The following is a 268,312-nucleotide window of genomic DNA, read 5'->3' on the forward strand; positions in this document are numbered from 1 at the left end:
GTTACCTGTGTGTGTGTGTGTGTGTCTGTCTGTCTGTCTGTCTGTCTGTCTGTCTGTGTGTGTGTGTCTGGTTCTCTCTTTCTGTGAGAGATGGGTGAAAGGATGAAAAGCTTTGGGGTCGACCAATCAGAGCAGAGCAATCAACGGAAATTAACAGCTGTGGAATGTTCCACCACAGTGACAGCAGCCAGAGGTGGACAGACTGGAATTTCTGGCCTCGAACAGAAAGCATTTTTGGCAAAACCATAATACATATCATTAATCCTACTTCACTTTGAGCGTCCTGAGTTCTTCCTGAACAGCTACATATGTTTTTTGTGAAGAAAAATTAAGAAATAGCTCTGTAAGAGTAATCTGAAAAACTGTTAAATATGCTTTTCTACAGAAATCTTCCTGCGTTTTTAATATGGGAGCCAATGAGGCTGTTGGTGCGTGTTGGTGGTGCATCTGTGCGTCCTACGCCCAAACTATAACTCTGACAGCTTTACCAGAGGATTGTGAGTGAGAAGACAAATTTTTCTACATTTCTATGTATAAATTATTTCTGTAGAGTCGAATTTACGGCCTGGAGCGCAGTTTTCACATTTATTTTTTTTTAAATGTTTCTCTCCCTCTAGACTCACACCCATTATAATCTCAGAATTTCTCCAAAAATGATCATGGTGAACAGGAATTGATAAAAAAAACAAAACTATATGACCTATCGAAACTTGAAATAGGTGAAATAATGCCGGAGAAGTAGACGTTTGAAAATCTCCAATTATTGTTCTTTTTCGCTCATTTTTTTTCAGTCGTCCCATTCACTTCAATGCAAGATTTTGCCAAGTAGCGGGATGAAATTGTGTCCGGAAGAGGAAGAAGAAAAAAATCCACAGTATAACAATAGTGCACGTGCGATTGCCCCGTGGCCCTAATAATAATACATTTTATTTGTAATGCACTTTACATTAAAGGAAATCTCAAAGTGCTACAGGTTAAAAGCATAACAGTGTAATTTAAAAAAGGATTTAAAAAAGGATAAAACAGCTAAAAACAGAAGAAAAAGTATACATATATACATACACACAAGCTAAAAACCATGTAGACGGAAGGAATCAAAGGTTTTGCTAAAAAGGAAAGTTTTTAGTCCTTTTTTAAAAGTGTCTATGGACTGTGGTGTCCTCAGGGTGTCAGGGAGGGCGTTCCACAGCCGTGGGGCAGCAGCACAGAAAGCCCTGTCTGTCTCCCATGGTGCTGAGTCTGGTTCTGGGTGTGTGGAGGCGGTTTGAGAGGGTGGAGTGGAGGGAGCGTGTTGTGTTTTGTGGGGTGAGTAGTTCTTTGAGATATGAGGGGGCATTTCCGTAGATACATTGGTGAGTTAGAAGGGAATCCTTATATTCAATCCTGTTGAAGAGGGAGCCAATGAAGTAAGTGGAGAATGGGGGTGATATGTTCATATTTCCGCACTCTCATCAGGATCTTAGCTGCAGAGTTCTGGATTTATTGAAGCCTCTGCAGACTTTTGCTAGGGATCCTGATGAGAAGTGCATTACAGTAATCCAGTCTGGAGGAGATGAAGGCGTGGACCAGCTTTTCAGCATCTAGGAGGGAGAGAGTGGGGTGGAGTCTGGCAATGTTGCGAAGGTGGAAAAAGGCGGTCTTGCAGATGTGATTGATTTGTGACTCAAAGGTGAGTTGAGGGTCCATTTTTTTACCCCAAGGTTAGTAACTGAGGAGGAGGAGAGGGGAATGTTGTGGCCAGAGAAGATGATGCTTGTTATGAATGATGACTTGGTCTGATGAGGAGTGCCGATCATAATGGCTTCTGTTTTTGAGCTGTTGAGTTGGAGGAAGTTATGCTCCATCCACGCCTTTATCTCCTCCAGACAGGTGGTGAGTTTTGATGGGGATGATGCTGATGCTGATGAAGATGATGAAGATGATGATGATGATGATGATGATGAAGGTGGGGCTGCAGCTGTGGCTTTGTCATAGAGCTGTGTGTCATCGGCATAACAGTGAAAAGAGATTTTGTGGCGGCTGATGACATGTCCAAGGGGGACATGATGTAATAGATTCAAAATACAATAACAAACATATACGTAATACTTTTTATGAAAAGAGGAAAATAACTCCACGAGAGAAAGCATTTTTGGATAACATCTTTATTGACACTGACTGGAAGTATTTCCAATAAAATAAAAGAGGTTCACATCAAAATTATACACACGATATATCCAACAAATTTATATTTCTCAAAATTTTTAAATATTGAAAAAAAAAAAACAGTTTTTGCAATATGGAGCCAGAAACCTTAACTCATTTATTCTACCACTGTACCCAATCTATCAATTACTGGACTCAACTTGAACAATATATAGTGTGTAGAATCAAGATAAACATCTAAATTGACTGTAGAAGTGTGATAATGTATTTTGTCCATGGAGAAAATGACTTATGACCTTTATTACAAACCTATTCATTTTGTATGGCACATTTCACACACACAGACACAAATACTCCAAATCTCCACCCAACGTTAGAAGTTTCTTGCATGAGTTTAAAGAGTACATGAAATCCCTTACACTAGTTGACACTAAACAAAGCATTACATTCACAGATATATATGATAGGTTTTTCAAAGAAGAATAATGTATTTACATTCTGTTACATTCTGTTACCTTTTTTGTTTTTTTCCCCTTTCCTATCATTTTATTAATTAATTAATTTATGATCCTCCCTACTCTTTTAAGTTTACTGGCATTACTAATAATAACCTTAATTTACTGTGATTCTTTATTATTTATTTATTTCTGATGATACATATATATTGGAGCCCATGTCTGCTGTTCTTTATACAATTGTTTGTATGTAAAACCTTTTTCAATTCATTAAAATAAAATTTAAAAAAGGAAACCAGGCAGGCTAGAGTTTGAGGAAGCTTGGAGACATTAGAGAAGGATTTAAGAGCAATAGCAGAAGGATAGACATTAGGCTCCATATTTGTGGGCACAATATAATAATATAATAAAACCTGTTTGTGAAATGAGGACAGTTTGGTTGGCATTTTTTCAACCTGATAATCACATTTAACGACAAACACTATACCAGCCATTTTTTTGAAAACACCTCTGGGGAGACAATACCAAATACAGTTTTTGTTCATCAGGAAATATTTTAGCCACTTTCATTTTAATACAGCATTTAAACACTCAAAATCAACAGCTTTCAGACCGCCAGCTTCTATTTAGGGCCACGGGGCAATCGCACCGAGCACTATTGTTATACTGTGGATTTTTTCTTCTTCCTCTTCCGGATGCAATTTCGTCCTGCTACTACAAATTATATATCAAAACGTGCGGTTTGATCGGGATCGGCGTGCTATTACTTTTCTCTACAGGATACGAATTTTTGTCAGAGTTATAGTTTGGGCGTAGGACGCACAGATGCGCCACCAACATGCACCAACAGCCCCATTGACAGTCATATTAAAAACGCAGTAACAGTTTTTCAGATCGCTCTTACAAAGCTATTTCTTCATTTTTCTTCACAAAAAACATATGTAGCTGTTAGGGAAGAACTCAGGACGCTCAAAGTGAAGTCGGATCAATGATAGGTATTATGGTTTTGCCAAAAATGCTTTCTGTTCGAGGCCAGAAATTCCAGTCTGTCCACCTCTGGCTGCTGTCACTGTGCTAGAAGATTCCACAGCTGTTAATTTCCGTTGATTGCTCTGCTCTGATTGGTCGACCCCAAAGCCTTTGATCCTTTGATTTGATTACAGTTACAGATACAAGCACGCACATACACACATACACACTCCTCCAGATACACATGCTTCACACACACACACACACACACACACACACACATACACACAGGTAACTTTATGTGATTTTAGTTACATACACACACACACACATTCCTCCAGATACACATGTTTCACACACACACACACACACACGCATTTTGAGGTTAAAGGTCATAGGTTGCTGTATAAATAAATACTTGAAAAGGAATGCTTGCTGTTAGGTGTGCTCCTTGTATATAATATAGTATCATAACATTACTAGTATTAATTGTTTGAAATCTCTGAAGAATCTCATCATAGTGTACACACACCGGCAGTAGCCCCCGTTCAGAATTTCCCCAGAGGAAATTTTCTAGTTATTAGGGCCACGGGGCAATCGCACCGAGCACTGGTCCCATACAGCAATAGCTGTAGGGACCACTATTGTTATACTGTGGATTTTTTCTTCTTCCTCTTCCGGACGCAATTTCATCCCGCTACTAGTCCTACAACTTGTAGAGTTGCAGGACAAATTATATATCAAAACGTGTGGTTTGATCGGGATCAGTGTGCTATTACTTTTCTCAATGGAATACAAATTTTTCGCAACGTAAGTTCAAACGTCTACTTCTCCGGCATAATTTCACCTAGAGACTCCATTTAAACTTTAGTTTTTATTATTATTATTATTATTATTATTATTATTATTATTATTTATTAAACCTCTGTTAGAATATAAAAAAGGGTTCAAGGGAAAGTAGACTGCATCCAGACTTCATGAACTAACCAGCCAAATGTCATCTCAGGGAGGTGTAGATTGAACAAAGAGATTCTGTAACTGCACATTTCTTGACGTATTGAAATAAAATGAAGATAAACTGAGAACTTGGACGTCTCCTGCTCATCATTCCCCATCAAACGATCGGCGCAGAGAAATAGGTGAGGATTTTGTGTTCAGATAATTTAGTTTTAAAGGTTTCCTCAATGCATTTCTCAACATACCGGTATGCTATTATTTACACTATTGTTCCCCCTTTTCCTGTTAAATCATTTATTTATCTTAATTTTATTATTATTATTACTGTATTTATTTAATTTTTTTTTTTTCATTTTGTTAGTATCAGTATTATTATTTTCCTGTCAATCTACTGCTCCACACTCCAGTCAGTAGGTGGCGGTAATGCACCTGTACGGTGGTCTGACAACCGCCAATAAAACTCAAAAGAAGAAGAAGAAGAAGAAGAAGAAGAAGAAGAAGAAGAAGAAGAAGAAGAAGAAGCAGAAGAAGAAGAAGACTTGGAAGAAAAAAGAAGAAGAAGAACTACATAAACAATAGACACTTTCTAGTTCCTTGTTGTGGATTATTGTGATAGTTTTCGGGGAGCTGTTTGCGGGGCTCCACTGATTGGAGATGTGGCTGTAGTTTGCTGCTCTTATGGCTTTAGCAGCAGCATGTTTTGACACAGAATCAGGATGTTTTCGACCAACATGGAAACAAAAAGAGTGGATATCCCCACCGGTGTACTGGACGACCTTTGCAGGTAACAGGACGCTTTACCGACCTTTTACACCTCATAAAACCTGACACCTATCTGTATTTTGATGTCGGCAAAATGTGTTCATGCCAAAATAAAACTAGCGCTTTCTGACCTCCGTGACGCGCTTGTAGTTGTTAGCTCAGTATTGTTTTCAGGCTAAACGCGTTTAGCGCCATGCAGCTGTGTGTAACTGCTCTACTGTCCGCTGCTGAGGACAGAAAGTGTCCACTCGTGTTTTTAACCAGTGTGTAATGTTCCACATGGAACAAGCAAACAAGTGTCTGACAGCACAGATGCCATATAAGTGGACTAGGAAGAGGCTGTTGGTTAGTGTTGTGTCCTTACTGGTTTCTGAACTAACTGGTGCCCTTACTGGTGTGTCCAGCTGTTTTCTGCCTCATTTAGCAGATTCTTCACATATTTAATAAACATATACAGTCATTGAAAAAATGATTACACCACCCTTGTTTTCTCCTTGCTTCCTTGTTCATTTTAATACCTGGTACAACTAAAGGTACATTTGTTTGGACAAATATAATGATAACAATAAAAATAGCTGATCAGAATTTAATTTAAGAGCTGATATCTAGAGATTTAACATGGTTTTCTTGATAATGATTTTGGTTATAATCAATAAACACATGGAAAATGTCTATATATCAGCTCTTCAATTCAACTTTTATGAGCTATTTTTGTTGTTATCATTATATTTGTCCAAACAAATGTACCTTTAGTTGTACCAGGCATTAAAATGAACAAGAAATGAAAGAAAACAAGGCTGGTCTAATCATATTTTCCAGGTAGTTACCTTGTAGAGGTGATGGTTCATGAACAATTAAATTGTGTCGCAGTGAAATTGAATCCAGCTCTAACCGATCTTGCAAACATTATATTTTCATGCTTTCTTTTTATGTATAGGTAGCTGTGATGTCGTGTTCACTTTTACAACAATATTATCCACAGTAGAAAAGAGATGCAACCTGGAAATCGCCAGTTAAATGTTTATTAAATATGTGACGAATCTGCTAACTGAGGCAGAAAACAGCTGCACACACGAGTACAGTAAGCAGTTAGTGTGGAAACCAGTAAGGACATAACACCGGCTGTGCTGAGTCTGAGAGCAAAGTTGATGGTGTAACAGGGGTTAACGTACATGTTTAACCTGGCTAGATCAAATGTAGAGAGGATATTACAAGACCACACACTAATGATTCCATGGCAACCATATGGTGGAGGACATAAATGTATAAAAAATACAAAATAACATTGTGCAAAGTCTAGTGTGGTGATCAAATGACAAAGAAAGACAAAAGGTGTTCTTGTTTTAAAAAAAAATTAGTTTTCAAGTTTTACAATAAAAGGCGAACAAACAAAAGTAAATGATAACATACATGAAGAATGCAGAGCAGAACCCAAACCTTCATACACACACCCATTCACACCAGGTAGATTTGCACAAAATGATATATGTATACCTACACCGACCTACACACACACATACATACACTTGCATGCACACGTATGCATAGCTAAACAACATGTACATATATATTCTCATAAACACACCCATATACATACTTATACATATATACACGTAAACATATACACATTATAATAATAAAGATAATTTGAATTTCATGACCCAATTTTCCAGATGCTATAATGTTCACATATGGTTCCCACAAGTGTACAAATCCCTTCAGCTTTCCTTTGGTAATGTAAGTCTTTCCAATCTGATGCACTCTGATAGTTCTTTTTTCAATTGTTTTATAGAAGGAACCTCCATGCTCTTCCAATTAAAGGCAATAGCTCTCCTGGCATGCAAAGGTCCCAAGTCTAACACTTTAGTCTGTTTCTTTGTGTGTTTAAAATCTTTGGGATAAATTCCCAGTATACAAAGTTTTGCACAGAAGGGAATCCTGACTCTAAACACCTCAGACATACAATTGATAACCTCATTCCACAATCTTTGTATCTTTGAACATTCCCACAGACAGTGAATAAGAGTACCTTTATTATATTGGCATTTATTAGCACATGTATCAGGAATATGACTTGACATACAATTAAGTTTTCAGGGGTTATATAAACCCTTGTCAACCATTTAAAATGTAGTAATTTAAGCTGCGTATTTATGGTTTGTTTTTGGCCTTTTAGACAGGCCCCGCTCCAGTCTGCTTCATCTATGTCTTCTCGCATGTCCTTTCTCCATGCGTTTAATATATCTATTGCAGAGTCCTTGGAGTTTGACATAATCAGATTATAATATTTGGAACAAAAGGTGTTGTTAATAAAATGTTGACAAACAAAAAAAGTAACAGCAGTCTTTAAGATCTGTAAGGCAAATCAATAAAGAATATATCTTCCTTTTAGTTGCAGTACATGATTATAGATAAACAGGGCACTGGGCTAGTTCAATGAATCCACAACTGAAGAAAGGACAACAATGTAGTCTATTGAGTTTGGGAAGATATTATGTAATAATACTAAATTAATTTTAACAGACCTAGACAGAACACAATTTTATAAAATGTGATGTGTGTGTCATGTGAAGGCCTGTCCTCAGATCCACGTTGCTTTACAATCGTGGTGGTTGGGGTTGCTACAAAGCCTCTCCAACCAGCGTCCACTGGGACCTTCAGCTGTTTGGGCTCGTATGCTTCCTCCACAGCAGCCTCCCACGCCATGGTTGTTGTTATTATATGTGGTGGAAAAGAGAATTTTTGTTGTAGGTCAACTTGCATCTCCCAGTCCCTAGATGTGTCCAGTAGGTCTTGTTCCCTTACTTGAACCTACTTAGGTGTTTGGTCCCCTTGAACAGGAATGGTTCCATTTATTGTGTCAAAAAATCAAAATCAAAAATCAAAATTACTGTATTTATCCCTGAGGGTAAATTCAGTTAGTCTGGTAGAATCTCTGTTAGAATGAGACAGCCTGATGGCTGTAGGAGAGAAGGATCTTTTGAATCTCTCCGTCCTGCAACGAAGAGAGAGGAGCCGTCCACTGCTGGTTTTTTTTTGGTCCATAAAGGTTTTGTGTAGCGGATGATCTGGGTATTTCAGGATAGCCTGGAACATGTTGACAGGTCATCTCTCCACCACCTCCTCCAGTGTGTCCAACCTGGCTCCGACCACAGAACCAGCTCTTTAGACCAGTCCGTCCAACCTACCTGGACTGCAGCATAAAACAACACACTACCACCACAGACTGATAAAACATCTGCAGCATCTTACTACAGATGTCCAGAGATCTGAGCTTCAAGAAGAAAAAGAGGGGGCTCTGCCCCTTTTTGTAGAGAGCGTCTGTGTTTAGGGACCAGTCCAACTTATTATCCAGGTAAACCCCATTGATCAGAAGGTCGGTGGTTTGATCCCAGACCATGGCAGCCTACATGTTGAAGTATCCTTGGGTAAGATACTGCATTCATCGGTGTGTGAATGAATTCTCAATGGTGGCAGGTGGCACCAGTGTGCCCTGGTAGCCTCTGCCACCAGCATCAATGTGTGTGTGAATGGGTGAAGGGGTGCAGTCTGTAGTGTAAAGCGCTTTGGATAAAAGCTACTATATAAGTGCAGTCCATTTACCATTTACCACCTAGATACTTATAACTTGGCACCACCTCCATGTCCACCCCACAGGTATTCACTGGCTGAAGGGGGGCTTCAACCTGCAGAAATCTATGATCATTTCCTTCCACCTTCTTTGAGGTGTTCAGTCTGGTGTGTGCATTACACATCTATGTAGACAAACCACAGGGGTGTAGAAAAACGTATCAGCTTTTTGTGTCATGGGCAAATTCTCTTATTGGTAAGCTGATCACAAAACAACTACTTCCTCATTGGATATTTGGCGCCATTTCTTTTGCCAACGCCAGTAATGGTTTACAGCCCTTAGTAGGTCTTAGCCATTTGCTTGGAGGCCAGTTATACCTTTGCAAGGATGGTAAATGGTAAATGGACCTGCACTTATATAGCGTTGTGATATATAGTATAGCTCTAGTCGCTTTGCGACCACTCAAAGCGCTTTACACTCATTCACACACACATTCATACTGGATGAATGACACCGATGAACACAGCACATCGGGAGCAATTTGGGGTTCAGTATCTTGCTCAAGGATACTTCGACATGTAGGCTGCCATGGTCAGGGATTGAACCACCAATCCTTCGGTTGGGGGCCAACCAACTCTCTCCCAACTGAGCCACAGCCAGATGAATATTTTTCCCAGATATTGGCCTATTAAATGCATATTGGTGTCGGTGTATAGGTTAGTTCAGTGGTTCTCAACCTTTTTTCAGTGATGTACCCCCTGTGAAATATTTTTTCAGCCAAGTATCCCCTAACCAGGGCAAAGCATTTTTGGTTGGAAAAAAAAAGAGTTAAAAACAGAGAGCTATGCCATCAGTGTCTGATTTATTATACTTTGGAACTGATAAACACATACAAAATCCAAATGATTTTAGTGATTCCAACTAATGTAGTAAAACAGTGAGCATCTAACCATTTAAAACTACAACTGCTACGCTTCAACCAGACTCCATCTTTGAGTTTTCAAGTGATTGACAGGTGATGCCAGGTGGCATATGACAGGTTGGGTCGAACCATCCTGGTATGGGGGACACTCTGGGTTTTTAGGAGAATTAAATTGAATAGCCTACTGAATATAAAATTCACTTTATGAACTTAAACTTATATTTTCCGGCTATTAAATAATTATTTTTAAAGGATTTTCGCATGGATGCTACTTTTTAAATGTATATTTTAAAATCTCACGTACCCCCAGGGGTACACATACCCCCATTTGAGAACCACTGGGTTAGTTGATATGTACCAATATAAAAACTTTTTTGTACACAAAAACACCTGTAGCTCATGAATCTCTTATCTTCTCTCCTGTGTTTCTCCAGCCGGTTCATTCTGCACATCCCAAGTGAGGAGAGGGACAATGCTATCCGGGTGTGCTTCCAGATTGAGCTGGCCCACTGGTTCTACCTGGACTTCTGCATGCAGAACACCCCAGGAGCTCCTCACTGTGGAATAAGAGACTTCGCCAAAGCAGATATCCTTAATTGTGAACGATGATGTTAAATGACTATATCATTTTGTCTCATGTTATACATTTTTTTGAACAAGGTCTTTTTATTTGAGATTTTCACATTATACAAAATACAAACAGTAACTAATCCCTAGTTGCCACCCCCCACCCTCCCATCCACCAGACCTGTACCGCTAAATCAAAGACAGGCATTTAATGCAGTAGTTCTCAACCTTTTTGCGTCGCGACCCCGAATTTAACATGCATGTTGTTCGCGACCCCTGCTCATTGAACACAATCTCACACGCACGGTTCAGAATGAAAAAAAATTACTTAAAAAAAGACACAAAATGACCAAAAAAAGACACAAAATGACCAAAAAAGACACAAAATTACCAAAAAAGGCACAAATTGACCACAAAATTATAAAAAAAAAGACACAAAATGACCCTTAAAGACACAAATGGAGCAAAAAAGACACAAAATGACAAAAAAGACTTAAACACATGAACACTTCAACACAGTGGAGACAGAGCTGACTTCCAAAATGATTTGGCGACCCCCAGAAATCATCTCGCGACCCCAATTGGGGTCGGGACCCCAAGGTTGAGAATAGCTGATTTAATGTACTTGTTGATAGGGTGAGTCACGTAAACAAAAATAATGGAGACAGAGAGAACATATGTGAGACTACAAGTAAGAGGTTAACATGTATTACAGGGTGACATTTTCTGCTTCCATTTGGTCCACAAAATCCAAGAAAGGCTGCCAGGTTGCATAGAATTTCAAAACAGACCCTTGGAGAGAGTATCTTATTTTTTCTAGCTTCAGATGTTGCATAGTATCTCTAATCCAATGGGAGTATGAAGGAGGAAGAGGGTCTTTCCATCTGAACAAAGGCCACCACATTAGACTTAGAATTATTTAAATTCACAGCCTGTGGGGTGACACCAAATAGAGCAGTAAGAGGGGATGGATCTGTCTGCTCCATTAATATTTTAGAGAGAGTATTGAAAATTGACCACCAGAAGTGGTTCATGTTATACATTTAGTAATTAATTGAGATTCAGGCTCATACTCAGAGCAATAGACCAAATGTGTGCCCATGTTAGATGTGATTTAGTGATTTCAGTATTTACCTTGACAGCTGCAAACTGTTCCATCACTGTCCCTTTCTTTTGCCCCATGGAGAGGACGTTCAGAAGATCCTGGAACAGTGGAAGGAGTACAAGATGGGTGTCCCTACTTATGGGGCAATCATCCTAGATGAAGCACTAGAGAATGTGTGTGGATTTTTTTTTACACTTATACACTCCAGCTTTACTAACATAGTATTCTGAAATCATCTAAAGACATATAATATATTTTCTTCATTTCTCTCTGATGTTGACATTGTACTTAACCCTTTAGCCCCTTTTTGTATCCATCTAGTAATTGTAAAACCAATTTAAAAAAAAATACAAACCACATTCTCTTACAATGGTAAAAATATTGGTATACCAGCATCTGTCATTTAAAAAAATGGAATTAGTTGTGATAGTCATAATTTCCACATATTTATTCTATATAATTACCATATTTACTTGGAAATCATCTCAGAAAGTGACAAAAACGACATACTTAATTAATTATTTCAGCATATTTATGATGGAATAACATGAAATGTTTCATATTTACAGCAATGAATGATCAGAAGTTATGATTTCATAGCACATAGTTCGTTATAATGACATTAAGTTAACCATAAAGCGCCAAATCAACCGTTTGGTTGAGATAGTCTAAAAAAATATATTATACATTCATTACAGGTTTTTTTTGTGGAATCGTTTAACCTTATTCTGTTCAGTATGATATGTAAAAAAAAAATGACCTACCTTTCAAAATTTCACCAGTGATTTTCTTGTTTCTGATTTCCTGGTTGGAGGCGGGACTAAGAGGCAAACTATTTAAAGACACAGTGACGTCTAGCTGATTTTTTTTAGAAAAACATACCTCAGCTAAGTGGTAGACATGGCTCAATCAGGTGGATTTCAGTTAAACACTCCTTTTATTGAAATATGGTTACTCATGGCATGATATAGATGTTTTCAGCCCATACACATGATGATTACCTGCTTGTTAAAGCCAATAACAATTTTGATAAACCAATAATTTTACACGATTGTATTTAAAAAGAAACTGTAGTTTATGCACACCTAGGTTAAGAAAGGTTAATATGGGTAATTTAATATTCCATACCTGTGAGTTAACCAAATCTAACTGACACCACTGTTTACACAACACAACAAACAACAGCTCTGACTCCTAAAATCTATATTTGTTATCGTAAATCAGATTTTTTTTTTTAAACTTCCTAAAAATATTTTTGGTCTTTTCTCGACCTTTTTACACAAGCATTCAAACAAACTGCTCAGACATAATCTGTCAAATCAGACACATTTTGGATTTTAGATAAAGGATTTCAATCAAATTATTAATGGAAGGTAATCCTATGTGGAACTGAGTAATAGTTATCGAGATATGAAAAGGTAAAATCATATATTCCAAAAATGAAAATGGAATTCTAAGCAAAAAACCTTGATGGATTTCAGTATAGTGTTAATGAATGAGTGAAAACATAGAATTTCACCAACCTTACCAAATTCGTTTGAAAAGGAAATTTTTTATCTATCCTCTACTTTGATATTTTTGATGTGGAGCCAGTCATGACACATCCCTCAACTGTGTTCACATAATGTTCTTGAGTAAACATTTTTCTTAACATGTTTTTAAACATTTTTCATTCAAACTACTCCTTTTTTCTCCGTAATTTACACTACTGGTCAAAAGTTTTAGAACACACCAACTTTTCCAGAATTTAAATGAAAATTATGCAGTTTAATGTCTCAGTGTACTCTGAAATTAATGCACATTTGCAACATTTAAAATTCTTTATTGAGCATGATAGTGTTTTGAAAGTTAAAAAAAGATTCAAAATCACATTTTATGTTGGACTAAAGGACTAAAAAAAGACACAAAATGACCAAAAAGACACAAAATGACTAAAAAAAGACACAAAATGACTTACAAAGACATGAAAAGAATTCAAAAATGGACAAAATAGCCCAAGACTCCATAGAGTTAAGTTGCTAACCCATTTCTTGTTCCCTGAAAAAGGCCTACTTGTATAATTCTGAAATGAACATTATTTTTCAGTTTTGGTTAAGCTTACCTTTTTTTATTTACCTCTGGCAGTTCACCACTTACCTTTTTACCCTTTCAAGCTGTTCATTTGACTTGAACTGCTTGAATTTCAATAAAAAAACTGGAAAAATTGGGGTGTTCTAAAACTTTTGACCGGTAGTGTATATTCACACCTTTTGCTTCTGTTTTTGCTGCTGTGACAAGTGAATTTCCCCGTTGTGGGATCAATAAAGTATAATCTAATCTAAAGCCACTACATGTGCTGCATCTTTTCTCTTCAGGCACTGCTTGTTCAGGGCTACCTTGCAAAGTCAGGCTGGGGATTTCCAAAGGGGAAAGTGAATGAGGATGAAGCTCCTCATGACTGTGCAGTTCGTGAAGTAAGTCTTTTTTATTTTTTATTTTTTTTGCTATTCAACTGAAAGAAATGGTAACTGAAAGAAATAAAATCCATATACACTGCCTGACCAAAAAAAGTCACACACTCCAATTGTAATTACACCGGTCCAACGAAATGAACGGCCATGATTCTTACAGATGTCTTATTAAGAAGGTTTATTTTCTCTCTCTCTCTCTCTCTCTCTCTCTCTCTCTCTCTCTCTCTCTCTCTCTCTCTCTCTCTCTCTCTCTCTCTCTCTCTCTCTCTCTCTCTCTCTCTCTCTCTCTCTCTCTCTCTCTCTCTCTCTCTCTGTACTTCAGCAGACACCGTGAAAACTACAATAAATAAAGACATACAAGTTTTAAAAATACATGCAACTCCCACTCACTGTTAAGTATCATTGTAATGTCCAAAGCACATAGACACAACAGAAATAGCTGGAAAAAAATTTACTTCAAATTAGGGGTGGGCGATATGGCCCTAAAAGATTATCATGATATTTCAGGGTATTTTTGCAACAACAATATTCTTGACGATATTACAAATGACTGAAAAATATCTAGGAAATATGATTTCTGTATAAGTCTGTATAAATAAAAAAAATATTAAACAAAATAAAAAACAATCATGAATATAAAATGGAGTAGAAATTGGGCTTGTTACCGGAGGGTCGGCGGTTCAAATCACAGGACTGACAGGTCAAGGACTGACCTTTGAGCAAGGCACCTATGCTCCTCCTTGCATGGTGTGTTCACTTGTGTGTAAAAAAAAAGATGGGTTCAATGCAGAGATTAAATTCTGGGATTGATAAAAGTAATTCAATCTTAAATCTTAAGTGCAAATCTCAACAGTTGCCAAAGACCAAAAATACTCTTGACTCTGAGTATTAGCAAACAATAAAAAATAACCATCTAGGGGGAGAAAAAGCTGTACATTTTTAATTACAATGTGATCAATCTTGTCCACTTTGAGAGCTAAATGTGAAAGGTGGGTCTGGTTCAGACTGACAGACACTCTGCTGAGGTAACGACAACACAACACAAAATAACTTTATATAATTAATGGGAAACCCTTACGCTAGAAACTTAGCGATCTCTTTTTGTTTACAACAAGCACCAGACACTCTGTACACACAATAAAAACTGTTCCTGTTGTTTGTTTAAAAGTAGTGCAATAAAAATACAGATGTTTTCCTTAACATGATGAATAATCGTGCTTAATAATTGTAATTACAATATTGATCAAAATAATCGTGATTATTATTTTTGCCATAATCGTGCAGCCCTACTCACTAATAAGATTTTCTTAAGGCTACACAGCTGTTTAGTCCCGATCCCTTGAGTTATCTTTGCATTGTGTGTGTGGAAATTTTGGCCATTTATAATAAATGTCCGTAGTTCATTGTTTAAAATACTGGGTGTTTTCCAGGTGATGGAGGAGACGGGTTTTGACATCAAGAATCGTATCTGCAAAGACATGTACATAGAGCAGAAAATCACTGACCAGGTAGTACGGCTCTACATCATACCAGGAGTGTCAAAGGACACCAAATTCAACCCCAAAACAAGGAAAGAAATCAGGGTAGGGTTCTTTCCTCACATGTTTTCATATCTTTTTCACGTGTTTTTCTGTTGGACAGAAACATTTCAAATTCTTGTTCTTCTGTTCTTGTAGAACATCGAATGGTTTCCTATTGAGAAGCTGCCATGTCACAGGAATGACATGACCCCAAAGTCTAAACTTGGACTTGCACCAAACAGGTTTTTCATGGCCATTCCATTCATAAGGTACGTATGGGGATGGTCGCTAATTATGATTTTCTTCACTGAATTACCCATATTTTTATATTAAAGTAATATTTTAAAGACTCATTTTAAGAAAAAGGACAAATCAAAAACCCACCAGGCTGCTCTTCAATGGCATAACTGCTATTCTCATAAACAGCCATCTGAAGTACTCAGCAGAGAAATGCTTGAAATTGATGTTTTTTTTTTTGACTATGAGCCTATTTACAGCAAGGAACGAAATAATGAAAACTAGAATTGAAAAAACATTTTTGTTAACTGAAATAAAAAATAAAAACGAGTTAAAAAAAAAAGATAACTACCTGAAACTATATTGTGTGGTTACAAAACAAACTAAAATTATAGTGAAAATGTCTTTCGTTTTCGTCTTTGTCAACTTTTTTCATACATAATCCAGTGTTCTATTGGAAAGAGGATTCTGTTAGTGAACATGCAGGAACACATGGTAAATATGTTTACTGAGACTGGGATGTTTACACTCCAACCAACATGTAAAACACCCGGAACTGTAAGAGTTAATAACCTTATTGGGGCTGAGATGGATAAACCAAAGGAAATGAAGTCAAAATGTATTATGACCTCTTTGAATCTCACACCCAACACATAGCCCATCACAAAAAAACTAGAACTAATACAACTAAAACTAAGCATTTTCAAAAACTAAACTAAAACTAGCAAACTCACTCTAAAAACGAATTAAAACTAACTGAATTTGAAAACAAAAATTCACAACAAAACTAAGACTTATAAAAAATCCAAAACTATTCTTCTAACTACTAACCTTGATTCACAGCTCATCCTCGCCTACTCATCCGGTCTTTCCTTAGGCAATTGAGTGATGCATGGATTATTTAATATGCACCCACCCCAGAATTTATAAGGGCCTTCAATAAAATGATGTGTTTATTAACCATCAGACCTCAACTGCAAACTGCCAACTTTATACATTTCAATTTAATTGTTACCAGGCCTGAGGTGGGGCTCAGTGGTTAATGACTGTCAGCCATTGTGGATCAACGAGAGCATTGTACATCAGTCCAAACCTAGTTGACATGATAGGAAGGGAATGCTAGCCGAGGTAAAGACTAGAAGCAGGAGACCCACCAACCTGACTCTGTCCAAAGTTCAACAACAAGCCGAGCAATACCTGTGTAGCTCCCTATATAATCTGCTTTATCTTGTTTGTTTGAATAATAATAATAACTTTATTTATATAGCCCCTTTCCAAAACAAGTTACAAGGTGCTGTACAACAGAAATAAAACATGTCAACAAAATAAAACAACAAGAAGAAATCACATTGGACTTAAAAAAATTAAAATTTACAATCACCATTCACAAGCAGGTAATCGTACAACGATAATAAAAGGAAATTAAGAGAAGGCCAATGGATAAAAGTGGGTCTTTAGAAGAGATTTAAAAGAAGCCACTGAGCTTGTCTGCCTGAGATCTCCGGGCAGGGAGTTCCACAGCTGTGGAGCACGGACAGCGAAAGCCCAATCACCTTTTCTAATGAGACGGGACCTCGGGACCAGAAGCAAAGCTGGGCCACAGGATCTCAGGCAGTGTTCAGACGTAGGGTAAAGGCATGTCATGGATATAGGCAGGAGCCTGACCATTCAGGGCTTTAAAAACAAGTCATAAAATCTTAAAATCAATTATAAAACTCCCAGGCAGCCAGTAGAGAGCAGCAAGGGTTGGAGAGATGTGGTCACTTCTCTTTGGACCTGTTAAAAGCCTGGCAGTAGCATTCTGTATTAGTTGTAGTCTACGGATGTTTCCTTTGTTAATCCTAGAGTACAGGGCATTACAGTAGTCGAATTTTTATTTTTATTTTTATTATTATTATTTTTTTTTTTATTAACGAATAAACAAAGAAAAGAACAGTGGATTACTTTTAGGAGCCACAATATGAAAACAAAACACTAAAACACAATTCTAGACAACAAAGACTCAGAAACATATTTACATATTAGACATAATGTACACACAAATAGCATACAAAGAATAATATAAAGGATAACCTCAACAACAAAAATGAAAACAACGATACACCAGTACAAAGCCACACGGCGAAAACAGACAGACAAACAAACGACCAAAAAAAAAAAAACAGTAGTCGAATTTTGAAGAGATAAAAGCATGGACAACCTCCTCCAGGTCGGTGGAAGAGTGGAAAGAAAGGATTCTTTCCTCTCTTTCCTCTTAGCTGTCTCAGCTGCCCAAAACAGGATTGCAATACCTTGGTTACCTGTGAGTCAAACGACAGCTCTGAGTCAAAAAGTTTAGTATAAAAATAACCATGTGAGGCTCCCTCAATGCTGAGAATTTTTGTATGTTTCAACTTGAATATGTGATTTAGCCTTAATATGCTAATTTACTGGTACTGACGGCACACTTCCTGTTCCACCTGCACAGACCGCTGCGAGAATGGATCAGCAAGCTGAAAGGCGAGTCAACGGACAGCGATGAGGACAGCAATACTCCAGGCAAACCTTCAGACAACGCTCGGTAAAGACACTTCATCAGTCCTCAGTAAAACTTGCTGCCACTTCTCAAAGCAGAAGGGCACTGGGAGAGCACAGTCCTCCGCCAGGGCAGGGAAATAACGATTTGATCCCCTGCTGATTTTGCAATTTTTGCTTAATTTTCCCACTGACAAATAAATGAATGGTCTACAATTTTAACCCTTAATAGGGCACTCATTGAAATACTTGCAAATTCCAAATTTCAACCCTAGAGAATATTGGAGGACTTTACATACTGTCAGATTGTGTAAAAAAAACCTACGGACCCGGGGGAGGGGGGTAATATTTTTGAGAAATAAGTTTACGAGATTAAAGTGGCAAATCTACGAGAAAAAAATGCACAGATATATGAGATTTAAAGTGGTGAATCTGCGAGAAAAAAGTTGCTTTTTTTTCCACTACTTTCTCAAAAATCTGTGACTTTTTTCACACAGATTCGCCATTTTAAATCTCTTAAAACTGCGCTTTTTTTTTCTTGTATATTTGCCACTTTAATCTAGTAAATTTGCAACTTTTTTCTCGAAATATCCCGCCCCCCCATTTTGATATCCACTGAAGTTACCAAATATCATATAAAAAATATCCAGAAAATCTCATCATATAAAAGTTATAAATGTATTTGCATTTAAAGAAAATCATTGTATAAATTCCTTTTTAAAATGGGGATGAAGTCAGGCTTCTCTGGGAGCTCAATGACTCTCCTGCTGCTCGTCTCCTCGCCGCACCGGAAGTCTGAAAAATGTTGTTCCTAAACTGTTATTTTCCGTTTTTGACAAAGTGGTGAACCTCACTCCATCATTGCTTGGAAACGGCCTTTGGAAGATGCTCCATTCATAGCCAGTCATGATCCTAGTCCCTGTTTCCAGTTAACCTGTCCCCAAGGATTGTTCCAACAAGGTGTCTTGAGTGTTCGACAACTTTCAAAGTCTTTTGTTGCTCCCGTCCTATTTTGAAATGTGTTACTGGCCTCAAATTCAGAATTAGCATATATTTTTTGAAATTATGGCACAGGTTTTATTCATGTTGTGCAAAATGTCCCAAACTTTTTGAATTTGAGTTGTCCTATAAGCAGCCTACTACACAGTTCTGGTGTAGGTACAGACACAGAGCATATAGTAATTATTTTGACCTTCTGCACCTATGGAACTTTCCCTAGTGGGGCGGATTAGCTCATTATTTTACAACAATCGTTCACTTTGTGATAAAAGCATGAAATTTGGTAGATGTGTTGGTGAATATGTTTCGAACAAATCTGGATATTGGGCCACCTCAAAAGCGCCCCCTAGTGGCCGTGGCAGGCATTTGTTATACGAATAAATCAATGATGAATAAAAACTGCCCTTTTAATAATACCAACTGGTGATGAATTGTATATTGTTGGAAAGCCTGATTAGTCACCTTTACAACGAGGTACAGCTTGTAAGGATCGTGCATTCATAGAATGAGCAACGGGGCTAAACGTGTGGGTAGCACCCCCCAAAAATGTGCATCCCCTGTGTAGTGGGGTGGATTAGCTGAACAATCGTTCATTTTGTGATAAAAGCATCAAATTTGGTACACTCAATGCTGAATACATTTTTAATGAATCTGGATATTGGGCCATCGCAAAAAAAAATTCTGATGGCTGTGGCGGCCATTTTTTAAAATGGCCATTTAACAGCGGCCATTTTTAAAAATGGCCATTTAAAAGCGGGGGATAAAGGGGAAAATAAAGGGGACACGCCGGACAAAAGCACCACATTTTTTCCACAAACTCTCTATCATTATAGGTTTCAATTTTTAGTAGGAGCCACTTCATCAAGATTGCAGTGATGGCAGCCATATAAAGTCTATGAGAAATGCTATATCTTCCAAGCCACTTAGAAGGTCAATTTTGGTGTCAAAATATACATTTTCTGGGTCCAGGAATCATGTAAAGATATTGAGAATATCACTAGATGATTATTTGATCAAATAGATATGTTCATTTTCACTCAGACTGGGCAACTCGCTTCAAGTGCTGCAGCAGGGTATCCTGAGTTGAAACTGTTTGGAATGAATGTTCACGGGAGAGTGTGGATTAGCTGCCATGTACACTGCTCAAAAAAATCAAGGGTACGCTTTCATCTCATGTCAGATCTTGATCAACAAATGATTTACAGTGAGTCATCCAGTGATATTGTCAATAGCTTTAAATGATTCTTTGACCCAGAAAATGTATATTTTGACACCAAGATTGACCTTCTAAGTGGCTTGGAAGATATATTGGTTCTCATAGACTTATGGCTTATGGCTTATATGGCTGCCGTCTCCTATCTGCAATCTTGATGAAGTGGCTCCTACCAAAAGTTGAAACCTTTGGTGATAGAGAGCATGTGGAAAAATTTTGGTGCTTTTGTCCGGCGTGTCCCTTTCTTCTCAAATCTGGTCCGAAGCCGCCTGACTAACTGTGATGGAGTTATAAAATACATTTAAAAAAAGAAAAAAAGAACCACAGGGGCAAAGGAGACATTACATATAGTGTGTGTGTGTGCCTGTGTGTGTGTGTGTGTGTGTGTGCAGAGAGGGATGTCCACATTCCACAGGACATAATTTAACAGTGTCTTATTAAGCTTTCACACCCAACAGCCACTGATACATGTTCCAAGCTAACTAGCTAGCTTAAGTACCTATTTTTGATATCTTGCTAATTTACTTTTCCGCCAAGGCCCATGATGATTGTTTTTCTCTTTAGCCTTTATGATGTTCATAGCATATTTTATTCATAATTATAACAGGTGAAATAAAATATTTAGACATACCTTGATGGACAGTCCACTGCACTGCTTGTCCCAGGAAGCAAATGCTAGCTAGCTCATTTGCTAGCTAGCTCGATGGCTAGCCCGAATGTGGTGGGACAGGAAAAATAACTGAAAGAGTGTCTAACTGGATTTTTGTTAATTTAATATGTGTATTAACATTTTTTAATTTACGTTTGTATATTTAGTTTAAATTTTTTTAATATTTTAAGAAATAATTTTAATATTTTTTGTAATTTTAATGAAGAAAATGACTGCTATGGCCACTAGGGGGTGAATTTGCGATGGCCTAATATACAGATTTGTGTGAAACATATCCACCAACACATCCACCAAATTGTGTGCTTCTATCACAAAATAAACAATTCTTGTGATTTATTGAGCTAATCCGCCCCACAGGGGATGCACATTTTTGGGGGGTGCTACCCACACGTTTAGCCCCGTTGCTCATTCCATGAATGCACGATCCTTACAAGCTGTACCTCATTGTAAAGGTGACTAATCAGGCTTTCCAACAATATACAATTCATCACCAGTTGGTATTATTAAAAAGGCAGTTTTTATTCATCATTGATTTATTTGTATAACAAATGCCTGCCACGGCCACTAGGGGGCGCTTTTGAGGTGGCCCAATATCCAGATTTGTTCGAAACATATTCACCAACACATCTACCAAATTTCATGCTTTTATCACAAAGTGAACGATTGTTCAGCTAATCCGCCCCACTACCCACTGATATTTAAGTTTTATGTCTTGTATCCACCTTCCATTAAGGTGCAGTCAGCATTCTAATCCAATGCACTTTTTGTCTGCCTCATGTATCAAACTGTATTCACGCCAGGTTTTCATGATTTTCCTTAAGGCATCCCAATCAACGTGAATTTAAGTGCACTTGCCACAAATAGCTGTATGTTTGGGGTTCCCTTGGTTTGTACTTTGTTCAAAAGGCAGTGTGAGCCTTGGTTTGATCAGTAAAGACAGAAAACCCCACTGGGATAGATGTCATAACAGCTGGAGAGCTGCTCTATTCATAAAACCTTTTTCCTTCTGGGCCACCAACAGTTGACAATCAACCCTGTTCAATATAAGTGAACCACTGTGGTTCTTCCCTCACATCTTTTAGGTCAAAATCCCACCGCCTCACTGATGGATTCCCAGGAGACGGCTGGACAAAACACAAGCAGCAGAAGGCTCTGAGCCAGCTGAGCCAGTATGAGCTCAACCAGGTAAGAAAAGACTCTTATTCTGCTACTGTCGAACATTATGTAACAACAGTGTTTTACACTTATAGTACATGTTACAAGTTCATCATTACTCTTTATATACATATATATATATATATATATATATATATATATACATATATATAAAAACTTGTAACATATACTATAAGTGTAAAACTATAAAATGTATTTATTTTTTAAATGTAAAAAATATATTTATTGTCTTACCTTAAAATTTGGATTTTTATACTTATTCTGAATTGGATGCAATCACATTTAATGACCGAATCATAACATATTTTTTAAAAGTTAAGACGTGGCATTTAAAAGACCATTGAGACTGGTAAAAGGTTCAGAGAATCCGAGAAATCTCTGGATGTAAGGGCAAGGGGGAGAACCAATTGGATGTTCATTCTTTTCATTTACCCTTTAACTCGAGGAATAATTGAGGGCAAGTTTTGGATATATATACTAATTTAAACAGAAAAATAATAGAAATGATAAGTTTATTTGATAGGGAAAATTATTATCTAGATAGTGATTAAAAGTAAAAAAAAGTGAGATAAAATTTTAGTAAAGCTAAAATATAACATTACTTTACAAAACACATTTGAAAATGTTTATTCACTGAAAACCAAATATACATAAAAGCTGAAAGAAGACAACAACATTATAGTTACTGCACTCTGTTTTTCCATCACTATTAGAACCTTTTACAGCAATGCAGTAACTATGTTTTGGGGTCAAAGGTCAAATAAATCATCATGACTTTTGAGCATAAAATTACATCATCAATACATGTCGAAAAAAGTGTCATATCACTTATCTACCTATAACCCATTTGGCTGGCCAGTTACAACAGGTTGAAAACCTTTAAAGCAGTTTTTCTCAGTTTTACCTTTTGCCTAGTTACTGCAGTTAGACTTTGTAGGGCAGTGTAGGTAAAGCCTGCTTTTCTGATCGGTCAGTGGCACAAAACAGGGTTGGTACACCTCAATAACCTTACCTTAACTTCTGTTCTTTGCTCTGTAGAACCCAAATGTGAAGGGAAATGGTAAGAAGGACTCATCTTATGTAAAGAAAGGAGCCAATGACAATGGAGCCAGCAACCAGCAGATGAAAACCATATTAGTAAGTGACCATGTGTCTATTTTATCCTTTGGAAAAAGAAAAAAATAGTTCAAACCACAATACCAGTCCAGTTCCAGGTAAAAAGTGACATTTAATTACCTTAATATTGTACTATTTTAGCCCATGGGTCTTAGACCAGGTTTAAATCCACTGTATGTAGAATTTAAAAAATATTGATTTAGGTTTGGATACTGCTTTGTATGTGACGGTTTATTTACAGTGCAGTCCTACACTTTCTCTACAGAAAGAAGATAAAAGACTGCAACCCAGAAGACTACAAGACAGTTTTGAGAGAGGTATGGTTTGTACATGTCTGACTTTGATTCTTCACCTACTTGCTAAGATGACTCGGCTGAATATAATATTTTTAGGTATTTTATTGGCACTGTATCTGTTAATGTGACAGCATTGAATTTGCAGTTGAACCATGTAGGAATAGTGACAGATGTGTCAATGGGTGTTGGCAGATACCTTTACAGAAAAACTTTATTTTTTATGAGACCAACATGTAAAGTTACTAGAACAATTACAGGGTGAAATACCAGAGATTTTATTGCAGAAGAAATGACGTGTGTGTGAAAAATTGCTAAACTAAAGGAACAGTTCCGTTGACATTTGAATACCATGTTTGGCATTTGGTACTTTCTCAGCACAACTTCAACATGATCTGACAATTATTTTTTCACCTTAACCCACCTTTTCAACTTTATGAACATATCAAGCCCAAAAATGCACAAAAATCATGAAATCTGAATTAAAATTTTACTATTTATGACACTAAAAACCACAAATATGCTCAATGAACTGTTTAAGACCTGTAAACATAGGTTACAAATATAAACATATCAAGGTACAATTCAAAAATAATACAACTACACATAAAAAATTACCATAAAAACATGTTTATTTATAGGAACAGTGTTAGATGATTAGACCCCTTTTTTCCATTTTTACAAAATGCCACACCCGCCTCGTCTCAGCCTACTTTTACACTTGAATAAATATTTTTGTACTATTAAAGCCTGTAATTTGGAGTGAAGTCGACAGCAGCGCTCCCCTCGACCTCGTTTTTTTTTTGTTACGCCGCTTTAAAAAAAGCCACGTTATCTGATCACGCCAGCGTGATCATAGACCCCAGAGGATTAAAGATATTTTTTATAGCTTTATTGATAGAGATATTTAGAGTGAAAGGGGAAGACATGCAGGAAAGCGCTCCAAGCCTCTGTGGTATGCGCTCTACCTGAGGGGTGTTCCATCAGGGTGGATTAAGGAATGGCCTGGATTATTATTAAGAGATTTCTTATTTTAAGCGTTCAACATGCATTTAATCATCTTAATTTAAGAAATCTTGTCAAGTGAAATTATCTGTCCATGCAGCAAGATCATTTCCCTCAGATTTAGTGTTTTTAGACACACCTTTTTTGCACTGTGGAACATATAACTGAGCTTTCTTTTCACAGAGTTGGCTCCGGGCAGCTCCAACGGTCACCAGACACTCCAGAGCAGAGACTCTGAGCACCTGCTGTCCTCCAAGGCTTTCCTTAATTTCAGATTTGACAGAGATGCCATCATGAAATGTTTTGACTACTGACATGGCTGATGAAGCTCTGTGCCTATCAGCATCAAACAGACTGTCTTATCTTGTAGTCCAGACAAGGATGTTACTGCCCTTTTCCTTCTTGCTTGTCATGAACACACATAGGGGAGTCGCTCTTCTTTTCTCATCCAACAAATCAGCTTAAAGGGATGTTCACCTAACATCCATCTGTCCAAGGTGGAATCCTAACTTGTTCTTTGAATACCTAAATTCACAATTCAGTCTGTGGGAGACAACACACAGATCATGGAGAGGACTGCTCTAAAAGGTTTTGAGAACATAATGGATTCTAAGCACATACGAGTTGTTACAGTAATATGCTAAAAGAAAACAAAGTCTGTGATATGTTATTGCTCATGTTATATACTGATTTTAAGAGGTAATAATTTTGGTCTTAATCATTTTCTCCATTTCCTTTATTACCAAAATTACATCAAATTTTATCCAGGAACATAGAATATAATGATTAATTTAATCAATAAAAAAGTATCTTGGGAATGGGAGAAAAAGTGGGCTTCACCTGTGCGAGTTGCACCTCTTTCAATACACTTTTCACTTTGTTGTATGGAATTCTGTGGCTGCCAATATTAAGATGAATTCACAAGATTCATTTGAAAAATTGATAATCGGGCCAGAAAAATTCCAAATTGAAATGAAATTGGCATATAACTTTCATTATACTCCAAAGTGTAAATATATCTCACTGATGTGACAAAAAGATAATAAATTAATTGGTTGACAGGTTGCAGCCTTCTTGGTAATTGCAATTCCAATTGAAATGCAAATAGAATACTGTATTCTCAAATATGCACAAAATGGACAACATGAACCTAAAAATGAAATTGCAAACCAAAGTCAATTTCACATTCTGTATTTCACATTGACTTTCATTCATATCTTGGTGGTGTTGTGTCCAGCAGCACACTGAAACACTGGTCTATGTAGTTTTCATTGCCAGTGTGATTTTGACAGTAATTGTGCATTTTATATCATATGTGAAAACTGGATTTTAACATTTTAAGTATGCCCACACAAAAGGATAATACATCTAATTTTCATAGTTTTACCCACAAACTTCCATAAATAGATGTGATTTGCCTTAAAGTGACACACATCCCTGTTGTGTATTTGTCGGTTTTTAGCAATCCAGGCTGTTCTTCCCTGCAGATTTCAGGGTTTACACGTTTAAATTCATGTTGAGGTTTTGTAGATCAGAAGTTTTCAACCATGTTCTTCATGATACACGTGTTAGATGCTATAGTGTTTTGTTGATACACTTTAGTAGCTAACAGACACTTGAGTTTTGTGCATGCTGGAGGGACCATTGCGTTAGACTACTGTGAGTTATTCTCCCAAAGGGCTACATTAAAGGATTTCTTGCCACTAGAGCTGAAAACATTAACAAAGGCCATTTTTATTGATGTTCAACCCACAGTCAAACAATTTATATTTTTTCAGGGGATTATCTTATACGTACTTGTGAGATAACTAAATCTGGATGTGAGCTCTCTTTTTTTTGTGATTTTCACCGGGGGTTCTTTGTCAGGAATACAGATGGTGATCTCAAGTTGTCTAGTCTTTTGACATAAAATGTGAATATTAATAAAGTCTGTTTTTTCCACTCTGGCTGTTAATTTGTTGACATGAATTATGAATTTGCAAATGTGTTTTCTGTAATAAATGTAAGTTATTCCCCTGTTACACTTTACACATCAGAATTAGAAGCAGGGAAACATGCTATTGAAGGTAACAGAGATCAAATGCGTCTTGTTAAATAGACGATTTCAAGAAAGGCTCTATAAGAAGAATAAACACTTTAAATTAGGTTTACAATGGGGATTATAATTATGCTGAGGTCAAGGGCTGAAGTTTACAGAGTAAAAATCCCCAGATTATGATGGTCATGAACCCTTTTCCCCATCAACATTGCTGAACAACTCCAGTAAATGTTAGGTTATTGAAATGAATTGTTTTATAAAAGTATGTTTTATGCATAATTTTGCCATGTATGTGTGTGTGTATATATATATATATATATCCCCTTAAACATCCACTGCCCACAACCCCTCGAAAAAAAAAAAGGAAGGTTCAGGCCCCGATAACAACGAAAAAACAACAAAATATTTTATCGGAAGTGCCTTTTGTTTAGACGGTGACGGCGTTTTTGGGGCTTCAAAATGCAAAAATCTGAAACCACCTTCCAAAGTGGAAAAGTTGAATCCCCTCCACCGTAGCGTGTCCGTCCACACTGACAAGACGCAAAACTGCTCAGATCTGTTCACGTCACGTACGCATTTACGTCACATACATGCTCCAGTACAGGAAAATAAACGTGGGATTATTTCCATGCGTCGGACCTTCAAGCTGCTCTGGCAGCTCTAATAAACTTACAGGAGTCTTTCCACCAAATGTACAGGATATGTACAGATAGTATTAGTGAACAGAGAAGGATCTGTAATTACCTCTATCACATTTTGGATGCTCCGATTGGTCGGAGGCGAGCCAGACGGCTTTGGACGAGACCTGGGAGATCTAGTGGATGGTGGAGAACTTTGTGGAAGGAGTAGCTGATGAAAATACTTGGTGTGAAAACTTCCACATGCCCAAAGATGCTCTTATCGCTTTAAGTGATGCCGCCTGGCATGCATACAATCCAATTCCACACACTTTTGCGTCACCGTTTGCACGCAGATTTCCTCCCGAAAACACTCGTCTAAACGCGGAATAAAAAGTGAAGACGCAACGCCACTTTTGCGTCTTCTGTTCAGACCATCATTATGTTGCTTTGTGACCACTCAAAGCGCTTTACATTACAGACTGCACACATTTAACCGTTCACACACACATTCATACTGGTGGCATAGGCTACCCTAAACAGTGCCACCTGCCACCATTGGGAATTCATTCACACACCGATGAACGCAGCATCGGGAGCAATATGGGATTCAGTATCTTGCTCAAGGATACTTCGACATGTAGGCTGCCATGGTCAGGGATCGAACCACCAACCATCCGATCTGTATGTGACCACTCTACCAACTGAGCCACAGCCGCCAAAGTCAAGGATTCTTCCTTGTTAGGAGATGCTTTAAAGTTGAATCTCCATGATTTAACAAGTAAAAGCCACAAAGTGCATTAAGCCGGGATATTTCCCTTATCCTGGCTGAATTTGGCCGCTACTCAGTTTCATACAAGCAGTGGCGCATAACTGAGATGTGTTCTGTGATGGGGTTTTTTAATTTACAGTAGGTCTGCAGTACAATTACAGTTATTTATTTAGAAATAACAATAAAGGATTATAGCTGACTATTGGTCCCTGTTAATAACACAATAAACAAATGTATACGTTTCTGAATGGCTTAGCTACATGCTTTGCACTTAGTAAATCATCAGACTGACTAACTCAGAATTAACAATAACTTAAGCCTACTAAGACAGCATCAATTAACTTAATTGGCAATGTGTCAAGATGACGTTTTTTTTTATCCTTTAGCTAAATATTCTGGCATTTGTTTGTGCATATGTTTTTGCTTGACTTTGAATACAAGTTTTGTAAGTGTGATAACAAATATTCAGTGTAAACTGAAAATACTTCATATTTTAATCAATTTTAATTTAATTCACATTGTGCTGCCGATGTCACCGTTTCTTTGCTCGCCATTTTTAAATCTCCCAGTAGACCGGTCTATGCAAGGCTTTTTGGATACTACTTTAGGGGTGTGCAGAGGATAAACACAAGCATTCTTGGAATTTCGGCAAAAGGACTCTGTCCTTCTGAGCATCCTGGACATTAGGACAGTCCTGTCGATTACGTCGTATCCTTCAAATTCAGCCATTCCAGGATCCTTCCCTGACTTTGGGATACAGACCAAACTTCAAACCGGCGGTCCACAAACCAATAGGTGACGTCATGGTGACTACATCTATTGTTTATATACTTATAAACAGGTTCTAGAAACCCAACCAGCTTTTTGTGCCTTCAAAAAAGAATTAGAACCTTACTTTAAAACGCTGTCTATCTCCTGCAACCAAAAAGCTATAAAAACTGTAATTCTGTGCTCCAAATTAACACATTTCTGAATCTGTTTGAGTATATAATTATAAATGCATAATAGTACATTTAATTTATATAGCGCTTTACTAGACACTCAAAGATGCTTAATAGGCATTAGGGGTAGACAGGACAGGAAGACAGGGATGGAAGAATAAGCCATCAACCCGTCCGTACATATACATGAACATGCATACAACAAACTTCGGATGGAGAAGCGGCGAAACAAACAGCGCCAGCATCCTCTCACATCCGAGAAAGAGATATAGCATAACATGAGGAGAGGGGAGGAGCAACATAGGCACATACTCAGGCAAGCAGCCATCCAGTCCTGCAGCCACGGCGGCGCTGGTCACAGACCCGCTTGACCCACTGGTCACAGACTCGCTAGTCACACTGGTCACAGACCCACTGGTCACAGACCCGCTTGTCACACTGGGGGTACAAAGCGCCGAAGGCATATCTGTATATGTGTAGAAGTTTGTGAGTAAGCCTGGTGAGTCGCCTTGCCTGGCAACCCAATCAGTCAATGCCTCAGTTCGCAGGAATGTCATAGCTATAACACAGCAAGTTGCCATGGTCAGGCTCCAGACTTGGCCCTAATACGCCGTTGCAATATACAGAAGAAAATAATAATAAATTATATATATAAATAACTTGTAAGTAAAGCCCCGAGCACTATTGTTATACTGTGGATTTTTTCTTCTTCCTCTTCCGGACGCAATTTCGTCCCGCTACTAGTCCTACAACTTGAAGAGTTGCAGGACAAATTGTATATCAAAATGTGCGGTTTGATCGGGATCGGTGTGCTATTACTTTTCTTTATGGAATACAAATTTTTGGCGACTTAAGTCGCGAAAAACTGCCCAAAATTTTGCATTGAAACTAGAAAATTTCTAAAGAAATTTTGATTGTGTGCTTGCCTCTGGATCATCATCCTCGTGGCTCAAATGAACAGTTAAACAAGGACTCAATGCCGAGTAATCTGACACCTTATACAAGTTTCTAGGACAAACGGTTCATTGGTTATGAAAGGGGGCGTGGCTAATCAAAAGGGCGGGAATTTATGAAATATTGTTATGTAGAAATGGTCAGTGATGAGCCATCATCATGCATAACAAGTTTGAGGCAGATTGGACAATGTATGGTCAAGTTATAAGGTCTCAAAAATGGCATGTCTGTGACAGTTAGAGTTAACTGTTTTCAGTTAAAATGTCTGTGTTGGAGGAGGGGGGGGGGGGAGTGGGGGGCTGGGGGAGGCTTTGGTAGCTAAGCAACCCGGTGGCCAGGTGGGGTCGACCAATCAGAGCAGAGCAATCAACGGAATGTTCCGGAAGAGTGGCCAGAGGTGGAAAAACTGAAATTCCTGGCCTCGAACAGAAAGCATTTTTGACAAAACCATAATACCTATCATTGATCCGACTTCACTTTGAGCGTCCTGAGTTCTTCCTGAACATCTACATATGTTTTTTTTTAAGAAAGATGAAAAAATAGCTTTGTTAGAGCGATTTTAAAAAACGGTTAAATTTTTTTTTTTGAGAAATCTTCCTGCATTTTTAATATGGGAGCCGATGAGGCAGTTGGTGCGTTTTGTTTGTGCATCTGTGCGTCCTGCGCCCAAACTATAACTCTGACAGCTTTACCAGAGGATTGTGAGTGAGAGGACAAATTTTCCTACGTTTCTATGTATAAATTATTTCTGTAGAGTGAAATTTGCGGCCTGGAGCGCAGTTTTCAAATTTATTTTTTGACAATTCCTTCTCTCCCTCTACACTCTGTTTGCTGACATCCCCACTCTGGACTCTCCATAGGGTTACATTGGGGGGATTTTTTGACGTGTTTTTGCCCAATAATTTGAAAACCGTTTGTCGAAACCCTTATAAAAGTCATAGCACACTGGTCATGGGTGAGCCGGTCGATTTGATACCATTTTTGTGTATGTGCGACCAAAACTCTGGGAGGAGTAGTCGACGGAAAAACAACACGGAAGAAACGGAAGAAGAACTAGAAAATTTCTAAAGAAATTTTGATTGTGTGCTTGCCTCTGGCCCTTGATTCTCGTTGCTTAGATCACCAGTTAAACAGGGACTCTGTCCTGAGTTCACAGATACCTCATACAAGTATCTAGGACAAACGGTTCAAAAGTTATGAAAGGGGGCGTGGCTAATCAAAAGGGGCGGGATTATCAATCACCAGTTAAACAGGGACTCCATGCCGAGTAATCTGACACTTTATACTAGTTTCTATGACAAACGGTTCATTAGTTATTAAAGGGGGCGTGGCTAATCAAAAAGGGCGGGAATTTATGAAATATTGTTATGTATAAGTGGTCAGTGATGAACCATCATCATGCTTGACAAGTTTGAGGAAGATTGGACAATGTATGGTCAAGTTATAAGGTCTCATGTTTTATGAAGTCTGTTTACTTAGAGTAAACTGACAGTTATCAGTTAGAATGTCTGTGTTGGAGGAGGGAGGAGGGAGGGGGGAGGCTTTGGTAGCTAAGCAACCACGTGGCCAGGTGGAGTCGACCAATAAGAGCAGAGCAATCAACTGAAACTAACTGCTGTTGGAGAAAGTTCCGCAGACAGAGGTGGACAAACTGAAAATTCTGGCCTCGAACAGAAAGCATTTTTGGCAAAACCATAATACCTATCATTGATCTGACTTCACTTTGAGCGTCCTGAGTTCTTCCTGAACGTCTACATATATTTTTTTTTAAAGAAAGATGAAAAAATAGCTTTGTTAGAGCGATTTTAAAAAACTGTAAAAAAAATTTTGGGGAGAAATCTTCCTGCATTTTTAATATGGGAGCCAATGAGGCAGTTGATGCGTTTTGTTTGTGCATCTGTGTGTCCTGCGCCAAAACTATAACTCTGACAGCTTTACCAGAGGATTGTGAGTGAGAAGACTAATTTTCCTACGTTTCTATGTATAAATTATTTCTGTAGAGTGAAATTTGCGGCCTGGAGCGCAGTTTTCAAATTTATTTTTTGACAATTCGTTCTCTCCCTCTACACTCTGTTTGATTACATCACCACTCTAGAGTCTCCATAGGGTTACATTGGGGGGATTTTTTGACGTGTTTTTTCCCAATAATTTGAAAACCGTTTGTCGAAACCCTTATAAAAGTCATAGCACACTGGTCATGGGTGAGCCGGTCGATTTGATACCTTTTTTGTGTATGTGCGACCAAAACTCTGGGAGGAGTAGTCGACGGAAAAATGACACGGAAGAAACGGAAGAAGAACTAGAAAATTCCTAAAGAAATTTTGATTGTGTGCTTGCCTCTGGACGGTGACTCTCGTGGCTTATCAAAAGGGGCAGGGATTAAACAGGGACTTTCTGCTGAGTGCACTCACGCCTCATACAAGTCTCTAGGACAAACGGTTCACTAGTTAGTAAAATGGGCGTGGCTTATCAAAAGGGGCGGGGTTATCAATCACCAGTTAAACAGGGACTCTATGCTGAGTAATCTGACATCTTATACAAGTTTCTAGGACAAACGGTTCATTAGTTAGTAAAAGGGGGCGTGGCTAATAAAAAGGGCGGGAATTTATGAATTATTGTTATGTAGAACTGAAAAGTGATGAACCATCATCATGCATGACAAGTTTGAGGCAGATTGGACAATGTATGGTCAAGTTATAAAGTCTCATGTTTTATGAAGAAACACCATGTCTGTTTACTTAGAGTAAACTGACAGTTATCAGTTAGAATGTCTGTGTTGGAGGAGGGGGGGGGGGCTTTGGTAGCTAAGCAACCACGTGGCCAGGTGGAGTCGACCAATCAGAGCAGAGCAATCAACTGAAATTAACTGACGATGGAGACAGTCCCGTCAAAGTGAGCAGACAGAGGTCGACAAACTTGAAATTCTGGCCTCGAACAGAAAGCATTTTCGGCAAAACCATAATACCTATCATTGATCCGACTTCACTTTGAGCGTCCTGAGTTCTTCCTGAACATCTCCATATGTTTTTTTTTAAGAAAAATGAAAAAATAGCTTTGTTAGAGCGATTTTAAAAAACTGTTAAATTTTTTTTTTGAGAAATCTTCCTGCATTTTTAATATGGGAGCCGATGCGGCAGTTGGTGCATTTTGTTTGAGCATCTGTGCGTCCTGCGCCCAAACTATAACTCTGACAGCTTTACCAGAGGATTGTGAGTGAGAGGACAAATTTTCCTACGTTTCTATGTATAAATTATTTCTGTAGAGTGAAATTTGCGGCCTGGAGCGCAGTTTTCAAATTTATTTTTTGACAATTCTTTCTCTCCCTCTACACTCTGTTTGATGACTTCCCCACTCTAGACTCTCCATAGGGTTACATTGGGGGGATTTTTTGACGTGTTTTTGCCCGATAATTTGAAAACCGTTTGTCGAAACCCTTATAAAAGTCATAGCACACTTGTCATGGGCGAGCCGGTCGATTTGATACCTTTTTTGTGTATGTGTGGCCAAAACTCTGGGAGGAGTAGTCGACCGAAAAATGACACGGAAGAAACGGAAGAATAAAAATAAATATAACTAGAAACAAAATTCCAGGGAAATTTTGGAGTGCCACGGGACTACTGCCGGATGATTCTCGTGGATTAAATCAGCAGTTAAACCAGGACTCTGTCCTGAGTTCACAGACACCTCATACAAGTCTGTAGGACAAACGGTTCACTAGTTAGTAAAAAGGGGCGTGGCTACTCAAAGGGGGCGTGGCTTCAATCACCAGTCAAACAGGGACTCTGTCCTGAGTCCACAGACACCTCATACAAGTCTGTAGGACAAACGGTTCACTAGTTAGTAAAAAGGGGCGTGGCTACTCAAAGGGGGCGTGGCTTCAATCACCAGTCAAACAGGGAGTTCTGTCCTGAGTTCACAGACACCTCATACAAGTCTGTGGCACAAACGGTTCACTAGTTAGTAAAAAGGGGCGTGGCTACTCAAAGGGGGCGTGGCTTCAATCACCAGTCAAACAGGGACTCTGTCCTGAGTTCACAGACACCTCATACAAGTCTGTAGGACAAACGGTTCACTACTTAGTAAAAGGGGGCGTGGCTAATCAAAAAGGGCGGGAATTTATGAAATATTGTCATGTAGACAATCAGTGATGAGCCATCATCATGTATGACAAGTTTGAGGCAGATTGGACAATGTATGGTCAAGTTAAAAGAGTTAACTGTTTTCAGTTAAAATGTCTGTGTTGGAGGAGGGGAGAGGGAGGGGGGGGGAGCTTTGGTAGCTAAGCAACCACGTGGCCAGGTGGAGTCGACCAATCAGAGCAGAGCAATCAACTGAAATTAACTGTCACTGACAATACTTTGCTAAAGTGAGCAGCCAGAGGTGGACAAACTGAAAATTCTGGCCTCGAACAGAAAGCATTTTCGGCAAAACCATAATACCTATCACTGATCCGACTTCACTTTGAGCGTCCTGAGTTCTTCCTGAACGTCTACATATATTTTTTTTTTAAGAAAAATGAAAAAATAGCTTTGTTAGAGCGATCTAAAAAAAAAGGTAAAATCTAATTATTTCAAAAATCCTCGTGTGTTTTTAATATGGGACTCAATGGGGCAGTTGTTGCGTTTTGGTGGCACTTCTCTGTGTCCTGCGCCCAAACTAAAACTCTGACAGCTTTACCAGAGGATTGTGAGTGAGAAGACAAATTTTCCTCCGTTTCTGTGTATAAATTATTACTGTAGAGTGAAATTTGCGGCCTGGAGCGCAGTTTTCAAATTTATTTTTTGACAATTCCTTCTCTCCCTCTCCACTCTGCTTGATGACATCACCGCTCTAGAGTCTGAACATTCCGCGCAATACACACACATGGGAAAATCGCCCTCCCCATTAGTTTGGAAAAATGGAAATGTTTTCGCACTTCGTGCGAAAACTATACGTGCAATCGCTTTGAAATTTCACAGGACTAGAGTTAAATTCAGGCCCTACAACTTTCTAAATCGGTTCGGAATTTTACGAGCAACGGTTTGCGAATGGTGAGGCCCCAAAGTTGGCGCAATGCGTTCCGGATGGGCCAAAAAGTGCACGTTTGTGCACGTTGTGCGAAAACGTGCGCACCGATCGCTAATAAAAGTCATTCCACACGATTCCCGATTAGGGCGCAACTTTTGACGTTTTTACTTTTCGCGATTTCTCAAAGCTGTGAGACTAGTTACGCGCCAAAGTTTTTACGGAAGAATAATCTATAATAATAATAATAACTAGAAACAAAATTCCAGGGAAATTTTGGAGTGCCACGGGACTACTGCCGGATGATTATCGTGGTTTAAATCAGCAGTTAAACAGGGACTCTGTCCTGAGTTCACAGACACCTCATACAAGTCTGTAGGACAAACGGTTCACTAGTTAGTAAAAAGGGGCGTGGCTACTCAAAGGGGGCGTGGCTTCAATCACCAGTCAAACAGGGCTCTGTCCTGAGTCCACAGACACCTCATACAAGTCTGTAGGACAAACGGTTCACTAGTTAGTAAAAAGGGGCGTGGCTACTCAAAGGGGGCGTGGCTTCAATCACCAGTCAAACAGGGACTCTGTCCTGAGTTCACAGACACCTCATACAAGTCTGTAGGACAAACGGTTCACTAGTTAGTAAAAGGGGCGTGGCTTATCAAAAGGGGCGGGGTTATCAATCAACAGTTAGACAGGGACGCCATGCTGAGTAATCTGACACCTCATACAAATTTCTAGGACAAACGGTTCATTAGTTAAGAAAGGGGGCGTGGCTAATCAAAAAGGGCGGGAATTTATGAAATATTGTTATGTAGACAATCAGTGATGAGCCATCATCATGTATGACAAGTTTGAGGCAGATTGGACAATGTATGGTCAAGTTAAAAGAGTTAACTGTTTTCAGTTCAAATGTCTGTGTTGGAGGAGGGGAGAGGGAGGGGGGGGAGCTTTGGTAGCTAAGCAACCACGTGGCCAGGTGGAGTCGACCAATCAGAGCAGAGCAATCAAAAGAAACTAACTGTCACTGACAATGCTTTGCTAAAGTGAGCAGCCAGAGGTGGACAAACTGAAAATTCTGGCCTCGAACAGAAAGCATTTTTGGCAAAACCATAACACCTATCACTAATCTGACTTCACTTTGAGCGTCCTGAGTTCTTCCTGAACGTCTACATATATTTTTTTTTAAGAAAAATGAAAAAATAGCTTTGTTAGAGCGATTTAAAAAAACTCTTACATCTGATTTTTTCAAAAATCCTCACGTGTTTTTAATATGGGACTCAATGGGGCAGTTGATGCGTTTTGGTGGCACTTCTCTGTGTCCTGCGCCCAAACTATAACTCTGACAGCTTTACCAGAGGATTGTGAGTGAGAAGACAAATTTTCCTCCGTTTCTATGTATAAATTATTTCTGTAGAGTGGAATTTGCGGCCTGGAGCGCAGTTTTCAAATTTATTTTTTGACAATTCCTTCTCTCCCTCTCCACTCTGCTTGATGACATCACCAGTCTAGAGTCTGAACATTCCGCGCAATACACACACATGGGAAAATCGCCCTCCCCATTAGTTTGGAAAAATGGAAATGTTTTCGCACTTCGTGCGAAAACTATACGTGCAATCGCTTTGAAATTTCACAGGACTAGAGTTAAATTCAGGCCCTACAACTTTCTAAATTGGTTCGGAATTTTACGAGCAACGGTTTACGAATGGTGAGGCCCCAAAGTTTGCGCAATGCGTTCTGGATGGGCCGAAAAGTGCACGTTTGTGCACGTTGTGCGAAAACGTGCACGCCGATCGCTAAAAAAAGTCATTCCACACGATTCCCGATTAGGGCGCAACTTTTGACGTTTTTACTTTTCGCGATTTCTCAAAGCTGCGGGACTAGTTACGCGCCAAAGTTTTTACGGAAGAATAATCTATAATAAAGAATAATAATAATAAACATGAGCAATAATAAGAGATGCCTCGTGCTTCGCACGAGGCACTCATCCTCACTGCTTGCAGTGAAGATGAGTGCCTCGCTGCTCAGCCGTGGCACTAATAATAATAATAATAAACATGAGCAATAATAAGAGATGCCTCGTGCTTCGCACGAGGCACTCATCCTCACTGCTTGCAGTGAAGATGAGTGCCTCGCTGCTCAGCCGTGGCACTAATAAGCCCACGGAATAACAATTAGTGTGCTTTTGCAAGAAAAGCACACAAAATAAGCCCGGTGAAGAGTAGTTAGTGTGCTTTTGCAAGCAAGCACACAAAATAAGCCCGGTGAAGAGTAGTTAGTGTGCTTTTGCAAGCAAGCACACAAAATGAATGGGACGGCCTAAAGAAAATGAGCAAAAAAGAACATTAATTGAAGATTTTCAGACGTCTACTTCTCCGGCATAATTTCACCTAGAGACTCCATTTAAACTTTAAACAGTAGACACAAGTCTTGTGTATTGGTGCATTACTTTGCGTTTCGATAGGTCATATAGTTTTTTATCAATCCCTGTTCAATGACCATGATCATTTTTGGAGAAATTCTGAGATTATAATGGGTGTGTATTGCACGGAATGTTCGTGTCAGAGTGTGTGATGTCATCGCTCAGAGGTAGAGGGAGAGGTAAAACTGTCAAAAAATAAATTTGAAAACTGCACTCCAGGCCGCAAATTCCACTCTACAGAAATAATTTACACATAGAAATGTAGGAAAATTTGTCTTCTCACTCACAATCCTCTGGTAAAGCTGTCAGAGTTATAATTTGGGCGTACGACGCAAAGATGCGCCACCAAAACCACCAACAGCCTCATTGGGTCCCATATTAAAAACGCAGGAAGATTTCGGAAAAAGTGAGATTTAACTGTTTTTTTAGATCGCTCTAACAGAGCTATTTTTTCATTTTTCTTAAAAAAAAAACATATCTAGAGGTTCAGGAAGAACTCAGGACGCTCAAAGTGAAGTCGGATCAATGATAGGTATTATGGTTTTGCCAAAAATGCTTTCTGTTCGAGGCCAGAAATTTCACTCTGCCCACCTCTGGCTGCTTTCACTCTGCCAGAAGATTCCACAGCTGTTAATTCCGTTGATTGCTCTGCTCTGATTGGTCGACCCCACGCTTTGATGTTTTGATGTGATTACAGTTACAGTTAAAGATACACGCACGCACACACACACACACACACACACACACTGGTCATTTAATGTAATAACAGTTAAAGATACACGCACGCACACACACACTGGTCATTTAATGTAATAACAGTTAAAGATACACGCACGCACACACACACTGGTCATTTAATGTAATATCAGTTAAAGATACACGCACGCACACACACACACACTGGTCATTTAATGTAATAACAGTTAAAGATGCACGCACGCACACACACACACTGGTCATTTAATGTAATAACAGTTAAAGATACACGCACGCACACACACAATGGTCATTTAATGTAATAACAGTTAAAGATACACGCACGCACGCACGCACACACACACACACACACACACACACACACACATATGCGCGCGTAAGCGCGCACACTCCTCCAGATACAAATGTTTCACACACACACATTTTGAGGTTAAAGTTGCTGTATAAATAAATACTTGAAGAGGAATAGTATCATAACATTACTAGTATTAATTGTTTGAAATCTCTGAAGAATCTCATCATAGTGTACACACACCGGCAGTAGCCCCCGTGGCCCTTTCAAAATTTCCCCCAGAGGAAATTTTCTAGTTATGGTTATTAGTGCATGTCTACTGCTGTTAAAGCGACTGACAGCTGATCCAGCTGTGATCCGCTGCCACGTCATTAGAAATGGACGTCGCTTCACGTGACGCTTCGAAGGGAAGGATGTCTCATGTCTCTTTAATGATTTCCTCGATTTCCTCCATAGGTTTCCTCTCTCCTCGCTTCTCTTCCCTTCGTCTCTCTCTCATACATCCCCGGTGGGCGGGACTTTTAGGGGACGTGTCATGCAGTAGGCGTGTCATGTAGTACGCGAACCCGCAGTTAGAGCTACTTGATAACGTAGGGAACCTTTCAATGGAGTGTGTTCCACCAGTCGGACTGATGCTTTTCGCCTGAGAGCTGTTGGAAGCTCCTCACAAAACAAGGTACAGTAACTGCATTATTTAGTTTTGTGACAAACTTAATGTCCGGAAAATTAAACGAGCCACAGTTTCCTTATCCTCACACACCTGTCAGACGTTTAGCTAACTTTAACGTTAGCAAGCGTCCACTTAGTTGTGTGTTTCGATAACGTTCCCGGTGAAACGAAACTCAAAGCTCCGTGGTGAGAGGCTTCTGAACAGCTCATTTAGCTAATGTTCCACCACGTATATGCTTCTGCTGCTAAAGATCCGCTTACATAAGTAACGTTACTGTTACCCAGTGTTTTAAAACAACACTTACTTACAAGTTAGCCGTCGTCTCCCGCGTAACGCAGCTATTTAGTCAATCCTGCCTGAACTTCTTTCTTCTGTCAAGTCGGCAGCCCTGCCAACAACTAACATTACACATACAGACAGTCATCTCACAACACAAGCACATTACTGAAAAAGCACCGCAGCCAACGTTTAACGTATAACGTTAACGTAAATATAAATTCATAACTCATCAACTTCATAACATAGCCTCGGCCACCAGTATGAATGTGTGTGTGACTGGGTGAATGAGTCAGTCTGTACTGCCCTACAAAGTCTAACTGCAGTAACTACATTTTTGTTCGAAAATTGTGTCTGTTTTATCTTGTGACAAAGTTTTAGATTTCAATTGTGCTTTATGTCAGATGAATAATGATATAAAAACCACAAAATTTAACTCAAAACCAAGCAGTAATTCCACTTACCACGGTCTGCTTTGGATATATATACTAATTTAAACATTAAAATAATAGAAATTATGAGTTTCTTTGATGGGGAAATTATTATCTAGATAGCGATGAAGTAAAAAGTGAGACACATTTATATTAAGACTAAAATATAGCATTACTTAATAATATCAAATCTAAAATATGCAAATCATTTAATATAGTCGTTAAACACTTATAACAAAATCAATATGAAAATGTTTATTCACTGAAAACAAAATATAAAAGCTGAAAGAAGACAACAACATTGTAGTTACTGCACTCTGTTTCTGCATTACTATTAGAACCTTTTACAGCAATGTTGTAACTACGTTACGACATAAACAGTTGGCAAAACCCATAATCCATATACAATTTAGACTTAATTTTTGCCTTGGATATTCAAAACAGACAATTCTGTTTGATTGTAATATTCATAGACAGTTCATTTATTTATTTTCTAGAAAATGTACTGTATAGTACATATCACAATATAAAATGAGACACTGAGGATAGAGAACTGAAGCTATTTTACTTCTCTAACCTCTCAAATACAGAAGCATTTTGTTTAGTCTTAATGCAGGCAGCCATCCAGGTTAAGATAAACTTGTGTTGTGTTGCAGTGCACTATGTTGAATGCTGGTACAGCACCGAAACAAGCAAGGAGCCAGAAAATGCCATCCCGTGGTTCCATCTCCAACGGCCTGAAAGAAATTCACATCGATGAAGAAGTCAAGATATCGGTGAACCTCTCTCTGGAGAGGTTTATCTACAGCGACCAGAAAGGTATCAACTGTTGTCATTGTTTTATTAGGCTCAAAAAAGCCAATATCCTAATATTTACCCTTTCCTTTCCCTGACTGCGCAGAGATGGAATTTCCCTCCTCCTTGTCCAGTACTGAGAGGGCTTTCATTCATCGAAAGGCACAGTCTCTGGGTTACATCTCTAAGAGCAAAGGGTAAGTTCCTCCACCAGGAGCCATATTCATCACGTGTTTGAGTTTTTCCCTATACTATTTTGTAGGGACTCGATTAAAAAAATGTATCTAATTAATTAGAGGCTTTGTAATTAATTGATCGAAATGAATTGCATTTTAATCGCATATAAATATTTGACCTGAGAACAGTCAGAAGTAATTTTTTTCACATGGATTTTTAGTATACCATTGAATAATGACTGAATACATAAGCTTAAGCAACAAAAATATTGTTTATTTTTGTTCAAGTCCAACAGACCAGTGCAATTTTTGCCATTAAGTGTAGCAATAGCATATTTAGAACTATAGTACATTTCAGAAATTCAGGTAGCCTCTAGGTAGGTAGACCTACTGTGAACTATAATACTTTGGTTTTTGAGGTAAAACACAATCCACGCTAGCTACCACACTAGCCGCTAGCTGCTATATGTTTTGCATTGAGGTGATACTTGAGGCTGGATGTGCTGCGGTGATATGTGAATTCCTTGTTGCATAGCAACACAACCATGCTCTTATCGATGCTTCCATCCGTTGTTTTTTTGTAACAAAATGTCCCATCATCCACGGGGCCAACCAAAGCGCTCTCATCAGCTTCTTCCTTCATGTTCACTGTGGTTTGTTGTTGTCTGAACTCATGAACGCTAGTTGGTGCTCCAGTATAATCGGTCCGCCTGAAACTCATACAGTGAGAAACGTTCCACGGTGCAAAAATAACTGCGATTAAAATGCGTCAATTTTTTTAACGCATTCATTTTTGTGTAAAAAATGTATCTTAATTAACGCATTAAAGTCCCGGCCCTACTATTTTGGGGACCATGGTTGTATTTTTCTTTTTCAACTTTAAGTTATACACACAATCTAGTTTCTACAACTATTGGAAATTGGTCTCCTTGTGTGCTTTCATCTCTGAGTATTTATCAAGTATTGTTCAATGGGGGAATCAGATTTCTTAAGGCTATTCCAATTTGAATGTTTCCATCTTGAATATCCCAAGTTTAATTTTAGGGGTGTAAAAATCCTTTGGATGAGCAATGGGTTGGCAAAGCAGTCCATCAGTTTTGAGTTTGAAATAAGAGGGTCCGATTTATATAAACTAAAATGTAATTTGAATTCAAAGACATTTTATGAAATTTGTCTCCAAATACTATCCCTTTGACAAGTATATCCTCTCGTATCGTACCTGTGCCAATGCTCAATGCAAAAAGGAGCAGGGTCCCTCTAGTAGGGTTGTCACAATACTAAAATTTTCAACTCGACACCGATACTCAGGAAAATATTCGATACTCGATACCATTTTCAATACCACAAGGATAAAAACAAGGACCCCAAAATTTAACAGACATATTAAAAATGAAAACATGCAAATAAGGTTGTCAAAAGTATCAATACTCACAAAAGTATCGATACTAAAACGTTGTATCTGGATACAATACTCATTTTCAAAAGCATTGATACCTAGCCAAGGAATGAACAATTAAGTTAAGTTATTGCTATTATTTCATCAAGCTTGCCTAATATTGTGCACAGCATACAACCTCAAAATATTGTTGTAATTGTTATTGTTTATTGTATTTATTTATTTTTTGCACTACCTCAGACCTGAAGCTTGTTATCATAGTTGCAGTTTCTTTTTGCACAACTGTTTTTTATTATAAATATTTAACCTGTGGTTCTGTTAACTTTTACATGTTGCATGTTTTGCATGTTTTCATTTTTAATATGTCTGTTAAATTTTGGGGTCTTTGTTTTTATCCTTGTGGTATCGAGTATTGAATATTTTTCTGAGTATTGTATCGATTTGAAAATTTTTGTATCGTGACAACCCTACATGCAAAATGTAAAAATGAACAGAACCACAGGTTAAATATTTATAATAAAAAAACAGTTGTGCAAAAAGAAACTGCAACTATGATAACAAGCTTCAAGTCTGAGGTAGTGCAAAAAATAAATAAATACAATAAACAATAACAATTTCAACAATATTTTGAGGTTGTATGCTGTGCACAATATTAGGCAGGCTTGATAAAATAATAACAATAACTTAACTTAAGTGTTCATTCCTTGGCTAGGTATCGATACTTTTGAAAATGAGTATCGTATCCAGATACGTTTTAGTATGGATACTTTTTTGAGTATACTTTTATTGAGAATACTTTTGACAACCCTACCCTCTAGTCAGAGCAAACGACTGAGATATATATGTCCATTTACTCTGACCATGCTTTGAGGGGCGGAGTTCAGTTACTTACTGTGATTCATCTTATCGGCAAAAGCTGAATATTTCTAAAACTTTAAATAGAAAGGGCCAGACACACGGTCAAATGCCTTTGATGCCCTTGTGGATCATGATCCTTGCCATCAGCACTTTCACCCTCATGTCTTGGAAATGCTTTCTGTCTGATAATTGCAGGAAGTCTCTGGTCATGGGCTTCCTAATTTTAATTATAGCAACCAAAGCTTCTTGTTGTTTTTGTTTTGTTTTCAAGCTATCGTGACTCACTAAAACACTTCAGGAAAGTATGCCTTTTCAGTCTTCCACCTTGTTTCCCTTACTTCAGCTGTGACATTCTTTTACTTAACCATTTGTGGGGGGTGTTCAATCAACGCTTTCAGTGCTTGGGGGGCGCTGGAGACAGTGTCAAAATGGCCAAAAAAAGACACAAAATAAATAAAAAAAAGACACAGAATAACCCAAAAAAGACACAAAATGACCAAAAAAGACACAAAATTACAAAACAAGAAAACAAAATGACTGAAAAAACACTAAATTACTTAAAAAAGACACAAAATGACACAAAAAAGACACAAAATGACCAAAAATACACAGAATCGCCAAAAAAGACACAAAATTACCAAAAAAGACAAAATTATTTAAAAAAGACACAAAATTATTTAAAAAAGACACAAAAAGTAATTAAAGGGACCTCCCACACACAACACGGTAAAGTGACATTCATATAAAACTCACATTAAACTTTCATATCAAGGTGGGGGCCACAAAATATCGTCACAAGGGCCACAATTGGCAAGTATAAGTACTCATCTAAAACATGCAGTTTACAACAGGTGTAAGACACTGGAAAAGCTTGAAAATTGCCCTGGAAAGTCCTTGAAAAATGCTTGAATTTGACCACTGCTGAAGTGTACGAACCCTGAATATGTTCTTCCTTGCAAAAATAGTGATAATAGAGAAGAGTCTTTTGGAATGTGCACTTTTGAGTTGTGTGTCCGCCAGTCCAAACGGTAGACACAACGGGTCTTTAAACTGATCATTTTTGATTTTGAAATTACATAAACAAAAACCAGCTTTTATGATTTCAGTAGTACCAAAAGTAATGTAAAAGTAAGACTACTCTGAGATTGTTGGACCATTTACAACAACAGTTTTTGGTGCTTCAATCGGTTTTAAAACGTTTTTTTTTTAATGGAATTGTCTCTTCCCTTCTCTCAGGAAAGGATCAAACCGTGTCCTCACCATCAGGAAGAAGAATGGTTCAGACAGACCTCGGCCTACCATGCTCCTCACACTCTCCCACAACTCCTTATATTTTATCCGTAGCCTACTCCAGAGGTTTCCCATCAGCAATAAGGAACGCATAGACATGCAGCCCAACAACAAAAGTGGCATTTCTGTGGCTGCAGAATCTGGTGAGTGTCAGTTATTGTCCACTCGATAAGAAAATAAATGGCAAAATACATTTAATGGTGTCTACTTACATTGGGCTGTTATCTATATCGTCCACCTATTGTAAAACATAAAATCATATTCATATTCCTTTCACCTTCCAACTTTTTCTCTCTGGAGTGTTTGATTACGTTTCCAGAAACCCAAGGCACAAAGTTGGCCAAAATCTCTTTTGGCCACACTCCCAAAAGGATAGATCCAAATCATATTTCATGCCTTTCCAAATGTGTTTTCTCATTTTTCCCCATTCTGACAACACAACATTCATCATAAGCATCTGAAAATATAAGGTGCTTTATCATTGTTGCATATTAAAACACAAAGAAATCCAAAGAATCAAATTTATTTAAAAAGGATATATATAAACTCGGGCTACACGGTGGTGTAGTGGTTAGCGCTCTCGCCTCACAGCAAGAGGGTCGCCGGTTCGCCTCCCGCCTGCGGCTCTTCTGTGTGAAGTTTGCATGTTCTCCCCGTGTCAGCGTGGGTTCTCACCGGGTTCTCCGGCTTCCTCCCACAGTCCAAAAACATGCACTTAGGTTTAATTGGTGACTCTAAATTGCCCGTAGGTGTGACTGAGAGTGTGATTGTCTGTCTCTATGTGTCAGCCCTGCGATAGTCTGGCGACCTGTCCAGGGTGTACCCCGCCTCTTGCCCAATGACAGCTGGGATCGGCTCCAGCCCCCCGCGACCCGATTGCGGTTAATGGTAATGAATGAATGAATATATAAACTCCTCAAAAAAAAGTTTGCAAACATTATTTTGGTCAATAATTTCTCCCCTTTCATAATACAAATTGGTAGTGATGTGCCAGTGAAGCCTCGTGAACCATTGTCATTATTTTTATGGTAATTGAGTGTGCTTTCAGCTCTCTTTTCAACAAAGAGCTGAAAGCACACTCAATTACCATTGCTTCAGCCTTTTTCTTTAAACCAATAGCACCATCTAGTGGGCTCAGAAAATAATGACAATGGTTCATGAGGCTTCATTGGCACATCACTACAAATTGGTATTGTATTTTACATAGTTGGAAAACCTGATAGGTTACCTTTACAATGAAGTTCAACTTGTAAGGATCGTGCATTCATGGAATGAGCAAGTTTATATAATTAGTCACACTCATAATGTACATACATGGTGCATAAAATTTCAAAAGGAAATACCATGGATGTGACGTGGACGGATATTGCACTTATTGCATTAGCAGCAGCAGTTGGGAATTACACTTTCAAGATGGACACATTAAGTTTCAAAATGACCATCTGTGCAGTAGAGGGTCGTGTAATATTCTTCAGCTCTTCCCACAGACATCAGTGACAGGAACAGGACAAGTGGGCGCTTAAACAATGGAATACCCATGGTGCCTCGGAGGAGGAGTCGATCAGATCTGGACAGTTTTCGATGCTCCCTGCCGGTGCATGAACGTCAGGAAGAGATCGTCCAGCTCATCAGAGAAAACCAGGTGGTGCTGGTAGTGGGAGAGACCGGCTCTGGAAAAACTACACAGGTGGGTCTGTCTGACAGAGAGATGGTCCAATACTCTGGTGCCAACTGAAATATCTCAACAGCTACTAAACACATTGAGACAGAATTTTGAACAAATATTAACCATTCCCGGAGGATAAGCAATAGTCAGTAAGGCCCCCTTTACACGAGGACGCTTGCAGGTAAAAACGACAAAATATTTTATCAGAAGTGCCTTTTGTTTAGACGGTGACGGCATTTTGGGGCTTAAAAACTAAAAAATCTGAAACCACCCTGTAGAACCTGACAATGTAATAAAATCCCGATAATGTAATAACCTCGATAATGCAATAAAAAAATCTGCACTTGAGTCCATTGAAAATGTAATAAAACCTGATAATGTAATAACTTCCCGATAATGTAATAAAGTGCATTTCCCAATAATGTAATACACTTTTTTTTTTTTTTTTCACTTTTTTTATAACATTAATGGGAGGTTATTACATAATCAGGTTAGCCTTCATTTCGCAACTCCTGATAATGTAATAACTCCCCAATATTGTAATAATTTAACAGCAGACCACCCATTACTTGGGTTCAAGTGGTGATACTGTGTAGGCAACACTAGCTCAAGAGCTCTAGCGCCACCAACAGGTCAAAGTTGAATGTTTATTAACTTTTGACCCGTTGAGGAAATCTGCGTGCATACAGTGACGCAAAAGTGTGTGATATTGGATTGTATGCATGCCAGGCAGCATCACTTAAAGCCATAAGAGCATCTTTGGGCATGCAGAAGTTTTCACGCCACACATTTTCATCAGCTTCTCCTTCCACAAAGTTATCCACCATCCACTAGATCTCCCAGGTCTCGTTTACAGCCGTCTGGCTCGCCTCCGACGAATTGCTGCATCCAAAATGTGATAGAGGTAATTACAGATCATTCTCTGTTCACTAATACTGACTGTACATATCCTGTACATTTGGTGGAAAGACTCCTGTAAGTTTATTAGAGCTGCCAGAGCAGCTTGAAGGTCCGACGCATGGAAATAATCCCACCTTTGTTTATTTTCCTTTACTGGAGCATGTATGTGACGTAAACACATACGTGACGTGAGCAGATCTGAGCAGAGTTTTGCGTCTTGGCAGTGTAGACGGACACGCTACGGCGGAGCGTATTTAACTTTTCCACTTTGGAAGGTGGTTTCAGATTTTTGCGTCTTTAAGCCCCCAAAACGCCGTCACCGTCTAAACGAAAGGCACTTCCGATAAAATATTTTGTTGTTTTTACCCGCGAGCGTCCTCGTGTGAACGGGGCCGAAGACAACCATCTCAATTGGCATCCAGCCGTTTATTCTGGCACAGAAATCAATTGTACAGTCAGTCAGTTTTGCTCTCTCACTCACACATTCACATCTGGAAAATATAAAATGAAAAGACAGTGCAGGTTAGCTAGCTTGTAGCATTAGCCGTTTTGTAAACAAAAATAAAAGAAAAACACCGTCAACTTTCTACGAAAAAGGACGGGCTCAACCGTAAGGGAACTATATGTTCAAACAAACACAACTTAAACCACACATTTGCAGTGAAATTAAAGTAATTTAATATAAAAAATGACGGAGCTCATAGCCCGTGAACCTACCAGGGAGCCACGAAGGTCCGACTGTTGCTGCCCCCCGGGGTGCACGACTCTAAACCACAGGGGTGCTGCGTTCAATTACTATTGATGTTGTTGAGAGATGCATTTTTATATGGCAAGTGGAATCAAATTTCTTATGAACTCATTAACTCTGTTACATAAACGTAGCCTTAGTCAAAACTCTTTGGATTTTCAGCATTCAAAACGAAATGGCATTCCCATCAGCCTCAACTGTTCTTTGTTTAGTTACATTTCAGCATGCTAACTCGCTCTTAAATGTCCAACTTTGTCCTCAAAGCATTTCAGGTCCATCGAAAGTAAACAAAAAAAAAAACATGCTTCCTTGCATTTATAAGCAAAAAAGAGTAGAATTATGCATTAGCAAACATGCATCAAGTATACATTTTTATATCACAGCACTTTTTGTACTTGGAAACACAAGTTTTTTTTCAGGTAGGGGGTCACGCATTTTTGTCTGAAAGTCTGAAACGCAGCATTAGCCTTGTCTCTCTTAGTTGTGGTGTAGCAATGGTCCCCAGTGGAAGTTGCACCTGGCATGTTGAAGTTACTTGGTATTGTGTCTTAATCGTTAGGTTAGAAAGATGCCCTTACTTATGACGAGTACACTTAGTACTTAAATTTGGTCACTGATTGAACATTTTTTTTTAGAAAGATTGTAACACCAAAACGAAATCACAAGAACGTCAAAGGATTTGGTTTATTTTTTCATTTCTCGTTTGTAAGGACTAAATCCACTGTTACTGGATAACTATTCTCTTGGTCCATGCTGTAAATTCAGTGTCACTGTGCTTTGTTCAGATCCCACAGTTCCTGCTCGATGACTGCAGCAGGAAAGGAGAACCTTGCAGGATCTTCTGCACTCAGCCCAGACGCCTGGCTGCCATTGCTGTGGCTGAGAGAGTGGCAGCTGAGAGAGGAGAGAGTGTGGGCCAGACTGTCGGTTATCACATCAGACTGGAGAGCAGGTAGGTTAAACCACAGCTTTTTTCAAGCCAATTCGTCTTAGATTCCAGTTACATGAAATAAGCTTGTTCCAAAGCACTTTAAACAAGTGTACAGTGCAGAAACATTTTAGTAAGGCAATGGAAAAAAGGTGTCTAAAAACCAGATAAAAACACAAATCTGAAGGAAATTATCTTTCTGCGTGGACATATAATTCCAATTTACAAGATTTCTTAAATTAAGATTATTAAATCTAGAAATAAGCATGTTGAACGCTTATGAATAAGAAATTAACTCTTAAAACAAGATAAATTATCTAACACTTCTAAATCTAAAGTTTTTTTTATCTTGTTAAGAAACAAATAATTGTTAGTGCACTCTGCTCGGGCCAGTTCATCGCTGCTGGCAGCTTTAATTTATCTTGTTTTAAGAGTTTATTTCTTATTTTAAGTGTTCAACATGCTTATTTCTAGATTTAATAATCTTAATTTAAGAAATCTTGTAAAGTGAAATTATCTGTCCATGCAGCAAGATCACTTCCCTCAGATTTAATCTTTTTATCTGGTTTTTAGACACACCTTTTTTGCAGTGTGCACACAAATCCCGTTTTTACAAATAAGCCTAGAATTTATCAACTGGTTGAATTTCAGTAAGTGCAAGAACGAGATAGACCGACTACTTGGTGCCAGGTGCAATCTGCAGACCGCATCCAAAGGTCCATTGTTAAAGTGCATTTTTGTTAACTTTCACAGGCAAACCAGCCTAGCTTTTCAGAGTCAAGCAGCTCTAGAAAAGGATGAAGGCTCATAAAGAACACAAATTGCTTCTCTCCTCTGTGTAGTTCAAAAGGCTAATAAGAAATGTTATTGTCATGTTATTTAACCCTCTGAAGTTCAGGAGATTTTGGTTCAAATTTGTCAACTTCCTATGCATTCTGTATCTGTTTAGCATCTTTCAGTCTGTCCTTACATCACATGCATGGCTCCTTTTTCTCAACACAAACTTGGCTATCAGTCAGATTTTTCATTTTATTTTAATTAACAAAGTATAAAGCTGCCAGGAACCCAAAATACAAACAAGACACAGGTGTCTATGGAAAAGTACCATTTAAAAAAAAAACATTTATAGACACAAAAACAGCAGAAAAATAAATAATAAAACTACAAAACAGTCTATTTGCATGTAAATTAAAAATAGTAATAGTTTTCATTGTAGAAAGAAAAGTCACAATTTAAAAAAGGTCTAGAAACAAATGGCTGTGAAAGCTGTGAAAGCTCCTATGATGCACTTTTAATTGGCTTTCTCAGCTTGTCTACATATCATATATAACTAAAGTTATTACTGTAAATAAAACGTGTATTTTCAATAAATAGATGGACTCCTGAGGGTTAAAAGAGCTGAACTCAGCAGAGTCAGATATCTGCTCACACAAGCAGGAATTGTTAAGGCTAAAAGCAGAACACCGACACGCATTGGTGTTTTTAGATGTAACCCATGTAAAATAAACGGTTTTTAACTTTTGTCAATCCACCAGAGTGCCTGCATTTTTTTCATTTGAGTTCACTGTTTACCCATTGCAAGAGCACCGATGTATTAGGGATACCAGCACCGCTCCTGTTATTCTGTTTTTTATTTGACTAATATTTGTTAGCTTATGGAACAGTTTTTTTATTTTCACGTAGAAATGCCTCTTGTAATTTTTGACTTTGATCCTTCAGGGTCTCCCCTAAGACACTGCTGACTTTCTGCACCAGTGGAGTGTTCCTCAGAACATTGATGGCTGGAGATGCCAGCCTGACAACTGTCACACATGCCATTGTGGTGAGCATCAAGACTGCAATTAACACGACATACAAACTCAACTCATGATTTGATACCATTTCCGATATGGAGTTAATCTTCGACATCTTCAGGCTTTTCTGACCAAATTTGAGCCCCACGGCTTCTATATTATGCCTGCTGCTACTTCGAAATAGGGGATAGTTTTATTTTTGTAACTCCGTAGTAGGGTTGTCACGATACAAAAATTTTACTAAATTACTAATACTAAAATCTCGATGCAGATACTCAGGAAAATTTTCGATACTCGATACCATTTTCGATACCACAAGGATAAAAACAAAGACCCCAAAATTTAACAGAAATATTTTTATTAACAAGAAAAATGCAACATGTAAAAATGAACAGAACCACAGGTTAAATGTTTATAATAAAAAACAGTTGTGCAAAAAGAAACTGCAACTATGATAACAAGCTTCAGGTCTGAGGTAGTGCAGAAAATAAATAAATACAATAAACAATAACAATTAGAACAATATTTTGAGGTTGTATGCTGTGCACAATATTAGGCAAGCTTGATAAAATAATAACAATAACTTAAGTGTTCCTTCCTTGGCTATGCTTTACACACAACAATAAACTAAATTACACTAGTCAAACCAGTTAACATTAACATTACACTGTTGAAATGCTGTATTCTCAGCAGCTGCACCTGTTACAAAAAAAGTCAATTCAATCACACAGTGTTGAGAAAGTGCATTGTCCTCTATTCTGCACTCTAGCTTCATATTTTCGTTGTTGGTAGAGTCGGCTGTGTGTGTTGCTGTTTGGTTGCAGGTTGACTTTTCTCTCCTTTGGTATCGATACTTTTGAAAATGAGTATCATATCCGGATACAATGTTTTAGTATCGATACTTTTGACAACCCTACTCTGTAGCAGTGACCACAGCGAGAGGGTCCGACGAACAGTCTTGCGGGCATGGAACAGTGCCAGGACTTCAAACACTTGAGATGTTGTAACAACCGTAACAGCGGTTATTTTTTATTTATTTTTTTTATATTATTTTTTGGGCATTTTTGCTTTATTAGATAGTGACAGATAGAAAGACAGAGACAGAGAGAGGACATGCGGCAAAGGGACCTCAGGCTGGATTCGAACCCGGGTCCGCCGCAGGAAGGACTCAGCCTTAATGGTACACGCTCTACCAGTGTGAGCCACCGGGACGCCCCACAGCATGAGCACTCTGTTAGCATTACTCCAGTTTCTGAGTGAGGTTAGACTTCCTGTTAGAGCTGATGGCTATCTAACGTTACTGGAAGAGAACAAAGCAGCACACTGCTTGTATTTACTAAACTATGGTAAGAACGTGTTAGACCCACCTTCAAAATAAAAGCAATGCACCGGAAAACATTATTTTACTGCATTTTCACAATCCCAAAGTTCACGAATGCGTCACTTGAATACATGAATGGAAGCAAATCAAGGCTATTCTGTTCTATGCATTGTTTTCTAAATATAAACAAGTAAAACTCAATATATAATTAACCCATTTAGGACTAAAACGCCTGGAAAAAATGCCTGGAAAACCTCTGGGCGATTTTGAAAGAACACCCTAAAACCTGAAGTTTTTCTGGAAATTCAACAGAAGATTTTTCAGCCTCTGTAGCAGATAGAAATGAAATTCAAAAAGTATTTGAGAGCTTATACCAGTGGCTTTCATGAGAAGCTGAGTTTATTTGTCCAAACAATAAAGTTTTTTAAAAAATCAACAAACTCAGCAAATGTTACATTTGACTGAATAAAAATCCTATACATAATACTAATACATGCCCATGAGCAAGATGCAAACATGATATGACCATTGGAAGAAAGAGACATAGTTCTCATTAGCCTACTGTAATAAAAAAATAAAATAAATAATAATAATAATAATAATAATACATTTTATCTATATTGCACTTTTCAGGGTACTCAACGACGCATAAAGTAATATAAGACATAAACAGTCATGATTTCTTATATCATCATCACAATCAATTAGTATTATTATTGTTATTATCTCCAGATGGCCACAAATCTGTCTGTTCTTCGGTGAAAATATGTCGTCTAAAAACATATTCCTCATCCATAAATCCCGGTCGATTGGTTCCGAGGGTTCAAATTCCGGATCAGCAATAAAATCATCGGCGCTGTTTTCATCAAGATCGCTTCCGTCACTTACTTCTGAGCTCCTCCGCTATAGTCATCTTCCGCCATGATTTATAAGTTCTGGAAAAGTCCCATGTTGCATTGCGACACTCCCACATGTATTCTGATGCATTTCATTGGCCAAGAGATCGAAAATAGGTGGAAAAAAAACTACAAATACTACAAAACGACGTATCCACTTTCCCGGCTTTAATGGTAGAATAACACAACAGCGCTCCCGGTTTTAATGGTAGAAATGCGTTAATGCTTTCCCACCTTAAATGGGTTAAGGAAAAAGCTTCTTGATGGTCGAGACTTTAGTATTTCAGCTGTGAGAAGCCTGGAGAGACTTTCATAGGACGACATTTACAAAGGCCAATGTGACTTCAAAGTGACTTTCTGTGTTTGAACAGGACGAGGTGCATGAGCGTGATGGTCTGACTGACTTCCTGCTCACTAAGATAAAGGATGTGCTTCAGAAGATCCCCACACTGAAGCTGATCCTGTCCAGTGCAGCTCTGGACATAGACCTGTTCCTTCGCTACTTTGGCTCCTGCCCTGTTATCCACCGTAAGTCCTCTTAGCATGTTTGTCAGCTAGTTGGCTTTTCTCTGACAACTGAATTGAATTAAAGTGTTCAGAAGTGTGTTTACTATTTATAGTATAGTATTTAAACTATAGTAAGTTTTATTTTTAAGCTTTTTGGTCACTGCCTATCCTGCCCTACAAAGTCTAACTGTAGCAACTTCATTTTTGGTCAAAATTGAGTTATAGCTAAAAATGAACTCCTTGATGTCTGTTTTATCTTGTGACAAAGTTTGAGATTTCAATTTTGCTTTATTTCAGAGAAATATAAAAGATATAAAAACCACAAAATCCAACTCAAAACCAAGCAGTAATTGCACTTACCACGGACTGCTTTGGATATATATACTAATTAAAACATAAAAATAATAGAAATTATAGTATTATAGTATATAGTTACTTGAAAGGAAAAATATTATCTTGATAGTGATGAAGCAAAAAAGTGAGATAAAATTATATTAAGATTAAAATTAAAAAACGTAAAATTTCTTTATAATATTAAGTCTAATACACAGATAGAATCATTTTAATTTGTATTGTATAATTTGAATCATTGCATTAAAAAAAACTGAATCTGAATTGTAATTTGAAATTGAAATACAATTCAGATTCAGTTTTTCAATGCAGTGATTCAAATTGAACAATACAAATTCAAATGATGTGATTCAAATTCAGTTTTTAATGCAATTATTTAAGTTGAGTAATTCAAATTCAAAAATAAATAATTCAAATTCAGTTTCTGGTGGCACATATTTCAGCACATATATTTAACTAATTTAGTAAGTAAGGAAGTTGTTGTATATGAGCTATGATCTTAATATGCTTTACTCTGTATGGAATTACTACTAATAAGCAAAAATTCTGAGGTTATTGAGGGGAAACTCTTAGTTAATGGCTTACTGGTTGTATAATAAGGCCATGCAGAATAAAGCATTAATAAGGACTTAACAATGACTAATTAAGAGCCAATATGTTATTAATTTGCATGCTAATAAGCAGCTAATTAATGTTGAATACGTGTACCTTTTTAAAATAAAGTGTTACCAAAAATTGCTTATCACTTACAGGAACCATGCAATTTCAGTGTTCCCCAGGTGTACGTGTTTATGGAATGGGTTGTTATTAATTGTATTATTTATATTTTTAGTCAAAGGAAGACAGTTTGAAGTGAAGGAAGTCTTTCTGGAGGACATCCTGAGGCTGACAGGCTTTAACAAAGGGGACATGAAAAAATACAAGGAAGACACACAGAGAAGTATAAAGCTTTTTTTAATTAATGCACTTAGTCGAACTAAATAAAGATTGACATCACAGCCTTCCATCAGGCTTTTTCTTAATTTCTTCTGTGTATCACACGTTGTGGTTAGCAGAGGAGAAGAATCAGAAATGTTTGATGGAGTGGTGTAAGGCAGTAGAGGACAGCCCAGTGGAGGAGAAACAGAGGAGCCCTGTGTCTACCCCAGGCTTCGTCCAGGACAACACCTTCTTGGGCCAAGGTGACAACACCTTCAGTGAGCTGGTAAGCCAACACAATCACCACAAACACCCCTCTGTTATTTCTGTGCTTCATGGTCGTAGATCAAACTTTTGGGCATAACTTAACCCCCCTGAACCCAAAATCAACGGGTAAAAGTTAAAAATGTCCCTTAACCCTTAATAGGGCACTCATTGAAATACTTGCAAATTCCAAATTTCAACCCTAGAGAATATTGGAGGATATTACATACAGCCAGAATGTGTAAAAAAAACCCCAAACATATGGACCCAGGGGAGGGGGGTAATATTTTGAGAAAAAAGTTTACAAGATTAAAGTGGCAAATCTTCAAGAAAAAGGGAAAATTCATGAGATTTAAAGTGGTGAATCTGCGAGCAAAAACTTTTTTCCCACTTTTTTCTCATAAATCTGCAACTTTTTTCTCGCAAATTTGCCACTTTAAATCTCTTTAAAAAGATTTTTAAACGTCTACTTCTCCGGCACAATTTCACCTAGAGACTCCATTTAAACTTTAAACAGTGGACACAAGTCTTGTGTATCGGTGTATTAATCCACGTTTCGATAGGTCATATAGTTTTTTATCAATCCCTGTTCAATGACTATGATCATTTTTGGAGAAATTCTGAGATTATAATGGGTGTGTATTGCACGGAATGTTCGTGTCACAGTGTGTGACATCATTGTCAGAGTGTCGAGGGAGAGAATAAATTGTCAAAAAATAAATTTGAAAACTGTGCTCCAGGCAGAAATAATTTATACATAGAAACGTATGAAAATTTGTCTTCTCACTCACAATCCTCTGGTAAAGCTGTCAGAGTTATAGTTTGGGGCGTAGGACGCACAAATGCGCCACCAACACGCTCCAACAGCCTCATTGGCTCCCATATTAAAAACGCAGGAAGATTTCTGAAGAAGGGAGATGTAACAGTTTTTTTAGATCGCTCTAACAAAGCTATTTTTTCATTTTTCTTAAAAAAAAACATATTTAGACGTTCAGGAATAACTCAGGACGCTCAAAGTGAAGCCGGATCAATGATAGGTATTATGGTTTTGCCAAAAATGCTTTCTGTTTGAGGCCAGAAAGTCTGTCCACCTCTGGCTGCTGTCACTCTTCCGGGACATTGGCAGGTGTCAGTTAATTCTGTTGATTGCTTTGATCTGATTGCCTTTGATCTTTGATGCGATTACAGTTACAGATACACATACACATGCGTGTAAGCGCGCACACTCCTCACATATGCATACACATGCTTCACACACACACACACACACACACACACACACACACACACACACAGGTAACTTTATGTGATTTTAATTACACAGACACACACACAAACACACTTTTTGAGGTTAAAGGGCATAGTTCTCTGAAGAATCTCATCATAGTGTACACACACCGGCAGTAGCCCCCCGTGGCCCTTTCAGAATTTCCCCAGAGGAAATTTTCTAGTTATGTTTGATGTTTGTCTGTGACTAGTTTAGTTTTAATGTTATTTAATGTGTTAAAGTTCTTATTGTTTTATTTATTTATTTACTTATTTAGGTTGGTTTTGTGATTTTATTGTTGTTGTTCTTTTTCTTTTATTTTTTTACTGTGTTTGTCAATTGGTGATTTATGTTGTGTTTTGTTTAAATTTTTTTTTTTTTTTAATTTGGTGTATTTTGCTTAAAATAGCAAAATTATCTGCCAATGGAAAATTTGGCTTGTCAAGACTTTCCAAAACAAGTAAAAAATATCTAATACCCTTCTCATTTTTTTCTGAAGCATTTCTAGATATTTCTAGATCTTTTTCTGGATTTTCTAGATTTTTTTTCTAGGTCATCTTTCTAGATTTTGCTAGATCCTTTTAACTTTTCTAAAAAAATTGATATAATTGATATTCCTAGACTTTTTTCTAGATTTTTCCCCTAGTTATTCTGAGAGCTTATCTAGATTCTAGATTGATTATTTTTTTGATTTTTCTTGATCCTTCTTTAGATTTTTCTAAAGTATTTCTAGATATTTCTAGATCTTTTTCTAGATTTTCTAGATTATTTTTCTAAAATCTAGAAATGCTTTAGAAAAATCTAGAGAAGGATCAAGAAAAATCTAGAAAAGATTTAGAAAAATTAAAATGATCTAGAAAAATCTAGAAAATGATCTAGAAATGCTCTTGTAAAAACTAGAAAAAAATCCAGAAAAAGATTTTAAAAAATCTAGAATATGATCTATAGCAAATATCTAGAAAATCCAGAAAAGATCTAGAAATATCTAGAAATCCTTTTTCTAGATCTTCTCTGGAAATCCTTTCGAAAAATCTAGAGAAGGATTAATAAAAATCTAGAAAGTAATCAAGAAAAATCTAGAAAAGCTCTAGATCTCTAGGTTTTTTTCAATATCACTTTCTAGAGTTTTGTAGCTTTTCTAGATATTTCTAGACTTTTTTCAATTTGTTTCCTAGAGCTTTTCTAGATTTTTCTTGATTATTTTTCCGGATTTTTCTTGATCCTTCTCCAGATTTTTTTGAAAGCATTTCTAGATTTCTAGATCTTTTTCTGGATTTTCAAGATTTCTTTTCTAGAATCTAGAAATGCTTTAGAAAAATCTAGGGGATAATCTAGAAATGCTCTTGTAAAAACTAGAAAAAAATCCAGAAAAAGATTTTTTTTTAAAATCTAGAATATGATCTAGAAAACAAATATCTAGAAAATCCATAAAAAGATCTAGAAATATCTAGAAATGCTTTCGAAAAATTTAGAGTAGGATTAAGAAAAATCTAGAAAAGATTTCGAAAAATTAAAAGGATTTAGAAAAAACTAGAAAATGATCTAGAAATGCTCTTGTAAAAACTAGTGTAAAAATCCAGAAAAATATTTTGTAAAAATCTAGAATATGATCTAGAAAACAAATATCTAGAAAATCCAGAAAAAGATCTAGAAATATCTAGAAATGCTTTCGGAAAATCTAGAGTAGGATTAAGAAAAATCTAGAAAAGCTCTAGATCTCTAGATATTTTTTCAATATCACCTTCTAGGTTGTTCTAGATCCTTCTCTAAATTTTTCTAAAGCTTTTCTAGATATTTCTAGACTTTTTTCTCAATTTGTTTCCTAGTTTTTCCTCGTTTGTTCGTGTAACAGTGTGTGACATCATCGCAAGAGTGTAGAGGGAGAGACAAAATTGTCAAAAAATAAATTTGAAAACTGCGCTCAAGGGTGCAAATTCCACTCTACAGAAATAATTTATACATAGAAACATAGGAAAATTTGTCTTCTGACTCACAATCCTCTTGTAAAGCTGTCAGAGTTATAGTTTGGGCGTAGGACGCACAGACGCGCCACCAACACACACCAACAGCCTCATTGGCTCCCATATTAAAAATGCAGGAAGATTTCTGAAAAAGGGAGATGTAACAGTTTTTTTAGATCGCTCTAACAAAGCTATTTTTTCATTTTTCTTGAAAAAAACAAAAACATATGTAGACGTTCAGGAAAAACCCAGGACGCTCAAAGTGAAGTCGGATCAATGATAGGTATTATGGTTTTGCCAAAAATGCTTTCTGTTTGAGGCCAGAAATTCCAGTCTGTCCACCTCTGTCCCGGAACATTCGGCATCTCATCATAGTGGACACACACCGGCAGTAGCCCCCGTGGCCCTTTCAGAATATTTGAGCGGTAAATTATATTATTATAAAAATATTTAGGAGTCTGATTATTAATAATTTCATGCAAGTATATTAGTACATTAGCAGATAGTCTATCCTCGACTCTTAACCAGGTGAGACGTCCATGCATTTGTACAACACTAGTTCTTGGAGAACAACCTAGAACCAGTGTTGCAGCCTTGTTTTGAGCCACTTGTAATGTGTTTATAAGACTGTTGGATGCAGCAGACCAAACAACTGAACAGTAATTAAGATGACATAAAATCCAGGAACAAACAACTTGATGAAACTGTGGGTTGAGAAACGGAGCACATTTACGCATAATTTTACACACACTATAATTATGTCATGAATAATTTCCTTGAACTGAAATACAGTGATCTATTTTGGACCTGTCATAAAGAAGTTACACATTCAAATGATTTCATAACAGTGTCATGAATAATAATGTTTCTGGCCATCTGGTAACTGTTTCATCCAGACAAGTTACATGTGGCTGTGTTGTGTGAACCCTGACTGTTGATGCTTGCCATCAGGTTGAATCAGTGTCCAATTTTGTTTTCCAGACTGAGAATGACAGAGAGCAGCTGGAACCGTGGCTGCTGAAGGAGATGGACTCTTGCATTTCCAACATATTCCTCACTGAAGACCAGGATGCTTTCATTCAGCTCTTCAACCTTATCCTCTATGAAAATGTTAACGGTATGACTCTGAGGCTTGATAACCCCCCCCCCCCCCTTTCTCCACTTTATACTGCCCTACAAAGTCTAACTGCAGTAACTACATTTTTGGTCAAAATTGAGTTATAACGGAAAATGAACTCCTTGATGTCTGTTTTGTCTTGTGACAAAGTTTAGATTTCAAGTTCACTTTATTTCAGAAATATTTACCGGTATATAATTATATAAAAACCACAAAATCCAAATAAAATCCAAGCAGTAACCAGGTAGTAAAGTTTATTTGAAAGGGAAATTATTATCTAGATAGTGATCAAGTAAAAAAGTGAGAAAATTATATTAAGACTAAAATATAACATTTCTTTATAATACTAAGTCTAAAATACACAAATCTTTAAATAGAGTTATGAAACACTTAACAAAATAATTTTGGAAATATTTCTTAATTGAAAACAAAATAAAAAAGCTGAAAGAAGACAACAACATGTAGTTACTACACTACTGTTTTTGCATCACTATTAGAACCTTTTACAGCAAAACCAGAATGCAGTAACCACGTTTTTGGGGTCAAAGGTTAAATAAATCATCATGATTTTGAGCATAAAAATTACATCATCAATACATGTAGAAATAAGTGTCATATCACTTACTTACCTATAACCCATTTTGCTGGCCAGTTAAAATACGTTAAAAACATTTAAAGCAGTTTTACCTTTTGCCTAGTTACTGCAGTTAGACTTTGTAGGGCTGTATACTTGGCAGGGGCACTGTGCTGCATCTTGAGCTTAGTGCCATAGTATTCATTTTGTACACAGTATTATGGTGATAAACATTCCAGTGGATGATGTATGTATACATATGATACAGAACATTAGTGATTTCTTTCTGTTGGGTATCCCTCAAGTTTTTTCTGCTGACTTTCCAGAAAGATCTACATTATCATATACACTATATAGATATTGCAGGACAGATTTACATATATCGTGATGGAGAATGTTCTTCATATTGCTAACCCATTCCTAAAAGTAGCACAAAACTCGTAAAACCACAACCCAAATAAGCCACAACCTTTTCAGGGGTATTTATTAATTTAGTGAGGCTAGCTGGTCTCTCCTGCTTCCAGTCTTTATGCCAGGCTACGCTAGTCGTCTCTGGTTCTTGCTTAATATTTATATTAGGGTTATTGACTGACGAGGTGTCTATTATAAGAAGCTGATAATTCCTGATTATGGAAACCTTAAAGGGCATAAACCTGCTTATATCGTGGTCATTTGACACAGAAAAAAAAGATTATATATTTATTTTTTTCATGTGTTTTGCAATCAAAATCTAAAGTTTTGCATAAGCCACAACTCTGTTTCCCTGGAAACATCTGAGGGTGAGTAGCCATGTATACTGTTTGTTGCAAATAGCGAAAGGAATGTCAGACAATCATGTAAAGGACACTTAACCCTTTATCGGGCGAAGAACTATACTTGGTAACTTCAGTGGATATCAAAATGGTGTCCCCATGTCTCTCTGTTTGGTCGTAGAACCACATGGATTTCTTCCAGCTAATCAGCAAAGATCAGGCTACGTCACAGACAGTGACACCATCATCTGACCAATCAGTATGATAATAATATAATAATATTAACTTTATTGACCTTGACCTCCAATGTAAAAATGAAAAAATTTAGAAAAAAAATCTGCTACAAACAGTCGTCCAAACAGAGTTATTCTTTAGTGACTTGTATGAGGAGAACTTGACTATGACGGCGTATTAGGGCCAAGTATGAATAAAAATAAAAATACAAACCCGGGGGGAGGGGGGCAATATTTCGAGAAAAAAGTTGCAAATTTACTAGATTAAAGTGGCAAATCTACAAGAAAAAAGTCACAGATTTAAGAGATTTAAAGTGGCAGTTTTTTTTGTGGTGACCTTAAATATAAAATGTGTGTAGAAAATAAACTGCTTTATTAAAGATTTGTATTCTTTCACCTAGTGGACTACAGGCACAGTGAGACGGGGGCCACGCCTCTAATGGTGGCAGCAGGTCGGGGCTTCCTCACACCGATGGAACAGCTACTCAACATGGGAGCAGACATCAACATAAAGGCATCCAATGGATGGTAGGACAGCAACCATGTAATGTTACCAAGCTAATATGAGTTCAATATTACGTTCAGCAGCAGTCCCCATGTCTGTTACACACACCCTCAGACAAATCTTTTTTTTTAACAATTTATTTATTAACATTTTTATTAACAGTTTACAGCATCAGTAACGGCAGTAGAACTTCAAATTCCACCCAAACCCACCCCCCTCCCAAATCAGGCCCCAAAGGCCAACCCTTGCCTTCATCCCTAATAATAATAATGAAAAATAAATAATAATAATAATAATAATAATAAAAGGATAATAATAACAACAACAGTAATAGTAAAGTAGATTATAGATAAATACAATACTGAAGTAAATAATAGAAAAATAAATTAAAACCATAAAAAATATAAAGAAAGTACAAAGCACAGTAAATTACATTGAACAAAGGTCATGATATTGGCTTGGTCTTCCATGTGTGGTAACAGCCAACAACACCACTCTGACAGTACTCAAGTAGATAACTTTGAGGAGTTATCCAGATATGTTTTAAAGTCACTCCAGCTTTTTTCAAAAAGACGGGGTTTCTTTTTCACATTGAACATAATTTTTTCAGAGGCCATGTATGATGCAACTTCCTTAAGCCACATTGAGACAGTGGGTGGGTTTTCACTTTTCCACAATATGGCAATACATTTTTTTCCAGCAATTAGGGATAGCCTAATAAAATGTGTTTTCCTTTTCTTGTTAGTGGGTAAAACATGATAAATCCCCTTGCAAAATCAATCTTGGTGAGTGAGGAATCTCAATCCCTGTGATGTCATTGAATACATCCAGAATATGATCCCAAAAGTGTTTCAAATTTACACAATCCCAAAACATATGGATAAGACTTCCTGTTGTGATCTTACACCTAGGACAAAGTTCAGAAATAGTACTGTACATTTTATGGAGTCTCTCTGGTGTGAGATAAATTCTATGAATGGGATTAATCTGTAGAAGCCTATGACGTCTATTATACGAAAACTTTTGAGCTGAGCTACACAGCGCTTCCCAAACACAGTCTTTAACGGTGCGTTCAGACCGGACGCGTAGCGAATATTTCGCGCGACAAGATTACATACAAAGTCAATGCAAACACGCGAATAGACGCAAATTTTTGCCGGCGGCGCGAATCGCGGGTTTCGCGCGACACGAATGCCGCGATTGACGCGAATTTCGCGGCGCGAATGAAACAACGCGAATTCGCGTGAGTTCAATAAATTCAACTTTGGCGAAATATTCGCGTGACGCTGTGTCGGGACAGCCTATCAGCGTTGAGATTCTGGACGACAGTGTCCGAGATACATACATGAGAGAGAGGAGAAAAGAGGCAGGAAGGAGGAGTGGGTCGGCAGGAGGGACAGGAAAAAGGTGGAAGTACTCTGTGGTCCTCTCTCCGTGCTGAGTGCGCCTCCGGATGATGTCACTCACCCAGACACGACGGCAGAGCAGGTACAGGGACGCTATGCTTGTAATGTCAGCCATGGTTGATGACAGAATGAAATGGAGGCAATTATTTGGCGCTAAATAGTCTCTTGGGCGAAAATTCGCGTCGCGTTACTCGCGCGAGTGACGCGAATTAAATTCAATTCTCGCGCGTAACGCGACGCGAATATTCGCTACGCGTCCGGTCTGAACGCACTGTAAAGGTGAAACCCCTCAGACAAATCCAGATGTTCAGCCACTCTATCTTTGGCCATTGAATGCTATTTTGGGTCCTTTACTATCCCGACAGTGAATCTAACACCACTGTTAAGGGTTAGCTTGTGTATGATAATTTGCTAACAAATGAAAATTATCTGGAAAACATCTAAGTGATTCATTTAGACAACTGCGGCTACGGCTTGCACCACAAGGGGATCAGTAGCTTACTGTCACTTTCTGTTACCGTGTGTTCAGACCGGACGCGTAGCGAATTTTCGCGTTGCATTACTCGCGCGAGTTGATACGCGCAAGAATTGAATTGAATTCGCGTCACTCGCGCAAGTAACGCGACGCGAATTTTCGCCCAAGAGACTATTTAGCGCCAAATAATTCCCTCCATTTCATTCTGTCATCAACCATGACAAGCATAGCGTCCCTGTACCTGCACTGGAAGTCCGAGATACGTCGGAAAACACGCCGTCGTGTCTGGGTGAGTGACATCATCCGGAGGCGCACTCAGCACAGAGAGAGGACCGCAGAGTACTTCCACCTTTTTCCTGTCCCTCCTGCCGACCCACTCCTCCTTCCTGCCTCTTTTCTCCTCTCTCTCATGTATGTATCTCGGACACTGTCGTCCAGAATCTCAACGCTGATAGGCTGTCCCGACACAGCGTCACGCGAATATTTGGCCAAAGTTGAATTTATTGAACTCACGCGAATTCGCGTTGTTTCATTCGCGCCGCGACATTCGCGTCAATCGCGGCATTCGCGTCGCGCAAAACCCGCGATTCGCGCCGCCGGCAAAAATTTGCGTCTATTCGCGTGTTTGCATTGACTTTGTATGTAATCTTGTCGCGCGAAATATTCGCTACGCGTCCGGTCTGAACGCACCGTTAGACTCTGCCTACAAAACACGTCATCACTGTTAGTTAACAGTAAATTGGTCTATAAATTGGTAGACATTTTCATACCTCCTGTCTTCTTCATGATCTAACCAATATTGTAGCTGTACAACCTGCAAACTTTCCACTCAAGCCATTGCATTTTCCATTCCTAAACCTATTCTTACCACATTGTTTTGATTTGTTTTGTTTTGATATTAATCACATTGGGCACATTTGTATGATAATGGAATGTACTGAATGACAGAGTTTTCATCTCATTTCAGGACGGCCTTCGACTTTGCCAAACACTTCCAGCAGGCAGATGCTGTGGATCTACTCAAATCAACCATGTGAGTGAAATGTTGACCTTGATATGCAAAACTTAACTACTAAATTAACTACTACTACTTCTAAAAGGAGAAAGCATAATTGGTTTGTCACGGATGTCGCCATCTTTGTTTTTGAAACCGGGAGGGAGCATATTTGGACCGGCGAGGAGCGAGGATGGGTGTATCTTAACAAAATAATCTCTTAAAGCTAGAACAAAACGAACATTACTTACTGGAAAAATTGAATCGCCGACTCCTTGGAGTAGGGGTGTGACGACACTTTCAGCTCACGAGAACGAGACGAGACAAGACACGATATTGGGTTCACGAGAAGAGACAAGATTTTAAGAAAACTACAATGACACAGTATCTGACTGGACTAACAGACTTTTATTAACTGAGTTGCATATGCATTTTGAAATGTTTTATTATGACTTTTTACATGCATGATGTAGGCATGGGCTTTTAATAAACGTCTTCCTACACAAATTGAAACTAAAACTAAAATGTATAAAAGTTAAAATAAGATAAATAAAAAAATAAAATCCCCCAGAATGATTAATGAGACTCCAGAGGTGACGTATGGTTTTCTATAATCGCTTAGCGACAGTTTCCACGACGGATTAAACACGGGAGACGCAACTGTAGCCACCGTCGATAACTGCATAATATCAGCAGCTGATCAAAACAAAGCAGCATGGCTAATTATCATAAACAAAAAAAACAACAGTTAAAAAAAACGTGAAAAAACTTTAGCAGTTTTTCTCAGTTTTACCCCTTGTGTAGTTACTGCAGTTAGACTTGGTAGGGCAGTATTGGATTCCTGATCAGCTTTCTCACCCATTCCTGTTACTGTGCAGTCCTTTAGAAGAGGTGAGCGGCCTGGGTGAGTCCACTCTGGTGCAGTGTGCCAGTGCAGAGATGAGTAGTGAAGAGCAGGAGCTGCTCAAACTATACCACCACAGTTTTGATGATGAAAGGGTGGACCTGGACCTCATCATGGATCTACTAAACAACATCTGCTCCACAACCACTGAAGGTGAGGCTCAGCACCAGAGTTTAACAAGAATGCACTTAGTGTATTTCATGGCAACAACAGAAGATTCACACTACCGAGTTAGCCCATTACCTAGTGAACATGACTATTAATCACAGCCAGATTACAGTGAAACCCATGATATTTTAGGAATATTAAATTTATCTGTTTGGCTTCAGGTGCTGTACTGATTTTTCTTCCTGGATATGATGAGATCGTGGCACTCAGGGACCGCATCTTGTATGACGATAAGAGATTCTCCACACGACCTGAGAGGTAAAACTTTCCGTACATAAGAACAATGGAGGTGATTTGGACATCATGCAACTATCGTCCTGAATTATTTACAAAAAAATAATAAAATATTGTATCTATAAATGTACACTCCTGGATTAATCTTTCCTCAAACAATACACACATATTGTAGCCTTACTTTCATTGTTTGTGCCATCTAGTCTAGTGGTCGACCGATACAGGTTTTTTAATGCCGATGCCGTTACCGATTATTTTGACATCAGTTTTAACCGATCCCCGATTTGTGCTGCCGATTTTTTGGGGCCGATTCTTGAAGCCAATATTGCCTTTTCTCCCTCCATTTACATGAAAAAAAAGGAACAATGATAAGTCTCAATTTAAACAAAAAAAGAAAAATTTATTAACAAAACAAACTAAACATATTAACAGTTGTATAGCAAATAATGTGTTTGTTGTTCTAGGCCTCGAGGTCTCGAGGTGGTGGCGCCTCAGATGATCCACATATTTGATGTGTTTTTCTTTTTTTCGGTATCGGCAGCAGCTCACCAGAGAATGGCAGATGTTGCACCGAGCCTTGCCTGGTGTTGGCTCAGTGAAATGGGCTCATTGATCGGCGAACACACGCATGTATTGGCCGATGCCGATACAAGTAAAAAACACAAATATCGGCACGATATATCGGCCGGCCGATATATCGGTCAACCTCTAATCTAGTAATTTTCCAAAAACTCAAGATAATGACAATTTTTCAGATCAATATATACCAAATATGCATTTTTATCTTTAAGTATATGTATATTCCAAATTCCATTCCTAAAGCTTTCAGTGAATATTTCCATGTCAACTCACAATTACATAAGTACAATACCAGACAATTAACAAGATTACATCCTCCTCACTATGGTACTAGCCTTGGTCAATTCTCCTCAATACTCTGGAATGATCAGTAAAATAGTTCAATCCAGTTTTCATCTCTGAACACACACAAGAGGGCTCTGATTGCTCAGCTCACTAAGTAGCACACATTTCTACACTTTCGTTTTATTTTACTTTTAATATTATTATAATTTTGCTTCGTTTTTTATGTGCCTTTTATTTTTTTCTATTTCATAATTACTTGTTTTTTAATTTAACTTGTGAATTCAAATATAGGTAGAGGCCTGTATAATATATGTATAAGCCCTTTTGGGTTTCTTGCCGCTACCTTGCACCTTCAATTTGTTGTTATCTCTTTATCCTTGTCTTTTGTCTTATTATTGTGCAAAATTAAAAAAACAAATTAAAAAAACTAGTCACTAGACTGTGTTGTGGATAGTATAGCAGGGCAGCATATTGTGTAGTGCGTCTGTGACAGAGGTGTGTCTGTCAGTTTCCAGGTATTTACTCTACATTCAGACATGCAGACTCAGGACCAGAAGAGAGCCATGAAGACCTCTCCACCTGGTGTCCGAAAGATAGTGAGTCTCTGATGTCACTGAGCACACAAATATTTTTTGCTATTCAAGGGAAACACTTCTCAGCCTCATCTTTAAGGACCTGAATTGACCTATGGCTAAGCCCGCCCCCTCCACTCACTCGGACAAACAGGGTTGGGTGACAGGCACTATGGCAGCCGTCACAGTAGGAGACATTTCACAGGAGGCGATTGATCATTTTTGGAGACAAAAAGATAATATATCATTACGAAGTCACCGAAAGGGCCTTAACTAGGCAAAAATTTACAGGTCACAGTGTAAATGTGATAAACCGCATCTCGTTGCCATCACCAGTCAACGTTAGTATAACTAGAGCCCTTTGGACAACAGCTAAGAATCATGTACAATTGCCAAAGTACAAAAACTAGCACATAACAGGTCAATGAACTCCCAGCAAACAAAGTGACATTATGTACAACGCAGCTAGATGCTAACGTTAGGCTAACTGTAGAAAGGGTTAGGCTAACCTTAACTAACTTAAGCCTAACGTTAGAAAAGTTTAGGCTAACGTTAGAGATGTTAAAGTTATCTTTAACATCTCTAACATCTAAACATCTCTAGCAGAGTGACAATATGTTGCCTCAAATACGTTGTTGACTTCCCTTAGAACAGATGTAGACATCCTTGTTAATTTTATCCACGTTTTTTATCCTTGTTAACTTTATCCAGAGCAGACACTTGCTCTTTGGTTGAGATGTGGCTTGGGAAAGGGTAGAAAACCCACCCCGTGGCCCAGCCTCTCAGGATACCTAGTGTCGGAGTTGCATGTAGCCCATGCACACCGTTTGACCATTTTAAACATAAAATGTCAAGAAAAAAACATATAAAAACAAATGAAAACGGACTAACTCCAATGCATTTCAATGGACGTGGAAGCAGAGAATGTCCCAGTGTATTGGATTAGCTATGCGCACTGTAATTGGCTCATCGCTTTTGGGGGCGTGGCTTAGACATAGGTCCATTGGTTAACCATCCCATTTCCCAACATCAGCCCTTTTTACATCAGTCACTTTTACTCCACTGTACCCTACTTCTTCAACTACTTCTTCTGGCTGTGTAATGCATCCTGTCTGTTGAAAATGACAAGTAGCTGGTGATGACTGGTATGGCTTTCCCTTCACTTGGAATTTGACAGGAAAATTCCACACATTTTACTTCACACACTACATACATACAACTAGATAATACCTGGTCTTCTTTTTCCCTTTCAGATTCTTTCTACTAACATCGCTGAGACGAGCATCACAATCAATGACGTGGTCTTTGTCATTGATTCGGGGAAGGTCAAAGAGGTACAGTTACTGCTGATTGGATTGGATTTACAATAGAAGAGTAACATGAAGTCTAATAATAGATAGCATTTTACACATGTGGTTAGTAATTAACTCTGAAATGTGTTTCCTGTTGTAGAAGTCCTTTGATACTCTCAATCACGTATCGATGTTAAAGAAAGTCTGGATCTCGAAGGCCAGCGCTCTGCAAAGGAAGGGAAGGTAACATCAGTTTTTAATAACCTCAAAATATGTTAAAGTGGAGGTATTATCTTTTTTTTTTTTTTTTAATTAAGAACATACCTTTGGACTTGACATTTTCAGGCAGGTCCTATTTAATTGATTTCTTGATTGAGAACAGGTGTGAGGAGGTGTATATGTATATATTTAGAAAAAAACAAAAGTTTTGCAATTTGAGCATTAGATATTTTGTCTTTACTATATCCAAATTTTAGGTTACAAAAGAATTGAAAATCATTTTTTTGTGTGTGTTTTTTTGGGGAATCGAAGTCGTGTACACAATACACACACAAATGACCTACAAGGAATGCAGCGATGGAATAACTAGTGGCACTTTCTAATCTTCAAATTACTTTGTCCAATTATTAACTTAAAATCCATCAAATCAAAGAGAAGTTAAATGATAACATGTCACATTAAGTTGTGTCCCACTGTCCCTGACCAAGGCAGTACTTACAAATCCCTTCCTCTCTGTAGAATGACAGACGGAAATTAACAAACCCACAGAAATCTTTAAAGCTTTTGGGTAGACTGTTGAGATTTCGCAGAGGGAGATTACATGTGGCGTTTTTGTAATTGTACTGCAGACTTAACCCATAAGAACCAATGGTGACACCCGTATAACAAACACTTTAAATCTTCTATAATCTCCCATATTCAGCTTTATGCATCACATTAACTCATTAAATCCCTAAGAGACGTATACTCAACACCTGGTGTGGTGGTCATGTGACAGTGACAGGAAGTGACTTCTCCAAAATGTGTCTGTGACTGGAAACAGAAATGTGAAAAAGTAGCTAATTTCAAAAAGCTTATTTTTTGTTAGTAGGCTAAATTTAAACCAATTGAACAATTCTAATCCGTTAATAGGATGTCCTGTATTACAATTAACTTGTTCTGACCATATTTCCTGAACAAATTAAAATCACAATTTTGATATATGTTATGGAGATGCAAACAAAAAGGCAAATGGTTATTTGTTTTTATGTATTATGTATTATTATTTTGTTACTTAAAAACAAATCTGAAAAATAATTAGTTGTTAAACAGCACTATTAATGTCACAATTTTGATAAATGTTGTGGAGATGCAAAGAAAACGGCAAATCTGTGTTTCTTAAGGCAGAAAATGTGTCTAGTTTTTTTTATTTTAAAATAAGAAATATCATAAACAAATACCATAAATGCCGTTTATGTCACATCACAGATCTCTGACATTTAGGGGTAGATTTTTTTTTAAAACATCATAAATGTGTCCTATGTGGTTCACTTGGTCTGTGATATATCCCCCATAATATTCCTTTACGGATTACTGGGTCTGGGTTCTTATGGGTTAACAGAAACTCTTGTCTAACCGTTTGATATCCAGGTTATAGATGCTTTCTTAAATGGTTCCTGGGGTTACGACACCTGCTGTTCTGTTTGCCTCTGTTTTCCCGTAGTGTTGAAGTTGCTGATCATGTTTGAATGTGGAATATGTAATCTACTCTTGTGAATGTGTGACTTGTCCACAGAGCTGGGCGCTGCAGACCAGGGATTTGCTTCCACCTCTTCAGTCGACTCAGGTTCAACAATATGCTGGAATATCCAGTTCCTCAGCTGCTGCGCATGCCACTGCAGGTAGTGATACAGGTCCTCTCTTTGGCCGTGTCTTTCGAAGTTTTGAACTCTAGGGGCAAGGTCTCTAAACTGAGTAAATATTAGGGAGTGATACATAAATTACTTTTATCAACTCGTGAAATCTGTCGTAAAATGATTTCTGAACTCAGATCTGTGCTGGTTTCTACGTTTCATTGATAAATGATGGCCATTGTGTTTGTCTATACTTGGGATTGAGATCAGGTCACATTTTATGACAAATTAATTCTGAAAACTAGGTCATTTTAAAGTGTTCACATCCTTTTTCTTGCCACTGTCATGTTGTTGTGTATCAGGAACTGTGTCTGCAGACCAAACTGCTGGCTCCCTCCTCCTGTCCAGTAGCTGACTTCTTATCCAAAGCTCCACAGCCTCCTGCTGCTCATTCTATCAAGAACGCTGTGCAGATGCTCAAGGTAACGAGTACCAGCAACTACTATTATAAAGCTTAATTCGGATTTCTTATTCAGCCCACGATACTCACAGACAAGCACGCCTACCAAGGTTATAATAGTTTTGGATTTTTCATTAGTTTTAGTTTTATTTTGGTTGTCAATTTTTGTTTTCAAATTCAGTTAGTTTTAATTAGTTTTAGAGTGTGTTTGCTAGTTTTAATTAGTTTTTATTTTTTGGAAAATGCTTTGGGGTATTTGTTGGGTGCCAGATTCAATAAGGTCACAATAAATGTTTCCTTTATTACCCTTTGTCTGATCCATCTCAGCTCCAATAAGTTTATTAAGTCATAAAACCAAATAGATGAAATAGATTTCATATCAACCAAAAAGGTTTATGTATGAAAAAGTTGACAAAGTCAAGTTATAATTTTAGTTAGTTTAGGGCCCCCTTTACACAAGGACGCTCGTGGGTAAAAACGTCAAAATATTTTATCGGAAGTGCCTTTCGTTTAGACGGTGACGGCGTTTTTGGGGCATAAAGACGCAAAAATCTGAAACCACCCTCCAAAGTGGAAAAGTTAAATACGCTCCGCCGTAGCGTGTCCGTCTACTGCCAAGACACAAAACTCTGCTCAGATCTGCTCACGTCACGTACGCGTTTACGTCACATACATGCTCCAGTACAGGAAAATAAACAAACGTGGGATTATTTCCATGCGTCTGACCTTCAAGCTGCTCTGGCAGCTCTAATAAACTTACAGGAGTCTTTCCACCAAATGTACAGGATATGTACATATAGTATTACTGAACAGAGAAGGATCTGTAATTACCTCTATCACATTTTGGATGCAGCAATTCGTTGGAGGCGAGCCAGACGGCTGTGAACGAGACCTGGGAGATCTAGTGGATGGTGGATAACTTTGTGGAAGGAGAAGCTGATGAAAATGTGTGGCGTGAAAACTTCTGCATGCCCAAAGATGCTCTTATCGCTTTAAGTGATGCCGCCTGGCTGCATACAATCGAATTTCACACACTTTTGCGTCACCGTATGCACGCAGATTTCCTCCCGAAAATGCTCGTCTAAACGAGGAATAAAAAGTGAAGACGCGACGCCACTTTTGCGTCTTCTGTTCAGACCGTCCTCATGTAAACGTAGCCTTAGTAAGTTTTGTAACCACACAATACAGTTTCAGTTATCTTTTTTTTTTTTAATTCTCGTTTTTATTTTTATTTCAGTTAACGAAAATGTTTTTTCAATTCTAGTTTTTGTTATTTCATTAGTTTTCGTTAACTATGATAACCTTGACGCCTACTCATCACCATTCAATATTCCAGCAATTCCAGCAGGTGGAGTGAGTTTGCATTGATTCCCGCCACCTTTCTTTAGACAATAGATGCTATGGACCAGTATGAAGGCCTCACTGATCTGGGCTACCACCTGGCTGATCTACCTGTGGAGCCCCACCTGGGAAAGATGGTGCTGTGCGCTGTGGTGTTGAAGTGTCTGGACCCCATTCTAACCATTGCCTGTACACTGGCCTATCGGGACCCCTTCGTCCTTCCTGCCCAGGGCTCTCAGAAAAGAGCTGCTCTACAGTGCCGCAAACGTTTCACTTCCAGTTCCTTCAGCGACCACATGGCCCTCCTCAGAGCATTTCAGGTAGGTGGGAGTCCATTAAGATGTGCATTTTGGGGTGAATACAGGATGAGCTTTGAGGGGAGACAGGATGCTCCTCCCCAAGTGCAACACAAACAGACTAAAAAACTCCTTTGTCCCCCATGCCATTAAACTGTATAACACCACACTTTGAGGCAGTCGGCGGCAAAGAAGGGCAGAGGTCGGGGAGGAGCACCAGGCCTGACCCACTACACAACACCAATCACAACATGGCTGCTGTATACACTTGCACTAACTAAGTACTGTTGTTATAGTTATAGTATATATTTCCTGGTATTTATAATATAATTGATAATATCTCCTTGTTTTTATATTTCATATTGTATTTTATTATGTCTTGGGGGGGCCTGGAGTCATGACAGGCGGGTGTTGTGAGGCTAAATATAAATGATGCGTTTTTCTTCTTCACTAACAGCTAGCAATATACGAAAACGTTTATGTAAGTACTGCCAGGTAAACGTAAAGCACCACCCTCACGGTGGTGTAGTGGTTAGCGCTCTCGCCTCACAGCTAGAGGGTTGCCGCCTCACAGCTAAAAAGCCGCCTGCGGCTCTTCTGTGTGGAGTTTGCATGTTCTTCCCGTGTCAGCGTGGGTTCTCACCGGGTACTCCGGCTTCCTCCCACAGTCCAAAAACATGCACTTAGGTTTAATTGGTGACTCTAAATTGCCCATAGGTGTGAATGAGAGTGTGATTGTCTGTCTCTATGTGTCAGCCCTGCGATAGTCTGGCGTCCTGTCCAGGGTGTACCCCGCCTCTCGCCCAATGACAGCTGGACCTCGCGACCCGATTGCGGATAAGCGGTTAATGGTAATGAATGAATGAATATCTGGCCCTCAGCTTCACCAGGCTTCACCAACGATGGTAATGAAGAGAGACTGCAGTGTGTTGTGTGTCTCTAAATATTAGCTTCTGACAGTATGAAGCCAAACGAGTTGCGACGCTACTTGGAGACTTCACATCCTGAACACAAAGACACAAAGACAAGCCCATTGATTTCTTCAGAAAAAAACTAGTCAACTGTCATGCACAACAGAGTTGCTTTACTAAAGCATCTTTTCTGCCAGCAAATGCCCAACTCGCCTCCTACAAATTAGCGTACAGAGTTGCTCAGTGTAAAAAGCCGCACATAGTAGGTATGGTTCCAACTATGATTGATGAAGCAACAGCCAGCAAACTAAAGGCTATTCCACTGTCAGACAATACTGTCAGGAGGTGCATTTATAACATGGCAAAAGATATAGAGGAGCGAGTCCCATGTGACTTTTTATGGTTCTTTCTAAAGGTGACTTGTTCCTATTTCAATTTTTTAATAACATGTCACATACTGAAGTTGTGGTTCTGTATCTATTACAGACAATGTTGGGCAGGGGGGGGGCTTGATATTTTTTTATCTACAAAAGTAGGGCCCAGCTGAAAAGGTCAGTCAGTCAGTCCCCCTTCCTCTCATGACACTTCTTAAACATATAGAACTAACACTTACATTTTCACAATTGGAACAATTGGATTTTACAATTGGCTTTTTTTCCCACCATTTTGGACATCGTAGGAGTCAAGCTGAAAAAGTGAAGTGCAAGCTAGTCTTCCACACAGGATCTTTTACAGTTTTAAGGTGGACACTTTAGGGAGTAAATGACACTGATACCACTTCAAAAATGTCAAAATATGAACAATAGATAGTTATTTTGTTGTCAAAACACACTTAAAAAATTCTTCTCTGTTCCTGCACACTGTCATACAAAAAAGTAACAGCAATGACAATCTCATCCCCTTTTTATGGTCGACCTGTCTAACATGCTTTTTGTGTCTTTGTCTCTGGTGTGAAATGGGATAGAAATTCAAGAGATCATTAGGGAAATTACATCATCAATATCGCACATTTTATCCCATTAAATTGTCTGAATCACATTTGATTTATTTCCATCCCTTTTAGAAGGAATATATAAAACTCCAGATTTTCAACCAGTCATATAGGATTTAATTTGAACAAACAAATCAAATAGAAGAAAACAATACGAAGGAGTTTTCATGTTCTGGTTAAAGAGGAGTTCTTGTTATCATTGTTATGTATGAGAATGTATCATGATGCAGATATAAGGTAATAATTCCTAGAGATGTTCTGATACCATTTCTTCCATCCCGATACCGATTCCAATACTTGTGCTGTGGGTATCGGCCGATACCCAGTACCGATCTGATACCAGTATGTTATTAAAAAAAAGTATATCATACTCCACCTGCATGACTGTGATATAATTATCATTGTGGTAAGGCCTGGCTCAGGTTAAACCCTTTATAAAACATGAATAAATACAGCAGATTCAAGCCATTTATTTTTAAATAAATCAGTACACAAAACAGTAGTGCAACAGCAACTTAAATAAATAAATCTAGGAATATATTTCAATTAAAGTGCAGCCACAATATTAGCTTTATGGAGCGAACCAGTAAATAGATTACTGATTTAATATATTACGCGGTATCAGATCGGTGCCTGGACTCCAGTACTCGCCGATACAGATGCCAGCATTTTTGGCAGTATCGGAGCAATTTCCGATACTGGTACCCGGAATCGGAACAACTCTAATAATTCCTAGCCCTACTGGAAACAAGTGTAGGATGTTTTCTTCATGTTTGTCCTGTGTGTTGTCAGGCATGGCAGAAGGCCCGCAGTGAAGGCTGGGAGAGATCCTTCTGTGAGAAGAACTTTCTCTCCCAGGCTACCATGGACATGATACTTGGCATGAGGACACAGCTGCTGGGACAGCTTCGTGCCATTGGTCAGTTCCACACTCATTTCCTTTATATTGTACACTCCACCAAGTGTGTGAGCTATGATCCAACATCACCAAACTGCCTCTTCTCTTTTATTGCCCGTTTTGATATAAAAACACAAATATGAAATATCTGGGTTGGTTTTTTTAACACATATCTTTATTGACTTTTGAACTTCAAAATTCATACAAAAATATTCTGTTACATCTTTCAAGTCTTTAAACAACTTCCCTCCATCCCAACCCTGAACTTGGAGCCATCAGTTTATGATAACAATGATACTTTGATCCTTTGTAAAATAAAAGTAAAAAACACAAAAAGCTAAAAAAGAAGAGAGAAACATACCTATTCTCAGAATATACATATAGAATGTAGGCTATATATATATATATAGGAGTAAGTAAAAGAGAGTATTTGTGTGTGTAATAAAAAAAAAAACCAACAACACAGAAACAAACATTAATATATAACCAACATAAATTAAATTAAGTTAAATTAAAATAAAAGGTTAAAGTCTTACTTGGTAGTTAGATTTAAGGAGATAGGAGATCATGTCTTGATACCAAAAATAGGATAAATGAATTCTATATATCATGAAAAATATGGCTTTTTTGTTTGATTATATATGAGTCTTTTGAAATATCTGTTTTGGTTGAAATTCAGTTTTCTAATGACTTAGATGAGGATTAAAAAATGTGCGCAAGACATGTGTAATTGTAGTGTTTTTGTTGAATGAGAATGTCAAAGGGCCTGTTTGTGTCCCAGGTTTCGTGCGAGCCCGTGGGGGTTGTGACATCCGTGATGTGAACCTGAACTCTGAGAACTGGGCCGTGGTGAAGGCAGCCCTGGTGGCTGGCATGTATCCAAACTTGGTCCATATCAACCCGGAGACCTCCCTGGCCTCTAGTAGTAGGGAGAAGAAGCTCCACTTTCATCCCACATCAACCCTGAGCCAGTCCCAGTTCAAGGAGGTAGGAAAATAAATCATTTGTTTGAAGTAATTGTGTTTAATCAGAGGGGCACATTAGCACATAAAAAAATGGCAAAGATGATATTTAAGCATTCAAAACCTTTATTTTAGCTTATTTAAACATCTCATTTAAGTATAATTGGAAGATACAAATACATTGATTTAAACAATGAGACTCACCAAGAATAACAGCTTTTTGTATGACAATGATATTTCATCACTTTTTTTTATTTTGAAAGTGCAGTACAGTGAGAATGATCTTTATATGATATATAATAATGATCTATATATATATATGTATATATGTGTGTGTATATATATATATATATATATATATATATACACACAATATTTTATTGCACAATTATTATTAACATAATACAGTGTGCACATTCTGGGTTCCTTTTGTGTACAATGAGACAAAAAAAATATTAATTATTATTATTAGTAATTTGACAAAGGGGCCACAGCAGGGGCCAAAGGCTTCAAACAGCTGGTAAAAACAAGAAAAAAAGTACAAAAATTAGGTGTATTTTGCTTAAAAATAGCAAAATTATCTGCCTAAATTTTGCTTGTCAAGACTTAAAACAAATAAAAATATCTAATCCCAATGAACCCACAAATACTTTAGAATAAGTGTAATTCTAATAACTAATAAGTGACTTTTCTTGATTCTAATTAAATACACGTGACCTATTTTCTCAATATGTTGAAAAATATTCTTGAATTAATAATAAGTAAATGCTAGAGCCATCATCTTGACATAATGATATGCATCGGCATTATATTTATGAAACCAACAAAGTCAGACTAAAAACTAGTGTACTTTTCTTGATACAGCTACAAATATTTTTATCTGTATGTAGAATATTTTAATAAATGTCTAAAATTCTTGAAATAAGGCAAAAGCAGTGGAATCTTACTTAGATTTCAGTTTTTGCAGTGTAAACTGACCTCCATTTCCTCACCATTACCTTTCCTTATTACATCTGTGTCACTAGTCGCTTATCAGTTGGAAGATGGGATGTTTCAGTTGTGTTACTGTGTCTTCTCTGTATAGAACAGCCCAGCCAAATCAGCTCAGACCTTCCCCACAGACTGGTTGATCTACGATGAGATGAGCCGAGGCCACAGGATGGCCAGTGTCCGCTGTTGCTCTATGATGACTCCCATCACTGTGGCCATATTTGGAGGCTGTGCTAAACTACCCAGCTCTGCCCTGCAGGAACCTGCTCTACAGAAAGGTGCTGGTAAGTCATTTAAATGTCATGAATTCAGCCTGCTATAGACAGCCGACCTGTGTTCTTTCATAGGGCCCTCCACAGACTAGAGCCTCACTCCTCTCCCCTTCCCACTCCCACTCTTCAGGCCTCTCCCCCTGTCTGCTGGAAAAGAGATTTTAAAAAGTATTATAAATAGTCTACAATTTACTGAAAAAAATAAAAAGGTCTACAATGTGACTTTTTTAAATTAATTAGGGAGGCAGGACTGCAAAGATGTATTCAAGGGGATGTGCAAATGTTCAGAGTGGCCAGTGAAAGAAAGATGCACATAAAAGATATTAACTTAATTTTCCTGGCTGTTTTATAAAAAATTTCTGGTTTTTCCCTCCAATGTTTTTCTGTAATTATTAGGGCCAGGGGGCAATCGCACCGAGCACTGGTCTGATTGGTGGACCCCAACGCCCTTGATCCTTTGATGTGATTTCAGTTACAGATACACGCACGCACACAGACATGCGTGCGTAACCACGCACACTCCTCCAGATACACATGCTACACACACACACACAAACACACACACGTAACTTTATGTGATTTTAGTTACACACACACACACGTAAGCGTGCACACTCCTCCAGATACACATGCTTCACACACAAACACACACACACTCGCGCGTAAGCGCACACACTCTTCCAGATACACATGCTTCACACACACAAACACACACAGGTAACTTTATGTGATTTTAGTCACACACACACACACACACACACACACACACACACACACACACACACACAAATGCGCGCGTAAGCACCCACACTCCTCCAGATAAACATGCTTCACACACACATTTTGAGGTTAAAGGGCATAGGTTGCTATAATAATAAATAATAAATAAATAAGTAAATACTTGAAAAGGAATGCTTGTTGTAGGTGTGCTCCTTGTATATTATATAGTATCATAACATTACTTAATTGTTTGAAATCTCTGAAGAATCTCATCATAGTGTACACACACCGGCAGTAGCCCCGTGGCCCTTTCAGAATTTCCCCAGAGGAAATTTTCTAGTTCTAAATATTATACTGTAGAACAATTTATAATCAAATGATGAAAAGGAACCATTTTCTAGACTGAACAGCACATTTAAATTAAACATGTAGTAGATTAAGGTATTAAACTCTGACAATATTAAATACCTTAATTTGAGCAGTTTATGTTTGTAGAAGTAGTCATACAGAACTTTTTACAGAGCGTTTCATGACTAACGCAACACACACTTCTCACATGCACCAATGCAGGCTCGCTGTTGGAGGTTTTTATAATCCACTTCCACTCTCTGCTAATATGTTTGAGATGGCATTCAATCTCAAATCAATCAAATCAAAATTACTTTATTTAATGAGACAGCCTGATGGCTGTAGGAGAGAAGGATCTTTTGAATCTCTCTGTCCTGCAACAGAGAGAGGAGCCGTCCACTGCTGTTTTTTTGGTCCATAAAGGTTTTGTGTAGCGGATGACCTGGGTATTTCAAGATGGTCTCGAAACGTACTCTTATTTGAAAATGAAGTTTGAAAATGACAAAATTCCCGGTACTGGGCTGAACTAAATGAATTAAAAATATAATCTGATGACAGGGAAGGGATCAGGGGCAGTTTGTTGCACTCGAGTCCTCCAATCTGAAACAAACTAGAGTTATTACACCAAGCCTATTATAAAAAGTAACAAAGCTAACTAAAGCTAACAGAATGAACATTTGTGTAAAGAGATAAACATTTTGATGAGTAACGTCACTTTTAAATTGTCGTCCGTGAAAACTAGAACTTATAGCACTTTTGTCTAAAAACTAAGATTGAATAAAAAAGGAACACTGCTTTGCTGATTACTATATTTTGACAGAAGTTGAATCATATGTTCATATTCTTTTTTTAGACAGTCTGCTGGATGACGTCAGTGACAGTGAGACAGAGGATCTGGCTGAAATGAGGATTGATGATTGGCTCATGTTCCAAATGGACAGAGAGGTGATTGAACTCAGCTGTCAACATTGACCTTTTAATTTGAATGATATTATATAGATTTATACAATAGAATAGATAGTTGTTTTGTGTTCAATGTCAGTGGTTCCCAAACATTTAGCTTTGTACAAATGAATGTGTACATGCTACACTGTCACAGTCGTAATGTACAAAGACATAATGTAAATACAAATATATAGGTGTAATAATTCTTTATATACATGTGTTTACCTACGTACTTATATATTTATTACTTCTCATTATGCAGCTTTTACAGTTACTCCATTACACTTTATCCATTTCACAATTACTCCTCCTTACTCTACCACACATTTATTTTATATTTAACATATATATATTAGTGTATATATTATATGTAGCATGTGTATTTTAACTCCCACACTATTGTTTGTCTTAGATTCTTATTTTACTTGTGATTTTCTTTTTATATATATTTGTAGTTTTTGCATTTTTGGTGGAAGCCTGAGCCAAAAATTGCTTTTCAGTGATTGTTGTGCCTACGACAATTATGAACTTCAAACTTGAAATCAGGAAAAGAAACAAATCAGTTGTTAGACTATATTTCCTTTCGTCTCTTTGGTTAGTTATTCATATTTTGTACTAAATCTTACCTGCATTACTTGTTGTGTATTGTGTTGTCAGGCTGCAGGACTGGTGTTTGAACTGAGGCAGAAGTGGCAAAATTTGTTCATCAAGAGGATCCGTTGTCCTACAAAGCCCTGGTCTCAACAAGACGAGGCCATCATCAGGACACTGGTTTCGGTATGGCAGATTCTCTTTTCTTTCTCTAAATTTACCATCTGTTTTGCAGGGGGTAACTAGCCCCAATTGTGTCACATGATTTGTTGCTCTGATTGGTTGTTGGTCTATTCAGAGGCATTTTTGTCTGCCCCTGTTGAAAACGCCCCTTGGAAATCAAAAATGAACTGAGAGGTTCCAGACTAATTCCCATTTATGAATAAAGTTAACAATGCCAGGCTACAGTGGCTTGCAAAAGTATTCTTCCCCCTTGGATGTTTCACCCTTTTGTTGCTTTTACACATGACATCATGGTCAATATAATTTTGCCTTTTTTTAAAAGAATTTGCAAAGAACCCTCTTTAATATCAAAGTGAAAACAGATTTTTACAAAATAGTATAAATTAATAAAAAATATATTAGGTAAAATGAATGATTGCATAAGTATTAATCCCCTTTAAAGTAACTGATCTAATTCAACAAAGTTCCAGCTGGTTAATGCAGCAGAGTCACAGTTAGTGAAATGGAGATCACCTGAGTGCAGTTGATGTGTGTCAAGTGATCGTAGTATAAAAACATGTGTCTGGTAGGGCCAGTCTCTGGTTCATCACTATTCCTCCTACAATTGTACCATGAAGACAAAAGAACACTTCTAGTAACTCAGAGAAAAGATCATTGAACAGTATAGGTCAGGAGATGGCTACAAAAAAATGACTGGACCAGCTGACTGGACATCCCACAGAGTTCAGTTAACCCATCATTAAGAAATGGAAGCAGTATGGCACTTGTTTAAATCTGCCTAGAGATGGCCGTGCTCACAATCTGAGTGACCTGACAAGAAGAAGACTGGAGAGGGTAGGGTAGGACCACTCTGCAGGAGTTATAAGCTTTGGTGGCTCAGATAGGAGAGACTGTACATACAACAACTGTTGCCAGGTAGGCCTGGGACGATAACAAATTTTGCTGGACGATATATTGTCCCACAAATTATTGCCGATAAACGATATTATTGTCAACATGATAATATATCATAATAATGCACACCCTTTCCAATACAATATACTTTTATTTCTCAGTGTTTTTTACCATTGTAATTGTAATTTTAAGAATGTTTAAATATCCTAAATAAATAAAACAAACATTTTTTTTTTTTTTTTAAAGGGCAGCATTTATTTTGCGATGTAGCAAACTCCACTTTCTGTGAGCGCACATTGTTTATATTTACTTTGTCGACCAGTGTTGACTGTCGGGACGAAGGCTCTGCATCTCCAGGTGCAGTTTTTTTCCCCAGCTGGGAAAACTGGGTCGGGTGGTTCTGCTTTAGATGGGCATGCAAGTTTGTTGTGGTGGCTTTTTTTGTTGCCACCACTTTTGAACAAATTCGGCATACAGGCTCGTCCGTGTGTTGATGGGCTCACCTTTTTCATTCGGTTTGAAACCGACATATTCCCACACCGGGGCTGTGGCATTTGGCTTTGCAATCATCTTTATTCCTCGCGTTGCTCCGCACGAGGCTCACCTGCTGCACTCTGTGTGTAGCCAATGCTAGCGGCCCAGCCTTCCCCCCAGAGACAAAGAGACTGGATGACTGACAGGAGGGTTCACTCCGCTCATTCTGCTATGGAACAAAATTGCCCAGGTGCTGAGATCGAGCACAGAGTGAACCCTCTTGTCATCCAGCCTGCTTGGAGGCAACAGACGAGGAAAACAAACACGCATGCGCATGGCGATATATCGAGGCCGGCAAAATTATTGAGTTCATTTAATTTATCGTGCGATTAATTGATTTATTGATTATCGGCCCAGGCCTATTGCCAGGTTCTTCACCAGTCGGAGCTGTGCGGGAGAGAAAAAAAAAAGCTCATCAAATCTCGCCTTGAATTCACCCAAATGCATGTGGGGGACTCCAGGGTCAATTTGAAGAAGGTTCTACGGTCTGATGAGACAAAAACAGACCTTTTTGGCTATCAGACTAGACACTATGTTTGGCGAACACCAAACACTGCACATCACCACAAACGCACCATCTCCAGTGTGAAGCATGGTGGTGGCAGCATCATCCTCTGGGGATGCTCCTCAGCAGCAGGTCCTGGAAGGCTGCAGGACCAGTCTTCTTCTTGTCAGGTCACTCAGATTGTGAGGACGGCCAGCTCTAGGCAGATTTAAACAAGGTCCATACTGCTTCCATTTCTTAATGATGGTTTAACTGAACTCTGTGGGATGTCCAGTGAGTTGACATTTATTTGTAGCCAACTCCTGACTTCTACTTTACAATGATCTTGATGATGATCTCTGAGTTTTGTCTTCATGTTACAATTGTAGCAGGAATAGTGATGAACCAGAGACTGGACCTCCCAGACACATGTTTTTTTATACTACAATCACTTGACACACATCAACTGCACTCCACATCCATTTCACTAACTGAGACCTTATAGATTGACAAGATTTCTTAAATTAAGATTATTATTAAATCTAGAAATAAGCATGTTCTACACTTAAAATAAGAAATAACCTCTTAAAACAAGATAAATTAAAGCTGCAGGCAGCGATGAACTGGCCCGAGCAGAGTGTACTGCAAATTATTTGTTTTTTACCAAGATAAAAAAAAACTTTAGATTTAGAAGTGTTAGATAATTGATCTTGTTTTAAGAGTTAATTTCTTATTTTAAGAGTTCAACATGCTTATTTCTAGATTTAATAATCTTAATTTATGAAATCTTGTCAAGTGAAATTATCTGTCCATGCAGCAAGATCGTTTCCCTCAGATTTAGTGTTTTTATCTTGTTTTTAGACACACCTTTTTTACAGTGTAGTGTTAGGGCCTGAAAATTACATTAAATAAATGGATGTATTATATTTGTTTAAAACAATCAATGTTGAAGATGTAATACAGTAACAAAGATGAATTCTTTACAATAAACGAAAAGGTGCAGTTATAGTGTATATGCCTGACTAACAATACATCCATGATGTATTGTTAGTATTGGTAGTACATGGCAGTATTGTATGTGCCATGATGAATAATTTAAAGCAGGAACCAAACTCTGGCTCCATAATATAACAAAACTATTAAACCCTGATTAGAAGTTCCTGTTGGCTCACTGTCTTCTCCTTTTACTCTGTATCTCTACTACTATTAGTTAGGCTGAGAAATAGCCAGATATCTTATCTGGCTGATCTTTGCATAGCTAAAGTGACATTTTGTTATTTTCATGTTTGGATTTTTAAATTGGCTCTGAATTTTCAATCTCTGCTTTAATGGTATTAAATGTTAGTTAATGTACACCTCATTCACGAGACCCCTGGATATGCTTTGTATCTTTAATTTACTAATAATTAAAGGTGTTTGCAGTATGGTATGCAGTTTAGTGTAATGACTAAAGGTCAAACTGATGTTCCTCAGGTTCTTGCAGCAGAGGAGCAGGGAGCAGGCCTGCAGCAGCCCACAGGGATTGGCCAGCGACCTCGACCCATGTCATCGGAGGATGGGCCTCAGGCTTCTATGAGGAACGTCAAGAACAGCCCCCAAATACCCACCATCACCACCAACGACAAGTATGAAAAACAATGTGGTTCTTAATGATATTTACATTTAACTGTCCAGGATCCATCTCAGGACAAAAATGAGCAATCATCTCCCTTGCCCTCATTTAGCTCCTGCTTAAACTGTTACATTCTGACACACAGCACCTGGACTTCATATAGTGTGACATCATTTTCACTGAACAAAACATCCTTTTTTATATCTATATAACGTTATATATAACTTCATTGACTCGTTGCCGTGGATACGCATTGTTCTGCTTCTCTCCTGATGACGGCTCATCTTGTTAGTGACCTGTCAATCAAAGGTAGCCACGCCCCAAATCATACGATTCTTTATCTTCTATTTTCTTCTAAATGGGGCCATAATTAGAACTATTGACATCAAATTGTTTGAAGAAGATTTTTTTACTAGTGACCATAGTGAGACCATAGTGTTGTCCTAAAAAAAAATTCTGAGGTAATAGATCAAGTGGGAAGTTTTCTCATTTTAAATTGAAATAAATGGACAGAAATGCTTCTGCAGCCACCATCAGCGCCCCCTGCTGGAATTTTCTGTAGCAGCTTAAGGCACTTCCTGGCGCATCCCTGCTCAGACCTGGAGGTTGCCTCCTCGCTCACATGGGCCAAGACCACCCTTGCAGAAAAAATGGAATTGAAATGAATCAAATCAGACAAGAAAACAAGAAGACATCTTACTACAATATGATAAAACAGGTAGAACAAATAGGTCAGAAATAAAGGCCTGAGATAAATAAAGATCCAGGCTGGTGTCTGATAATGTAGAACAATTGGTCATGTTCTATTTTCAAGTTTAACTCCTACTCCTACTATTTTTTACCAACTCCCTTTAGGTCTTGGAGGATGCCAGCAACCCCAAGCGTGCTGCAGATGAAAACCCCCAGCAGAGATGAGGCCTCCCTGCCCATGAATCTCCTCTACGATGAGCCTCACTCCTCCACTAATTCTTCCTGCTCTGTGGCCATGGACAGTCCATCTGACAGAACCTGTCCCTCCTCAGGAAAGGTATTTGCTGTCTGCCAGGCATTATGTGCAGTTAACATCCGACAAACGGAGAATTTCTGTTTGACGAGTAAATCTCAGAAAGCTCTCCAACGCACTGGCCGGTAATTTATGTAAGAAAAGAAAACATGCTGAGCTACAGTTAGCTACTATGTGTCGATATTTACAAGGAGTGCATCAATCTTTAAAACAGAAACCCACCGACAAAGCAAATACAAAAATAATTTGGGTGAGACATGGACGTTTGGAGGGAGAGGAGTTATAACAGGCTGGCTGCAGTATGATTTAAGTCTATATTCAACATGATACCTTATTTTTATCATTGAAATGTACTGTAACAAGTTCAAGTTACTTTATTTGTACCCAGAGGTAGATTTTGTTTGCAGTATAGAGTCATTATACACACACACAAAAGAGGCACATATCACACATCATTCAATTTAAGACAGTGGGAGTTAAGAAATGGCAAATTAAATAAAAAATAAAATAAAATTCAAAATTATTAAAAGTTCCTAACAGGTCCAGACTATACTTAGATATTGATGTGAACTAAAATACGAATAGCAAAAAAAGAAGACAGAAAAAAAAAACAGCAAAATAAAATTAGATTAAAACTTAGATAAAGGTTAAAATGTACATATAGAAATATTAAATACATACATAAAAGCAACAATAAATAAACACCTGTGCAAAGCATAGCTATGACTTGTTCCTCAGTGTAATGGCTGCAGGGACAGGGTTTTTGTGTCTTTTTGTTCTACATCAAGGGATTGTAAACCTACGCCCAGAGGGAAGAAGCTGAAACTCTGCAATGGATGGGAACTGTCGTTTAACTAACCAATATATATGTGACACAAAATGGCGATTTATTATTTTGGCCAGTAAAAAATGTGCTTTGATGGTTTATTCACTTCGGCCAGTGTGTCAAAAAGTTCAGCCCCCACTGTGTTTGTCCCAGTAAGAGTGAGGCTCATCATGGAGCATTCCACTTCATTAACTGCTTTGTGAGCTGTTAGTGGACAGTTATCCTGCTTCTCTCATCAGCAAAGGAGGACATTAGTTTTGGTCACTGTGAGCTGTGTTGAATCCTCATCTGAAGGAGAGGTTTGGCAGGTCACCCTGAGGGCCTTTGGGTTTTGAATTTCAGAAGTAACAATCATCTCAACAAATAATGGATGGATGGATGGATAGATGGATAGATAGATAGATAGATAGATAGATAGATAGATAGATAGATACTTTATTGTCCTTTTCAGTAAATTTGTTTTCGCAGCCTGTACATGTACTTCGAACATAATACACACATAGACACAGGATACATAAAGACACCACGGCACATCAAAAATATACACTTAGTCCACCACATTTATCACATTTAACTCTCCAGCATAGCATAGCTTTGTTTATAGCTGATACAGCTAAAGGTACAAAACTTCTGCTGCAACGAGCACATTTACATGTCAGGGTGCTGTATCTGCGGCCAGATGGTAAAAGCAGAAATGTTGAGTTGAGGGGGTGGCTGGGATTGTGTGCTATGCTAAGGGAGACCAATGATTTTGGAGCCATGATGTGTAATGCATGCTAGTGTGTTCCTGTTTGAGGTGGTTAACATGTATAAGATGCAGGTTGAACAGACTCTTCCACGGATTCACAGTTAATCATAGTGGGGTTATGGGTGGGGTTGTGGATGGGTGCTGGAGGTGTTGATGATCAGTTCTTTTGTTTTCTTGTCGCTAAGTTCGAGGTTATTGTTTATGCACCATTGTCAGATTAAGTGAACTTCTTTGTCAGTTAGACCCACTCTTGTTTTTCACCCCTTGTTTCCAGCAGATCTCAAAGCCAATGTCCCCTCAGCGGGTTTTTTCATCAGTGCGGTATTTCATCATGAAGAGCAGCAATGTCAGGAACATAGAAATTTCTCAACAGAAAGGTATCTGGTCCACCACTCCAAGCAATGAGACCAAACTGAACAAGGCCTTCCTGGAGACTAACCTCATCATCCTCATCTTCTCTGTTCAGGGCTCTGGACACTTCCAGGTAACACTCCTATATGTGTAGTTTAGTTTTTATTACCATAGACCAGGGATGGGCAACTTAAATGCTGGAGGGGGCCACAATTTTTCATGGACACTACCACAGGGCCACATATAGGACCGTGTACTTAACCAGATATGATGAAACTGCAATATTAAATGGTAAATGCTATAGAGCGCTTTTATCCAAAGCACTTTACACTACACACTACGCTCATTCAACCGTTCACACACACATTCATACTGGTTGCCGAGGCTACCAGGGCACACTGGTGCCACCTGCCACCATTGGGAATTCATTCACACACCAATGAATGCAGCATTGGGAGCAATTTGGAGTTCAGTATCTTGCTCAAGGATAATTCTACATGCCATGGTCGGGGATCGAACCACCAACCTTCCGGTTACTGGACGAAAGCTCTACCAACTGAGCCAGTAACTTAACATATTCCATGCTCAAATGCATGTATAACAGTATAAATAGGAATACAAAAGGTTTGAAGCAAATAAAAAATAACCACTTACTGTGATTTCTTTTTTTTTAGTGCAAGAACAGCAGACCAACATTAATTGCAAGAAGTAATTTTGTGCATTTTTACACTGGACTTTTAAGATTTCATGATCAAATGCATGTAGTTGTACTGAGGGCCACTTCAAGTGAGGGTGCGGGCCGTATGCGGCCCCCCGGGCCTCCAGTTGCCCATCCCTGTTTTAGACCATACATGCCAGAATACTGACCCCACTGTAAAAGTGCAATAGCAAAAAGACAAAAGCAATATGTGTCTTTCACAGGGCTACGCTCGTATGACATCAGTCATCAGTCAGGAGAGCTGCCACGACTGGGGCTTCATGGGACTAGGAGGGGTTTTCAGCGTGGAGTGGACTCACAAGGAGAGTCTTCCTTTCCAGTGCACCCAACACATTCTCAACCCATGGAACGACAACAAGAAGGTCCAGATCAGCCGCGACGGACAGGTAAGAGTACTTCTGTGCTGAGTCTGTTCATGTCATAGATGCTTCTTTCATTATGGCCACGGGGCAATCACACCGAGCACTATTGTTATGCTGTGGATTTTTTTCTTCTTCCTCTTCCGGACGCAATTTCGTCCCGCTACAAATTATATATCAAAATGTGCGGTTTGATCGGGATCGGCGTGCTATTACTTTTCTCTACAGAATACAATTTTTTTTTTTTTTTTTTTTTGAAAACTGCGCTTCAGGTTCAAATTCCACTCTACAGAAATAATTTATACATAGAAACGTAGGAAAATTTGTCTTCTCACTCACAATCCTCTGGTAAAGCTGTCAGAGTTATAGTTTGGGCGTAGAACGCACAGATGAACCACCAACACGCACCAACAGCCTCATTGGCTCCCATATTAAAAACGCAGGAAGATTTCTGTAGAAAAGCATATTTAACAGTTTTTCAATTCGCTCTTACAAAGCCATTTCTTCATTTTTCTTCACAAAAACATATGTAGCTGTTCAGGAAGAACTCAGGACGCTCAAAGTGAAGTCGGATCAATGATAGCTATTATGGTTTTGCCAAAAATGCTTTTTGTTCGAGGCCAGAAATTCCAGTCTGTCCACCTCTGGCTGCTGTCACTATTCCGGGACATTGGCAGTTGGTGGCAGTTAATTCTGTTGATTGCTCTGCTCTGATTGCCTTTGATCCTTTGATGTGATTACAGATACACGCACACACACATGCGTACGTAAGCGTGCACACTCCTAAAGATACACATGCTTCTCTCACACACACGTGTAACTTTATGTGATTTTAGTTACACACAGACATACAGTGCTCCTTGTTTATTATATAGTATCATAACATTACTAGTATTAATTAAAGAGGAAATTTTCTAGTTTCATTTGCATTCTGTGTTTTCCTCCTGAAACACTATAGAAGCTTTGTGATGTTAATAATTGGAAAGAATTAGCATTTTTAACTGTAAAGGATACATTAAACTGGTCAGTAAGAAAGTGGTAGTGTTGTCTTTTTGACAGTGGATGATGCACTTTTTTACTCTCTGAATGACCGCATTTAACATTTTCCCCATCTCTTTTGTTGTCTCCTGTAGGAGTTGGAGCCGGCAGCAGGCAGCCAGCTGTTGTTACTGTGGGACAGAAACCCAGAGAATCAGGTTCAATAAGAGGCAGCGGCACAACTCCTCTGCACCACGTTTTTTTCTTACTAAAGCAAGATGACAGGAACAATAGATGAACTGATTCATTTGAAAGTTCAGCACTTTCTGTTCTCATTCAAGTTCTCATTCAGTTTTTATCCCTTGCATTCAAAATGATAATTAAGTTTTAAGCAAACGGTGTGTTCCATTTTTTTTTTAATCAAACATGAATAAGAATGAATTAAACAGTTTGTATCACTGTTTTGTTTCTGATTTGATAAATCTAGATGCTATAGCAGTTCATTCAGGTTGTTGCAATGATGTTTATAGTAATGTTTTGAGTGACAGACATGTACACTAATGTACACATAAATGATGCTTCACATCCATGTGATCATCCATATGTGTATATAAATATATATATTTATATATATATGTTAATAGTATTTTAATCTGAAACTTTAAAATTGTTCATTTTTGCTTTCTGTCTGAGGAGAGGTGAAAAGTTGACTTCCGGTGTACTCATGATTGTGTTAATGGGTTGACAAAAATAAACATTTCTTCTTACATCTTATAACCTGTCAGTGTGGTTGGAATGTCCATCTGCCAGAATCCAGAAGACGACAGGATTTTTAAAAATATATATACATTCACCCTGTATTACTATTAGGGTTGGGCGATATGGACCAAAAGTCATATCCCGATATGACAAATGTTCAGTCAAAGTCAAATATGACATGTGACAAGTAGTTTTATTGAAACCGTTTATTTAAGTGAACATAAATACTGTATAACAACAGGAGAATCCTTTTTTAAAAAAAAATCAAAGCTCCATAAAGTGCATATTTCAATAAGTAAAAAATCTTAAATAAAAAAAGCCTATGCAATAAAATAGGCCAATCTTTTTCTGGAATGAATATTTATATGAGAAAAGAATAATGAACATTACAAAATAACTAAATATGACAAACCCTAGTAAGGGCAGCATTTATATATAAAGAAAGATTTTTTTAACTATATCAATATATGGTAATTCCACACATTTAAAAATATATCAATATATCGCCCAGCCCTAATTACTATTGCAGATATTTCTACTGCAGTTGTAGCCAGTGCTTTGTATGGTTTTTGCTCTGGGTTTTCCCTTGTTCTGTGCTTGACAGAAGCTCTTAAGATGTTATATAGAGATGTTATATATATATTGCTATTGGATAAATAAAACTACTGTACTGCCATTAAATCTTACAGTGGAAATGGATAATGTAATCAGTATTTTGATTATGGGGTGACAGTGTAGTAATTATCCTCATTGAACATGTATCAAAGATATTTCAATAATGGAAAATTATCTTTTTTTTAGCAAAGATGCAAATATAAGATTATCAATTTGGGTAAATTTGTTATCTGTAAAGCACATCAACATCAGAACACTGAAGCTAACTGTGTGATGAACGTAATGCTGCTGCTGTTATTTCCCTTGAAAGACAAAAGTATCATTCTCACTTAAATGGTCATCCAAGAATGCATTTTATAGAGCCAACATTTCATCATATGTAAAACGTGAAGATCAAAATTAGGGCTTTTCCACTACTGGGTAATAGCCGGACAATACCCGGAATGGCGGGTCTCACTTGCCGAAACGCCCCTAATTTGAATACGAGCAGTCCTGAGCAGGCGGCAATCTCCGTGTCTGAGCAGGGGGCGCTAAGTTTGGCTGCAAAAAAGTCTGCCCATTCATTTCAGTGCAAAATCAGAAAACTTCCCACTTGATTTATTACCTCAGAATTTTTTTTTAGGACAACACTATGGTCTCAATCACTGGGAAGAAATCTTCAAGACAATTTGATGTTGATATTTCAAAATAATGGCCCCATTTAGAAGAAAATGGAAAATAAAGAATCGTATGATTTGGGGTGTGGCTTCTTTTGATTGACAGGTCACTAACAAGGCGAGCCATCATCAGGAGAGAAGCAGAACAATGCATATTAACGACAACGTGTCACTAAAGTCATATAACTTTGACCCTTTCACTGTATTTTCACTTAATGAGAGTTTATTTGAATGTTTTGTCCAGTAAAAATGTCTTGTTCAGCGTTTGGTTGGACTAACAGACACTCCAAGGAGTGCTCAGTAGTGCTAAGTAACGTACATTTTGTTTTTGTTTGTTGCTAGCCAAAACTAACATCCCAGTTAATGCTCCAGTTAATGCTAACATGAATTAGCAGCAGCTTCTCTCAGTCAGGTTTAGGTGTAGAGAGGCTGTAGTCAGTGATCACATCCCTCTCCTCCTCCACAGTCCAGATATGGTCTGCTCCCCGTATCGGAAACAAGATGGCGACGAGTGTAACGCTGAACTTGATGCTTCCAACGGGCCACAAACCAATGGGTGACGTCACGGTGACTACGTCCATTATTTATACAGTCTATGGTTTGAACACTAACAAATCACCTGGCACAGATGGCTTTCCTCTGGAAACAAGTCAATAAAAGATGACCTGCTCCCCTTGTTGGAGTCCAGTTTTATTTTCTAAAAGGAGTCTCTCTCCCTCCCTCTTGGAGGAGGCCTTCATATCAGTGATCCCCAAAGAAGGTAAGGAAAGAGTGGACAGTAAAGGGTACAGACACATTAGTGTCCTAAATTCAGACTACAAACTGTATGCCACCATTCTAGCAAAAATAATGGAACCTGTAATGTCCTTTTAATAGATGAGGACCAAACAGGATTCATAAAGAACAGACAAACACAGGACAATATAAGAAGAGCCTTACACACCATCAACGGATTAACAAAGACCAAATTAGTACCATTATTCTCAGTTTAGACTCTGAAAAAGATTTAGATTCAGTCGGGTGGGAATTTCTATAACCAGTAATGAAGAGATTTGGCTTCAGTAAGGATTTTATACACTGTATCCAGGCACTTTACTCATCCCCTACTGCGAGAATTAAGGTTAACGGCAGTCTGTCTAATTCCATAACTTTACAACGTGGTTGTAGGCAGGGCTGTCCTCTCAGCCCCAACCTATTTAATTTATCCATCAAACCTTTAGCCCAAGTAATACGTCAGGAGACAGGATTACATGGTATCTCCATGTGAGGAGTGGAGTATAAAATAAGTCTGTATGCAGACGATGTATTGATCACAATAAAGGATCCTGATTCAGGCCTGCCTCTATAAATGAAAGTGCTGGAAACATATGGGGATTATTCAGGTTATGTCCTAAATATACATAAAACACAGGTTATGTCACTTAATTACACACCTACAGAAGATCTCAACGCAGTGTATAGTTTTAATTGGAACTCATCTTATATTTAATACCTGGGAATGAGTTTGCCTAAAGAAATGTCGCAATTATTACAGATAAAACTACTTAGATGGCCAGCTCATGACCCTGAATTCACACCAGCATCACTAGATCATAAATATAAACAATGGACCCATTATGGTGTTACTGCTGTATGCAAAATTGTTTAAAAATGGGAGCTTAACAGCTTTAACAATTTATGTCAAATGTATGGGTTGGGTGGGCAAGACTTTTACAGGTACTTAGAGTTCCGTGATTATTTTTGTAAAAAGCTGAAAGGTTGTAATCCAGCAGAGCCACAAGTGGTTATTCATATATTTGTGGAGGCTTTCAACTCTGGGAATATTAAAGGACTTATAAGCAAGTTATACCATTCAACACCATCCAACCCAAGATACTCAAAAACAAGCTCACAGAGATGGGAGAGGATCTTTCCTTCATCTCCTGGATCACAGATTACCTGACAGGAAGACCACAGTATGTCAGGTTGGGGAACTGTTTCTGGGACATTAATGAGCAGCACAGGGGCTCCACAAGGGACTGTTCTGGCTCCATTCCTGTTCACACTGTACACAGCAGACTTCAAATACAACTCTGAGTCCTGCCACATCCAGAAGTACTCAGAGGACACTGCTATTGTGGCGTGTATCAGGAATGGACAGGAATCTGAATATAGGGATCTGATAAAAGCCTTCAGTGACTGGAGTCACAAGAACTTTCTCCTTCTGAACACCTAAAAGACTAAGAAAATTATCATAGATTTCCTCAGGTTCAAGCCCCCCCTTCAGCCAGTGAATACCTGTGGGGTGGACATCGAGGTGGTGCCAAGTTATAAGTATCTAGGTATATACCTGGATAATAAGTTGGACTGGTCCCTAAACACAGACGCTCTCTACAAAAAGGGGCAGAGCCGCCTCTTTTGCTTAAGGAAGCTCAGATCTCTTGACATCTGTAGTAAGATGCTGCAGATGTTTTATCAGTCTGTGGTGGTAGTGTGTTGTTTTATGCTGCAGTCTGCTGGGGAGGCAGCATCAGACACAGAGATGCAAGGCGGTTGGACAGACTGGTCTAAAGAGCTGGTTCTGTGGTTGGAGCCAGGTTGGACACACTGGAGGAGGTGGTGGAGACATGCACTGTCAACATGTTGGAGGCCATCCTGAAGTACCCAGATCATCTGCTACACAAAACCTTTATGGACCAAAAAAAACAGCAGTGGACGGCTCCTCTCTCTCTGTTGCAGGACGGAGAGATAGAAAAGATCCTTCTCTCCTACAGCCATCAGGCTGTCTCATTCTAACAGAGATTCTACCAGACTAACTGAATTTACCCTCGGGGATAAATAAAGTAATTTTGATTTGATTTGATTTGATTTGATTTTGATCAGAACTTTTGGGGAATCAGGGTTGTAACTAGATAACCCTGGGTTGACTTACTGAAATAATAACCAACGGCATAGGGCCACTTAGCCTTATTGTTGTTAGGTTAAGTGAAGCCAGAAAATGAAAAGATACCCTGGATATGTTAAACCTGCCTTGTAGCACAGGGCCCAGGTTGGCAGCCAGATCTATATGATGTTACAAATGATTTTGCCATCAGGAAGGCAAAAGTTCTTAGAGAAGAAAGTCATGGCTCTAAAGTAATTGCTGATTTATTGTTTTGGTTCTGATTAAAATGTTGAAGTTCTACCCGTTTTTAGTTATTATTTATTTATTTATTTGTAATAATTGTATGTTCTTCACGATATTAACTAGTGCATTACATGGTTACATGGTCCATACACTCTACATTCGGAACATGACCATTCATAGTGTTAGGGGGTAGAAGATAAGTATTGTATTTACTGTACTCTATCTAAAGATAGTGTTACTGCTAATAGGTCCCACTTTAGTCTTTATATGCTTAGTTATATAATTAATATTTACAATCCACAAGTTGGTTCAGTGCCATGTAAAGTGGCACTATTCAAGGTTATTATAGTTAACAAACACTAACGAAATAACAAAAACTAGAATTGAAAAAACATTTTCGTTAACTGAAATAAAATAAAAACGAGAATTAAAAAAAAAAGATAACTAACTGAAACTGTATTGTGTGGTTACAAACCTAACTAAAACTAACTTAAATTATAATGAAAATACCCTTCGTTTTCATCTTTGTCAACTTTTTTCATACGTAAACCTTTTTGGTTGATATGAAATCTATTTCATCTATCTGGTTTTATGACTTAATAAACTCATTGGGGCTGAGATGGATCAGACAAAGGAAATAAAGGAACATTTATTGTGACCTTATTGAATCTGGCACCCAACAAATACCCCATTACAAAAAAACTAAAACTAACACTAAAACTAATAAAAACTAAACTACAACTAAGCATTTTCCAAAAAATGAAAACGAATTAAAACTAGCAAACTCACTCTAATAACTAATTCAAACTAACTGAATTTGAAAACAAAAATTGACAAAGAAATTAAAACTAAAACTAATGAAAAATCCCAAACTATTATAACCTTGGCACTAGTTACAATGATGGGGCCACCCTACACCAAATCCTGCTTAGGGCCCCTAAAAGTTGAGGCCCTGCCCTGTACTTTATTGTATATACCGCCAAATCAAACTACCTGCTGTATATAAAGCAACCTGTAAGGCTACATCAATAATTCCATATTCATTGCCTTTGTACTCTGCCATTCTACCTTTGTCTTCTATTGTGTTGTTGTTGCAGTTTAACACCCGCTACATCCGGGCCGCATCTTGAAGTAAGTTAAATGCAATTTAGCCCTTCAAGTTTATTTTTATTTATATCAGAGAGCTGCCTCCTTTATTCCCAGAGCTGTCCAGAGTTTTCAGTCATGTTATGTGCCTTTTTGGAAGCACATATGTGTGTGTGTGAGAAACTGTTCTCTATGATGAACTTTAATAAAAGCAAGTATAGGACAAGGCTTACAGATGCTCATCTTGAGGCTGTACTCAGAGTTTCAACTGCAACATCCATCAGAGTAAATATGGCCCAGCTGTGAGCAGAAGCGCTGCCAGGTATCTGGCAAGAAATAAAGTGCAAATGGACTCAGAAGGGATTTGTCTGTTGAGTGAAATGTTAAAATAAGTTATTTGAGGTAGAAATTGCACTTTCAAAATGTGCATACAAAGTGCTGTCAGTTAGTTAATAAAAGACTTTGATTAGTTATTTAAGAATGAGGCCAAAAAAATGCACTTACTGTGAATTTAATAGTTTTGGAATATTATCATACAATATTTGAAAATAAACCGCGTTTTCAGAAATATTTGTGATTTTTTTTTATTTTTTATACTCGGACACTGAGATGACAGTGGTCAACAGTGGCCCCCAGCTCATTTGAGTTTGAGACCCCTGGTCTAGGCTGTATGTAGGCTCGTCGTGATTGTAATATATTTACGTCCCTTTGGAATAAAGTTTTTAAAGTATAAATAGCCCACCAAAACATTGATATCATCACTGGAAATTCTATGACAACTGTAAAGACATCAGCAGGCGTTGCAATAGCCACGCTACTGTACCTGAAGCTCTGTTCACTCTCTGTCTACCGCGCCAGGAATCACTTACACAGTCTGATTGGCTGCATTTCTCTCACCAGACATCGTACAACTCACCCCATTGGCCCACAGATACGGCTCTGGCGCGTGGTTGTGATTCCTGATCTGTGATTGGCCAGAAACCTACGGGACTGGGTAGCGCCGCATGTAGTCTGAGAGTTGTGATTGGCCAAGAGGCCAGGTGCTGTAGGTCAGGGTGTCCACTGCTCTGTCATCCCCACATATAAAACACTGTGCCGGCTGTCACACTGTTGGACTGGATACAATAACAACTGTCACCATATCTGAGTTAACTTCACACAGGTGAGAGGCTTTATGTTTCATTAGGAAAGCATGCGGAGAAAATAATGCGCATTATGTGTCTGTCTTATTTTAATGGGTTTGATTCGTCTGTTTAGTCTTAATAGAGGATGAGACATGATTATTTCGGGTGTCTGTGTTATTGTTAATGACCTAGCTGCCACATTTTAACAGTTAGTTTACAAATATAAGATATAATAACGTCACATTAAAACTGTTGTGTGTGTTTTTAACCCATGGTGAGTTGGTCCGTCTGCTATCTGGTCCGGGTTGCAATCTGACTGGCTGAAATCATCCTGTTTCTCTGTATTATGACCCGCATATTATGTGTCCGGTATGGGGATTTTCTTCATAATAAACGTTTTTTTAAAGAACGGATATACTCGTATACACTCACCAGACTTCTGTAACACAAAGACAGAGTGTGACAGAGTGTAACGGTTTCAGGTTGCATAGCCGCTCATAAACGACTTAAGTTGAAGGAAATCCCATTGCCCTTTCACCCAGTTAGCCTTCCTCAGTCCGTCTCTGGTCTCATGTCTCCCAAACACAAACATCATTTTATCTATTTAGGTTCGTTTAATAAGCAATGAAGGTTAGGCTAAGGGCTAAGTACCGTTAGCTGTCTAACTTTTGACAGAGCATGCTAGCCAGTGTTGGTAACTGTGTTTTTCCTTTAGGCTGTTAGCTTGCTGTGTAACAGGCTGGTTTCCTATGTTTGGTTAACCTTAGTGTTTTAACGTTACATGTAATAGTCTCTCCATCACTACAATAAGTGTCCTACTAACGTACTAGCCACACGGTCTAAGCTAACATGCTAGTTGGTCAATTCACTTTGGTCAATTCTTTAAAACCTTAATGCCAGATAGCAATGTTTAACGTCACATTAGCTCACGTTTAATAACATTATTTATAAGTAAGACCTGAAAGTTAACAATGCAACAGCGGCGCAGACATGTCTCCTGTCTAATGAATGTTTCTGAACCCCTGAAGTTGCTTTGCTATTCCAGCAGTATTAGCTGTAAAACTAACGTTAATCTTCTACATTATAAACTAACAATAAAGCTAATTTGTCTGACGGCTCTTCTTTACCATATTAACGTTATTCCCAAATGTCTCGTGTTCTGTGGTAGTGTATTACGATGTTAATAAGTTTTGAAATGGATGTATTGGTAAATATTCAAAGTACTGAACTTTGACCCACTTAATGTTATAACTGTTTGGTGTGTGTGTGTGTGTGTGTGTGTGTGTGTGTGTGTCTGCCTGTGTGTCTGTCTCAAACACACAACATATTTATAAAATGTATATATTTCTCAACATCAAACCTCTTGTCAACCGTTTAGGATGCCAGGATCTGCACCTATCAGTTGTTTGGGACCATGGCCCAAAGATGTGGGGATCATTGCCATGGAACTGTACGTTCCATCCCAGTATGTGGACCAGGAAGAGCTGGAGCAATTGGATGGAGTGCCAGCTGGTAAATACACTGTTGGTCTGGGCCAAGCTCGCATGGGCTTCTGCTCAGACCGTGAGGACATAAACTCTTTATGCTTGACGGTGGTCCAGAGGCTGATGGAGAAGAACGGCCTGTCTTATGACAGCGTGGGTCGACTGGAGGTTGGTACTGAGACCATCATTGACAAGTCCAAATCTGTCAAGACGGTAATCATGCAGCTGTTTGAGGACTCTGGTAATACAGATGTGGAGGGCATTGACACCACAAATGCCTGCTACGGGGGTACAGCTGCACTCTTCAATGCTGTCAACTGGGTGGAGTCAAGCTCATGGGATGGTGAGTGAATTAATGTTGATGTCTTTTGAGTATTGCACTGTTTGTTTGCATTCATTGATTTTTGTTTATTCTATAAAATATCAGAAAATTAGTTTAGAGCTGCAACAATTAATCGATTAATCGAACAATCATCAATTATTCCATTTATCATCAACGAGTTTGATAATCTAATAATTAGTTTCAGCAGTTTTTTAAAGACAATAAGTCCAAATTCTCTGATTTCAGCTTCTTCAATGTGAATATTTCTGGTTTCTTTGTTCCTTTATGACAATAAACTGAATATCTCTTTGGTTTGTGGACAAAACAAGAGATTTGAGGATGTCATCTTGTGGTTTGGGAAACACACTGATTGATATTTTTCATCATTTTATTGACCAAACAACTAATTAATTAATCATTTAAATAATCAACAGATTCATTTTCGATAATGAAAATAATCATTAGTTGCAGCGCTAAATAAGTTTCTGTTTGACTTTTTGGCCGAGTAGGGAGGAGTTTTCCTTCACTTGCATCATTGTGAAGTGATTCATAATGACTACTGCTAAAAACCTGACTGATCATATTATACCTTTTGTAGCAAATACTGCCAATTTATTTAATCAGCCTTTACCATTGAGAAAAATGACCAGACACTCTCCTACAACGGGTTTCTGCAACCCTGTTGTGAGTGTGAGGTGCCACTGTGCTGATGATTCCTTCTTAGGGAAGAGGCTTGTGTGTGTATTTATATATATATATAAAATCGCATTTTCCCTTCTGTTTTCTTTCTGCAGGGCGGTATGCTTTGGTTGTAGCGGGGGACATTGCCGTCTACGCCACAGGAAGTGCCCGGCCTACCGGGGGCGCCGGTGCAGTGGCCATGCTGGTCGGGCCCAACGCTCCTCTGTCCTTTGAACGAGGTCAGCTAATTGTTTGATGTGCAAAATTAGTCAAGCTGCACTCTTCACTGACTGACATGTTGATAAGAGCCCACTGTTATTTAGCTGATCCCATCATCCATGTGTTTACTGATTACTTACATTTAACAGTCACATTTAGTTTTCATGGCTGTTTAGCACTGAGATGAATGTTGTTAGACAAGAGCCAGGCTCTCTGTTGTTGTTTTTTTCCTCAGTATTTTCTTTTCTTGAAAATTGATTGTTTTTTTACAATGTGTACTGGTCAGGTGAGTTATTGTATGTGTTAAACTACAAATCTGAATACAAACCCGATCCCCAAAAAGTTGAGATAGATGGATAGATTACTTTATTCATCCCCGAAGGGAAACTCGGTTGTCACAGCAGTCCGGTATTTAAGTACAATAAAATACAATAGAATAAAATACTGAGGTGGAATAAATAAAAACAATAATAGAAAAAACACAATAGAACAAGGACACTTAAGAGTTAAAAAAAGAAGATCAGTTGGTAGGTAGATGATGGTAATTACACTGATGATATGATGGTAATAATGTTATTGTGACTAGACCGTATATAATAATAGTACAGTATATAATAATTGTAATAACAATATGATAAAATAAAATAATATATAATAATAATTATTGTAATAATAATAAGGCCAGTACAATAATAATAGTATATCACAGTATATAGTAATAATAGTAATAGCAGTACTGGATGTTGATGTTAAGTGGTAAACTATCAAATTCAGAAAGTGTATTTAGAAAAACACAAGATTATCAGTTTGAACATGAAATATTTGTACAGTTTTAAATAGAATATTTAGATTACAAAGGATTAGTAAATTATCGCATTGTGTTTTATGTACATTTTAGACAGTGTCCCAACTGCTTCAGTATTTGGGTTGTACCAGAAACTAGCTCAGTCATTCAAGGAAAGTTTATTAGCAGCAATACTTTTAGGTAAGCAGAAAACAAAATGTAATCAGTGAAAAGATGTTTTGAATTTTAGCCAGCTTGGAGTTGAGAGTTGAGAGAAGAACTGAGCAGACAAGCTAACCGCTGTGACTGTTGCAGGTCTGAGAGGAACCCACATGCAGCATGCATATGACTTCTACAAGCCAGACCTGATGTCAGAGTATCCTGTGGTGGATGGCAAGCTGTCAATAGAGTGCTACCTAAGTGCCTTGGACCGCTGCTACTCTGTGTATCGCAACAAGATCCATGCACAGTGGCAAAGAGGTGAGTTAACCGTTGTCTATAACAAATATAGACTAAACCTCCAATATTTCAAAGTGTTCTATGTAGGCTTGTTTTTATGTATTTCTTACAGTTGGAGTACAAAATCAGCCCAAAGCTTGCTTATAATCATCGTCCAGTTTTGGATATTCGATATTTCATGTGTTTTGCACACTTATCTTACTAAGTTACTCATTTAATACTACTGCTCCATTTGAAGACCTTTTTAAATCTCCTACAAATACAGTTCTAAGGTTTGCAGCAGAAATCCCCATAATACGGCCATGTAATAAGAAAAAAACCTGGATATTCACTGAAATTAAGTGACAAATTTACAAAAAAAACTCACAAATTTATGATTAAAGACACACATTTATGAGGACTTGAATATTCCCTGAAATAAAGTGACAAAATTACAAGAAAAAATAAATAAATGGTGTTTTGCTTGTAACACTTTTTATTTCTAGAGATTAAGATGCACATTTTTATGAGAATAAACTCTCTATAAATATTCTCTGAGATTAAATTTAAAAGTATAATAATCATAAACAAGGGTCTAAATCGATTTTTTTTAAATACAGGAACAAAACTGAATTTATGAAAAAAAACCAACAACTGAAAAAGTAAATGTTGAAAAAAGAACAAATTGAGATGCAATTGAAAATTATTAAAAAATAAAAGTAAATGTTAACAAAGAACAAAGAAGGATTAAATAAATAAAAAAAGAAAATTGGTTAATGTTAAAACAAACAAAATAAGATTAAAGAAAACATTTGTATTATTACACTTGACAGTGATGGTGAGATGCTTATCTCTACCTGTTGTATTTATTTGTCAAATAAGTTTGATTGGTGCTGCTGTCCTACATGTGGGCAGTAGTTTAGTGGAGGGACTGGCGGGATAGTTGCCTAATTAGTTAAGAGGGTTAGGGACATTACCTGCTTGCTGTGCTAAGAAGTTTACCTAAGTTCAATGACCATAAAATAGTTTAATGAGATGAGCCTTTAACCAGATGTGTCAACATGTACATCTGACAACATGAAGGTACTAAGGACACATTATTAACCATTTATAAGCAGGACAACATTTCCAGCTCTACTGTCAGGTCTTGATAAAATGTGCTTTGTTTCCATGACAACACAAAGACTCCACACATCAGCTGTTTGATGTATATACCCCATATCAGAACACGTCACACTATCAGATGGAATCAGAAGTAGGTTTTAATACACAAGAAAACTTAAATCACAGGAAGAGTTGTCATCTGTTTTGAATGTGTGGCAGTAGGCTGCCACAACCAAAAAGGTACTAATAAAAGTCTTCATTTTTACTGAATACCATAACTATTACCCCATTCTCTAATGTCAGTTTGGCAGCATATACTTCCCTATGTCCGAGTGACAAGTTACATTATGGAGACAGCATTCCTACAGTGAAGTCTTTCTAGAAGTCTTTTGAGTTAGTGTTCTTGTCAATCAGTCAGTGCGTTTACACAGTGCACAGTTTAAACGAGCTATGCTTAAAAATCGATATTAGTGTCTAATCAGACTTCTGTCCTTGTCCCAGTTTACATTCAACTGAGAAAATCGATTTCTGTTGACCTCAGTTCAACACTTTGTACCGTCACTACTGACCGGCGAGCGGCTAATGTGCGAGAGGCTAATGCAACTTTCTTGGATGTTTTTGTTCCAGGGTCATACGCTAGCGCGGGGTGGAGAATGCACACATGTGTTGTCTTGTCATACATGCCGGTTGAAAATCCAATTCCGATCGCATTATCTGTCCTAATGGGAGTTGGAGAACTCCGACATCAGTCAGACTAACAAGTTGACATGCACTTCAGTTGTCCAGTTATTGTCAGATTAAGGCAATAATTAGATTTTTTTCAAGTGTCATGTAAATGTACTGTGTGTCTTTAGTAGCGGTCAGTTTTGCAACTGGAATGCGCGCGCATTGTCAGTGTTTGTATACAAATAAATTGTCTATGTCTGTGTTTGTGACCATGAAATTGAGTGTGCATGGTGCAGAGTTGGGTTGAGAGGTGCAGCAAGATGAAAGTTGTATGCAGATAAAGCAGAGCCAGAAACTATTCTCATTGCGGTTTGCAGCTGTGCCAATGAAATGGAGCCCAGTAGGTTACAAATTTTCAAGACCAAGCAAAGTAAATGGCAACCGTTTAACCTCTTCAACTCCCCTCAGACACTAGTGTCCTCTGCCCACGTTTCTGTCTTTCAGAGGCTGAAACAGGCTCAGTTTTAAAGCTGAGAGAAGATACTGGTATGATATACAACCAAAGACGTTCAGTTGAACTGACCATGTCATGCTAGCTTGTCTTGTTAATTTAGCAACAAATCTGTAACAAAGGGTTAGGGTTAGTTAGTATGAACCTAGTCTCTGCGATGTCACCCTTAGGTGTCTAAAGAGCTGAAATGAAGGTCAAAGTGGGTGGCTCCCGTGGCTCCTTGGCAATGCCCGACTCCTCCTAACTCCCCGCTAATCCAAAAAAAGGGCAAAGAGGTGAAGTGGGGGATGAGCTGGGACAGGCTAGATGTAGTGGACAGCCACCTGTGAGGGCAGCTGCCTTTCACTCAGCGCCATGCCCTTAATTATTCAGAAGTTTAAGCCTTAATATAAATTAAATGGGCAAGTTGAATAAAAATCAAGCCCTCTCACAGTTGTTTACAACAGTTTTGGTCTCTGTAGCAAGTTTCTCTGTTCGTGAAGTGTATTTTTTTTTTTCTGTAAAGTTGAACATTTTAACCTGGGGGGGGTCAGTGGGGATTGACTTCCTGTTGGAGCCTTCTTCAGAAGGCCAGTCGAGGCGCTGCAGTTTTTGGTAATTGCACACTGGCTTCACTTTATAGCCCCAGAGGCTGCCGATTGATATCGACCCAGAAATTGCTGCAACAACTTATCAGACAAAATTACATCTTAACTTCCCAACCCTTATACACTTTAAGCTTTTAACATTTGAAAAGGCTAATCTTTAGGTTTTCAGCTTGCAGATGATGAACTGTCAAGTCCTGTGTGTTTTTGTGTCCACAACTTTTCTGCCCATACGTGGAAAAACTGCTTGATCAACCGTTGAAGGATGCAAAGGACAACTCTATTCTTCTTATTCTTTGATTTTGATTTTCTAGAAGATGGTTATGAGTTTGATTGTTTAAACAGAACGATGGTATAGAATGGGATGGAATAGGTTGATTACCTTCAAGATAAACAGAAAAGACATGCATTAGTCTTGAATAATCCCAATAAACATTTAACTTACTTCTATGTGGCGTCTAAGGTCGAGCCTCTATTTTCCCCTAAAGAGTCTCTGCCCTCCCCCGCCCCAAAAATAGACAAAAAAATTGGTCTGTTTTGGGCGTTGGAGGTGAAAGAGGTTAAAAGAGGAAAACATGCATACGTAGGCTTGTATGGCCTAATCATTCTTCTCCTACACAGAGGGTTCAGAGAGGTGTTTCAACCTGGAAGACTTTGGCTACCTCGTCTTCCATTCTCCATACTGCAAGCTGGTGCAGAAGTCGTTGGCTAGACTGATGCTGAATGACTTTCTGAACCATCCCAACCCCAACACTGAGACAGGACCCTTCACAGGCCTCGATGCCTTCAGGTACACTCATTTTGACATAAGAAAAACAAGACCTGAACTGAAAAAAAGAAAAACGGAAACAGGTTTTTATTCTATTGTAAGAGTAGTGAATATGGGAGCTGGAATGATATACTGTGCCTGAAATCAGCTGTTCCTATCAGATTTGATGTGTACCACACAGAGCATCTTTTAAATCTTGTAATCGTATAATGAGGCCACCCATACTGCATACTACCCATACTACATACATATACCCATACTGCCTTGCGCGCTCAAATTTCATTTCGAACCTCCACACAGTCTGGCAACGATGGCCGTTTCTTAGCCCTGTTTTAGGGATCCAATCACAGAACGGGACGGCAAGACAATGACGCGTACTACTCGACAGACGGAAGCTTGTAGTTTTGTAGTTTTCTTACGGATCAAACATGGCTGCAGCAGACTCAAAACTGTCTTTAGCTGTAGAAGGCGTTTTAAATAGTTTAGAGCGAAAGTTGATTTTAAAAGAAGAACAACGTTAGACTTTACACTCCTGTTTCACCACCAAAAAGGATGTTTTAGCCTTGCTTCAGACAGGATTTGGCCAAAGCCTAATCTACCAACTAGCCCCGCTACCGATCGCTGCTGTACGAGCCGGGGGACAGCGGAGCCGCCAAGAGACCCCCAGCAGCTCGTCTATATACCATAAAATCAGTGGATGTGTGGCTGAATGACATGAGGGGGAATTATGGCGTAAAAATAAATAATCTTGCAGAAAGTGAGAACTGGAGAATCAAAGCAGCAAGCAACACTCTCTCACAGACACACACACACACACACACACACACACACACACTGCCGGTAGACTGTGAGCAGCCAGAGCCAGAACATGCTGCAGAAAAACGTTGCAGAAGCAGAATTGAGCGTTTTAGTCTCAAAGTAGAGATAGGCTAGTCCGGCTATGTAAACATTAATTTCTGTCGCTCTACGTTTACAGGTTTCCAGACTAATCTCATTTGTGATTAGTCTGGCGTTAGAACAGTATCTATTCAAATGATCAGTTTTTAAAGAAATGCAGCAACTTTTATAATAATATTATAATAATTTGATAATAGTAGATGTTTGCTATTAATAGGTTGCCACAAGCACAGCTGGGTTATTCTCTGACAACACAATCAGACACTTTGGTGTTTCTGTTGCTCTGTTTCTGTTGTCTCTGTTGCCATTTCTGTGTGTTTGGATTGCAGAGACGTGCGGCCAGAAGAGACCTACTTTGACCGGGATGTAGAGAAAGCCTTCATGAAGGCCAGTGCTGATCTGTTTGAGAAGAAGACAAAGCCCTCCCTGCTGATCTCCAACCAGAACGGAAACATGTACACCCCCTCTGTCTATGGCTGCCTTGCATCACTCATTGCACAGTACGTCCCAGTGTGTGACTTTTTTATCACTCACATTCATACATTCATCTACTGTACTTTATCACTTGCCACAGCCATGTGCTAACGAGGCAAGGTGCAAAACACTGTCCCTCTGGGAAGTTGTAAATGCTAACCTACCTGAAAAACAAATGTCTCTAAATCACATTAAAACAACCCAAAACAACAACAGTGAAAAGCAAAAATAAACCAAACAGACAGACATACACCACACTGCAAAAAAAGGTGTGTCTAAAAACAAGATAGAAACACTTAATCTGAGGGAAATGATCTTGCTGCATGGACAGATAATTTCACTTGACAAGATTTCTTAAAATAAATAATGTTGAACGTTTAAAATAAGAAATTAACTCTTAAAACAAAATAAATTAAAGCTGCAAGCAGCGACTAACTGGCCCGAGCAGAGTGCACTGACAATTATTTGTTTCTTACCAAGATAAAAAAAAACTTTAGATTTAGAAGTGTTAGATAATTTATCTTGTTTTAAGAGTTGATTTCTTATTTTAAGCGTTAAACATGCTTATTTCTAGATTTAATCATCTTAATCTAGGAAATCTTGTCAAGTGAAATTATCTGTCCATGCAGCAAGATCATTTCCCTCAGATTTAGTGTTTTTATCTTGTTTTTAGACACCTTTTTTGCAGTGCAAGGCCCAATGCCCTATCACACAATGGTAACAAAAGTGGAAGATTATTAGTATATCTGCCCTATGATTCAGATCCGCTGTGAAATATAATATGCTGTTTCTTGGTGCATGTTACGCTTTTCGAACAAATTCCATGAAAATTGGGCTAGTAATTTTCCCATTAGCCTGCTAAAAGACAAACAAACAAAGTGAACTTGGTGGAGGTAAGAACACAGAGTCTCTGTGTAAGCAAGACCCTGCTGACGCATTTTGGTGTGGTAAACATATTTACTCAAAAAAGTTTGGACAGGAACATGTTTACCATTGTGTCACATCAACTCTTCTTTTACACTACTACAGCGGTCATTCCTAGTGTTAGAAAAATTGCATGAGGAAACATCATTTACCAATATAGAAAATAATCAATTTTTTTAACACTAGCTAGCTTACACACAGACTAGCAGCTGATCCAGGAATGCTGACCCACCTCCAGGAGGCCCAGCACAGCACAAGCTGATGACTCTACATCTCTGTGTCTCCTGATGACTCGGGGCCAATAGTTTCCCTTTAACTAAATTTAAGACATCCAGTCATGGATGGCAGATCAACCAATACACTGAGGTCTTTGTCATTCTGAGCTTCACAACCAATAACTAACTGAATGCAATTGAGTCATTTTTGACACATTGGAAACATAACTTAGAACAGCGGTTCCCAAACTTTTTTAGCCGTGCACTGCCTTCTATGTCCCAACCGGGTTGACGCACCCCCAATTCCCCACACCTTCAAAAAAAAAAAAAAAATGCAATAAGCTTTTTTTATAGCCGTATTAAAAGCGGCATGTTTAATCATACTCAAATGACCAAAACACACATATAAGTAAATAATCACCATCACAACAATGAGCTCTCACATTTGAATTCATCTGAAACACAGTTTCAATATAATGCAACAAAGTTATGGTGCAAGCTTCCACTTTTAAGAACAAAGAGGATGATGACAGGCTCAGGATCAGAGGCAGAAAGCACATAAGCTGGGAAAATGTTGTAATATTTTGAGCCACGTTGGACAAAAATTGCAGCAAGTTTAAATGACTGTGGAGCTAACACAACTCCGTCATCATAACACAGGTTGGAAAAATGGAAGAAGATAACTTCTTCTACGCTTCATTTTAAGATTAAGTGCATTTTGAATAGCCTGCATTTATTAATTAATTAATATTAGTTTTTGATTTTACATTTTACAAAGGAAATGTTTATTTACATGTCTTTATTGTGTGTGGGGAAAAAATTTTTCATTGTGTGATATATTAGACCGCCATTACATTTTTCATTTCGTGCACCCCCTAGCGGCAGCTCATGCACCCCCAGGGGTGCACGCACCACACTTTAGGAATCCCTGATTTAGAACATTGCCAGAGTGCAACCCTTGAACTATGATCAAGCTATGAATATTATATTGCCTAGAAATGGGTGGATGAAGCCTTGTGAAGCTTTTGAGGCTTCTTCCTGATTGTATCGAAAAAAGATTTGAGGCTTCAAAGCCTCAAAGACAGACAGACCCTACCATGACATCTAGTGGTCAGCTGCAATTATAACGGCCACAAACTTCCAAATGATTCACACATCTTATCGATTCCAGTTCCAACACAAAAGCAATATTATCAGTCTTAAGCAGCCGTGTCTTCTTTCTGAGAATCATTGTCCTCACATGAGAGTGTTACAACACTTTAAAAATGTCAATTTACTAATAACACGTTTCAATGTGTTGTCCTGTCACCACTAGAACTCGTGAGTTCTTATGCAATTCACCAATTATGCTAGTGATCATAAGGACAGCCCTGGATTTGGATCATATACCTCTGGGGGGGGGGCGATCAATTTGCGTCTCCTTATAACGAATGAAGCAGCGCTAAAGATTTGAATCATTCACCTCACTTTCGGTGCTTCGTTGTGACATCTGAAGCCTCAAATGTCATCGGTCACGTGATCAGGGAGCTTTGATACAAGCCTCAACACAGTGTTTCCAACCAGTCTGCTTCAAAAGACTGAAACAGGCTTCGGAGCCTCAGTGTCAAATGGCCCATCTTTGATATTGCCACATCCAGCCAATAACTGTATTGTAAGATTGTCAAACAACAGTCATTTGTTACTGCAGTTTAATATGAGTTAGAATAAACAGGAAAAAATCATCTCAATTGTTCAGTGAGTATTGTAGTATTTTAGTATAATCTTTGTTGTCTCTGTGTTGCAGACACACGTCTGCACAGATAGCAGGACAGAGAATTGGAGTTTTCTCTTACGGTTCGGGATTCGCTGCTACTCTGTATTCTCTCAGAGTCACACAGGACCACACACCTGGTAAGTCAGCATGGTTCAATACAGCTGTGTGACTTGAATGAAAATAGAGCATATAGTCATTATGAAATTGTAATACCAGATAGCAGTGTGTTCTTCCATGTGATTTGTTTTTACTGCCTGTTTGTTTCAGGATCTGGTCTAGACAAACTTGTGTCCAGCTTGAGTGACCTGAAGGTCCGACTGGACTCAAGGAAAAAGGTTTCACCTGCAGTCTTCTCTGAGAACATGAAGCTGAGAGAGGAGACACACCACTTAGGTATGACCCTGATTCTCAAAGATTAAAACAAATTGAATTAATGACAGTGCCAATCATAGGTGTGTCAGGAAGAAACACTCTCTAATGCAAAGGATGCTCAATCTCCCTGGTGTCATCATGAAGAGAACTATGAGACTGTATGTCCAATATAGGGAAGAATAAGAAGCTTTGACTCTATTTTCAGGCTGACTGTAGCATGTTTGAATTAGGGCAGGGCGATATGGACCAAAAGTCATATCCCCATCTTGATAATAACCAAAATCATAAACAATAAAACCATGGAAATTGTCTAGATATCAGCTCTTAAATTAAACTCTAATGAGATATTTTTGTTGTTATCATTATATTTGTCCAAACAAATGTACCTTTAGTTGTACCAGGCATTAAAATGAACAAGATATTAGAGAAAACAAGGGTGGGCTAATAATATTTTCAATGATTGTATATCAATATATGTGATATGGTCTAATCCCATATCGCATTCAAAAATATATCGATATATCGCCCAACCCTAGACGGTTGTAAAGTTGGCACAACAGAAGAACTTCCGGTTCATGTGAGGAGCGAGGAGACTTAAAATAAGAGAAAATAGACGCACCTACCGAGTTAATCCAACCCAGAGGATTTGATTTGATATTTAGAATCCTGCATCTCTCAATGCTTTGCTGATGATTTTTTCAAACTGTCCACACAGCCAGCTACGTTCCTCGAGGCTCTGTGGAGGATCTGTTCCCAGGGACATGGTACCTGACACGAGTAGATGACAAACATCGCAGGGAATACGCAAGAAGACCTCTGGACGATGACCTGGCAGCAGAGCCGGAACATGTACGCTCCAGCACTGCCACTGAGGTACACAAGACATCAATGTTAGCACAGAGTTTCATACTTTTACATCATAATAATAATAATAATAATTATAACACATTGCATTTATATAGCGGTTTTCTAAACACTCAAAGACGCTTAACATGCAGTAAATAAATAAACAAAGAAAAGTTTTGAGGGTTTTTTTGAAGATGGACAGTGAGGGGGAGTCCTGATGGTTTTTGGGAGTGAGTTCCAGAGGGTTGGAGACCTGTCACCATAGGTTCAGTGTTTAGTCCTGGTGGGGGGGCAAGGTTATTATAATTAACGAAAACTAACAAAATAACGAAAACTAGAATTGAAAAAACATTTTCGTTAACTGAAATAAAAAAACTACAAAAAAAAACAATAACTAACTAAAACTGTATTGTGTGGTTACAAAACTAACTAAAATTATAGTGAAAATGTCTTTAATTTTTTGTCTTAACTTTTTTCGTACATATACCAGTGTTTCTATTAGAAAGAGGATTCTGTTAGTGAACATGCAGGAACACATGGTGAATATGTTTACTGAGACTGGGATATGTACACGAACCAAAGTTCAAAACACCCGGAACTGTAAGAGTTAATAACCTTATTTGGGCTAAGATGGATAAACCAAAGGAAATAAAGACAAAATGTATTATGACCTCTTTGAATCTCGCACCCAACACATAGCCCATTACAAAAAAATAAAACACTGATGAAAACTAAACTAAAACTAAGCATTTTCAAAAAATTAAACTAAACTAAAACTAGCAAACTCACTCTAGAAATAAATTAAAACTAACTGAATTTGAAAACAAAAATTGACAACGAAATTAAAACTAAAACTAAAACTAATGAAAAAAATCCAAAACTATTATAACCTTGCTCCATGTGCTGCATTGTGAAGGGACACAGGCCTCATCAGGTACTGTAGAATAATGGGCAAAGTCATGTTTTCAGAGTTTAGGCATTGACTTGGCACAAAATCAGTTTTCGTGACATTCCTAGTGATTACATTACAGTGTCAGAGGTTTTGGTTGTGTTCTGCTAGGAGCAGCTAATGTAGCCTGGAGTGTTTTGTTTTTTTTACTTTCATTTTCAGTCTTTGATAATGACTCAAGTGATGTCACAGCATCTGTTGGGTCCAGACTGCACACAGTTCTCTCTGGAGACACAATCGGCTTTATTCAACTTTTTTTCTGATATGCAGTGTAACACCTGGAAGCCCACACTGCTGTTAAAAAATCAGTGGTGTTCCACTTGAATTCACTGATGCATGAAACTTCCTGCAGATGTTTCAAATTAAAAGCCTGCTGGGATTGGGAGGGATTATGGTTTTTGAGCTGCTAGAAGGCTTTTAATGTGACACATCTGCAGGAAGGAAGTAGTGATTTATTTTGCAGTCACTTCTACTTTGCTGTTTTTCAATCAAAGTCTGCATCAAATTATTAGTAAATGAAAACAGTTTTTCTGATAGAGGAGCTGAGCGCAACAGACGGTCACGTGTTGAAATGTTCATTAAAGTCCGTTTACAACAGAGCAGCAGGTCAGAAACATATTTGACCCAAACCATTCATTGCTTTGAACCAACTGTTCTTTTTATGTTGTTGTCTTTCTCCAGCACATCCCGAGTCCAGCCAAGAAGATGCCTCGCATCCCTGCAGCCGCCGCTGGTCCAGAGGCTGCCGTCAGCAACTGAGGGCACCCAGCTTACCTCTGAGAGGTATCAAGAGCCAACAGTTTGGAGACTGTAATAAGTAGACCGCACTAGAGGTCAGAAGGCTAGCAGGAGACAACAGCATCACCTCCAAAATCACTATACATTAAACTTAATTGGGCTGGAGCAGTGTGTTTTCAGTGGAGGCCTACGGACAGCTGGAGAGACCCTTGAACTGCCTGTACCCTTCCCATCATCCACATGCTATACTGTCGGACAGTAAACTCCACATTTGTCTAGTCTTAGTCTATTTGGATCACAATCATTTGTTTTAGCAGTCCTTTATTTCAGTGTTAACATTTGTCACCTTTTCCTTTTGCATTAATGCAAAATTGACAGTTTATATTTGGGAGAAGCACGGGCAGATTGTTGCTTGAAGAGTTGCTGCAGGCAGGCTTGGTCGTGGCAGCTGGCAGCCAGAGACAGGAAGAGGTAATGGACATAATAAATGTGGCTGAGGGCCTCCTCCTCATTATAATATCAAAGGGACTCAGATGTGTTAATGTATTAAAATAGTGCTGCTGCTGCCGCCACAGCAACCCAGTGTGAGACGCCTCTCATACCCCCACTCTGCTGTTTGCATTCACCTTAGTTTTCTATAAAAAGACGTGGTGTGTTTTCTACAGGGCACTGCAGGTTCATTATGTGACCCTGTCACCAAACATCAGGAACAGTGGGACCCAAACAGAGGGCTTCAGAGTGGGTGGAATCTCACTTGAGACTGTTGTTGATAACTGCAGCTTAGCTGATGTAATCATGTTAACCTGTTAGAACGCACAAAGTGATTGTGATGAAACTCCTGTTTCATAAATACATATTCTGACACACCAGTCATTTTAGATTTTCTGTTTGCCTGTTTTTTTTTCAGGTTTCCTTAACCTTTCACAATCATCAGCTCTGATCATTTTCAAAGTCCACTACTGCAACAGATGTTATAAAATACTTTGTAACACTTTTATTATTTTTATTGATGAAACAAATAGTTGATTAATTGATAAGTCGGTTGTCAGAAAATGTTTAAGGGATTAAGCATTTTAACAATTTTATCAGGCTAAAAAAGTTAAGTGTCTCAATTGTGAAAATATGTGAATATATATATGATTTATTAGACTAAATAATGTATATTAATGTAAGTTTGTCCAAATTATTTAGCAGCCCCAGACGTAGTTTCTTCGCGTCACTACCACCAGATATAGTAATGTATGGTAACTGCTCATCCTAATGGAGAAAAATAAAATTCCTAGAAAGTTAGTTGAAACTAACATTATGAACTGCAGGAGTCATGCTGCAGTGTGTCTGTAATGTTGATCAGTCATGGTTCAGCCAGCAACCAATGACAACATAAATAAAACGTTACACCAATTTCATCCTTTAAACCAGTGGTTCTCAACCTTTTTTCACTGATGTACCCCGTGTGAAATATTTTTTTTGCCAAGTACCCCCTAACCAGGGCAAAGCATTTATGGTTGGGAAAAAAAGACTTAAAAACAGAGCGCTGTGCCATCAGTATCTGATTTATTAAACTTTGGAACTGATAAACACATACAAAATTCAAAGATTTGAAAAAAAAAAAAAAAAACATTTTAAATGTTAATAATCCATGACTAGATTTATTGCAAATATTTCTCATCACTAAAATGTAGTGATTCAAACTAATGTAGTAAAAACAGTGAGCATCTAACCATTTAAAACTATAACTGCTACGCTTCAACCAGACTCCATCTTTGAGTTTTCAAGTGATTGACAGGTGATGCCAGGTGGCATATGACAGGTTGGGTTGAACCATCCTGGTATGGGGGAGACTCTGGGTTTTTAGGAGAATTCAATTGAATAGCCTACTGAATATAAAATTAATTTTATGAACTTATATTTTCCTAAAATATTTATCAAATAATTATTTTTAAAGGATTTTTGCATGGATGCTACTTTTTAAATATATATTTTTAAAATCTCACGTACCCCAAGGGTAGGTGTACCCTCATTTGAGAACCACTGCTTTAAAGTACAATCAGCAAAAAATTGCTTTTAGTTATGAAAGTACAAAATCCTCAGCTTTTCTTTCTTTTCTTTTTTTTTAACTGAAGCTCACCACCTGTTGGGGAAACATACAGTCCTTTTCATAAAATGATGTCTACCCTACTTAAGTTTACAAAGCAAAGATCCACACCTGCTGCCTACAGACTCATGTCAGTGGAGCCACACTGGTCCGGGCCAGCAGCAGCACTTTGTTAGGACCACCAGGCTAAAACAGATGCAGTCTAATCCAATAGCCCTGCAATAAATCTACCTCCATCAAAGTGTGTGTGCTGCTGTTGAATTGTGTTGTTATGTTGACAGTTTCTAATATTTTGTTCACCCTATTTCTATCACTGAGGGCCGACTTAATATTAAACATCTCTTTGTGTAATATAAATAGACTGTGTTTTTCATCACCACATCTAAACAATTCATATTTCAACACAAACCGAACATTTGAACCGAAAACTGAAAACCAAGTGTAACTATGATCTGTGTCCAGTTCCAGGTTTTCGTTGTATTTTATTCCTTTATAAACTGACAGGTGCTGAGAAAGGAACCTTGGGGTCCTCACTTGTCCTATTGCAGCCTTGCTCCAGTTTTACAGACAGTAAATGGAGTGCATATTGATTGTTCAGGGACCAGTACCCTGTTTGAGAAAGTGGGTTTAGTGAAAACTTGAGTGAGCAGTGTCATGGTGCAGCTGCAGAATGTAGTTTAAAAGTGAAATAAAACAACTGATTATTGTTGAGCCAAAGTTCAAGTAGGAGATGCAAGTGTGGTAAATGATGAAAAAAATGGACAACACTGGTTACTTTAGTGTGTTATAATGTACTGACCCACTCTCTTTTTAAGGAAAAATGTGCAGTCTGCATATGAATGCATTAATATCTGTTCATCCGCTGGATTAAAACAGAGGCTCTGGCTACGTTTACACGAGGACGGTCTGAACAGAAGACGCAAAAGTGGCGTCGTGTCTTCACTTTTTATTCCTCGTTTAGACGAGCATTTTCGGGAGGAAATCTGCGTGCATACGGTGACGCAAGTGTGTGAAATTCGATTGTATGCATGCCAGGCGGCATCACTAACAGCAATAAGAGCACCTTTGGGCATGCAGAAGTTTTCATGCCACACATTTCCATCAGCTTCTCCTTCCACAAAGTTATCCACCATCCACTAGATCTCCCAGGTCTCGTTCACAGCCGTCTGGCTTGCCTACGACGAATTGCTGCATCCAAAATGTGATAGAGGTAATTACAGATCCTTCTCTGTTCAGTAATACTATCTGTACATATCCTGTACATTTGGTGGAAAGACTCCTGTAAGTTTATTAGAGCTGCCAGAGCAGCTTGAAGGTCCCACGCATGGAAATAATCCCACGTTTGTTTATTTTCCTGTACTGGAGCATGTATGTGACGTAAACGCATACGTGACGTGAGCAGATCTGAGCAGAGTTTTGCGTCTTGGCAGTGTAGACGGACACGCTACGGCGGAGCGTATTTAACTTTTCCACTTTGGAGGGTGGTTTCAGATCTTTGCGTTTTTAAGCCCCCAAAACGCCGTCACCGTCTAAACGAAAGGCACTTCTGATAAAATATTTTGTCGTTTTTACCCGCAAGCGTCCTCGTGTAAACGGGGCCTCTGTCTCTCATTTATCTCTTGCCATGGTTAATTGTAGTTTTGGAGCTCTGTTGAAGATGACTTTGCTTCATTCACCATGCATGAGCTTAACTCATGAACTGAGTGAACATACACTGCAAAAAAGGTGTGTCTAAAGTAGGGCCGGGACTTTAACGCGTTAATTAAGCTTAATTAATTACACAAAAATTAACGCTGTTATACTGTGGATTTTTTCTTCTTCCTCTTCCGGACGCAATTTCGTCCCGCTACTAGTCCTACAACTTGAAGAGTTGCAGGACAAATTATATATCAAAACGTGCGGTTTGATCGGGATTGGTGTACTATTACTTTTCTATACCGAATACTAATTTTTCGCGACGTAAGACACAAGTCTTGTGTATCGGTGTATTAATCCACGTTTCGATAGGTCATATAGTTTTTTTTATCAATACCTGTTCAATGACCACGATCATTTTTGGAGAAATTCTGAGATTATAATGGGTGTGTATTGCAGGGAATGTTCGTGTCACAGTGTGTGACATCATCGCCAGAGTGTAGAGGGAGAGAAAAAATTGTCAAAAAATAAATTTAAAAAATGCACTCCAGACCGCAAATTCCACTCTACAGAAATAATTTATACATAGAAACGTAGGAAAATTTGTCTTCTCACTCCCAGTCCTCTGGTAAAGCTGTCAGAGTTATAGTTTGGGCGTAGGACGCACAGATGCGCCACCAACACGCACCAATAGCCTCATTGCCTCCCATATTAAAAACGCAGGAAGATTTCTGAAAAAGGGAGATGTAACAGTTTTTTTAGATCGCTCTAACAAAGCTATTTTTTCATTTTTCTTAAAAAAAAAAACATATGTAGACATTCAGGAAGAACTCAGGACGCTCAAAGTGAAGTCGGATCAATGATAGGTATTATGGTTTTGCCAAAAATGCTTTCTGTTCGAGGCCAGAAATTCTAGTCTGTCCACCTCTGTTCCGGAACATTCGGCAGTTGGTTGCAGTTAATTCTGTTGATTGCGCTGCTCTGATTGCCTTTGATCTTTGCTCTGATTGCCTTTGATCCTTTGATGTGATTACAGTTACAGATACACGCACACACACATAAGAACAAATTTGTTCTTAAGAACGGTTCGTGAATGAGGCCCGTTGTCTCGAAGTTTTCTGCAAGCGGACTTTAAGGGTGCAAGTCCTCACTCAGTCTGTCAATAAGTCCACAGCCGCCTGATGAGTTCCGGTTTCTGTAGTCTGTCAAAGTTCTCATTTTACAGGTTCTCCAACACGTTTTCTACATACTTTTTTATGGTTTTGGGAGCCATTTCTCACCAAGATATCCCAGACTGCCGTGTCCTTTTTCGCCAGATCAGATCAAGGAAAAATGTTATCTCATAAAAAATAAAAATAAGTATTTTCTACATGAATTGTTTAGTCTATAAAATGTTTTTTATGTAAAAAAAAATAGCATTTACAATTTGTCAGAGCTCACACTGATGACATTAATTATCTTGTTTCATCTGACAGACAGACCAAAAATGAAAGACACTCATGTCACTCATGACAATTAAAAGCAGCAAACTGTCTTGTTTGTGAAGCTGAAACTTGAAAAAAAAAAGAAACTAAAATAAATGAAATAAAGCAGCAAATAAAACACACTGCATTTTAAAAGTTAAGACTCAGAGAAGCCAAAACAATGTTAATTTAATAAATTAATTCATTATACTAATTAATACATTGTCAAATGGCACTTTATCTTTTGTACATTTCATCTGAAATTAATGGAATCTGGAATTCAATCTGGAATTAGCATGCCTTTCTATTGTGCTTTGAAACAGCACTTTTTCTTCAGCATCAGAATCTTTCATCATATTTAACATAAATGAACAGTTCAACCTACAGGTATAGTTAAAAGTCATGGATTTAGATAAAATCCCAACGTTAAAAATAAGACTCATTCTATTTATTTTTTGTTGGGTAAAAACATTACGTGTCTGGTGAGAAAGTTCAATAATTAAATGATAGTCCGATAAAAATGTGCTAAGTCAAGATTCAAACCTTACATGAAAAATCCTCTCATTAAAAATGTATCTCCCCATTCTATATGAATTTAAATTAATTTAACTGTCAAATTAGAGGGAAGCAGCTCTGTTTGAACATAAATGGAAAAAAGCTAATTTTTCTTTTTTATAAAACTCAATGGAATCATAAAATGTACATCAATGTGTTTTTGGAGGTAGGTACCTTCACATTTAGATCAAACATGGTGTAAATACTGGAATTATAGTGCATTCTTTTGTAGGCTAATGGAATACGTACTAATACGTATATGTAGGCACTGGGGAGCAAGATGTGAACTTATGGGATAAGGGGCTTTAAGTTATCTTTTAATTCCAGCGACACAGGTTGGATTCCAGCCCTGGCTCGGCAGGGACAACTCACAGTGCTTTAGATTACGACCCGTACACTCTGTAGATATCCTGTAGATGACCAAAACGAGCAAGACATCTAACACCTTTAATAATAGAATAGGTATCCAAAAAAATAAAGTTACACCTTTGCTTAAAAGAATTCACATCTTGTTCCCCAGTGCCAGTATCTACTATGTACTACATAATGATACACCATTAATAAATATATATATATATATATATACACACATATATATATATATACACACACACACATATATACATATATATACACACACACATATATATATATACACATATATATACAGATATACATATATATACAGATATATATATATATATACAGATATACATATATATACAGATATATATATATATATATACAGATATACATATATATATATACACACACACATATATAGATAGATATACATATATATATACACACACACATATATATACAGATATATATATAGAGAGAGAGAGAAAGAAAGAAAGAACGACACCATAACTGCAGAGCAATTGTAATAACAACTGTCTGTTATGTATAGCGTGACCAATAAGGATTCCACTACATTATTCACTCCTCAAGCTCCTGAATGAGAAATGGCTCATTTTTCCCAAGGATTTTGTAGAAGATGTCCTTGCAGGTTTCACCGGCTTTCAGGGGACCAGAGTAGAGTGCCCTTATCTTGTCCTCATCTGTACATTTCGCACAGATTTCTGCATAAACCTCTTGTTGGATGACTTTTTTGTCGAGGAGATCATCCAAAATGGCTGCAAGGTTGCTCACTCTCTTGATCAGTGTCACTCGATGTTTATCCACAAAGTGCTCCCCTGAGGCTTAAGGGGGAGAAAAAGTAAAGTGATTTAATAATATCTGGTTTCTTTAAAAACAAAAACACCATAAACAGCTGTCATGCTCAAATGGTTTGCCACTGTTTGAATTGGACCGTTAATTTAAAGCTTCATTGGCTAAACTCAAGGTACACAACCCTGATTCCCAAAACGTTGAGATGTTGTCTAAAACATCAGACAGGGTTAATGTGCTGCATTCATGTTGTTTCTGAGTAATCGGAAAAATGTTTTCCTCATCATCCCGATCATGTCACTGAAAAGTTTATCTTGAAAAATGTAGCAACCAATTCTAGGCATCAGTGGCTGTTGGTAGAGCTTTCGTCCAGTAACCGGAAGGTTGGTGGTTGGATCCCTGACCATGGCAGCTACATGTAGAAGTGTCCTTGAGCAAGATACTGAACCCCAAATTGCTCCCGATGCTGCATTCATCGGTGTGTGAATGAATTCCCAATGGTGGCAGGTGGTAGCCTCGGCCTACAAGTATGAATGTGTGTGTGAATGGGTGAATGAGCGTAGTGTGTAGTGTAAGGCGCTTTGGATAAAAGCGCTATATAAGTGCACTCCATTTACCTTTTACAGGGTAAGTAATTACTATATAATAGGGGTGTAACGATACAGCTCACAAGAACGAGACGAGATTTTAAGAAAACTACGACACAATAAATGACTGGACCAACAGACTTTTATTTAACCTAGTTGCACATGCACTTTGATATGTTTTATTATAACTCTTTACATGAGGTAAGAATGAGCTTTTCATAAACTTCTTCTTCCACAAATTGAAACTAAAATTAAAATTTATAAAAGTTAAAAATAAGATGAATAAAAAAATATTTCTCTCTTTTTTTCAAGTGCAAACAATATGAGTCGTGTTTCCTTTAGGGAGAAGAATGGCCACCAGGAAAGTCTCAGGCCACGCCCTCTCAAATGTCAGCTCACTCTGTGTCTCCATTACAAAAAATCCCCCAGAGGGATTTATGAGACTCCAGAGGTGATGTATGGCTTTCCATCGTCGCGTAATCACTTAGCGACAGTTTCGACCGTGAGAACATAAGCGATGGATTAAACACGGGAGAAGCAACTGTGGCCGCCGTCGCTGACTGTGCACAACATCAGCAGCTGATCAAAACAGAGCAGCATGGCTAATTATTATGCAGATCATCACCGCTGATCTTAAACATACCAATCTTGAATTAACGGCATCGCTAACTGTGTACAGAGCGTCCGGTGCTTGTTGTAAACAAACAGAGATCGCTAAGTGAACACCTCCTGCAGCAGCAGCACATACACACTGTACTGCTACAGAGCTAACTGTTAGCCTATTAGCAATTTGCAGACTCCGGCTCTGCAGCTGCGAGAGACTGCTGGAGGAGGACTGTGCCGCTTCGATTCGTTCTTACTCTTCTTAACGAGCCGCCAGCCCCTGCGACGTCATTCTCCCTCCTTCTCCTCCTCTTCTTCTTCTTTTCCACTGCCCCCACAGGTCACAAATAGAAGTTTGGATAGCTCAAAAATCTCGCGACACAGATTTTTAACGCGACAAGAAATTTAGTCGAGTTTAATCTCATCACACCCCTAGTATATAATATATGTTAGTCTTAAGAGATCCTTACTGTAACGGATTTTTATTTAATTAATTTTGTAATTTTTTTTCAGCTTTAAATAGCAAGTGAAATTGACTTATTCTAAATGAATCATAATCCCCTCCTTTCACCAGAGCAGAGTTTTTCCACTCAGTTCTTCTAAAAATAATTTGAAATGTCTTACCTTGTAAAGGACCTGTGCTTTGATATGCTTCTGACAAAAACAAAAGAGATAAGAAAATATGAATGTAGCTCATTTACTGCCTTTATCCAACGATAGACATTTGCTTCACCGGTGATACATAACCAGTTAACTGAATTGAATAAAACTTACCTTTTAGAATTTTACGAGTCCATACAGGAAGCTCCTTTTCCCGTTTCAGCTGGAGCTCAATGTCTTTGTCTGGATTCATAATAAACAATTCGTAGAAGTTGGGCTCCATGCTTTCATATATGAGCTGTAATGTCTGTAGAAGGAATAAAAAATAAAAATGAGGAAAAGAAGTTAGACTGAGTGAGAGTGAACCAAAATATTTTTATATTCTTCATGTTTTCAAGTGAGGTTAAGAAAATTGGGGCAATATTGTTAATTATGTTGTTGAATATCTTAAAAATGACGAGGAACACAAGTAAGACATACAGGATGTTCCATCAGTATAACTGTACAGACCCAAATATATAAACTTAAATTAAATTAACCATGTATTAGAAATCAGTACTATGTCTGAATAGGCAATAGCAAGTTTATTTTACTGTGTAATATATCGCTAATTTCTGAAACAAAGGCAAATCTATACATTTCAATTCTAAACATACATCAGAATCCATTTCTTTGCCATCCAAATGTGCTGTAAGGATGAACCAATCATTCATCTTCAGAGGCTTCTTTGGATGTTGCAATTGGATTCTTTCATATCCAAAGGATTTTTCAGTCTCATCCAATTCCTGTTGAAAAGGAAAAAAATCTTGTCTGTGTTGTTCATTCATCAAATTATTTGTGTGGCCATTCTGTGTCTGATTATGATCAGTGTTGGTGACAGTAAGATATGAAATAACCTCTTTCAGAGCAGGGTCAGGTGGGATCAGGTAAACATGGAGTTTGAGGAATGGTCTGTTGGTCTTGTATACGAACACCTTGCAGTTTATTTCTACTGAAAAGCCAAGTTTGACCAGGACCATTTTCAGAGAGAAAGTTGGCTCACACAGCTTGACATGGGACGATGTGACCTCAGACACTTTTTCCACAGTAACTCCACAGTCATCTATGTGCAGGACTGCAAACTTGTCTAATATTGTAGGGTTGTCATCTGTAAAATTATACATTTATTTTTATGTTCAGCACACAAAACTAGTAGAAGGATCACACCAGGTTTTGTAGACATGCAACTAGAAATAAAAAAAATCTCATTTCATTTCATTTTCTTGATGTTGACTTACCAATGCAGATCCAGTGAGGCAGGTACACAACATCTAACTTCCCAGCAATGGCTGTGACGTCCATAAGGGGCCCTGCTGGCATGTACTGTATGCTTTCAATCTTCTCCATGTGATACTTCGAAGAGCAGAACTTGTACTTCAAGCTGACCTTTTCTTTACAGACCCAGCGCAAGCCAGAGACGCTGCATTCAAAGTTTCCTGCTTCAGACTGTAGGCTAAAACATGAATGAAAAAAGAGAGTTTGTGTATTCTCACTTGAAGGGACAGAACAGAGTAAATGTAAACTTAGGCCCCGTTTACACGAGGACGCTTGCGGGTAAAAAACGACAAAATATTTTATCGGAAGTGCCTTTCGTTTAGACGGTGACGGCGTTTTTGGGGCTTAAAAACGCAAAAATCTGAAACCACCCTCCAAAGTCGAAAAGTTGAATCCGCTCCACCGTAGTGTGTCCGTCTACACTGCCAAGACACAAAACTCTGATCAGATCTGCTCACGTCACGTATGTGTTTACGTCACATACATGCTCCAGTACAGGAAAATAAACAAACGTGGGATTATTTCCTTGCGTCGGACCTTCAAGCTGCTCTGGCAGCTCTAATAAACTTACAGGAGTCTTTCCACCAAATGTACAGGATATGTACAGATAGTATTAATGAACAGAGAAGGATCTGTAATTACCTCTATCACATTTAGGATGCACCAATTGGTGGGAGGCGAGCCAGACGGCTTTGGACGAGACCTGGGAGATCTAGTGGATGGTGGAGAACTTTGTGGAAGGAGTAGCTGATGAAAATGCGTGGCGGGAAAACTTCTGCATGCTCAAAGATGCTCTTATCGCTTTAAGTGATGCCGCCTGGCATGCATACCCAATCCAATTCCACACACTTTTGCGTCACCGTATGCACGCAGATTTCCTCCCGAAAAAGCTTGTCTAAACGTGGAATAAAAAGTGAAGACGTGACACCACTTTTGCGTCTTCTGTTCAGACCGTCATCATGTAAACGTAGCCTCAGGGTGTATCTGTTTTGAGTTTATTTGGTGCAAAATGTGGCATTAACACTTAAAATTGCAAATTTCAAGGACAAAGCTGAATGTTTTCTATACTTCCAGTTTGCTGTAACAAAGTATTTAAGACGTTATTTTAACCTGTAAGTTGTAGCCTCATCTGTACTGATCACTTCAGGGTCAAGTTTAGTCCAGTCACTGGAGACCTGCTGCAGAGGACAACCATTTGTACATAATAACGTTTTAGAACATCACATAAATTAACAAATTAATGAATGTAAGAGATTACCATCGTGCTGCCACAACCCTCAAGCTCCAAGCTTCCTGAAGGGAGAAACATATACATTTGTTTTAAATTATGTTATGTTTGTTTTGCTGCTTTAGCACCACATGCTACATTGCACTGCTTTAATATGAGAGCCATATGATGCACAGAACAAACAACTCAGTTATCACAGAGTACAGAGTAGCTACATGTAGCTGTTCGAGTAACGATGCCAAAGGAAACAAAAAAATGATACAATAAAAATACAGATTTGATTTGTTTTGTATTGAATGATTATTGCATCAAGAAAGGAAACAACTGGATGGAGGCCAACATCAACACACAAGTAAAGTAATGGGTGTTGATGTTGGAGTCCTGTCCTTTGTTGGAACGGTGACAAAACAGATTCCACAAAAGATGCAAAAATTTTAAACTTATCGATACTGTAACAACATATGAAAGTCTTCATATTGGAATAATAACGTTGGGGTTTTCATACCTTCAGATCCTAAGCTGATTTCAGAGAACCTCTGCACCAGATCTCTCCTGTTCATCTTCTCTAAAACCTCCCTGGTCACCTCCACAGACTGCAGGCCGTAGGTCTCCACCATCAGCTCTGCTACTTCAACTCTGCTTGCTATCTCCATTCGATACTTTGGGATTCCTGGGAAGCCTTTTTTTTTTTCAGTTTGCCGAAGGAGCCACTTGAATTCCTCAAAGTGCTTGTTTTTTAAATCCTCCAGTGTTGCCAAAATCTGCATTTTAAGTGATATCATAGTTACTTCCTGATGGATTCAAAGTAATCAAAGGGCATTTATGTAAAACCTCTTTACTGTCAGCGTAAACTATAACGATTAAATGAAATCTGCGTTGTGTGAAGTATGTGTGAGGTAACATTACTCACTTTCTGGAGCAGTATAGACTCATGTTTCTCTGAGGAGAAAGAAAACAGACAATGACTGAATGATTCAAAATCAGACTATAAGCAACATGAGTCGGATTAAGCTTCTTTTGAATAAAATCTATTATGAAGGATTAATTGCAAAATATTGCAAACATCAGAAAAGTCAATCAGAGAGAGAGAGGTTGATTCCTGCCATCATTAGCACCCATTAAATCTAAATGAGTCCAATGCAAAAGTTCTGCAACAAATATTCTAGTTGTTTTTAAATATATATTTTAAATTTGTCAAATGATACATTTCAGTGAGGCGATTCAAAGAGGCGATTATTAAGTTAATATTAATTCAGTTTAGAGATTAAAGTATTTGGCCCTGCAAAAACAGCAGTACCACAACTGGCCACTTGAGGCAGGCTCCTCCTCATAAAAAAGCTTAAAGCCTGGCTCACAAAACAGGTTTTAGTCTATGTATGGCTGGAATCTTTATACAGATCAACTGTTTAAATGATACAACGGCTTAAAGTTATGCATAATAAAGATCATGGCTGCTTTGAGTGACAGGTGGGTGCTGTCAGGTGGCGTTTTTTCACAAACGAGTCTTCAATCGGTGTGACACAGCTCAGAGCTTGGAGGAGTCAGGCACTGCCAAGATGGTGACAGAAAAATTTTTACACACCCAGGGGTTAGGGCTGGGCCATGTATTGCTAAAACGAAGAATGCTAAAACGTTGAGTGTGTGCAACCGAGTGAGAGCCATGCAGTTAAAGCTTCTGCATAGGGCCCACATATCTCCATCTCAACGTCATAAATTTAATCCTAACTCATCCCCACTGTGCCCCAAATGTAAAATAGAAACTGGCAGTCTCACACATTGTTTGTGGCACTGTGGAAAAATACAGCAGTTTTGGCAGGTCATTGGGCAGGAAATTAATAAGATTCTATCCACTAATAGAAATAACGACCCCTTATATCTACTACTTGGCATATCTGATTTGTCCATCACTGACAAATTTAAAAGAAAACTTCATCAAACACTTGCTTTCTGTGCTAGAAAGTGTATTCTTTTAAATTGGATAATGGATAAAGCTCCTTTTAAGGCTCAATGGCAAAGGGTGATACTTGAATATGTTGCTTTGGACTATCTGACATGTAGACTGCACAGCAGGGATGATGTTTTTCATAAAACATGGGATCCCTTTTTGTCATATACTGGTTTGAATATCTCTACCATTCTTGCAAGAGGGTTTGTATCGTAGCTGAAAATGCTCTGCCTTGTAAGTGACACCCTACCGTTTAATTGTTATGTTTTTGTTTCTGGTTACCTTTCTTTGATCACGTGAATGTATCATGCATGGCAGTGCACACTTGGTTTGTTTTACTTGCTTATCCTATTTTTGTAGGATGACTCCTGAATCTCTCGCCTAAATCTGAATTTAAATATGTATGTGAACCAAATGTATGTTTTTTGTTTTTGTCATATGTATGTGTTCCTGTTTTGTATTTTGAAAATTTAATAAACATATATTTAAAAAAAACAACAAACATAATAATTAATAAAATAAACCAATAAATATTAAAAAAAACACTAGGAAGGCAGCAACTACTCTTCCTGGGGTCAACATAAGTTATCATTACATCATAAAACAAACATACCAAAAAAAAATCAGATTAATCCAGGTTTTTAGTATATTTTTTATTGCTACATGGCAAACAAGGTTGCAGTAGCATTCATGATATGCACGCTGTTAAGGCTGTGCAATTGGGCAATTAGTTGAAAGGGGTGTGTTAAAAAAAATAGCAGTGTGGCATTCAATCAGTGAGGTCATCAATTTTGTGAAAAAACAGGTGTGAATCAGGTGGCCTCTATTTAAGGATGAAGCCAGTACTTGTTGAACATGCATTTCTCTTTGAAAGCCTGAGGAAAATGGGTCGTTCAAAACATTGTTCAGAAGAACAGCGTACTTTGATTTGACTGTTCAGCTAAAATGATAAAATTGATTGATTGAATTGATGAAATGCTTTAAAAAGGAGAGCAAAACCAGAGACATGTGGCAGAAAAGGGAAGACAACCATCAAAATGGATGGAAGAATAACCAGAATGGCAAAGGCTCAGCCAATGATCAGCTCCAGGATGATCAAAGACAGTCTGGAGTTACCTGTAAGAGCTCTGACAGTGAGAAGACGTCTGTGTGAAGCTAATCTATTTACGAGAATCCCCCGCAAAGTCCTACTGTTTAAAAAAAGGCATGTGCAGAAGAGGTTACAATTTGCCAAAGAACACATCAACTGGCCTAAAGAGAAATGGAGGAACATTTTGTGGACTGATGAGAGTAAAATTGTTCTTTTTGGGTCCAAGGGCCGCAGACAGTTTGTGAGACGAGCCCTAAACTCTGAATTCAAGCCACAGTACACAGTGAAGACAGTGAAGCATGGTGGTGAAGCATCATGATATGGGCATGTTTCTCCTACTATGGTGTTGGGCCTATTTATCACATACCAGGGATCATGGATCAGTTTGCATATGTCAAAATACTTGAAGAGGTCATGTTGCCTTATGCTGAAGAGGACATGCCCTTAAAATGGGTGTTTCAACAAGAGAATGAGCCCAAACACACTAGTAAAAAACCAGCAAAGTCTTGGTTCCAAACCAACAACATCATCCAATTGAGAACTTGTGGGGTGACATCAAAAATGCTGTTTCTGAAGCAAAACCAAGACATGTAAATTAATTGTGGAATGTTGTTAGAGAATCTTGGAGTGGAATAACAGCTGAAAGGTGCCACAAGTTGGTTGACTCCATGCCACACAGATGTGAAGCAGTTATAAAAAACTGTGGTCATACAATTAAATATTAGTTTAGTGATTCACAGGATTGCTAAATCCTAGAAACAAAAAAGTTTGTACAAAATAGTTTTGAGTTTGTTAAGTCAACGGCAGAAACTGCTATTTTTTTAACACACCCCTTTCAACTGATTGCTCAATTGCACAGCCTTAAGACTTGCATATCACGAATGCTGGGTCTTGTTGGTTTTCTGAGAATCTACTGCACCTACTGGTACCTTGTTTGCCATGTAGCAATAAAAAATATACTAAAAACCTGGATTAATCTGGTTAGTCACATTGGACTGCTATTATTTTGAACACTACTGTAAGTAAAAATCTGAGGCAAAGAAGAGCAAGAAAGTGAAAGACAAATAATAAAGTCACAAAACGTGAAAAGAAAACAATAAATCAACAATAAAACTATTGACAATAATGACTACAATAGCAGCTTATATTGTCAGTCAAACATTTTATAGTGTGAAACGCACAATGCCTTTAGGATTCCTAATCACATTACAACAGCAGAGTGATCTGACAATCTGATTGTCAAGTCAGTCCAGACATTCAGCGTTTGACAGAGTACCAGCCTGACTGAGAAGACACCTTTGTACCTGTGCACTCACCTGCTGTGGCATTAAAATGTCTTACTTCAGCTGAGGCTCTTGCAGCTGGAACAAAATATAGGGAGTATTAAAATACAATAACAATGGATTGGTCTTTGCCAAGTGTTTATTCATTCTGTTTCATTCTTACAGAAAACAAAGTGGTTTCTGCCACAGTAAGTTCTTCAGTCAAGATCCTTGAACAACTTGTAAATGAACAGTTGAAGAAGTTTTTATGTACAAATACACTACCAGTCAAAAGTTTTAGAACACCCCAATTTTTCCATTTTTTTTATTGAAATTCAAGCAGTTCAAGTCAAATGAACAGCTTGAAAGGGTACAAAGGTAAGTGGTGAACTGCCAGAGGTAAATAAAAAAAGGTAAGCTTAACCAAAACTGAAAAATAATGTTTTCAGAATTTAAAAAAAATATCATTTCAGAATTATACAAGTAGGCCTTTTTCAGGGAACAAGAAATGGGTTTACAACTTAACTCTATGGAGTCTTGGGCTATTTTGTCCATTTTTGAATTCTTTTCATGGCTTTGTAAGTCATTTTGTGCCTTTTTTGGTCATTTTGTGTCATTTTGTGTGAGTACACTGAGACATTAAACTGCATAATTTTCAATTAAATTGTGGAAAAGTTGGTGTGTTCTAAAACTTTTGACCAGTAGTGAACATTGTATCCAAACATCAGATTGGCTTCAGTGAGCAACATAGCACTATTTCCGCTGTGATCAAGGTCTTGAATGACAGAAGCATTATCTGTGTGATCAGTTACCACCACGCCCCCTGAGGAGAATTTAACATAGGAATATAATGTCAGCCATTAGAAATAGTACCGAGTAGTTCTGCATCCTCGTAGCAACCTATGTCTCTCAGTATCTCCACAGCCACTTGAACAGCTCCGGCTAAGGTAAAAGTTGAAACCAGCACATCTGCGACTTCCAAGCTGCTTCTCCCGTTCACCGAGGAGCGTCTGACCCGCGGCAGTCCTCTGCGGATCACTAGCTTGAAGCAGAAATGCTCAAAGTTATGCTGCGACAGGTTCTCCAACGTTTCAGCCAAAGTCCTAGTCCTAGTCCTAGTTTTCGAGGCCATTTCTCATGAACAGATCCCGGTCTGCTGTGTCGTTTTTCCTGATCAGCATAACAGGAAGACGCCAAGAGTCGACTTCTCCTCCGGGTAAACAACTGCTGCCGCGCTTGGATAGAAATGGTGCGTTCAAATGCTGTGGGACTTTTTACGATATTGCCTTTCAGTAAAAACAACAGTAAATAGTGTGTATAAAATATAAACGCACTAGGGATGCAACTGACAATTAGCCTATGTTTCTTTTTCACTTAATCTTACAGTCGATCAATTTCTAGTTAACGGCAAGTTTCCTGATTTCAGTGTTTTGTTTAGATTGTCTCACCTTTGGGTGCTGAGCTCCTGTCTGACAACCTCTGCACCAGATCAGTCCTCTTCATCTTCTTTAAAACCTCCTCGGTCGTCTCCACAGACTGTTGTCCGTCAGTCTGCACCAGTAAAAACACTATGTCCTGCCTGTGTTTTAATAAAAATAAGAAATTAACTTAAAACAAGATAAATGATCTAACACTTCTAAATCTAAAGTTGTTTTTTTTTTATCTTGGTAAGAAACAAGGTCAGTGCACTCTGCTCGGGCCAGTTCATCGCTGCTTGCAGCTTTAATTGATCTTGTTTTAAGAGTTAATTTCTTATTTGAAGCATACAACATGCTTATTTCTAGATTTAACAATCTTAATTTAAGAAATCTTGTCAAGTGAAATTATCTGTCCATTAGCAAGATCATTTCCCTCAGATTTAGTGTTTGTTTTTTAGTGTTTTTATCTTGTTTTTAGACACACCTTTTTTGCAATGTACTCAGAGTTGATTGAAAAAAACTGCAGTTGTTCTGGAATGAAAAATGTAGAGTTTGTCAGCTCAGAGATCAGGGTTAGACTCAGTGCAGGTCTTTGTGAAACAGGCCTCAGGGAGCGGAGCATCCCTAGCAGAGACACAGCTGCACTGACTGCCTCATTAAAAGCTTGGGAACACCTTCTATTAGACAGTTCTAGAGTTGTTTGTGTTGTGAAACCACATTGTGGAGCTACAGTTTGACTGGCATTTCTCCTCATTACACCAAACTGCCACATATTAATATCAACCAGTGTCGCATTAAAACACATGCTGTCAGTATGAACTGCACTAGGGCTGCAACTCACAATTATTTTCATTATCGATTAATCTGTCGATTATTTAAACGATTAATCGTTGAGTTGTTTGGTCAATAAAATGTTGAAAAATATTAATCAGTGTTTCCCAAACCACAAGATGACGTCCCTTAAATCTCTTGTTTTGTCTACAAACCAAAGAGATATTCAATACAATACTATACTCGTGTGCTAATATTGTTGTTAAACTATTGGTAAACTAAATACATTTACTCCATCTGCTTGAACTTCCTCTGCCCTATTTAGAGTAAGATTCTATTATCACAAAAAGATATATTTTATATGGATATGGCAAAATCTGTGTCTCAAGTAATATCTCTACAGGTTGTTTATATCAAGGCAGGAGTTTGTGATTTGAAAGTTTGTTAACAGGTCAGGTCACAGACATGATGTGCTGAGCAGAAAGATAACTGTCTTCTCTGCTAGGTGACATGACGTGTCCACGTATTGAATAAACTGACAAATCAGCAGATCTAAAGGAGGCTCCTTCTCAGAAGATCAGCCTACATTTTTTAGTAAACCTCTATCAGGCTATAAAATGGGTTCAGGGAAAACAGACTTCATGAACTGACCAGCCTATGTGTTGTCAGGGAAACGTAAATTGAACCCAGAGACTCTGTAACTGCACATTTCTTGACGTATTGTAATAAAATGAAGTTAAACTGAGAACTCGGACGTCTCCTGCTCATCATTCCCCATCAAAAGATCTGCGCAGAGAAATAGGTGAGAGGTTTTTATGTTGGAGTCAGATAAATTCATTTTAAAGGTTTCCTCATCCTATTTCCCAACACCCCGGTACCGTATCTTGTCTATATCCAAGTGTGAAAGATGAGGGAGGATGTGCATTTGTGTGTTGAAGAGGGAGGAAGAGGAGAGAGGTTGGCTGTGTACCCAATACAGAGACAGATATTCTTCTGGAAGTGTCTTAATCCTGTTGATTTGCTTCATTCTTTACAACCCGAATCCTGATGAAGTGTGAGAAAAACCCTGTTTCCTGCGGTTAATTCTGTTATCTGGTCAAACTATCCCTCTGAATTGCGAAGAGGTCCAAACCTTGGTGAGTTTGATCTTGAGTGTCAGGTTGCGCACCATGAGTGAAAGGTCCATCATCACAGACAGATGTCTGTGATGATGTCTGTCTCTTATGCTACCAATTCACCAGAAGACTTTGAAAAGATTTGTAAAAGAGTCCTGGAAGACCATCAGCTCACGCCTACTCACATCTAAAGACAAATGTTTTTTGAGTTTTTAGTCTCACACTGAGATTCTACAAAGACTGTCAATCTTTCAGGGTCACTATTTTCAAGACTACAACTAGATTCTTTTAGCAGTTTTTTTTACCTACAATGCAATTTTTTCCCCATCATGCTCTTAGTAAAAACTTACAAAAACAGGAGAAGCAGCTTTTGGCTCCAGCTGCTCTAGTGTGCAGTGGTTTGTGTTGAAAAACCAACAAAAAGAAGAGCAAAATACCCCTCACAAAGCTGAAAAAGCTGTTTTAATCACATGAAAAATTGACTATTTTACAGTAAAAATAGACAGGAAGAATAAAGGAAAGGAACATTTAGAAATTAATTCATGATATACGTTTATGTTCTATTGAATTATAATTTAATTGAATATTATATTTATCAGCTCTATCAACTTTCATTTAGTTAATCATACATTAATCATCGATTATTTATTCATGTATACATTTTAACTGGGTCTCCTTACTGTTCTCTTTACTAAGAAACAGCGCCTCCAAAGTCCCTCTTGTGGCCGTAAATATATTACATCTCTTTTTTTTTTTTTTAGGACTGAGCTTACTAACATTATTGTGATGTTCCTTTTTCCTGTGGAAGTGGTTTTACTGGCCGGTCTTGAACCCGGGACCTTTCCCCCTCTCATCTATTGGTTGTTGATTGTGTTACATCACTGAGACTTGAGATAATATCAAACACATTTGATATGATCCAAACCCAAGACTAGGAAAAGACTGATATGAAACAGAGCAGATTACTACCTTAAACTTAACCATGGAGATGACAGGAGCGGCGTGACTTCAGTAAAACTCCTAGATTTACTAAAGACTTTCAGTTTGTAGTGGGACTGGGGAAAAAATCTGTATGATTCAATAGTTAAAATGTGACTGAATGTATGAACCAAAATAATACATCAGGTACCCAATAGAAAAATCTTGCTCTTTATTAACAAACTCTTCACTTGAACTGAACAATATTTACACATTAATATATGAAAAATAAAACAGAGGTCAAGCTAACATAGCAGAAGTGAAAGAACCAAGCTGTATACATTACACAGGAGACATGTTAACATGGTAATTGATGGTAACTTGGAAAGAATGTCAGTGTGCTTGCTGGTCCGATCTCTATTGTGTTTACATTTTATCAAACCCGCGGATCCTCCTGGCCAGTTGAATGTCACGGGGGAACAAAGTGACCCGTTTGGCGTGGATAGCACACAGGTTGGCATCTGATAGTAACAGGACCAGAAATGCCTCTGCAGCCTGGAGGACAAGGAGGAGGAAAGCCGTTAATGTTAAATGACAGAAATTAGCTTATTGCTAATTGGCTTGAGCTCTTTTATTAATTATTTGCTGTGTTTAGGGACTTGGTGGTCAGTTTCGACTCGAAGAAATCTGAGAATCTGGAAAGTTTAATTTAAGGAACAACACTTTTCCTGACTTTTCAGGACTTTTTACCATCCATCCATCCATCCATTCATTTTCCTCCACTTATCCGGGGCCGGGTCGTGGGGGCAGCAGGATAAGCAGGGCATTCCATATGTCCCTCTCCCCAGCCACAACGTCCAGCTCCTCCTGGGGGACCCCGAGGCGCTCCCAGGCCAGGCGAGAGATATAATTCCTCCACCGTGTTCTGGGTGTTCCCCGGGGCCTCCTACCAGTTGGACGTGCCCGGAACATCTCTAACAGGAGGCGCCCGGGAGGATCCTTACCAGATGCCCAAACCCCTCAGCTGGCTCCTTTCGACGCGAAGGAGCAGCGGCTCTACACCGAGCTCCCTCCGGGTGTCTGAGCTCCTCCCCCCTATCTCTAAGGCTGAGCCCAGCCACCCACGTCCACGTAGACGGAACGGTAACGAGATACTTGAACTCCTTCGCTTGAGGCAGTACCTCTCTCCCCATCCAGAGGGGGCAGTACACCGTTTTCCGGCCAAGAACCATGGCCTCAGACTTGGAGGTGCTGACTCTCATCCCAATCGCTTCGCACTCGGCTGCAAATCACCCCATTGAGTGCTGGAGGTCCCCGGCTGCGCCTTGAGATCCTGTCCATGAAGACCACGAACAGAATCGGAGACAAGGGTCAACCCTGGCGGAGGCCAACACCCACCGGGAACGTGTATGACGTTGTGCCGAGTATGCGGACACAGCTCTCACTTTGGTCATATAGGGACACAGATAGCTCGTAGCAACGAGCCTGGTACCCCATATTCCCGCAGTACCCCCCACAAGACTCCCTGAGGGACACTGTTCATAGGCCTTCTCCAAGTCCACAAAGCACATGTAGACTGGATGAGCAAACTCCCATGACCCCTCCAGAAGTCTCGCAAGGGTAAAGAGCTGGTCCATTGTTCCAGGACGGAAGCCGCATTGTTCCTCATGAATCTGAGATTCGACAATCGGCCAGAGCCTCCTTTCCAGCACCCTGGAGTAGACTTTTCCGGGGAGGCTGAGAAATGTGATTCCACGGTAATTGGAACACACCCTCCGGCCCCCTTTTTGAAAATGGGAACCATCACCCCGGTCTGCCACTCCACTGGCACTGTCCCAGACCTCCACATGACACTGAAGAGGCGTGTCAACCATGACAGTCCAACAGTGTCCAGAGCCTTCAGCATCTCAGGGCGAATCTCATCCAAACCTGGCGCCTTGCCGCCGGGCAGCTTTTTGACTCCCTCTGCGACTTCTGCCAGGGATACTGATGAGTCTTCCCCTGAGTCTTCAGACTCTGCCTCCTCCACAGAGGACGCTAGACGTTCCCAGTTCACCCTCACTACACGTTTGGGTATGCCAGGTCTGTCCAGCAGCCTCCCCGCCACCTGATCCAACACACCACCAGGTTGTGATCAGTTGACAGCTCTGCTCCTCTCTTCACCCGAGTGTCCAGAACATGCGGCCGCCGATCTGATGATACGATAATAAAATCGATCATCGATCTTTGGCCTGTTACTATCATTGGAAAGTCAAAAAAGAAAAAAAGTAGTGTGTGTATATGCAAACAAACAACAACAACAACTACAGCCATTATTCATTGTGTTATTACAATTGTAATAATGGCGTGTTACGTTTGTAGTAGGCAGCGGTTATGTGTTATTATGGTTTGTGGAAAATGTATTATGTTAGTGGGATTATTGCTTTAAAAGCTGCAGATTTTTATTATGTTTGTACTTTATTACGTTTGTGGACATTATCACATTTGCGGGCTTTATTCTGGACTTTATTCTCTCAAATATTGTTTTTAATGTTTGTGTGTGAGTGTGTACATGGCCCTGCAGTCTCATGCCCTTTTATGGGGATTGGCTGTGTGTTCACCTGTGCCAATTATGTTCAACTGGCATACGAGAAAACGTGATTTATCATTATAAGAACACAAAGATGAACAATTCTGAAGTCCAAGAAAACCTTCATGTATCTAACACAGACTTATCTTCAATAAAGAAGAATTACAGCATCTTAGCTTGGTGGTGGAGGCAACAGCTTACCTCCTGCAGGGCCAGAAGAGCGTAGACCTGCCATTGAAGAGCTGTACCGGAAAAAGTCTGGCACACCTCACGAACCTGAACCAAGACAACATAACATCACAACCAACATAAATAACTGCATAGAAAATGCTATATTATAGTGCTTAAATGTAATTGTTATTTATTTGGCAAATAACAAACTGAGACTGTGGTCCAGGCCAGGCAACAAAACACCCAATGGGGATATTTTTTCCTTTACTCCCATCAAAATTAATCTTTATACAATGAAATTACCCATGAAAAGTAAACATTTTTTGTATTACAAGTTTCTTTTAACCCATTTAAGCCAGGAAAGCATTACCGCATTTCTACCATTAAAACCGGGAGCGCTGTTGCGTTATTCTACCATTAAAGCCGGGAAAGTGGATAAGTCATTTTGTAGTATTTGTAGTTTTTTTCCACCTAATTTCGGTCTCTTGGCCAATGAAATGCATCAGAATACATGTGGGAGTGTCACAATGCAACATGGGACTTTTCCAGAACTTTGAAATCATGGCGGAAGACGACTATAGCGGAGGGAGCTCAGAAGTAAGTGACGAGAGCCATCTTGATGAAAATAGCGCAGATGATTTTTTTGCTGATCCGGAATTTGAACCCTCGGAACCAATCGACCGGGATTTATGGATGAGGAATATGTTTTTAGACGACATATTTTCACAGATGAACAGACAGGTTTGTGGCCATCTGGAGATAATAACAATAATAATACTAATTGTGATGATGACATAAGAAATCATGACTGTTTATGTCTTATATAAGGACTGTAAACAGTAGTTTACAGTCCATACACATACTAGTGCACTTTATTTTTACATTTTTGATTGAAAATAGTGCTGCTCAGTTGGTAGAGCACCTGCCCCATGTGTTGAGGCTTTAGTTATTATAGTTATAGTTCTCACTGCCATTTCCTGTCTCTTTCAATTCTCCTGCTCAACAAAAGGCCAAAAGGTCTTTTTTTCTCTATTTGCTGAGTTTGTTGATTTAAAAAAAAACTTTATTGAAGGTTTGGACAAATAAACTCAACTTCTCATGAAAGCCACGGGTATAAGCTCTCAAATACTTTTTGAATTTCGTTTAATTGACAAGATTTCTTGTCAAGTGAAATTAAACACTTAAATTAAGAAATTAACTCTTAAAACAAGATAAATTATCCAACACCTATTTTTCTTTTTATCTTGGTAAGAAACAAATAATTTGCAGTGCACTCTGCTCGGGCCAGTTCATCGCTGCTTGCATCTTTAATTGATCTTGTTTTAAGAGTTCATTTTTTATTTTAAGTGTACAACATGCTTATTTATAGATTAATAATCTTAATTTAAGAAATCTTGTCAAGTGAAATTATCTGTCCATGCAGCAAGATAATTTCCCTCAGATTTAGTGTTTTATCTTGATTTTAGACACACCTTTTTTGCAGTGTAGCAATCCTGAAGCCCTGAACCCTCATGGACTTTACGCAAAAATATTTTACATATCATACATTTTTTTATTTATTCATGACCAAACCACATTGGAAACCTACAACTGGATTCCAATCTTACACACCTACACATCTTTTAAGCTGTAAACTAAATCGTATAACTGTACTGTAATGTTTAAATATTAGCATTGTATTGCTTCACATCGCTCAATGGCCCTCTCCTGTTTTAACCTTCAATGTAGTGGTTTCTTGTAAATGTATGCATGCCAGCACAGCCAATATTCCAGACTGAACACTCATGTGTCAGTCCCCCTTGTTTATTGTTTTCTCTATTCAAACGCTTCCAGGTATCCCCTGGTAACCCTGTATTTAGAAAGACATGCAACAAAGGTCAACAAACCCACAGCTGGATTCAAACTGGGTACTTGCGGTTCGTGGTCGGTGTCCTACTCCAAAGCTACAGGACCAAGACAACTCATTCCACTCTAATCACATTCTCTTAATGTATGCAGAGAAACTAGGCGCAGCTATTATTTTTCCTCACCAAGCGAACGAAGGGTCCCCTCCTGAGCAAAAGATCTGTGCTCTTCTGGTAATTGCGGATCTCCATTAAGGCCTTGGTCCCTGGTCGAAACCTTCTCTTCTTAGAAGACTTAGACTTAGAAGTCTTTTCTGGAAAATGAAAAAAGACTGTTTGAGTTTATAGTGCAATGACAGGAATATACCAGTAACTGATTTGTGTGTGTGGAACATAAACATAATAACCATTATGTTCTTCAATCATTATGTTCTTCAATCACTCTTACTTGGCTGAGATTTGGAACCAGAGGGCCCTGGAGACGGCTGTGGGGGACGACGTTTGGGGGTTGTGCCCTTCCTGCGAATGGCAGAGGAATCATGGGCTGCGGAAGTCCGACGTGGCATTTTTCTGTAGAATAAGATAACAACAGCTTGCAAAAATACTAATGCAATGGCATAAAGCAGGGGTCTCAAACTCAAATTACCTGGGGGCCGCTGGAGGCAGTATCAAAATTACCAAAAGAAGACACAAAATTACAACAAAAAAAGACACAAAATTACAACAAAAAAAGACACAAAATGACAGAAAAAAATGACCAAAAAAAAAAGACATAAAATGACCAAATAATGACAGAAAATGACCAAAAAGACACAAAATGACCAAAAAAGACACAAAATGACAGAAAAAACTAAATTACTTAAAGAAGAAACAAAATAACCAAAATAAGGACACAGAATTATCAAAAAAAGACACAAAATGACAGAAAAAAATTACCTAAAAAAGACACAAAATGACCAAAAATAGTGACAAAATGACCAAAAAGACACAAAATGACAAAAAAAAAAAAAAAAAAGACACAGAATTACCCCCAAAAAAAGGTAATTAAAGGAACCTTCCACACACAACACGCTAAAGTGCCATTCACATAAAACTCACATTAAATTGGCCTGCGGGCCGCGAGTTTGAGACCCATGGCATAAAGGGATATATAGTTAGCCTAGCTAAACTACTTGAATGGTCTACAGAAAAACATGGTGCAGGAGGCAGAACAAAAGCAGCATCACATTTGAAGTAGCTAGCATCATGATGATAATTATGCCTCATAATGGTAGTTAAAGCTTATTTAGCATCCAACTTATCAGCTAGCTGTCTACTGTATGAACACATTTTCATGTGCTATTTGAAAGTTTAACATTAATACCAAACATCAAATATATTTAAGGCATAATATCACCAAAACTTAATTCACTTTATGTAGTCCACAAGCTCAAATGTGTGGCTTCAATAGTCTTGACTAGTCAGAAACCTGTGGGTGACGTCACAGAGACTACGTCCTTTATTTCTCCAGTCTAATAGACTATGGATCTATGGGTGGGCATGGCTTCTGTAGCCCTGTAGTAAACAATGTGCTTTGTAGAGGTGATTGAGAATAGCTTAGAGATATTCAAGTGTACTTGCATAGAACCTGGTTGTTTTAGTGAAAAAAATACTAAAAAATATGAACATGTTAAGGGCCAACCAGGATTTATTCCTCTTTATTCCCATAGAAAGTTCCCAACTTTGAAAATTCCCGGAATTCCGACACCCTAGTTGTAAATCTAAATAGTATAACTAAAATGAACTCCTTGATGACTATTTTATCTTGTGACAAAGTTTTAGATTTCAATTTTATATGAAAACTAAAAAAAAAAATTATACAAAATCCAACTCAAAACCAAGCAGTAATATATATATACTAATTTAAATATAAAAAAAATAATAGAAAATATAAGTTTATTTGATAGGGAAATTATTATCTAGATAGTGATAGTTATTATAATATTTCTTTATAATATTAAGTCTAAAATACACAAATCGTTGAATAGAGTTGTTAAACACTTATACACACACTAATAACAAAAAAAATGTGAAAATGTTTATTCACAAAATATAAATTCAACAAAACAACTGCATGGGAGGACGAAACAATAATGTGCAGATAATGCTGTCATTTTAATACGTAAAACTGTTTCCCTATGTGTGTCAACTCAAAACACAGATGTTTTATTGTCTACCAGGGATATTACAACTGACGCTACATTTAAGATATAGTCCCACGTGGATTCCGTTTGATTTCAAATGGACATTATCGACACTTTTACGTCTTGTTCGAAGTAAGTCCGTTCCCTATGACTCTATGACTCCCCGTGTCTATTTATACAGGTCTGTTATGATAAAATAATATCTAATATCTAATATCTAATATGATAAAATAGTTGTAACTTACCTGTGGTGGTGAACAGTATGTGCGGACTTCACGCTTGAATTGTAACGGGCCGGTAGCGCTCCAACGTCCACCTGAGTTTAAATACGGACTCATCACAGCCAATCACCTTCCTCTTCTTCTTCTTCTTCTTCTTCTTCTGTTATTTTATTTTTTGAAAAACGTTTTTTTTAGTTTAGTTTTTATTCGTCTTATGATTTTTAACGTGGTATTTGTTGGGTGCCAGGATAAAAATTGTCACAATAAATGTTGCCTTTATTTCCTTTGTCTTTATTTTTAATTTTTTTTTTAGCTCCAATAAGTTTATTAAGTCATAAAAGCAAATAGATGAAATAGATTTCATATCAACCAAAAATGTTTACTTATGAAAAAAGTTGACAAAGACGAAAACGAAGGACATTTTCACTATAATTTTGGTTAGTTTTAGTTAGTTTTGTAACCACAAAATACAGTTTCAGTTAGTTATTGTTTTTTTTAAAACTCTTGTTTTTGTTTTTATTTCAGTTAACGAAAATGCTTTTTCAATTCTAGTTTTGGTTATTTCGTTATTTTTCGTTAACTATAATAACCTTGTTTTGGACTAATGGACATACTACAAAATAAATAAATATAAATCAAATAATCACATTCTATCTATCTTCTGATAACTCCTCCCCCCCCCCCCTAAAAATATAAGTATTGCCTCATAACCTACATGACCTGAATTTAACTGTAGTTCCTTTTGATACTTTGAGCAATAAATAATAACAGAATTCACTGTTTCCTGTATGTTTCATGTCAAAACGTTCAGAAGTGTTCTATTAACACCAGGGTGCCCAAATCTCATCCTCTGGATGAGGTCTTCTTCTTTTTTAGTTCTGCTACTTTCTGTTATTTCTCCTACTTTCTATTGAATACCATAGTAATAACAACATTTAGTTTCCCTGCTTCATTCCTGCTGACATTTCTTTCTCATTTCTGATGCGATTATGCTTTTAACTGCAGTCTTACTAAAATTCTAATAAATAATAATTGTCATATTTACTTCTAATATTCAAACTCAGTCTTCTGCATATTTGTCTGCGAGTTTGTTACCCTCTATTGTGTATTCTGTATTATCTGGAATGAATTTCACTGTTATTCCTGCTTTGTTAATTCTGAAGATGATTTGAGCCACTTCTAGCATAATGCCCTGGTTCTTTTTGCCTTTTTTCCATTCTAAAAGGTGCAGGTCAACAACTATCTCTCCTAATAACCAAGGTGGGAGAACAGAAAACTTTATTTCATAAAGTGTGTTCCCTGTAGCTCCTGGTCGGTTTTCTTATTGTCAAGGCTGTAACACTCCCTATGTCCCTTTGTGCTTGCCCAGTATGTCAGTGCTCATTGTCTTCCACTAAGGATTTCCATTCATGTCTACTTGTAAGGCAGACACTGGGTTGTTTCCATGGCCCCGTAAGAGAGTCAGGCCTCGAGACACTAGATATATCTAACTTCTTTAACCGATTGGCGTTCAGGGCTCACTTTTAGGAATATATTGGAGATACTGGTGTAACGTGAGGGTTCGATGTGTGGTGGTTGGATCATACTTCATAAGGAGAGACAGCAAGATGGAGACAGATAACTTTCTTAAACAGCCTTTTTACTCAGTCACCAAACTTCATAACAACCTCACTTCCTGGTTTCTCACATCCCACCAGACTGAATTAACCAATCAGAAGCCAGTCCTAAACTGTCTTAAAGACGCAGCTGTAAACATTCAATATGTAAATATGTAAATAATAAATGTGCAACATAAATACACAAACAGCCAACTGATGAAAATTATAACATTGTAAAAGCACCTTTTAGTAAATTAACTCAAATATAAATTATATTAAGTTCTGAACCTTCTGAACCTTACACTGGTATCATATGAAACTAGAGGATCTAAGGAATATACATTGCTCTACAAAGTCTCACTGGCTACTACTGATGACTAACATCATCCCACATGAAGAAAACTGGACTCATTGAATCCACAAGAGTCTCAGCTTCCCACTGATAACCACTTTATGTCATTTAAAGCCTGTTTAGGGACCTCAATATGCACAAATACTCACATACAGTAGGTGAAAATGGTAAATGTGTACTACATGAGAAAAACTGTGTGGTTTAGGAGACTTGTGGGAACACAGAGAGCCTATTTTCATTGAGATCACATGACCTCAGAGGTCAAATGACCGCTTTGAAAATCACCACCAAACATCAAAAAAAAGCTTTGCACCATTATTTCGACAACTTCTGACATGATACCTGAATAACATGGTGCCTATACTGCCCTAAAAAGTCTAAATGCAGTAACTACATTTTTGGTACAAAAAGATATATTTTATATGGATATGGCAACATCTGTGTCTCCAGTAATATCTCTACAGGTTGTTTATATCAAGGCAGGAGTTTGTGATTTGAAAATTTGTTAACAGGTCAGGTCACAGACATGATGTGCTGAGCAGAAAGATAACTGTCTTCTCTGCTAGGTGACATGACGTGTCCACTTATTGAATAAACTGACAAATCAGCAGATCTAAAGGAGGCTCCTTCTCAGAAGATCAACCTACATTTTTTAGTAAACCTCTATCAGGCTATAAAATGGGTTCAGGGAAAACAGACTGCATCCAGACTTCATGAACTGACCAGCCTATGTGTTGTCAGGGAAACGTAAATTGAACCCAGAGACTCTGCACATTTCTTGACTTATTGTAATAAAATGAAGTGAAACTGAGAACTCGGACGTCTCCTGCTCATCATTCCCCATCAAAAGATCTGCGCAGAGAAATAGGTGAGAGGTTTCTATGTTGGAGTCAGATAAATTCATTTTAAAGGTTTCCTCATCCTATTTCCCAACACCCCGGTACCTTATCTTGTCTATATCCAAGTGTGAAAGATGAGGGAGGATGTGCATTTGTGTGTTGAAGAGGGAGGAAGAGGAGAGAGGTTGGCTGTGTACCCAATACAGAGACAGATATTCTTCTGGAAGTGTCTTAATCCTGTTGATTTGCTTCATTCTTTACAACCAGAATCCTGATGAAGTGTGAGAAAAAGCCTGTTTCCTGCTGTTAATTCTGTTATCTGGTCAAAATATATATTATACAATATTCTTGTCCTTTTGCACATTCTACTTATTTACTTATTCTTATATTCTAAGTATATTATCTATTGTATGTATCTCCTGTATAGACAAGGCAAGTTTATTTATATAGCACAATTCGGACACAGGGACATTCAAAGTGCTTTACAGGGGCAAGATTAAAATACATAAAACACATTAGAAGACATTTAAAAGCGAATAAAAAAAATTAAATAAAAAAAAGTGAATGAATAAAACATTTAAGAGCGAATGAATAAAAATTACAGGTTAAAATGGAAACAGAAAAGTCTTCAGACTTGATTTAAAAGAGCTGAGAGTTGCAGCAGACCTCAAGTTCTCTGGGAGTTTGTTCCAGAGATTTGGTGCATAAAAACGCTGCTTCTCCTTGTTTAGTCCTAACTCTGGGGACTGTAAGTAGACCTGTCCCAGACGACCTAAGGGCTCTGGACGGCTCATAACGTATCAGCAGATCGGTAATGTATTTTGGCCCTAGACCATTTAGGGCTTTTTAAACCAACATTAATATTTTGAAATCATCTTTAATTCTTGATATGTTTTAAGGTGGTAATAGGCAGACTTATTAATTGTTTTAATGTGTTTTTTGAAATTCAAGCCTGAGTCTATGACAACACCAAGATTTCTGGCTTGGTGTGTGGTTTCTATAACATAACAGATTTAAGCTCTGCACTGACTTTTAATTGTTCATCTTTGGCACCAAAGACAATTACTTCAGTTTTGTCGCTGTTTAATTGAAGAAAATTTTGGCACATCCAATCATTGATTTGTTCAATGCACTTACTTAGTGTTTGAATTTGACTATAGTCACCTGGTGATATGGTTATGTTAATTTGTGTGTCGTCTGCATAATTGTGGTAGCATAATTTGTTCTTATTCATAATCTGAGCTAGTGGGAGCATGTAGATGTTAAACAGAAGAGGCCCAAGAATAGAACCTTGGGGAACCCCACATTCAATATTTGTTCGCTCGGATGTGAAATTGCCATTGACACATAGTATTCTTTGTCCTTTAAGTAGGATTCAAGCCAGCTTAGCACAGTTCCAGAAAGTCCAACCCAGTTTGCAAGGTGATCTAGTAATATGTTGTGGTCAACTGTGTCGAAAGCAGCACTGAGATCAAGTAAAACTAAGACAGAACTTTTGCCACTGTCTGTGTTTAAGTGGATGTTATTGAGGACCTTAACCAGAGCGGTCTCAGTGCTGTGGTGTTGTCGAAAACCTGACTGGAAGACATCAAAGCAGTTATTCATTGCCAAGTAGTTATTTAGCTGTGGATAAACAGCTTTTTCAATGATTTTGCTTAGAAATGGAAGGTTAGATGTGGGCCTATAATTGTTCATGAGTGATGTATCTAAATTGTTCTTTTTTAGGAGTGGCTTAATGACTGCTGTTTTCAGGGCGAAGGGACATGTTTACAATTTGTAGAACATCTGAGGCCATACAGCTAAAAACGGTTATAAAGAAGCCTGTGGGCAGAATGTCAAGGCAACAGGAAGAGGAGTTCAGGTGTTGTATAATGTCCTCCAGGTTTTTGTGGTTGATCAGATAAAATTCTGTCATTTTATTTGCATTGATTTTAAGTGGGCACAGGGAAAACACATATGTTGAACTTGGTATTGATGCGGTGACCGCTTGTCTAATTTTGTGAATTTTGTCTGTGAAAAAGGAGGCAAATTCATTGCAGGCTCTTGTGGAAAGATGTTCAGATGCTACTGGCACAGGAGGGTTTGTTAATCTGTCGACAGTAGCAAATAGGGCACGTGTATTGTTGTTGTTTTTGGTAATGATGTCAGAAAAGAAAGACTGCCTTGCACTTTTCAGCTCTGAGTTAAAAGTGCAAAGTTGCTCTTTGAAGATGTCATAATGAACCTGGAGATTCGTTTTTCGCCACCTGCGTTCTGCTTTACGGCACTCTCTTTTTTTTAGTCTGACCTGTGGGGCATTACTCCAGGGAGATCTTTTCTTACTAGAGACAACCTTCATTTTAGTGGGTGCAATAGCATCTATAACGCTTGTAATTTTGGCGTTAAAGTTGTCTAAAAGCTCATTAACTGAGTTACAGGGTGGAGGGGGTATTGAAGAAAAGGCATGAATAAATGTTTCACTGGTATTTTCTGTGATATACCGTTTTTTTTTAATTACTTTTGATTGATCAGTTGTGTACACAGAAGTTGTACTGTAAAAAAATACACAGTAGTGGTCTGAGAGACCCACATCAGTCACCCCCACTTTTGAGATATTCATGCCCCTGGAAATGATAAGATCCAAAGTGTGTCCTTTGTTATGTGTAGGCTGGTCCACATGCTGTTGTATATAGTCAAGAATTCATATATAATGCCGGTACAATATATCATATTATATGATATCTTGTGTATATATATATATATATATATATATAATTTATACATGTTTACATATTATATATTATGTTATGTATGTATGCACACCCTGCACAGGCTATATGACACATTGCTATGTTATTATCATAATTACGACTATTATTATATACTTATACTGTTGCTGCTATTACTATATACTGTGATATACTACTATTATTATTTTACTAGCCTTATTATATACTGTACTATTATATACTGTCTAGTCACAATAACATTATTACCATCATATCACCATCTTGCCACTGTACCTTACCTACCAACTGATCTTCTTTTTAACTTCTTAAGTGTCCTTGTTTTATTCTGTGCTTTTCTATTGTTGTTTTTATTTATTCTACCTCAGTATTTTATTGTACTTAAATACCGGACTGCTGTGACAACCGAATTTCCCTTCTGGGATGAATAAAGTAATCCATCTAAAATATCCCTCTGAATTGCGAAGAGTTTGATCTTGAGTGTCAGGTTGGCACTCATACTGTTCGTATGAAGTCAGGGTTTCAGGAAGATGTATGAACAAGCCCACCATGAGTGAAAGGTCCATCATCACAGACAGATGTCTGAATTCCAATCTTACATTTCCATAGATAAAATGTGACTGAATGTATGAACCAAAATAATACATCAGGTACCCAATAGAAAAAATCTTGATGTTTATTAACAAAATGTTCACTTGAAATGACAACAATATTTACAAAAAATAAAACAACAGAGGTCAAGCTAACATAGCAGAAGTGAAAGGACCAAGCTGTATATATTACACAGGAGACATGTTAACATGGTAACTTGGAGAGAATGTCAGTGTGCTTGTTGGTCCGATCTCTATTCGTTTACATTTTATCCACCCCGCGGATCCTCCTGGCCAGTTGAATGTCACGGGGGAACAGGGTGACCCGTTTAGCGTGGATAGCACACAGGTTGGCATCTGATAGTAACAGGACCAGAAATGCCTCAGCAGCCTGGAGGACAAGGAGGAAGAAAGCCGTTAATAACAGAAATGAGCTTATTGCTAACTGGCTTGAGCTCTTTTATGAATTATTTGCTGTGTTTAGGGACTTGGTGGTCAGTTTCTACTCTAAAAGAAATCTGAGAATCTGGAAAGTTTCATTTAAGGAACAACACTTTTCCTGACTTTTCCTGTTATATATTATACTATAATTGGAAAGTCAAAGTAATGATGTGCTGTACTAATGTTAGCTCCACAGGTTGTACATCTCCTTCCAGCCTCTCCAGGTAACAAGTAACACTAAAACCGGGGCCCAGACACAGCATTTAATATATATATATATATATATATATATATATATTTAATATATATATTATAAATATGATACCATTGTGTGCCAAGTTTATGTTGCAGAGCCGTTTAGTTGTCATACTCTTGTCAAAATAATATAAGGGATATGATTTTGCAATGAGAAAGAAATTGGTTTTGTCACTTTTTTTGGAGCACAAAGTGTTCAATTTCAAACTCAAACAGAATCTGACCAAGAGTAAATATATCTATCAAATAAACTGTTCAGAATGCATACACATCCATACATCCATTATCCTTAACTGCTTATCCCACCTCAGGGAGCATGAGCCAAGCCCAGCTGACGTTGGGTGAGAGGCTTGGTACACCCTGGACAGGTCTCAGACTATCACAGGGCTCACACAGAGACAGACAACCAGTCACGCTCTCATTCACTCCTACGGACAATTTAGAGCCACCATTTAAACTTAAGCTGTACGTTTGGGAGGAAGCTGGAGGACCTGGAGCTGACACGGGGAGAACATGCAAACTCCACGCAGGAGAACCACAATAACTGGCAATGCTGCTGCTGTGAGGCTACAGTGCTAACCACTACAACACCGATGATTGTTTATCTTGTCTGTTCTTAAAAAAATATTAAGTATATCTGTCCTCTTGACATTAACTGGAAAGCAACATGGCTCCTTCCACATACATTAGATATTTCCAATAAAACAAAAGAAATTCAATATAAACGTATGCATAAAATTTACCCCACTAACAAAGGTCTGTCAAAATCTGTCAATATTGATGTTAATTGTGTATTTTGTAATGCTGAAGTGGAAACAATCAGGCACCTTTTTGTTGAATGTAATTTTCCCAGATTTTTGGAGAAAAACTGTAAAAAGTTTACATCACCTCACATTCCAACCTACAAATTAATTTGAAAGCCATATATATACTTTTATATTATAGCAAAAAAAGATAGGAAATTCAACACTTAATTCATTTGATTATTCTAATGGAGAAATTCCACATACATAGAGCCAAATTTTCCAAAGGTCAACCTTTCTCCTGGTTTTTGAAATTGAATTCAACAACTACCTTGAATGTATCAAAAGAATTGATAATAACTAGAGCCGGGACTTTAACGCGTTAATTAAGATTAATTAATGACACAAAAATTAACATGTGACTTTTATTTCCTGACTGTATTGTTTTCATTTCAATTAATTACACAAAAATGAACACGTTAAATTTACATTTTAATCACACTTATTTTTGCACCGTGGAACGTTTCTCTCTGGATGAGTTTCAGGCGGACCAATTATACTGGAGCACCAACTAGTGTTCATGAGTTCAGACAACAAACCACAGTGAACATGAAAGAAGAAGCTGATGAGAGCGCTTTGGTTGGCCCCGTGTATGATGGGACATTTTGTTACAAAAAAATCAACGGATGGAAGCGTCGATAAGAGCATGGTTGTGTGCAAACTATGCAACAAGGAATTCACATATCACTGCAGCACATCCAGCCTCAAGTATCACCTCAATGCAAAACATATAGCAGCTAGCGGCTAGTGTGGTAGCTAGCGTGGATTGTGTTTTACTTTAAAAAAAACAAAGTATTATAGGTTACAGAAGGTCTACCTATCTGTACTATATTTCTAAATATGCTATTGCTACACTTAATAGCAAAAATTGCACTGGTCTGTTGGACTTGAACAAAAATAAACAATATTTTTGTTGCTTAAGTTTATGTATTCAGTCATTATTCAATGGTATACTAAAAATCCATGTGAAAAAAATTACTTCTCACTGTTCTCAGGTCAAATATTTATATGCGATTAAAGTGCGATTAATTTCGATTAATAAATTACAAAGCCTCTAATTAATTAGAATAATTTTTTTAATCGAGTCCCAGCCCTAGTAATAACAAATGATTACATACTGTTAACATAGTTCAAGAAATATTTGGAGAAATGCAATATGTCATGCCTTTTTCTTCTTCCTTTTTAATTATTTTATTATTCTGTTTAATTTACACCTGTACTGACTCATGCACTTCATTCACTTTGTCTCATATTTATTTATTTTCTTAATTTGGGATGCCAGTCTTTGTTTTGTTCTACCCAAGATAAATGTTCTGACTGGAATTGAAACTTCTCAATAAAGTTTCGAAAGAAAAAAAAAAGAAAAAAAACATCGTAAGTATTTCTTGTTTTAGGGTTGGGTGATGTCTATCATCATCATTAACATGTGACAGATGTCCCACTATATTGGCTGAATGAGCTTTATGGGCTTTTTGCCTGAAGACATTCATGCTGATTATGTAATATTGGCGTCCATTCACATAGCAGTCTAGCTTCACGGAGCTAAGTGGGAGGAGACGGCAGTGGCAGTGCAGCACAGTGCTTATGGGCTGCACATAGCACAGCACAGTATGTATGTGCAGCAGTAGTATCTGTACAGTACAAGAGTGCAGTTTGTTTACTATAAGCAGCTGCAGTTTGTGTCATTGCTTATTGTACACAAACTGCTTGTGTCCAACAGGCAACGGCAGGGGCGAGTGGGTCAATCTCATGAACATGGTACACCTCATAGCAAAAATCCAAGAGCATTGAATACATATTTTCTTTGACCCTTTATAACATATACAATCTAAAGTCACTGTTTAATATGAATTTATAATCTATTTGAAAAATTTTAATGTATTTTCTGACATTTTAAGAGACACTGTGAGCAAAATTCATTACCGTAACTTTAAAAACAATTTTGAAACGTTTTTTTGTTTTGTTTTTTATTTGGCAATTTATATGCTCAAGGGTCGCTTGTATCACAAAATGTATTTTATTAAAATATACACATATTTTTTTTTAACCATTTTTTCTCATCAATTTTTATTCAGATTTTGTTCTTTATACATTGATAAAAACCATTATATTTGAATATATTCTGTTAAATTATACATTTTTAAACAAATGTATATTTATTTTTATAAAGTTTATTAAATATTTATTATATACAAGTGTGGCGAAACCGTGACATTTTTATCTGGAGGCATTACAGTAATGAATTAGTGAATCAAAAATATGTTCAGAAAATATAGATTCTATCGAGAAAATATTATTTTAACACTAAATAATGAATTGTGCCTCATTATGGCTATATTGTTCATTCATATAAAAGTGAAATATATTAATTTTAAAGATAAAGTATGTCCTTATAATCTTCACAGACATAACTTAGACTGGCTTCATGATATCGATATTCAGCCTAAGTATATTGGGATATGACTTTTGGTCTATATCGTCCAGCCCTAGTATCTAACACAGACTTATCTTAAATAAAGAAGAATTACAGCATGTTAGCTTGGTGGTGGAGGCAACAGCTTACCTCCTGCAGGGCAAGAAGACCGTGGACCTGCCATTGAAGAGCTGTACCGGAAAAAGTCTGGCACACCTCACGAACCTGAACCAAGACAACATAACATCACAACCAACATAAGTAACTGCATAAAAAATGCTTACTGAATTCACCTTCTTATACCCAAATTTGAGGTGACTCACTGTAGTCCAGGGCAGGCAACCAAACACCCCAATGGGGATATTTTTTTACTTTGCTCCTATCAAAATGTTGTTGCTACCTTATCCAGGTAGAGAGGCTTGTGTGCCTCTGTGACCCTGAAAACTATACCGGCGGGGGTTATCCCCTGCCAGGCAGTTTTCAAATCAGAGGCCAGTCTAAAAGCAGCATAAGCCGTGTTTCGACTAGGGGGGGAAAGTGGCCACTGGGAAAGTCTCCCCACCCTCTCAAAAGTCCACTCATTCTGCGTGTTTCGACTACACCTCTGGAGGTCAGAGGTGACGTATGGTTTTCGCTGTCGCTAACTGTTCACAACGTCAGCAGCTGAAAGCAGCATGGCTAATTATGCACAGAGTGTCTGGTGCTTGTTGTAAACAAAGCAGCAGCACATACACACTTTACTGCTACAGAGCTAACTGTAGCTAACGGTGGCTCTTCTTAACAAGCTGACTCCTTCTTACTCTTCTTAATGAGCCGCTAACAGACTTGCGCATCGTGGTCGGTGTCCGACTCCAAAGCTACAGGACCAAGACAACTCATTCCACACTAATCACATTCTCTTCATGTGTGCAGAGAAACTGGGCGCAGCTATTATTTTTCCTCACCAAGCGAGCAAAGGGTCCCCTCCTGAGCAAAAGATCTGAGCTCTTCTGGTACTTGCGGATCTCCATTAAGGCCTTGGTCCCTGGTCGAAACCTTCTCTTCTTAGGAGACTTAGGGGGGGTCTTTTCTGGAAAATGAAAAAAATGACTGTTTGAGGTTCCGGTCGGGTGAACGCTGGCACGCTTTGTAATCGCTGCTCACTGATAATCAAAACCAAATAAAACATTGTCTACTCATTATTGGATGTCGTGATTGACCTCTGACTAAAGGATTACTGGTCTGTATGCTGTACCGACATCAGTTTGCTGTTGTCAGTCGCATTTGTGGCTGACTTTTGGACGTATTCTTACCTGGGATCCCTTCCTGGCTCTTATTCCCCTCCTGGGAAACTTTGTGGATTTACCATATAACACGCTGGTTTGCAGTCATCTGGCTCTTCCTGTCCCTCGACAACTTGCAAACAAATGCACTGCTCCAGTATTCTGCTGCTGAACTCCTCAAACATCGCTATCTCATCTCCTCCTCACGACCAGTACCTGGACTCCACATCCCCCCGGACATCGCTTTCCAGCCTCGTCGGAGATACACTCATCGTGGATCTCGTCGTGACTTTCAATACAATGACTCTCACTCCATAAAGACGATCTGGTCCACAACTCGCCGCAGCTACTGTAACACTGCTCGAGATGTCGACCACTCTGTCCTGTCCAGCCTTGCTAGGTCGGCTAACTCCGCGGCTACACAGCACATTTTCTAGTTTCATTCTCCCCTCTGTCCAAGCCATTTCTCAACTTATTCTAAAATCGAAATCCTCCACCTGTCTGCTCGATCCACTTCCCACTACTCTTGTCAGAACTTGCCTTTCTTCCCTTGCTCCCCTCATCACTAACATCATCCATTCCTCACTTACCTCTGGAATTGTCCCCCTCTCACTAAAAACAGCTACTGTCACACCCATTCTGAAAAAACCTGGCCTGGATCCCACAAATTTTTATAATCTGCATCCCATTTCCAATCTACCATTCATCTCAAAAATCCTAAAAAAATCTGTTGCCTCTCAACTACACAACCACCTTATCACCGACAATATCTACGAGCAGTTTCAATCCGGTTTCTGTCCCCTCCACAGCATTCCTCAAAATTACAAATGACCTTCTCATAGCCTCTGATTCTGGTTTACTCTCTATACTTATCCTTCTCGATCTCACAGCCGCTTTTGACACCATCTCACACAACACCCTCCCGGACAGACTTTCATCCATAGGCATTACACACATACCCCTTGCCTGGTTTACTTCTTACCTTTCCTGTCGCACACAATTCATTCAACTAAAATCCCACAAGTCTCACACTTTTCCCGTTTCTGCCGGTGTGCCCCAGGGCTCTGTCCTGGGGCCCCTCCTCTTCATTATCTACTTACTCCCTCTCAGTCAGATCTTCCGCAAACACAACATACATTTCCACTGCTACACAGATGACACCCAGCTCTACCTCTCTACCAAACCCTCCTCATCACTTCCACCTACTGTCTGCAAGGGGGGGGCACTGATCAGCAATCAATCAATCAATCAATCAAAGGGTCTCAGGTAGGAGATATGGACGATAAGAGTCGGATTGTTGAAGTGGCATACAACAGCATACAATCATTTATGACATAACACATTCTTTCTATAAGGATAGATGGTCAGATCAACAGATCTTCCACGTCGGAGAAGCAAAGTAAGCTGTTTGTTGTTGTTGTTTACCTTATACACAGTTTATCATGGGATCTCGCGGTGTCCCGTACGTTCAGGATTATCGCGTGTTCTCGTTATCTCGCGTGTATACGGCTGGCTCGCTACGCTGACGTTCCGCGCCCGGTGGGAACTGGCGCCGGGCAGAGGACGGAGCAAACCCGCGGCGGAGCCGTTCCGCGCCCGGTGGAAATCCCCAGTAAGGTTGACGTGTGGGAGAGCGCACGCACGGACCGTATAGCCGTGTTTCGACTACCACCGGGAAAGTCTCAGGCCACACCCTCTCAAATGTCCGGTCACTCTGCGTGTCTCCACAACAAGTTAGCCCTCAGAGCGATTTAGAGACTCTGGAGGTGACGTATGGTTTTCGCCGTCGCGTACTGTGCACAGCAAATGATCATAAGCAGCATGGCTAATTATTATGCACAGTGTCTCCGTTGATCATAAACATAGTGATCGTGAATTAACGGTACGCGCTAACTGCGCACAGAGTGTCCGGTGCTTCTTGTAAACAAACAGATCGCTAAGCGAACACCTCCTGCAGCAGCAGCACATACACACTGTACTGCTACAGAGCTCACTGACGCTAACAGCGGCTCTTCTTAACGAGCCGGCCTCCGGCTCGTTTGCCGACGAGCCAGAGTCGCTGGATTTGTCTCCAGTCACTTTCTTGAGAAACAATAATGACTTGGGTCTAAAGCACGCTCGCCGATGAGCTGCCTTCTTCTTTTCCGGCAGGCTATACGCTATCCGCCGTAATGCTGCCCTCCCCGGTCATATCCAGATCTAACTAACCAAGGGTTTTTGGTCTTTTTTTTTTAATTTTATTTTTTTTAAACATGATTAAAAAAAAAGAAAAGAAAAAAACACACAAAAAAAAACCCGAGCCGGATTTCCGGCACCGTGGCGGAGGTCTTCAAGCCCTGCATCCTCGTCCATAGGCTCGTGACCTCCCGGATTGATTATTGCAACTCCCTGCTCTTTGGTGTCCCCAACAAGTCCCTCCAGAACTCTGCCGCACGCATCATAACCCGGACTCCCACCGTTCACCACATCACCCCCATCCTCCAAGAACTCCACTGGCTTCCAATTAAACACCGGATCAACTTCAAAATACTCAGCACTTTCAAAGCGCTTCACAACCTGGCTCCACTGTACATATCGGACCTCCTCCACCCTCCAGCTCTCAGCCCCTCCTGCCCGCCTTGTCACCATGGGCAGTAGAGCCTTCAGGCGCTCTGCTCCGCGGCTCTGGAACACTCTCGCTCCTGACCTCCGCATCCTTGACTCATTGCCACTTTTCAAATCCAGACTCAAAACTCATCTGTTCAGACAAGCATATGCCACCTAGTCACTCAATCACCATCCCAATACTGCTCAATGTTTTATTTTGTTGCCACTGTTTTTAAATTGTTTTATTTTTGTTGTACAGTGACCTTGGGTGTTTTGAAAGGCGCTTATAAATAAAATGGATTATTATTTTTATAGTGTAGGGCTGCAACTAACGATTACTTTCATTATCGATTAGTCTGTCGATTATTTCAACGATTAATTGATTAGTTGTTTGGTCAATAAAATGTTGAAAAATATATCAGTGTTTCCCAAACCACAAGATGACGTCCTCAAATCTCTTGTTTTGTCCCCAAACCAAAGAGATATTCAGTTTATTGTCATAAAGGAACAAAGAAACCAGAATTATTCACATTGAAGAAGCTCAAATCAGAGAATTTGGACTTATTGTCTGTAAAAAACTTCTCAAACCAATTATTCGATTATCAAAATAGTTGATGATTAATTTAATAATCGATTATTGTTCGATTAATCAAATAACTGTTGCAGCTCTAGTATAGTGCAATGACAGGAATATACCAGTAACTGATTTGTGTGAGTGGAACATAATCATTATGTTCTTCAATCACTCTTACTTGGCTGAGATTTGGAACCAGAGGGCCCTGGAGACGGCTGTGGGGGACGACGTTTGGGGGTTGTGCCCTTCCTGCGAAGGGCAGAGGAATCATGGGTCCGACGTGGCATTTTTCTGTAGAATAAGATAACAACAGCTTGCAAAAATACTAATGCAATGGCATAAAGGGATATATAAATAATTAGCCTAGCTAAAACACTTGAATGGTCCACAGAAAAACATGGTGCAGGAGGCAGAACAAAAGCTGCATCAGATTTGAGGTAGCTAGCATCATGATAAGATAATTATGCCTCATAATGGTAGTTAAAGCTTATTTAGCATCTAACTTATCAGCCAACTATCTACTGTATGAACACATTTTCATGTACTTTTTGAAAGTTTAACATTAATACCAAACATCAAATATATTTAAGCCATAACATCATCAAAACTTCACTTTATGTAGTCCACGAGCTCAAATGTGTGGCTTCAATAGTCTTGACTAGTCAGAAACCTGTGGGTGACGTCACGGAGACTACGACCTTTATTTCTCCAGTCTATACTGCCCTACAAAGTCTAACTGCAGTAACTATGCAAAAGGTAAAACTAAGAAAAACTGCTTTAAAGTTTTTTTTAAACGTTTTTTTAACTGGCCAGCCAAATGGGTTATAGGTAGGTCAGTGATATAACACTTATTTCTACATGTATTGATTATTCATTTGACCTTTGACCCCAAAAATGTAGTTACTGTGGTAAGAACAATTACTGCTTTGTTTTGAGTTGGATTTTGTGGTTTTTATATCATTATTTATCTGAAATAAAACAAGATTGAAATCTAAAACTTTGACATCAAGGAGTTCATTTTTAGTTATAACTCAATTTCGACCAAAAATGTAGTTACTGCAGTTAGACTTTGTAGGGCAGTATAGTCTATGGATCTTTGGGTGGGCGTGGCTTCTGTAGCCCTGTAGTAAACACTATGCTTTGTAGAGGTGATTGAGAATAGCTTAGAGATATTCAAGTGTACTTGCATAGAACCTGGTTGTTTTAGTGAAAAAAAAATACTAAAAAACATTAACATGTTAAGGGCCAACCTTCCGCCAGGGTTTATTCCTCTTTATTCCCATAAATTCCAAAAGTTCAGAACTTTGAAAATTCCCGGAATTTCGACACCCTAGTTAGACAAAGCACAAACTTGTCATACTATACTTCCCTGCAAAGCCTAACTGCAGTAAATACAATTTTGGTCGAAATTTAGTTATAACTAAAAATGAACTCCTTGATGTCTGTTTTATCTTGTGACAAAGATTTAGATTTCAATTTTGCTTTATTTCAGAGAAATAATGATATAAAAATTGCAGTAACAACAAAATCCAACTGAAAACCAAAGCAGACCACAGTAATTGCATTTACCACTGTCTGATTTGGATATATACACATATATTAGAATTTAAATATAAAACCACAGCCTGTAGCCTTGTATATAAGTTTCTTTGATAGGGAAAATATTATCTAGATAGTGATTAAGTAAAAAAGTAAAATATGATTACATTAGGATGAAAATATAACATTTCTTTATAATATTGAGTCTAAAATACACAAATACTTGAATAGAGTTGTTTAACACTTAAATACACTTATAAGAAAATCTATTTGAAAATGTTTATTCACTGGAAACAAAATATAAAAGCTGAAAGAAGACGACAACATTGTAGTTAATCCACTCTGTTTTGCATTACTATTAGAACCTTTTACAGCAAAACCATTACAGCACAGTAACTACGTTTTTGCGGTGAAAGGTCAAATAATATCAATATATAATATAATAATATAATATAATAATAAAATCATAATGATTTTTGAGCATAAAATTTACATGTAGAAATAAGTGTCATATCACTTACCTACCTATAACTAAGTTGTTTAAAATAAACTTTGAAGCAGTATACCTTTTGCGTAGTTACTGTAGTTAAACTTCGTAGGGCAGTATAGAAGATGAAACGACCCTGTCCAAGGATTTGAGTGTTTTCACTCTAAAACAGATGGCATTCTCTGGATATAGGCCGTTACAAAAACTGCAGTTGACATCAATGTCCTTTTAAACCTCAGCAGCACAGTTTTTACAGGGGAAATCTGTCTGACTTTGTTAAGCAACGTTAGTACCTGTTAGGCTATGTTTTGTACCAAACCAAGCATATCTAACGTTAGCATTATTCCAAAACACAACTGCATGGGAGGACGAAACAATAATGTGCACGTAAAACAGTTTCCCTATGTGTGTCAGCTTAAATCACATATGTTTAATTGTCCCACGTGGATTCCGTTTGATTTAAAATGGACATTATCGACACTTTTACGTCTTGTTCGAAGTAAGTCAGTTCCCTGAGACTCTATGACTCCCCATGTCTATTCATACAGGTCTGTTAATATGATAAAATAGTTGTAACTTACCTGTGGTGGTGAACAGTATGTGCGGACTTAACGCTTTTATAAAGATCAAAACTTAAAACCAACAACCTACTTGGTGAATTGTAACGGGCATTTAACGCTCCAACGTCTGACCGAAGTTTAAACAACACAACAAACATCACAGCCAATCAGCGCCTTCCCCTTCTTCTTCTTCTGTTATTTGGCGGTTGCACAACAGCTTTTACTTGCATCAGCGCCACCTTTTGAAAAGGAGTGTGGATAGTTTTGGACCAAGATATAGTTTTCATTAGTTTTAGTTTAAATTTCGTTGTGATTTTTTGTTTTCAAATTCAGTTAGTTTTGATTCGTTTTTAGAGTGAGTTTGCAAGTTTTAGTTAAGTTTTTATTTTTTTGCAAAATGCTTAGTTTTAGTTTAGTTTGTATTCGTTTTAGTGTCTTGGTATACTGATGTAATATTCTGTAGGGTGTTTTGACCATTTGTATCCATTTCTCTATATGAATAAAATTGCATAATTGAGCACAACATGTGTGTAACAAATGGCATCAACCCAAAAAGTGCTGCAATAACTTCTGGGACATAGTTGGACATGGAAATGGACTTCAAAGGGGCACATATCAATGTTACGAACCCCTTATACACCTTAATAGATTTATTTAATTAATTAAGACATTTTTATTAGATTTTTTCGACCAGAACAACTTGAGACACAGTGCTGAGCTTAAATTAATCTTCTTCAATGTCACCTTCCACAGCTTTCAGATGATGTCCACCACTTCTATGTGGCATTTATTATTTAAAAAATAACAGGATCTCGAATGGTTAGTGGTTACTGACCCAATGTGTGCTGTTTTCAAGAACCAATGGGGATTCGATTGGGCTACAATACAAATTAAAAATCATAATTATGATTAAAATGTATAAGCTTAAGTTTTTTTCAAACAGTTTTTTCAGTAGTGTAGTTTATTTGACATTCTTTGTGGATTTATGGTTTTATTTATGGCTTATAGGTTTTAGTAAAAACTCTTAAGAACAATCCAGTTAGTCTTCCAACTCTTCAAGTGTGGTCACCAAATAACTTGCAGTTATTGATTTTTAACAGGTATTGATAAACCCGAGTGCAGATAGGCAGTTAAGGATAATGAATGAATGAATGATATTTAACAAGCAAAAGCTTTGGTTAAAAAACTATTTCCTTTATAGGCAATGATGCTTTAGAGGCACCAAGAAACTGATACAGTTGACCACAGCCTTTTTTTTATTGAGCAGCCAACACATACTACATTTTGGACAGATTTAATTCCACCAGGAGCTTTCTATCGTTCTTCATTCAGTGTCCATGATCTGAACCGATACGTCGACCACATCCAGAGATAGCGGGGTCACAGTTTTGGTGAGGACGGCCGTGGTGCCGGGCTTGTACCTGTACTGTCCCTCCCTGAGAAAAAAAGACAGACAAGGAAGAAAAAAAGGTGTAATTCTTGCTGTATTGTATGTACTGTAAGGTTTTTTTCTGTACACAAGATGCAAATTGTAATGCAAATCTGATACATTAAATAAAAAATGTTTTTAAAAAAAATAAAAAATTGTTTCATTACTGCCAATAAAATTATAACTTTTTTCAATGGCAAAACAACTTCTTCCAATATGAGTGTTTTCTTTTTTTAGGTTCAGGCTATGTTTTCAACTCCACATTTTATTTTCAGTGCCAAAATTTTACAGACCAGGCTCCATAGATTATATAAGAAGATTAATATGTTCATATATTCAAGGAAAAAGGACACGACTGGCTGTCCTCTGAAAAAAGGTACAAATATGATGCCTGACCTTTTTCCCTTTGTGGTGGGTTTGTCGTAGCCTCGGAGATACTCCACTCCAGCCTCAGTGATCACACACAAGTCAATGTTGCTTCCTGAACCCAGGTCACAGAATATCCCTGCAGCAATGGCGTCTCGTACAAGCTGCTTTGCCTCTTCCAGCTGAAAGAGAAAGAAAGAGGAAGAGGAGAAAAACAGGAGGAAATGAGTGGTTGCTAGGCAGATTATTAGAAGACACAGCTAAATTGAGAATAGGACAGGATTGTCTAGGTACTGAACACTCAATATCAGCTCACTTGGAGTCTACAACCACACCCAACAAAGGACTGCTGGACTCCACTAAGAACCAACTATTCAGCCTTTTCCTGCGCTATTGTTCACAATTCTTCCTAGTTATGGACTGGTAATGTACTGGGCGTAGATTAAGATAGCAACAAGAAAAGACTTAACACAATATTTTAACCTGTAATCAATGACTTGGTTTAATGTGTGTTAAGTATTATTGTTGTGATATCTGTGTAGCTCTACTAATGCTTTCTAACTTGGCACATAGAACACACACAAATACTTAACTACATAACTTAACTTATTACTAAAAAATGGCTTCTTACACAGCCATGCAATTCTGAAGAGGAACTCAAAGACCAACCCCTCTCCCTCTCTTTGTCTGAAGCCATGTGGCATTCCCTCCACCTGTTCCCACTTCCCCATTAGTTCTGCAGTATATATACCGGCCAATTTCATCGTCATTCTTTGCCAGATCATTGGGCCTGGCGGTGGCTCAGTTGGTAGAGTGGTCACACATTGACTGGATTGTTGGTGGTTCAATCCCTGACCATGGCAGCCTACATGTCAAAGTATCCTTGAGCAAGATACTGAACCCCAAATGGCTCCCGATGCTGCGTTCAACAGTGTGTGAATGAATTCCCAATGGTGGCAGGTGGCACTGTTTAGGGTAACCTCTGCCACCAGTATGAATAGCCGTGTTTCCACTAGCGGGGGAAAAGTGGCTACCGGGAAAGTCTCAGGCCACACCCTCTCAAAAGTCCGCTCACTCTTCGTGTCTCCATTACAAGTTAGCCCCCAGAGGGATTTAGAGACTCTGGAGGTGACGTATGGTTTTCACCGTCGCTAACTGTGCACAACGTCAGCAGCTGAAAGCAGCATGGCTAATTATGAGTCTCTGCTGATCATAAACATAGTGATTGTGAATTAACAACATCACTAACTGTGCACAGATTGTCTGGTGCTTGTTGTAAACAAACAGAGATCACTAAGTGAACACCTCCTGCAGCAGCAGCACATACACACTGTACTGCTACAGAGCTAACTGTAGCTAACTGCTGCTAACAGCGGCTCTTCTTAACAAGCCGACTCTTTCTTACTCTTCTTAACGAGCCGCTAACGAGCCAGAGGCTGGATTTGTCTAAAGTCACTTTCTTGAAAAGTCGCTAAATTTAGCAACAAAGTCTCTAAGTTGGGAACACTGCTTAGCCAGCTTTTACAAATGGCGTGTGTTGTTGTCGTGTAGAGTACTACGTCACATCCTGCTTAGTGATCTATCCAATCAGTATCCAGGCTGTTTTCAGGGGAGAAAAAAGACCCTGCTCTTCTACAGCCAGCTCCGGACTGCTCGTATTCAAATTAGGGGGCGTTTCGGCGAGTGAGACCCGCCTCATTCCAGGTATTGTCAGGCTATTACCCGGTAGTGGAAACAGCCCTAATGTGTGTGTGAATGGGTGAATGAACACAGTCTGTAGTGTAAAGCTCTTTGAGTGGTCGCAAAGCGACTAGAAAAGCGATATATGCAGGTCCATCCATTTACCGTTGTACTTGCACTAATTATAGAGTTGCAGCCATCCCCTCTACCCTTCCGACCTTCCTTACCTGTCTGGAATTGACTTTGCCCTTTTCTGAGTCATGCTTTTAAAGTGCAGTTACAAAAACCTAGACTATCGCCAGTGATAACAGAAGCAGACACTATAGATCTAAATTGAAGGCATCTCAGTCATGTATTATAAACCACCTTTGATGATTCTACTTTATTCTACCAGGTCATTCACCATTTTTGTTTTGTGTTTCTGGTGTCTTGTCTTGTTTTCGTGTCCTTGTTTGTACATTTGTACACAACAGACATTTTCCCAAAGATCATAAGTATGATGTCATTTGCATTCCTTAGGTATAAACCCTATTCTTTATTATAAGAGACATCACATTTGATTGCCAATAAAGTAAAGCAGACAGTCAGCCTCACCTCCATGTTTGGTTTGAATCTATCCTCAAACACAGAGACAGCAGCTGCAGCTCCAGAGCCTGAAACCACAACCAAACATTAATAAGATGAAATCATTCATTGATTTTTCAGGTTTTTATGTTTTGTCTGATATTTGGTCTTGTTTAGGTACATGGTGAAAATCTATTCACTCAGGTGTATTTGTATGGGTAAAAAACAAAAACCCCCTGCACAGATACAAGTATACAGTATATGAAACACACACCCATGGTGAGGAAAGGCAGTTTGTCGTAGGAGCCATGTGGGTAAACACTGTACAGGTGAGCTCCGGTCACATCCACCCCTCCAATGATCAGAGATGAACCCATGTGACCCTGGTACCTGAAAAACCAAACAGACATCACTGCAACATGCTGATTTCTCTCTTTCAATGTGAGAAATAAGAAACAAGTCTACCTGGATGTGTGTGGATGTTAAAGCTTGCGTAGGTTTTTGTTTAGAAAATCTTAAAAATCTAGCCTGAGGCAGGATACTTTGACAAATCACAGGTCATTTCAGAGAGAGAACAATGTTATGTAACAATGTCCTGTTAGCTGCTCTACAAATGCATCTCGTTAGTGGAAGCACTGAGCATAAGTAAGGCAGTATAAGAGCGTCTACCAGTCAAAGGCAAAAAAGTCTTACAAAAATTAGAGTTGTTCCGATTCCGATACCAGTATCAGAAATTGCTCCGATACTGCCGAAAATGCTGCATCGGTATCAGCGAGTACTGGAGTCCAGGCACCTATCCGATACCACGTAATTTATTAAATTAGTAATCTATTTACTGGTTCGCTCCATTAAGCTCTGGCACAGCTCTACTTCGCCGCTCTTAAAACAGTGGCGCTGTGCTGCAACCTGCAGCTGCTGTTTTAGAGGGACGAGGAGGAATTGATTACGTAATGCTGACACAACAGACACACACGTGTGTCAGAGCAGGTTGACGCAAGGCTTGGAGCTAAGCTAAGTAGCGCTATCATATCGGCTGTGTGGCAATATTTCACACTGGAATCTCCCACCAGTAAGACTGTGCAAAGATAAAATCTCAAGGGGTGGCACGAGTGTTGCTAATTTTAACAAAAGCAGTTTAATTAAACACCTGAAGACCCTAAAGAGCACAACAAATTTTCTTGTTATTACTATTACTAGTACTTGTTATCGGCCAATACCCACAGCACAAGTACCAGAATTGGTATCGGGAGGGAAAAAATGGTATCGGAACATCTCTACCAAACTCTGTAATCCTCACCTGAACAGCATCTGTTTCAGCTGTCGGGTTACCATGGCGACGAGTGGGGGTCGCCCAGTGTTGAGCATGTGCAGTTCCACGTTGGACGACATTATTTGTGTGGTGACCTCTGCGTCTGCAGCCACGCCAGCCCCACAGCAGCTACAGGACATAGATCAACAAGTCAATAAGTGGACAGTTTCATACACATGACTGAAGTAAAACATTTTTTTACATGTTTGTACTGCTACATTAAGAGGCCAACTCTACACGGAAAAAAAGGTGTGTCTCAAAACAAGATAAAAACATTCAATCTGAGGAAAATGATCTTGCTGCATGGACAGATAATTTCACTTGACAAGATTTCTTGAATTAAGATTATTAAATCTAGAAATAAGCATGTTGAACACTTGAAATAAGAAATTAACTCTTAAAACAAGATAAATTAAAGCTGCAAGCAGCGATGAACTGGCCCGAGCAGAGGGCACTGACAATTATTTGTTTTTTACCAAAATAAAAAAAACCCTTAGATTTAGAAGCGTTAGATAATTGATCTTGTTTTAAGAAACTGACAAATCAGCAGATCGAGAGGAGGCGACTTCTGGAGTGTTCTACCTACATTCTTATTAAACCTCTGTTAGGATATAAAAAAGGGTTCAGGATGGAAAGTAGACTTAGTTCAGCCTCATAAACTGACCAGCCTCTGTGTTTTCAGGGACGTGTAGATTGAACCCAGAGACTCTGTAACTGCACATTTCTTGACATATTGTAATAAAATGAAGTTAAACAGAGAACTGGGACGTCTCCTGCTCATCATTCTCCATTAAACGATCGGCGCAGAGAAATAGGTGAGGATTTTATGTTGGAGTCAGATAAATTAATCTTAAAGGTTTCCTCAATGCATTTCTCAACAACTCACACAATGAAAACAATACAGTCAGGAAATAAAAGTCATACTAATAACTAATACTTAGATAGATATAAATAAACAGTTCCACTGGGCATATGAGTGAGGCCACAGCCAGCACTCTCCTGCTGTGGAAATAAACAGCAAACTTGGGATTTCTCACTAGATCTTTGGAGCGATGTAGTGAATCTTCATGCAGTTCTTGTCAGCCACCACCATGTCGTCTGTAGCCCTGGTGTCTGCTCCCAGGATGACTCCACCCTGGTAGACATGGACAGGAAACACTGAGTCTACTTCCTAAACACTAAAACAAATGTATAAAAGACACATGTAGCAAACAGGAATTTAGAGTAGCTATGTTGTTGTGTGCAGATATTTAATTTAATGCTGATTTTAAAAATAATATTGGTCCTTTAAGTGCCAGGTTTGGGTTACGGTAGTGGGGCTATTAGCCGCTAGTGGCTAATAGCGCCGCTAGCGGCTAATAGCCCCGCTATTGTAACGCCGTTGATCAGCGCCGCTAGCGGCTAATAGCCCCGCTACCGTAACGCCGGTGATCTCGCTACGAGCCGGGGGACAGCGGAGCCGGCGAGAGACCTTTCGCCTTTCAACTTTCGCTCTAAACTATTTAAAACACCATCTACAGCTAAAGAGAGTTTCGCGTCTGCTGCAGCCATGTTGGATCCGTAGGAAAACTACAAAACTACAAGCTTCCAAGTGCCGAGTAGTAGTACGCGTCATCGTCTTGCCGTCCCTCCCCGCTCTGTGATTGGATCCCTAAAACAGGGCTAAGAAACCTCTCTGGTTGCCAGACTGCCTGGAGGTTCGAAATGAAATTCAAGCGCGCAAGGCAGTCTGGGTATACCCAGGCTAGGGTTTGGGTCAGTATTGATGTGAAAACATTGAAGCTAGATCCTCACTTTGTAAACAATCCCAGCAATGGTGGTCCCTGTCTTCCTGGCACTGGGAGCTTTGTAGCCAAACTCAGACAAAGTGGACTCCAACGCTGCATTCCTTGAAATGATCAATGAGCATGAGACAGAGGGACAACAGGACAGAGACATTCATATGAGTGGCTTTCAGATATTTTTGTCACATTGCTTGTATTGTTCTAGTGCTTTTATTTTGTTTCCCTGTGTTCAGTTTCAGTATTTCTTCTGTGAGTTTTCCTGTGTGTTCTTGGCCTGTTTTTGGATTTTTGTTTTTTAAGACTCTGCACTCTGCAAAAACCAACTGACAAAAAAATAAGAAATAAATAACTAGAATTAAGCAAATAAACGCTTCAAACAAGTAAAATTATCTGCTAGTGCATTAAGTACATTTTTCTTTAAATAAGTAAAAATATCTAGAAACTGGAAAAAACCAATGATAGCTTTAAATAAATCCAAATATACTTATTTTGAACAATTGTGCTTGAAAAGCCCAACTGTAGTAACATTAAAATAAGCCAGCAATACTTGAAACAAGTACATTTTGGTGGTAAAAATTCTTTTCAAATATTATTCAACCTACATGCAACTAAAACTCTCAATTGAAACCAATATTTTAGGTAAAAACTCGCCATATTCAACAGTTGAATAGATTGAAAAGCATGAAAAAGCTCACAATGTCAATCCTAAAAACAATAAGATAATTAAATAAGCACATAATAATAATACAAACAATTCAATAAGCACATGAAGCTATGGTCAGTAGATAAATTATACTCAAACCAATATAATTCAGATACTATTGCTAGATATAAGAAGAAAATACTTGGTAAGCGTCATGTTTTTTGCAGTGTACCTACTGATTTGGATACATTATCCTGATTTATTGCCCACACATGTCCTGAACTCTATTTTCAGGGGTTTCATTTTCATTGCCTATCGTGAACTGTGTGTCTAAGTTTGCTTTGGAGTCCTCAGCCCAGTGGTCCAGCATAACAATTTTAGTGTGTGGTGTTATTAATCTGCATCTAAGTTATTTCTGCAATCCACCAGCAACATGTGTAGAGGGACCCATATTAGTGTTGATTCACTCCAACCCTCCCATCTCCTATTACACTGACATAACATCATATTCATCATCTATACACAGCTCAGTAACAGAAGACATGTTACAGGTATATCTCAGTGACAGTACAACAAACACAAGGCAGCCTAGTGAGGGCTATGCTATGTGACCAGAAAAAAGATACTAGATTTGAGTGATTTCAAATTTAGCCACTAATGCAGGGGTCAGCAACCTGAGGCTCCGGAGCCACATGAGGCTCTTTAGGCCATCTGCAGTGGCTCCCTGTGTCTGGGACAAAAAAATCATATGACATGAACAGTTATTTCTGTTTTCCCTATAAACTGTATTTATATGTCTACAGCCTTTCACCTTAACATCTACATTTTGCCAACTTTAAGTCTCTAGTTTTGAGTTTCTCTAGATAGACAAGCTTTCGATTCCAAATCTCCTGAGATATTTTTGGTGTCCAGCCTCTCATTTGCACTTGGCTCCTCGCTGCATTCTGACCAAATCATATTAATAAATGCTCATTATTGGCTAATTAATGGACTTAGTAGGCTGTTACATCCTCCTTGTGAGGCTCACAATAAGGTTTGCAGCTCCATTCCTAAATTATTTCTCTTTTTTGTCCAACAATGGCTCTTTTGTTAGTAAAAGTTGCCGATCCCTGCACTAATGCAACATAATAAAATATGATATATCTTTAAAAACAGCAGACCTACATTTCATTTTCAAATGTAATGTGTAAAACATATGTTGTTTGAATAGGACAAATATATTCCCCTGAAGTCAAAAGTAGGAAAAGAAAAAGTTGCACAAAAGTGAAACACTCCAGTATTAAATGATTTTCAACAGAATATAGCCTACCATTTTAGTTTGTCTTACTACTTACTACGAGTACGATTAATGACGGTTTAATTCCGTCGCCATTTTAGTATGGACAGTCATAGTAAGGTGTTAGTTTACCTGCGGCTGTTCTCAAAGCAGAAGCCTCCAGCCTGGCCCTCACAGGGCTTCATACTATGGAGCATCTTCAGCGACAACACAAGAGGTGGAGAAGAACTTTAGGGCTGGTTCTGAATTTAAGATAAAGATCTTTAACAAAAGCTCTGTAAGACGGAGCTGTTCAGGCTTTTACTTTTACTTTCGTTTGTGAATGTAAGCCAAGCCTCCCACTGTAGGAGGCGTGCTTTGGCGGAATTGCTTAAACCTTTTTTTTTTTTTTTTTTTTTTTTTTTAATTTTATTGACAAAGAATCATGTACAAAATGTCATGGCATATTAACAACAAGTAACACCTCTCAGAAGGGCACATAATACATAATAATATATAAAATAATACAGAGAATAGAAAAAAATACGAAAGCTTAAATAAAAGAGATTAAAAAATAATAATAATAATAATAATAAAGAAATAAAAAAAGGTCAATACGTCGTACGCCCCGCATACCAATTAGGGGTCTATGAATATTTTAAGATCATCATACGCTGCAAGGAGAGACAGTGCATGATTGTGTGTCATTAGTTTCAAAGCACTGAGGTGATCGTCCACTAACGTCTTTTTAAAAACATAAAAAAGTGGTTTTGTTTTCTCCATTTGGATGTGTAGATGAAGAATTTTGTAAGAATTATCAGGTTGAAGTGCCTTAAACCTGCATTCTTTCTAATGGCCAGCAGGGGCAACAACGCCGCTAGCAAAAATAAGTCTATTTATATGTAAGGTAGTAATACTATTGGAGGAATGTTGGCTCTTTTTAGTGATCCGGATCATTTAGCTCAGCTCACCAAAAAGAGACCAAATGGCTCTTCATTTTTACCACTTATACCTTTTATAATTCAGACAAATTTAGCGCTGTTTTGACTTGTGATTTGTATCTGAACCAAGGTTATAATAGTTTTGGATTTTTCATTAGTTTTAGTTTTCGTTGTGAATTTTTGTTTTCAAATGCAGTTATATTAGCCTAACCTTCTTCTCACTTGATGTATTCCCTCAGTAAACATTCATATAATGCCTGATTGTCTCAATCATTAGTTTTAAGTCTTCTTCAATACAAATGAGGGTACCATTTAGAGTAAGATAGATAGATAGATAGATAGATAGATAGATAGATAGATGGATGGATGGATGGATGGATGGATAGATAGATAAATATATATATAGATAGATAGATAGATAGATAGATAGATAGATAGATAGATAGATAGATAGATAGATAGACAGATAGATAGATAGATAGATAGATAAACCAAAGCACATTCCTATCAACTGTATATAATAACAATAATAAACTTGAACTTGAACTATGTGACCAATGTTTGATTGACAGGTCATTACCACAGTGCAGTCGTGTTTACGATTTTGAACTTTGACCCCCTTTCAGTGTGATCACTTCAATTATTCAATGTTCAGTTGGACTAAAGACACCATAAGGAGTCGGTTGTTGATTTGGAAGAATGACTGTCCCTTACTACCCAAAGTAGATAGTTAGTGTTAGCGTTAGCTGATGACATAGTATCATTCAGGCCCCTGATTGGTTCTGTTAATTTTAACCTAGTTTGACTCAGTCACGGCCCACAAATTCCATCAAAATAGGTTGGGGAAAAAGAACCACAAGGACTTTGGGAGTTTGGGTCTGTCTTTTTTAGTCTTTGAGTTTTGTTTTTCTAACTGAAGTCAAGAAATAGCTTGTTGATTTCATTAGCTGTGGGACCCTTCACACAAAAGAGAAAAAAGAAGGACAAATAAAGGAAGGAAAGCCCTCTACCTTAGATTAAAGAACCCTGCTATACAATATTAGGTCTCGCTATAGATATAGTTATAGACTTAATTAGTACAAATGTAAAACATGTCTCATTTTGACTTTCATTATAATGTATATTTTTTTGACCAGAAGCTCTGTGAGACAAATTTTTATGCAGGAAACATGTAAAAGTGAGTTAATTTGAAGAACAACATTGATTTCTTTGGTTTCCTTTACTAGTTTCTCACTGAACTGAACTGAACTTTGACACTTTCATAATAACATGTATAATTTCTGATCAGAACTCAACAACAACCTCGACAACCTTCTATGCAGGAAACATGTAAAAGTGAGTTAATTTGAAGAACAACATTAATTTCTCTGGGAAACAAATAAACTGCCTCCTGAACGTCACTAGATGGCGCCAAGATACGACAAATAAACACCAGCAGCTCCTAAAACTGAAAAATCCCAATTTGCAGGATATTTTGGTGTGTAGTAAGATCAAACCAGTTTGATTTTCTAATTTCACTAGTAGGTGACAGAGCTCTTTTCTTAAAAGATAGCGAATAGTTGCTGAAAGCCAACAATTTTCAGTAGCCCCAGGTTTAAAACTGCATGTGTCTAAATGTGAGTTATTGCCCATACGTGAACATGATGATACATTCAGAGAAAAACGTTCCTGTATAGAATGTAGTAAATGATCTGAAGCAGACAGGAACTGAACTTTACTGGAAGACTCAGGAGACCTTGTGACATGTTGGGTTTGAATCTGGTTTGGCACCTTTCTGAGTTGACATGTTCTGACATGTATTATAGTTCAGGAAACATTGTCTATAACCTTTGGCTTCAAAGAGACTGTTAGAAACAATCTGTTATTCTGTCTCTGTTGTCTGTCACTGTGTATGTGGGTCACTATCTGTGTGACAAAGGTCACTATCAAAGGTCACTATCAAATGCATGCATAACTCACTGTGTGTGTGCCCTCTCTCTATGCATTTATATATTAATCATGTAAGATGCTTTTGATACAATGATTATGATCGTGTGTTAATATTGGTTTAGAAACTATGATTACTAATTAAATTTAGTAAGATTCTATTATCACAAAAAGATGCACATTGCAACATCTGTGTCTCCACTAATATCTCTGCAAGTCACAACAAGGCAGGAGGTTGAGTTGAATGTTTTGATAACAGGTCAGGACACGGACTTGGGCCTCGTTCAGACTGCCAGCCAAAATCCGGTTTTTAGCCCATAGAGATCGGAACTGGATGGCTCTTTTGAAGTCTGAACAGTCACAAATCACATGACATCTGATTTTTGCAGACCGGATCGAAACCACCTTTGGGAGGTAGTCCCGCCATTTCACTCTAAGCAGCACTCATAGTGTGGAGACGAGGTGTCCACCGGCAGCCACGCCCGACTCATACGGGCCCGACGGGGGCGTCCATCCGCCCGGTTTCTCCCCTGGTGCGTCTGAGATGTTCTGCACCTCTACTGGACAGTGATAAGGCCAATTTACTGAGGTGACCTGCCTCCCTCATGTTTGTTGTTGTTGTTCTTGTCACTGTCGCAATTATATGACGTCAGACACTCTGACGCCGTTACTACAGCAACCTGTCAGATCAGTCAATAATGTGGCCCAATCTGAACAGAGCCATATCCGATTTGGACACTTGCTAAAAACAGTGTGGACAGTCAGCTCTAAAAATCGGATTTGAGTAGGAATCTGATTTGAATCAGATTCGCCTGCAGTCTGAACGTGGCTTTAGTGTACTGGGCAGAGATGATTACTGCCTGGTGACATGACGTGTCCCTATATTGATTTAACTGACGAATCAACGGTTCGAGAGGGATGCACCTTCTGGAGAGATTCTACCTTCATTTTTTAGTAAAATATTGTTAGGTTATGAAAAAGGGTTCGAGGGACAGAAAGGGGTCCAATCTCCATGAACTGCAGCCTATGTCATGTCAGGGACGTGTAGATTGAACCCAGAGAATTGGTAAGAGGATTTGCTGTTGGAGTCAGATAATTTAATTTTAAAGGTTTCCCCAATGCATTTCTCTAACAAGACCTAATACTATATGTCAGGGCTCTTTTATCTAAGACAGCTTGCTTTCTGGCCTTTTTCTGTTGTGTGAAGGGCCCTACAGCTATAATGAAATAAACAAGCTATTCCTTGACTTCATTTGAAAAAAATAAAACTCACAAACTTAAAAAGGCAAAGAGACATCTTCAAATATTACATTTAAATACCTTTTCAATTTGATAGCTAAAAAATGCCTGACGAACCCAAAAATCACGAATATATTTTTGATGGAATTTGTGGTCTCTCTTTTATTTTAATATAAAATACTCACCTAATCACAAACTTCTTTATGGTTTAATCAGCACGCCCGGAAGTTTTGCTTCATCCATTACTGGAAAAAAAACATTGTTTTTACCTAATAAGTTTTGCATTCCTAACAGAGTCAAAGATCCTCAGTTTAAGTGTTCCATGAAATCTTTTCAGAGCATTCTATTCTGCTGTATTGGCCTATTAAAAGCATATTGGCCTAGAGGTTAGAGAATCAGGCTTTTAACCGGAGGGTCGCAGGGTCAGAATACCACATCAAGACACCAAGACCTTAAGCACCATAGAAAAGCCTATACTGTAATTTGGTTTCAAAAACTTTTTGAAAATGTCTGTATTTTTGGTAATTGAGTGGCAACTACATCTGTTCTGGAAACTGCTGTGCATCACTCTTATTGTCAATGTACCTAGAAAAGCCATACATCCTCTGAATAACTTACATCTCCAGTTACTGGGTGTAGAATTTCATGAGGATCATGAGGTCATTCCATACAGCAAAGTTAAGTTTTGAGACATGCTCCCACTGGAATGAAATAACTACAACTAACAGCATCACACATTATTAAAATTTGGCTCAACTTTTTTTTTCATTATTTTGACTATTTTCTCGTTATTTTGACTTTTTTTCATGATTTCAACTTTTTTTTGTCATTTTGACTTTTTTTCATGTTTTTTTCTCATTATTTTGACGATTTTCTCATAATTTTGACTTTTTTCTTGTGACTTCAACTTTTTCTCATTATTTTGACTATTTTCTTGTTATTTTGACGTTTTTCATGTGACTTCAACTTTTTTCTTTTCATTTTGACAATTTCTTGTGACTTCATTTTTTCTCTCATTATTTTGACTATTTTCTTGTTATTTTGACTTTTTTGTGATTTCGACTTTTTTCTCATTTTTAATAATTTTTCGTGATTTCTACTTTTTTGTTGAGGGTATAGGGTGCTTACTTACACTATTCTGGAGTTTCTGAAAATAAGCTTTTAAAGTGTAGCAGAGTGCGTTCACATTTCTTATTTGACATCAACTCTAAAGTCTCTATATAAAATTTCAATTATATTGTAAAAACAAAGGGATTTGGAAAACTTCATCTTGTGGATGTGAAACTTACCCATCAGAAGCAAAAGATTTGTTATAAAGCATACTGTTTTGTTATTAGATTCCAATTTTGAGATATGAGATCTTTAGATTAAAAAATGATGGGCTGCCCAGTCTTATCGAGTATGAAGTTTTCCAAATAAATAAATAAATAAATGGGGGGAAAAAACCATAGACTGTATATAAAAAAAAACTGGAAGTAACACAGGAAACGCGGTACTCAATGTGGGCGGGGTTAAACGTTTGGCCCCGCCCACGTTGAGCTCGGCCCCGCTGCAGTGAGGAGCATCTCTCTCCACCCAGTCTGTGTTTTCAAGTAGCATTACAGGCTAGCTGGGTAGCTTCACCACAGTAGGAACCGTTAACCCGACAACAACCATGCAAATACATACAAAACAGCTTATTCATTGGATTGTTTCATAGATTATAGCTATTTCGTAAAATGCGAGCCACTCCTAAAGCTGTGAAAAGTTGCGAGAGAGGATAGAAAAGAGAAGGAAACACAGGGAGACCAAACGGGTTCAGCTGTTCACCTCTCTGGGTAAGTGAACGATCATCTAGTGGCCAGTTAGCAACATTAGCCACCGCCGCAGACTGGGTTTCTTCGAGCGACACTAATACCGGGATAACGGTATGATAATTACTGATGGTTAACTCTTTAGTCGTCTGGTGGATGCTGTTCCGCCACTGGTAACGCTAGCAACATCCTAGCCAACGTTTATAATTGACAGCTTTCCCTTTTTGTTGCAGCTTGTATGTTGCTACTTCAGTACAAGCGGCTAATGTTAGCTGACTGATATTAGCATCAGAGAGCTGTACCGCATAGCTTAGCTACACCACGGTCATAATGAGAGAAAATAGTGACAAACACAAGCTCCTTCACCTTTTTGTTATTTTGGCGGTTTGGTTAGTTACCCAAGTTCCAGAGTTAGCCATTTCTGTTCAACCACACATACAAGCGTAGCTCCATTATTATGAAGAGGACATTCAGTGGATGTATGGGCCAGTTATTGATGCTTTTCTTTTCAACACAGATGCTACTTAATAAAAAATGAGTAGGATAAGGGCATTTTGTCGAATTCGGTTTATAACTACTTTATACACTACGCAATACTTTTATTCAATAGATTTAATAAAAATGTTTCATGCTGATTACTTTGCTCCAATGTATTAATGTCGGAGCAGTATAGGTGAAACCAGTTGTAAAAAGTAGCATTTTCAATAAATATAAGGAAATGTGTCTATAGCATAGCAACGTTTCACGAATGGTTTTATCGCTTTTTACTGTGTGCTTTTAAAGACACTTGGCATGCCGATGATTTTTCATATCGTACACCATGTAAATAGAGTTTTGTTTTCTGTTGGTATTTCCATCTACTTGAATTAATCAGATAATACATCTTCTGTATTATAAATATAGCAGGTGGTACAAACACAAACTTTTCCCAATTGCCTTTCCTGAAAAACATCTTTTTTTCCAAATGCCAAAATTTGTATTACCTTATTCACATTAAAATGTATTGATTGAAAGACATGGGGAATTTTAAATCTTTTGGTAACTGGGGAAAATAGTGTCTGTTTGTTACTTGGTAACAGCAGCATATGTGTTGGACCTTCTTGATGGACTAAGCCAGTGGTTCTCAACCTTTGTTCAGTGATGTACCCCCTGTGAAATATTTTTCAGCCAAGTACCCCCTAAGCAGGGCAAAGCATTTTTGTTTGAAGTTTATGTCTCTCTCTCACACACACACACACACACACACACACACACACACACACATATATATATATTAACATGCGATCGGCTTTTCTGATCGACACTTTGAGAGCCCACCGATCAACCTGTTTAGGGTCCATATCGGCCGTTAATGATCAGTGGTCGATCGATTGGAGCATCCCTAGTGAACAATCAAACTTTTGGTGAGGTTGGAATTTTTTTATTTATACATCTGTGATATGTACAGCCTAATAGCAACTATTTTATGAAAATAATATAATGGAGAGATATTAATATGAGGACATTAATTTAAAAGCTTATATTGCAATCCTTTACATTTAGTAAGAACTCTGTCTCCGACAGAGGAGCATCTGGCAGCACTTATTAAAAAGGTGCCTTGCTCAAGGCTACTTCAGTCCTTGACCTGTCAGACAACCAGATGTCTTAGTATGTTACCAAGCAGCATTGGTGCGTTTTACAAACACACGGACTGTGAACCTGAGATGTTTTATGCGAGGGGGATGAATAGGGATGTGAAAGTAAGTGTCTTTCAGATCTACGGATATAAACAAATCTCCTTGTCACACAAAGCGTATCAGAGCTCTGAACTTGAACAGTCTCATTTGTTTAGAGCACACAGATCCAGTATTGGACGCAGAACCTCGCCCTTCTTTGGAACTAGAAAATATCTCAAATAGAAACTGCTTTAGCTTATGGCTGGGTGACATGGACCAAAAGTCATATCCCGATATATTTAGGCTGAATATTGATATACGATATATATCCCGATATTTTTATCGCAAAGTAAGAGCAAATGTTCAGTAAAAGTCAAAGCCAAAGCCAAATATGACATGTCACAAGTAGTTTTATTGAAACCGTTTATTTAAGTGAACATAGATACTGTTTTACAACAAAACTCCATAAAGTGCTCTAAATAAAAAAAAAAAATCTAAAATAAAAATAGCCAATGAAATAAAATAGGCTAATCTTTTTCTGAAATAAATATATTAATATGAGAAAAGAATAACAAAGATGACAAAATAACTAAACATGACTAAATATATATAAGGAAAGAAAACATTTTTGAACTATGTTGATATATGCGATATGGTCCATTCTATATCACATTTAGAAATATATCGAGGCGTCACGGTGGCTCACACTGGTAGAGCGCCTACCATTAAGGCCGTGTCCTTGCTGCAGCAGACCCGGGTTCAAATTCGGCCTGACGTTCCTTTGCTGCATGTCACTATCTAATAAAGCAGTAAAATGCCAAAAAAATTATCTTTGAGAAATATATTGATATATTTTTTTATATCAATATATCGCCCAGCCCTACTCCAGCTGAACCATTCGAATAGCTCCCTTGTTTTTTATATACTTCCTGCAAAATATGAGCGTCGATTGCAGTATCCTGTTGAGACCAGGTGGAGGGGACGCAAACTAAAGTCTGTAACCTCTGGTTACAGTCTTTAACCTAAGTGATCCCCCCCTCACCTGCCACTGTTGAGATCATCTCGCCAGTGACCCTAAAGACAGTCTTGTTGCAGCACAGGTCTGTGCAGCCACATTGCTCATTTGTGATTTTGCAACAAAAAAAAATCACGAAATTCAGCTCAAGCCGAGGAAGGCTTTCAAGTTTTTAATGCGCTACAAAGTATGCTGGTGTCACTGGCAAAAAAGTTCATGCCTTAATAATAGTGCCACCTGCTAACGGACATTAGTCATTTTTGTTGTCCGCCGTGTGTGTAGCACTTTATACCAACCCATACAAATTTCTCTTACATAAACTGTAAGGTGTATGCTGCTGTACCACTTTTATCAACAGAAAAAAAATAGGCTATGTGACATCACTTTTGAATGTGTACATTTTTTTTTCTTCATAGCTTTCATATTTTGGCATAGTGCTACCTAGTGGGTGATTGGCACTGATTGGTTATTTGTATGTGATTGGTCATGATAACACGTTTTTTAGGACAATATATTTTCCTATAAACTATCATAATAAACTATGGTATCGCAGATGTTGTTTTAGGACCATTTTATGCCAGCAATATAATAATATTGGATGAAAAAAAAGAAGAACTTTTAATTCCAACTGTGTTTTTTGTTCCCAGCTGAGAAAATGGGGTGGGATGGATTGTTGTATTGCCACTATTCTCATACTGGCTGATTGAGGTTTTCTCCTCCCTCATTCGGCTAAATAATCTTACTTTAGGTGTGCAGCTATCGGGAAACTTAGCTTAAAGTACCACACTCACTGCACTTTAGCTGGCTAGTGTCCACACTGTGTGTGTGAGAGCCCCGCCTCCCACAGAGAGCAGGCTTACTGACATGAGAGGGAAAGAAGCAGCACAACTGGTGCAACTATCCCTTAAAATCATACCATCTTCAAGCCCTCAGGTATAGAACAATAGAGAAGAAGAAGGTGAGTAGAGATTCCACCCAAAAGGAATCTAGAGTGCAGTGGACAGCTTCAGACTGACAAGCGTATAAAAGAATAAAAAAAAGTGTATATATTGTTTTAATTTCAACTGTTGTAAATAATATTTAAATATGGTGTAATAATAAATAAAACACAATTTGGCATATTTACGCAAAGCATAACAACAGAGCTATCATTAGTGATGTGCCAACGAAGAACCGAGAACCATTTTCATTATTTTCTGAGCCCACTAGATGGTGCTGTTGGTTTAAAGAAAAAGGCTGAAGCAATGGTAATTGAGTGTGCTTTCAGCTCTTTGTTGAATAGAGCGCACCATCTAGTGGACTCAGAAAATAATGAAAATGGTTTGTGAGGCTTCACTGGCACATCACTAGCTATCATTTCACTAGCTGTACAGGTACAGTAAATGGAAGTGCAGGTTTTTGCTTATCTTCATTTAAGGTACACTGACTTTAATGCAGGTGAATCCACTGTTCTCCTACTTTTGTGGACCACTTTCCAAGAAATGTATTTGTTTGATTGTCTAATTTGTTCTTTTTGTTGTAGAACTTTACAAAGATGCCTGAGGTCCGTGACCTGTCTGAAGCTTTGCCAGAGATGCCCATGGACCCAATCACTGGAGTAGGAGTAGTAGCCTCCAGGAACAGGGCACCCACTGGATATGATGTGGTAAGTTACTGAACACAACTACGCACAGATAGATGGTGGAATTACAAAATCAACCCCCAAAATAATGGTCAATTTTGATTATACTGGACAAAATAATTTGTTAGGCTGTAATCATGACACTTCGAAAAGAACAAAGTGTGGCGGAACAAATTGTGTTTACCTATCTGACTTATAAAAGCACCACGTTCTTGCTATAGGCTTTTTCTCTGATGAAATAATATAGAATAAAATAGTTGGAAACAAAAAAAAAAACTCTCTCTTGAGCTTAATCACACAATTTTGTTTCGTGCACTGAAGCATGCACCTTTGGGGGAATTACTTTCCCTGAACATTATGTCTGGAAAGATTTAAGTCTGAGACTGGTTAATAGAATCCTGTGACATCAACATATTGTTATTGTTGTCTCATTTTAACTACCCCTACACCCTACAGGTCTCTACAACAACAGATGGCCTGGATGCTGACCTGTGGAAGGACGGCCTTTTCAAATCCAAGGTGACCCGCTACCTCTGCTTCACCAGGGTCTTCTCTAAAGAAAATGTAAGTTAACCCACCTAACCAACTAGCTTAGCATGTTACAATCTTGCATCATAAATCTAACATTTGAATGAATTATCTGGTGAAGTTTTTTGAGCTGTTTAGGTTTACTCCTTTCTCCTTTATTTTTCTTTTCTTCTCTATAGAGCCATTTAGGCAATGTTCTTGTGGATATGAAGCTAATCGATATAAAGGACACTCTGCCTGTGGGTTTCATCCCGATCCAGGAGACTGTTGACACTCGTAAGTTATTCAGTCAAGCTGAAAGCAACTGAAGCATCACTGTGTGGCAACCCTGTTTTTCTGAAAAGGATTAATATTAATTATCTTCAAATCCAACAAATGTGCTAGTCCCTAATAATACTAACTGTGTTGCCTTTCCGACATTAATGTTCTCTTAACTGTTTTCTGTGTAGTAACTTAACGTCTGTTTCTCTCTCTCTTGTATGTTCCACAGAGGAACAGGCCTTCAGGAAGAGGCGACTGTGCATTAAGTTTATTCCACGGGACTCCACAGAGGCAGCCATCTGTGACATCCGCATCCTAGGACGCTCCAAGCAGGCCCCCCCTCAATACACTTTTATAGGGTGAGCAGCTTGACATCACATGATGGGACATAGTGGGTTTTCGTTCTTGACAAATAGTTATCCATAGAAGGGAACACAACTTCTGGTACAGGCCCTCCTGATATCACTATATCAATATCAGTCAGTGCGTTACATGCACAGTTTAATCAAGCTTTGCTTAAAATTCGATTATGGCGTCTAATGTCCTTGTCCTAGTTTACATGCAACTGAGAAAATGGAATAACTGACGGGAACGTGTCCTCCTCCTCAACACTAGGTATTTATATGCGTTGTTTCAGAGGGTTAATACTGCCCCCTTTCCGGTTGATCTATTACATCATAATAAACAAGTGGAGAAAGGCGGGAAACTGGCATTTTCTATGAAAAAGAACAAAAAGATGGATGGTGATTTTGAGAGGCAGACAAGAACGCCTGATGCTGTTGGAGGGCTACAACAGTAGCCTGTCTTCGGTTCGACACTTCGCTACCGACCCGATACCGTGACCCGCTACTGTCATATAGCTGATTTGCGACTGCTTTCTCAAGAATCTTTGATAGAATAGAGAAGTTAGATATTGGTCTGTAGTTTGCTAAAACTCCGGGATCAAGAGGGACCTTTTTAAGAACAGGTTTCACCACAGGTACTTTAAAGGACTGTGGCACATAGCCAGACAATTATCCACTTCAATGTGTGACTTTAACAATTAACTGTATTTAGCAATAGCAGCAAGCAGACACAACAAGTACACAGAAACACCAGAAGTTATCCAATAGGCTCGACCTGAGCATTTAAGTCCACTTAGTCTGATGAAGCATTTCTTTCCTCCTTAGTTACTGTTGCCTTTCTATCACCTTGAGCCAGTCTGATTATTTTCGGGCATTTTGGCCCAGAGAACTGCTGCTCACTCGATATTTTCTCTTTTTTCTGACCATTCTCTAAAAACCCTAGAGATGGTCGTGCATGATAAGTACTTTTTTGTAGATCAGCAGTTTCTGAAATACTCCACCACATCTGGAACCAACAACCGTGCCACATTCAAAGTCACTTAAATCACGTTTGTTTCCCATTCAGATGTTCGCTTTGAACTTCAGTCGCCTTGACCATGTCTACATGCCAAAAATGCATTGAGTTGCTGCCATGTGATTGGTTAATTAGATACTTACGTTAAAGGGCAGTTTAACAGTTGTACATGATTAAGTGGTCGTGAGTTTATATAATTATATTGTGCATTGCCATTCAGCCTACAATAAAGAAGATTCTCATGATAACAACGAAACATACTAAATAAGTAATATGCCACGTGTTCCCACATTTTCAAGGTGCAAAATAAGGTTGAGCAAAAATAATCATGATTTATATTTAGCTTGTCTAAATGATCTTAGGAAATCTTTTCAGCTCTTTTTCTGCCAATTAATGTTTATTATCTTTTTAAACAGAGAGCTTAACAACATGGGAATCTGGTATCGCATTGGTAATGTACCTCGGGCCCAGGACTCCACACATACTCCAACCACTAACAACACCCAGAATGTGAGCTCCTCCTCCATCTCAGCCCCAGTCCCAGCAGCTTCTATGCCCAAGTATGTCCATTTTAATCATCTTTTTATACATGTGTTGTTACGTATGTCTGATGTATCCTTGCTTATGAAGATAGCTTACATGTGTCCTGTTTTTACACAAATTAACATGGCTGTGACAGGAATCAGCTGCGAGGAGGAGGTCGTTGGTGATTTTGAGTAGTGCCGTTTCAGTGCTATGGAGAGGTTGGAAGCCGGACTGTAATTGTTAAAAAATGTCATCCGCTACACCACTACACTTATGGACCAAAAAAACAGTAGTGGACGGCTCCTCTCTCTCCATTGCAGGACGGCTAAATATAAAAGATCCTTCGCTCCTACAGCCACCAGACTGTTTAATCTTCAGTTATTTTACAGAAGAGCTAACAGACTTACCAGCCGTGTTTCCATTAGGGGAAAGAGTGGCCGCTGGGAAAGAGTGGCCGCTGGGAAAGTCTCACGCCACGGCCTCTCACTCAACGTGTCTCCATTACAAAAAAAAGCCCCAGAGGGATATACGAGACTCCAGAGGGGACGTATGGTTTTCAATCGTCACGAAATCGCTTAGCAACAGTTTCAACCATGACATCACATATGTGGGGGATTAAACATGGGAGACGCAACTGTTGCTGCCGTTGCTAACTGTGCACAACGTCCGCTGCTGATCATAAACAAACCAGCATGGTAAATTATGCACTATGTCTCCGCTGATCATAAACAAATGGGCATGCAAACTGTACACAAAGTGTACGCCGCTGATCGTGAATTAACCGGCATGGCTAACTGTGTACAGAATGTCCAGTGCTTGTTGTAAACAAACAGAGATCGCTAAGTGAACACCTCCTGCAGCACATACACACTGTACTGCTACAGAGCTAACTGTTATTAGCCTATTAGCACTGTGCTACTGTGCACCTCGTTCCGCAACGTCGGACTGCACTATGAAAGGGCAGAAAATCCCGCCTTTGCGGGATCACTTTGACCGGCCTAAGGCGAAGAGCTGGCACAGATCTTTCCAGCAATATATCGGGTATTCGCGGGACCACACTATAAAAGGGGCTTATGTTTATTGTCGCTTGTGACTTCTCTCTACTTTGCTGGCTTTTTCAAACGGCATGTGTTGTTGTGGCATCGAGTACTACGTCACATCCTGCTCAGCAACCAGGCTTTTTTCAGGGGAGAAAAACGGCCCTGCTCTTCTACAGGGCCAAAAAAAGTCTGGTCAAAGGGCCGCTCGGGAGGGCTCATATTCAAATTTGGGGCGTTTCGGCAAGTGAGACCCGCCTCATTTCGGGTATTAGACTGTAGTGGAAACACGGCTACTGTTACCAAGGATATGTCAATCATTATATAAAGGAGGGGGTACGGTGAATTGCTTCGTAGCGGATTCCCCTACGCGGCCATCTTAGGTGCTCGCTCCACTGGAAGTCATCTATATGCAGATTTAAGGAATTGTCATAGCGCGCCTCCCAAAAGGATCAAATGATATGGGGTACTGAATTATGAGTTACTGAATTTCCCCTCTGGGATAAATAAAGTAATTTTGATTTGATTTGATTGATTTTGTACCCTGTGCGGTCTATAAAGTCCTATGAAACAAATCTGTTATTTGTGATTCTGGGCTATGTAAATTAAATTAAATTAAATTAAGACTTTCAGAAGACACACAATTGAACAGCAGCACAGTATGGATTTGAAGGAGGCAAGTGTTTTTTCTCCCACCAAAACTAACTGTTTTTGTTGCTGTTGTTGTTTATGTCCTAAGGCATATTTCAATGACCCTCCCAGCCAGCTTCAGAGGGAAGAACACAACCAGACCAGACTATGAGCACCAGAACTCCAACTTGTATGCTATTTCAGGTCAGCAATTGGTCGTCTTTTCAACATCGTCTCCACCAAAAAACAAATGTCTTTTGAAATGTGTGTTAGAGTTACTTATTGTGTGTAAAAGTACTTCAAATATTAGGGCTTTCAAAGAGAGCCAAAAAGGTTTGAATATTCCTTGTAAGAAACGCATTAGTGTGATAATATATTATTGAATATTACATCCATAAGAGGGCAAACCAGTACAAGAAACAAAACTACTTGCATAGGTTTATTTATTAACATAAACACATCTTTTAAATGATCTACATACTTCACATTACAAAATAAACAAATATAATAATGCCCTATCATATATAACCTAATTTAAAGACTGTAGACCTTTTTTAACTTTTTTCTCCCTCTGCGCCGTGGTTGGTGTTAGTGACAACATTGCTAACTAACTAGCCAGCCACTAAATTGGTGAAATTTAACAACTTAACGGATCTTTTTCCTTAGCCAGTGTAGCATGAAAGGATGTCAGAATTAGCAAGATAGCTAACTACCCAGATATCCACTAATTTGATTGCAGCTTTTGTATTGTTTGCTTGCCTCTTTGATACTACACTTAACAGAAAATTAGCCCAACAGCAGACTGGTGGCCAGCGCTGGGTCTAACTGCTGTTCTTCTTGCAGCTTATTCTTGTCTAATTTGTGGTTTAGAAAATGCATCAATGTAGCTATTCATGCACACGGCAGACAGCCACAGTAGTACTGCCTTTTTTTCACAAACAAATTTTAATTTTCTTGTTCAAATCTTTTTTCTTTAAAAAAATAAATTCTCTCTCAACTTTAACATAATTTTGGACTTAAATAGACCAATCTGGCAACAGCAAGACTTTGCAGAGGTACAAAAGTACTTTTAAAGCTATTAAAGCAAAGTTGTTTAGTATGTTGATGCTTTTATTATATCGGATCTGTGCACTTTTAAATCACATTTAAATCCAATGCACCTAGCAATTAAGAATAATTAATTTCCTGCCCTGCCATGTTATGACAACCATCATCTTACAGTGGGTACAATAGTGCTGCTGTTTGTTTGAAACAAAGCCATCAGCTTTGTTCTTGAAGTAACTGGTGTATGATGCAGCACAAACCAAATCAACTCAGAGAAGTGGCTTGTCACTAAAATGAAACTAGCTGGTTGATTTTAGAGTTCATTCCACGTTAACTGAGCCTGGGCAGAGGCAAAAGTAGCAGCTTGTCACTACAATGAAAATAGCTGGTCTACCTTAAAGGTAAAAGAAAGAAAAGAAATGGGAACTTGACTCTGGTCTTGAGGAGTTGTTGTAGATTTTATTCACTGACAAAAAGCCTAAAACACACTGCAATGCTACCTTCTGCTACAACCAAAAAAAGTTAGGATATTGTTTAAAATGTAACAATATAACCCTTACCATTAACATTTAGGATGCATCTTTCATACCCAATTATGATACTATCACCTGATACCAGTTAACCTGTTTACCCTAAATCCCATATAGGCCTTGGATCAGAATAAGCATTGATTTGGATTTGGAAATGGGATTGTAAGATAATTTGCAAACAAATGGTTTGAATAGAACATGGCATGTTGTTTCCTGGTTGGATTTAAATTTTTTTTTGTCAAAAACAACCTTCCATCTACATTTAACTCCTCGAACCACTTTTTCATTAGATTTGGTAGACAGCCTTCAGTTGTAAAACCAGTTGTTTAAAATATATGTGTGGATATATGTTTTATTCTCTCCATTTGAGAAGTGTATTTGGTTATACTTTAGTATATTTATTTATTTTTATATTTAGCCTTGTTGTTTTCTGACAGATTTCCTTTTGCTCTGTTGAATTTTTGTTTGTGCATTATGCTACAAATGAAGGCTACACTTCCTGTATTAATTTCAGTGCTCTGAACTTTGCCACTAGGTGACGCACTTGACTCAGCAGGCTGTTTTTTATTTTTTTTATTTAACCTTTATTTAACCAGGAACTATCCCATTGAGATTAAGAACCTCTTTTTCAAGGGAGCCCTGGGCAGGCAGCAAACACAAAATACAGTTACATATTTACATAAGACACAGACATTAAACGTGTTATGAGAAACAAGTGCATGTTGTGGAATTGGCCTCAATAACTCTCAGTTTGGATTTAAAAGTGCTCAAAGGAATTAAGTCAGTTAGTTTCCAGTCTTTCTGTAGCATATTCCAGCATAAGGTGCAGAGTAAACAAATAGCCTTTTACCCAACTCCGTACGAGCAGAAGGGACAGAAAGCAACAAGTGATCTTACTGTCTCCAGTTAAATGTAATGAGAGCAAGGCCATGAATGAGATTGTAGCAACTCTGTTGCTGGATTTAGCTCAGCAGTGAATCGTGGCCCTGGCTTTCTCCATTAGTCCATTTATAAACAAACATAACATATTGTGATAATCACGTTGTATACTAAATGCAATACAAGTTGGATTATGAGCTGTAGCCACACAGATGATGTAGTCTACCTTTAATTTGCCAAAATGCATATAATCAACCCAGTTTAAATGTACACATTGCCATATTTGTGTCACTTGTACCTTAATACATTGTTTCATTTGACTGTGACATTATCACACATACACCCTCATATTAAATAAGACATCTGGAACAACAAAATGTTGAAAATATAATGACTATAGTGTTAAATATATTTTAAGCGATGAAAATATACATTATGCTTAGTTACACAATATATGACCATAAAGTTAACAGAAAAAAACAATGAAATCATTTATTGCAAGTATTTGTACAAGAAAAAATAAATAATTAGTCAACTAATAATAATAGTCAACTAACATTTCTTGATTGTGACAGGCCTACTGTTTATCTACATTATAATTCGCTCAGCCTCTTAGCACTTTTTTTAATTTTATTTTTTAAAAATGAATTCTTCTTTTCGAACCAAAAAACAAACAACAACATAAACTATAACAGCGTAGGCTAGATGCATATATGTATACATACTCACATAGACACCATTATACAGATGTACATATAAACATATACACACATACAGTATATATAGCCCTATACATATACATGCATCTGTCCCGTCTAAGTAATAAGATAGACATAAGAACCAGTTAACTTAATATTCACTACGCATTTCCTGTTATAATTTTGGTCCAAAAAAAAGGGAGTAGGCTGAAGTAAAAAAATGCTTATATAGGCCTATCCCCTGGTTCTTTGTGAGAACCTCCACATGCCACTTTGGTTCATGTATGAGCAGCATAACAGTCCGTGTGTTCCAAAACTAGATCAAGATCAAGAGTATTTTTAAATTACTGTTTCTTCCCACCTCCAATCAGTGAATAAAAAGACACAAATTACCATAACAACTGCCCTTTTGTTCTCGTCCTTGGCACATGCTATTAAATTAAGCCCTTACTGTTACTTTTGCTTTTTTGGAAGTTTGCAAAAATACATACTTTGTTATTCCTTTAATGCTATTGTAAAATACCATTTTATGGAGCATTCATTTCTACTGTTTCTTGCAGCAATGGATGGAGTGCCTTTCATGATCTCCGAGAAGTTTGCCTGTGCCTCATCTGATGTAAGTTGTCTGAGTCCGTAGCCCTTTGGTGGCAGCTCACCATCCTACTGTCCAGTTATGTGCTTAACCCTCCTGTACTCTTGGGCTCCTTTTTGACCCCAAATCATTTTCAACCCTCTGTAACTTTATAGATTATATAAATTTCAACTTTCTTCATACATTTTTACGTGTTTTATACATTTTTATTGCACCCATGCTCCTCAGGGGTCAAAAAGGACCCCATGACATTAGACTGGTTTTAGGACATGTAGAAAAAATTATTACCAACTTTTTTTTTTCACCTTTTAATGCAACTCATGACCAACACATTGATGTATAATTTTCATATTTTTTTCATTGTTGTTGGTCAATTTAAGTCAAATATACAAAATTAGGCCTCATTTCAAGAGAGACCTGGGTTGGAATCCGGCCTGAGGTCCCTCAAGGGTTAAACACCTCTGCTCCCTTTTGAAACCTTTGTGTAAGACTGGTTAGCCAGTCCCTGATTCTACAGAAGTTTGGACTATCATAACTGTCAACTTAGATAAGTAAGGATAATACTAATTTTTTTTTTTAAAGATTATTTTTTTGGCATTTTACATGCTTTATTGAAAGTGAGAGACAGATAGAAAGGGGGTGACAGAGGGGAGGACATGCGGCAAAGGGAACTCAGGCCGGATTCGAACCCGGCTCCAGCGAGGACTGTAGCCTCTATACATGGGGCGCCTGTGTAACCCACTACGCTACAGACCACCCAGGATAATACTAATTAATGGTTGTACAACTTTTTATACATTTTATGTTCAAATTGATGAACCTTTGTTTTTGTAAATATACACTGAATTCTAAATTTAATGCATTTTGTTTTTTATTTACGTTTTACTCCCACTGTTTGCGTATTGGGCTTGTATAAATGAACTATGCATAAAGCTATGTTTTCATAGCTTGACTAACTGTCACTGCTCTTCATCAGCTGCAGCAGGTTGATCTGATGGGGATTACGATCAAGTCACTGGCTGAGATTGAGAAAGAGGTGAGCAGACAATCTAATCAAGTTATAGTTGGTATAGTTCTGCTGATATTACAACATGTAGGAGAATTCCACTTTATTACAAATGTATTTCATTTTTAAATTTTTGTCTTGGTCTTAACGATTAATCAAATAAAAATCAATCTTGTGATGTAATAGAACCCAATTTTAAAATTGCAAACACAACACTTATTTAATGCTAAACAATCTAACCATCAGAGGGTCAGAACCACCAGGCCCAATGGGCTTTATGTGCACACACACTGTCCACACTCAACATATGCAAATGAGTAGATGAAGAATATAACTTGTAAAATGCCATGCAGGAGCATTAATGTTAGCAGTTTAATTTGTTCAGTATGTTAATGTTGCCTCCTCAAGACCATGTCTTGGTTTAACAACACGGCTTTATGTTATCTAAATATTTAAAAGCAGTGAGCCTACAAAGTCTAACTGCAGTAACTACATTTTTGGTCAAAATTGAGTTATAACTAAAAATGAACTCCTTGATGTCTGTTTTATCTTGTGACAAAGTTTTATATTTGAAATTTGCTTTATTTCAAAACCAAGCAGCACTTACCACAGTCTGCTTTGGATATATATATATATATATATATATATATATACATATACAAATTAAAACATAAAAATAATATCAATTATAAGTTTATTTGAAAGGGAAATTATTATCTAGATAGTGATGAAGTAAAAAAGTGAGATAAAATTATATTAAGACTAAATTATAACATTTCTTTTTAATATTAAGTCGAAAATACACAAGTCTTTGAATGGAGTTGTTAAACACTTTTAAATACACTAATAACAAAATCATTTTGAAAATGTTTATTCACTGAAAACAAAATATAAAAGCTGAAAGAAGACAACAACATTGTTGTTACTGCACTCTGTTTGTGCATCACTATTAGAACCTTTTACAGCAATGCAGTAACTATGTTTTTGGGGTCAAAGGTAAAATAAATTATCATGATTTTTGAGCATAACATTTGAGCATTTGTAGGGCAGTATAGTATAGTATTAGTATAGCATTAGTATATTATTAGTATAGTGTTAGTATAGTATAGTATTAGCTGAAATGTGGGAACATGGAGGCAGACAGATATACAATCCTGGCTGGGTTGTTTTTTATGCTTTAGGAAATGTTCTAATTCTTTTCACAAAATTTACATAGGAAACATGTTTAATGATCAAACTACTTTAGTTTTTTTTCCAGGTGTTATGAATCCACATTGCCATTTAACGTCTCAGCAAATAGAAATATTCTGCAAGAAAAAAATAGAAATGCAAACAGATTATTTGCTGATGTTTTGATTTGACAAATTCATTGCAGACTTGGTTATAATGTTTTCAATGTTTTAACGTTTTCTCCCTCTGTCAGTATGATTACAGTTTCCGCACAGAGCACAGTGCCGCAGCTCGCCTCCCTCCCAGTCCAACGAGGACCTCTCTGAGTTCTGAGGCCTAAGGATCCCCTCATCACCCCTCTACACTCTCCCCATCAGAGACCAGCAGGAGAGACCTTAAAACAACTACTGAGTACCTACCCACAACAAACAGTCCTGAAAAAGAAAAAACAACAACCCAGAACAACAAAAAAAGATGAATTTCCTAACTCTGGGGCTCATCATCAACATCATCATGGTCTCTTTGTGTTAGTTGTGGTGTTGAAGAGGAAACTGAAAACACTGAGAGAAAGACAGAAGCATAACAGGACCGACTCTGGGTCTGGCCAAAACCACTACGGACACAGCTGATGAGCTTTTAGAAGATGAAATTGACCGTCGTCAGACACAGCAGACTTTTCTTACTCAAGAAAATCGAAAGGAATCGAACTCGTATAATATTAAAATGCATTTCTTTTCTCAAAAAGAATCGTGAAGCATTGTTGCCTGTCACACAACCAACCAACCAACCAATGTTCCAATCAAGAAAAGGATACCTTATTGTGATGGAGGGTACTTGTTTGGCCTTTTCTCTATAAAATGGAAGCTGAGGAGCAGCCATCATATTTGCCTTTCTCGTTCATGACACACCTGCTGCTCTAACATTGACCTGAGTCATGGCACCAGAGGGCAAATCATCCATGTTCATGTGTTGGAAATCCAAAAGGAATTGTTACATAATGGGATTTTGTTTTTAAGCTTATACTGCTTATCCTATTGGGGAATGACTCATTGTTCTCTAGATTTTACTGTAATATACTGCTATAACTTTGAGTACACTTTGTGTTTGGGAACTTTTGCTTTTTGTTTACCACAGATATTCTTTAACCACTCCACCACTGTATGTACATTAGCAGAAAGACACAGGTTACACTGCTGGATCACACATACCACTAGTTTTATGTTTCTGACAACTATTGCTGATGACTGCTATTTTTTTTTTTTTTTAGGTCTTCCTTATTAGTGATAAAAAGTCTTCTTGTTTTGGTATTGTTGCTAAAACTTTGGTGTCTTTCTCATTATCTTACTATGAATTACTAGGAATATAAAAATGTATATTTAAATAATAATAACAATTATTATTATAACTATTAGGAAGAGAATCAACCCATTTTATCGTAAACACATCTCCTTCGCATTAAAAAAAAAAAAAACCCATCTAAATGTACAGTGAAGCAGAGTACATTGCGCCAACTTAATTACTGTGCTAGTCGAAACTTAAAACGGTCAACATTTATATAGAAAACTCAATGGAAATGTGAAATTTCTGTTTGTATTCATTTTTAAAGTGTGATTGTTACATGAAATGTGTGTGGAGCTATGATATGGATACTGATTTAATCTGCTGCTATGTTTCTTCTGGAAGGTGGCTTTGAAATCACATGTCCTCATATATTCACTCAACTTTTCTGTTGCACTTTCTCATAGGGCTGAACCATATAGGAAAAAGTATTTATTTTGCTTTTGCTATTATTTTGGCTGATATAATCATATCACAAATGCAACGTTAGAGGGAATGATCATTTTGCTAAATTATCATTTTCATAGAAAAATACATTAACATACCATATTGTAGGGCTGCAACTAACGATTATTTTCATTATCGATGTGAAAGTGTTGAAAAATATCAATCAGTGTTTCCCAAACCACAAGATGACGTCCTCAAATCTCTTGTTTTGTCCACAAACCAAAGAGAGATTCAGTTTATTGTCATAAAGGAACAAAGAAACCAGAAATATTCACATTGAAGAAGCTGAGAATTTGGACTTTTGTCTTTAAAAAACTGCTCAAACCAATTATTCGATTATCAAAATAGTTGACGATTAATTTAATAATCGATTATTGTACGATTTGTCGATTAATTGTTGCAGCTCTACTATATTTACACCTGTTTTGTGACAAAACGTACCAAACAAAAACATTTTTTAAATCTCTAAATTCAATTTGTAGGCTGATTGATTCAGACAGGTATTTTGACTAGAGCAGTCAAAGGCAATTAAATTAATTATTAATGCAAATTCGTTTTAATGCAGGTTTTGTTATAATAATCCTTTATCCTTTGCCCAAACTCAGATGGTGACTAGCAAGCAAAGAAAAAGGTCATTCAAACACGATGTTCAGCTATAATGGCCTGTCTGATGGGTCTGTCAACAAGATCAAAGTTACTTGCAATAACTATCAATGTGAGCTGAGTTACCATAGGATTTAGACTAAGATACAATTTTCTAGCCAAGCAAATGGCCAATGCAGACAGTCCCTTAAGCCCTGTAATATGTAGCTTGCGGTAGGCCAGTAAACATTGTGGAAGATGAGGTTCTGTGTGAAATGATCACTATGTTATCGAAGATAAAGTTGTTCCACAAATAGTGGCGCAGTTGAGACAGACTATGATGGTTGAGCTCACTGAACACTTGACAGCAGTTACCGTTACCTCAGGTAGTGGTTACTGGTTGTAACTCCAGATCTATGAAAATGTGCATAACCCTGTAACCACTATGGTGTTATAATGTGATGAAATACTCCCTTTAAAGTACATTTTCAATTTGTGATTAACTATGGGCATGCAATGAATCACAAATAGAAAATTTTTTCATCAACTGATCTTAACAACAAATAATGAGCCTCCTGCAATTTGGATATTGCTCTACTCAATATTGCAAATTCAATAAAATTCAGATTAATTGCCCTGTTTTGTTGAATTTTGCTTTAATCAATACAGTGTATTTTCCACTGCAGCTAGGTGTAACATTTATTGTGATAATATCAAGATTTATTTTCTGAGTTTTGAGCATTTACACTTTCTGGGTTTTAAAGCATAGGTTGAATCTGCATAAATACAGTTTTCAGCAGTGTTACATGGTGAAATTGCAACCCAACTCCTCTTGAACAAAGGCGCTATCACTTTCAATGGACAACGTCAAACAAGAGTTCCATATGTAACCAAGCTTCTGTGAATTGCTGTCACTAGGTTCTGCAACCCTCTTGGGTTTTTCAAAGTAAAGTGTATCACTTTGACTGCAACAGATGTTGCAGTCAAAGTGATACAAATTGTAGTCAGTTCCACATGTATGAGTGAAGAAAAGTTGTTTTTGAGTTAAGCTACATGTGAAATACTCTTGTGCCTACAGTGCATCCTCAAAAGCAGGTCCTTAATTCAGCCTGTCTTCCCACTACCCTTTTAACAACTTTTTACTGAATACGTCTGATTTAGAAGTTGCATAACTTGGAATTTGTGCTGTAATGATCAAAACAGGTAAACCATGAGTACAAGAAACATTTCATACTAATAGATAGATTAGAGATTTTGAGGGGTTGGATAAAGTACCATAATCAGTATATTACCACCATCACCTAAAAATAAAATCAATATCAGTTTAGTATTTGAATACTTTAACCACTTTATCTGGCCATTAGCCAACCCTGTCTAAGTAGAGCCTTTATCTGCACTGCAAAAAAAAAAACCTTAGATTTAGAAGTGTTGGATGATTCATCTTGTTTTAAGAGTTTATTTCTTGCTTATTTCTAAATTTAATAATCTTAATTCAAGAAAGCTTGTCAAGTGAAATTATCTGTCCATGCAGCAAGATCATTTCCATCAGATTTAGTGCTTTTATCTTGTTTTTAGACACAGTTTTTTGCAGTGTGCGCTCTTTTCGGAGCCACCAGTCCTGTAACATGAATACAATTTTACATTGCAGGAAGAGAGCATAGATAATGGCGTCACATCTCCCCTATGTAAATGTATTAATACAGGGCTGTCTGACTGCAAGATAAGTTCACTCTAAAAATATGTCTCTGTGTATTTAATGAGACAGAATACACAGACAATACAGGAATGTGTTTAGAAGCACCAAGCATTTGGTTAAACAATGGCCCTGCATTACTGTATTTCACTTCATTCACTGCAAGTCATAAATGCATGGAAAACTAATTTTATTTTATATTTTTGTGTGTTTAAATTATTAGTCATTTCAGTATTTTGATGGTTTTGTCCTAAAGGCTGTTTAGTTTCTTCTTTCCAGAAATGTAACCTAGCCAATTGCACTGCTGACAATTTTAAGTGTGAAAAGATAAATGATCATGTGAGGCTCTTTGTATTTGAGCTGAATGTATCTGCCTGTTTTTTTTTTGTTGACAAGTTACACATATAATTTCTCAGCTGATGTGTTTACTTACAGCCAGTTTTGCGAAAACATTTAATAGCTAACTAATATTGTGTCTGCATTAACAGCAAGTATCAATCCTGCTTTGATGTGTGTTAGTTTGCATGCATGGTAACATGAGGTGTCAGAGTTTGGAAAAGGAGAGGTATTTTTGGAGGTTATTGATCAATTTTCTCTCAAATGGCTTTTTTTTTTACTACAGGATGAACAAAACCGCATTAGTTGATTTCTGTTATAAGAAAGTTTATTAAACTATGATTAACTGAAGCCCTTGACTTGAAGTTGGATTTAATGTTGGTAAGGTTGGTGCTATCAAATTTTTAAGGTGGATACTAATAAAGATATTGGAAGTTTAAAGGAACACTTGGATGTTAACCTTCACTGAGCACAAACATTAACCCTCTGGAGTCACCAAAAGCTCCAAATCATGACTTCTTCATCACATCCAGACTAGAAAACAAAGCAGCGTGGAGCCCTACTGTAAATTTTACCTCTAAAGTTCTGACTGTAAACTCCATGAGGCCAGTTTCAGTTTGATGATGATATACCAAGTAAAACTGGAGACAAGCTCAAGTATATTTAGTATAAAATGATAGAACTGGATGTCACCCTCTTATATGTTATATTTGCAACCTTTGTTCACATTTGCAACAATTAAAACTCTTTATTGAGCATGAAAGTGTTTAAGTAAAGTAAAAAAAAAAATTCAAAATCACATTTTATGTTGGACTAAAAAAATACATGACCAAAAAAGAAAAAATGACCAAAATTGTTAAGCTTAACACACAAGACACAAAAAATGCTTGAATGTGATTGTGTGTGATCCTGTCATCCAACTCTGGTTTTTATTCTAGTGTGACTGGATTTTGTTTAAGTGGTGTATACAGGCAGGATGAAAAGGATTCAAAAATTGACAAAATAGCCCAAGACTCCATAGAGTTAAAACCTTTAAATGAGCACAATATGTTCTATTTAAAGCCTGCTTAAGACTACAGAAGGTTTTGATTTATGAAACTAGAGGATCTGAGGAATCCTTTAATACCAACCACGTCATCAGGAAGGGGTTTAAATAACACTCCAAAGTCAGGCTATTTTTTTAGCGAGGTAAACCTGAGACGTCAATTTTCAAGGCAACCCTCTGACCTCAAGATATCAGAATGAAAATAGGCTCTATGGGTACCCAAAAGTCTCTTCTTTACATGCATGGCTACTTTAAACTGATACAACACAGTTTACAGCTACAGTTACCACTAGTGATGTGCCAGTGAAGCCTCATGAACCATAGCTTCAGCCTTTTTTTTTTTAAACCATTAACACCATCTAGTGGGCTCAGAAAACAATGACAATGGTTCATGAGGCTTCACTGGCACATCGATAGTTACCACCACTTCTCCCATGCATTGGGAAAGGTGAGACTTGTGCAGTCCATGAAGCAAATTGTATTCATGTGTGATGATGCCAGTCCCCTGAGTAGCCATTTTATTTCAGTGGACATTTCTTGAAAGTTGTATCACTGTATAAATGACCTCCTGTGACCTCGAGGAAAATCACAGCCTCATGAAACAGCCACAAATGTGATACCTAGGCCATTCAGAAGATTTGTAACTAGGTATGCCTAGGTACAGTAGTGTTCAATATAATTGCAGTCAAATGTGACTAACCAGATTAATCCAGGTTTTTAGTATATTTTTTATTGCTACAAGGCAAACAAGGTACCAGTAGGTGCAGTAGAATCTCAGAAAACCAACAAGACCCACCATTGGTGATATGCACGCTCTTAAGGCTGTGCAATTGAATCAGGTGAATCAGGTAGCCTCTATTTAAGGATGAAGCCAGCACTTGTTGAACATGCATTTCTCTTTGAAAGCTTGAGGAAAATGGGTCGTTCAAGACATTGTTCAGAAGAACAGCATACTTTGATTATAAGTTTTCCCCTCTCAAATCAACTTTTTAAAGAGGTGCAGACAATTATAGGCTTTACAGCTAAAATGATCTCCAGTGCTTTAAAATGGAGAGCAAAACCAGAGACCCGACTGATGAACACTCTGGCGTCGGGGAGTGTCTTTTCCACTTTTCCCATTAACCAGGATCCTCTTGGACCCTCTCATCCACAATGAGTAAGACGTCTCCCTCTTTCACATTCCTCTTCTTCTCCAACCACTTCCACACTTCCAGAAGATGTCAGAGATATACTGCACTTGCCTCCATCTTCGTTTGAAATACGCCTAGAAGGAGTGCTGGTTTTCCCTTGAGCAGGAGAAGATGATTCGGCGTCAGTGGCACGAGGTCGTCCACATCATCAGATGACTTGGTAAGAGATCTGCTGTTGATCACTGCTTCACACATCACGGATCGCAGACATAAGTCGTGGAGTGACGACCTTCAGAAGGTTGGTAAGTATCTTTCGGACTGTTCGTATCTGTTGCTCCCAGACACCACCGTTGTGTGACCCGGCAGGCGGATGGAAGATCCAAGTGACTCTTCTTTGCAGTAGAGTCTTGCAGATCTGGGACTGGTTCCATTCTTTCATCGCCTGGTGGATCTCGTGTTCTGTAGCCACCAGGTTTGTTCCGTTATTGAATCTCATAACCTCCACTTGCCCTCTTCTGGCTATGAAACGCATCACTGCGTTTATACACGAGTTGGTGTTGAGAGAGTGCAAGATTTCTATGTGGATGGCTCTGATCGTAAGGCATGTTAACAAGACTCCATAACGCTTGACTTGCAGGCATTCACACTTAGAATAGTCTACACCGATGTTGGCGAACGGTGGATGGTCAAGCAATAGACGATCAAGTGGTAGATTCACCATCCTGCCTGAATCTTCCGGCATTTTAAACACTTCGAAAACACACTTCTCACTGCTGCCTTTCCTTTGCATATCCAGACCCCTTGCCTCAGTCGACTGAGGGTATGGTTTCTCCCTTCATGTCCAATTTCCTTATGAGCGTTCCTCATTATCAAGGTTGTGATGTGGTGATCCTTGGCTAGGATGCTTTGTATGTTCTGGCAAGGCCCAGTGCAATCTTCCACCAACCCAGAGAACCACATCTTGGAGGACACATCGTCTCTGGCGCCGCTCCAGGTGGCAGCCTGTAGCCGCAGCTCCCGTCGTGTATTGTAACTTTTGTTTAATTGTTGGTTTTTATTCCTTTTGGTGTTGTTTTTTATCTATCTGATAGTGTTCACAAACGTTGTGACAATGGCTGGACTAAGTTTTTCTACCATTCTCCGCGTTCTTCTGTTACTTTTTTTACTCTTTGTAACAGAGAACCTCGCCGGTAGTTATGAGGGCATTGTTTACACGCGCGAACAGCTGATTGTGTTGTGTGAGCCTCTACTGCTGCCCGGAGACAGACTTGCGGTCCCGCAGGAGTTGCGGAGGAGACGCCGGGGTTGCAGGTCTGGAGCCTTGCGGAGGGAGAGAAGGAGGAAACACAAGCCAGCAGTCCCGGCGATTATTATGGGGAACGTGAGGTCTTTGGGAAATAAGACGGACGAGCTCTCGGCGCTGGTGAAGACCCAGAGGGAATACCGTGAGTGTAGCGTTTTTTGCTTCAGTGAAACTTGGCTACACTCACATATCCCGGATAGCAGCGTTGATGTTCCTGGCTACAGTTTGGTTCGAGGTGACAGAGACTGTTCCAAAAGTGGGAAAAAGAAAGGTGGCGGGCTTGCACTTTATGTGAGTGAGAGGTGGTGCAACCCTGGACATGTCAGTGTGAAGGAACGGCTCTGTACCGCAGACATTGAACTGCTGGCTGTGGGAATGCGCCCGTATTATTTGCCGAGGGAGTTCACGTCCACCATGTTTATCGCTGTTTACATCCCCCCATCAGCTAATGCAGCAGTGGCCTGTGAAGTCATCAGCACTGTCACTGCTAAACTACAGACTGAACACCCGGATGCATTCATGGTTATTACAGGAGATTTTAATCATGCCTCTCTGGGCAAAACATTAAACAACTTCCAGCAATATGTTGACTGCCCCACCAGAGACAATAAGACGCTGGATCTCCTGTATGCTAACACCATGGATGCATATGAGGCAACAGCCCCCCCCCCCCCCCCCCTCGGCAGGTCGGACCACAACTTGGTCATGTTGACCCCAAAGTATGTTCCTCTTGTGAAAAGGCAGCCTGTGAACACCAGGACAGTGAGGAGGTGGACACATGAGGCCTCTGAGGCACTGCAGGACTGCTTTGGGTCGACAGACTGGGATGTACTCTGTGAGCCTTATAGGGAGGACATTGATAACATGACTGACTGCATCACGGAGTACATTAAATTCTGTGAGGACACCACTATGCCAGCCCAGACCGTACGCTGCTTCTCCAACAACAAGCCCTGGATTACCAGTGACCTGAAGGCACTTATGAACAAGAAGAAGAGGGCTTTCATGTCTGGAGACAGAGAGGAGCAGAGGAGAGTGCAGCACGAACTCAGGGAGATGCTGAGGACATGTAAGGACACCTACAGGAGGAAGCTGGAGGCCAAACTCCAACAGAACAGTGTGAGGGATGTGTGGACAGGAATGAAACACATCACAGGGATGAAGGGGAAGGACAGGCAGATGTCAGGGAGCCTGGACAGAGCAAACCAGTATAACAACTTTTTTAACAGGTTTAGCTCACCGCCTGCCACCCCTTCTACTCCCCCTGCCCCCCACACACCCACACTGTCCCGAATGGCTCCCCCCTCCCCCCAGCATTCTCCAGTGCAGCACCTCTCCATCTGCCCCCCCTCCTTCTCCCCCACCTCCTCCTCCTACACTGATGACATCTGCACCAACCCCCCCTCAGCGGTGACTACAGGCCAGGTAAAGAGGCAGCTGGAAAGACTCCATCTGCGTAAAGCTGCAGGTCCTGATGGTATCACACCCAGGATCCTGAAGACCTGCGCCAGCCAGCTGTCTCCTGTACTAGGACACCTGTACAACCTGAGTCTGAGTCAGGAGAAAGTCCCGCTGCTGTGGAAGACCTCCTGCTTGGTCCCAGTCCCAAAGAAGTCAAGACCATCTGACCCAGCAGACTACAGACCTGTCGCACTCACATCTCATGTGATGAAGGTCCTGGAGAGACTGGTCTTGGCCCAGCTGAGGCCACAGGTGAGGACGTTTCTGGACCCCTTGCAATTTGCCTACCAGCCCCATTTAGGAGTCGACGATGCTGTCATCTACCTGCTGCAACGAGCCCATTTGCATCTGGATGGTGGAGGAAGCACTGTGAGGATCACATTCTTTGATTTCTCCAGTGCTTTCAACACCATTCAACCTCTGCTGTTGGGTGAGAAGCTGCGGGGGATGGGTGTCGACGACTCTAGGATCTCCTGGATTACTGACTACCTGACAGGCAGGCCACAGTTTGTCCGTCTGGGCAGTGTCCTGTCTGATGTGGTGGTCAGTGATACAGGAGCTCCGCAGGGAACTGTGCTTTCTCCCTTCCTCTTCACCTTATACACCACTGACTTTCAGTACAACTCTGAGTCATGTCACCTGCAGAAGTTTTCTGATGACTCAGCTGTTGTCGGGTGTATAAGAGAGGGAGAGGAGGGCGAGTACAGGACACTGGTGGACAGATTTGTAGAGTGGTCCGAACAGAATCACCTGAAGCTGAACGTCAGCAAGACCAGAGAGATGGTGATTGACTTCAGGAGGAAGAAGATGCTTCCACAACCACTTCTGATCAGGGGGGAAGTGGTGGAGGAGGTGGAGGACTATAAATACCTTGGAGTGGTGATCGGCAACAGACTGGACTGGAAATCTAACACAGAGGCTGTGTACAAGAAGGGGCTGAGCAGACTCTATTTCCTGAGGAAGCTGAGATCCTTCAATGTGTGCAGCAAGATGTTGGAGATCTTCTACCAGTCTGTTGTTGCCAGCGCCATTTTCTTTGCTGCTGTGTGTTGGGGCAGCAGCATCAGAGCCAGCGACACCAACAGACTTGATAAGATTATCAAGAAGGCTGGCTCTGTACTCGGTCTCAGGCTGGAGACTTTTGAGACTGTGGTGGAGAGGAGAACACTGAACAAACTGCTGTCCATCATGGACAATGATAAGCACCCTCTCCATCACACAGTAGAAAGACAGCGGAGCACCTTCTCTCACAGGCTGCTCCAGCGCCGCTGTCATAGGGACAGATATAAAAAATCTTTCCTGCCACATGCCATCACACTGTACAATAACAAATAGCCTGGTTTATTACATACCGTTCGTTATGCACTTTATGTGTTCCTTATGCACACTGTTCATTGCACCTTATTTGTTCCATAGCACCAACATTTTTATACTGTATATTCATATTTATTCTGCACTGGAATTCTATTCTACTCCTTAATACATACTCCTTCTTTAGACACTTTATATTTTATTGTATTTTTATTGTATTTTATATTTTATTGCTTGAAGTATGCCTAGATTGTTCTTTTTATTTAATTGTCATTGTCTATGTGTGTAATGCTGCTGCTACACTGTAATTTCCCAGCTTGGGATAAATAAAGTCTATCTATCTATCTATCTATCTATCTATCTATCTATCTATCTATCTATCTATCTATCTATCTATCTATCTATCTATCTATCTATCTATCTATCTATCTATCTATCTATCTATCTATCTATCTATCTATCTATCTATCTATCTATCTATCTATCTATCTATCTATCTAAGGTATCCAGCTTCACAATAGAACTGCTTCTCTTGATCTTTTCAACTTTCTGCAGCCCACAAAGCTCCTCATGGAAGGGTTGACTTTGGCTGAACTGAATGACCGCAGTTTCTGCTCTTCTGACATCTTTGACAGTCAGAATAATTCATTTCAGGGTACATTTCCACTGCATGTGGTTCTCAACTGTCTTGATTTTCACATCTTGACTTTCTGAAGACTGGGCTTGAGACTCGAATGTTTTCACTTATCTCTCTTTGGTCCGAACTCTGATAGGACAGGCCAGGTAGTTAGGACCTTCAATCCAGCTCTGACACTTCATGAAATGCTCTGCTTTCATTCCTCTTGATGCATGGACAGCTGGGTTAGAAGCCGTGTTGACATACTTCCACTATGCTGCCCCTGTGTTATGTCTGATTGTTGATACTCTTGAAACATTTGTTGCGAACAAACGAGCGCCGCTGTTATCGATATATCGGAGGACTTTGGTGCTATCTGTCCATAGAAGCTCTCGCTTCATGAGCTTAGGCATTTTCACGGCAATGGTAGCCGTGGTGAGCTCAAGGCGTGAGACTGTGACTGGTTTGAGCGGCATCACTCCAGATTTGAGGGCATAGATGTTTTTTTTTCCATCTATTATCATATTTCGGACTTCACCTGGGTACTGCTGCACACATTACGCATTGGCTACTCTAACGGCTCTAACTGATTTCAATAACAGTGGAGCTTAGAAGGAGCGTGTGTTGAGGGACCTTCTGCCATGGTGCGGGTCTCTGATCCGGCTGCGTTAACAGCCACAGTGACACCTTGTTGCTGATCCAAGAGCTAAGGCACCCAAAAGCTCATTTTTCCTGCCTCCACCCCGGCGATCACTACGTCCACCTTGCGCGCAGCCGCAGTAAGTTGATTTGCCGATAATCAGCGGGCATGCTGGTGATTTATAGTCACAAGCACTTCATCTGTGTATTCGTTTTCGGGAGGAGCCGTGTTCGGTTCCACGCTGGTTCGGATGTATCAAGGAAAGGTGCGCAGAACCTGGCGTAAGAACAGTTTGATACATGTGGAGGTGAGTTTGCTTACGTACTTTTCTAGTTTTAGGAGTACGCCATCTTTCACTATGAAAGCTACGCACTCTTTGATACATGAGGCCCCTGGGCAGCTCTTCCTCAAAGAAGGGGAGAAGGTCTTTCCACCACAGTCCAGCCAGCCACACCAGCAGACACTGATGTCTAGCAGCTCGCTTGACACCCAGCCGGACACAGAGCTGTCACCAATGGTGCTTCAGGTAAAGAAAAATATAACAACAAAACTATAAAGATTGCAATGGCGCGTTGGGAGAAGCCTTGCTTGTGCAGCCAAACAATCCTGCCACGTTCAAAGATGGAAAGCCTTTTTGCCTTTGCCATCAGGAGATCATGACAGCATGAATGTCTGATAGAAAATGACGTGAAAGACAGATTTTTGCACAGATTTTGACTTTTTAAGGCTATGGTCTTAAACTTTTGATCAGCTGATGCACAGCCTGTTTGTGTTTAAATGCAGTTTTCAATAAATTGCCTGCTCTATATTTGTCTGTTGGTCCTGTTTGTTCTTTTTGCATTTCGAAGCTCTTCTTACAACCTGGTTATGTTTTTCCAAGGTCTAATGTGAATACTTACAGTTGTTCCCCCGGTCTTAAGATTTTGTCCAAGAGGGTATATTGACCTAATGTAATGTGCTGAAATACATTTTCAAAATGTAAGTAAATATATCAGATTCATTTTGCTAAGTGAAAGTCCATAATGAATTAAATTTTCTTAAAAACTTGTAGTAAATGTAGCACATTTGTTTTGTTTAACGATTTATTTCAGCTACATCTACCACATATTTCAATTATAGCTACTCATTTTTTCATGTAGTTTTGGCTAAGGATTACTATTGCATTGACTTAGGCTTTTAATTGTATCTACTGAATTCTAAATGTCGTGGTACTGAATTAAGTTATTCATATCTACTTAAATTTTGCACTGACATTTACTCATTTCAAATGGTATATTTAATTGATTTCGCAAGTTTTGCATTAATCAATATTTTTGACTGCTGTTACATGTGATATGTTGTCACAAGGTCAATTTATTCTGCTTTTCAGCCATTAATCAACTGGTATAGGAATAATTAGTCCATGATTTTTTATCGCTTAAAATTAGTCAGTTCGAGTCTAAAAGTCAGCCTGCAACATATGTAGGTTGAATCTCAAAATGTCCAGAAAAAAAGGCATTACATTACATTACATTACATGTTTGGAAATGTGTTAAGGTGAGTAAATAGGGTGAAATCAAGGCCTAATCCACCATATTGTATATGCTTTAATTTGTTTGCTGAGGAGCAAAATGTAATTATTATTATTATTATTATTATTATTATTATTATTATTATGTTCATTTGCATCACCTTTGGACTTATATATATATACACCTTGAATTAATTTCCATTTATATATAGGTGTATTTATCTATGTATTGTATTGTATTTTATTTATTTATTTGCTTTTGAAGTTTTGATTGTCTTGCTGTACTTTAATGAGTAAGTATATATATATATATATATATATATATATATATATATATATATATATATATATATATATATATATATATAATGAGGGGAGGGAGTGGGAGGGGGGCCAAGGGGAAAAATAAGATGTTCAATGTATGACTCGCTATGTTAAGTTAACATGACAAAATTCAATAAACACAATGTTATAAAAGAAGAAAGAAATCGCAGCCTGTAAGACATTTAGCTGCAACCACAAAAAAAGGATGCCTGTCTTACATTTAGTTTTTTTAAGATGAGAAAATAGAGTGAAATCAAGGCCTAATCCACCGTGTTGTATATGCTTTCATTGGTTTGCTGAGGAGCAAAATGTAATTATAATTTTTATATTTATTATTATTATTTTTTTTCATTCATGGTTTCACCTTTGGACTTTTATATACTTTGAATCAATTCCCATTTATATATAGGTTTATTTATCTATGGATTGTATTCGATTTTATTTATTTATTTGCTTTTGAAGTTTTGATTGTCTTGCTGTACTTGAGTGATATATTCTTTTTTTTAGTATGTGTGTGTGTATATGTATATGTATATGTATAGGTTTCTGTATGTGGATGTAGGTATGTAAATATGGGCATAAATGTATACATATCTTTATAAATAGGCTATATGTACCAGTAAGGGGAAATGAGGGGAGGGGGGCCAAGGGGAAAAAAAGATGTTCAATGTATGACTCACTATGTTATGTTAACATGACAAAATTCAATAAACACAATGTTACATTTAGCTGCAACCACCGTCAAAGAAAAGGATGCATCTTACTTTTATTTTTTTTAGGTGAAAAAAAAATAGTGTGAAACCAAGGCCAAATCCGCCGTGTTGTATATAATTTAATTTCTTTTCAACGGAATGGCATTCATATAGTCTCACTGTGCAGTTTGTCGTAGAGGCGGATCCATCCAGTCTCCGGGCACCAAAGTGCGCAGAAAGTGCAGGAGGGTTTCTTTCTCCTTTTGAGAGAGAATCTCAAGCTGCGGCACCTTCGGATTTACATCAGCGGATCGTGCCGTGCTCTGCTGGTTTTTCTTGGAGACTTGTTAGGGTTTCAACTTACAAACTCATCTTTTTTCTTTCTAGTTTGCCGCTGCTTCAAATTGTTTTTTTGTTTGTTTGTTTTTTACAGGTGTAAGAAAGCGCGCACTTATACACCATAATCTCACGGTTTATGAAAATTGAAACAAGTTTGGAGGCGCGTGGTGAGCAGCAGTGGTCACTCTGCTGCGGGTTTAAAGATGCTGAGCGACATTAAAATAGATGATCGTCTCCAGACTGATGGAGGCTCACTGGATGTAATGATCGGTGAGTCAGTTTTATTCTCTCTGTGTCTAAAAACAAGATAAAACACTAAATGTGATGTATATGTAATTGCTGCATGGACAGATAATTTCACTTGACAATATTTCTTAAATTAAGATTATTAAATATAGAAATAAGAATGTTGAACACTTAAAATAAGAAATTAACTTTTAAACAAGATAAATTAAAGCTGCAAGCAGCGATGAACTGGCCCGAGCAGAGTGACCTGATGATTATTTGTTTCTTACCAAGATTAAAAAAATAGATTTAGAAGTGTTAGATAATTTCTTATTTTAAGTGTTCAACATGCTTATTTCTAGATTTAATAATCTTAATTTAAGAAATATTGAGTGTCAAGTGAAATTATCTGTCCATGCAGCAAGATCATTTCCCTTAGATTTAGTCTTTTTAGCTGGTTTTTAGACACACCTTTTTTGCAGTGTGTGTGTGTGTGTGTGTGTGCGTGCGTGCGTGTGTGTTATGGAGAGCAAGAATAAATAAAAATAAGGGGGAACAAACTACAGGGCTTGGTAAATGTCTCGTTCAGACACGTGCACAGGTAGACCAGGTGGTTCATGGCCCTTTCGGTTTCTAACTACAAAGTGCCTTTTTGTAAGATTTTTTCAACACTCAATTGGGTTTAACACTGCGACAATGGACAAACGCAAATCGAAGGCCCTGCTGAGCAGCATCAGCGTCTCGGTAAGATAATGTCACTGATGAAGAAACACCTTAACCCTTTGATGCCCTACATATAAACACCTTCTAATGCACAACATGGGTCAAAATGACCCGCATTCATTTCCCATGTTATTTCATGCTGTGTGTTTGAATAACTTTTTTATTTTTTATTACAACAGATCATTATATCCATTTTTATCCATATTTTAACATTTGAGACTTATTAGAGCACCAAATAATAATTGCCATTGGAAAAACACAAATTCAACAAAATAGGATAGTTAATATATGTGTCTTCTTTGTCGGGTTTTAAAGTGGTGATAAAGTGGTAAATTAATGACAACATATAAACACATTCTAATAGACAACATGGGTCTAAAATGACCCTGTGCATTAGAAGCGTAGTGATAAAAAAAAAAGGCTTTTTATTCAAAAAGTAAGAAATGAAAACACAAAATTAGGATGCATGATGATCAAAAACAAGTTAATTGAGGAAAACCTGCAATACTGAATGATGAAATTAATTTATTGGCAAGATATAGAATATAAAAACTTAGTCGGGTCACTTTAGACCCATGTTGTGCGTCAAAGGGTTAAACCTCATACTGCTACCGGTGCCCGTCCCACGACAATAAGCAATATGGCAAAAAAAAAGGGAGATGATGACTCTAATGTAAGCTAAATAAAATGATGAATATTGATCACTCATAAATAATTTATCTCAAGTCGGCTGTATTAATGTCCTCTTGACATTCCAAAAATAACACAACCAGTGAAATTGGCAAACGACCTAAAACAATGTGACGTGTTTCAACTTCATATTCAGTGTCCTCCTTATCATATCAGCAGCAGTTATCTCAGATAAAATGTGCACACGCTGCTCTTTAATCTGCGGTAAGTGCGCATTAATTCTGCATTAATTCTGTTGATTGCACAATTTGGCACGTTTTCTTTTTTACGGCCAGTTCTTGCAGTACGTGTAGAAATGCTGAATGTTAAAGACCACAATCTCTGCGTGAATTAGTCATTTGTAGAAATCTGTTGAGTAGACTATTTAACCCTCTGGAGTCTCCAAAAGCGCCGAAGCATGACATCATGTCTAGATGTAAAAACAAAGCAGCGTGGAGCCCTAGTGTAAATTTAGGCCTACCTCTAAAGTTCTGGCTGTAAACTCCATGAGGCCAGTTTCAGTTTGATGATGATATACCAAGTAAAACTGGAGACAAGCTCAAATATATTTTATATAAAATTACAGAACTGCATGTGACCTTCTTATATGTTATATTTGCAACCTTTGTTCACATTTGCAACATTACAATTTTTTTATTGAGCATGAAAGTGTTTTGAAAATTTAAAAAAAAGATTCAAAATCACATTTTATGTTGGACTAAAGGACTAAAAAAGACACAAAATGACTAAAGAAAAACACAAAATGACCAAAAAACCCACAAAATGACCAAAAAAGACACAAAATGACTAAAAAAGACACAAAATGACCAAAATTGTTACGCTAAACACACAAGACACAAATAAAATACAGTCACACTAGAACAAAAACCAGAGTTGGATGACATTACATTTATGTTGGTTTTTCTTTATTTCTTTTTGGTTCAAAATGTTGATAAAAAATCAATTATTATTAGGTCATATTGGTGAGGTTGTGCTGAAAAAAATATATACCAACATGGCATTTAAACATTTTAAGCCCAAGACTCCATAGAGTTAATAAAAATAAATGGGTATTAAAATAAATAACGATAGTAAATATTTGCTGCTGTAACTTTATAAGCTAATTAAATTCCTCAGTTGTCACATTATTGTGAGCTGTGGCCAGATAAAAGCCTTATACTTAGGCCTCAATGAAACATGACTACTATGCTATTGAATTGATTTGTTCTGAATTACTACTTTCCTCTTTTATATCAACTGTTTCGCAGCAGCTCAGGAAGTGTTTTATATATTTCCCTCTCTGCCAGGCGGTGAATCTCTCCAGCAGGCCGTGTGTGAGGGCTGCATGAGGACCATCTCAGACCGCTTCCTGATGCGGGTCAACAACGCGTCCTGGCACGAGGAGTGCCTGCAGTGCGCCACTTGCCACCAGCCGCTCACCACCAGCTGCTACTGCAGAGACACCAGACTCTACTGCAAGGCTGACTACCTGCGGTAAGACGCACTTTTCACCAGGTTTACTGACTTAGTGGGGCCTTCAGTCGGAGTGTGTTCTGCGTTGGTCTCGGCTGTAAAAAAAAAAAAAAAAACCCAAAAAACACCTTGTTTAAGCCTTTACTGAAGTTTGTGCCGCAGCCTATAAAAGGCTGCAAAAGCAGAGACACTTGTAATGTAATGCAAAATTCCAAACATGGTCTCACAGGAATCCGTGAAATAGCCACGGATTTGCTTAACTGAAAATCTGTGGAATAGCCACAGAATCACTCAAATTTCCGTGAAACTGACACGGATTTTGCTACAATGCAAGTTAATGACAGTCATATCCCGTGGCTATTCCAACATACAAAGTGATTATGTACATTCACTGAGTGAATATTTAGAAAATAAAACATATTTCTTGCTAGAAATGTGATCAAAATCCATTTTTATGCAGAAACTAAGTCAAAATAATGATTTTTTGACTAAAAATGAGAGAACTGTCCGCCATGTTTTTTGTTCTGACCGCCGGGAATAAAATATATCCATGGAATAGCCACGGGATATGACTGTCATTAACTTGCATTGTAGCGAAATCCGTGTCAGTTTCACGGAAATTTGAGTGATTCCGTGGCTATTCCACGGATTTTGAGTTAAGCGAATCCTTGGCTATTTCACGGATTCCTGTGAGACCAGGTTCAAAATTCCATACACTTTGCAAATCATTACATATGGATGGAGTTCATTTTTTTCCCTCATGAATTTTCCTCAGTTGATTGCTCACATTAAGAGAAAGATGTTTTGTTGGCTACAACAAGGTTTCTGAAATTTGATGTTTAAATAGGCAAATTAAGTGAGCTAAAGAGAAATCTACACACAGACACAGTAGTAAAATAAACACCTAGATATTTACTTTGGGTGTTTTCTTTACACCCTATCAGCCTCCCTTGTTTCAGAGCAATATCCCTAGTTGTTTCTTTACACCTACACTTCCACTTTAATACTTATTTAGTTTCCTTCAGACTTTTCTATTCTTTACAAAAGAGTTAAAAAGCAAATCCTTTCAATTACTCCAGGCAAACAAAGGCAGCCATTGCTGTTTCCCTGTGTGAATAATTTTTGTTCCTGTAGAAATCTTTAATATAAATATAAATATATATATATATATATATATATATATATATATATATATATATATATATTAGGGCCAGGACTTTAACGCGTTAAGATTAATTAATCACACAAAAATTGACGCGTTAAAAAAATGTACGCATTTTAATCACACTTTTTTTTGCACCGCGGAACGTTTCTCACTGGATGAGTTTCAGGCGGACCGATTATACTGGAGCACCATCTGGCGTTCATGAGTTCAGACAACAACAAACCACAGTGAACATGAAGGAAGAACCTGATGAGACCGTTTTGGTTGGTTTTCGAAATTTTCTAAATATTCTATTGCTACACTTAATGGCAAAAATTGCACTGGTCTGTTGGACTTGAACAAAAATAAACAACAGGGCTCATTCACGAACCGTTCTTAAGAACAAATTTGTTCTTAAGTCCTACTTACGAGGATTTTACGAAGATTGTGGCATTCATGAATTTTTTTTCTTATCCATGATTTTTCTTAGGTAAGAACAAATCCTACGAACACTCAGGAGTACTCTTAAGCACATTTCAGTTGGCATGGTTGTGGCATGGTTGTGTTGTCTTCTTTTGTTAAGTTCAATAAAATACATTACAGTGAAATTTCCATCATATTTATGTATTTATTTATTCATTTCATTTTTTTTCATTTTTCATTTTAATTAAATTAAATGTGTCAAATTTTTAACATGAATCAAGTAAATTGGAAATCATGCCGACCATTAGTGATACCACCCTATTTATAGGTGGCATTTCTCCACGACCTACAAAACAATGGCATATATATTGCTGCTGCAGGAGGGCTCTGTCTGTTCTGGTTCTGTTGCAAGTTGGCTCTGCAGGGCTTCATATGTGATTTAAAAAAATAAAAAAATAAAATCAAGCCAAGGTTGCAACCCCTCAGTCCAATACTAAAGACATATTTTGAGCTTACACACTATGGTAAACTTCTGCCTTACAGGGCACACGTTTTAAATACACACACACACACACACACACACACACACACACACTTCCTCTGTGTGGCATCTACACACGGCTCTGCACTCCTTTATGGGCCCTTTTATGGGCATTAATGGGCGGTTACCTATGCTAATCCTATGTTAATTAGACTCACCTCGCACGCCGGCTCAATTTACGAGGAGATGGCATTCATTAATTTAAGGACACGGCTGCGAGCAATTCAGCGGCTTAAGAACACGTTGATGAATCTGACGTAGGGTCTTCTTAGAAATCTTCTTAAGAAGGACTTAAGAAAGAATCTAAGAAGATATTGGTGAATGAGGCCCAATGTGTTCAATCTCCAGATCATCTCGTTACTTGTGCACATCACAAAAGCACTATCCCATTCTTTTGAACACACAGTGAAAAACTGTTAAACCACAACAGTAAAAGACCGTAAAATGGTAAATGTATTATTAGTTAGTAACATGTATTTAATGTAATACATATATATACAAGCATCACTGTATTTTTGCATTTATCTTTTGTAAAAAAATACTTTTTCTCACTGTTAAATGTACTAAAATACTTATCTGGTGTCGCCCACATTATCAATTGCTTATATCATGTTGAAAAAAATGCATTATTCTGGTTCTCTACTAAATAGTCTAACCCCCCAAAACATCTAGGCCAGGGGTCTGCAACCTTTACTAACAAAAGACCCATTGTCGGCCATAAAAAAAGAAAAAAAATGTCAAACCTTAATTTGAGCCTTACAATAAGGACAAAACAGCCTCCTAAGTCTAATTTAGCCAACCAACATTACTAATAGGTCATAATGAGCTTTTATTAACAGGATTTTGTCAGATTGCAGTGAGCAACCAAGTGCGTGAGAGATACACTGTAAAAAAAAAAAAAAAGACAAAAAACTGGCAGCTGTGGTTGCTTTTTTAATATTACAGTAAAGACATTGGCACTGTAAATTTCCCGTTTAAGATTGCCATTTTATTCCATTTTTTACCGTAAAAACTAAAAAGTTTTTCCATCAAAAGAAACACTGTTCTGTCATATAATTGACAAGAAAATACTTCATAAATGCCGCATTAATTAAAGATTTTACCATTAAATATTACAGTATATTTCTGTTGGAGATATGGTGTTTAGTCCATTTAACAGTGAGAAAAAGTATTTTTACAAAAAATAAATGCCAAAATGATGGCTTGTATATATATTACATCATATTTTTTTTGCTACAAACACGGTGCCAGTGTATTTCACAGTGGACTAATGTATTTTTTTTTTTAAAAGTAAAAAAAAAATGTTTTGGCTGATATATACATTTACGGTGTTTCACTGTTACTGAAACTGAAATAACCCATTTATCATTTTACGGTCTTTTACTGTCATGATTTAGCAGTTGTTGGTTTTTTTACAGTGTATGACACTCAAGAAATATCTCAGGAGATTTGGAATCAAAAGCTAGGCTAGCTTGGGAAACTCAAAACTAGAAGTGAAATTGGCAAAATGTGGAGGTTAAGGGGCTGGGTTGTAGACTTTCATTAGCTAAAATACACATGTTAATTGATAAAAATGTAAAAAAAAAAACAACAACATTTTTTAACACTGTATATAAGTAACACATTTTCACAACTAAAGAATACAAATTGCTTTGTATTGGACCTACACAAATGATAAATACAAATGTAAAAAAACGTTTCATTTCATATCATTTTTTTTGTCACAGCCACTGGGAGTCTCTTCGCCATAGTTAATCTGAAAATACTTCCAGAGTACATTTTCCCAAGTTACAGGCTTTTGCAGAAAATCCATTGTGTTTTTCATTTGTCTGAATTATTTCTGTTCTTTCTTTTTGATTGAATACTAGGCTGATTGAATTGTATTATATTCATGATGACTTGTTTTACCTGTGGAAATAATATTTTAATGCAATAGCAGATACATTTAAAAAAAAAAAAAAAAGCTAAATATAACCAAGTTCTCAACTCAACTACTCACAATAGAATGAGGGAGAAGAAAGACAATACAGCATGTCGCTCTGTAGAAATGCTTTTAAAATTCTTTGCAACTGACTGGCATGAAATAAAATGCCTCCTTTATACTGCCCTACAAAGTCTACACAGGGTGAAATTGAGAAAAACTGCTTTAAAGTTTTTTTTAATGTGTTTTAACTGGCCAGCCAAATTAGTTATAGGTAGGTCAGTGATATGACACTTATTTCTACATGTATTGATGATGTAGTATTTAAAAAAAAAATCATAACAAAAATTTTTGAAAAAAAACATGATTTAAAAAAATCATGACAATTTATTTTACCTTTGACACTAAATATGTAGTAACTGCACTCTGGTTTTGCTGTAAAAAGTTCCAATAGTAATGCAAAACCAGAGTGCAGTAACTACAATGTTGTTGTCTTCTTCAGCTTTTATATTTTGTTTCCAGTGAATAAACATTTTCAAATTGATTTTGTTATCAGTGTATTTAAAAGTCTTTAACAACTCTATTCAAAGATTTGTGTATTTTAGACTTATTATAAAGTAATGTTATATTTTAGTCTTAATATAATTATATCTCACTTTTTTTACTTAATCACTATGTAGATAATAATTTCCCTTTCAAATAAACTTATACTTTCTATTATTCTTGTCTTCACTATTCAACACAATGAAGAAATACAAGGCTACACTGTATCACAGTCAAAGTGAACTTACTGCAGTCTGCTTTGGTTTTGAGTTAGATTCTGTAGTTAATGTAATTTTTACATTATTATTTCTCTGAAAATTGAAATCTTAAACTTTGTCACACGATAAAACAGACATTATGGAGTTAATTTCTAGTTATAACTCAATTTCGACCAAAAATGTAGTTACTGCAGTTAGACTTTGTAGGGCAGAATAGGCGATGAAAACTATTTCTGATATTACTAAGGAGGAAATGGAATTAGGCCACAGTAACACACTGACTGATTTGGTAGCCAGTGTGGAGTGCAAAAGTGCAAATAAGCAACTTTCCCACAAAATAAAATAAATTGATTTATCAATGCAATGGCTTCAGAAATAATTACAACATAAGGCTGCTGTTTAAAAATCAAAGAGTCATGCTCTCACAAAAGAAGGGAGCACAGCAGAGAACTAATTACTGTTGGATTTCTGAACAATTCTCTGGCAAAATCAGCAGGCAGAGGCACGGAGAAACAGTCTGCAGCTTACATCTCTCTATCTCTTTTTCTCTCCCTTTTACCATCTCTTCTCTCTCTCTCTCTCTTCTGTCTGTGGATCACTGCCACAGGGTGAAAATGGAATTAGGGCCGGTAGTGTTTATTTATAACCACAAAAAAGCAAGCAAGAAACCAATCTGTCTCTCTGCTCTTTCAGTTCTACTCCACATCTCATATCCAGCCACTACACCCAACAAACTGGCTGTCCATGGTCCTGAAGCTACAGCTCAGCTATAGTTACCTGCCTCTCAGCCAGTAGCATTAAGCTTATGCAGAGGGCCTTATTGCTTCCATTGTCTCATGTGAGCAGAAATGCTCACTTGTCAATATACTTCAACGCAGTGGTTCCCAACCTTTTTCTTGAGGGACCCACATTTTTACCATTGTAAACTTTGGTCACACCCCCCCATTGTCCATTGCTTCTATGAAGACTAACTCAATGTGACTTTCATGGTACCCTCTCTTTTTCTTTTTGAGATATTCAGCATTTTTGTCTCCCTGACGCTTTTCCATTAGCTCTGTTTCTGTTGTTAGGTGAGGTTACTGCTAGGTGAGGTTACCGCCAGGTGAGGTTACTGCCAGGTGAGGTTACCACTAGGTCAGGTTAACGCTAGGTGAGGTTGCCGCCAGGTGAGGATACCGCTAGGTGAGGTTACTGCCAGGTGAGGTTACCGCTAAGTGAGGTCACCGCTAGGTGAGGCTACCGCTAGGTGAGGTTACCGCCAGGTGAGGTTACCGCTAGGTGAGGTTACATGTGTATACTGCAGGAGGGATGTTACACATGTCCTTATTCTCGTGATATAGCCTTTATTTTTAAACTTCTCTATAGTGATTTTTCAATTTAAATAAATGAATAAACATTTAATGTAGCCCTTATTTAGTTGTTTTTGTCCCACTAATTAAGTAAATGCTGACCCATCTATATTCAACACATTAGATTTATTACATCCCTTAAAATCAAGAGGTCTTTGCGACCCCCCGTGGATCTTTGGCGCCCCCCTGGGGGGATCGGGCCCCCCCTGTTGGGAATCACTGCTTTAACGCACCAATATGGATGCTGTTGTGTGATCTCATAGAGCAGAAATGCTTGCTTGCCTGGCAAGGATCGTTTTCAGCATGTGGTTTCTGTGCTGTGCGCACATTTCATGTGCATGTGCCTGGTTTTTATAGTAGACCACATGGGCTGGGCTGTTCTTGTCTTACCCAAGAAAGATTCCCTTCTGACACCTTCAGTTGAGTTTTCACTTGTCTGTTTATGGACATACAGTGTCACGCTTACCCACATTTTTTGTCTCTTTGTGTCTTGGAAGGTTAGGTGTTTTCTTCCTGTCAGCATTAAGTAGGATGTCTGATTTGTGCGCTTGTTAAAGCATCCTGTTCCTCACTATAGCTTCTGTAGGGCTGTGTGATATGGCCAAATCTTTATCTCAATATGGATAATTTAATGTCTTGATAATGATTTATATCACAATATAGCATGGTTTCTGGTAAATCAAGTAATAAATTATCCGTATGAAATAATCACATAGTAAAGCCTATGTTTATGTACTCCTGTGTGAATTAAACATACCAAGTATATTCTTATTTAATTAAGAACTTTTAACAGTTTAAATTGAGATTACAGAAACATAATACATTTGGTTAGTCTATGGCCTAGATGTGAGGGCTTATTAAAGGAGGATTGTTGGTTAAAAGGAGTGACAGGTAGGCAAGGCAAGACACCTAACCCCCCACAGCATGGTGTATTCACTGGTGTGTAAAGGATGGGTTAAATGCAGAGGTTGAATTTCCCTGGGACTAATAAACCAATCTTAATCTAAAAAATGAACATGGAGGCCTAGCCTAGATCTTCTCTAAACGGGCTTGGTCTGTTAATATAAGGGATGCAATAAATATAAAAAGAATCAAAAATAGCTGATGAATGCATTTTACAGGACAGGTGGCAGACACTATGCTGTGTCCAATACCCATACTTCCATGAGTACACTTAAACACAGTACACTATCCGCACTTACTAAGTACGCAGATTTTGGCAAGTGAGTGTTGTTCCAAATCTAATACTCCGTGGTGCACTTACACCCGCGAAAAATTATCCTTTGTGTTGTTTAATCTTTACTTCTACAATCCGGCAATATGGCTCCTGTGGCGGCCCCTGCTGGTGTTGCCAGTGGGGCCTGGAGTAAGTTGCTGGTTGACAGGGAGGTCGGGCCAGCCCGGCAATCTGGCGATTGAGGACACCTGTGTAGGTGATCTGGGTTTACTATATAAACTGTTGCTCATTCATTCTGTCTCTCTCTCTCCTTCCAGATAGACTTCTGTCTCCCGGGTGGTGTGGCAGCTCTAGTTTGAGTTTTGTTGTTATTCTGTTATGTTCCACACAACATCCACACACACCATACTTTTCAGACATGCACATCCTACACCACTGATCTTACTGACTTTCACACCTCATTTTATTGTATCATTTATTATTTATGTTAAATAAATATGTTAAACTTTATTCAGTTGAAGCGGTGCGTCTCTCGTTTTTGTCATGGCTTAGAGCCAGCTGTGACAAATGGGGGCTCGTCCTAAGTTAAAATTTGATTGGTTGTAGAGTCTGAGATTTGTTTGGCTTTGTTACTGCGTTTGGTTTACGCATTTGGTTTTTTTAGCGCTTTGTTTTTTTTAACCGTATCTTGGGAGATGCAACGCAGGTAAGGGAGCTCGGTAGTTGTGGTTATTGTGTTTTTTTCTTTGGAGGATTGTTTAGCCGTGATCGGAAGAGACTGTAAGGGTTTCCACCCCGGTTCGCTGTTTCGGAGTTTCCCTGATAGGCTTAAGTGACACCTTCCCCTTTGGACGGTGTCCGTTTGTTATTTTCCCTTAAAGTGGTGGCGATGCGGTTAGTGTCGGCTGTCCTTGGACAAGCAGTCTCGGGAGCACGTCCAGATGATTTTGTGGAGTGGCCTGTTGCAGGTCGTTTCTCAAAACCTCGTGGGTTTTGGTGCATAAGTACCCGCTGCGGACCCACACGAAGACTAGGGGTGAGTTTTTTAGTTAACTTGGTTAGGCAGTTAGGGGGAATACTCCTGGGGCTAGTTTTGCCTCCTGTGTGCGTGGTGTGAGTGGCTAATGCTGTGCAGTCTGTTCGGTCCGGCGGTTGTGATTTATTATGGCGTCCGTGTTGGAGTTTGTTGCTGCACCTTCAGAGTTGTGGTTGAGTAGCTGTACTAAGGAGCAGTTAGTGCAAATAGCTGATCATTATGAAATTAGGGTTGCAGACAGAAAACGTAAAGATGAGATTAAAAGTGTTGTGTTGTCCGCGTTGTTTGAGAGAGGTGTCTTGGGAAAGGGAGAATGTTTTTCGGAAAGAGCTGCGGTGGGAGCTGGTGCGCTGGGCTCCGTGCCGGAGCAGCAAATGTGGAGAATGCGCCTGCGTCGTCAGCAATGTTATCTAGACAGACAATGCTCCGCTGTTGTTTCGGCCGCCATTACAAGCATTTTTTTCGAGCTGAGCGACTCTGCCTGGCTCCGCCTCTTCCGCTACGTAGACAAGATGGCGGCTGTTGAGTGCGTATAGTGTACATCATTCCACACTCAGCGTTTTGACCATTATGAGGGCAACATCCGGACCCTTTAGGTACACTTCTTTTCGCCGCAATCAGAATCGGAACACCCTGTGTACGGGAAGTATGGGTATTGGAACACAGCATAAGTCTGTATGCCTGTAGTGGGGATCAGTGTGTGGCAGAGAAAGGTTTTTGGTGCGTGTACAACATTTTGTTGCCGAACCACATTCAAACAACAGAAATAGCCTCCCAAGCTTACCCATACATTAGGCTCCTTCTTCCTTGTTTGGATAAACTTTCCCTGAGTGCACACAAACTAAGGTATCCAAAAAATGGGCAAAAAGGAAGAATCCAAAAGACAGGGTTTCAAAACAGCAAGACTATGACTGTGAGGAATGCTGTGAGGAATGCTGGCCACAAGACAAGACACAAAGGGGGTTATATACAGGACTAATGGGGAGTGATGGGAAACAGGTGTGGGAGACACAATCAGGGCTCAGGTGCACACAGACGGGGAAGGGGGAGGGGCAGACAGGAACCTGAAACAGTAGCTGTATCCCAATGTCAAGGAAGGATCCTCAAACGACTGGATTTGAAGGACACTACGTCATCGACATCCGCCGAAGGACTGTCCCAAAGTCGAGGATGCCCCGGAGGACAGAGTCCTTCTTCTGCCCAAATTCCAAGGATGCATGTGTATCCTCCGTGCCCTCCGACTACCCATAAAGCATTGCAAACAGATTTAAAAATGGCGAGCGTAGAAACAGCGACGCCGGCGGCGCAATATGTATTTAAATATGTATATATTATATAAAGTGTTTTCAGTTTACACCGAATGTTATCACATAACTTACAAAACGTGTGATCAAAGTCAAGCAAAAACATAAAGTAAAATAAATGCCAGAATATTTAGCTAAAGATAATAAACGTCATCTTGATACATTGCCGGTTAAGTTAATTAATGCCGTCTCAGTCGCTAAAGTTATTGTTAATTGATTTATATGCATCAGATGATGATGTACTATGTGCAAAGTATATGTAGCTATGCCATTCAGAAAGTTATACATTTCTTTATTGTGTTTACAGGGACCAAGAGTCCGCTATTATCCGTTATTGTGCTTTTATGAAACTAAGTAGCATCCAAATTCAGCCAGGATCAGTGAAATATTCAGGATTAATCCACTTTGTGGCTTTTACTTGCTAAATCGTGGAGATTCAACCTTCAAACCAAAGCATCTTCTTCCATTTTCACAAATATGTGTCAGAGTGCTGATGCCAAAGACACATCCATATTGTGAACTGATTTTCAAACTGTCTCTCTGCTCTTTCAGTTCTACTCCACATCTCATGTCCAGCCACTACACACAACAAACTGGCTGTCCATGGTCCTGAAGCAACAGCTTAGCTCAGGGATTCCCAAAGTGTGGTGCATGCGTTACACCAGTGATAGGAAGGACTCTTGCCTAGTGTGCAGCTGATTAACTTTTTAGATATAACATATAGAAACAGCTGATGGCCACAACTCTCTCTCTCTCTCTGTCTCTGTCTCTCTCTCTCTCTCATTCACTTCTGCATTTTTCTACTTTCTAGGGATTGGTGTACTGGGGGGAATTAAAATATACCAAAGGATTTTGATTTCTAAATGGTAAACAGTGAAAAGGGCATTGTTTCCCCATTGTGGTTTTCTCATTTCAAAAGAAATGACACAGACCAAAATTCCATTGTAGTCTGCTTTGCATTGGCACATCTGCAGCCACACCACACGGTCCAGCAACGTCATGCTTGAAATCACCGGGTACCACTGCTGGCTTGTGGTACAAATGCTGTATTGCTTCTGGGGCACAGTGTTAGCAGAGCTGTAGAGAAAAAAACTCCTGTAGGGATTTTAGGATGCCAAATTACAAAGAAATGATACCTTGCATACAAAATATAAAAACTGAAAGAAGACAACAACATTGTACTTACTGCACTCTGTTTCTGCATTACTGTTAGAACCCTTTGCAGAGCTGTAAAAAGTTTTAATAGTCATGTAAATACAGTGCAATAACTACATTTTTGGGGTCAATTTTTAGCATAAAAATGACATCATCAATACAAGTAGAAATAGGTGTCACATCACTTACCTACCTATAATCCATTTGGCTGGCCCAGTAAAAATGTGTAAAAAACTTTAAAGCAGTTTTCCTCAGTTTTACCTTTTGCGTAGTTACTACAGTTAGACTTTGTAGGGCAGTGTAGTTGTCTTGAAGCTTTTCATTAGCAAGTAGCCAACACAATGCAATGCAGGAATAAGGCCTAGGTGAAGTTGAAAATAATTTCTGTCCTGTATAAATGGAATGAGCTGGTGCCCTGAGCCGCTGGATTCATTTCAGAACTGGAAAGAGGCCAAAGTGTGTGCAAGACACTTTTCCCCTAATTTCTTCCCTGATTGATTGCCAACAGCTTTCTGCACTATGGTCTGTCTCTCTCTCTCTCTCTCTCTCTCTCTCTCTCTCTCTCTCTCTCTCTCTCGCATGGGGGCACTAGTAATGTAGGGATTTTATGTCTTACAGTTATAGGATGCCTCAAACAACAGGGCGTCGAAAATGTAAAAAGCAACACTTATCTGGGTCTCACTGTTCAAAAGTGTGGTTTGATGGCTATCAGAATTATTAATAATTATTCTAATAAATGATATGACTTGATTAACTCTAAATCACCTCGAGCTGGGGCACCAGTTTGTAGAACAGAGAAAACTAGAACATTTCCTCTGGGGAAATTCTGAAAGGGCCACGGGGGCTAATGCCGGTGTGTGTACACTATGATGTGATTCAGAGATTTCAAACAATTAATACTAGTAATGTTATGATGCTATATTATATACAAGGAGCACACCTACAGCAAGCATTCCTTTTCAAGTATTTAGTTAATCAGAAACCTATGCCCTTTCAACCTCAAAATGTGTGTGTGTGTGTGTGTGTGTGTGTGTGTGTGTGAAACATGTGTATCTGGAGGAGTGTGTGCACTTATGCACGCATTTGTGTGTGTGTGTGTGTAACTGTAATCACATCAAAGGATCAAAGGCAGAGCAATCAACAGAATTAACTGCATCTGTTGAATGTTCCGGAACAATGACAGCAGTCAGAGGATGACAGACTTGAATTTCTGGCCTTGAACAGAAAGCATTTTTGGCAAAACCATAATACCTATCATTGATCAGACTTCACTTTGAGCGTCCTCAGTTCTTCCTGAACAGCTACATATGTTTTTTGTGAAGAAAAATGAAGAAATAGCTTTGTAAGAACGATCTCAAAAACTGTTAAAGATGCTTTTCTACAGAAATCTTCCTGCGATTTTAATATGGGAGTCAATGGGGCTGTTGGTGCGTGTTGGTGGCGCATCTGTGCGTCCTACACCCAAACTATAACTCTGACAGCTTTACCAGAGGATTGTGAGTGAGAAGACTAATTTTCCTACGTTTCTATGTATAAATTATTTCTGTAGAGTGGACTTTGCTGCCTGGAGCACAGTTTTCAAATTTATTTTTTGACATTTTTTTCTCTCCCTCTACACTCTGAGCGATGACATCACACACTCTGACATGAACATTCCATGCAACCCAAGACTTGTGTCTACTGTTTAAACTTTAAATGGAGTCTCTAGGTGAAATTATGCCAGAGAAGTAGACGTTTGAATATCTCTAATTATTGTTCTTTTTCGCTCATTTTTTTTGGCCGTCCCATTCACTTCAATGCAAAATTTTGGGCAGTTTTTCGTGACTTACGTCGCAAAAAAATCGTATTCCATAGGGAAAAGTAATAGCACACTAATCCCAATCAAACCGCACGTTTTGATATATAATTTGTAGCGGGACGAAATTGTGTCCGGAAGAGGAAGAAGAAAAAATCCACAGTAAAACAATAGTGCTCGGTGCGATTGCCCTGTGGCCCTAAATATAGCCAATTCACCTAAATTAGTCTCATAAAGTTACTATACTATCAATTTGGAACCCTTATTGATAATGAACTCAATAATTATAATCAAATTACCATATTTATATTTAGTAGTGGTTGAAGCAATTTGGAATTCTTTTCAAAGGAGAGGTTGGCATATTCGTAGTGTTCGTAGTGTACCACATTAAATGGACAGCATGTAAATTCCAAAAAGGTATTTATTCTAAATAAACAAAGTAAAGCAAACAAACACATAATCTATGTAGTATAGAGATCTACACGTTCCAATCTAAGATGATATACAGAGTAGAGGTGCAAAAGAGAAAAAGCATGCGTGTGTGTGTGTGAAGCTGCAAGTCTGCAAAGAGTCGTAAATACCTCAAGATAGTTTCATGGGGGAAAAATTACCTTCCTGTTGAAAACATAAAGCCATGTGCCAGTGCAAGCTTCTACAAACTGTGTGTTTGTAAAAGCCAATTTAAAGTATATTCTATGTGAATCAGTGTGTGAGCAAATCAAGTAAGTTAGTAAAGTTAGTTTATATGTACGACTTAATGTCTGTCTAAAGCAAGATTAACCTACAACTTCAAATGATGTAGCAACACGAATATCACTACAATATTACTTTAAAACACACCAAAATCAATAAACCAAATCATTGATTACATGTCAATGCTTTATCCTTGTTGATTTTCTTATCTAAGCCCAGTACATACCAGTTCATAAATGTGAAGGATTATGACGAAAGGTGTTGTGAGGAGGTTTGGTTTCAGGCTGGAATCAAGCAGTTCTTTGCTGACTTGGTCAGAGGCTGGGTTTCAATAATTTGCCATCTTTCAAATTAAGTTTCACTCGCTCCTGTTTCGCTGAGGAAGTCTTTCTAGCAGTTGCAATGAAAAAAATGTAGAAGTTTCACAAGCTTGGATGTTTAATAGCTGCACAGGTGTTTATAATACTGCAAGACTTAACTCTGGAACGTTATCAATGTGTGAATCACTTTATCCTCCATTGCCATAATCTCCAGGGGACAGTAGAGATACAGTGTTCCGTTTTCAGTTGAATTTTCAGAGTAGTCTTGCACATATTTAACCGGCCAATGCTTTGCCAAATGATGCCACATTGCATTGCAGCAGACCTTGCCATGTTCACTTCTTCACTGCTGGCTAACCCTGTGTTTTTTGTCAACTTTCTGTGTTGGCACCCATGCTGAGCCAAGTCAGTGATCCAATTCAAATAAATGAGGGTGCTGCATTGTTTCAGGCTGTGCTGCTGTGAGAATGAATCGTGTCCATTTGTGTTTGGCCTATGTGGTTTTTGTGTGATGAAGAACTCATTTTCTGCTGTCCCTTGTTAGGTATTTCAATCTGCACTGTAGATCGCTCTCGGATGATTGTCCAAAAAGTTCCCAACTCATTTTCCATTTGCCACCATTTTTTGCACTAGAAGGATGAAACTTGGCATGGAGCTCATGTGTTGTGTGTGTGAATGCATGAACATGTGATACGTGTGCGTTTGTGGTTTGAACTATTTCAAATTCATCCTTTACAGATAGATAAAATTGGTTTTAGACTCTGCAAAGTAGTAGTTATCTAAACCACTTTCTTTCAGGGTCAAACTGAAACTTTTCCTTTCTCCCTTTTAAAATCTATATCCGCATCAACTCAGAGGACAGCAGCTCTCTGCTCTGTCTACAAAGTCTGTAGTTGGCTCTGTCTCTCTCCCCCCTCCCTCTGCTTTCCCCCTTTCTCCTGTTTAATCAATATACGAGTGCTGCGAGCCTCTCCTGGGTATCTGGCTGGCATTTGGCAGGCTGAGGCCACTCAAAACCCCAGGGCTCATCCAAAACCTGTCAGCTCCAAGCTGTCCACATCATTAGCTTCCTGCTCTAAAAGGAGACCCCAGCCATTCACACACCAATACAATGACAATCTGTTTTTATGATTATCTGTTGTTTCCTTACTTGTTCTATCTTTCCTTTTTATGTTTCCTCTGTGTTCTGCTGTCCTTTCACAGAAAGGAAGACATGTCTGTTGCCAGAGTGCCTCTCCACCACTATTGTAACTGTAATTAATTAATTAATATTGCCTCCCTAATGACACTGCTGCGGATCAAGTCTTTTCCCTTCATTTAATAATGAGGACAAACAGATCTTTGTAATCGTGTTGGTCTTGTTCCCTTGTAGCATAAATTATGTCTGTGTCTGACTTGAGATAGAGGGCATAGAGCTGGAGTATTTATATGTTAACAGCTATTGGGGGTTGAGCCTATGGCACTTACACATTGTGTAAATTAGCCCAGTGGGCGGACAGTGCTCAGAAAATGTGAGGTGGAAAACATTATGAAGAATATCTAGCATTTTTTTCCCTCCTGTTTTGAGGCAAACCAAAAATAAATAAATAAATAAATCCACTGCAAAAAAGGGGTGTCTAAAAACAAGTTAAAAAAAACACTAAATCTGAGGGAAATGATCTTGCTGCATGGACAGATAATTTCACTTGACAAGATTTATTGAATTAGGATTGTTAAATCTAGAAATAAGCATGTTGAACACTTAGATTTAGAAGTGTAATTTAAGAGGTAACTTCTTATTTTATTTTATTTTATTTTTTTCTTGGTAAGAACAAAATAATTTGCAGTCTATGTGCATCTGACAAGCGAATAATGAAGTTGTCTGAAGCTTTTCATTAGCAAGTAGCCGACACAATGCAATGCAGGAATCAGGCCTAGGTGAAGTTGCAATTAATTCCTGTTCTGTATAAATGGAATGAGCTGGTGCCCTGAGCCGCTGGATTCATTACAGAACAGGAAAGGGGCCAAAGTGTGTGCAAGACACCTTCCCCTAATTTATCTCTGTCTCTCTCGTGTAAAACACACATAGCTGTAAATTAATATTTGTTTTTATCTTGTTTTTTTTAATTTTTATATTCATGCACTATAACAATCACTAGAAGTCAAAAAGAGAATTGCTATAAATAAATATAATAGACAGCAACTAGGTACCAAAAAGTGTTTCTTTAAACATTTACACATTTTACATTAATTTTGGAAGAAAGTGAAAACATAAACAATAATAAGCTTATCAGGCCTTAATAAATAAAACATTTTTTAAATTTGAAAGTCTGTCCCCACAGTGTCTACTTTCTTGCTGTTGGAAAAAATGAACCCAGTCCTTCATAGTAACTACAAATTAAAGTTATTTTTTTCTCTCTCCTGCTCCCCAGACATAAAAAAGAATTAGGTGACTGCTCTGACATTTGCATTGATTCAATGTAGTTTAATTCATGCATTTATTAATGATCCTTAATCACTTATCATAACCCGGGTCACTGGGGGCTGGAGCCAATTCCAACTTTCCCAGTTTTCATAGGGCTGAAACACATAGAGACAGATAGCCATGTCCGACATGTCTTTGGAATGGGGAAGGAATCCAGAGAAAAATATTCACTTATAACAAATATTCATAGATTCATTACCACTATTCATAACTGTGGTGACACTGAATTTTCATCTTGCACTAGCATTGTACATCATATATTATTATAATACATTTAGTGCTATAGCACATGTTAGCTGCTAACATGCTTAACTGTAAATATATAGAAGGGTTGCCAACTTTGGGTACCTAGCTGGAGTGATATGGGGCATTGGGCTAAATCAATTATTCAGTCAGTCTTTCTTTGTATTGCTCTATTCATACAAATTAAATATTCCACAAAGTGCTTCACAAAAATAACACACACACACACACACACACACACACACACACACACACACACACACACACACAGGGAGTTATACCGGATTTAAATAAGATTTGGCAAAAGTGGTGACAAAATCAGAAGCGTGTGGCTACTTGCCTATCTCTGAGATGAAAAGGAAGACTTGTGATTGAAGTGTTGAATGAGTGTCAAAATTGTTAATGGAAATTGCAGACATGGTTGCATGTCAAGCCAAAGAATACCAGCAGGAACATGCATTCTAAAACTTTGTTATGAATGGAGATAGCCTATGAGGTAGTGATGGTAGTAGCAGTTCTTTTCAGTGTACTGAATGACAAGATCTCTTCATTAAGAAGATGAGTACAAAAGATTAATTCACCAAATCGTTCAGTGCTTACCCGGACCAATGACTGCGTATCAGTACTCACTGAGCTGAAACACTGCCAAGCGGTCAGTTCTGCTCACTAAGCTAATGAGCTGGGAATTTAGTTGGATAAAGCTAGAGTTTGCAAACTGCTATAACAATCATATTTTTAGTTGGTGGTACTTCCTACTTCGAGACATAAGAGAGGGAGAGAGGGGGTGAGCTTGAATGACAGGGCTCCCGTTCTCTGTACTAGTACTTTCAGTGCGGTAATGCACCTAAGCTGGTTGCGTAAGTCGAAGTGAGGGGCGAATTTGAGCAACTCTGTGCTCACGCTACTTGGTTGTTAAAGTCTAGAGAGAGAGAGAGACACTAGATGGGAAGGGAGTTAATCTGAAGTTGAGAAAAGAACATTCACCTGAGTGTCTCATTCTTTGAACAAGGATGCAGTGGGCAAGGAAGTATGAAGTACCTGACCAATGGTGGCCATCAGTGGAGGTGACGCAGCAGTGATGGGAAGAGCCAAGACTCAAGTGACGATTTGCCAAACCAGTGCTGACCACAGGTGGGGAAGATGCAGTGGTGGCTGGAGTAGCCATTCAAGCTGGATGTGGGCCTCATCCATCAAGAAATTCAAGTGGTTAGAGAGAGTAATGGGAAGCTGTAATGAAACTCCCCCTCCAACTGGATACCACCTCTGTCCAGGAAAGCTTTGAATTGGAACTATGAGCCAGGGCTATGAGTCTGGCAGCATTGGTTTTCCAACATCCTGCTCCAGTGTAGCACCGATTTTGTTATTGTTAGGTGCTCCTGCAAGGCCACACATAACGGACCTCCAGTCTCCAGCAGCTGAGAAAGAACGTCATAAAGACATAGCCTAAAACTAGAAAAATAATGTTATAAAAATGTAGTACAGGACGATGACCAAGATGACAGACTCGAACTTCAGTTCCTCTCCCTCCAAATTGTTTGAAGCAAACCTGCTCACTGACAGGTTTTTGGAACCTTCTTAACTTTCATCAGTTGGAAGCTTAAAACCTGTGCTTTCCACTACGTCGAGACAAGGTCGGAACAATAGTAGATCTTAAGACGCTTTTAAAAAACCGGTGTGTGAGGATGAAGAGGAGGAATCTGAGAGCCTCCTCACAATGGCCTCTCTTGAAGCGGTTCTTCTGAAACACTTCAACAAAGCTGAGAAGAATGCCAACGAAAGATTTGACCGCATAGAGAAGCAGCTTCATAACATGCAAGCGACTATGAACAAACACAGAGATTGACAAACAATGTATCATCTCCGCCAAACTTCAGGAGCGCTTAAAGAAAGCGGAGACTACAGCTTCAATACACGGCGACTCTCTGGACCAGATTCAGTCGAAACGGGCAGATTTGGAGGACCGAAGCAAAAGGGACAACCTACGGCTGATGTTCTTAAAAGAAGGAGCTGAAAAGGGCAATGCGTTAGCCTACCTGAGTGCTAACATCACAAAATGGTTCCAGAGTCTCGCTTCTAATCCTCCGGAGATAATGCGGGCTCACCGCGTTGGTCCCCGCCCCAATCTCCTTCGGCTCCTAGAGTTTTGATCATGAAATGTCTCCGGTATACAGACAGAGACCGCATCCTCAAAGAAGCCAGGGGAAATCCAATTGAAGTCGACAGGCACACTATCCGATTCACGGACTACAGCCACCACACATCGAAGCTGTTTCCCTGTCATGCCCTGACAGCTGGGATACCAGGCTTTTTTGCTCTAACCGGCGGTCATCAAACTCATCCATGGATCAGAACAGCATCTATTCCGTGATCCATCTGAGGTGGAGAAGTTTCTTTGTCTAGAGGAGGACATTCCCTTAGCTTGGGTATACCCATACTGCCTTGCACGCTCAAATTTAATTTCGAACCTCCAGGCAGTCTGGCAACCAGAGAGGTTTCTTAGCCCTGTTTTAGGGATCCAATCACAGAATGGGGAGGGACGGCAAGATGATGACGCGTACTACTCGGCACTTGGAAGCTTGTAGTTTTCTTACGGATCCAACATGGCTGCTGCAGACGCGAAACTCTCTTTAGCTGTAGATGGTGTTCTAAATAGTTTAGAGCGAGATCACCGGCGTTACGGTAGCGGGATCACCGGCGTTACGGTAGCGGGGCTATTCGCCGCTAGCGGCGCTAATCACCGGCGTTAGCCCCGCGACCGTAACGCCGGTGATCTCGCTACGAGCCGGGGGACAACGCAGCTGCCGAGAGACCCGCAGCACCTTGTTTATTGCCCATAAAATCAGTGGATGTGTGTGGCTGAATGACATGAGGGGGAATAAAGCGTGAAAATAAAGAATCTTGCAGAAAGCGAGAACTGGAGAAGCAAAGCAGCAAGCAACACTCTCTCACAGACACACACACAACAAACATCCATTTCTGTTGCTCTACTACGTCATCTGGTATAACTGATACGATTGGCTAAGAGCTACCTAAAGACGCTTTTGATAGACATTCTTAGCGCCCAATAAACGGCTCCGGAGGATCGTAAACCACGCCTCTTCTACGGAGATTCTACTTATATACTTTTTTGTGCTGACATTAACATTAATCCACTTAGTTAAGCAGCAATCTATATTTGGCAGGATACTATTATTCTCATTGTTCACTTACAGTACTGATGGTTTTCTAATGAATAGCAGCCTTTTGCTACGTCTTTCTTTTTTAGCTATGTTTGCTTGATTTTGGTATAACTCTATTTGAGTCTTATTAACAATTGGGGCTTGTAGACTAATAGTTTTCTTTTGCATCCATTTTCAGTTTTTTTTAATATGATGAGCTAATCTTTCTTTTTTTCTCTTTTTATTATGCAATGTATACTCAAATAAAGGTTATCTTTTTTATGGAGAGGAAGGGGTTATCTGACTATCTCTCACTGTCATTTCAATTTTGGGGGGTGGGCTCAGGATGGACTTTTTTCCCATCTGTTTCCTTTTTTTGAGGGTGGGCTGTGGGAGCTTGTTTGGATTGGGACTTGTTACTTTGGGTTTTAGAAGGAAAAGAAGGCAGGCTGGGTGGGTGGGTAAGGGTGTCTCAGGATTGTGGGATAATGGCTGGGTGGGACAGGACCCAAGGGATAGAACTTTACACTTATTATTTTTGCTTTTGTGGAGACTGTTTTTGGTTCATTTTTCTGATATTATTTTTCTGCTCAGACAACCATGACTAGTGTCTCTCTCTTGTCTCCTCATAAACGTGCAAGCACTCTGGACTTTTTGTGGAGAACGAAAATAGATGTGGCTCTTTTTCAGGAAACTCATATTGGAAAGGGATGTCTCCAGACTTCATGATAAATTTTTAACATTTTATTGCTTCCTCCTCAAAAAAAAAAAAAAAACCAACAAAAAACCAAAGGAGTAGCGATTATTGTTAAACGTAGCTTTCACTTTACAATGTTAGGCTCTGGGAAGGATTCTGAGGGTAGAGTAGTCTTTATTAAAACTCTAGTAAATTATAAAAAAGTAGCTTTTGTTTCTGTTCATGCCCCTAACTCCTTTGATAGTAGCTTTTATGATTATCTGACTAAACTTATGCTGGATTTATCTGATTTTGATCTAATAATAGGAGGTGCCTTTAATGCGGTTTGGATACACTCATTAGATCGAACTGGTGTAGCTGAGAGGGCAAACCAGTGTCTTGCTTCCTTTGCATTAAGGAAATGGGCTTCAGGCTGTGCCGTAGTAGATGCCTGGCGGACAGCTAATCCCTCTCTAAGGGAGTTCTCTTGTTTCTCATCACGTCCGAGAACTTTTTCCCGTATATATTACATTTTCATTTCAAAGCATTTATTTGAAAAAGCCTCTGATTTTGCTCTTCTTCCTATGTCTCTTTCTGACCATAGGGCTGTATTTGGCAAATTGGCAATCCCTTCGGGCCCCAAACGAGCGGCCCGTTGGCGGTTTAATTCTACTCTATTGCAGAATGGATCTTTCCTAAGGGAAATGAAAGAACAACTGGACCAATTTTTAGTGATAAATAGGCCCTCTGTTGATGATCCTAGGGTACTCTGGTCAGCTGTTAAATAGTTCATAAGGGACAAAACAATTGGATTTGCCTCTTATCGAAACAAAACAAGATGGCAGCATATTGTAGATTTAGAAAATAGAATTGCAACTTTAGAAAGTTCTTTGTCTCTGAATGCTCTTACCTCTTACCTTATTCTCAAGCAAGACCTGTTAATTAAAGACCTTGATCAACTACTCAGGAACAAATCTGATTTTCTCATTCATAGGACTAGGCAACTTGATTACTTGTACAGTGCCCAACCAAGTCATCTATTGGCTTTGAAACTCAAAACCAACGAACACTAGAGTTGGCGAACATATCGTCTGGCCCCAAATTGGTCTTCTTTTACAGGAGATGATTCATTCTACAATTAATTATGCTTATTTCCTTAAGAATTCTAATATTGCTATTATCTCTTTACTTTTAAAAAAGGGTAAGGATCCTTCTGAGTGCTCGAGTTACCGTCCTATTTCAATTTCAAATGCTGATACTAAGTTACTCGCTAAAGTCTTAGCTTCCAGATTGTAACCGCATTTGTCTACTCTAATTCATGCGGATCAGACTGGCTTTATTAAGAAGCACCTTGCCTCAGATAATGTCCGTCGCCTTCTCCACATCATAGAAGCTTCCAACACTGAAGATTCTTCAAATGCTGTTTTGTTGCGTGATGCAGAGAAGGCATTTGATCACCTTGAGTGGCATTTTCGGTGGCAGGTTCTGCATCATATGGGCTTTGGACATAACTTTTTTATCTATGATTCAAATCTTATATAACGACCCAACTGCAATGGTGTTGACAGGGGCAATTTTCCCATATTCCCATAGAGGATCTCGACAGGGTTGTCCCCTCTCGCCTTTGTTATTTGTCTTATCCCTTGAGCTTCTTGCCCAGACTTTGTTTGCCGATGACATCCTTCTTTTCCTCCACAATGTTTCTCATAGTCTTCCTCACATTTTAAACATCTTCAAGGACTTTGGCCAGGTTTGAAGTTACAAAATCAATTGGGAAAAATCTGCATTATTACCCCTGAACTCTTCCACTGAACAGGTTCCTACCACCGCAGCCACACTAAACATACCAGTTGTCCAGACGTTTAAATATCTAGGAGTCTCAATTTTTCCTACAGTTACAGCCACAGTGATTAACAATTATAAGAAAGTACTTGCTGAGGTGGAAAATAGTCTTCAAAAGTGGAGCTCCTCATCTTTGTCTTTTCATTCCCGCATTTCAGTGATTAAAATGAATACTCTCTCCCGAATAAATTTTGTTAGTTCTATGCTTCCTCTGGCACCTCCTGAAGGTTATTGGAAGAAAATTCACTCACTACTCTCTAAATTTTTTGGGTTTTGAGAGCAGTATTGGTTGAGGCTTGTTTAAAAGCAATGAACTGCTATGTGTATGTGTGTTCACATGCGTGTTTGTATGTTCATCAGTGTACTTCATGGAAACAATGCCTGTGGACCCCTTGAAATGTGGGGGGCGATAGGAGGGTTGTCTACCTATTTTTCATTATTATTATTATTATTATTATTTTAATTTTATTATTATTATTATTATCATTATTATTAATATTCCTTTTTCTTATTTTTCAACACTCAATATTGTTGATATGTTTGGTTGGCAGCATTGCCATTGTTATTTATTTATTTTTTGTTTGTTATGCTACACTAGCATTTTATCTTCTTTGTTGCTGTTGCTATTATTGCCCAATTGATGCTTGCCACACCTGCTTGTTTGTTTGTTTTAAACTAAATGGAAAAACCAATAAAAAATTGATCACAAAAAAGTAGTACAGTACAACAGAAACTTCAACTAATGAAAAATACTCAATAATGAAAATATATAAGTATAATTTAATCATAACATTTCCAACAATGTCACCAAAAAGTTGATGTTATGGCACCCTCAGTCCTGAAATTGCATGTGGCCTCTGCCACATTGCTTAAATCATCTAAATATTGAGCAAAGCTTTCTGTACTCCAACACAACAAACTTTTCCCAACACTCCTCTCTCTTTAACTCTCTCACTCACCTCACAGTTGTCTTCTGGAAACAAGTAATCTCACAAGATTTCAGAAAAAGCATTCTTCTTAAGCAAGAATAACAACAAAAACAAGCAAGATGTACATAGCTCAGTTGCCATAAAGGATTAAATTGCCAACCATTTTGTGGGATCACCATCAGTCAATAGGATCAAGGTTTAAAAGATGGTTTATCATTAAAAAGAACAGTCAAAATTTCTGAGAAACATTTTTATCTGCTGGTATACCCTGATTTGAATAGAACTGGAATATGTATGCCTGAGATAAGGACATATAAAGACTGAAAGCAGGATGACCAATTGAAAGCTATAAATGACCTGCATTCTTGGGATTTACAACTGTATGTCAGCATCATCCAATTTGCACTTTTACATGCACTGTCACCAAATGGACCTGAGGCCCTTTTGGCTGTTGACTCACCCTCCTTCACTTTCTTAGACTCTCTTTGTGTGGTCCTTGGCATCAGATTTTGTTCTGCTTTGTTCCCAAGAGAAGGCAATTCCAACTTAAGCTCCATTGCTGTTTTCTTTACAACAATATCCAGCTCAGCTGCAATGGTGGAACAGACCGTCACCACCACTTGCTATTTAAACATGGAGCATGTAGCTGATTGATACAACATTAAAGCAGAACTATGCAGTATTTTCAACTTAGTAAAACAGTTCAATGATTGTGATGGTAATATGACCTGTGTGCGTGCAAATTTCGGGGCCCTTCTTTCTCCGAGCAGAAAATTAGCCTTGCAAGATCTGTACTTGCGTCCCAACACTGGAGGATTGGAGAGTCTCATGACAAGCAAGAATGAGTGAGAAAACAAAACATATTATTCTATACAAACACACCCCTCAAGCACATGTTTACCACGGGAAAGGAATAAGGTCCATAAAAGATCTCTATGTTCATAAACATCTATGTTCATTTGAATTATTACAAAAATGACCTGCCAAAATCAAACTTCTTTAGGTATTTACAGTTACATCATTACATAAGACAAAATATTTCATCATCTGTCTCTTTGCCAGAAGAAAGTACTATTTTTAAGCTCTTTCTTGGCCCGCCAAAAGCAAAAGGTATGATTTCAAAATTGGTTTGTACTTTCTCTCACAATCTTGCACAACCTGCTGTTAAATTTAAACAAATGTGGGAGGCTGATCTTAACATTACGATTCAAAATGAAATAAGGAAACAAACTTTAAATGACATTCACCATTGCTCAGTTAATGCTAGGTTACAGTTGATTCAATTCAAGATCATACACAGGTTACACTATTCAAAGGTTACTGGGGATTCCACCGGGTGCGGAATGGCTGCGCCGCGGTTTTGCTCCATCCTCTGCCCGGCGTCAATTCCAGCAACAACAGCGGTGTAGCACACGAGATCACGCGATAATCTTGAACGTACGGGAGACCGCAAGATCCCGTGATAAACTGTTTTTTATAAAGGAAACAACAACAACAAACAGCTTACTTTGCTTCTCCGATGTGGAAGATCTGTTGATCTGACCATCTATCCTTATAAAAACAATGTGTTATCTCATAAATGATTGTATGCTGTTCCACGTCAACAATCATAATCTCGTCGTCCATGTCTCCGACACTCTGAGACCCTTTGATTGATTGATTGCTGATCTGGTGCCCCGGTCATAACATAATGTTGATGCGAAGTAGTTTTAGGCTGCATGAACTGCCTATTGTGTTTTATTTTGAAAGGGGGCGGAAGTGTATTACGTTGATTCTGAGTCGGACTTCCTGTCTGGTGCAATCTGCTCTGTTGAGCCTGACGCGGTTTAGCAACGGCTTGCTGAAAAAATAGAAATGCTACGGATTGATAGCGCTACAGATCGGAGAGCCGCGGCTAGGACGCTGCTGAGACGTTACGTGGCGCGCCCAGTGGAAATTGTTTCATTGATTAGAGTGGCAGCGATCGGCAGCGATCAGCAACGCTGACCGCGGCACGGCCGTTCCATGACCGTTTCGCGCCCAGTGGAAATCAGGCTTTAAGCTGCATAAAATCTTACCGCAAACTTCTCCCCTGTGTGAAAGTTTCAAGAAATCCGATGACACTCTTGCACACCAGTTTATTGCTATGCCCTGAGATTCAGAATTTCTGGAGTTCGGTTTTCAGATAGTACTCCCATGCACTTAAAGTAAACCTTGACCCTGATCCTGAAACCGCTTTCCTTGGCTTCTCTAACACAACATTGGTCGAAATGTTACTACAGCATAGCAAAGAGATGCATTTTGAAGGGGTGGAAATCTGACTCACCACCTAAGTTCAAAACCTGGCTGAGAGAGCTAGGAATCCTCATTGAAAAACTGAGATACAAGATATCTGGCAACTTCTAAATTCTACGGTGTATGGAGACCTATACTGGATTACCTGAAACTGTAGTTAACTCCCCTAAAGAGTATCTATCCAAACATATTTGATGCATTCAAGTGGTCGTTCAACTCTGACATTTTATTAAGCCTCTTTGTGTGTACTTTGTTTTGGCATATTATGGTTTGTGTCAAGTTTCTATTTCTTTTTATCATCTTTATTATGATTATTATTATTATTATTATTATTATTATTATTATTATTATTATTATTATATATATGTGTGTGTATGTATATTGTTTGTTACTTTGAAAATCGACAAAAAAAATATTTGGGAAAAAAAAACCCTAACAAGATACTACTACTAATACGTGTGTCTTCCTTCTTTTTCCAACATCACCACCTCTGATAAGACTCCCTAGGATTAAAGTGAACCTCCAGAAGGGGAATTAATGGGTGCATCTGACTGAGATCATTTCACTGCTAACCAACATGTTGAAGTAAGTCCCCTTAGAATCCTGAGGCCTTACTTGGACTTCTTGAGCTTTGACTAAGCAAACAACACTCTGAATCCTGCTTTTATTTCCCCCTGCCTCCTTTACAATGATCTTTTGATTATGACGGCTAATTAAAACTCCAACAAGCTGCCACCTGAAGCCGTCACCCAGCATCCTCCTTTCAGTCATGCAGCTCCCTGAGCGGGGAAAACAAACAAGAAAACAGTGAAGGAACACACACTCTGTTTTTACTGCTTCATCCTTTCTCCACTCCTCTTATCCTCTTTAATCCTGCATTTCTTCATGCTTGAGTACTGCCACTGGAATAGTGTAAAAACATAGGGCACAGGGCCAGGGGGTCAAGGAGACCCTTCCAAAGAGGTGGCCCCTAGCAGTGGAGGTCCAGGTCCTCACTGAAATTAACTGAAGACTTTTGAATCCTCTGTTGGACATTCATTCAACATTCACTCACATTGAAAGTTGCAGCAAACAAGAGTTTTTGTGGTGTCCCCAACTAAGAATTTACATAGTCAAATCCGATTGGTCAAGTCTTCCCCGTAGCCGACAAATCATCAAAACAATTGTTAACTTAGATAAAAACATTTTTTAGCTTCACAAGTTAAATGGTGTGGTTTCCGTGAGCACTTAAAACAATGCACAATAGACTTTATTTGCCATTTCCCACGTGGAGTGTGTGCCTCTGGAAATAAAAGAATCCAATTTTTTAACTTCTTGTGTCTACTATGCTGTGCTAATGAACACAAACTAAACATGGACAACACAATGTCAAATTCATATAAATTATCTTTGTCATACAAGGCACACTACCTGTTGCCAGTGACACAACAGCAATGCTTTTCAATCACAACTTAAAATTATCACAATAAAGGACTGTTAACCAAAGTCAGAATGTCAGTGGTTCGATCCCTGACTTTATAAGTCTACATGTCAAAGTATCCTTGTGCAAGATACTGAACTCTAAATTGCATCTGATGCTGTGTCATTGGATAATGAATGGCTATTTACTGATGATGGCAAGTGGTACCTTGTAGGGTAGCCTAGACCACCAGTGTATGAATGTGTGTGGGAAAGGGATGAATGATCATCTGTAGTGTCAAAGCACTTTGATTGGTTGTTATGCCTAGAAAAGTGTAATACAAGTGCAGCCCATTTACCCTCAAGTTCTTAAGGCTTTTCTAGCTCAGTATTGAGAGTATAAAGCATGTAATTTCTTTTTGCAGGGAGGCTAGAACTATAAGTCAATATTGACAACCATGAGAAACGGGGAAGTTGTAAATTAAAGTAATTAACACACAGTGATCAGACACAAAATTAAATTGTTGTGAAAACAGAGCAAAACAGTCAGATACTGTCATGCAAATTAACATTATCACCCCTCATGGATATGCTGTCTCGTTACGTCTCTCAGAACGGGATTTATCACCATGCTGTAAAATACTTAATGCTTAAAAATATTAAGAATCTAATATTAATTTCCATAGTTATTCCTTCCAGAAGGTCAATAGTTAGTATGAATCTTGCTTTACAGCTGTAGCTCCAGATGTCCCGCAATGAAAAAAGACTGGGTCTATCTATCTATCTATCTATCTATCTATCTATCTATCTATCTATCTATCTATCTATCTATCTATCTATCTATCTATCTATCGCTACAATATAAATATACATTTCTGTTATGATCTAGACTTTAAGCCTCAGTTTACTTGTGTTCTCTAGTGTTTTTTCTTCCCTCAACTCCTCACTGCTCACACACCTGCCTGTCATCTGCTCATCTTCTGCAGAGTTTGCAGAGCGGGTTTGTGCGTTTGGGTCCTTTTTGTAAGAGTAAAGAAAATGCTATTTTGAACTTTTTTTTTAATTTTTTAAAAGTGACTCAAGTATATTTAAGGTAACGCTTTATATTAAGGTCCTTGTAATAACAATTAATTAGTATTAATTAATTAATAAGGCCCTTGTAAGTCCTTACAAGATGCTTATTAACATTATTGTGTGTTTATAAGCTTATATAAGTGTTAATAATGGCATTACAAACACCCATGACCCACCCATTATGTCTTTACCATGCCTTTATTAATCTTATTTTGTTTGCTTATTGATATTAAAATATACTTTATTGCTCATCTATTATAAGTTAACTATAAGTTAACTATGCTTTTTGCAGCTACCGGATCTAAAGCGAGAACAATGCCTTATTACTTGTTAATTAATGGTTATTAAGGACCTTGTTATAAAGCGTTACCTTTGCATTTTATTGAGGTATAATTTGAGCCCAGGGCCCGGTGTATAGTTCTACAAGACACTTTAGACAGTTAATAACTATAGCTACACAAATAAACACTGCAACAATTAAAATATGTTCTAGTAGAACCACAAAATACAGTTTGAATCAGAAAATGACCATAAAATGTCTTTAATAAGATGGTTAAAAAAATACCCCCAAAAGCTTAACTCTATGTAAATGGTGTTTTTTTGTAACAGACAAAGTGCAGAGGGAAATGATATTTCATAGATATGGTTCCTGAACACTTTTACCCTATACACTCAGTGTTAACACTCTTGTGTGTCCCTAGGTTGTTTGCCACCAAATGCAGCCGCTGTCTAGCAAAGATAGCACCCAAAGAGTTTGTAATGCAAGCTCAGGATAATATTTACCATCTCAGCTGCTTCTGCTGCTGTGTCTGTGAGCGCCAGCTGTGCAAAGGAGATGAGTTTGTTCTGAAAGAAGGTCAACTGCTTTGCAAGAGTGACTATGAGAGGGAGAGGGACCTGCTCAGCACAGTCAGTCCAGACAACTCAGACTCAGGTAACACTGGGGATTTCTATTGTAGGGTGTTACAAACCCAGTTAATTATAGATTTTCTAGTCAATATATTACAAAACACATTATATTACGAAAAGTAGTAATCAAAGATTGGGTCTCATTTGCATTTTTACAGTTGATTTTAACCTTGCCATGCAGAAATGAAAAAACATAACATGCAGTTAAAGAAAACTGCAGTTAAGTTAAATCTGAATAAATAAAATTAAATATTTGTGTGTTTATTTATGTCTGATGACAGATAAGAGTGAGGAAGAGGATTTAAATGTGAAGTCAGAGGTGTGCCATGCAGCAGGGAAAGGCAGCAATACCAGCAAAGACCCTCACCGACTGAAACGGCCACGCACCATCCTCACCACCCAGCAGAGGAGAGTCTTCAAGGCATCCTTTGAGGTGTCCTCCAAACCCTGCAGAAAGGTAAACAGAGAAGACTGAGTATAGTGAGACATTTAATTGGAAAACTTGCGACTTGCAACAGGGGAGGGGAGTGACTGGGGTTACAAAGCTGCGAAGGCATGGGATGGGGCTAGTAGGGGGGGGGGGGGGGGGGGGGGGGGGTGATGATTGCATATCTGTATGTCTGTGTGTATGTATGTATGTAGAAGTTCATGTGTGTAGAGGCCTGGGGCCTCATGTATCAAAGAGTGCGTAGCTTTCATACTGAAAGATGGCGTACTCCCAAAACTAGGAAAGTACGTACGCAAACTCACCTCCACATGTATCAAACTGTTCTTACGCCAAGTTCAGCGCACCTTTCCTTGATACATCCCAACCTGCGTGGAACTCAGCGCACATGCACGAGCCACCAGCCACGCCCCGGCTCCTCCCGAAAATGAATACGCAAATGACATGCAAATGACTATAAATCGCCGGCATGCCCGCTGATTATCGACAAAACAACGGCAAATCAACTTACTGACACTGCGCGCGAGGTGGACGTGGTGATCTCCGGGGTGGAGGCAGGAAAAATTAGCTTTTTAGTGCCTCAGGTGTGGGATCAGCAACGCAGCCGGATCAGAGACCTGCATCATGGCAGAAGGGTCCCTCCACACACGCTCCTTCTAAACGCCACCGTTATTGATTTATCTCCATGTTAAACCAAAGGGGAAACGGTCGGCGATCGGGACTTTGACACAGTAATTAAGGCAGGTTATCTGTGAAAACTGTGTGCGCTCCATAATCAGAATCACAAGTACTTTATTGGAAATTCGGTATATATAAAATAGTGGAAATAGCAGAATATATAGAATTAAGAAAATATACAATCTTAACATCAAAACATATAGACTTCAACATACTATCATTGCACAAGTCAGCAGCAGTACACAGGTGAAGTCTAAAATATGAAAATAGATGAAAGAAAATCCTCTATCCCCTCATATTTAGAACGAGTTATTGATGGTGGAAAACGGCATTTTCCTTCCATTTTTGGAGAGATATGAACCATAAAAATAATGCCAGTTGTGTGTAGTTTGAGTTAAGACATGAAACACGTTTTAAATATAGCATAAAAGACAGTAGTTTCTGCCAAACAAAAGTTTGCGGTGCCACCGCACATTCTCACGGCAGCTCGACAGGTTGCGGAGCGGTCCGCACATTCTCGCGGCAAGTTCACTTTTCATACATGTGGCGTGTGCGGAAAAAACAGCGTACGCAAAGTTTTTGTGCGGACGCAGCATTGATACATGAGGCCCCTGGTGAGTCGCCTCACCTGGCATCCCAATTAGTCAGTGCCTCAGTTCTCAGGAATGTCATAGCAACAACGCAGCAAGTTGCCATGAAGACAACCTTGGTCAGGTTCCAGACAGAGTCAACAATTAGCAGGTGTCTGTGGTAAGAGGGGGAGGGGGTGCAAGAGCGTCTCGTTGCAGTGTTCTTCCAGGGAAGTTGTTGATTCCAGCAACAGCTTTGAGGCCAGAGCTGGTTGAGGGGGCTGAAAGCAGATAAGATTGGGATTTTTGGGCAGAGGGCGAGTGGCTGTATTCAATTTACACGACTACTCTCCTTGCCCATTCTGGTCTCCGAATCGATCCATTTACCTTTGCAAAGCTGTCAGCTTCTCCATGATGTTATCCATACTGCGTTTTATAGTCACAGTCTGAGTGCTGACAGCTCTGCCCACCGCTTCAATCAAGTTGGGCAGCCTTATGGGGCTTTGGACAGCTGTCACCATTTTCTGTATTCCTCGATAAACCAGGGCAATGCTTAATCCAGTCGGCAAAAGACCTGTAATCATGGTTCCGAATAGGTAGATGTCTTCAGGACAGGTGGGCTCCTCCGAGCCCAAGAAGTTGGTGTCAATTGAGCTGAGAGACCAGTTGATCAAATCCATGATTTAAGAAAAATGTGACCGCCTTCGTTGGGAGCCAGAAAAGTGATTGCTGGTGAATAGGGACTGGCAGGCTGGGCACCGTTTCTTTATGTGGGCCACCCCTGCTGAAGTGACACAAATTCTAAAATCTAAAGTCCACCCCCTTGTCCTCCCCCTGATCGAAGAAACAGGTGAGGAAGCTGTGTGTGTGGAGCGATATTGAATCCTGTATCCTCGTAAATTAAAAGGGTAATATAAATAAACTAAATGTTTATCCACACGCTAATTTGCTTACTAGCCAACTGTTATCCTATCAGCAAAGTAGTCAGCCAGTGGTGGGGAATGAGTTTGTGGGACTCTGCAGTGTGCTGCACTTGTCTGGTTTGAGAAATAAACAGTTGCAGATTCATCACCACAGCAGTGAATGCTGTATCAACTCTCTTGTATAACTGGACAAAATGATAGACACAAACCAGCCAACTTACGTCATTTCATCGTTCCTAGTGGCAGTGCAGAAAAAGGGCCTTAAAGGTATGTCATTCTTGGGGGAGCTGTGGTGAACCATTTCTGACACAAGATACATTTATTTTAAATAGGTATAAGAGTATAGAGAAGATCACTGCAATTTAGAGTATACTGTTTTTTTTCACAAAGACATTCATGTAGATTAACAGACATCAAGATATAATCACTCAACTTAGACTGAGTACAGCTGATACTTGCTCAATTCATGTCGTATTTAATTGTCCTTTTTTAGGATATATGATATAGGATATTTTAATAATTAAATGAAACCCTGTCTGACAATACGATTAAGATGAATTACTTATTATTAATTACTTTATTATTATTAATCCCACAATGGGGAAATTCAATGCAAGGAGCAGTGGGCAGCACTTTACTGCGCCCGGGGAGCTGTGAAGGGGGGTTAGGTGCCTTGATCGAGGGTACTTCAGTCCTTGACCTGTCAGTACCGGGATTGGAACCAGTGACTCTCCAGTTACAAGAGTTACAAGTCCGATTCCTAACCTCTAGGCCACGGACTGCCCACATTTGAGAATTATACACAACACTACCATACAAGTGATGTTTGTGTATAACAATGGCTGATGATTGTTACTGTGTTGTGACTTGCAGGTGAGAGAGACCCTGGCTGCAGAGACAGGACTCAGTGTACGTGTGGTCCAGGTCTGGTTCCAGAACCAGAGAGCAAAGGTTAGTAGTCCACCAAAATTAAGCTGTCAACATGCACGTTGTATACACAATGCAGGAGATACTCACTGGTCCGGTATGTCGTGGTGCAGCCATGTCTCCATAAAGCACATGATACTGCACTCCTGGTACTCTGTCTGACTCCTGGCTAGCTGCTCCACCGTCTTGTTCGTGAAAGACACCATGTTGCCCATGATAAGGGGTGACAGGGCTTATCTCTCCATAAGCCTCTCCTGTCTCGACCCAGCCTTCTTCCCATGTCTTTTTGCTCCTCCTCTGCATCGTCTGAGTTTTTCTCAAGATTTCTGCTGTGAAATCAGCTGATTTGATCTTCGTTGATCAGCTGATTGTTGGAGTAAGCTTGTCTGTCTGAAAGTTGGAGTGAAATTTCCACAATGAAAATAATTAGAAAAAGTCTCTCCAACATTTTTAGAGGGTTAGAAAACTATAAAAAGAAAAGACTACAGAAAAAAGCTCAAAAGTTAGAAAATATAGTAAACGGGCAAGAGTAACCACAGCAGGCTGCATGGTGGGTCGCGCATGCACAATGACTGTCGAATCACCAGTGTTTCTGAAGCTGCAGATTGATTCCCTTGATGTTAGTCATCAGTAGTAGCCAGTTTATTACAGTGAGGGCTTTTCTTGAGACTTGACGTCACTGTATAAAATGAGCTGCTGTGACCTCTTGGATAATCACAGCCTCATGAAACTTTACACACATAAACTAGAGACCTGGAGCATTCAGAGGGTGTGCAGCTTTTCTAGGTATATTGATAATAAGGGGATTTGCAGAATAGAAGTGCTCGTCATCCAATTGCTGAAAATACAGAAATCTCAAAAAATGACCAAAGTTTTTGAACCCAAATCACAGCATGGAATTTTCGATGTTGTTCCAAAGGTCTTGACATATTGATGTTATATTCTGGACGTTTTATTGACCATTTTTATCCATTCTCGATATGAATATTATTGCATAATTCAGCACTGATGAAATGAACATAACTGTGTACTTTATCACAATTACTGCTCTTTTTTTTATCTCTACGTACTACTCTTTTCATTTGTATTGTTTATAGTTGAACATAAGAGATGGTATTGATGCAAAGAGGGCTGCTATAAGATTCATTAGCTGGAATGTAAAAGGTTTAAATGGGCCTGTTGAAAGAGCGAGAATATTAAATCATCTAAAATATTTAAAATGTGATGTTGCATTTTTACAGGAAACCCACATACTGGTTAAAGATCAAGTCAGACTAAAAAAAAGGATGGGTGGGGAATGTATTCCATTCCAATCTTAATTCTTAAACTTGTGGAGCAGCCATATGGATTCATAAAAGAATCCAATTTAGTGCGACCACTATCACCTCAGACCCACAAAGACGATTTGTAATGGTTTCTGGGATTCTCTACCATAAACCTGTGATTTTGGTTAATATCTTCACCCCAAATTGGGATGATGATACATTTATGGGAAAATTATTTAATTAATTCAAGATGTGTAATAAATCCAGTATTAGACCGTTCCAATTCTAAACCTACAAACCTGTCCAAAAAGGCCAAGTTGATATCAGCTTTCATCAAGTTCAAGTTTATTATAACCATTTCAACAATATAATAAAATACAGTTGATAGGAATGTGCTTTGGTATGCTCACATATCTCACATCAATGAATCGATCAATGAAAACACAACATACACAAGACAAGGAGGCCCATAAATAACAGGGAGAACAACACTAATATACATAGAAAAGTGCATGGTAACAGAGAGTAGCAGTAGGTTCAGTAGTACAAAAAGTGCAAAGAGAGGTAGGCCATGGTTATGAGGTAGACCATAAAGTGCTTAGTGCGTGTTCAGGTGACGAATAGCTTGTGGATAGGTACTATCCCTAAAGCGTGATGTTTTACATGTGATGCTCCTATACCTCTTCCCTGATGGTAACAGAGTGAATAGATGGTGTGCTGGATGGGAGGGGTTGGAGGTGATGTTACTAACTTTCCTGGAAATTATAGTGTTATAGTGCGAGGCTATGGTAGGTAGACTACAGCCAATGATTTTAGAGGCCGTGTGTACTACCCTCTCAAGCTGTTGTTTATCCTGGCTGGTAGCACTAACATACCAGACCAGGATGGAGAAGGTGAGCACACTTTCGATGGTAGCACGGTAGAAGTGGGTCGTGCCTGCTTGACTGACCCCAAATTTCCTCAGCTGACGGAGAAAGTATAATCTCTGATGGGCTTTGGAAATAATGAGACTGGTATTTAGGTTCCATGATAGGGACTGATGGATGGTGGTGCCTAAGAAACGGAAGGAGGGGACCTACTCCACTACTTGGCAATTAATGGAGATGGGAATGTGCTGGCCTGGCTTTTTCCTATAGTCAACTATGAGTTCTTTGGTTTTGGTCGCATTCAGGATTAGGTTATTGTCTGTTTGACCTCACTCTGATAGGTAGATTCGTCCTCATCGGATATGAGGCCTATAACAGTGGTGTCATCTGCAAACTTAAGCATTTTGACAGATGCAGAATTAGATGTACAGTTATTTGTATAGAGAGAAAATAACAGAGGTGACAAGACACAGCCTTGTGGGGCACCAGTGTTCAGAACCCTGGGTAGTGACACATTGTCCTGGATTTTAACACACTGTGTCCTACATGACAGGAAGTTTAGTATCCAGGGACAGAGTAGATGATTAACTCCTGTAGCCAGGAGAGAATTGTACAGTTTGACAGGCATGATGGTATTAAAAGCTGAGCTAAAATCAATGAACAGTATGTGGGCATATGTGGACCTAGTATCAAGATGTTGTAAAATAACGTCCACTCCCCTATTTGCCCTGTGCAGGGTGGCCTACCTCTTCCAAATCAAAGTCATTATTACTGGGCCTAAAATGTTTTAAAAAATCATGTATTGGCTCCACACTCCTGATACAGACTAGTGCCATTTTGAAGATGCTTCTTGCACTTCAGCATCTCTTAGAACCCTGGTCACCTCCAGCCTTCCCATCTCTATCTCTCAATATCTCCAATAATCATAAATGCCTTCAAAATATGGTTTCAACGTATATATTTAACTACGGGTTTAATAATCTTCTCCATCTAAGTCCCATACATAATAATCACCTTTCCCTCCCAGCTAGATCAGACTCCATATTACTCTCTGGCAAAGACAAGGCATATATAAATTCAAAGATATGTACATAAACAGTATTTTCGCTAGCTTTGATGACTTATCACATAAATTTGGCCTTCCTCGGTCGAGCCTGTTTCGATATTTCCATGTCTGCCACTTCCTTCAGCATCAAATCAGATTTAAATTACTTATTTTAATCATCAATAACTTTATATTTACTTTTAAAAATTTAACTTTTGTAAAGATCAACGCAGACTGGTTGGATGAGCTGGGAGAAGATTTAGAAGAAGACATTTGGGATGGCGCTCTACTGAGAGTGAATGAAAAAACCTCATGTGCCAAATTAAGCATAAAATAGTTTGAGATCTTACATCACATCCATTACTCCGAGGCCAGACTTGCCAAAATATACCCTAACACAGATGCAAGCTGGGACAGGTGTCTAAACACTACTGCTGACCTAACCCATATGTTTTGGTCTAGCATCCTATTGGTCTGCAATCTACAATGTCATTTAGCAGACGTTTTCATCCAAAGCAAGGTACATTTGAGAGATAATACAACAAAGCAAGGATGAAGTCAAGAAACAACACAAGAATAAGCAAGAATAAGTGGCATGTACAACCTTGAGTCCCTGTTAGGACGTAAGTGCTTTTAGGACATGTGCTTTTTGGGGCGCAAGTGCTTTTCAGTAGTGAGTGCAGAGATTTTTTATTTTTTTTATGTGTTCTGCCACGTCCCCTCATCAGAGGAGATCGACTGCACCTGCAGAGCTCAGCTGGAGCGTAAGCACACACACTCCTCCAGATACACATGCTTCACACACACACACACACACACACACACACACACACGCAACTTTATGCGATTTTCGTTACCCACACACTCCTCTAGATACACGTTTGTCCACAGTGGAGACGAGGGACTCAAGCTCATAGTGTAATTTTGTGGACTGCCTGGACATTACATCATTGGTACCAGTATCTAGAGGGGGGGCAGCAGGCTCCAGAGGAGTGGAGAGAAAATGTTTGTGAGCGGGAAATGATCACCGCCGGTACAAAATCGGTTGAAGACAGGAAAATGAATCCTTTTGCATCCCTTCACAACTGATGTCCAGGAGGGAGAAGAGGTCAGGCAATGGACATCTCCAGTGGTTGCTGCTGCACCCGAGGCTGTGGGGGACAGGCTTAAAACTTGATAAAAACAAGTTATTACAGAGCATTGTCATGTTCCTCATTTATTTGAATGAAGAAAAAATATTTGGAATATTTCGGAAATTTTGAAAGTTATGAATGTGAAAAAACTGGAAGGAGATATCAATCAAAAGCATGGTGGAAAAATAATAACCAGCATTCCCATGTTTTCACAACAACAAGTAACCCTGGATTCTGCTGGGTCTACGCAATTGTGGCAGCTCTAGACAATGCTAAATGGATTGCATTTGTATAGCTCTTTTCTCAAGCAGCCATTCAAGTTGCACTACAGGTCAGCATTCATCGTTCACGACATCAATTTATTACTTTATTCACTGGTGGCCTTGGCTACCCTGCAAGGGGACCATCTGCTTATCACTAAGGTAACATTCACATGTACTCAAAGCATAGCCATAGCTCAAAGCTGCAGACCTTTCAATCAGTGGGTGACTGCTCCACCATCTAAGCAACAGCCACTCCAACAATGCTTATGAGTCTACCAAACACATTCCATTCAGAAGCAGCTCTCTGCTCTGCTCTGCTAAAAATATGTACCTTTACCTTATTTATGGATTGTTGTTTGGCCCGGATCATGGCTGCAATACAGGTTTCAGTGGATCATGGTTGCCTCCAGCTTGAAACCCACTTCTACTGTAATTGTCATTGGTTGGTCCCAAATAATGGCTCCAACTGCTGCCGTGTCGGGACCAAAGGTATGCCACAGATGGAGTTAATTTGTGTTCATGTTCATTTGTGCATATTTAACTGACTTAAATGTAAAATGCAACAGCATTTTTCACCTGAGCCTCTAAAAATGGTGTCTGGGTCCCCTTTGTTCTCATGTATGGAGACAGTCAGAAAACTCAGTTCCCCTCAATGCCTTGCATTGTATGGCCCCTACAGATGTGTGATAACCTCATTGGTTAGAAAGACCTCTGACACCATGCCTTCTCTCTCTCTTCACCGAACCTCTCCAGAGGAATGGGCCACACTCTCTTTCTTCAAGCTCTCTCTCAGAGATTAGAGGGTCTGCATCAACTGGGCCTACCCTCTCCCAGCAGTCCAGCAAAGGACTGCTAGACACCACTAAGAACCAACTCTTCAGCCTTTTTTCGTGCCTTTCTTCGCAATACTTCCTAGTTATGGATTGGTAATGTACTGGTTGAAGATTAAGATAGCAACAAGCAAAAGGCTAAGCACAAGATTTTAACATGTAATCAATGATTTGGTTTAATGTGTGTTGTTGTATTAGTATTATTGATGCAATATATGTGCAGGCTATTGATGTTAAGCTTTGGCCAATTACTTGAAGTTGAATGTAAGTCATGCTTTACACAGGCACAAGGTCATGTACGCAATTTAAACATCAACTAATTCTTTCTAATCTGGCACATTAAATCACATACAATAAACTCTAAATTGGCTTCTCACACAGATGTACACCTCCGAGATGGAAGACATTCCCCCTCCCCACCATCTTTGTTTATGGCTTTATGACTTTGTCAGAAGCCATGTGGCTATTCTGACCCAACATGGGTGGCTATCTTGTCTTACAGCCATCCTAAACACACACACAAACACACACACACACACACACACACACACACACACACACACACACACACACACACACACAGTAAATAGTCTGCTTAGATTAGACATGATGTTTTTTGTTTTGCTTTAATTTGCTATTTATGATTAAATTATTTTTGGAATACACATGCTGTCCATTTAATGCCGTTAAGTGATGTTAACCTCTTCTATGAAAAGAATTTCAAATGCCTTCAAGCATTACTAAATATTAATATGGTAATTTATGATTATTATTAATCATTTTGTTAGCCAACTTAACACACTTTTGAACCGTGAGACCTACATAAGTGGAGGTGAGATTTGAGGCATGTGTAAACCCTTACAATTTTTTTTAATACAAAAAACCCCCTCTAGTTTAAAGTTTAATCGAATCGATTTTGGTGCTTCCATCAAGCTTTTCTCTTGTCAATTTTGAAAATGTACACAGAAATTATTTGGTGAAAAAAACTACGCACTACAGTTTGATATATCTTCTTCCTCTGTGTTCTAGAGCTGCATTTTTGTTAAAAACATGAATGACCCACACTGTTGCACTGGATGGCATGTTTCTTTATTACCATAAACACACAAACTGATATTTCTTAACTCAGTCCTACCATTGTCCTGCTCTCTCAGATACTCACAAGTGCACCAAATGGGGATTAATCTGGTGCTTAAATAGTTAAATGTATTATTACCTCGTTTTTGAATTAAGATTACTATGGCAACACAAGGGTTATTACTAAGTTAGGAATCAGAACATCTTTGTTTGTACCGACAATGCCACCTCGGGTTAGGGCCCAAGGACCTGTATTAAAGGTCATTTATCACCTTTTACAAAAGGACATTCAGGTTTGTTCACTCAGGGAGGGCAGTAGACGGAGTTAAATGATTACATACAAAATTGTATTTGTTAAAATGCCTTTGACAAGTCTATATAAAGACCTCCACAATATTTTTGGCCGTCTAGTGCCTCTGGTGTAATTTACTACTTTAACAGGAGCAGTTATTGTAGTGTTCCATTTACGAAAACCTGACTGATATTGTGAGAGGAGACTATGGTCATCTAAAAAGTATTTGAGTTGTTCACTGACCAACTTTTCTTAAACTTTTCTTAAACTTCCATATTCTCGGAATCTTATGTTCAGAAAGACTTAAATTAAAAATATGACACAGAGGCCTCAGCTACATCAGGCAGCAGAGGCTAATGAACAGATGGTAGCGGCATCAGCTTAGCAGACAAACGACAGCAGGGAGACCGCACAGTGGCGGAATATTCGATTGATTTCCGCACAAAGGCTCGCCAGAGCAAATTGAACTCTGAGGCGTCTACTCTGGTAGACGCCTTTCTCCATGGACTAGCAGATTATATTAAAGACGGATTGGTCTCCCACACAGTTCCGCCTACGATGGACAGGATCATCGAGTTGGCTATCCAGATTGAGCTGTACTTCCAGGCACATTGATGAGGAGATGCCAGGGGCCTCCTCAACGTTGGTCGTCTTTCCAGACCAATGGGGGGGTCAGTCACTCCACTGAGGGGCCACCGGCAGATTCCGAGCCTATGCAGTTGGGTCGTGCTTCCCTCACGCCTGAGGAACGCGAATGACGCAGACAGGGAAACCTCTGCATGTACTGCGGGAGGGCTGGACATTACAGACTTTCCTGTCCAGTAAAAGACTCGCCAGTAATCGAGGAGATACTGGTGAGCCCTACTAACACTTCATCTCCTCTCCGGCCACAACTTCAAGTCTGCCTGATCCTCCCTGATGGTCCCTGGAACCTGGCCATATTAATTGACTCTGGGGCTTACGCCAGTATCATGGACAAGAGGCTGATGCAGCAGTTAGGGCTTAAGTTGGTCCCATTGTCTGACCCACTTTCTGCGCGAGCTCTTGATGGCCACGTCCTGGGGACCGTCACACAACAGACCGCCCAGGTACCTATGCTGCTGTCAGGAAACCACTATGAGCTGGTTTCATATCCTGAACTCTCCTAGTCAGCCACTCATACTGGGGTATCCATGGCTTCGTTGGCACAACCCTAACATGGACTGGGAGCAGGAGTCATCTGTGAGTGGGGAACCTCTTGTCATCGCACCTGCTTGAAGCAAGGCTCCTCTCCGCTCCAGCCATCCCCTTCCTGTCCACCACCTGACATCTCCAGGGTACCACCTGAGTGCCACAGCCTCCGTTAGGTGATCAGTAAAGCCAAGGCCTTGTCTCTTCCACCTGCTCCAGGGGGCCACCATCTACACCAAGTTCGACCTTCGCAACGCCTATCACCTTGTCCACATCAGGGAGGGGGACGAGTGGAAGATGGCGTTCAACACCCCTTCTGGACATTATGAGTACCTCGTAATGCCCTTCGGCCTCACCAATGCTCCTGCCATCTTCCAAGCTCTGGTCAATGACGTACTCCAAGACATGCTCAACCAATTTGTGTTTGTCTATGTAGATGACATGCTGATCTTCTCCAAATCCCGATAGGAGCACATCAGCCATCAGCCAACTCCCTGTTTGTGAAGGCGGAGAAGTGTGAGTTCCACACACCCACAGTCTTGTTCCCTGGGGTAAGTCGTGGGGCAGTCTCCAGATGGACCCGGTGAAGGTCTCTGCAGTCAACTCCTGGCCCATTCCTGACTCCCGTAAACAGCTCCAATGCTTTCTGGGCTTTGAAAAATTCTACTGCAGCTTCATTCTTAACTACAGCTCCTTTGCCATCCCCTTACGGCTCTCACCAGCTCTAAGGTCCCGTTCCGCTGGAACCACACGGCCGAGGCCTTTCAAGACCCTCAAACTCAGGTTCACCTCAGCGCCCATTCTCCAGCTGCCGGATCCCGACAGCCAGTTCACAGTGAACGTGGACGCTTCCGATGTGGGTGTGGGGGTGGTGCTCTCACAACGGTTTGCCCCCTACCAGAAGGTACATCCCCGTGCCTTTTTCTCCCAACGTTTGTCCTCAGCCAAAAGGAACTACAACATCGGCAACAGAGAACTGCTGGTGGTAAAGTTGGCTTTGGAGGAGTGGAGACACTGGTTGGAGGGCGCTAAGGTGCCATTTATGGTCTGGACTGACCACAAGAATTTGGAGTACCTTTGCACAACCAAAAGACTGAACTCTCGCCAAGCCTGCTGGACCCTATTCTTCACCCTCTCTTATTGACCAGAGTCTCGCAACACTAAGCCGAATGCCCTCTCTTGCCAGTTCCAGAAGAATGGGATTCGGGTAAGGAGCCGGCCAACATTCTCCCTCCCTCTTGGTTGGTGATTACTCTTACCTGGAACATTGAGGCCTTTGACACTGTCAACCACAGCATACTACTGGCTAAGTTAAAATCTTTCAAAATTTCCAAAGAAGCAGTTGATTGGTTTGATTCTTATCTCCAGAATAGAGAGCAGTGTGAAAAAAATCTATCAAGAAAACTCTTCTTTTTTATACAATAGAATGGGGATTCCCCAAGGATCAATTCTTGGTCCATTACTTTTTAGTCTGTTTAATAATGATTTACCCAAAACCTGTCCTGAGGCCGGCTTCCAGCTTTATGCAGATGACGCAGTCATTTATGCTCCAGCTAAGTCACCTAGCAAGGCAGCAGAGACCCTAACACAGCACTTAAATGAAGTCCAACAGTGGTTGGAACACAATCATCTCATTCTGAACTTAAACAAGACTGTGTCAATGTGTTTCTCGATACGAAAACCAAGCTCTCATGGAAGTCTTCATGTTATAATAAAGAATGAAGAAATTCAGGAGGTCAATTAATTTAAATTCTTAGGAATAGTTTTAGATCCCCAGCTCAAGTTTGATGCACATATTAAGAAAATCACAAAAACTGTGAAGAGTAACCTTAACTGTTTCAGATTAATTAGGCATTATATTGCAACTCAAGCAGCTCAGATCTTCATGTATTCTATGATTTTTTCTCATATTTCATATTGTTTGACCGTATGGGCTCAAGCGTCACCTTCTGCAGTAAAGAAAATTTCCTCATTATACAACCAGGCACTAAAAATAATGGATAAAAAACCCATCCGGTGGCAAAAAATACAATCTTATGAGTTTTGACAGTTTTGTACACTTGTGTTTTCTTAAGTTGGTATTCAAATGTATTAATAACCTTGCACCTGAACCTCTTCACAGATATATTCAAAGACAGGACAGTAACAGAGTAACAAGAAACACAGTGGAGGGAAACTGCAGAATTCAACACCGTAGAACCACTTTTGGACAGTCAGCTCTCTCACTTAAAGGTTGTAAAATCTGGAATACATTACCAACTGAAATAAAATCAATGACTAATCTTGAAACATTCACAAAAAACACTAAGTGTTGGCTTAAAGCAAACCAGAACTGTACCCATTCTTAAAATGTTATAGTCAAAGTAGTTATTTTGGATTGGGTTGCAATGTTTTTCTTTTTATCCTTTGTATTATTATTTTATATATTTGTTTGAGTAGTTACCTTGGATTGGTATGTAAGATTGTTTTTTCCCCTTTTCTCTCTTTTCTTTCTTTCTCCTTATTGTATAGGTTTATGAGGATCTTAAACTCTCAGCTATATTTATATAGGGTTTATTTTTTATTTTATGTATCTATTTTTTCTCAGGTTAAATGTATATTGTAATTGTATTGTTGTAATTTTATTCTATTTTGTAGATGGGGTGGTTGTATATTGGATTTTTATAGTATTGTGATTTTGTATGTAGTTGTAAAAGCCCCACTAGAGACAGGAGTTGAAAATTAGCTGTATCTCTATATGCAGCACTTCGGATGCATGTCCTGTATCTATGTTAACTGCATTGTCCCTTTCAAATAAAAACATAAAAATAAAAAAGGTAATAGCGGCCACAAGGGGGCAGGCTGGATCTAGTGCCTGTCCACCTAACCGCCTCTACGTTCCGGAGGCCTTAAGGTCAGAGGTTCTGCAGTGGGCCCACTCCAACAAACTCACCTGCCATTCCGATTCCCAGCGCACATGAGACTTCCTCGCCCTGCAGTCACCCACTTTGGCCAAGGACACCAATGACTTTATTAAGCCCTGTATCATCTGCAACCAACACAAGGCCTCTCATCAGGCACCTGCAGAACTCCTTCACCCCCTCCCAGTTCCACATTGTCCTTAGTCCCACATCTCATTGGATTTTGTCACCTTTTCCTCCTTCCCAGGGCACCATGGCCATCCTCAGTTTAGTAAGATGGCACATTTTTGATGGCACAACTTGCCATCAGCCAAGGAGACTGCCCAAATGATGTTGACAGATGTGTTCCGCCTGCATAGCCTCCCAGCTGACGTGGTGTCCAACAGAGGTCCCCAGTTTACCTCGGCCTTCTGGAGGGAGTTCTGCAGCTTGGTGGGGGCCACAGCCAGTCTCTTCTCTGGTTACCACCCTCAGACCAATGGACAAAGTGAACGCATGAATCAAGAGATGGAAACGGCTCTGCGCTGCCTGGTGTGGCAGAACCCTTCAGCCTGGTCCCAGCAACTTCTGTGGGTAGAGTACGCCCATAATTGCCTTACCAGCCCCGGCACTGGCCTGTCCCCATTCCAGTGTGCGTATGGGTACCAGCCGCCTCTCTTTCTGGCCCTGGAAAGAGAAGTCTCCTGTCCATCTGTCCAAGCCCTCTGTCGCAGCACCTGGGTCCAGGCACGATCCTCTCTTCTGTGCTCAGGGAGGCACCATTCAGAAGCAACCAACAGACGGCGTTGGACGGCCCCAGACTACAAGGTTGGTCAAAGGGTTTGACTCTCCACCCCGGACCTGCCTCTGTGGGTTGAGTCGAAGAAGCTGACCCCCAGATTCGTCGGACCTTTCCCTATCCAGCGCATCATCAATCCGGCTGCAGTAAGACTCCAGCTCCCTTGCTCCATGAGGATCCATCCCACCGTCCATGTCTCCAGGATAAAGCCGGTTCATGAGAATCCATTGGCTCCAGCACTCCCTCGTCCTCCCCCTCCTCGTCTCATCGATGGATTGTCCTGCGTTTACTGTCTGGCGTCTGGTTTGGTCCCGTTGCCGTGGAAGAGGGTTACAATACCTGGTGGACTGGGAGGGCTATGGTCCGGAGGAGAGGTTGTGGGTTCCAGCATGGCACATTCTTGATCCGAACCTCATCACTGATTTCCACCTTCATCACCCTGATCAGCCCGCACGATCCATCACTCCATCTGGAGGTCCACGCCCAGCCATCCCCGAGAACATGGAGTCTTCTGACTTTGGGACGCCAGGAGCCGTCGCTTGAGGGGGGGCTCTTGTGTTGATAGTAGGGAGTGAACTGCATTACCCATAATGCTGCCATATAAGCAGCACATGACTGCCATATAAGCAGTCGTGTGTGACGTCACTGTTCAAGATGTCTACCTGAAGTTGGTCAGTAAAGCTGCTTGTAACCTATGCCAGTGTGTTCATTCAGAGCAACAAACATAACATGGTGTCAGAAGTGGACTCTCACAGTCCGTGTTGAGTTTGACGGATGGACGGAGAGCATCGGTGAAGAGCGAGACGGAAAAGCAGCAGTTGGAGAAGCCGGAAGGGCCGTAAGCAGCAGGCTACAGCAAGCTGCAAAACACAGCTGACAGCGGTCGACGCGAGATCACCTGAAAAAGACAGAGCAACGCCATGGATAACTGGGCAGGCGGAGACGACGAGAAGAAAAAAGCACCCATTCTCCTCCATGTGAAAGGCAAAAGGTGTCTCGGCGGCTCCGCTGTCCCCTGGCTCGTAGCGAGATCACCAGCGTTACGGGAGCAGGGCTATTAGCCCCGCAAAGAAAAGAAAGAAAAGAAAGAATGTTTCAATAGCTACGAGCCGGGGGGACAGCGGAGCCGCCGAGAGACCCGCCGCAGCTTGTTTATTGCCCATAAAATCAGTGGATGTGTGTGGCTGAATGACATGAGGGGGAATAAAGCGTGAAAATAAAGAATCTTGCAGAAAGCGAGAACTGGAGGAGCAAAGCAGCAAACAACACTCTCTCACAGACACACACACAACAAACATCAATTTCTGTCGCTCTACATACGTCATCTGGTATAACTGATACGATTGGCTAAGAGCTACCTACAGACGCTTTTGATAGACATTCTTAGCGCCAAATAAACGGCTCCGGAGGATCGTAAACCACACCTCCTCACGGAGAAATGAATGGCTGGTTGCCAGACTAGATCTCATTTGAGATTAGTCTGGTGTTAGCCAGGCTCGACAACCACAGGATTCACTTGCAAAATGTCTTTGCTTAAACCTTGCGATTGAAAAATGCTTCTGCAGCATCTTACACAAGTACAGAGACAGTTTTTGCCATTTTTTAAACAGTGAGATTGGAGCATAAACACACCTGTACATTATATGAAATGTATGCTGTAGTTATCTGAGGAACTTTTACCTTATTTATTGGTTTCACTAAACAATATTTCCATCACTGTCCCTGATGCTTCAGACATTTTTATTGTGTGGTTGTGGTAGGTGTGGTTTGACCACATGAGGGAATTCCATGCCTGACCTCTTTATTTTTTCTTTATTATTATTATTTTTTTTACAGTACATAATATTTACTACACACTGTAGGGTTTTGTAAGTGATTTGGTATTATACATTTATAATTTAGGGGAGGTTGAGTGAGTTTTCCCATATCCTCCTTGTTAGCTACATACCAATCTTTTAATGTGTTTATCTATTTACAGATGAAGAAGTTAGCCCACAGGCAACAGCAGGAGCGACACAACAGCCAAAGACTAGGCCAAGGTGAGGAATTATTAGGATTCCAACTTGGACAATTAGTGTTGTCTCCCCCTTCCTGTCAAGTATGACAGTTATGAACATTGTTTTTGTTTATACTGCCATGTGTTTTATTTATGTGACTGTCGCCAATGTCTTTGTTTGGTACTTCCTGCCTTTGTTCTTTTCCCGCCATTTTACCTGTTCACCTGTGTGAGTGTGTACCGCATGTTGCCTGACTTCCACGTGAGTGAGACTAAAGTTTAGTTCAAGTTTGTATTAGAGTGATTTTTGGAAAGGTTTTTTTTTTCATTTTTGTATCCTGCCTGTTTTTTGCAGCACTCGTCCTGTCACGTTTGTATTATCTGTTTTTGCCTGCCTGTTAAAGAACCTTGCCTGTACCTGGACTCTGTTTTTGCCTTCTGGACTGTCCTGTTTTTGAATAAAAGCAAATCACTGCAAGTTATTCGGATCTGCTCTTGATTTCTCATCTGAGTCCTGACAATTATCATCTCTGTGTGTATATACTGTACTGGTGAGCTGCTTTTTCTGATGTTACAAAATTAATGAAGAACACAATATATTTACATTTAGTCATTTAGCAGACGCTTTTATCCAAAGCAACTTACAGGAAGAATAAAAACAAACAATCAAGGTATAGTGCAATAAGACAGCTATTAGTGCATCAATAAGTGCTAGTGACAATTCCTTGAGGAGTAGAATTATCGTGTGGTGCTAGGAGAGAAGATGCTCTCTGAAGAGCTGGGTCGTCAGGAGTTTTTTAAAGGTAGAGAGGGACACCCCTGCTCTGGTTGGAACTGGTAGTGTGTTCCACCAGCGGGGAACAAGAAATGCAAAGAGTCTGGATTGCCTTGGACCAACAGGGAGCAGAGCCAGGCGCCGTTTATTGGAAGAGCGCAACGGTCGCGAGGTAGCATATGTCTGAATCAGGGCGTTCAAGTAGGTAGGAGCAGTACTGGAGACAACTTTGCAGGCCAGCATTGAATTTGATGCGGGCTGCAGCAGGTAGCCAGTGGAGCTCAATGAGCAGCGGTGTGACATGTGACCTTTTTGGCTGGTTGTAGACCAGGCGCGCCGCTGCGTTCTGGATCATCTGAAGTGGTTTTATTGTGCAGGCTGGCAGGCCTGTCAGGAGGGCATTACAGTAGTCAAGTTTTGAGATGACAACAGCTTGTGTCAAGAGTTGAGTGGCATGTTGAGTTAGGTGAGGTCTGATTTTTCTGATGTTGTAAAGTGCAAAGCGGCATGACCGGGTAACTGAGGCGACATGACTGGAAAAGGTGAGTTGGTCATCAATCATCAAGTTTCGCACCACCTTGGTGGAGGCAAGACACAGGGAGTCAATTTTGATGTTGATGTTGTGGTGTATTGTAGGTTTAGCAGGGAGGACCAGCAGTTCAGTTTTTTTTATTTTTATAATATGTTTATTATTTTTCAAAAGACAGAGAGACAAAAAAGGCACGCAAACGTGGCAAAGAGAAACAACATACAGAACATACAACATACAGCACATCGAAAATTATGGTGTTAGTCCATGGTCAAAGTTAGACAATAAAGCAAATGACAAAAGGAACACTTGTATGAAAAAATGAATGATTAAAAGTATACAAACTCAAATGTATCTATGCACAGTGAAACATTACGTTTATCGGTCTTGCCCCTTAAGGTACCTCAACACAGGGTCCCATGTCTTATCAAATACCCCTCCTCTATCCTCGTTGTAGAACCTTAGTCTCTCAAGGTGTAAAGTGTTGGCCAATTCCCCTAACCATAAGTCATAAGTCGACACAAAATCCATTTTCCACACACGTAAAATTAGTTTTTTCGCGATCACCATCCCAAATTGAATAGCCTCCTTCTCATGTTTATTGGCCGAGGATAGCACACTTGTAGCTCCCAGAACTGCAACAAGCGGGTTGGGCACCAGGCTTTTTCCAAAGGCCTCAGAGAAACAGTTAAAAATGTTTTTCCAATAAGAATGCAGTTTACTGCAAGACCATAAGGAATGTGCAAGGTTACTTATCGTGGATTTACATCGGTTACACATGGGTGAAACAGTAGGGTAGATTTTATGTAGTTTCTCCTGTGAGTAGTGGAGCCTGTGTAGAGTTTTAAATTGTATAAGATTGTGTCTCACATTAACTGAACATTTATGTACATTACGTAGACATTCATCCCAATTCTCATCACTCAGCTCCATATTCAGCTCATCTGCCCATGCCTCTTTGTAAACCTCCGTACTCAGCTGAGCTCTCTCATGGAGGATTCGATAAAAAAGGGAAACAGCCCCACGTGTGGCCGGATCAAATTTATTCATTGCCTCAAGAGTATCATGTTTGTTTAGAGCCTCAAAATTTGGCATATTTTTCTTCACAAAATCTCTTATCTGCAAATACCTGAAAAAACTTGAGGCAGAAATATTATAAGTGGCTTGTAGTTGCATAAATGAGGCAAAATTCCCTTCGATATACAAATCACTCACCTTGCTAATGCCCCTATGTTTCCAAGCAGAGAAAACTATGTCATTCAGGCCGGGAGTAAAAGCATGATTTTCGCAAATGGGAGTATCAAGATATATACTTGGGGCCTTGATATGCAGTTTTATCTGCTCCCACGTGCGTAAAGTGCCATTAATTACAAAGCTGTTACTATAATATAGCTTCTTGACTTTGGTGGGGCTATTGAGCAGAGCTAGCAAGAAGGTCTTTTGACAGAGTAGACGTTCCATACATAGCCACGCAGGGCAACCATATGATGAAGAGGAGGGACCACTTCACCAAGCAAGTATAGACAGATGAGCCGCCCAATAATACATTTTGAAATTCAGAAGAGCAAAGCCTCCAGTATTTTTAGATTTACACAGATGTTTTTTTGAAATCCTAACCGCTTTATAGTTCCAGATAAAAGGTATTATAATTGAATCCAACTGTTTAAAGTACGACTGGGGGATAAAACATGGAATAGATTGAAAGAGATGTAGGAAACGTGGCAATACAATCATCTTAATTGCATTCATTTTTCCCGCTAGAGAAATAGGAAGAGTCTTCCAGAAATGTATATCCTGTTTAAGTTGCTCTATCTTGTTATGCCAATTCTTTGGTAAGAGGTCCTCCGAATCTCCTGTTACAGTTACGCCGAGATAGGAAAAGTAGGAGTAGACTGGATATATGTTATATCAACTTCCTCAGAAATTGGCATAATCTCACTTTTGTCCCAATTCACAGAAAACCCTGAGAGTTTAACAAAGTTACTGATTAATGTTAAGAGATGAGGTATTGATGTTTGAGGACGAGAAAGGAATGAAAGAATATCATCCGCATATCGCGAAATTTGATGTTCTTGTTCATTCATGACGATAGGGGATATTAAGCGGCTTTTTCTGATGCTGGCGGCTAGTGGTTCAATAACTATAGAGAACCAGAAAGGGGAAAGGGGACACCCCTGTCGGGTCCCCCGTCTGATTGCAAAAGGGCGCGAAATATTTTGGTTGGTGATGACAGAGGCAGTGGGGTGTGAATAGATGAGCTCAATCCATTTAATAAAGGAAGGTCCAAATCCAAATTTCTTCAAAGTAAACAGCATATAGGGCCATTCAACCTGGTCAAATGCACGCTGCGCATCTAAAGAGATCACTACAGCCTCCTTTGCATGTTCCGTAAATAAAACATGAAATAAGCGGCGTAAGTTAAAATACATATGTCTTCCAGGCATGAAACCCGTTTGGTCAGGATGGATAATCGAACAATTGTGCTCTTTTAATCTGTTAGCCAAGATTTTACCAAGAATTTTGGTTTCAATAGACAGTAGAGAAATAGGACGATATGAGGAGACCAGGTTAGGGTCACGACCAGGTTTGGGGATGAGTGAAATGTTAGCCTTATACAGAGTCGGGGGCAATCTAGAGCTAAGCATTGAGTGATTCAACATGCGAAGCACGAGTGGAGATAATTTCGAACTGAATACCTTGAAAAACCCAATACTGAAACCATCAGGTCCCGCTGCCTTATTATTGGGGAAAGAGGAAATAACTTTTTTTATCTCATTTAAATTGATATCTGCATCTAATGAGGAAGAGGATTCTCCCGACAATCTAGGCAATCCCAAATTCCCAAAAAAACTTTCCATTGCTGCGGGATCAGGTTCACCCTGTGACTGATAGATACTTTCATAAAAACTAGCGAAACATTTATTAATTTTACCAGGATCTGTCAAGACAGTCCCATCATTTGTCCTGATGGAGTGTATGGCCCTGGAAGCCTGTGCTTGCCTTAACTGGCGGGCGAGTAATCTCTGGGGTTTATCACCAAACTCAAAATACCTTTGTCTTACTTGAGTCAGCATGCGTGAAACATTTTTGGACAGTATAGAGTTATAGTCATATTTTAATGCAGTAATTTTTCTTAATGCCTCAGGTTTATTATTTTGCTTGAAGAGTGCCTCTAGTTCAGACAGTTGATTATCTATTTCGGTTAACTTTTCTTTAGATCTTCTTCTCTCTGCTGCTTCATAGGAAATGATGTGGCCCCTGAGAACAGCCTTCATGGCCTCCCAGAGCGTGGAATCGTCAACTTCGCCATTGTCGTTAGTGTTCAAATATAAATCTGTTTTGCTTGAAAGTTAGGAGCAGAATTCCTTATCTTTCAGTAGGGTATTATTTAAGCGCCAATTAAATTCTCCTCGTTTAGGATTTAATTTGAGCTTTAAAGAAACTGGGGCATGGTCTGATATGAGAATATTGTGATAAGTACAGTCAACTATTTGTGGCAGAAGCTTAGAATCCAATATGAAATAATCGATTCTTGAATAGGATTTATGAACTGCTGAAAAATAGGAGAAATCTCTCCCGGTGGGATTAAGAAGCCTCCAGACATCCACCAGATTATGAGACTGTATAAGATTATTGAGGGTTATACTGCTTTTAGATGTAATCGTTTGAGGATGTTGCCTGTCTAGAACAGAATCCAAAACACAATTAAGGTCTCCGCCCAAGATTATGTTTGTGTTTGCCATACTGGGTACACTATTGAAGAGATTCTGAAAAAAAACAGGATCATCAAAATTAGGTCCATATGCATTAATCAAAGTTACTGGCACCTGTTTCTTAATAAGAATCGCTACTCCTCTACTTTTCGTACTGAAATTTGATTGGAAAACATGAGATGCCCATGAGGGACGTAACACTTTTGCAGCCGTTTTTTTAATATGAGTTTCTTGAAGAAAGCAGATTTCAGCTTTGAGTGTACGTAAATGCGCGTATACTTTTCCTCTCTTGAGTGGGGTATTAATCCCCCTAACATTCCAGCTAACTATATTAATGTCACTGTGCTTACTTGACTCGCCAGACATAGGCTGTAACTACAACATAACATGACCATGGCAAAGAGAAATATGCAATGAACGGAAAAGATAGATGTGCTGAGAAAAAGAGAACATTGAACCAAACAAACGGACACACTACAGGGGGAAAACACGCCCCACTAACGGCGACTCCATACCCCAAACACGAAGTCAGGGCTGAACATTGGCGCCTGGAAAAGGCCCACGTTAGCGTATAACTGCTCACCTCTCTCCATTCAAAGGAGGACTCCACCTCACGGATGAATGATAATGAAATGGCAACACATTTAACCTCACCAAGTTCCCATTGTTAAAAGTGTCTCAATGCCCAAAAATCAGTCCACATCTGGTCCGGATCTAATGTCTCTGTCCCAATCCTGCCTCACCCGACTCAGGAATCTTTCGGCCTCGGCCAGGGTGTCAAACGTGCCGGTGTTGTCGTTCGACGTTACCATGAACCTCGCCGGGTGCCTGAAACCGCACCGTATTTTCCGGGCTCTGCATTTCTCCCTGATGTGTTGAAAGGCCATCCGTTTCTTCATGGTCGCCGACGTTAGGTCAGGAAAGATGAACACAGGACACCCGTCGTACCGCAGCGGCGCCTTCTCTCTCGCAAGCCTCAATATTAGCTCCTTTACCTGGAAACGGTGCAGCCTGGCGATGATAGCTCTCGGTTTCCCATCTTTAGCTGGCGCCGCGATCCGGTGTGCCCGATCCACATCCACGGGCTGGTCAAAATGCTCCTCTCCTAGCAGCTCTAGCAACAACTTGGTGACAAACTCAGTTGGCCTGCCGTTTTCAGCTTTCTCTTTTATTCCAATAATGCGGATATTTTGTCTGCGGGAGCGCGCCTCCAGGTCGTCCAGCTTAGCTTCATGCAGCTTACACTGGGTTGCAAGGCTTTCGTATCGCCTCTCCATGTCGTCCAGGCGTTTCTCGTGCGATTCCACGGCAGCCTTGTTTGAAGACACACGTTCGCTGACCGCTGATAAAGCCGAATTCAGGCTGGAGAGGGACTCTTTAAGCTCGTCAAACTGCTCGTCCACGGCGCCCTTCATCTTATGTATAGCGGCCAAAACGTCTTCATTTGTTGTCGGGGCTCTAGCGTTAGCAACAATAGCGCTAGCCGCCATAGCATCAGCCTCCCCGCTGATCCCCGTGTCAGTGTAACTGTAGTGTAACAGTGTAACTGTAACAAAATCTTCTCCGAATATTTTTTTCTCAAGTCTGAGCCCCTTGCCTTTTCTTGACATCTTGTCCATATTACCACTCATTAGAAGACTGCATAAATTTAGGCCAAAATCCTATGAAGGTTAGGTGAATTAATTGTGTGAAGTTGGAGCTCCCGACAAACACGTCTACTCCGTACCGCAGTCCGCCATCTTCCCCCAGCAGTTCAGTTTTTGAAGGTTCAGCTGGAGGTGATGTGCCTTCATCCAAGTGGCTATGTCTGAGAGGCAGTCAGAGACCGATGTGTCATCTGCATAGCAGTGATAAGAAAAGCCATGTGAGCGGATAACCTGACCCAGAGAGGTGGTGTAGATAGCAAATAGCAGGGGTCCCAGCACTGAGCCCTGGAGAACCCCTGTGGTGAGGCAATGCAAAGTAGACAACTGTCCATGCCAGGATACACTGAATGAGCGTCCTTTCAGGTAGGAATCAAACCAGGACAGAGCCAAGCCAGAGATGCCAGTTTTAGAGAGAGTAGAGAGGAGGATGCGATGGTTAAATGTGTCAAACGCAGCTGACAAGTCAAGCAGAATGAGAACTGAGGACTTTGCTGCTGTTCTTGCTTCTTTTAAGGCTTCTGTCACAGACAACAGAGCAGTTTCAGTTGAGTGACCGCTTTTGAAACCAGATTGATTTGGATCAAGAAGATTGTTCTGTAGGAGGCATTCTGAAAGCTGCAATAGATGTCCATCAGCAAGATGTAATCTGTCTATTATAATTTTAATGATGGCGATTGCTAAGGATTAGGTTATTTAGGAATTATTTGGAGATACAGATGAAATATTTAGTAGAGCATTTCCATTGTTTATGGGTTTAGAATGAGTCCTGCAGTCTTAAGTCAGAGTGACATCTGCTGGTAGTATAAGCTTTTCTGAGCTGTGAAGTGTGGGCCACGGCCATGATTCTCGTTGCAGCACAATGTAGATATGTGTCTCTGTGCTTTGGCAAGCACTGCCTCTATCTGTTCAGGGACTTCCAGCATGTAAATATTGGCAGAGCAGCCAAGTTTATTATAGATGAAGCTGCTGCTGTTAACCAAATGAGCTAAGCAAACCAGCAAATGGCGGTTGTTTGAAAGTGATGTTAGGATGAGATAAAACCTCCTGGATGACTTGTGATATAGATTCAAGATCAAACAGCCTGTCAGTTCAGACAATGCATTTATAGTATATGCTTTTATAAGAAGACTATAAGTTTTACAACAATCAGGCTGCAGAAAAAACATGTGGGTATACATATATATATAAAATGTGATACACATGTATACATATTATTCTTAACTGCCAGCTGATATTGGGCTCTGACCATTCACACTCTCACTCACTCATTCTACATCTATAGGAAAATACTATATATTCATGAATGACTGAACAATATTAAAATATTTTTGATTGTCTCATATCGGATAAAAGTCCAAATGTGTTCTAAAACATATTTGCACATATAGTTAGTGTGTCCTTTAGTCCTCAGCAATGTATATGAAGTCTATAGTCCGCAGTACAACGGAATACAATTGTCAATGACAGAAGAAAGTGACATAGGTTACAGGAATAAGGCGCCCATCAAAACCTCTTTGTCTTCTAATACGACTGCAAAGCCAGAGGACTGTCCTGCCTACACACATGTGTGTGTGTGTGTGTGTGTGTGTGTGTATTTACATACATATGACATACAAATATACATTATTTATTATCAAATATTTCCTGCAAAATATAATTTTATTTGTCAACCATTTATCTTATATCGAAGAATAGTTTTCGAGTTTTTCCTAGCAGTAGATTGGGTTTTTTTTGCCCTGTACAATACTTGTGCTGTTTGAAATTCCACAAGGTCAGTGAATTTGAATGTTTTTGACTTTTAAAAAAATAATGATGATCCAATGATAAAGTAGGGAATGGACTTAAATGCTGACAAACCAGGCAGATGGAAACAATGTAGTTATTAATTGAAAAAGTCAAGACAGACAGGCAGGTCTGAGTGTATAGTGATAGACACGTAGTGTATATTAAAAAAACTACCTAATACTTACTTGATGTATGGCCTCAGTAAACATTTTCCTAATGAGCTCAACGTCTCAATTGCTAGTTTAAATCTTTTTTAATACTGAATAGATTTGTTGTTTGTGGCATGGCTACTTTGTGATTGACAAATAACTACCATGGTGGTGTCCTCACGTCAGATTCATTCCTCGGTCTTTCAAAGATCTACCTTGTCATCCAAATATAATTAGTTCTGCATCCAAAAAAAAACAAGATATGTTAGGACACAAGAAAAGGTGAAACGTCTCTTTATCTAGGTGTATACCTGGATAATAAGATGGACTGGTCCCTAAACACAGACTCTCTCTACAAAAAGGGGCAGAGCCGCCTCTTTTTCTTCTTGAAGCTCAGATCTCTTGACATCTGTAGTAAGATGCTGCAGATGTTTTATCAGTCTGTGGTGGTAGTGTGGTGTTTTATGCTGCAGTCTGCTGGGGAGGCAGCATCAGACACAGAGATGAAGGCGGTTGAACGGACTGGTCTAAAGAGCTGGTTCTGTGGTTGGAACCAGGTTGGACACACTGGAGGAGGTGGTGGAGAGATGATCTGTCAACATGTTTCGAGGCCATCTTGAAATACCAAGATCATCCGCTACACAAAACCTTTATGGACCAAAAAAACAGCAGTGGACGGCTCCTCACTTCGAGCGAAGGATCTTTTAAATCTCTCCGTCCTGCAACGGAGAGATTTAAAAGATCCTTCGCTCCTACAGCCATCAGGCTGTCTCATTCTTCAAGAGCTACCAACTGAATTTCCCCTCGGGGACAAATAAAGTAATTTTGATTTGGTTGGATTGATACAATCAAAATAACAGCATTAGTATCAGCAACAGTAGACTTTATAATATTGGCATAACACTAATTATTATAGTAATAGTGTATAGTATCAGTGGATACATCAGAATTAAATTAACAGCCGACTATCAGTAGGACAGACATGAAGGGATGTAGGATGTAAATTGCAACTGCAGACTTATATATCCACGAGACAATATTTTTAATTTCGGTCTAACCTTACCCCGAAGCCTCCTGCCAGGTGGGTTAAAATAGGTTAAATATTTTCAAAACCAACACCACAGCAGTTGTGTTTGACTTCCCTATGTTTTCTCTGCTCTTCCCAGGCACTGGCTCCATCTTACATGAGATCGACAGTGAGACCTCTCTGACAAGTCTAAGTGACTGCTTCATGGCCACTTCAGATCTAGGCTCCATGCAAGCTCAGACGGGGAATCTCATTGATCGCCTGTTCTCCATGCAGAGCTCCTATCTTGCCTCTTGAATCATCATCATCAATGTTGGTAACACCCAAACCACTACACCACATCCCAAGTCATGAACAGTGTGCATGCAACCATGTAGACACAAGGCACACAAGCTACAGAATTGTCCTGCATGAATGAGTAAGCAGGAAATGTGACTGCAGGACAGAAACCACCAAATATACTTGGCAGCCTCCGCAGCCAAGGAAAGGGAAAACTAGAAGCTGAAAATTCACGTGCTTCCAGCTGTCTGCACAGGGGTTTGAAGCAACACTTTTGTTCCTTTTGTTGGAAAAGAAATGTTTCAATATTTGTAAAGATATCATAATGGAACGGTTTGTATATGGTATTGAAAGTTCAAGTCAGAGAAAATTTGTTTGAAATGTATTTCATCTATATCCAACAAGCTTTCCTGGTGTGAAATTAAGAGTGTTTTGTCAGGCAACTGATGCTAAATATATAGATTGTTCTTAATGTAATTAGGTTTTTTTTTTTTTCAGAAGCATCCAGTTTTGCATTTTAGGATGGAAAAATCGTTTATTTCTAATTTTCTAATAAAAAAAATTGTTTATTTCTCACCAATTTGCTTGTATAGAATTTAAAAAGACTATAAAGTACCAGAAACACAAACATTTAAATTAATTAATGATTTGATTTTTCTATTTCTCATTGTATTTATGATGTTTAATGAATGTGTAAATTAGTATTTCTTTGCTATTTATGTTTCCATCAAGGTCATCTAAACATTATCAAGATTGCTTGAATTCGCTAACTTACCAAAACTGTTGTAAATTAAAAAAGAAGACATTTTATTGATTTATTTTCTTTTTTTGATTACTTGATAGACAATAAATAAATATTGGCTGGAAAAGTTAACTAATTTACTAAAGTAAAATCACAATTACTCCTAAAATAACTCAAGTAAAAGTAAAAAATTTAAGAACCTACTTTATAGTATAAAGTACTTTGTCAATCGACTACTCAATGTACAAATGACATAGTATTTAAATATTGTTTAGTGTGTGCAGGCCAGAGATCTTTACATGCAAATTCAAGTTTCAAATGAGGGCTACAGCTGTAAATGAGGTTAGGTATACAGTGTAACAGTGTATTTCTGGGGACTGCACTTTGCTTTACCTGTTGATTATCTCTAGCAGCATTTTAGCAGAAATGTAGCAGGAAAAAGATATTAACAATTATCTGATCAGAAACTATGTAGGTCTGCACAGCACCACAGCACCACAGCACCACAGCACCACAGCCCTTCTCTTACTGCCCCAGCATTGCAGCTGTCCCACCATTTTAAGACTAGGCCCCCCACTGGACCACACCATCTTTAATAGATTCAATTAAATACTCAATTCAACCCCACAGGCTTGATCCTCATCAGGAACCCATACAAAGTAATCGTAGGTTTAATAAACACACATCAAAGGAATCATCAAAACATTCACATAATATCCAAAACAAGGAATAAATCTATCACCACATTTGAACACCCCCATCAGTTGGTTTGGTGCAGTGGGAGGGACCAAGCAGGCTCCCACTCCACTCAGGCACTACAAAAGCCAGCCAAACACCATGCTCAGGTCCTTTGCCACTGACCAGAACCAGGAAGTGCTGTGGTGAGAAAAGAAACAGACAATTATCTTCAATATTTAAACAATAAAAAGGTAACCCAAAACTGTGTTTGTGTGTGTTACTCAGAACATGTGTTTGTCTGTGTTTCTGTAACCTCATGGAAGGAAATAGCACAGGAAACCTGCTAAGATGTTAAATGTAGTCTAGTGTGTGCACCCACCAAACTAGCAGTAGCATGCTACCTGGCTAACATGTGGCATGTGAAATGGATGGTGGTGTGGGTTGCTGGTGTGGTGTGTCACCAGTGGCAGGGGAAACTGTCACATTACCTCCCACCTCTCCTGGCGCAGCCGTGGTGATCAGCAGAGACAGGTAGTTGGCCAACTGGTTGATCTTGCGGGGTCGGTGCCGGATCCTGAAACTAAAGGGTTGTAAATCACGATACCACCGGATGATCCTAGCATTGCGATCCTTCATTGTGTTGATCCAGGACAGAGCCCTGTGATCAGTTTCCACGTCAAACTCCCTTCCAAGGAGATAATAACGCAGACTCTATAAAGGCCATTTAATGGCCAAGGCCTCCTTTTTGATTGTAGAATACCTGGTCTCCCGAGGTTCCAACTTACACTTACTCCAGTGCCTATTTCCGAGGCATCCATCCAGATCAGGTAGCACTTCTGGAAATCAGGACTACAGAGAACAGGAGAGGAACACATGCCATTCTTGAGAGCAGAAAAGGACTGTTCACATTCTGGGAACCATCGTACAGGGTTAGGTTCACCTATTTGTGTCAAATTAGTCAGGGGGGCGGCAAGAGTGGAGTAGTGTGGAATAAAGTTAGAATACCACCCGACAAGGCCTACAAATGACCTCACCTGCTTCTTGGTATGTGGGTGCTGGGCATTACGGATGGCCTCCACTTTGTTCAGTGGAGGAGTTGTGGAGGAGTTGTTGCAGGTTAGAGTTGAAAAAAAAAAAAAAGAACCAGAGTTCCTTCTTAACCTGACGCACCAGTAACACCTTGGCAGGCTCACGCTCCTTCCACTCTTTGAGCAGGTTGATGTGATAGACCTGAAACGCTTTCCCCTTGTCTGGGTGAGCCACCTTGTACGTCACTGGTCCCATCCTCTTCAATACCTCATAAAGCCCATGCCATTTGGCTAGCAATTTGTTGCTGCTGGTTGGCAGTAGGATCAGGACCCTCTGACCTGGTGTCGGCTCCCTCTGCTGGGCCCATTTGTCATACCAGCACTTCTGGTTCCGCTGAGCCCTCTCCAGTTTGACCTGGGCCTCCTCACGGTACCTCTCAAGGCGTTCATGCATTCGGAGCACATAGGTCAGGATACCTTCAGGTGATTCTTATAGGAGCTCAAATGGGGAGAAACCAGTGGACACTTGAGGCACCTCCCTGTAGGTGAACAGGACAAAAGGTAACCACTTATCAGAGACAAACCTACGTGACATCTGCTTCAGTGTTTGGTTAAACGCTCAACCAGGCCATCAGTCTGGGGATGGTATGGGGTTTTCCGGATGCCTTTGATGTCTAGTTCCTTCTGCAGCTGTTTCATCAGGCTGGAAGTGAAGTTGGTAGCTTGGTCCGTGATGATCTCATCGGGCACTCCTACACGAGAAAAAAGCTGGATAAGGGCACCGATTATCTTTGATGTCTTTATGCTTCTGAGGGGAAAGTCCTCGGGGAATCGTGTGGCATAATCACAGATCACAAGGATATACTGGTAACCAGCACTACTCTTCTCCAGGGGACCCACCACATCCATGGCTATGCGCCGGAAAGGGCTACTGATGACAGGAAATGGATGTAATGGAACTGGCTTGGTTTTGGTGTGTGTGGTGACCTGACACTCTGGGCATGTACTGCAGAAATGTTTGACATCATTAAACATTGCTGGCCAGTAAAATCATGCCCCCAACCTCAAGTAGGTTTTCTGCTGGCCTAGATGGCCTGACCAAGGTATTGTTTGGGCCAGGTATTGGATTACTTGAATCACTTCCCAGGAGATCGTTGCAATCAAGGTAATGACATTTTTTATGTTATATATATTATAAAATATCAAGATATTAGTAGTGTGTTTGTATTAAAGTAAGGCTTGTTATTTCCCGGTAGCTATCTAGACTAACTAATGTGAGTAAGCTAACTTGCAATGCTAGCTAACTAGCTCATGGCAATGACTCTTTCTAAACATTAGGAGATTGTTGCAGATGTATGTTTTATATTGTACTATATTAGATGATATCAAGATATGAATGAAAGAAATGCTGCTTGTTTCTATTGAGTCCCTCTTATTTAACTAGGTACTGATGTAACTTGCAACATTAGCTAGCTTGCTCATAGCAATAACAGGATCATAGCTAATGTTAGCTAGACTAATCATAGCTAATGTTATCTTATCTTAGCCTGATGAAAACTGTTCCTCTCATTGCAACTGATAATGTTAGGTCTAAGGACAATTTTGCAGCAGTTTTTTTTTTGCAGCAGTTTACTTTCAGGACATTTTGTCATAGCTACTTGCAACGACATTCATGGGCTGCTCTTAGGGCAACTTTGCTGCAATTATTCTAATACTGCTCTTAGAGCACCTTACAGTATTTCCATCCAACATTCAATGGCTGCTCATAGGGCAACTATGTTGCATATGTTCTAATGCTGCTCTCAGAGCACCTTACAGTATTTCCATCCAACATTTATTGGCTGCTCTTAGGGCAACTTTGCTTCATATGTTCTAAGGCTGCTCTTAGAGCACCTTACAGTATTTCCATCTGACAATCATTGGCTGCTCTTAGGGCAACTGTGCTGCATATGTTCTAATGCTGCTCTCAGAGCACCTTGCAGTATTGTTATCCAACATTCATTGGCTGCTCTTAGGGCAACATTGCTGCATATGTTCTAATGCTGCTCTTAGAGCACCTTACAGTATTTCCATCCAACAATCATTGGCTGCTCTTAGGGCAACTTTGCTGCATGTGCTCTCATGCTGCTCTTCAAGCACCTTACAGTGTTTACATCCAACATTCATTAGCTGCTTTGCTGAATATGTTCTAATGCTGCTCTCAGAGCACCTTGCAGTATTTCCATACAACATTTATTGGCTGCTCTTAAGGCAATTTTGCTGCATATGTTCTAATGCTGCTCTTAGCGCACCTTACAGTATTTACATTGTTAGAAAAATTGCATGAGGAAACCTTGAAAATTGATAATCTGTCACCGACAGAAAAAATCTGTCACCAACAGAAAAAACCTCACCATTTTTCTGCGCATTCTTTGATGGGGAAATGAAGAGCTGGAGAACGTCCAAGTTTCTCAGTTTAACAAAAGTTTTATTACAATACGTCAAAAAATGTGCACTTTACAGAGATCTCCGGGTTCAAAATTAACTCATGTCCCTGAATACAAACAGAAGTGTTTCAGTTCGTGAAGTCTGAACCACGACTCCCTCCCTGGAACCCATTAAAATACTAACATTTGTTTACAAAACATGCTGGTCAATTTCTTCCAGGAAGTTCCGCCTTCTTGATCCGCTCATTCGCCAGTTTTAATGCATACAACGGCACGTCATGCCACCTGGTTGCTTGCTGCCGAAACCAGGCCTTGCCTTGACCTACTAACAAACTTGTTAGCACAAACATTTTTCCTTGTTATGACTTACAGAGATTCTCACACGGGATTTTCATTCGGCCTTCTGTGGTCTCCCCTCTCCAGACACACATACACACACACACACACTCACAAATGCACATACACACACAGCAAAAACTGTGCACCAATATATCTGGATGTCATTCTTTGTGATTTATAGAATCTTAATCAGTTTAAGCAAATGGAATATATGTAATTAAAGTAATCATAGTTTTCTACATCAATATTAACACACAAACACAATCAATGTATCAAATCATATTGTCTGACTTAATATAAATGCATAGAGATATTTATTACAGTCAAGGTTTGACCTTTGATAGTGACCTGCGTCACTCACAGAGAACAGAGACAGAGATAAGCATAAAATCATTTACCAATATAGAAAATAATCAATTATTTTAACAACATCCAACATTCATTGGCTGCTCTTAGGGCAACTTTGCTGCATATATCATAATGCTGCTCTTAGAGCACCTTACAGTATTTCTGTCCATTCATTGGCTGCTCTTAGGGCACCTTTGCTGCATTGTTTAGCTACAGTGTTCAGCTATATGTTAGATAACCATGCCTGTTTAATATCTAAACTATGTCTGAAAAGCTAAGCTAATGTAGAAGTAACATATGTTTGATAGATTATTTTCATGTATCAACAGAGGCAGAGACTGAGACAGAAACTGCAGAGGCAGTTGAAGGTAAAACATGTATTTCTGATATTTTATTCTGAGTTACACACACACCATTTGTTTCCTCAGAGTAACAGTTGTATTTCCTGTGTCAATAGTAACAAAAACATAGTTCTGTTGACTTATACAGTAGTGGATCATCATTTTTATTTATCAAATTCAAATGTGTCAATTTGCCTTTTTGTCTGTTATGTGCAAATGATGCAGTTTCATCAGATGCAGAGGAAGAGGATAAGAAGCCATCTGAGAAAATTGTTATATAATGATACTGTACTTCCTATTCTAGCTATACAATTGTAAAGTATATTACATGTGCAGTTCTTGAAATGACACTGAAGTGAAATTACATTACGTTTTAATGACATGTGTATGTCTTTTTTATCGAAGATGGATTCTATGTGGATAGCTTGTTGAAGGTGGCATCTTCAAAGACAGCTAAAAGGTTGGTAATGCGACGACTAGAGATGGGTTGGGTGGGTGTGCCTTTGTATAGGACACATTGACTTGATAGAGGCAGTGTACAGAGAACAGTCAGTAAAACATACTATGTTATGTGCCTAATGCAAAAAGCAGAGGTAAAACTAAACTATGCAGTCTATGCCTCCTCCCCCATCATATCAACATCATATCATCAGTAACAACTGACAAACTCAAATAAGCCCCATTATTCAATAGATAGTATGTACTATATAAATATATAACTGTGTGAGTCATGTCCAGATATGTTGGTCTTTGATGTTCACAAAAAATGATGTCTTATGATTTCACAGGCACTTTGTTTCTGTACAAGAGCTGCGAGAGTTCTCGGCCAACATCATGATGATGTATTTGAGGAAGGCAAAAGGGGAAGAAAAAGAAATAGACAGAGAGGCAGAGGTGAAGCTGAGTCCCTATAATGCTACGTCCACTATGTGTACCAAACTAGTTGAAGGTAACACATCTCTGTTAGTGGAGTGGCTAAGCTCCATTTTTCTTTTTTTTGTGAGAGTTTCTCTACCAAAGGTGGTACTTTTATTACAAAGTGATCAATTATTGAGCTTAGCTGCCCCACTATAGTTAGAAATAGGCATTTCTTAAAGGTGTACAAACGATTCCCTTATTCTGGAATAGAGGTTTTGAAAGGTAACAATATACAACTTGTTAGGGCCAAACTATTTGACAGTACATCAATTTTTATTAATCTATTCATTATAGAACCAATGCTACATTAGTAACATCTTAATGTCTTATTTACTCATTGGCTCCTTTTACTTACCTTACTTTGGTTTGTTTACAGTACATCACTGGACTTAATTGAAGAGGTGCTGAACAAGAACATGGACGGGTATTCACTGGTGACACACACCCTTGGTCCTGAAGTGTGTCATGTTGTTTTTCAGATTATTAGAGAGTGTCTTTGTGCAAGAACCTTGGCTGTTAAGAAATTAATGACCAATTAAACATTGTGTTTTGTTAAATCTGTTTATTTCGTTATTTAGCGCTTGAATTTTGTGACCGACATGCTCCAATTAAGAGGCTCTCTGTAAGATCGAAAAAAGCGTCATGGCTGGATGATGAACTAAGACATTGCATGAAAAGAAGGGATCAACTGAAAAAGCATGCGATTACCTCTGGTTGTTTAGCAGACTGGAAAGCTTATCGCTTGCTAAGAAACAAGGTAACTAAATTAAATAGATAGAAGAAAAAACAATATTATAAATCCAAATTTGATGAGTGCAATGGTGACAGTAAAAAAAATATGGAGAACACTTAATGAAGTTATGGGCAGAAGTAAAAATGGTAAAACGCCTTCTTTTATAGAACATAATGGGATATTAATTACCAGACCCTACGATATAGCTAACTATTTCAACAGATATTTCTTACAAAAAGTTAATTCAATTAGGGATCAGCTGTTGCCGGGATGTTACAGGCCATCTATAGCTAATATAAGAAATCACATTATGGTTAATAAAGATTATTGCTTTGAATTTAAAACTCTTAGAGAGATAGATGTCGAAAAACTTCTTCTTACAATTAAGTGTGACAAACCTTGTGGGTTGGATAATTTAGATGGCAAACTTCTAAAGCTTGCAGCAAAAGTAATAGCAAAACCACTATGTCATATTTTCAATTTATGTTTTAAAGAATCTATTTATCCAAATCTATGGAAGATTGCAAAAGTCACTCCTCTGCCAAAAAACTGCAGAGAGCCACTTACAGGGCATAACAGCAGGCCAATAAGTGTGTTACCCGTACTAAGCAAACTGTTAGAGGGAATCATGTTTAAGCAAATTCAGCACTACTTTGAAGTAAATAATATGAACTCTGATTTCCAGCATGCATATAAGGAAGGCTACTCCACTAGTACTGCTCTTACATGTCTTACTGATGGCCTGCTTACACAGATAGACAGGAAGTCAGTTGTAGGTGTTGTATTTTTGGACTTCAGTGCAGCCTTTGATCTGATTGACCATGAACTGTTACTCTTGAAGCTTTCAGCCTATGGTTTTAAAAACTCTGTGATTAATTTTATGAGAAGTTATATGACTGACAGGAGACAGTGTGTTAAGTTTAATGGTGCTTTTTCAGATATAGAGACGCTTCAGTGTGGTATTCCCCAGGGGAGCTGCCTCGGACCTCTCCTCTATTCTATTTTTGTAAATGATATGCCATATGTATTGGGAAATGCAGGTACAGTAATGTACATGGGTGATACAACCATCTTTACATCTGCTAGCAGTACTGAAAAAGTTAATAATACACTTCAATATGAGCTAACACTGATATCTGATTGGGTTACAGCAAACAAGTTAAAGTTGAATATTTCTAAAACAAAATGTATGGTACTCGGGTCTAACTACTCACTTCGGTCTGAGCAGAAGTTGGTCCTCTCATTAGATGGTGCAGCTATTGAGCAAGTTAGAGAAGCCAAATTGCTGAGCATTACTATAGATGAAACATTATCTCGGTCTATACATATAAAGAATATAGTTAGTTAAATGGGTAAAAGTATTTCTTTTACTGGACAAGCTTGATTGTTGTGTCAGTTTTTTAACTGACACAACAATCAAGCTTGTTATTCAATCATTAGTCTTGTCCCACCTTGACTACTGCCCTGCAATATGGTCTGGCACCTCAAAAAAAGAACTTGCTAAACTCCAGCTCACTCAGAATAGAGCTGCACGACTGGCACTTCATTGTTCTATTAGGAATAATGTAAATGATATGCATGATAAACTCTCCTGGATGAAAGTAGAGGAGAGATTGGCTTGCAGTCTTATTTTGTATTTGAACAATATTTGTACTTTGCGTAAACCCAGCAGCCTGTTTTCTCTATTTGAACCTACCAAGATCACACATGATTATGATACCAGACAGGCCTTAAGCTGTCGTTTCAGACTACCTAGACCTAGGACAAATGTACTGTAGAACTGAATGGACTTCCGTACTGCTTCATTCTTAAGTGTAAGAAATCAGGATTTAGAAGGGAATTGAAAAAAGCTGTTTTGAGTAAAGAAATTAGGTTAAATTCAGTTGACTGATATCTGTAAAGCTGCAGAATGCCTTATTTTGTATTTTTTGTTTGTGTTTAACTTGTACAGAGACAGCTCTTAATGAACTGATCTCTGAATGTGTCTGTGTATATGTGTGAGTATGTATGGGTAGATGCTTGTACTGTGTATATACTTGCACTGTGTATGCATGATGCATGTGAATGTTACTGTCATGTGTCTTGCTTTTTAGGGACCCCAGGAAGAATAGTTGTCACCATGGTGACAACTAATGGGGATCCAATAAACCTTTTTTTCAGCAGCCTTAAAATTGACAAAGTTCTCCTCCGCTGTACCTAGGCAGTGTATTCTGATGTCTGATAATAAAGTATAATAATAATAAAGTAAACTAAAAGGAACATCCACATGCCCTTTAATTCATTTTCTCACTAAAGAGAGGTAGTAAATTTACACTACACTTAGTTTGAAAAAGGTAAAAGTGCATGCTTATTTTATGAACATAAAGAGAATTACAGTCATTAAAGAAGACATCTTAAAAGTTACTCTGTGAGGACCAGCCATGGTTAAAAACTTTGGTTATGCTGATTTATGAATCAAATACTGTTGGCAGAGACTTGGGCTTGGAGACATTGCTTTCTGCTGAAGTAATAATTCATATTCAATTCCTTTGTTTAAAACGTTTATAGGATGGCGGCTTATGCCTTCTGATTAAAATGAAGTACATTTTGAGTTTTACGCACAAGACTCAAACTTCAACATGAATATGGTCAATTATTTATTTGTGTTGTGAACATAAATTGCAGACAGTGTTATTCAGATTAAAGAAAACTTCATAAAAACACAGAGATTACCTAGTAATATTTTATAAATGTCTTGAATTGGTTATATATATTCCGAACTAGATTTAAAATTCAAAATGGAAAATAATAAAACAGTGAGCTAATCATTTGATTTCATTACACCAAAAAGTATTTTCTTATACACTGACAAGTGTAATATTCCAGAAACATGTTGCACTACTAGATGGAAGTATGGTTCCATTGTGAAGACTGCATTTTTTGTCATCAAGAGGGGTTATTTTTTTGACAAAGGTTGGTCATGCCTCAAAGTGTCTTGATTTCATTCATTGGGGTTATATTTGGCAAATTGTTCAAATAAAACTAAATACTATTTGAGGGCAACATTACCCATAAAATTGACCTCTTCCAAAAAGCGATTGTAGCCCCACAATTGTTAAAGTTTGGTTATGCCTCAAAACAAGTGATTATAACCAACCTAGCCCTTTATAGAAGGCTGTTTAGGCCATAATTCATACTTGCTCTTACATACAATGTCAGAATCTCACACATACACCACTAAACTCTTTCACACACAATACCATAGCTTCTTGTCCTGTCATACTTTCATTCATTTACTATCATACTCTCTATCATATTCTCTTGAACACACAGTACAATTCTCTTACACAAACAACTATAATCCAATAAAAATCTTTTAAAAATTGTTTATGCGAAAGAGGATAAGTAGTATGTGTGGAGCAATGGTAAACAAAGTATGTAACAGAATAGTAGGGAGAGAGAGTAGTTGTATGTGTGAGAGAGTATGATTGAACAGGATTTGGGTTTGATTGAAAAGAAAGTAGCTAAATTCTCAGTTTCTTATTGACTTATACTTCCCTACAAAGTATAATTGCAGTAACTAGGCAAAAAGTAACACTGAGAAAAACGTCTTTAAAGTTTTTTAACGTGTTTTAACTGGCCAGCCAAATGAGTTTTAGGTAGATAAGTGATATGACACTTATTTCTACATGTATTGATAATGTCATTTTTATGCTAAAAAATCATGATGTTTTCTTTGACCTTTGACCCCAAAATGTGGTTACTGCATTGCTATAAAAGGTTTTTATAGT

General features: G+C 38.8%; 9 protein-coding genes and 1 long non-coding RNA gene across 15 annotated transcripts; 6 read left to right on the forward strand and 4 right to left on the reverse strand.

The window, feature by feature from the left end:
• Positions 1-5,039: 5,039 nt before the first annotated feature.
• Positions 5,040-26,588, forward strand: dcp2 (decapping mRNA 2). Its single transcript, XM_059358276.1, has 11 exons — positions 5,040-5,310; positions 10,216-10,367; positions 11,499-11,626; positions 13,808-13,906; positions 15,334-15,486; positions 15,580-15,692; positions 18,128-18,220; positions 22,139-22,241; positions 23,271-23,369; positions 23,614-23,665; positions 24,830-26,588. Exons 1-11 carry the CDS (start codon positions 5,243-5,245, stop codon positions 24,958-24,960), a joined length of 1,191 nt encoding a protein of 396 aa, XP_059214259.1. The 5' UTR covers positions 5,040-5,242; the 3' UTR covers positions 24,961-26,588.
• Positions 26,589-38,837: 12,249 nt separating this feature from the next.
• Positions 38,838-88,606, forward strand: ythdc2 (YTH domain containing 2). Of its 5 annotated transcripts, none has more exons than XM_059358356.1 (31): positions 38,838-39,073; positions 40,431-40,593; positions 40,676-40,766; positions 44,236-44,432; positions 45,777-45,976; positions 48,389-48,555; positions 50,251-50,353; positions 52,913-53,069; positions 54,232-54,339; positions 54,452-54,603; positions 58,791-58,926; positions 60,887-61,013; positions 63,839-63,904; positions 64,744-64,922; positions 65,099-65,195; positions 66,544-66,631; positions 67,861-67,941; positions 68,060-68,142; positions 69,674-69,779; positions 70,094-70,213; positions 71,580-71,852; positions 74,523-74,649; positions 75,410-75,615; positions 76,675-76,864; positions 78,774-78,865; positions 79,523-79,642; positions 83,025-83,176; positions 84,019-84,190; positions 86,015-86,224; positions 87,013-87,195; positions 88,302-88,606. In XM_059358356.1, the coding sequence occupies exons 2-31, from the start codon at positions 40,437-40,439 to the stop codon at positions 88,371-88,373; spliced, it is 4,212 nt and encodes a 1,403-aa protein (XP_059214339.1). In that variant the 5' UTR covers positions 38,838-39,073; positions 40,431-40,436; the 3' UTR covers positions 88,374-88,606. The 5 variants fall into 5 exon arrangements, with proteins under 5 accessions (XP_059214339.1, XP_059214342.1, XP_059214340.1 ...); XM_059358359.1 differs by having other exon boundaries at positions 76,675-76,858; XM_059358357.1 differs by having other exon boundaries at positions 54,455-54,603.
• A 6,830-nt stretch (positions 88,607-95,436) lies between these two features.
• hmgcs1 (3-hydroxy-3-methylglutaryl-CoA synthase 1 (soluble)) lies at positions 95,437-112,674 on the forward strand. Its single transcript, XM_059358057.1, has 10 exons — positions 95,437-95,530; positions 96,871-97,319; positions 98,093-98,218; positions 99,298-99,462; positions 102,907-103,075; positions 104,281-104,451; positions 107,348-107,454; positions 107,585-107,710; positions 108,405-108,562; positions 110,166-112,674. The coding sequence occupies exons 2-10, from the start codon at positions 96,872-96,874 to the stop codon at positions 110,241-110,243; spliced, it is 1,548 nt and encodes a 515-aa protein (XP_059214040.1). The 5' UTR covers positions 95,437-95,530; position 96,871; the 3' UTR covers positions 110,244-112,674.
• Positions 112,675-116,793: 4,119 nt separating this feature from the next.
• Positions 116,794-127,026, reverse strand: LOC131992629 (NACHT, LRR and PYD domains-containing protein 1 homolog). Its single transcript, XM_059358255.1, has 12 exons — positions 126,646-127,026; positions 125,827-125,871; positions 122,386-122,414; positions 121,981-122,236; positions 121,506-121,540; positions 121,358-121,425; positions 120,211-120,425; positions 119,830-120,080; positions 119,590-119,718; positions 119,108-119,240; positions 118,958-118,987; positions 116,794-117,175 (listed from the first exon to the last, which is right to left on the reverse strand). Exons 1-12 carry the CDS (start codon positions 126,902-126,904, stop codon positions 116,913-116,915), a joined length of 1,713 nt encoding a protein of 570 aa, XP_059214238.1. The 5' UTR covers positions 126,905-127,026; the 3' UTR covers positions 116,794-116,912.
• A 3,184-nt stretch (positions 127,027-130,210) lies between these two features.
• On the reverse strand, positions 130,211-137,122 carry LOC131992023 (uncharacterized). Its single transcript, XM_059357361.1, has 5 exons — positions 137,007-137,122; positions 135,027-135,148; positions 134,765-134,892; positions 132,765-132,839; positions 130,211-130,549 (listed from the first exon to the last, which is right to left on the reverse strand). Exons 2-5 carry the CDS (start codon positions 135,142-135,144, stop codon positions 130,421-130,423), a joined length of 450 nt encoding a protein of 149 aa, XP_059213344.1. The 5' UTR covers positions 135,145-135,148; positions 137,007-137,122; the 3' UTR covers positions 130,211-130,420.
• Positions 137,123-143,150: 6,028 nt separating this feature from the next.
• On the reverse strand, positions 143,151-154,158 carry LOC131992024 (uncharacterized). Its single transcript, XM_059357362.1, has 5 exons — positions 154,029-154,158; positions 151,600-151,712; positions 147,944-148,068; positions 147,150-147,224; positions 143,151-143,478 (listed from the first exon to the last, which is right to left on the reverse strand). The coding sequence occupies exons 2-5, from the start codon at positions 151,706-151,708 to the stop codon at positions 143,350-143,352; spliced, it is 438 nt and encodes a 145-aa protein (XP_059213345.1). The 5' UTR covers positions 151,709-151,712; positions 154,029-154,158; the 3' UTR covers positions 143,151-143,349.
• An 841-nt stretch (positions 154,159-154,999) lies between these two features.
• Positions 155,000-163,369, reverse strand: psmb10 (proteasome 20S subunit beta 10). Its single transcript, XM_059358071.1, has 8 exons — positions 163,191-163,369; positions 161,150-161,243; positions 160,393-160,490; positions 159,344-159,484; positions 158,321-158,436; positions 158,077-158,135; positions 155,833-155,984; positions 155,000-155,443 (listed from the first exon to the last, which is right to left on the reverse strand). Exons 1-8 carry the CDS (start codon positions 163,253-163,255, stop codon positions 155,332-155,334), a joined length of 837 nt encoding a protein of 278 aa, XP_059214054.1. The 5' UTR covers positions 163,256-163,369; the 3' UTR covers positions 155,000-155,331.
• A 5,316-nt stretch (positions 163,370-168,685) lies between these two features.
• Positions 168,686-188,323, forward strand: mvb12ba (multivesicular body subunit 12Ba). Its single transcript, XM_059357905.1, has 10 exons — positions 168,686-168,960; positions 173,129-173,251; positions 173,684-173,791; positions 173,935-174,031; positions 174,246-174,375; positions 175,792-175,935; positions 177,677-177,771; positions 181,279-181,334; positions 182,287-182,346; positions 183,740-188,323. The coding sequence occupies exons 2-10, from the start codon at positions 173,141-173,143 to the stop codon at positions 183,824-183,826; spliced, it is 888 nt and encodes a 295-aa protein (XP_059213888.1). The 5' UTR covers positions 168,686-168,960; positions 173,129-173,140; the 3' UTR covers positions 183,827-188,323.
• Positions 188,324-198,266: 9,943 nt separating this feature from the next.
• Positions 198,267-257,137, forward strand: LOC131993006 (LIM homeobox transcription factor 1-beta-like). Its single transcript, XM_059358733.1, has 7 exons — positions 198,267-198,523; positions 201,178-201,364; positions 229,722-229,954; positions 230,211-230,386; positions 233,418-233,495; positions 247,069-247,129; positions 256,850-257,137. The coding sequence occupies exons 1-7, from the start codon at positions 198,457-198,459 to the stop codon at positions 257,005-257,007; spliced, it is 960 nt and encodes a 319-aa protein (XP_059214716.1). The 5' UTR covers positions 198,267-198,456; the 3' UTR covers positions 257,008-257,137.
• Positions 257,138-258,322: 1,185 nt separating this feature from the next.
• Positions 258,323-264,366, forward strand: LOC131992725 (uncharacterized). Of its 2 annotated transcripts, none has more exons than XR_009396242.1 (5): positions 258,323-258,660; positions 262,880-262,918; positions 263,297-263,351; positions 263,680-263,785; positions 264,186-264,366. It is a non-coding gene; the product is annotated as an uncharacterized LOC131992725 (long non-coding RNA). The 2 variants fall into 2 exon arrangements; XR_009396243.1 differs by lacking the exon at positions 258,323-258,660 and adding an exon at positions 260,245-260,602.
• Positions 264,367-268,312: the final 3,946 nt, after the last annotated feature.

The sequence above is a fragment of the Centropristis striata genome, chromosome 19 (genome assembly GCF_030273125.1).
Source record: "Centropristis striata isolate RG_2023a ecotype Rhode Island chromosome 19, C.striata_1.0, whole genome shotgun sequence".
NCBI classification, from domain to species: Eukaryota; Metazoa; Chordata; class Actinopteri; order Perciformes; family Serranidae; genus Centropristis; species Centropristis striata.

What these genes read in the sequence shown, in the direction of transcription:
- dcp2 (XM_059358276.1), top strand. Translation starts at nt 5,243, where the DNA reads ATGTTTTCGACCAACATGGAAACAAAAAGAGTGGATATCCCCACCGGT. An exon ending in ATGGCCATTCCATTCATAAG is followed by an intron (nt 15,693 to 18,127) that starts GTACGTATGGGG and finishes CCACCTGCACAG; the next exon opens with ACCGCTGCGAGAATGGATCA. An exon ending in ACAAGACAGTTTTGAGAGAG is followed by an intron (nt 23,666 to 24,829) that starts GTATGGTTTGTA and finishes TTCTTTTCACAG; the next exon opens with AGTTGGCTCCGGGCAGCTCC.
- ythdc2 (XM_059358356.1), top strand. Translation starts at nt 40,437, where the DNA reads ATGTTGAATGCTGGTACAGCACCGAAACAAGCAAGGAGCCAGAAAATG. An exon ending in TACATCTCTAAGAGCAAAGG is followed by an intron (nt 40,767 to 44,235) that starts GTAAGTTCCTCC and finishes CCCTTCTCTCAG; the next exon opens with GAAAGGATCAAACCGTGTCC. An exon ending in GGGACAGCTTCGTGCCATTG is followed by an intron (nt 74,650 to 75,409) that starts GTCAGTTCCACA and finishes TTTGTGTCCCAG; the next exon opens with GTTTCGTGCGAGCCCGTGGG.
- hmgcs1 (XM_059358057.1), top strand. Translation starts at nt 96,872, where the DNA reads ATGCCAGGATCTGCACCTATCAGTTGTTTGGGACCATGGCCCAAAGAT. An exon ending in TCCTCTGTCCTTTGAACGAG is followed by an intron (nt 98,219 to 99,297) that starts GTCAGCTAATTG and finishes TGACTGTTGCAG; the next exon opens with GTCTGAGAGGAACCCACATG. An exon ending in ACAGGCCTCGATGCCTTCAG is followed by an intron (nt 103,076 to 104,280) that starts GTACACTCATTT and finishes TTTGGATTGCAG; the next exon opens with AGACGTGCGGCCAGAAGAGA.
- LOC131992629 (XM_059358255.1), bottom strand. Translation starts at nt 126,904, where the DNA reads ATGGCCTCGAAAACTAGGACTAGGACTAGGACTTTGGCTGAAACGTTG. An exon ending in GATGAGGCTACAACTTACAG is followed by an intron (nt 120,426 to 121,357) that starts GTTAAAATAACG and finishes TTCATGTTTTAG; the next exon opens with CCTACAGTCTGAAGCAGGAA. An exon ending in GCCTCACTGGATCTGCATTG is followed by an intron (nt 120,081 to 120,210) that starts GTAAGTCAACAT and finishes ATAATTTTACAG; the next exon opens with ATGACAACCCTACAATATTA.
- LOC131992023 (XM_059357361.1), bottom strand. Translation starts at nt 135,144, where the DNA reads ATGCCACGTCGGACTTCCGCAGCCCATGATTCCTCTGCCATTCGCAGG. An exon ending in TGGTTCCAAATCTCAGCCAA is followed by an intron (nt 134,893 to 135,026) that starts GTAAGAGTGATT and finishes TTCATTTTCCAG; the next exon opens with AAAAGACTTCTAAGTCTAAG. An exon ending in GGGGACCCTTCGTTCGCTTG is followed by an intron (nt 132,840 to 134,764) that starts GTGAGGAAAAAT and finishes GTCTTGGTTCAG; the next exon opens with GTTCGTGAGGTGTGCCAGAC.
- LOC131992024 (XM_059357362.1), bottom strand. Translation starts at nt 151,708, where the DNA reads ATGCCACGTCGGACCCATGATTCCTCTGCCCTTCGCAGGAAGGGCACA. An exon ending in TGGTTCCAAATCTCAGCCAA is followed by an intron (nt 148,069 to 151,599) that starts GTAAGAGTGATT and finishes TTCATTTTCCAG; the next exon opens with AAAAGACCCCCCCTAAGTCT. An exon ending in GTCTTCTTGCCCTGCAGGAG is followed by an intron (nt 143,479 to 147,149) that starts GTAAGCTGTTGC and finishes CTTGTCCTCCAG; the next exon opens with GCTGCTGAGGCATTTCTGGT.
- psmb10 (XM_059358071.1), bottom strand. Translation starts at nt 163,255, where the DNA reads ATGCTCCATAGTATGAAGCCCTGTGAGGGCCAGGCTGGAGGCTTCTGC. An exon ending in TGCTTTGAGAACAGCCGCAG is followed by an intron (nt 161,244 to 163,190) that starts GTAAACTAACAC and finishes GATCATTTCAAG; the next exon opens with GAATGCAGCGTTGGAGTCCA. An exon ending in TTGCTGGGATTGTTTACAAA is followed by an intron (nt 160,491 to 161,149) that starts GTGAGGATCTAG and finishes CATGTCTACCAG; the next exon opens with GGTGGAGTCATCCTGGGAGC.
- mvb12ba (XM_059357905.1), top strand. Translation starts at nt 173,141, where the DNA reads ATGCCTGAGGTCCGTGACCTGTCTGAAGCTTTGCCAGAGATGCCCATG. An exon ending in CCTCAATACACTTTTATAGG is followed by an intron (nt 174,376 to 175,791) that starts GTGAGCAGCTTG and finishes CTTTTTAAACAG; the next exon opens with AGAGCTTAACAACATGGGAA. An exon ending in TTGCCTGTGCCTCATCTGAT is followed by an intron (nt 181,335 to 182,286) that starts GTAAGTTGTCTG and finishes GCTCTTCATCAG; the next exon opens with CTGCAGCAGGTTGATCTGAT.
- LOC131993006 (XM_059358733.1), top strand. Translation starts at nt 198,457, where the DNA reads ATGCTGAGCGACATTAAAATAGATGATCGTCTCCAGACTGATGGAGGC. An exon ending in TCCAGACAACTCAGACTCAG is followed by an intron (nt 229,955 to 230,210) that starts GTAACACTGGGG and finishes GTCTGATGACAG; the next exon opens with ATAAGAGTGAGGAAGAGGAT. An exon ending in CAGCCAAAGACTAGGCCAAG is followed by an intron (nt 247,130 to 256,849) that starts GTGAGGAATTAT and finishes TGCTCTTCCCAG; the next exon opens with GCACTGGCTCCATCTTACAT.